The sequence below is a fragment of the Ursus americanus genome, chromosome 21 (assembly GCF_024610735.1).
Source record: "Ursus americanus isolate L20-20 chromosome 21, mUrsAme1.1.p, whole genome shotgun sequence".
NCBI lineage: Eukaryota > Metazoa > Chordata > Mammalia > Carnivora > Ursidae > Ursus > Ursus americanus.
The window spans coordinates 55,950,884-56,197,933 of NC_142147.1; the positions used below are offsets into that span (position 1 = coordinate 55,950,884).

At 57.2% G+C, this 247,050-nt stretch overlaps 21 protein-coding genes across 54 annotated transcripts; 7 read left to right on the forward strand and 14 right to left on the reverse strand.

The window, feature by feature from the left end:
• Positions 1–747: 747 nt before the first annotated feature.
• Positions 748–3,648, reverse strand: TMEM86B (transmembrane protein 86B). Of its 2 annotated transcripts, none has more exons than XM_045789310.2 (3): positions 2,441–3,648; positions 1,952–2,195; positions 748–1,402 (listed from the first exon to the last, which is right to left on the reverse strand). In XM_045789310.2, exons 1-3 carry the CDS (start codon positions 2,489–2,491, stop codon positions 1,020–1,022), a joined length of 678 nt encoding a protein of 225 aa, XP_045645266.2. In that variant the 5' UTR covers positions 2,492–3,648; the 3' UTR covers positions 748–1,019. The 2 variants fall into 2 exon arrangements, with proteins under 2 accessions (XP_045645266.2, XP_045645265.2); XM_045789309.2 differs by having other exon boundaries at positions 1,952–2,198.
• A 124-nt stretch (positions 3,649–3,772) lies between these two features.
• Positions 3,773–24,499, reverse strand: PPP6R1 (protein phosphatase 6 regulatory subunit 1). 5 transcript variants are annotated; one of them, XM_045789306.2, is made up of 24 exons: positions 23,955–24,499; positions 15,170–15,402; positions 14,685–14,871; positions 14,446–14,583; positions 14,293–14,358; positions 12,843–12,955; positions 12,624–12,737; positions 12,116–12,278; positions 11,878–12,030; positions 11,633–11,767; positions 11,178–11,242; positions 10,977–11,092; positions 10,793–10,878; positions 10,597–10,686; positions 10,422–10,519; positions 8,400–8,457; positions 8,129–8,313; positions 6,101–6,231; positions 5,830–6,010; positions 5,668–5,738; positions 5,447–5,528; positions 4,906–5,016; positions 4,753–4,824; positions 3,773–4,656 (listed from the first exon to the last, which is right to left on the reverse strand). In XM_045789306.2, exons 2-24 carry the CDS (start codon positions 15,394–15,396, stop codon positions 4,653–4,655), a joined length of 2,646 nt encoding a protein of 881 aa, XP_045645262.1. In that variant the 5' UTR covers positions 15,397–15,402; positions 23,955–24,499; the 3' UTR covers positions 3,773–4,652. The 5 variants fall into 5 exon arrangements, with proteins under 5 accessions (XP_045645262.1, XP_045645260.1, XP_045645261.1 ...); XM_045789304.2 differs by lacking the exon at positions 23,955–24,499 and adding an exon at positions 22,129–22,422 and having other exon boundaries at positions 4,735–4,824; XM_045789305.2 differs by lacking the exon at positions 23,955–24,499 and adding an exon at positions 22,129–22,420.
• Positions 24,500–27,680: 3,181 nt separating this feature from the next.
• On the reverse strand, positions 27,681–39,485 carry HSPBP1 (HSPA (Hsp70) binding protein 1). Of its 3 annotated transcripts, none has more exons than XM_045789303.2 (8): positions 39,416–39,485; positions 38,632–38,926; positions 36,603–36,807; positions 34,695–34,919; positions 32,085–32,240; positions 31,873–31,969; positions 31,228–31,339; positions 27,681–27,984 (listed from the first exon to the last, which is right to left on the reverse strand). In XM_045789303.2, exons 2-8 carry the CDS (start codon positions 38,833–38,835, stop codon positions 27,910–27,912), a joined length of 1,074 nt encoding a protein of 357 aa, XP_045645259.1. In that variant the 5' UTR covers positions 38,836–38,926; positions 39,416–39,485; the 3' UTR covers positions 27,681–27,909. The 3 variants fall into 3 exon arrangements, with proteins under 3 accessions (XP_045645259.1, XP_045645257.1, XP_045645256.1); XM_045789301.2 differs by having other exon boundaries at positions 38,632–38,929; positions 39,277–39,417; XM_045789300.2 differs by lacking the exon at positions 39,416–39,485 and adding an exon at positions 39,277–39,408.
• A 3,558-nt stretch (positions 39,486–43,043) lies between these two features.
• Positions 43,044–60,778, forward strand: BRSK1 (BR serine/threonine kinase 1). 2 transcript variants are annotated; one of them, XM_045789298.2, is made up of 19 exons: positions 43,044–43,522; positions 45,140–45,234; positions 45,336–45,421; positions 47,190–47,330; positions 50,638–50,754; positions 50,835–50,868; positions 50,949–51,017; positions 53,708–53,854; positions 54,274–54,305; positions 54,605–54,775; positions 55,302–55,399; positions 55,579–55,738; positions 55,942–56,002; positions 56,431–56,800; positions 57,202–57,250; positions 57,351–57,474; positions 58,120–58,318; positions 59,624–59,713; positions 60,470–60,778. In XM_045789298.2, exons 1-19 carry the CDS (start codon positions 43,387–43,389, stop codon positions 60,625–60,627), a joined length of 2,337 nt encoding a protein of 778 aa, XP_045645254.1. In that variant the 5' UTR covers positions 43,044–43,386; the 3' UTR covers positions 60,628–60,778. The 2 variants fall into 2 exon arrangements, with proteins under 2 accessions (XP_045645254.1, XP_045645255.1); XM_045789299.2 differs by lacking the exon at positions 43,044–43,522 and having other exon boundaries at positions 45,144–45,234; positions 45,336–45,425; positions 60,470–60,777.
• Positions 60,779–60,797: 19 nt separating this feature from the next.
• Positions 60,798–68,013, reverse strand: TMEM150B (transmembrane protein 150B). 2 transcript variants are annotated; one of them, XM_045789296.2, is made up of 8 exons: positions 67,875–68,013; positions 67,440–67,484; positions 67,041–67,116; positions 66,631–66,690; positions 66,465–66,532; positions 66,134–66,261; positions 64,391–64,574; positions 60,798–61,419 (listed from the first exon to the last, which is right to left on the reverse strand). In XM_045789296.2, exons 3-8 carry the CDS (start codon positions 67,106–67,108, stop codon positions 61,223–61,225), a joined length of 705 nt encoding a protein of 234 aa, XP_045645252.1. In that variant the 5' UTR covers positions 67,109–67,116; positions 67,440–67,484; positions 67,875–68,013; the 3' UTR covers positions 60,798–61,222. The 2 variants fall into 2 exon arrangements, with proteins under 2 accessions (XP_045645252.1, XP_087727165.1); XM_087871039.1 differs by lacking the exon at positions 67,875–68,013 and having other exon boundaries at positions 67,440–67,515.
• An 11,450-nt stretch (positions 68,014–79,463) lies between these two features.
• KMT5C (lysine methyltransferase 5C) lies at positions 79,464–89,694 on the forward strand. 2 transcript variants are annotated; one of them, XM_045789294.2, is made up of 10 exons: positions 79,464–79,568; positions 81,145–81,382; positions 81,544–81,709; positions 82,119–82,228; positions 83,051–83,214; positions 83,320–83,339; positions 85,059–85,195; positions 85,313–85,494; positions 85,635–87,392; positions 87,508–89,694. In XM_045789294.2, the coding sequence occupies exons 2-9, from the start codon at positions 81,273–81,275 to the stop codon at positions 86,126–86,128; spliced, it is 1,383 nt and encodes a 460-aa protein (XP_045645250.1). In that variant the 5' UTR covers positions 79,464–79,568; positions 81,145–81,272; the 3' UTR covers positions 86,129–87,392; positions 87,508–89,694. The 2 variants fall into 2 exon arrangements, with proteins under 2 accessions (XP_045645250.1, XP_045645251.1); XM_045789295.2 differs by having other exon boundaries at positions 85,635–87,330.
• A 1,695-nt stretch (positions 89,695–91,389) lies between these two features.
• COX6B2 (cytochrome c oxidase subunit 6B2) lies at positions 91,390–92,754 on the reverse strand. The gene is made up of 4 exons (XM_045789462.2): positions 92,621–92,754; positions 92,376–92,505; positions 91,678–91,778; positions 91,390–91,569 (listed from the first exon to the last, which is right to left on the reverse strand). The coding sequence occupies exons 2-4, from the start codon at positions 92,485–92,487 to the stop codon at positions 91,516–91,518; spliced, it is 267 nt and encodes an 88-aa protein (XP_045645418.1). The 5' UTR covers positions 92,488–92,505; positions 92,621–92,754; the 3' UTR covers positions 91,390–91,515.
• Positions 92,755–95,283: 2,529 nt separating this feature from the next.
• GARIN5B (golgi associated RAB2 interactor family member 5B) lies at positions 95,284–99,873 on the reverse strand. Its single transcript, XM_087853400.1, has 9 exons — positions 99,709–99,873; positions 99,359–99,513; positions 98,943–99,201; positions 98,413–98,437; positions 98,189–98,253; positions 97,994–98,094; positions 97,848–97,900; positions 97,687–97,763; positions 95,284–97,446 (listed from the first exon to the last, which is right to left on the reverse strand). The coding sequence occupies exons 1-9, from the start codon at positions 99,856–99,858 to the stop codon at positions 95,284–95,286; spliced, it is 3,048 nt and encodes a 1,015-aa protein (XP_087709526.1). The 5' UTR covers positions 99,859–99,873.
• A 932-nt stretch (positions 99,874–100,805) lies between these two features.
• On the reverse strand, positions 100,806–105,257 carry IL11 (interleukin 11). 2 transcript variants are annotated; one of them, XM_087871051.1, is made up of 5 exons: positions 104,975–105,257; positions 103,634–103,806; positions 103,376–103,462; positions 103,089–103,250; positions 100,806–102,298 (listed from the first exon to the last, which is right to left on the reverse strand). In XM_087871051.1, the coding sequence occupies exons 1-5, from the start codon at positions 105,255–105,257 to the stop codon at positions 102,128–102,130; spliced, it is 876 nt and encodes a 291-aa protein (XP_087727177.1). In that variant the 3' UTR covers positions 100,806–102,127. The 2 variants fall into 2 exon arrangements, with proteins under 2 accessions (XP_087727177.1, XP_045645248.1); XM_045789292.2 differs by lacking the exon at positions 104,975–105,257 and adding an exon at positions 104,239–104,362.
• A 4,529-nt stretch (positions 105,258–109,786) lies between these two features.
• TMEM190 (transmembrane protein 190) lies at positions 109,787–111,059 on the forward strand. Its single transcript, XM_045789291.1, has 5 exons — positions 109,787–109,844; positions 109,939–109,974; positions 110,452–110,577; positions 110,647–110,731; positions 110,819–111,059. Exons 1-5 carry the CDS (start codon positions 109,787–109,789, stop codon positions 111,057–111,059), a joined length of 546 nt encoding a protein of 181 aa, XP_045645247.1.
• Positions 111,060–112,027: 968 nt separating this feature from the next.
• On the reverse strand, positions 112,028–116,344 carry TMEM238 (transmembrane protein 238). Of its 2 annotated transcripts, XR_006778078.2 has the most exons (3): positions 114,621–116,344; positions 112,296–112,370; positions 112,028–112,153 (listed from the first exon to the last, which is right to left on the reverse strand). XR_006778078.2 is itself a non-coding variant. In XM_045789289.2 (2 exons), exon 1 carries the CDS (start codon positions 115,159–115,161, stop codon positions 114,628–114,630), a length of 534 nt encoding a protein of 177 aa, XP_045645245.1. In that variant the 5' UTR covers positions 115,162–116,342; the 3' UTR covers positions 112,028–112,153; positions 114,621–114,627. The 2 variants fall into 2 exon arrangements, 1 of the variants encoding a protein (XP_045645245.1); XM_045789289.2 differs by lacking the exon at positions 112,296–112,370 and having other exon boundaries at positions 114,621–116,342.
• A 396-nt stretch (positions 116,345–116,740) lies between these two features.
• RPL28 (ribosomal protein L28) lies at positions 116,741–119,294 on the forward strand. Its single transcript, XM_045789290.2, has 5 exons — positions 116,741–116,889; positions 117,222–117,310; positions 117,411–117,534; positions 118,951–119,069; positions 119,161–119,294. The coding sequence occupies exons 1-5, from the start codon at positions 116,787–116,789 to the stop codon at positions 119,248–119,250; spliced, it is 525 nt and encodes a 174-aa protein (XP_045645246.1). The 5' UTR covers positions 116,741–116,786; the 3' UTR covers positions 119,251–119,294.
• Positions 119,295–128,735: 9,441 nt separating this feature from the next.
• UBE2S (ubiquitin conjugating enzyme E2 S) lies at positions 128,736–133,473 on the reverse strand. Its single transcript, XM_045789288.2, has 4 exons — positions 133,261–133,473; positions 132,498–132,645; positions 130,969–131,159; positions 128,736–129,204 (listed from the first exon to the last, which is right to left on the reverse strand). The coding sequence occupies exons 1-4, from the start codon at positions 133,261–133,263 to the stop codon at positions 128,875–128,877; spliced, it is 672 nt and encodes a 223-aa protein (XP_045645244.1). The 5' UTR covers positions 133,264–133,473; the 3' UTR covers positions 128,736–128,874.
• Positions 133,474–133,487: 14 nt separating this feature from the next.
• Positions 133,488–191,436, forward strand: ZNF628 (zinc finger protein 628). Of its 8 annotated transcripts, none has more exons than XR_015728147.1 (5): positions 133,488–133,596; positions 135,218–135,334; positions 136,770–136,913; positions 177,275–177,413; positions 178,989–179,572. XR_015728147.1 is itself a non-coding variant. In XM_087871046.1 (5 exons), exon 5 carries the CDS (start codon positions 187,823–187,825, stop codon positions 190,946–190,948), a length of 3,126 nt encoding a protein of 1,041 aa, XP_087727172.1. In that variant the 5' UTR covers positions 133,488–133,596; positions 135,218–135,334; positions 136,770–136,913; positions 177,275–177,413; positions 187,818–187,822; the 3' UTR covers positions 190,949–191,436. The 8 variants fall into 8 exon arrangements, 5 of the variants coding, with proteins under 5 accessions (XP_087727172.1, XP_087727174.1, XP_087727173.1 ...); XM_087871046.1 differs by lacking the exon at positions 178,989–179,572 and adding an exon at positions 187,818–191,436; XM_087871048.1 differs by lacking the exon at positions 178,989–179,572 and adding an exon at positions 187,818–191,436 and having other exon boundaries at positions 136,773–136,913.
• Positions 144,608–161,647, reverse strand: SHISA7 (shisa family member 7). The gene is given in 7 exon segments (XM_087871050.1): positions 144,608–147,667; positions 147,669–147,985; positions 150,279–150,428; positions 150,904–150,969; positions 152,412–152,566; positions 154,045–154,757; positions 161,418–161,647. Coding segments are annotated over 6 exon segments (1,695 nt in total). The 5' UTR covers positions 154,725–154,757; positions 161,418–161,647; the 3' UTR covers positions 144,608–147,340.
• Positions 161,770–168,883, reverse strand: ISOC2 (isochorismatase domain containing 2). 2 transcript variants are annotated; one of them, XM_045789286.2, is made up of 6 exons: positions 168,766–168,882; positions 164,796–164,933; positions 164,201–164,410; positions 163,875–163,945; positions 163,617–163,734; positions 161,945–162,166 (listed from the first exon to the last, which is right to left on the reverse strand). In XM_045789286.2, the coding sequence occupies exons 2-6, from the start codon at positions 164,928–164,930 to the stop codon at positions 162,086–162,088; spliced, it is 615 nt and encodes a 204-aa protein (XP_045645242.2). In that variant the 5' UTR covers positions 164,931–164,933; positions 168,766–168,882; the 3' UTR covers positions 161,945–162,085. The 2 variants fall into 2 exon arrangements, with proteins under 2 accessions (XP_045645241.1, XP_045645242.2); XM_045789285.2 differs by lacking the exon at positions 163,617–163,734 and having other exon boundaries at positions 161,770–162,166; positions 168,766–168,883.
• Positions 170,125–176,048, reverse strand: C21H19orf85 (chromosome 21 C19orf85 homolog). Its single transcript, XM_045789447.2, has 2 exons — positions 175,876–176,048; positions 170,125–170,666 (listed from the first exon to the last, which is right to left on the reverse strand). Exons 1-2 carry the CDS (start codon positions 176,046–176,048, stop codon positions 170,210–170,212), a joined length of 630 nt encoding a protein of 209 aa, XP_045645403.2. The 3' UTR covers positions 170,125–170,209.
• A 31-nt stretch (positions 191,437–191,467) lies between the features above and the next one.
• Positions 191,468–194,226, forward strand: NAT14 (N-acetyltransferase 14 (putative)). 3 transcript variants are annotated; one of them, XM_045789282.2, is made up of 3 exons: positions 191,468–191,532; positions 192,191–192,307; positions 193,107–194,226. In XM_045789282.2, the coding sequence occupies exons 2-3, from the start codon at positions 192,236–192,238 to the stop codon at positions 193,653–193,655; spliced, it is 621 nt and encodes a 206-aa protein (XP_045645238.2). In that variant the 5' UTR covers positions 191,468–191,532; positions 192,191–192,235; the 3' UTR covers positions 193,656–194,226. The 3 variants fall into 3 exon arrangements, with proteins under 3 accessions (XP_045645238.2, XP_045645239.1, XP_045645240.1); XM_045789283.2 differs by lacking the exon at positions 191,468–191,532 and adding an exon at positions 191,599–191,809; XM_045789284.2 differs by lacking the exon at positions 191,468–191,532 and adding an exon at positions 191,843–191,983.
• An 829-nt stretch (positions 194,227–195,055) lies between these two features.
• On the forward strand, positions 195,056–217,005 carry SSC5D (scavenger receptor cysteine rich family member with 5 domains). Of its 6 annotated transcripts, none has more exons than XM_045789279.2 (14): positions 195,056–195,201; positions 195,716–195,742; positions 196,122–196,430; positions 196,642–196,761; positions 196,993–197,106; positions 197,520–197,828; positions 199,198–199,515; positions 199,763–199,945; positions 201,639–201,956; positions 203,400–204,008; positions 204,083–204,397; positions 204,518–204,685; positions 212,224–212,388; positions 215,307–217,005. In XM_045789279.2, exons 1-14 carry the CDS (start codon positions 195,177–195,179, stop codon positions 216,920–216,922), a joined length of 4,596 nt encoding a protein of 1,531 aa, XP_045645235.2. In that variant the 5' UTR covers positions 195,056–195,176; the 3' UTR covers positions 216,923–217,005. The 6 variants fall into 6 exon arrangements, with proteins under 6 accessions (XP_045645235.2, XP_087727169.1, XP_087727167.1 ...); XM_087871041.1 differs by having other exon boundaries at positions 195,057–195,201; positions 204,080–204,397; XM_087871043.1 differs by lacking the exon at positions 196,642–196,761 and having other exon boundaries at positions 204,080–204,397.
• Positions 217,006–223,262: 6,257 nt separating this feature from the next.
• On the reverse strand, positions 223,263–227,967 carry SBK2 (SH3 domain binding kinase family member 2). Of its 3 annotated transcripts, none has more exons than XM_045789276.2 (4): positions 227,893–227,967; positions 226,579–226,833; positions 224,863–225,065; positions 223,263–224,433 (listed from the first exon to the last, which is right to left on the reverse strand). In XM_045789276.2, exons 2-4 carry the CDS (start codon positions 226,829–226,831, stop codon positions 223,837–223,839), a joined length of 1,053 nt encoding a protein of 350 aa, XP_045645232.1. In that variant the 5' UTR covers positions 226,832–226,833; positions 227,893–227,967; the 3' UTR covers positions 223,263–223,836. The 3 variants fall into 3 exon arrangements, with proteins under 3 accessions (XP_045645232.1, XP_045645234.1, XP_045645233.1); XM_045789278.2 differs by having other exon boundaries at positions 227,868–227,916; XM_045789277.1 differs by lacking the exon at positions 227,893–227,967 and adding an exon at positions 227,705–227,811.
• A 2,130-nt stretch (positions 227,968–230,097) lies between these two features.
• On the reverse strand, positions 230,098–240,965 carry SBK3 (SH3 domain binding kinase family member 3). Of its 5 annotated transcripts, none has more exons than XM_045789275.2 (5): positions 240,687–240,950; positions 239,009–240,210; positions 233,083–233,233; positions 232,371–232,573; positions 230,098–230,926 (listed from the first exon to the last, which is right to left on the reverse strand). In XM_045789275.2, exons 2-5 carry the CDS (start codon positions 239,042–239,044, stop codon positions 230,237–230,239), a joined length of 1,080 nt encoding a protein of 359 aa, XP_045645231.2. In that variant the 5' UTR covers positions 239,045–240,210; positions 240,687–240,950; the 3' UTR covers positions 230,098–230,236. The 5 variants fall into 5 exon arrangements, 3 of the variants coding, with proteins under 3 accessions (XP_045645231.2, XP_045645229.2, XP_087727180.1); XM_045789273.2 differs by having other exon boundaries at positions 239,120–240,210; positions 240,687–240,949; XM_087871054.1 differs by lacking the exons at positions 239,009–240,210; positions 240,687–240,950 and adding an exon at positions 233,771–234,450.
• Positions 240,966–247,050: the final 6,085 nt, after the last annotated feature.

Below are 247,050 nucleotides of genomic sequence, written 5' to 3' on the forward strand. Positions count from 1 at the left end.
CTTGTGAGGAGCCTCATGGGGCAGAAGTCACAGGGCCGGGCCCACGTTGACCCAGGGACACCGGGAGGACTGTACGTTCCCCAAGCCCAGGGCACCAGGCCTGCGTTGTCCTCAGCAATGCTGCGTCTGATGGGTTAACAAACGGGTCACCAGGGTCTGGCTCGCAGTGTGGTTACCACAGGAATGACCCTACGTAGTGCCTAACACTGTGCGCGTACCTCATGTCACTGAGTCGTATGTGGAAAAGTGGTTCACATCGTGCTTTGTTGCTTCAAAAAAGAAAAGGGGCACCTGGGTGGTTCGGCTGGTTAAGCAGACACTTGATTTCGGCTCAGGTCATGATCTCAGGGTTGTGAGATCGAGCCCCGCATCAGGCTCTGCACTCAGCGTGGAATCTGCTTGACATTCTCTCCCTCTGCCCCACCCCTGCTCTCTCTCTCTCACTAAATAAATAAAAGGTTTTTTAAAAATTAAAAAAATAGGGGCACCTGGGTGGCTCAGTCAGTGGAGCATCTGCCTTCGGCTCAGGTCATGATCCCAGGATCCGGGGATCCAGCCCGGTGTTGGGCTCCCTGCTCCGCAGGGAGTCTGCTTCTCCCCCCTCTGTGGCTCCCCCTGCTGTGCTCTGTCAAATAAATAAATAAAATCTTTTTAAAAAATTAAAATTAAAAACTAAAAGAAAAAAGAACGATTTGCTGATCTGGCGAGCACCCCTCTCCCAAGGCCCCTCCCCAAATAATGGCGATGTCACTGTTTCAGTGTCCACTTTACTCGGGCACGAAACAGCTTAGGGCCGCAGGGAAGGGGGCGGGTGCGGTCAGAACAGAGGGAAGGTGGCGGTGGGGACTTGGCGGTGGATGCGGATTTCCACAGACGGTTCTCACGTGTCTCGAACCGCACGGGCACCCGCACACACGAGTCCAGGAGCCTGGGCCTTCCGTCCCACCTGGCGGCGCCGGTCTGGGAGGCCTGGGGCCTCGCCGGAGGGCAGGGGGCACCACCGGTCCGGCCGGGCCTCGTCAGCTGGTCTTGAGCCTGGGGCTCGGGAAGGCTGACAGGGTGATGAGCAGCTGTGCAGCATAGTAGGTGGTCATGACCAGCAGGCGGGCATGGGGCAGCGGCTGGACGAAGGTGTCCCAGGCCAGCAGCATGTCCGAGAGCGTGAAGAGCAGGGCCCCCCAGCGGACGCTCCCGCCCCCGGCCAGGCCACGCCACAGCATGGCGGCCAGGACCAGGGAGTAGGCCGCCAGGGCCGGGACCATGCCGGCTGGGAGGTGGAGCAGCAGGGCGCCGTAATACGGCCCAGAGACCAGGGCGATGGGCAGCAGGAGGCCTGGCCGCAGGGGAGCGAGGCCAAAGGCCCAGAGGTAGAGCAGGTGGGCCGCGGTGAAGGCAGCCACGCCTAGAGGAGACAGGACCTGTGGCTACCGCGTGACCACCTCGCGGCTCAGAGCCGAGGGAAGGACCGCCCCGAGCAGCAGCATCCAGCCTGGCCACACCACCCGCATCGGCTGGGACTGTCGTACCGGCCTCCCTGCCCTTGGCACCACCGTGACCTTACAACGCACACTGCATTCCATCCTTACTCGGCTTACAACTGTCCGCCAACTCCCCATTTTGCCCTGCTCCCCACTTGGCTCCACCCACCCACACGTTCTGACCCTCCAGCAGCGTTCCACCCCAGGACCTTTGCGCTTGCTGGTCCCCCTGGCCTGGACCATCCTTCCTCCCACGGCTCCTGCACCCTCTTCAAGACGTTACCTCCTTGGTGAGGCCATCCTTGACCAGCTACTCAAGACTGCGACACCCGAAGCCCCCCTTTCTGTCCCTCCACGCCACTCATGCCTTCTAAGGCTCTGCTGCCCAACCCCCTCAGGGGAAGGAAGGCTCTGTGAGAGCAGGGGTTCCTGTCCGGGTGGGGGTCCAGAAGCAAGCATGCAGCCCCGCTCACCATAGAGGAAGGCGTCAGGCCAGATGAGGCAGGCGTCCCCCACAGCCGAGCACAGAAGGGCCCCCTGCAGGAGCGCGCGGTAGCCTCTGCCCCAGCGCAAGGTCTGCAAGGACACCACCAGGCACACCACCGGCAGGCACTTGACGAGGGCGCCGACCCAGGACGGCCGGTCTTGCGGGATCCAGAGGAGGAAGTAGACGGCACAGGTGAGGAAGAAGGGGCTCAACCACCAGCACAGACGCGGCTGCTTTGGGAGACAAGGGGGTCACCGAAGCCCTGGAGCCCAGCCAGCTTCCAGCTCCTGGGGGGCAGGCCCCACGCGGCCAGGACTCAGATCGAGGGGCTTCCACGGCACCCCCACCCAGGAACCCGAGTCACGCTGTCCGCTGGGAACGCAGCCTCCTGAGGGCAGGGCCTCCCAATTCTTGCAGGCTGCTCAGGTTCCCCAGAGCCCAGGCCGAACCCTCTCCCACACCCGGCGTCTCTCACTTGGACTGAGAAGCAAGGCTTTCCAGGCAGACCCTCTTCCCAGGCGTCCATGTCGGCCTATGACCCCCCCCCAGAGTGGCGAGTACGTGGGCACGGGTGGCTTTGGGGGTGGAGGGGACAGCATGTGGTTACACATTAACCCGAGGAGCGTCCTGTGGACTCTGGGGCTGATAACAGGGCCCGGGGGAGATGCTGCCCCCGCCCTGGGGATGGCCCCGCCTGGCACCACTGATAAGGTGCCCACTAGGGACCCAGGGGTCCCTCCTCCCCCACAGCACCCTGCCCCTGCCTCCCAGACCTGGCTCCCCCCACCCCCGGCTGCCCTGGGGGGAAGTGTGGCCATAAACACCCCTACCATTGTCCCATGCCCAACCAACCAGGAGGGAACCAGTGCAGGATTCCTATACGCTCCCCTGCACCTGGGACTCTGGGGGAGGGGGCGAGGTGGAGTGCCATCAGCCCCAGGCTCAGGCCAGCCCCAGGCTCAGGCCAGCCCCAGGCTCAGGCATCAGGACCACCCGGACAGACTGCGGGGACAGGATGGAAACTCTCTAGGCCCCTGCCCACCCACCATCCCCCCCAGTAGGCTGCCCAGGGAGGGGGCTCCCTCCTGTGCTTTGGCCCCACTATCCTCAGCTCTGGCCATCAGGCCCCCAGAGCTGTCTGCGCCCCCCAAGGAGGCCTCTATAGACCCTCCTGAGGGAATGCGTGCCAGTGCTGAGTCGTACAAGGTCCTCACTGCGTGCTGCCCCGCGGCTTCAAGAGCACATCCTGCAAGTGCACTCATCTCTAACTTCTGGTTTAGTAGGAATGGACTTACCGGGTGTCCACCTATCTCGGTGGGCTGGCCACACCCAGGTGCCCACTGTTCCACCATAGGAGATGACGCTCAGGGGACATCACTTCCACAAGGTCACCCCAAGGCTGGAGGCTGGCCTGCCACCTCCTACGGTTGTACGGACCTGGGACACAGAGGGCTGGGGGCACGAAAGGGACTCCAGGAAACAGCTCGTGGGGACCAGGCCCTAGACAAGACTGGGCAGGCTCTGCTCCTCCTCCCAGGACATCCTTTCCTGGTCTGAGCACAAGTGACCCCACCCTCAGCAGAGCACGGAGGTCCGGGAGCCTAACTGCACTCTGAGGGCCACACCCAGGGGCTGAGAGAAGGCCTGGGGCCCCGAGGCCAGGGCGCAAGGACAGCTCAGGCCTCCAGACCCAGGTCCCAGAACTCAAGACCCAAAGCCAGGGTGCAGGGCAGCTCAGGCACCCGCGCCCCAGGTCCCAGAAGTCCCAGCTCAGGACCCCAGCCCCAGAACTCGGGAGTCTGAGCAGGAATCTTAAACGGTCTTTATTTATATTTGCAATATGAAATAGAAGCTCGGCACGAACACACGCACACTCACGCCAGCCTGGGGAGAGGGAGCTGGGACAAGGTCACTTGGCAGCTGGGCTGGACCCCAAACCCTTGGGCATGGGAAGGGGACCCCAGCCAGACCCCCGCCAACCCCCGCCGCGGGGTCCATGGGAGGTGCAGGGGCGAGAGGCGGTCTCAGTGAGTGCATCGGGGCCCCATGGGAATGTCACCGGAGAGACCCCCTTGGACGGGGACCACCAGCTCCCACAGAGCCAGCAGGGCCAGGCAACGGGTCCTTTAGCTCCCAGCCTGGGTCAAAGTGCAGGGTCCAGGGCAAGGGTTTGGGCAAAGGCACGGCCCCACTCGGGCCCTCCCTGGAGGTGGGTATGAGCCGAGTGTGGGTGTGGGCATCTGCACCGGAGGCTGGGGGCACGGTGGGAGGGAAGGGTGGACAATGGCCTCAGGACCCCAACACAGCCCCCACCAAGATGGGATGAAGGTCCCACCCGCTGCCCTGCCAGGCCGGGCCTCCTCCTGGCTCTCCACCCACCTGCTCTCTCTCTCTATATATATAATATATAATATAGGTCTCTCTCTCTCTCCTTTCTCTCTACTCAACTCTGTTTCTTTATTCTAGGAGACAAAACTCCATAATTTCTTTTCTCAGTGCAAATGGGGGTGGGTAGGGGCCTATCTCCCTGGCACCAGGCTCCTGGGAGTCCAGAGGAGAGCACGTCGGGGCAGATGGGGGGGCGGGGTGATGGGGCAACAGGGCCATCGTGGGACCCGCCCTGCCCCCATTTGGGCAGGGTCCACGTGGAGTACGGAGGATGTAGCCGCCACCACCAGGACAGGCAGTTACCTGGGAACCAAGAGGGAAACCCACGTGAGGAACCTGCTGTCCCCTAAAGCCCCCAGCCCCAGCCCACCTGCTACCTACCCAGCCCTTGCCACTCACTGGGAGCCCAGGGATGCTGGCCCTCCCGGGGCAGAGCCGTTGGGCATCAGAGGTGGCTCAAGGGCCTGGGCACTGTCAGGGGAGAGGGACACAGAAAGGTCAGGGCCTCCCCCACAGAACACCAGCTGCCCTGGGAGGCCACCCTGTGCTCACCTCTGGCTTTGGGGGAGCCCCAGGGGCTCTGGGCTCTTCTCCCCCTCTGTGGTCTGGGGGTGCTGGCAGGCCCCGGGGGCTGTGACAGAGGTAGCAGGGTCTCTGGTTGCACTGTGTGGGGGATGCGGGGGCATCGGCAGGGTTATCATCGCCGACACCCTCCCCACCCCTAAGCCCCTTTATGCCCCAGGGAAGAGGTGTTTGGCCCAGGGTGGCCCCTCCCATCAGAGACCCCTGGGAGCCACCCCAGGCAGGAGGAGCTCAAGGTTGGCTGGGACGTGGGCTCCACACACTGCCTGCCCCCTTCTGGAAGACTTTCTGCCCCTCAGGCTAGGCGGGGAGCCCTGGGCTCCAGGGGCCTCTAGGGCACCCACATGTGGGCATGAGCAGAGCACTGGACCCTTGGCTGCCACGAGGTCCTGAGGCAGTGGTGCAGACCTGGGGGTCCCACCAGGGCCCCACAGAGCAGCTATGGGTCCAGGACCACCCAGGGCCAGGCTCCATCTGCCTCCCCTACAGCAGCTGCTCCCCAGTTGGTCACCTGTCCAAGGAGCTGGGGGTGGAGCGTGTCCCTCTGAGTGTGGCCTGGAGGTCCCCGATGCTGACCAAGGCCTGGCAGGGGGCTGTGCAGAGAGAGGCCAGGAGATGCAAGGCTCAGCGAGCGCGGTGCTGGCCTGGCGCCTTGCTCCAGCGCACGGCATGTGCACAAGGCCGGGGGACAATGGGGAGAGCTGGGGGAGGGTACTGGGCGGCAGCGCTTACCCAAGGGCTCTGCTACTTTGCTGCCATCTGTGGCTTCCTGAGGTGCTGAAGGGGACGTGGGGTCCTGAGACCTGGGGGGCAAGACAAGCAGCCCGAGAGTCAGCTGGGGTCAGCACTCCAGGCTAAGGGACCCAGGACCCAGGTGACCGCCTGTGGCCTCACCTGAGCTGCAGCGCGGTGTGGGCCGCAGGGCCGGCTGGGCTCAGGGCGGGGAGGTCCCGGGGTACGCCAAGGGACCCCTGTGGGGTGGGGAGCCCAGAGCTTGGCTCCTTCTCCCCAGAGTCTCGGGGGCCAGTCAGGGCGTCTGTAGGCACTGGGTCAAACGTGGCTGTCCAGCTGGGTCCTGGGCAGAGGTGGGGGAGGGGTGGGGTGAGCACAGGAGGCAGACACCCCATGTGCACCCCACCACACCCCGCCCTGTGCGTTCACCCACCCGGAGGCTGGGGGCCGGGGCTAGGATAAGAGGGGGGCCCGGCCCCCCCACCAGCCGCACGGCCATCGCCATCGTCCTCGTCCTCCTCGTCCTCCTCGTCCTCCTCCTCGCTGTCTGTGCTGCCTCCACTCCTGCCCAGAAACCACCTGTCAGCTGATGTGCTGACACGAGGGATGGAGGAGCGGGGACAGCAGGGCAGCCGCAGGACAGGCTGGGCCGCGCCTCCCTGGGCCGGGGTGCGGGCAGGTAGGCGGGAGCCTCGAGTGCCCTGTGGAAAGCAGCGGGACCCCGCCTCGTCCCAGAGGCTCCCCCTGAGGGCCGATCTGACACTCAGCTCGGGTCGACCGAGAACAACGTTGGGCACGAGCAGCCACTCCGCCGCTACAGTCTAAACGTGAACTAACGCACAGCCCGAGCCCAAGAGGAAGGTCCGCCGGGCCCACGTGTCCACCAACTGCGGAATGGCTGAGCAAACCACGTGGCTGCTAAGATGCTGGGTGCTCGCTGCTGTCTTTACGGTTCCTGATGGCAAAGGAACCCACACGCACGTCGCCGAACATAGCTGACGGTAAACGAAGACACTCAGCAAACGGGAGAGAAGCGGGCATCTCCCAAACCCACAACCCATGTCACGCTTAGTGCTGGAGACCAGCAGTCCCCCTGAGGTCAGGAGCAAGACAGGGGCCTGCTCACCACCTCTGCTCAGGACCACGCTGCAGCGCAAGGAGGCAAGAACACGACAGGAAAAGCATCCAGACTGGAAAAGGAGTCAAACCCTGTTTGCAGATGGCCTGACTGTATCCAGAGGACCCCAAGGAATCCATTAACTGTTATGGTCAGTGAGTTCTGCAGGGCCCAACGTCAACGTAAAAATCCACTGTATTTCTGTACGCTTGGGACAACCTCAAAATTCCACTTACATAAAACAATCAGGAAAAACTTGAAAAAAGGAAGCATAAAACTTGAACACCTAGTAAATGGAAAGACGTTCCACGCTCAAGGACTGGAAGACGGGATATGGTTCCCGGGCTGACGTACAGGTTCAGGGCAAGCCCTGTCAATCCCAGCCAGCTTCCTTGTTGAAATTAACAGGCTGATCCTAACAGTCACACGGAATCTCAAGGGACACCGAGCAGACAACCATGTTGGAGAACACACTTCCTCATTTCAAACCTTACTACAACGGTCGTCGAGACAGGGAGGTCCTGGCATAAAGACCAAGAGACCCAGAGAGGCCAGAAGTCGAGCCGCACACATGTAGCCAAGTACTTCTGGACCAGGGCACCAAGTACACTCACAGGGAGAGGCCGGTGCGTCCAACAAGAGGTGCTGGGACAGCGGCATTCGTACCCGCAGGAGGAAGGCAGACCCCTACCTCACACCAGACATAAAACCTTAGCTCAAAACAAGATCAAGAAGTGAAAAGCAAGACTGGGCACTACCATGCTCTCGGGAGAGAACACGGGTGAACCATGACCTTGGGCTCATCAGCTTGGCCCCCCAGTAGATGGGTGTGACACAGGAGCACAGCTGCCAGGGCGGTGGGCTTTCGAGGGGAACCCGTCAGGCCCGCGCAAGCCTCGGGGACACAGCAGCACAGGAGCCAGCACGGGGGGTAGGATGAGGACACCTGTGTCCTGGGGGCAGAGGCCCTAACCGGAGTTCACCAGACACAAGCCCACCAAGTCGGTGACCATGGGGCCAGCCAGCACTGCAGGCGTACGAAGAGCTGGTCACAGCTCACCCACACTCAGCCTGGCTGTCCCATTACTGGAATGAAGGGATGGAGAGCTGGCGGGAAGCCCTGAGCGCAAGCTGAGCAGGGAGAGCAGAGGGCAGGGAGGGATGCACACCTGGGCCAGCCGCACGTCAAGGACCCACCGACTTCCCGGCCCCACACAAGCTGTTAGGCTCCTCCCTTTGCAGCTGAACTCACCTGAGCTGGGGAAGCGCCCGCCTAATACACACACTCCCTTCTCACTTTCCTCCTCCACTCGCGCTGGTGACGACCAGGTCTCACGGACTCACCGCACACCCGGGGGCTGGCCTCGGCGGGCTCCCCTAGCCAGCTGGCTGCCCTGCCAGGCGCCGTCCTCCTCGTCAGACTCCCCGGAGCCCTGGCCCTCCTCCTCCTCCTCGACCTCCTCGTCCTCCTCGTCGTCGAACTGCTGGATGCGGTCCTTGTAGCATATCTCCAGCAGGTTGGCGTTGGGCTGTGGGGTGCAGGGTGAGGTGGCGGCACTGTCTGCAGCGTCCCCCCTCCTCCCCCGCCGCACCACCAGGGACGGGCAGCACTCACATTCTCATCATCGGCGTTGAGGGAGAAGGTGATGTTGGCCGTCTTGTCGAAAGGCGCGCTAGGAGAGAAGGGGCAGTGAGGAGGCGGTGGGGGGGGGGGGGGGCGGTGCCAGGCTTCTCCTGCGTCCGCTCAACGCACCCTCGCTGCTCTCAGTCCTGCACCTGCAAGTCCACCTACTGGCTACAATTCATCTGTAGCCTCAAATCAACACCCGTGACCCACTCCGGTCACCTGCAGAGCTGCCTGACAGGCATGCAGGCAGCTGAGGGTGAAGACAGAGACGCTCCGCTTGCCCATCTCAGCCGTCTTAGGGATGCCCACAGGGGACGGGAGCCTCAAACCAGAGCGGCTGGTGGGGCGGCCCCAGGCAGGCCACAGAGCACTTCTCATCTCAACCTCGTTCTCTCCGTCCTAAGACAGAGACTGCAACTACCTGGACAAGTTACTGTTAGGACTTAAGGCCACCATCCAGGCACCCACTTTCCCTGGAAGCGAGGGTTCGGGACTCACGGGGACTTCACCCACTCTGGCGGCAGCCAAGAATTGAGCCAGAAACATTCGCTGGTTCGCGAAAACCCCACAGCCAAGCACAGGGCCACTGCACACACAGCTTGCCCCAGCCAAGACGCCCGCAGGCAAGGATTCTGGACTTGAGGCCCCGAGGGCAGGGCGGCCCCCAGTCTTCCACTGAGACCGACACCCAGCTCCCTCTGCTCCATTCTCTTTTGGAAAACCTCAGAGCAATACAATTCCTGCCGTAACTACGGACACGAACTGCTGACTAGAACCAGGCTCATACTCCGTCCACACCCTCCGACTCATGTCCTTTGTCCACTTCTCCTCTGGGGCCATCGGTCTGTCTGCCTGTAGGGGGTCCACACTCCGTCCCGCGTTCTATCATTTGTCTAATTCAGGAAACGCCTGGCCACAAAAGGCCACAGACAAATGGGAGTCAGCAAGCCAAGCGCTGCCTCGGCGTCTGCACCATGCAGATGAGCTCGCACACCCCGTCCTCTCCACGTCTCCTCCCAAAACACGCAGAGCCGCGCAGAGTGGGGCTGCAGCCTGAGTGTGGCCCACAAGTCAGGGCCAGGCAGCCGACTCTGGCAACACGAGCCCCGTAGGGCGGCATCTTTGGCCCCAAAACTGTAAAAATATTCATCTATTTTCCATTTTAGAACACTTCACGGCTTTCGAGGTCTTTTTTTAAAGTTTTTAACCCCACTGGGAATTATCTGGTGGAGGAGGCAACTCAGTATCGTCCACAAGGATAGCCGGCTGTGCCAACACCATCCATCGAACGGTGGGTCTGTCCTTGCTCGGGCGGGGTCTGCTCCAGGGCCCCGGCCTTTGACGCACCGGGCACTGAGCTGGGCAGCAGCACACACAGATCTCACGTCTGCCCTCAAGGGGACCTCTGTCCAGCAAGGCAGGCCAACAGCTGACCACAGCCCGTCACGGTGCCCTCCCACCGTGCTGCACAGGGGCGATCCTGCTCCCACACCGACCAGCATGTGCCTCAGTCTCCCCAGCTGTAAAGAAGGCCCTGAGTCCTGAGCAGAGAAAGATGGGCACACGATGGAAAGACACCCAAGATGCGCCCGGTGCACAGCCACCGCGATGAAGCAGACGGGGACCCCAGCGGGCAGCTAAGGCCTTTCCTGCCTGTCCCTGGACACCTCCCCCCGCCCCGCGCTGCCCCCAGCCCGCCCCTAGGGGGCCAGGTGGACCTTTCTCCACTGGCTTCCTGCACTGTCAGATTAGGAATGCTCCTGTCCTGCCCTTGGGTGGTCCTCCCACTTTCCCTCAGGGGCCTCGGAGGGTGAGCTCCCTTCCAGACCCTCAGCCACTGCTCCCCACGGAGGGGACAAAGGAGCCCGGACTGGCTCTCTCCAGGCTGAGCCCAGATGCTAGGACTGGCAGGCAGGCCGCGGGTGGAAGTAGGGAGGACATGGGCAGGCTGGCGGGAGGAGCCACAGGGCGGCGAGGGCCCCCGCCCCCCCCATGGAAGGGCACACTCACTTCACACTCTCCTCCTGCTCCCCAAACTCCTCGTCATTGAAGCCGAAGTGGTCGATGAAGGCTGAGGTCATGCGCTGCATCTGGAAGTCCATGAAGGCCTGCAGAGGGTGGCGGTCAGGGGCAGGTGGGGCCAGGCAGGGCAGGGCAGGCTCCCCGCCCCCGCCCCGCAGCCCACCTGCTGCAGCACGGCCTCCTCGGGGAAGTTGAACTCCTTGAGCCGGTCGTCCTCATCGTCGCTGGAGGAGTGTAGGTGGTGGGTGCTCACCTGGGGCGGGGAGGCGGGCAGGGGTGAGGAGCAGGCTGGGCAGGGAGCAGCTGCAGGGAGGTGCAGGCAGAGGAGAGAACCTCAACAGAGGGCTGGGGCGCCTCACCAGGTCCACTGTGTTCTTCTTGTTGGTCTCTGCCAGGGGTCCAGACACAAAGGCCTCCCACTGTTCCTGCTGCTCACCGGGCAGTTCTGCTCCGTGGGGAGGAGACAGGGCATGAGGGGCCCCTCGGCCTCCACCCCTGCACCCCGCCCCCCTGCCCTGGGGCGAGACACTCCCTGGCCCTCACCCTTCAGCAGCTGCCCCAGCTGCTCAGCGTTGGGCCCCTTCTCTGTGTTCTGCACCAGGGCATTGGCCAGTCTCGTCAGGTGGCCCATGTAGCCTTTGCGGGGGCCCCCGGCAGACCTGGGCAAGATCAGAGGCCAAAGCTGGACACGGGCCCCCGGTGCACCCCCTCCCCCCAGGCGCAGGCAGTCCCTGGGACGCTCACTGCACAAGGTCGTTCTCCTCCCAGGAGGTCAGGATGCGCTCCACCAGGCGGCACTCCTGCAGCAGCTGACAGAGCAGAGCGGGCATGGGGGCGGGGCCAGGAGGCGCCCCTCCCTGCACACCCAGAAACGTCCCCCTGTGCCCCTCGGTCTGCTCACCTCCATCTCGCTGCACCTACACCCTCCACGTAACAGCACCCCTGAAGCCCCCCCACCTCCCACCACCAACGTCCACTGATGCCCAAAGTGGGCATGCTGCCCAACGGCTCCATCCTGGAGCCACCACACCCCAGAGGACACCCGCTGCCTCCTGAGGGCACCCCTGTCTCTGCACCTACCTGCACGGCACCCTCTAAGGACAAGGACAAGCCCCTGGCCCCCAGCCCGTGAGGCTGCCTAGCGAGCACTGGCAGCAGGACAGGGGGACAGAGAGGGGGACCTGGGAGCCCCAGCTCACATGTTTCACGACGGGGTTTGGGGCAGGTATCTCGAGGCTGCTGTCGGAAGGAGGCGCGGCGCTCAGCATGGCACTCACACACAGCTCCACTTGCGCGTGCAGAAAGTTGTTGAACATATAGTGGAAGAAGAGGTCCTGGGTGGGGACAGCGCAGGCTGGCACCGAGAGGCCCCTCCACCCACCCTGCCTCCCCACTCTGCTCCCCACCCTGCCCACCCCCCCGCCCCCGCCCCCCGCCCCCGCACCAGCATGGTGTTGGGCACATCCAGCGCCAGGAGCTCCTGGGTCAGGGCCGCATCATTGGCGCTCAGAGCGCTGGCCAGCAGCTTGACCACATGCAGTCGGGTGTTGCCCAGCGGTGGGGCCAGGCTGCCCCACGTAGTTCGCAGCGGCTCCAGCTATGGGCACAGGGGAGGTTCAGCACTGCCCAGAACCATGGGGCCACCCTCCCTGCCACCCTGCCTCCTTGGCCTCCCGGCCCACCTCGGGAGGCTCAAGCAGGAGTTGGTGGAAACGGCCGAGCCGTGGGCGCAGGGCGTGCAGGACGCCCACGCTGGATGTGGTGCTATCCAGGGTTGCCTGGGCCAGGAGGTCCAGCTGCCCATCCACGCTGCTAAAGAAGTTGTTCAAGGTCACAGACTCGGACCTGCAGGAGGGGACAGGAGGCAGGGCTTGTGTGTGTGTGCATACGCACACATGTGACACATCGTGAAGGGAGGGAAAAGCTGCTCCCTGGGGAAGTGTAGCACAAGGCCCCATCGTTTCAGGCAACGACCCGCCTGGAGGGCCCTGGATTCAGACAGCCAGCTCAAAGCTACAGGCGGTATATGTGGCCTCAGACAGCAACGGAGAACTCTTCTCCCAGGACCCTAAGTGACCACCAAGAAGGGAAACCACTTGTAGAGGCCGTGTCCCCACGACCTTCCCTCTAAGTGGAAGGGCAGGGCTCCGAGGGATGGCACGGCCACCCTGGGAGGCTGGCCTCCCTCACCTTGGCCTTCGGGGCTCCAGCAGGGTCAGCAGCACCTGGATCCCGCTCACGATGACAGACTGGCTCTGCTCCCCCTCCAGCATGTTGCTCAGGAGCTGCTCAATCGTCTCCTGCCTGGGGCAGGGATCAGAACAGGGGACAAGGGTGGGGTCAGGGTGCGGGTCATGGTGAAGGGCCCCAGACAGCTTCCCGCCCTGCATTTGGGAACCGCAAACCCACTTCTCCAGGGTGGCCAACAGCTGGTCAGGTTCCGGGCTGTCCTGGACCTGGATCATCTGCTCCCGGCTCAGGCGGATGATGTCGCACAGGGACTGGGATGCATTGGAATGTTGCTGTGGAGGCAAAGAGAGAACTGAGGACACCAGCCCAGCTGCTGGGCCCTCCGTGTCCTGCTTTCAGGACCCCTCAGGAGCTGACCAGTTGGCCATCAGGAACAGGAGGAGGGTCACACAGACACAGGGACACAGATGCCGAGGGAAGGGATACAAGGCATCGAACACTGGGAGAGGAGAAATGGCGAGGAACTGGGAAACCCAGAAAAGCTTTCTGGAGAAGGTGACATCCCACACCCCACACCGTCTACTGTAGCCAAAGGGGGGAACGACCCCGACGTCCACTGACTGTTGAGCAGTGAGCAGAGAAGCTACTGTGAACACCCCTCAGCCTCAGGAGGGGACGAAGCCCACGGATAAACACGGAACAACGGTGCTGAGGCAAAGGCCAGACACGAAGACCAGGTGAGGTGTGACCACGTTTACACAAGTCCAACAGACGCAAACCCAAAGGCAGAATGCAGCCTGGGGGTGGCGGGGGGCCCACGAGGGGAACAGACAGTGACAGCTAAGGGGCACAGGCTTTCCTTTTTGAAGTGATGAAAAAACATTCCCAAATCCATGTGGTAATAACTGGACAATTTTGTGAATCTATTAAAAGCCATCGCATTCTGCATTTTAAACAGCCAGCCCACGTGGTACACGATCTCTACCTCGATAAAGCTGTTCCAGAAAACACCATAAAAGAAATAAGCAAAACTCCAAGTCTAACCCAATAGCCAGCTACCAGGACCACCTGTCCAGGCCACGGGCCACACTTCAGAGCTCATCACAGGAGCCCCAGTCCCCTGCTCCTGGGCCTGCGTGGACCTCACCCTACTGGCCGGATGCCTGGGGGTTAACTACCCGCACCTGTGGACCTCTGCTCTAGAAGCCAGCAGCCTGGAAAGATAAGGCCAGATGCTTCCCCCCACCCCACCCCCCAGGTTGCAGCAAGGATGTGGGGCCTCTGCACAGATTTGCTGAAGGACAAGCAGGGTGTGCCCTCAAGCAGCTGCCAGGCCACAGTCAGCAGGGGAGCAGGGGAGTGGGAAAGGGGCCCCTGGCAGGCCAGCACCGCGGGGGCCAGGCTGGAGCCTGGAGTCCGAAGACCCTAGCCAGACCCCTGAACCAGCAGGAGACGCTGGGCCAAGCTCCTGGCTCATGAGACACATTCCCTGTGGGCAACAGGAGCCCCGTCAGCGAGATTGGCAGGGCGGGCACACACGGCACCGAACGTTTCCTTCCTCCTCAGTGCGCCTTTCAGGGAGAGAGGAGGGGCGAGGCTGGCGTGAAGAACAGGTGTGGGGGAAGGGGCCGGCCGCGGGCGGGCTGGCAGGCGAGGGGCGGACACTCACATTGTCGTCCTTTGACGGGTGGATCTGCTCTATGAGCCGCTGCACAATCTTCTCCTCGTTGAGCCACTGGGGATGAGAAGGAAGGTGGGCCTCTGCTCACCGCCCCGCAGTCCCCCGGCCCAGCGCGCCCGCCCCCGCCAGCCCCGCGCTCACGTTGACCACGTCCTGCCTCAGCTGTGGCCGCTCCACGCAGGTGAGCAGGCGCAGCAGGAGGTCCATGATGGCCGAGGTGCCGATGTGCTGCAGCAGCAGGTCCACGAAGTCGTCCTTCTTCCTCAGGAAGGACACGAGCTGCGCACGGGAGGGACAAGAGCGTCACGCGGCAGGACCCGGGGCCTGAGCCCGCCCACGCGCCCACCTGCCTGGCCGGCCTGGCCCCGGGGCGGCGGTACCTGGTCCGTCTTGCGGTTGATGAGGATGCCCATGACCTTGCTGAAGAAGCTGGCCAGCAGCGGGTTGAGGCTGCCACTGCTCTGGAGGAAGCCGTAGAGCCGGTTCAGGAGGGACTCGTCGGCGCCCAGTGCGTCGTTGATCTGGGGCACGTCTGAGGTCAGGATCTCGCAGGCCACGCTGGGGTACCTGCCGGGCGGGGCGGGGGTTCACATCCAGAAAGGGTGGCCGATGCCACGGTGCCAGGAGGCCGGCTGGGGCATCCTCGCCCCCCCACGCCCTCCTGTCAAAACCCGCGCGTGGCTCCCACGGCCCCCAGGGCTACCGCTGACCTCCTAAGCTTGGGCCCCACCGCCAGCTGACCGTCCCTGAAATCCCACCTCCTCCCCCTCTTCCTCCCCCACCCGCCCAGGCCCAACAGGCACACGGGAGGCACCGAGAGCAGCAGGTCAGGGCAGCCCTGGCGGCAGAACGGGCAGGGGCTCACTTGTAGCGCAGCCGCTCCTCGCCGCTGGCCGGCGGCTCCTGGGTGACCCAGGTCACCATGGCCTGCAGGTGCGGCGGCTGCAGCAGGAAGTCCAGCAGCTTGCGGTTGACGACCTTGCACTCCTGCAGCACGTCCTCCTCGTCCAGGAGCTCGGGCAGGCTCAGGTCCTCCCGCTCCAGCAGTGTGTCCAGGTGTGAGCTTGTGTGCAGGTCAAACTTCCAAAACATGGCGCCCTGAAGGCAGGACTGCCTGTCACACACCGGGCCCTGCCTGCCCCACTCCCTCCACCCCAGCCACCCATCGGCCGGATGACCGTGACAGCCTGCAAGGGCCGCCCTGTAGTCCAGGGGTCACTTCACAGCAGAGGCCAGTTGCCCTGACCACCCCTCAGCCTCCAGGCCCCGCAAAGGAGCGCAGTGCGCAGAGCCATCGCAATCCTGTCCCCCTCCAAAGCCTCAGTCCTCCGTCCCCTGTCTGGGCAGGGACCCCCAGAGGTGGGGCCGGAGCCGTGCTCATCCTGAAACCTCTGGCATCGGACTCATTTCAATCTGTCTTTACTGAACAAACGTAAATGCCCCATGGCTGCCAGCACACGGCTGCCGTCCAGCCCAGCAAATCACCACGCCACGTGCAGGGCGTGGGGCAGTGGCAGAGGGAAGTCTAAGATGTCCCCAGGCTGTGGCTGTTGCCTGGATGCTACATACACACACACAAACACACCCAACCCCCCCACCCAGTGGCCAGACAAGGAAGAGGAAAAGTGGGGGAGGGGGGCCTTTCAGAAGAGCCACTGATCGGGGCCCAAAGGAACCAGGACAGAGTCGGTGACTGAGTGGGGAGGAGGACAAGGCTGTCTCCCACCACCTGCAAATGGTGCACTGGATCCCCAACCAACACCGAGACCCTGTGTGCCCGCTATGGCACTGCCCCGACCCACCCCAGCCCAGGTCACTAGCTGCTGTCAGGAGCACCGCACCAGGAGCACTCACTAGGTGCCCCCTCCGCACACGCACTCAGCCGCTCCTCTGAAGAGGCCTGCAGGCTCCCAGTCCAGACCGGCTGGGAGGCCTGCCCTGCATGTGCCATCAGACTCCCAGGCCACTCGTTTCCCACCCCCTCCATCCACTATGCACGGCACCCACGTGCCCCTTGGAGGGGCTGTCACCACCCCACTGCAAGGAAAGTTGGGGTCTCCCCAGCACCACACAGGTGTAGACCAGAGCTCACATGCATCACCTGCCTTGTCAAGACCACCTGAGGCAGAGGCCACGGAGGACAGACTGAGAGGTCCCCCTGGGCACCTCCCGGACCCACAGATGGCAGTACCCCTCCTACGTGCCCTCCCTCACCTTCCCTGCCCCACACCACCCCGACCACGGAAAAACCGTCAGCCACAGATGGAGCACCAGCCCAGAGCAGAGAGCAGCTCTGACCTGACTCAGGAAGCACCTAGGACTTAAAGCCAGGGCGGAGCGGGGGGCACGTGTGGCTTCGGGCAGGACTGGCCTTCTGAGCCTCAGTCCCTTCAAGGCACCTCCTCCAGCACCCAGCCCTCCCTTCCAGCCTCCACAGGAGACGACTCACCTCCCAGTGTCCTCCCCACCCTCCATGACCTCCTGCCATGACCTCCGGCCGTGACCAGGAGTAAGTGGCTCTTAATGTGCAACGACCCCGGACGACGGCAGGTGGAGTGGAGGACTCCCCATCATGGAGACAGCAGCAGGCTCCAGGTCCCACCGGGAGCAGCGGGGACATCCCACGGGCCTCCAGGCCCCATCCCACAGTGACTCACCACTTAGCCCTACACCCTTCACCCCACGTTGGACACTTTTCTGAAACACAAACTTGAGTGCCTGATGTTCATTCCTGGCCAAAAGCCCAAAAGGGCTCCTTAGGTCTCCGTATTTGAGACCCCAGAGCCCCTGCCAGCCTTGCAGCCCCGCGCTGGCCAAGCCCAGCCTCCCCTTGGACCTCCGGCTCCCGCTGAGCTGTCAGGCGCCTGGCTGCCAAGTCTGCACGTCTGCACACCTGACCCTCTCACACCTGCCTGACCCCTCGGCAGGCCCGCCTGCCCTGGAACCACCCTCTCTCCGAGCAAGCTACAGCCCAGCTTCTCACACAGCGTCCCGTGGCTGTCATCCTGGGGGTGTGCTTCTGCCAGCCTGTGGCTCTCGCGAGGGGGTCCCTGCAAGACATTGCCACCGCAGCACCATGCTGGGCATCTAGGCCTCCTGGCATTACATGACTGTGACGCCAGACGCGTGCCGCCAGCACACCGTGCTGGCTGCGGTGCTGATGGCACCCTGACGATCGTCTCAGCTCAGCCCACTCACAAACACCCCCACGGGGGACATGGAGGGCCCCGTCTACAGGTAAGGAAGCCGAGGTGCACCAAGGCAACTGCCCGCCCAGGCCCCTGGAAGGTAAAGCGTCGGGCACCAGGCCCCACCATGAACACTCACAGGCACGGGCAGCGCAGGCCCAAGTTTGTGCAGGGCTCTGGGCCCTGGCTCCCACCGTCCTCTGACCCGCCAACACCTCCAGACAGATGAAGGCCGGCTCCTTCCTGGTCCTCCTTAGTCAGGAGACACCTCTGAATTCAGGGAGGAAGGCCAGGCCCAGGCCTCCACAGCCCTGCTGTGTCAGCAGCTCCGCCCATCACTCGGCTACTGCGGGGGTGGGCCCCAGAAATCTCGGGGCTTCCCTCGACCTGCACAACCCTCCCCCCGACCAGGCCCCGTCACCTCTCGGGCCTGCCCTGTGCCTGTCCGCACTCTACTCCACAGGCATCCGGGCAGACCCTGCTGCCATGGAACCTGACCTCGTCCGGTCCATGCTCAGGCGCCCGGGGGCTTCCCTCCACAAGCAAATGCCCCCCAGTCCTGCCCTGGCCGTCCTCACCTGCACCGGACACACTGGCCTTTTGGCTGCAGAGCACACCATGCCTGGGTTCTTCTCAGCCACTTTGCTCTTGCCACCTCGCCCGCCTGGGACACTCCAGTATCGGACTCCTCCTCACCCTCACCCTCGGAGTCTCCTGCTAAGCACCCACCCCCAGGGGGCCGAAGCCATCCTGTGGCCCCACCTCCACCCACCACCCACATCTATCGGCCTGCACGATGACCTGCACGACGGGTACGCCCTCACACACCGCACGCGCCCTGACCAGACGCCGGTCCACACCAGCACCACTGTCCCTGCTAGGCCGCCGGGAGCGCCCGGGACAGCGCCTAGTGCAGAACCTCCTATGTGGTTCTTGCTCAGAAATAGCAGCAGAAGGGGCGCCTGGGTGGCTCACTTGGTGAAGCGTCCGCCTTCGGCTCAGGTCATGATCCCAGGAGCCCCACATCGGCTCCCTGCTCAGCGGGAAGCCTGCTGCTCCCTCTCCCCCTGCTTCAAATTCCCTCTCTGGCAGTGTCTCTCTCTGTCAAACAAATAAAATCTTTAAAAGAAAAAAAGAAATAGCAGCAGAAGGGCACCCCCTCTGCACCCCCACATGTTATCAGGTCCCTGCCCCTCTGAGGCAGCAGGCGACATCCCTGCCAGGACATCACTCCCACCCAGTCACCCCCCAGCCACCGTCACGCAGGTGGGGGGTGGATGGAGGGGGCTGCTGAGCCCTGTGCCGTGGGGCGGGGAGCACTGCTACCTCAGTAGCACAGCAAACATCATCCCCCCCAACTCTGAGGTGCTCACCGACCTTCCTTTACACACCGGAATCCCCTCCTTTTGCCCAGATCCCACACCTTCCCCAGGAACCTTCCACACCTGACGGACATCCTCCCTCATCTGATGGCAAGGCCGTGACAGGGCTCATGCCACAGTGAGAGAACGAAGGCCCGGCTCCAAGGCACTGGTGGCCCGCGCGGGCCCACGTCCCGAGCTGGGCGAAGCTGGGACCAGAGCCACCTCAAGGGGCAGCCGCCACCTGGGGCCGCAAGGAGCTCCGCAGGTGAGCACACCGCCTCCTCCTACAGAGGACACGTTCACGCCCGAAGAGGAGAGCAGGCGGCTCAAAAGGCCGCCTACGCAGGTGAACGAAGCCGGTCACCAGGGACCACGTGCAGCAGGACTCCATCTATGTGAAATGTCCGGAGGGTGCAAATGCACAGACAGCAGGAGCTGGGGAAGCCAGGGGGTGGGGAGTGCCTGCTAACGGGTATGGGACCTTCTTCTGGGAAAAGCATGCTAAAAAAAAAAAACAAAACCAAAAGTTCTGAAATTGATTGTACACAATTTTGTCAATTATACCTCCATGAAAAAAACACACTACGGGGCTGGCCACACAGTTCTACACACACCAGAAACCACTGACTTGTGCACTTTAAACAGATGAATCACACAACGTATGAATTACATCTCGACAAAAACCATGACCAAAAACAAAACCAAAGTTGCCCAAGGCTGCGGTGACAGGGCCGGGCCCAGGCCTTGCTGTGTGTCCAGGTCACTCGGAGCCAACAAGACAGCAGCTGCCAGAAGAGCTCAGGCACAGAAAGCGTGCCTCGGTTCCCCTTCCTCACCCTCCCTGTCAGTATCCCCGAGGTAAGGGCGGGGTGGGGACAGGGCCCAGCCCATGTCTCCTGAAAACCTGTGCATCCACATGGGCACCCTGTCTCCACGCCGAGACGAGCAGGTGAAGTAAGGTCATGATTCCCACTCGACAGCCGTGGAGACAGGGGCCCGCGGAGACGGAGCCACAGCCACCGAGAGGCAGAAGCAGCACTCTGCCTGCCCTGCTGTCCTGACAACAGGTGGAAATTCTCAAAGCTGAGACCCGCCTACTTCCAAAGCACCTAGTTAGAGGGCACGGGTGACGGGCACCACCCCCAAAGCCCCACAGCAGGTCCACCTGGGATGGCAGGTAGGGCTTCCTTCCCCAAGCGGGCTTCCAGAGAACTGGTGTGCAGGGTGATGGGTGGGGCCACCCACAATAAGACAAGAGGCTGCTGGGTGGTATGGGGTACGGGCTCCAGGGGCCTCAGACCAAGACAGCACCTTAAACTCTCCCTCAGGTTGTTCCTCCAAAAATCAGAGGAGGCTGCAAGGATCAGATGCAAGCAAGTGGTGGTGGGTACCCTGCAAACATCACTTCGCCAGCTCTGCATGGAACAGAGATACAGTTACTTGAGAACTAACCACACGCACACTCTCAAGTGCTGACGGCCAACCCCATCTTCCCACTTAGCAGAACTTGCTGGAAGCCCTGGGAACAGGATGGACAGGAGACGAGGTTCCATACTCACTCTCTAACAAGGTGAACCTGGGCCAGGCACTTGGCATACCCGTCTGTAAAATGGGGCCACGCTGTCAGGACCGCCAGCTCAGGCAGGTGCCCATGACCATGCGGAAGCCCGGACACCCCTAGCAGGAGGGAAGGAGCTGGCCACGAACCCGGGGGTGACAGCTCTAAACACAGAGAACCCGGAGAAAGACTGCCCCCCCAATCTGCCTGAGCGACCCAGGTCATTCAAACACTCTGGCAGGCGGCACACACACCCCCACCCCCACCCCATGCAACTTTTAGCAACCTTCAAGAAAGCGGAAGTGACTAGCACTGGCTCTCAGCGGCAGTTTGAAAACCATGACTCTGGCTGCAAACGGAAGAAGGGGAAACCGTAAGCGAGAAAGGAAGCCATTAAACAAGAGAACTACCTCTCCCTCCGCCAGCCTGGCACCATCACCTCGGGTTTCTTGCTCTGCTGGGTCGTTCTTAGGCTCTGACTCCAGCTGCCCTTTCAAGAGCCTGCCAGCCCCTGCCTGGGCTCCGACAGGGCCTGGCTGCAGCTCCCAGAGCGCCGACCCCACAGCGCTGCTGTGGCCAGGGCCACCGTCTGCGTCTATCCAGACACAGCTCTGCCTGCCAGGGAGCCTGTGGGCAGGTCCTTCATCTTCCACCCCTCCCTCGCCTCCCCTGGCCCCAAAGCACCCGGAAGTGGAGGTCAAGGGCACAGAGGCCTCTGGGAGGGCCTCCAGGGTGGCCACCTGAGCTGCCACCCTCAGTCATCAACAGGCCCACAAGCTGCTGTAATGAGACCCGGGCTATGTGAGCCCTATGAGGGGAGAGAACCCACTACCAAAAGGCCGGCCCCAGTCCCTTGCAGGGCTCTACAGGCCCAAGGACGGTGAGACCACCTCCCCCTCAAGTCCCTCCAAGCAACTGTCAGCTCTCTGCGAAGTCTGAAAAGGGGGTAGGGGACTTGGATTCCAAGGACAGGATAACAGCAACGGCGACCCCATGACCTCTGAGGAGGACCCACTGTGTGTGCTGGATGCAGAACCCAGCACAGACACAGCAAGGTGGGCAGCAGGATGCCCATGTGGGACAAAGGGCGGATCTGGCCAGAGCCACAGAAGACGATGAGCTGGGACTTTCCCATGGCTTGGGAAAGCCTGGGAGGGATCCCCAGTTAGGGGACAACCCAGAGCACAGTCTCCCAGGGGAGGTGGCTGCTCTGGTCCAACTCCGGGGAGGGAATAATTAGGAAACAGACTGCAGACCCCAGGCCAAGGACCGAGAAGGGGCTTGAGAGCTCACATTCAGGACCGTCTCCTGGATCAGTTACGGGTTCCAAGGAGGAAAGGAAAACAACTTATAGACTCTGAAATAGAGCTTGGAACACAAAGAGGAGCAGACTCGGTGTTCCAGGGTGATCCAAAGTCAGAAAAGCCTAGGCTCCAATCCTGCGGCTCTAAATTTAATCCCTGTGGCCTTCGACCAGGGTCCTACCAGCATCGAGCCTCAGTCTTCTCACTTGGGAAACACCTCATGGTGACTGGAGGACCGCACCTCCCACGGGAAGATCTATAAAACAGTGTTCAAAGAGAACACCGTGCTTTGGCCTGGAAAGGAGGGCGTGTCCCCACTCCCCACGTGCTGAGCCTGCCCTACAGAGCTGGTGAGCCCGGGATGCCAGGAAGGTCCCTCATTCTCACCAGAGTTCCCAGGCCTCTCTCACCTCATCTCTTGCAGCAACCCGCATGGCGCCCAACACTCCCGCCACACCTGACTGCTCGTAGGCACCCTGGCCTCTGCCCTGGCTGGCTGCTCCCTCTGCCTCCCCTCCAGCTCTCTGAGCCTGACTAGCTCCTCCTGGGTCCTTCAGGCTTCAGCACAGACACCACTTCCTCCAGGAAGCCTCCTCTGACTGTGTTAGGGGCCTGCTCCATACTTCCACACTTCCGTGGTCACCCTATGACAGCGTCTGAGCGCTCTGTGACAGGATTCACCTGTCCCGTCACCTGCCTCCCTCTGCAGAAGGCCAGGCCGACAGCTAGAAATACTTATTGAATTAATAAAAAACTGTATAGTCCGGAAGGGGAAAGTGACCTGCTAAAGTCACTTTCCACAGATCCTGAAAAAAAGTGTTGGTGCTGGGGAGGGTGGGGGGTGGAACGAGCAGGTTCTCCTCTAATGCCGAGAAACAGTAGGTGACCCAACAAAAATCACTGAAGACACAAAAGTAAGTCAAAATACACAGCTCAGAACACACAGCCGCTGACAGGTGGCAACTGAGCAGATAAGACAAAACTACACGACACCCAAGCAGGAGAGCAGGGTTTCTCCCCCGCAGCACTACTGAATTTGGGGCTGGAAAATACTGCTGTGGGGCGGCTGTCCTGTGCACTGTGCGATGGCGGGCAGCATCCCTGGCCTCGACCCACCGGGTACCAGGAGCCCCCCTCATTGTAACCACCGCCGTCTCCTGCCATTGCCAAATGTCCCCTAGGGGACACAATCGCCCCTAGCTGAGGTCCACGGCAATAGGTAATCCCAAACCTAGTAATAACGGTCAAAGCTCCTGACCCTGGAGCTCCTCCTCTGCCTTGCACTCTGCTACAGGCTTCCACAGACAGCCCGCTGAATCCCCAGAGCCATCGAATGAGAAGAGCACTGACGTCAGCACCAGTCTACACCCCACTGAAGTTTCTTTACAACTCTGAACCCCGCACCACACCTAACACAGCTTCCCTTCCAGAAACATCTTGCCTTTCAGGCCGGTGCTCATGTCACGTCTGTGGCCTCGGCGCAGGCACTGGGGTACACAAGCGCGCGCAAGAAAGGATCCTAACGGGGGGGGGGGGGGGGAGGGGGTCACATTCAAGGGTCTGGACAGGCAACGGCACCAAGATCCTTCCCCTCCCCACAGTGCTGCAGACCAGTCCCGGGTCCCCACCTTCACAGACTTGCACGTGCTGATCCTTCCACCCGGAAGGCCCTTCTTCCCACTCTCCATCTGTCAACCCCTACCGCCCCTCCCAGACAGCAAGCGCCACCGCCGAGCCAGTCTCCCCGGCCCCTCCTCTGCCGCCCGCGTGCCCTGAGCTACCTCCATCACAGCACCACTAATTGTGACTGTCCGGCGGGGCCTTTGTGTCCCCTCCCTCCACCGCCTGCCCTCAGCAGGCCTGCTCTCAAAGCAATGGGCCGCTTCCCAAGCCCTCCACACACGTTCAGCCGGGCAAGGGGCAGGCAGAGCCCCACTGCTCCGGTGGGGCCTGAGCCCGGGCCGGGGAATCCAAGAGCAGGAAGGGGGTGCTCCAGGGGAGGGGGCCGGTGAGGAAACGGTGAAGTCCCAGGACAGTGGCTGGGTCCGAGGAGGGGGAAGTTGGACCGGAGGAGAGACTGGGGAGGTGGGCTGCTGCGGGAAGACTAAGCAACGTGGGGCGGGCGGGGGGGGGAGGGATGTCCGGGCGGACCGACGGGGACCAGGCGCGGGAGGGGAGTCCTGCCTCAGGCGGGGGACCCGGCGGCGGGGGAGGGGGGCCCGCAGCGGCCGCTCACCTGCGCGGGGGGGCGGCGGCTCCTCGCACTCGGGGCTCATCCGGGCGCCCCCCCCGCCCCGCAGCCGGCGGCTCCGGCCCCTCCTTCGGGCCCGGTATGAGGGGGCGGGGGGCAGCGACGGGGGCTCGCGCACGCGCCTTCGGGCCTAGGGGGGGCCCTGGCGCGCCGAGCTGCGGGGTTTGGAGGGCGGCGCCGGCTGCGAGCGGACGGAGGCGGGGGCCTGGGGCCCGCCGGCTGCCGGGGGGTGAGGGGAGGTCAGCGCGGTCGCGAGGCCCGCGGAGGCCCTCGGCGGGGAAGTCGCCCCGGCTGGCCCGGCCCGGCGCTGCGCGGGAAAGCAAAAGCCGGTCAGGGAAGACGTCTCCCTCCGCAGTCCGGACAGGCCGCAGGGCTGAGCAGCGGCCGACGGAAGCCAAGGCCCACTTCCCTGGCCGCAGCCTTCCCCAAACCGGCTGGGTCTCCGGGCTCTGCAGTCTGCTTGGGGCCTCAGACGCCCGGCTCCGTCCGCCACTACCCCACAATCCCCTAGTGCAGGGGCTCGCAGGAAGCCCCGCCCACCGGCCGCCTTCCCGGTGTGCGAAGGCCGCGAGCCCGGGCCCTGCAGTGCGCGTGCGCGCGGGGGCCCGGCCGCTCCCCACCGGCCCCACCGGCACACGGCCGCAGATGCGCTTGCGCTGGTTTGGGCCAACGGTCTCTCCCCGAATAAACCCAGACAACCCAATGCGCAGACGCCACTGCGCGCCGCGAGCGCTTCTCTACGACTCCGTTCCAAAATCCAGAGGAAATCCTGCTCCAGGATTTCTCTTCCCTCTCGCTCCTTTTGGAAATCCATTCGCTACGCCGTCTCCTCCAATTAGAGTCCTGCTTTGGCTCCAGGGTCCAGGTCCTGGGAAATCCACACCGGGTTCTCTCTCCAGCCAAGGCTCCACGCTCCGGTCCCGCGCGGTTCTTGACGCCTTCTGGGCTGCAGGCTTACTAGGGTCCCACCTGCACGCCTTTGCCCAGGCCTTATCTTAACTGTTGTTTCAGTTTCCCTAGCTTTCATGTCCCCTTGCCCATGTTACAGGCCCACTGTAAGGATCAGACGAGTGAGTGCGTGTACTGACTCAAACTTTCATTTTTTAACCTGCAGATTTACTTTTTTAAATTTTAGAGACATTTTATTGAATCGTATGGTTGAGTAAATTTTCCTGTTCTAGTTGTTTGTTCTCCATTTCAAGGATGCCAGTTATGCATTTGTCCTTCCCATATTTTGGCTTCTCTCTACTTGCTTTAATAATCCGTCATTTCCACCTGTATCCTCTTATTATCACATGTCTCTCCCGGGCCTTGCTATTTCCAGTATATTTGTTGCATGGGACGTTTTTTGGTCCTTGCATCAGTTACCTACTGATGTGTGACAGTCATCACCTCGGCAGCATGTGTCAGGTTCACAGCTTGGAGCTGCCATTGTGAAGGGTGGCAAGGCTGGTTTCTGCTTCCCATGTCTCTCATATTCTGGCACCATAAGCTACCTAGACCACCATCTCATAAGGAAAGGCAGAAGCATCTGAGATCAAGCCCATCTGTTAGCACATTTCAAGTCCCTGGTTGCCGCACTTCAGCTACCATCCGTTAGTAAAGCAAGTCCCACATTCAAGCCCAAAGTGATGCGGCAGCATTTCCACTCCACACCCCACGGGGTGGGAAAGTGTACTGGTCTCATGGAGGTGGAACAGGAGGGAGCAAATATTTCCTGAAGAATCCACCACAGTTCTCTTTTCCCTTGGTTTTGCCAATCTTACCTTTTCATCTTGGAAGTTTTGTTTTAAAATGGACCCAGGGTCCTATTGTTATTCAGCTTGAAATAACTGTGAGGCATTTCCTTCTGTTCCTTGAGTCATCCTTTCCTCTGCCACGTTCTTTTGTCTTTTACCCAGCATTTTGCTTGCTTTTTTCCCAATGTGATTACACAGTTGCCATATTATTTTAACACATAAGCTCGGGAACCGAGGGACAGGGAGTAGCCATATTCAACCATCAAATGAAACTGAGAAGTTCACACGGTCTGGAAAAACCTGGAAGCTGGAGTCTCCACCCTATCAAAAATCACAGGTTGATGATACTGTTATGTGTATTAGAATTGGAAGGGGCGGGGGGCGCCTGGGTGGCACAGCAGTTGGGCATCTGTCTTCGGCTCAGGGCGTGATCCCGGCGTTATGGGATCGGGCCCCACATCGGGCTCTTCTGCTGTGAGCCTGCTTCTTCCTCTCCCACTCCCCCTGCTTGTGTTCCCTCTCTCGCTGGCTGTCTCTATCTCTGTCAAATAAATAAATAAAATATTTAAAAAAAAAATTGGAAGGGGCAGGGCGCCTGGGTGGCTCAGTCAGTTAAGCATGGGACTCTTGGTTTCAGCTCAGGTCATGATCTCAGGGTCATGGGATTGAGCTCCACTTGGAGCTCTGTGCTCAGCAGGAGAAGTCTGCTTGAGATTCTCTCCCCACCTCTCCTTCTGCCCCTCCCCTGCTTGCATGCACACACACTCTCTCAAATAAATACATAAATCTTAAAAAAATTGGAAGGGGCTTCTTAAAGTGTCTGGTGCAACCACCCATTCCCCACTGTTCACATTTCCACATGGAGGAACTTCAACCGTTTAGTGTCTTTCTCCCGGCCTCTCCACCTCTCCCAGGGGCTGGAGAACAATTTGCCAGATTGGATGGGCACCGTGGCTGACTCCAGCTCTCCCTCTCTCAGACCAGCCTGCCCAGTGTCTGGCCTGCTGCACCCAAGGGAAGGCCTGTGCTTGTCCAGTGCTGCCTGTGACCAGATAGGCAAGCATGTCTAATGCTGGGGTGAGGTAGCAGCAAGACTAAAACCATTTCCTCTGATCGGCGCTAATAGTAATAAAGGTGATACTTGATCTTCGATTCTGGAATCCTGTAGCTACGTTTCGATTTATCCTGAATTTGGGAAGAAGGGTGAAAATAACTGGTCCCTCCCAAATCCCAGGAGTACAAGTAAATTCCACACCAGAGGAATTTGTCTACATCAAATGCGGCTAGGAACCAGAATGCGGAAGCAGCACAGCTTTGTCTGAAACCTGGCTTTGTGAACCTTTTGCCCACGGTTCAACCACCCTGGGCTCGGATTCCTCATCTGAAAAACGGCACTGGCCAGGAGCCTTGGTTGCAAATGAAACCTCCTTTAGCTAAACTGACAAGGAAGTTATGAAAGGAGATGAGGCCTGTCTCACCGCCCCAAACTCAGAAGGCTCCAGAGGGCTTGGTGCTTTGTAGTTGGAACAAGGCCCACGCCCAAGGCCCGGGGACACAGAGCCCTCAGTGCACCTGCTCCGGCCTTCTCCCAACACCAGCGTGCCAGAGACCCCGCGGTGCCTTCCGGTTGGCTTAACTGAAGTCACATGACACTCCCCTGCATGGGATGCTGGGAAATAACATGGCTTCCGCCTTATGGCAGACAGCCTGGGCACCGGGGTTGGGGGTTCTTCAAATGGAGCAGCTGGAGACAATGGGTGAGCCAAAAAGGGGGATGGGTGTCCTCTACCCTCCCTGTCAAGAGAGGCTGAGAAGAAAAGACACAACAGCTTTGGATTTTAGAAAGCTTCACATTTATGTCCAGGCTCCACCCGCTGCCGGCTCCTCCATGGCTCCCTAGGTCCCCTAAGATCGTGCCCCTCCCACCCAGCACCCTTCAGGGGAGATGACAAAGGCCATAATGAAGGCGCTGGAAGAGGAGAAACACCTTTATTAGAAGAACAGTGTGGACACAGAAGGGGGAACGCAGTGAGAGCGTGAGGGGTGGGGTCCAAGGAGCCAGCGCCTTCCTCAGCGCCCCTTCCAGGGGCTGAGCAGAGATGGGCTGGCATGCCCTGGCCACGCACCAACAAGGCCCTGCTCTCCCTTGGGAGGCAGGACACCTGGGTTCCCACGGAGAGGGGGTGGTAAGCCACCAGGTTTCACCGATCCATGCTGTCATCCGTCGGGCTGGAGAAACAGGTCTGTAGCAGCTTTTCACAGAACTCCAGCTCCTCCTGGTTTGGGGGGACAAGAGTGGGAGCCCTGAGTGCACAGCGGGCCCTGCTTCCATCAAGCTCTGCACACAGAGATGGCTTCTCTTCCCTCCCAGCAGAAGCCTGCCCCAGAAGCCTCCCAGGGTTCCCTGACTTCAGCTGAGGTCCATGGCTCACTGTTTCTCTTCTCACCTGTGCCTGGATTACAGCACTAGAATGGGGTTCTCCCAGCGGCCATTTCACCCCACTGGTCTGTCCTCACCTCAGCCCCCTTGGGCTCTTTCTAACTACCTGGTATGACCAACCCCTACCAATTCCCACTTAAAATTAAAACCCCTTCCATGGGAATAAGTCCCAGAAACCAAGAAAGAAGCATTCACAGGTGGCACCACATGAACATAAAAGATGCCAGAAACAAAAATGAAAGAAAAACAACAATTTGGGGTGAAAATCTGCAACTCGTCAGAAAAGGCTAACATATTTAATAGTTCAAGAACTTCAATGAATCAACTGCAAAAACCACCACCCAGAAGATAAACAGACACAGGGATATGAAAGAGCAGTTCACAAGAAAGGAAAGCTGTCCAACTTTACTCACGGGAGAAGGGCAAAGTAAACTGCACTAGAGTACTACTTTTCACCAATCAGCTTAAAAAAAAAAAAAAAAGTCAAATGGCTTGAGGTCCCCTTGGGCCGCTCATCGGCGGACCGTCAACTGTTTTCAACCTATAAAGAGCAACTTGGCAATACCTAGCAAAAATGGCCCGTAACTCTGTAACTTCACCTTTAACCTACCTTACCCCAGCTTTCCCCTTTCTGGCAATTGCTCCATAGACATGCTCATACATATAAAGAAACATAGGTAAAGGGTTATTCTTTTAGCAGAGTTGATAGCAGCAACCAGCGTGTCCATTAAGAGGGGTCATGACCCGAAAGAATCAACCTACCTTGCAGCTACAAAAGGAAACAGGAAAAAGCCATGACCACCAACACACAATACGCTCCCTCTGCACTCCTCCCTGACATGTTATGAAAGGGAATGAGCAAGGAGCTGGAAAGTGGTCAGGACAGGTAGATTTTGCACAAAAGGGAGAGAGGAAGAGGAGAAGAATTTATATGCCCATTTGTGTGCACAGACCATCTTAGGAAGGCCACGCAGGGAACTGGGGGAGGTACTAGGTGGTTAGGGGCAGGGGCAGCAGGGAGACTTTTCACTGTTTACCCTCCTATGCATCTTGAATTTTGAACCACATGACCACAGGACCTTTTCACGAGAAAGCATTCATGAAATTTAACTCTTAAATTTACCTACAAAAATACTTACAAAAGAGGACCAAGTCATGATAGAATCACCTTACAGAATACCATGCCAATTGCATTATTCAATTATGATGAAATTAAAGCAGACCTCAGGGCGCCTGGGTGGCTCAGTCAGTTCAGCATCTGCCCTCAGCTCAGGTCATGATCCTGCGGTCCTGGGACTGAGCCCTGCGTCTGGCTCAGCAGGGAGTCTGCTTATCCCTCCCCTCTGCACCCCCCCTCTATCCCCTGCTCATGCTCTCTTTCTCTCTCAAACGAATAAATAAGATCTTTAAAAAAAAAATTTTAAAGCAGACCTCTATTTAAGTATCTGGAAAGATTTCCAAGACACACACAGGCACACAGAAAAGAAGGCCGTGTGAAGAGACTGGAGTGGCGTATCGATATACAAGGAATGCCAGCAACTACTAGCAGCTGGAAGGGGAAGGATTCTTCCCTAGAGCCTTCAGAGGGAGCACGACCCTGCTGACACCTTGACTTCAGACTCCTAGTCCCCAGAACTGTGAGATGATGCATTTCTGTGCTAGGCCACCCTGTCTGTGGTAGCGTTAGAGCAGCTGTCGGAAACGAACGCAGCACCGTACCAAAAATATCACGGCCCAGCCTTCTCTGTCCCCTCACAGGTTGTCTCCTTCACCGTAGTTATAACTTCCTGCTGTCACACTATATGTGACAGAATGTTAAATTACACAGATACAAATACGGCACGTATGACACATGCACATATGCACACACACCAGGTATGTATTTGTAAATCCGTACTTCTATGTGTTTGTCTACCATGTTTCTCTCTCACCCCTGGGCCCCGTGAGAACCGAGGCTGGATCCTTCTGCTCCTCCCCAAATCCCCGGCGCCCAGCTCAGGGCATGGCGTGCGGGTGAGCCGCCCCTGACAAATGGAGGGACGGAAGGATGAGGTTTCCACAGGTGTATCCACATGTCTAAACTTCTCGCATGGCATAGTTCCAATAAGTGGAGTTTATTATATGACAATTACACCCCAACAAAGTTGTGAAAGTTTTTAGAAGGAAAAAGAAAAAAGGAGTGTTGGTCAGTCTGCATGAGGCCTCCCTCAGCAGGTGGGTCCTGGCCAGGGTCTGGCACGCCAGCAGTTCAGGGAACGAATGTGCCAATACAGCAAGCGACAGCTGACACGCTCCCCAGCCGAAACTCCAGCCTAGGCCAGGTTGGGGCAGGAGGACCCCACAACCCACGGGCGCGTATTTCCATGGGTCACGGCGAGACCTGGGGGTGGACAGCGTGCCTCTCCCGGCCATCCCTGCTCCTCACTCCCCACGCCTCTCTGGAAATGCGTGACAGCGTCACGAGGAATGGACTCCATAGAACAGATGTCCCGGGAAGGGGCACGTCGCTCAGCTTTGCTGAAGCGCCAACATCTGGGCTGTACTTCACCTTCGGTCAGCTCACCCCGTCATCTAGATAACTAAACAACTATATGACTATTCAACCCGTTGCTCTTTATCCCCCGTTACTGATGATCTGATTATCTGAGTTACCACTCATCTTGTGACTGAGCTATTTAAATATCTAATGAGCTGCTATTTATCACTTGTTACTTATTAATTAAACATCTGAGTTGTTTATCTGTTACTCATTATCTACTTAATTAAATACTTGTTTTTTATTTAATTAAATATTTAATTGGTTGCCTTTTATCACCGACTTATTTATCAAATAGTTATTAAATATCTGGTAGGATGTACATACTTCTGAAATTTGCATAACAAATAAATGACTTCGTTAACCCCTTCGAACACGCCAAGCTCCTCGTTCCCTGTCGTTCCTTGCCGGCCTGTGGCGCTCGCACAGCACAAGGCAGGTGTGGGGGCAGGAAGCAGCTGCGGCAAGGCTGGTGGGAGAAGTACGGAGCGAAGAGACGGGGAGACGTGCGCACGACGCAGAGGGCCCGGCGGCCGGCCGTACCTGGTACTCCTCGTGCTGCTGCAGCAGCTGACAGCGGTGGCGGAGCAGCTCCTCCAGGCCCAGCTCGGGCTCCCGGCACTCCCGCACGCCCTGGGGGAAGTCTGTCACCAGGCTGCGGGGACAGGAGAGCAATCCTTGGGACCGCCCTCTGCACAGGGCCGCCCCCACCCCCGCCACTGCTCCCCCAGCAGCCTCGGAAAGACGGTTCCCTGCACTGGGCCTCAGTTTCCCCGTCTGCAGTACAGACCTCAGGTGGCCCCCACCCCACCCCAGGGCCTATGAGACAAGGCGCCTAGCAAAGAGCCTGGCCTGGAGCCCACTCCGCACGCCGGAGCGGCCACCTGCTCGAGCGACTACTCTGTTACGTCATCTTTTCCAGACACTAATCTGCTGGTCCTGTGTGCGGGGACAGCGGGGTCAGAAAGACTCTCCCCCTCCTCCCAGGCTGCTGGGTCAGCCCCCAACATGTGAGGAAACAAATGCTCAGGGAGGGCCAGCATAAGGATTCCTGCCCCCTCCACGGGAAAGGCCCAAAGTCCTGCATCCTGGAGGGAAGGAGGCCGGTGGGCTGGAGCCCAGTGGTGTCAGCCTGAGAGGTGGGGGCGCCTGCCCCGGGGCCTCGTCCTCTCGGAGGCCCCAGCATACCTGCACAGGGCTCCAAGCACATGCTCATGGAAGGGGCTGTGTTCTGTCCGGATCAGGGCCACCAGCTGCTGGACCATCCCCATGGAGCACAGGGTCCCTGGGGGAAGGGTCTTGGGGGTCAGAGGGGCAGTCCACGCCCCTCTCCCAGGCATTCCCCTCCCCCCACCCACCCTTGGGGATCATCCCTGGGTCCCCTGCCCTGGCCGCCCCACCTTTGTGTTCGGGGTGGCCCACCAGCAGGTTCTGCAGCAGGAACGCCGACTTGACCTTGAGCTTTTGCACCTGCTGCTGCATGGCCCGCATCAAGACGGAGAAGCCATCCAGGCGAAGGAACTGCAGCAGCCCAGCCTCCTGCTCCCGGACCAGGCCTGGGGGGAGGCGAGAGAGAGGCCGGGGCCTCGAGGTCACCCTCACCACCCTCACCAGAATCATCACCACCCCTCACCACCATCACTATCAACTTCTAGGGGCCTGAACTTCATAAGCTTTATCTTTTAAGCATTTTTGTACTGAGATGTAATTAATGTAAGCTGTTAGAAGAAAACTCTGCCCCATCCCTCCCACATCCCGCCTTGGCTCTTGGTCCCTCTGGGGAACTGAGTCTCACTGTCTACCCTTTGTGGCCGAGCCACCCAAGGTCTATCTGTCCATCTGTCTCCCCTGTTTTGGACATGACTTTCCAGATGCCACCCGCTCCAGGACTCTTTCTCTCACTCTTGCCAGAATTCCCTTCCAGCCTCCCTGTTCTTTTCCCAGGGCCACCATAACACAGGAAATATATATTCAGTCTCTACCCCCATTCCCGACACAAAATTCTTAAAACCCGTGGAATTTCCTGGGTGATGGGAGCATCTTTTGTTCCGGTGAGGGGACTCTGGGTGGGCTCCTGGATGGGGTTTACTTACCGGAAATACCAAAGCCATGATTAGAAACTTGGAACTTCCAGCCCCACCTCCCAACCTCCAGAGAGAAGAGAGGGACGGGAGTGGAGTTAACGATCCATCACGCCTCCATGAGAAAGCCTCCATAAAACTCCCGACACGGTGGGGTTCAGAGAGCTTCTGGGTTAGTGACACATGCGCATGTCAGGAGGAGGCGCGTCCCGACTCCTCAGGGACAGAAGCTCCTGTGCTCGGGACCCTTCGAGACCTCGTCCTAGGCACTTCTTCATCTGGCTCTTCATCTAGCCACTGAACACCTGTACTTCCCTGCGTTCTGCGAGCTATTCTAGCAAATTATCAAACCTGAGGAGGGGGTCATGGGACTGCCCAATATAGAGCCAGTAACTAAGAAATACAGGAAGCCCCAATTTTTTTTTTTTTTAAGTTAAACCCTACGCCCAACGAGGGGCTTGAACTCACGACCAAGATCAAGAGTTGCATGGTCTACAGACTCAGCCAGCCAGGCGCCCCCAGAAGGCCCAAACTTTCGATGGCTGTCTGAAGCAGGGGCCATCTCGGAGAACTGAGCCCTTAACCTGTGGAGGTCTGCCAACCCTCCGGAGTCAGTGTCAGAATGGAAGAGAACGGGACTGTAGAACACCCGGCTGGTGTCCAGAGAGCTGGAAAACAGGTCGTCTGTAAACCCCCGACATTCGGTGTCACAAATGTTGGGAGTGGAAGAAACAGGTTCTCCTCCAGCTTCAAACAGAGAATCATGGGGCTGCCGTAGGGCCCAGCAATTCCAATCCCCGGTGTGCAAACCCAGGAGAAAGGAGAACACACGTCCACGCAGAACCTTGCCCACGTGGTTCACGGCAGCACTATTCACACAGCCAGAGGTAGACACCGCCTGATGTCCCACTGAGCAACTGATGAACGGATAAACCAAACGTGGCCCCTTCGTAAATGACTTATTATTCAGCCATAAAAAGGCATGAGGCGTCGGTACAGGCTATAAATGCAGATGAACGTGGAAAACATGACGCTCAGTGAAAGAAGCCAGACACACAAGGCCACGTGGTGGACACGTCCAGAGCAGGCAAAGCCATGGAGAGGAGAAGCAGACTGGTGGCTGCCGGGGGCCGCAGGGAGGGGGTGAGGAGGGACTGCTAACCGGAATGCGGCTTCTTTTGGGAGTGATGGAGATGTTCTGGAGGTAGACAGTGATCATCGCCACGGCACAACCGAGCGAATGCGTTAAATCGTACAGTTTAAAAGGCTGAACTGCATGGCCTGTGAATTGTATCTCCATAAAGCTTATTTAAGAAGGACTCCAGTGGGGGCCCCCGGCACGGCACACACACAGACGGGGGCCCAGCACATGGTTAAGAACATTGCCTGGGCTCAAACCCCCCATCTGCATGACCTTGCAGGGTGCCCCGGGCTCTCCCCTAGGCGACCTGACCTGGTCCTTCCTCCATGTGGATCCGGTCTCCCTGCCTCAGAGGCTGTGTGTGTGGACTAAACAAGTTAACACTCGCACAGGGCTTAGCGTGGGGCCTGGCACAGAGAGAGTGCCCCACAGGCGTTGGCATCATCCCCGTCCTGGCACCTGTTCCCCGGGAGGCAGCATGAGTGAGAGCCACTGGTATCTCTAATGGGGGGAGGCCGGGGTGCTGCTCAACACCTCACCACGCACAGGCGGGCCCCCTCCTCACCACGAGGAACTCGACAGTGCGGAGGCCGAGGACCCTGATGTGCGTGAAGCACTTAAGTTGAGCGGGACTCCTGTGTCATCCGGATCTGGCTGACTAGCGAGGGGTTGGCCAGCTCACTACCCCGTCCCCGGGACCCCGCACAGAGTCTTCAGGGGCAATGGGAATAAATGAACAAATACAGCCCCTCTCCGGCTGCCCCTCTCCGGCTGCCCCAGACACTCACAGGAGATGGCGAAGAGGGCCTTCACGCGTACCAAGTCGCAGGCGTCCCGGTCCAGCAGCCGCAGCAACTTGCGCAGGGCGCCCAGGCCCAGCACCTGCTCCTGGATGGCCGCCACGTTCTGGCTGCACGTGCCGATGAGCTCTGCCGCCCGCCACCGCAGCCCCGCGGGCCCTGCCTCCAGGTACCGGCCCACCAGCAGGTGCATGCCTGACAGCTGGCAGAAGTCTGTGCCAGACAGAGGGGAGATGAGAGTCCAGGTGGTATGGACTGAGCTCTGCACCCCCCTCCAAAATTCACACGTTGAAGCCCCAACTCAAGTGCCTCAGGATGTGACTATATCTGGAGATAGAGCCTTTTAAGAGCTCCTCCAGGTAAAGTGAGGTCATCGAGGAAGGTACTACTCCTGGTGGTAAGACTGTCGTCCTTCTAAGAGGACATAAGGACACAGACAGGCACACAGGGAAAATCATGTGAGGACACAGGGAGAGGGCGGCTGTCTGCAAACCAAGGAGAGAGAGCCCAGGAGAAACCAGCCCCACCCACACCAGGATCTCAGACTTTCAGCCTCCAGAACCATGAGAAAGTACATTTCGGCTTCAGCCCTCACACACGAATACAGCAGCTGAGGCTGGAGGGGCAGGCTGGCTCCCAGGGGAGCCTGCCTCAAGTGTGGGCTCCGTCAAGCGCCCAACCAGGGGTCCCTCCAAGGCCAGCATGTCTCAAAAATGCCAGCATTTGGGGGATTAGGGTCCCGGACTCCAGCCCACTAGATGCCAGTACTGACCCCTAATCTTTGTGACAATCAGAACATCCCTAGACCAGGGCTCGGCACACTACAGCCCACCACCTGCTTTCGTAAAAAAAAGTGGTACCAGTGAGCTTGGCAGTTCCTCAATAAGTGAGACGCAGAATTATCACAGGTCCACTGCTACGTAAATATCCCAAACCCCAGAAAGCAAGGACTCCAACACATACTCATACCAAAGCTCACAGCAGCATTATTCTTAATAACCAAAGGGGGAAAGGGCCCAAATGCCCATCAGCGGAGAATGGACTGACAACATGTGGAGTATTAGCCATATGAAGGAATAAAGCTCCAACACAGGCTACAACATGGGAGAACCTCGAACACATCACACTCAGGGAAGCCAGTCACAAGAGCTCACATGTTCTATGACTCCACTTACATGAAACATCCAGAGAAGACACATTCACACCGTCAACGGCTACGTCACGCCCCTCCACAGGAAGGGGGAATGCCGTCCTTTTATCAGCTCCTCGGCATTTAGAACAAAACCCACAGCACCTACTTTAGCCTGCAAGGCCCTGCACACCCAGCGTCACCTCCTACCTCTTGCCCCTCACTCACTGCACTCTGCCACGTTGGTCTTACTGCTGTTCCTGCACATACCAGGCAGGTTCCCACCTCAGGGCCTTTGCACTGGCCATTCCCTCTTCCTATGAGAGCTGATCTGATAACCCACTCACTCACTTCAGGTCTCTGATCAAATGGCACCCCTTGGGGAGGCCTTCTCTGACCGTGCCACCCAGAACCACCTCCTCGCTCATATTTTAGGGAGCGACAGTGCATTCCCAAGATACTAGGGAGAAATGACCAGTTTTGGAGAATGTCAGGGAGAATGACCGGCTGTCAGGCTGGTGGGGTGAGAGGAGGTCCCCTCCTGATGGCAAGGGGACCCAGCAGGAAGACAGGGCAGTCTCATCTGGGGCCTGAGTTGGAGCCAGACTAGAGAGGGGGAAGCTGAAGGCTGGAAGAGTGGGGAAGAGGCCGAAGGTGTGGTCCCCGAGAGAAAGGACAAGAGCTGAGCCACAGCAGGACACGGGGCTGAGGAGGAGGGAAGAGACAGAGGGAGACCAAGGGGCAGCCGCGGGTGGGCCTGGGTGTACCTGCAGCATTGTCCATGTTTTCACACAGGTCGGCCAGCAGCTCCAGGGCCCCCTCGCGCTCCTGCTGGTCGGCGGCCAGTTCAGCCTCAGCAGCCAAGGAGGGTATAGGCTGGGACAGCACTCGAAGGCAGTTCTTCATCTGCTCGACTTCCTCCCGCTGGCCCCGGAAGGCAGCTGACATAGCCTCCTGCAGCCACTGACGCCTCTGGAGTATAAGACAAGGCAAGAAGGGTGGGGGAAAGAAGCAAACCTCCATCAATAATGAATTCATGAATAACACTTGTTACTCCTAACAGCCAACATCTGAGAGCCCACTGTTCCTTCAATCAACAGATACCTACTGACTATCTTCCCCACTGACAATTTTCTAGGTACAATATTTACAGAGAGACTACCTATGGGGTGTGAGAAAAGGGACTCTCAGGTCTGTCCAGAGCAACCAGCAGCCAATGGGGAAATGGTACGAGAAGCAGGTATGGAGCAGGAGTAGAGATTAGAGCTCATTTTCCACCACGTTAAGTTCGAGGGATCTATTATGCACTCAAGGTAAACTATTGAGTTGGCTGCCTGAAGCTCAGGGAGGAGGTCCAGCCTAGACTTGGCTTTGTCAACCCTGGCCCTACGCACACTCTGAGCTGGAGAGTTTGGCCGGGGTGGGGGTGGGGTAGAAGGGGGGAAATGCCAATATCCTGCACACGGTAGGACGTTGGGCAGCATCCCTGGTCTCTACCCGCTAGATGCCAGTAGCCCACCCCCCGACCCCAAGTGGGACGCATGTCTCCATGCGTTGCCAAATGTCCCGAGGGGGATCAAATCAGAACCACTGGTCTAGAGACGTAAACTTGACAGTCGTCAGGGTAAAGTCTCAACACGGTATGAGACCACAAAGGAAGTGAGCAGAAGTAGAGAAGAGAAGAGCCCTAGGGTGTGCCGTCATTCAGAGGCTGGGGAATGAAGAAGAGCCAGTGAGTGAGGATGAAAACCAGGATACTGTGTTGTTCTAGAAACCAAACGAAGAAACAGATCAAGGAGGTGGCCAGTAATCAAATGTTGCCTATTAGGTCAAGTAAGATGACAGCTGAGAGCTGGCCATTGAATTTTATTTTTCCGCCGGGCCTAGTAGTGCTCATATACTGGCTCTGTAGTCACAGTCCTGGATAAATTTGGGCGAGATGTTAATCTTTCTGTGCCTGTTACTACCTCATTGTCCTAAAGGTTCAGCGACATCATGGATGTCCTGGGTTAGCACAATGTTTAATACAATGGAAACACCGTCACAAACTAAACACATATAACAGATATCGCTACTCATCTCCAAGACAAGCTTCTGAATGTTACTGTCATCCCCACTTCACAGACAAGAAAACTGAGGCCCAGAAAGGTTGTGACATGCCAAGGTCACACATTAGGCCATCCACAAAGCCTGAGTTCACACCTAAGTCTTCATGAGAACAGCCTGCTGCCTGCAGGAGCCCTGCCTCCGTACCTGGCGCTGTGTGGATCCTCAGAAATACCCTATGAAGTACCACTACTACTCTTATTATCACCATCAGCTTGCAAATAAAGACCTTGCTCTGGAGCACCTGGGTGGCTCAGCTGGTGAAGCATCTGCCTTTGGCCCAGGTCATGATCCCAGGGTCCTTGGATGGAGCCCCACGCTGGGCTCCCTGCTCAGCAGGGTGTCTGCTTCTCCCTCTCCCTCTGCCCTTCCCCAATGCTTGCACATGCTCTATCTCAAATAAGTAAATAGAATCTTTAAACAAACAAACAAAAAAAGACCTAGCTCCTCAGAAAGATGAAGCGATATGCCCAAGGTCACACAGCTGGATGTTGCTGAAACCAGGTCCGCCTGGCTTTGAGAACGCTCCCTCCTTCTTTTTACCGCGAAGCTACTCTGCATCACAGCTCTGATCTTCAGTCTACAATAACCCACCCAGCACAAATACAGCGTACCACTCTGCCTTCACCCCTGGACTCCGCCCCTGCCCAGGGCACCCCTCCCCCCACTTCGTTGGGACCCCACCTTTACCTCCTCACTCATGGGCTCTGGAGGGGGGTCTGGTTCCTCCGAGCCCGCCGTGATAGCCATCTGCAGCAGGCCTTGGAGGTTTCGCGGGGGCGGAGGATGGCCCGAGTTCCCCGCCGAGGAGCCGCCGCCCCCTGATGAGCAACCCTGGGAGGCTGGGGGCAGCGCCAGAGGGAGGCGGCTGCCCCCCGAGCCTTGGTCCGCCATGGGCTGTTTGTGAAGGGAAGAATGTGTCTGGGGTAGGGGGTGGTCACCGCTGAGGTAGCTCTGGCGTCCTGACGGGTCGACTCCTGGGGGTCTGCTGAGAAGGTGAGGTGTTAGGGGAGCTCCGAGGCCCCCATGACCCCAAACCACTCTGCCCGCACCCACCTTAACCACAGCCCCCTCTCCTTCCTCCATACCGACCGGACCCTTCCCCAAAGTCTCAAGCCCCTCCTTCCTCCCCTCGCAACAGGCCCCACCCATTCCACCTAGCAACCCAGCAACCCCTCCCCCATCACCACTAAATGCGTTCCGTCTCTTAGCAACCCCACTGCCCTGCCTCCATAGCAACAAGTCCTCCCTTTAGACGTCTTAGCAACAAATCTCCTCCTTCCTCTCCAAAGAAGGGAGCCAAAGCGGGGCGGACCTCACTTCCCCGGGCCTCACCTTCCCCGGGCCTCGAGTCGCCGCCGCTACTAAAGGCAGAGTCGCCCGCACCTGACTCTGATGGGCGCCGCCATCTTGACCGGAAATGCGCCGGTCTAGCCCGGAAGTTCCCGGAGTAACTCCCAACCTGGGGCCGTACCTGAGGCCGAGGCCGCGTGCCAGGCTCTGAAGCCCTAACCTGACCGGATACAGCGCTCGGCCCCGCCCCCTGACCATGCTAAGCTCCTCCCCCGATCCGGATCCTGCCCCTTAATGAGCTCCACCCCCTCGACCTCCCGCAAGCTCCACCCCCGCCTTGGCGCACACCCCGCCCCCGCGATCTAGCCCCGCCCTCTGGGTCCCGCCCCCACCCATGTCCCCGCCCCCTTCCTGCTACCTCAGGCTCCGCCCCTGTTCTAGGCCTTTCGGCCTCCCCCAGCTTAACCCCGCCCCCTAAGCCCCGCCCCGTGTTGGTGAGCGGGCCGCTCCCCGTTTGGCCCCACCCTCTCCTTGCAGGTCTTCCAGGTCCCTCATCCTCGGGCCTTTTCCCCTCCACCCGGACCCCTACCCCATCTTTTACTGGAGCCCTGGGTGCTCACTCCTCATATCTGATGTAAGCACCCTTGACCTACCTCTCCCCTCCCCTGGCCTCAGTTTCCCCAGTCGTCAAAGGGGGCTACCTGATTCCTGCTGTAGCTCCTCAGCAAACACCTGTTATGACCCAGGGTCTCCCCTTGGAGTCCTCCCGGAGTCCTGCCAGGTGCACGGGAGGGGATTCTGGAAGGCCAAAGCTGAAGCAAAATGCCCAGGCGAGGGCTTTGGGAGGCTTACCGACTCTGTGCACGGCATTTGGGGTTCAGGTCTGGGAATGTGCCTGGTCTGTGCAGGTGTTTGCCTTGAGCTGGGCTTAAAGAAACCCTGGTTCTAGTCTTCATTAGAGGCTCTGCCCCGCCAGGAGAAGGTTGTACTCACTCTCAGGGGAGACCCACTGCTAGGCCTGGGGTGTGCCAGGTTACATTTGGGGCAGAAAAAGGAAGATAACATAAAAGCAGCATGCCCGGTGGGCGGTGTTTGTAGCACTGACCAGAATAGCTCTCGGACAGGGGTCTGGGCTCCCACCCCCACCTCCTGTACCCTGTTATATTAGTTTTCTATTGCTGCCTTCGAATTATGAAAAATTGGGTGGCTTAAAACAACACAGAGTTATTATCTTACAGTTCCGGTGGTCAGAAGTCCAAAACGGCTCTTACTGGGTTAGAGTCAAGGTGTGAGCAGGGCTTTGTTCCTTCTGGAAGCTCTGGGAGAGGATCTGCTTCCTGCCTCTTCTGGCTGCTAGAGGCCACCCACGCTCCTGGGCTTGTGGCTGCATCACTTTGGCTTCTGCTTCCGTCATCATCCCATGTCCTCCTCTGACTTTCCTGCCTCCCCCTCAGAAGGGCCTTTGTGATTACATTTAGGGCCCACCCAGATAACCAGGATCCTCTTCCCATCTCAAGATCTTCAATCATATCTGCAAAGTCCCTTTTGCCATATAAGGTGATATATGCCCCGATTCAGGGGATTAGGATGTGGGCATCTCTAGGGACTGTTATTCAGCCTACCATACTTGTATACACCTATGTACGAGTCAGTTTAGGTTATTTACCACATGTTACAATGCATAATACCATGTCACATATGTATATATCTCACATGTAATTGTATGTAACATTATATATGCTAATATATGTATAACATAATGGTGGCCCACATTAAAACTCCCCAGGTATCCTATAAAAGCCATAGTCCGTCAATGACCTTATAAGTAGGGTGACCATACAATTTTCCATGTACAGCGAGAGACTTCGGAATGGAGACCCCATTAATAATTACAGAATACCAGGCATATGGTTACCCTGCTTCTAAAGCTCTATATGATCTGCCTCTTCACTTCATTTTCTCTCTCTTCCCCTCACTTGTTCCCCTCCGGCCACACAGGCCCTTCAGTGGTCCACAACACACCAGGAACACTCTCACCACAGGGCCTTTGCACTTGCCATCCCCTGCATGGAAGGTACTTTGTCCACAGAGCTCTGACCCTCATTTTCCTTCAGTGTCCCCTCGCTGAAGAAGTCTTTCTTGGCACCGTATCAAAAATCATACTCCGCACATCGAATACTTCCTGTTCCCCTCCCTGCTGTAATCTGCTCTTTAGCACTGGCCTTGACTGTCAAACATACTGTATATTTTGCTTATCTGGCTTATCCCTGCCTCATCCACCGCCATGAGAACTCCACAGGGCAGGGATCTTTGTTGATTTGGTTCCCTGCTGTCCCCTCACCACTTGGACAACGCCAGCTCGGATGTGGCACTTAATAAAGGTTCATGGAATGAAGGTGGTTGACTAGGAGACTAGAAGCTCTTGGGTCCACTTTATAGGAGACTCGGGGATTAAAGGGGTGCCTAACACCGTTGGGTACCTCATACAGGGGAGTCCTGGATTATGTGGAGGTCTATCTGAGCACAGACCCATGGTTGTGCCACAGAGGGGATGTATAATTATATGGAGGCCCACATGAAGGTGGAGGAGACCCTATGATGGGCAAAGAGAATATTCAGGGGTCTAAAAAAATACACAGGGACCTGAGGGGGTTCTGGAAGTTTCTCTGTAGGAGCACTGAAGATCCTAAATGGAGATGTGGAACGAAGATGATCAGAGAACGTGCACCGGGCTGTGGGTGGATATGGATTCCCTGATGCTAGTGGGAAAAGGAGGCCTGGGTGGGCAGGCTTGGAGGCCTGAGGAAGCAGGGATGAGTCTTGGTTCAGCAATTCCCAGATTCTTTCCCTCACTCTGCTTGTCACCCTCTTTCTCTGTCCCCATGTCCCCAGCATGTGCCCTGCACCTGTATGTACACCACCGTTCTTATGAGGTCCCCCCTCGCCATAGCTCTCCCTCTCTGCATCTCTCTGTCTCTCTCCCTCCACCTGTCTATTCTTCCTGCACCCTGATCCCTTTCTATCTCTCTTCCACTTTTCTTTCTGCCCCTCTGTCCTTCTGTCTGTCCGTCTTCTCCCTGTGCCTCACTCACCTCCACATGGTTCCCTCCCTGTCTCTGTCTCTCTGTTCTTCCCCATTTCTCTCCCCCACCTCCCTGTCTCTTTCCCCTCACCTGTGTCTCTCCCCCTGCCTTCTCTCCCCTTCCCCTTCACATCTGCGTTTCTGTACATCTCTCTCCGTCCTTCTGGCTGGCTTTTTCCCTCTTTTTCCCTCCTCTCTGCCACTCCGCGTCCCAACTTTCTCCAGCTGGGGCCCTTCCTACGACTCTTTCCCATCTCCCTGTCTCTGCCTCTCCTGCTCTTCATCCCTTTCTGCTCTCCTGTCCCTGCCCACATCTGCCCGGTTCCCTGCCTTGCGCCAGCGCTGTCTCTGGTTGTCTCCATCTCTCTGGCCAGCTGCCTCTTGTCCCCGTCTCTATGCCAGACTTCCTCTCCCTTTGTGTAGCTCCATCTCGGCCCCGGTCTCTTTGCTCCGCGTCTCTCTCCCTCGCCTTTCCTCCATCCTCTCTCCTCCTGCATCCCTCCATCCCTCCCTGCACCCTCCCACCTCTTCTCCATCCCTCCGGCGCCCAGGCCCGCCCCCTGCCCCCGCTCCCCCTCCCCCCTCCGAAAGGGTTAACTTTGGGGAAGGGCCCGGAGTCCCCGGATGGTGATGTCAGCGTGCCGGAGAGAAAGGACGAGGTGGCGGGGGGAGGCGGAGAGGAGGAGGAGGCGGAGGAGAGAGGGCGCGTGGGGGGGCGGGGGGGACCTCGGCCTGCAGCATCCGCCGGCCCGCACCTCAGACCCCCCCCGGCGGGGGGAGGCGCAGGAAGGGGGGGGCCGGCCAGGGACGGGCTGGGGAGGGGGGGCCGCGCAGCCCCCCCGGGCCATGCTGACTCCCGGGGCCTGACCCCCCCGGGCCAGCCCCCCCTCCCCCAGCTCCGCGGCCCGCCGACTGGGGGGGCCCAGCCCAGCCCCCTGGGGACCCCCGGAGAGGTGGGGGGCAGCCGGGGGGGCCGGGACGGAGCTGTCGCCGGCCCCCACCGGAGGGACGGGGCGACCTGCCGCAGGGGGGGCGGCCGGGGGGCCGGTCGGACCGGGACCAAGGGCACCATGTCGTCCGGGGCCAAGGAGGGGGGCGGGGGCTCCCCCGCCTACCACCTCCCGCACCCACACCCACACCCACCCCAGCACGCCCAATATGTGGGCCCCTATCGGCTGGAGAAGACGCTGGGCAAAGGACAGACAGGTGAGTCAGGGGAGGGGACACCTGGGGTGGGGGCAGGAGAGCTGGGGGGCAGAGGGCGGGACTCGTGGGTATTCTAAGGGCAGGGGCTGATCGCCCAGACCCCGGGGTCCCTCACAGAGAAGGGACTTGGGGTCCAGTCTGCTGGATCCCCAGGATGGAGGGGGCTGGGGCCTTGGGCTTCTGGGGGTAGGTGCGGAGGCCCAAAGCCTCCCGCCTCATGGGGGGCAGAAGTTGGAGGGGCTCCAGGGCCTCGGTGAGGAAGGGAGGCCAGCCTGCAGCAGGGGATCAGACGGCACTGGGAGCTGAGGTCCTTGCTGCAGTATGCCGCGGGATGGGGGTGCACCCTGGGCAGCCGCTTCCCTCTGCACTGCTCTCTGGCTGAGGAGGGCCTCTGGCTCTCCTGGCAGGCTGTCCGGGTGACCAGCAGTGAGGGTAGGGTGATGGGGTCTGCAGCATTCTGCCCCTTCTCCAGCATGCTGGCTCAGTGTGGGGAATAGGAATGGACAGGTGGAAAGGTGGATCCGAGAGTCAAATCTCCCAGGAGTGGCTGTGGAATCAGGGGTCATCCTTTGCTGTTTCTAAGCACTGGCTCCAGCTGTGGCCTCTTTCCTGCCAGGTGGAGGGTGGGTGGGTGTGAAGCTGGACCTGCACACCTGTGTCCTAGGCAGGAGGAGGTCCAGGGGTGAGCCCAGGATCTCTTGTGAAGCTGAGGGCCAGGGCACAAGGGAAGGGGAAAGGCTCAGACCTCAAGATCCTAGTGGTAAGAGTGTGAAGGTGTCACTGACCTGAATTCCTGAGTTATGGGGGAGGAAGGGGCCATGGGCCTGGACTCCTGGGTCTGAGGGAGGAGGGGCTGGGGGCCTGGACTCCAGGATCCGTGGCTTTGGGGCTTACCCTTGGGAAGTGGACATACTCTTGGGGTTTGCATGCTCCCAGCTACAGCTGCTATTAACCGCAAATCAAAAAAGGGGATTAAAAGGTCAGGGTTTAGGAGGAGGCGTAGAGGATGGTCTGGGAAGGGGGCAAACGTGAAAGTACATTCCTTGGGAGACATGGAGTCTCCAGAAGATTGAAGGGCAGAGAATTCAAGGAAGTGATGTGTTGAGAAAGAGAGGTTGAAGGCAGCAGTTGGGGAGACAAAATTATGGAGATACGGTGAGGGAAGATTCTGCGGCGAGATGGACTTGAAGGGGCATGCCAGAAGGACAGAGAATCCGGGTGAGAACCAGGGGTGGCCGTGGAGGTGATGGCAGGTGGAGGCATGGACAATCAGAAGGGACAGAACAGGGGTGCCTGGCTGACTCAGTCAGTGAAGCACACGACTCTTGGTCTCGGGGTCATGAATTTGGCCCTAGTGGGTGTAGAGATTACCTAAAGGGAAAAAAAAAAAGAAGGGACAAAACAGAATGTCTATGTCTATGGGCAACAGGAAGAAGAGAGTGTTTTGTGGGAATGGTAGCTGTCAGAGCCCTCAGCTCAGGTCGGGGTGATTCAGGCCACTGTTAAACAGCCAGTAGGGAAAGGAGGAGGAAAGGGGGGAGTAAGGGGGACTTAGGAGCCAGAGGCTGGGAGAGTGCTCTGGGAGCACACCCCACATTTTCAGTCCTGCCTCCCCAGGGCTGGTTAAACTCGGGGTCCACTGCATCACGGGCCAGAAGGTCGCCATCAAGATCGTGAATCGGGAGAAGCTGTCTGAGTCGGTGCTGATGAAGGTGTGTGTGCACTAGGGGAGGGCATCCCTTTGGGGCCGGGGTGGGGGGGAGCGAGGGAGGCCATGCTGACCTCCATTTCTGTGTCCCCCGCTGACCCCAAGGTGGAGCGGGAGATCGCCATCCTGAAGCTCATTGAACACCCACACGTCCTCAAGCTGCACGATGTCTACGAGAACAAGAAATATTTGTAGGTATTTATAGACACCCAGCCCCCCATGCACCCTCCACCCCAAGTTCCTAGGGTGGGACCTTTCTGGAAACAAGGCCTGGAGGGGCCTGGAGAAACTTAAGCTCCCCTGGCTGGAGCCACTGAAGGGCCAGTCAGTCCCTTCGCTCCTGCACAGAACACCCGCCCACACACACATACGCACACATAATCCTCCTTGTTCCCACACTGACTGGCCTGACGTGGCCTGACGCTAAGGGCCAAATGTGCCCTAGCAACAGGACAGGCAAGCGTCAGCCATCCTGGTGGGGGACAGAGGTCCGTCTGGGCCCGTCTTCCCAGCCCTAGTCCCCCGCCCTACTGCCTGCAGGGAACGCTGTCTACTAGATAATCCAGCGGTCCTCAACCCGATCCAGCTTGCTAAGGGCAGCTCCCCACCCTACTCCCCTTGGCTGAGGCAATGGGGGCTTAACAAAGCCTGAGGCTCCGTGAATCCTGCTTCTTCCTAAACCCACCCCCCTCTGGAGCACTGGGGCTCCCCTCCTCCTCCCACATAACTCTGAGTGCTATGGTGGACACCCCAACAATGGCCTTCTTAGGAGTTCCGAGTCTGTATCTCAAAGTTGATTACCCCCCAGGAACATGGGAGTGCAGTCCAGCTGCCCAGGGCGCAGACAATAGGCCTTTGTCTGGACTCTGGTGACCCAAAGGACAGCTGGGTTGGGCAGCGGGTGTGAGGACAGACCCCTGCCCCCACCACACAGTCCCCAGGATGAACTGACTTCAGTACCCATCAGATGCTGGGGAGGGTTTCCCCAGGCAGGAAGCTGCCTATCCCCAGGTGCTCATGGGAATTGTAGTCCTCAGGCTTTCCCAGGTGTGGCAGCAGGGAGGGTTTTTGTCACCAACTGGTGGAGCTATCACTCCCACTCCTCCACCTAGGTAGGCATAGGGGGGCCCATGGGAGTTTGGACTTCACAGAGGACTATCAGCTTTCCAAGAGCTCCTAGAAATTGAGCTTTTGTTTCCAGGGGCTGATGGGAATCAGAGTTTTAGCCTCCCGGAGCCTGATGGGATTTGGAGTCTTAAGGATCCAGGTGGCTGATGGGAATTAGGAGTCTATGTCCCAAAGGCTTATGGGAGTTGGGAGTTTTTAAACCTCTCAAGAGCTGACGGGACTTGTAGTCCTTTACCTCATGGTCGTTGACTTAGATTGGCGCACACTACAATTGTTATTACCAGGAATTAATGAGAATTTGCGTTTCTGCATCCCTGAGGCTTATAGGAATGAGAGGCTTGGCTTTCCAGAAGCTAATGGGAGTGGGGGAGTGGGAGGTGTCTTTATTTCCCAGGGTCCTGTGAGAATTGAGGTGTTTCTGTCCTCCAGGTGCTAACGGAGTTGTCTTATCTCTTGAAATAACTAGGAGTCAAAGTATTGATACTCCTAAAGTTGCCATGGGGGTCTCTGCTGTCCAGAGCTCAGGGGAATTGAGTTTTGGTTCCCAGAGGCTGATGGGAATTGGAGTCTCTTTTGCTCAGGGACTCATGGGAATTGGAGTCTCCTCCTCCCAGGAACTCTTGGGAATTGTAGTCTCCTCCTCCCAGGGACTCATGGGAATTGGAGTCTCCTCCTCCCAGGAACTCTCAGGAATTGGGATTCTCTGCTTCCAGGGGTCATTGGAATTGAGGTCTTGTGCGGGGATCCAGGGGCTTTTGAAAGAGAGAGACCAGGCTCTTTGGTCCTCCACATGCCCCTTCCAGCCCTCTGCCCCCTCCACATCCTCCCCAGGTACCTGGTTCTGGAGCATGTCTCTGGAGGTGAGCTGTTTGACTACCTGGTAAAGAAGGGGAGACTGACACCCAAGGAAGCCCGGAAGTTCTTTCGCCAGATAGTATCAGCGCTGGACTTCTGCCATAGCTACTCCATCTGGTGAGGGGGCAGCTTGAGGGGAGGCCGGGAGGAGCACTGCCCACAAGGCTGACTGGAAGCCAGTGTGGTGCAGCCCCAAAATAAATCTTTATTCCTTTTTAAAAATTGAGATATAACTCACGTATCATAAAATTCACCCTTTTAAAGTATACAATTCAGTAGTTTTTAGTATAGCCAGTGTTGCGCATTGCTGCTATGTAATTCTGGAACATTTTCCTCACCCCCAAAGTCATCACCTCGGACCCAGGAAGCAGTCACCCCTCCAGCCCCCCTTCCCCCAGCCTCTGACGACCACCAGTCTGCTTTCTGTCTCCATGGATTTGCCTATTCTGGACACTTCATATAAATGGAATCCTACTATATGTGGTAGTCTGTGTCTGGCTTCTTTCACTCAGCAAAACGTTTTCAGGGTTCACCCATGTTGTAGCACGTGTCAGTATTTCCTCCCTTTTTGTGGCTGAATAATACTCCATGGTGTGGCTAGGCCATATCTCGTTTATCCATTCCCCAGTTGATGGACACTTGAGTCGTTTCTCCTTTTCGGCTCTTGTAAATAATATGGACATGGGAACGCTCAAGTACAGGTTTTGTCGTGTACCTGTGTTTTCAATTCTCTGGGGGTGGAACTGTCACGTCATATGGGAACTCTGCTTAACCTTTTGGGGAAATGCCAAACCATTTTCCAAAGCAGCTGTACCCTTCACCATCCCGGCCAGCAGTCCACGAGGGTTCCAATCTTGGTACATCCTTGCCAACACTTGTTATCATTTGACTTTTTGATTATAGCCGTCCTAGTGGGTATGAAGTGGTATCTCATTATTGTGGTTTTGATTTGCATTTCCCTGCTGACTAATGATGTAGAACATCTTTTCATGTGCTTTTCGGCCATTTGTTTATCTTCCTGGGAAAAATGTTCAGATCCTTTGCCCATTTTTTTTTTTTAAGATTTCATTCATTTATATTTGAGAGAGAGAGAGAGAAAGAGCATGAGTGGTGGGGAGGCTCAGAGGGAGAAGCAGACTCCCCACTGAGCAGGGAGCCCGACGTGGGACTTGATCCCAGGACCCTGGGATCATAACCCGAGCCAAAAGCAGACGCTTAACTGACTGAGCCACCCAGGCACCCCCTTTGCCCATTTTTTATGGAGTTGTCTTTTTATTATTGAGTTGTAAGAGTTCTTTGTTCAAGGAACAAGAGATAGCTCTAGGAATAACTCCTAAGAGGTTTTTTTTGTTTTGTTTTGTTTTGTTTTAAGATTTTATTTATTTGTCAGAGAGAGAGAGAGCACAAGCAGGGGGAGCAGCAGGCAGGGGGAGAAGCAGGCTCCCCGCTGAGCAAGGAGCCCCATGCGGGACTCAATCCCAGGACCCTGGGATTACAACCTGAGCCGAAGGCAAATGCCTAACCAACTGAGCCACCCAGGTGCCCTCTAAGAACAAATCTTTTATTAACTCCATATTTTTCAAGTATTTTCTCTCAGTCTGTGACATACTTTTGAGTTTCAATTTTTTTTTAATTTTTTTTTAGATTTTATTTATTTGACAGAGAGAGCGAGAGAGGAAGCACAAGCAAGGGGAGTGTGAGAGGGAGAAGCAGGCTTCCCGCTAAGCAGGGAGCCTGATGTGGGGCTCAATCCCAGGACCCTGGGATCATGACCTGAGCCGGAAGCAGACACTTAACAGCTGAGCCACCCAAGCGCCCAGGTTTTTTTTTAATTTTTTAAAAGTTTTTATTTATGTAATCTCTACCCCCAACGTGGGGCTCAAACTTATGACCCTCAGATCAAGAGTCACAGACTTGGGGTACGTGGGTGGCTCAGTTGCTTAAGTGTCTGGCTGGCTCAGGTCATGATCTAGGGGCACTGGAATCGAGCCCCCAGTGGGGCTCTGCACCCAGCGGGGAGTCTGCTTGTCCCTCTGCCCCTCCCCCCACTGTGATCGGGCGCCCTCTCGCTCTCAAATAAATAAAATTTCTTAAAAAAAGAAAAAAAAAAAGTCGCGTGCTTTTCCGACTGAGCTAGCCAGGCACCCCGCTTTTGTGTTTTTATAGCAATGTCTTGTGAAAAGCAAGTTTTAAATTCTGATGAATTCAAGTTTGTCAATTTTTTTTTTGACAGTTTATGCTTTTTCTGCCCTATCTATAAATCTTTGCCCAGCTCAAAGTCCCTAGGCTTCACCCTACATTTTCTTCCAGAAGTTATATAGTTTTAGCTCTTGCATTTTGGCCTGGGATATATTTCAAATTAATTTTTGTCTGTGACCTGAGGCAAGGGTTGAGGTTCCTTTTTTTTTTTTTTTTAAAGATTTTTTATTTATTTATTCGACAGAGATAGAGACAGCCAGCGAGAGAGGGAACACAAGCAGGGGGAGTGGGAGAGGAAGAAGCAGGCTCATAGCAGAGGAGCCTGATGTGGGGCTCGGTCCCATAACACCGGGATCACGCCCTGAGCTGAAGGCAGAGGCTTAACCGCTGTGCCACCCAGGCGCCCCAAGGTTCCTTTTTTTTTAACACATGACTGTCCATATAAAAGATCGTCCTTTCCTCACTGATTGGCCTTCAGTTCGTCTTTCAGCCTCATTTGTCTGCCTCCTTCCCTCTCTGGGAGGAGATTGGAGCTGGGGTGGGTGTCGGGGTGGAGGGCCTCCGAGGTGGGGATAAAGCTTGGTGATGGAAAGGCAGTCTATTTCAATTGTCCACACCTCCCTATAGACAAGACCCAGTCAAAACCCTGACATTACACGCACTGACCTCTAGGGGGCAACAGTCAACATATTTAACAACAAGTATGACCCAGTTACTGACCACTTCCAACAAAACTGTAGAATCCTCAGGCCCCACCTCCCCCCAGACACCAACCCTTAAAACTTGGAGTTTTGCTCCAGGGGAGAGGGGCCGGTGCCTCTGGGGAGAGACCAGTGACTGGCTTGGGGTGACCATATTCTTTTTATTATTCAGTATAGAAATACTTCAATATTTCAATAGCTCAACATTAGCCCTCCTACCTCAGAATATCTCACTTGGTACCTATTCAAATATTTGTGTATAAAATGGTACACTGTCTGGGGTCTGCTACAAAATAATCCAGTGGAGGAAGGAAAGAGTATGCATGGGGAAGGTTGCCCTGAGCTGATACGGGTGAGGCTGGGGGATGGGTACATGGGGCTTCCTTAGATTCCTCTCACTACTTGGGGGTATGTTTGAAATTGTCTGTAGTAGTTTCCAGAAGTGCCCACCTCTGAGAGATAGCAAACGGGGCCTCGGCCTCCAGGAGGAGGGCAGAAGCCTAAGCCCCATCTCCCTGTCTCAGCCACAGAGACCTGAAGCCCGAGAACCTGCTTTTGGATGAGAAAAACAACATCCGCATCGCAGACTTTGGCATGGCGTCTCTGCAGGTGGGGGACAGCCTCCTGGAGACCAGCTGTGGGTGAGTGGGGGCCCGGCCTCCGTAGTCCCGGGGAGGGGGCGAGAAGCTGGCCAGAGACTCACACCGCCTCTCTCCCACAGGTCCCCCCACTATGCGTGTCCGGAGGTGATTAAGGTGAGTGAGCAGGTGGAGAGGAGGGAGGAGTGGGGGAAGCATGGTGGAGGGACCCTGTCATGGCTGGGCCTTCTTTCCAGGGGGAGAAGTATGACGGCCGCCGGGCAGATATGTGGAGCTGTGGAGTCATTCTCTTTGCCCTGCTTGTGGTAAGGTGCCCCTCACCTCTCCTGCACCATTTTCTAGAACAGTCCTGTCTGGTGGGAGCACAGAACATTAAGTTCCATCCTCCCCTCAGGGGTTGTCTTCCAAATATTTAACTGGTATCAGGAAGGTGGGAGGTATAAACCAAGGGACCAAGATCCTGGAGCACACCCCCCCGCCCCGTGCCCAGGGCTAACCACTGAGTCACAGAACTGTGAGCTAGTCTAAGGTGTCCCAGAAAGGGACGGGGCAGCCAGGAGCCCTTGGATGGCTTGGGACAGTGGCTGTTCTAGGGTGTTTGTTGCAATACGGTAATCACTAGTATAATCAGACGAGGCCTGTCAGCCTGGCTTTTCCCCCAGGGCCTTTGCACCTGCTCTTCTCTGCCTAGAACGCTCTTCCATCCCTACCAGTCCCACTGCTCATCTAGTTCACACCTAGACTTCTCTTTGCTCTCAGTTCTACCCCCAGCCCTCACGAGGACAGACCCTCTGGGGGAGGCTCTGTCCTTCCTGGCAACTATCAGAGTTGCCAGTGTGCATTGAGTTTTGCAGTTCCTTGCGCGGTGTCTCCTTTCCTTCTAAATCCTCAGCTCCCAGAAGTCAGGGCTTTTGTCTTTGTGTATTTTATTCCATTGGCTCATCATCGTGACCCGAGTTGGCACATAGTCAGCCCTCATGAACACGTGTGGCACAAATAAATTGGTGGTTTACTCTGTGCCAGGCACTGGTCCAAGCACGTTACCTCATGTACTTCTCTCGAGAACCCTAGAGACAAGAAGAGACTGGCCCACGGGCACGCTGCTGGACAGTGACAGGGCTGGGATCAGTGGTCTCGTCGCCACTAGCCTATGTGACACTGAGGGGACCGAGGCTGAATGGGTGCGCCTGGGGCTCACAGCCCCCCCAGGGAAGATGGGGGACACCTGAGGGGCGGGCTCAAACACTGCAGGCCTCAGCCCTTCTGCAGCCCATCCAGTCGCGTTCAAACCCCTGCTCCACCCCCCTGAGCAAGCAAGTCACTCTCCCTCTCCGGCCCTTTTCCTCATCTGCCCAGTCGGGGGAGTTAGGGTACCTGGAGTCGCGAGCGTTTCCATAGACTGTCCCCGTCAGCCTTTCGAGCGGTGCTCCATTAGTGGCAGTACTTCGTTGCTGTTATTACAGCTGACCCTCGTAAGTGACGGATTCCGTATCTGAGAAGGGGCACGCTCACTGGAGTTTATCTGTAACTTCAGAATCATCACCACTCTGTTTTCGAGGTCGTTCTCAGATGTGCGCAGAGCAGAGGGAAAGTTGAGTCCCCATCACGCGTGTCCCAGCTGAGGTGGCGAAGGCGACCCTCTGCTTTTTTAATTCTTTCCCCCTTGTTTTAGTTCATCTTGTAAACAAGTGTGTTTTTTGCGGTCTACTGAGTGCCACGCTTTTTGTTCTCTTGCGCGGTTTGGTGGTGATTTTAAACGATCCCGCGGCGGAGCACTGAAGTGCCCTCGTGTGTTCCTAAGGGCAGGAAGGTTGTTTTGTCCGTCACAGAGGACATACTTGTGTTAGATAAGCTTCTTCGCGCGCGACTTACAACGCTGTTGCCACGCGTTCAGTGGTAACGGGTCAACCGTATACGAAACGACATCTGTCTTAGCTTGGGCTCCCGTAACAAAGGTAGCCCTGGCGGCGTGAACACCACTGACTTCTCACTGATCTGGAGGCTGGGAGTGCAGGACCCAGGTGCCAGGCAAACGGCAAACGCATGGCCACATCGCATGAGACAGACAAGCAGAAGTCCCATCCAGGCTTCCCAGCCCTAGACCAGCATTGCGGGGTGCCCCTCTCCCCTCTCCCACACACCTTGCATACTCTGTCCAGAGGCCTCTGACACCAGGGCAACACCTGGAAAAGCCCTCAGAGGCTCATGCTCTCACCCCTGCAAGTCTTCATCCAGCACCGTCTTCTCCGAGATCTCTTCCCCAACTCCCTTGCTAGACCCGGCTCCCCTCTCGCGCTACCTGCTTGTTCTGCCCTGTATTTCCTCATCACACGCCCTCCCACCTCATTCCATTACGCCCTCCCACCTCATTCCATGTGTCCCTTTGTTGTTTGCTCTCCCCACGACTCATTCAACAACTGCTGCTTATTCATCCGTGCGTGCCAGGCACTGTTCTAGACAAACCTCCGTGGGGCCAGGGACCTGGTGGTGACCCCTGCTCCAGCCCTTGCGGCCAGATCAGAACCTGGGAGACACCAGGGGTGCCTGCATCATGACATAGCTGCTAAAGTTCGTTCACTCATTGGGGTCTCGCAATCTAGGGTTGTGAGCTGTACAAAGACGAGGGCTTGTTTTGTCCATTAGAGATCCCTGACCCAAAATGGATGCTCACCTTTTGTTGAACGAATGCATGAGGATTACCTCTCCTAAAACTGGTCTGGGGAGAAACCTGTTTTTAAGATGCAGCCTTTTAAGCCCTGGGGCCTGACTTGTCCGTTGCCAAATCCCTGCTCTGCCACTTACGAGCTCAGAGGCCTTGGGCAAATTGCTGGACTGCTCCATGCCTCAGTTTCCCCATCTGTAAAGTGGGATAATAATAGTCCCCTGCCTCGCAGTGCTTGTGGTAAGGACTAAATGTGTCAATTTCTCAAGCACTTAGGCTCTCGCCTGATATATCCTAAGCTCTATGTAAGGGGTCCTGTTATTTCTCACTCAGGGGGCTCTGCCCTTTGATGATGACAATCTCCGCCAGCTGCTGGAGAAGGTGAAACGGGGCGTCTTCCACATGCCCCACTTCATCCCTCCAGACTGCCAGAGTCTCCTGAGAGGGATGATCGAAGTGGAGCCTGAGAAAAGGCTCAGTGTGAGTTGGGGGGGAGCGGTGGGTCATGAGGACAGAATCCCTAGGGGGGCGCATAAGGATGGATTTCCAGGACCTGCCTGTCAGTCCCCCGGGTGATGGCTGGGGGCGGGGGGGGGGGGGTACTGAATGAGCCGCAGCCCAGCGTCTGCAAAATCTACCACTCCAAACTGGGGAGAACCCCCACAGCAGGACGGGTGCCACTGTGCATGCAGGCAATGTCCCAGGCCTGTCCACAGTAGTCACGGGTGGAGGCACTTAGTCGCCACTAGGGGAAGACCTAAGCTGTCATCCCGCCCCTGGTGGAGAGGAGGGGGCACTGTTAGGGACCCCCAAGGCCACCTCATCAACTTTCCTTGCGGCCTACTGTGTTCCTACGACCTCATTTCTGCTTCTCTCCCACCCACCCTCCCTCCGCACAGCTGGAGCAAATTCAGAAACATCCCTGGTACCTGTGAGTATGGGACAACTGAGCACCTGGCTCCCTGGGGGAGAAAGGGGGGGGGGCAAGTATCCAGGGTCCCCAGCAAGAGAAGCAGCTAGAGGGTGGGATACCAAGGTTCCTCAATGAGGAGGGGCTAAGGACTCGGATTTCTGGGTCCTAGGGGAGGAGGACACAGGCAGAGCAGGGGCTGGGAGCTGGGACTCCTGGGTTCCCAAGAGCAGGCTGGGGCCCAGGACACCTGCGTCTCGGGTGGAGAGGGCTCGAATCCCGGACTCCCAGTCCCCTGTAACGTTTCTTCCCCTCCCCAGGGGCGGGAAACACGAGCCGGACCCTTGCCTGGAGCCAGCCCCAGGCCGCCGGGTGGCCATGCGGAGCCTGCCATCGAACGGAGAGCTGGACCCTGACGTCCTGGAGAGCATGGCTTCGCTGGGCTGCTTCAGGGACCGCGAGCGCCTGCACCGCGAGCTGCGCAGCGAGGAGTAAGGCCCCCCCTGCCCCACCATGCCCCTGCGGCCCACGGCCCACAAGCCGCCGCAGCGCCCCAGCACGCCGGCGGAGGGCGCACGCACGCCCCGCGCACGCGCAGACTCCCTGGGGCGTGGCGCCCAGGCCGCTAGATGGGGCGTGGCTTAAAGTTCCCACGTGGAGCTGTTCCCAGAGGAACCACGAGGGGGCGGTAGGAAAAGTGGAAAAAAGACAAGATGCTGAAAATTATCTGTAGGTGCTGAGACAGACTTAGTGCCCACGTAGTGCTTACAAATAGAAAGTGCTCAGTTATTAGGTATTGTTATGACTACTATTATTACGGCTGAGTAAAGCAAGGATCAGATGTGCACCGACACACAAAATCCCACCATGTTGATGCCCAGGAAGATGGACCCATGGACAGAGATACCCCGTGTACCAAGCCCCTGAGAGCCACAGCTGCAGGGAGGGGATGAGACCTCTGGAACCCGACCCCCGACCCCAATCGTCTCCTACCCCCTCCCTCCCCTTCCCCATCAGGGAGAACCAGGAAAAGATGATATATTATCTGCTTTTGGATCGGAAGGAGCGGTATCCCAGCTGTGAGGACCAGGACCTGCCTCCCCGGAATGATGTCGGTGAGAAGGCAGGCCTGGGAGTCCAGACCCCGGCTTCGGAGGGAGGAAGGGGCTGCAAGCTTAGCTTCTGGGTTGAGACCTCCTGACTCGCTCTGGGCCTTCGTTTCCCCCTGGGTATGAGTGCCCTGTACAGCTGGGCGCAGACGGCTTCTGACTGGGTTGCAACTCTCCACCCTCAGATCCGCCTCGGAAACGTGTGGATTCCCCAATGCTGAGCCGTCACGGGAAGCGGCGGCCAGAGAGGAAGTCCATGGAAGTTCTGAGCATCACGGATGCCGGGGGCGGCGGCTCCCCAGTGCCCACCCGACGGGCCCTGGAGATGGCCCAGCACAGTCAGAGGTGGGAGCCCCCGCCGCTCCCGCGGACCCACAGCTGTGGGTGGGGAGGGGGTTCACGGTTCTAGCCCCAGCTCCAACTCAGTGGCCCCTCTCTGGGCCTCAAGTCCTCATCTCAAAAGAGTGTGGAAGGGAGAGGACATCTGAGCCTTGAGAAACCCACACACCTGGTTAAAAAAAAAAAAAAAAAATCTCTCCTGGAAACAGATCCCGTAGTGTCAGTGGAGCCTCCACCGGTCTGTCCTCCAGCCCTCTCAGCAGCCCAAGGGTAAGCCCCGATTCATTACGAAGGGGTAACCTGGAGCAAAGACTGAACAGCAGAAACTACAATTCTCATGAAGTCTTGAGGCATTGCCTCTCTGTCGCTAAAGGGCCCCCAATCCCACATAGGTATTTTAGTGCATTGGGCATTTCCACTTCCCATAGGATTGGGCTTTTAGTGTCTGTCAAGGGCTCGTTTATTCGCTTAACAAAAGCTAATCGAGCGCCTACTGTGTACCAGTCACTGTGCTATAGCAGTGAGCATGATAGAAAAAGTCTCTGTCCCCCTAACAATGTGGGTTGGGAGGAGGAAATAATTGGACTACAAGTTCCAGCATGCATCGGGACCCACCTCTGTGAGTATGTGCGACTGGGGTTCCTAGAGACTCCTGGGAGTTGTAGTCCGATATCGCACCCTTCTCCACTCTTCCACAGAGTCCTGTCTTTTCCTTCTCACCCGAGCCCGGGGCCGGAGATGAGGCTCGGGCCGGGGGCTCCCCGACTTCCAAAACGCAGACGCTGCCTTCTCGAGGCCCCAGGGGTGGGGGCGCCGGGGAGCAGCCCCCTCCCCCCAGTGCCCGCTCCACGCCCCTGCCTGGCCCCCCAGGCTCCCCGCGCTCCTCTGGGGGCACCCCCTTGCATTCCCCCCTGCACACGCCCCGAGCCAGCCCTACCGGGACGCCGGGAACAACACCACCCCCAAGCCCCGGTGGTGGCGTCGGGGGAGCCGCCTGGAGGAGTCGTCTCAACTCCATCCGCAACAGCTTCCTGGGCTCCCCTCGCTTTCACCGGCGCAAGATGCAGGGTACGGGGTCCCTGAGGGTGCAGGGGCTGGGGGCCTGGATTTCCACGTCCTGTGAGAAGATGGGGTTGGGAGTAGAAATTCAGGTGTTGGGGAGAGGGGGTGTGGCTTCCAGCTCTGGAGGAGGGGCCTCTCTGAAGGACACGTCCCTTCAGTGCCCTGGCTCATCTTCCCATTGGCTCGTGGCTAGCAAGTTCCACCCTCGGAGGGCGTGGCCTAACGGGTAGGCTAGCATCCCCAGAAGGACCACCAGGCAGCATGCCATTTGGGGTTTAGCTGCTGGGGGGGTGAATGGGCACTGGGATCTGGAACCTCTCGTTGGAGGGGACTGCTGGCCCGTGTGTTGGACCACAGAATGATGGGCAAGTGTTGACCATACTCTCCCTTCCCTCACCGCCCCCCAGTCCCCACTGCTGAGGAGATGTCCAGTTTGACGCCAGAGTCCTCTCCAGAGTGAGTCTGACAGGGAAGGGAAGGGAAGTGAGAGGATGGAGGGAGGGATTTATTCCCTGAGCCCCATCCCGATCTACCTCCAACCATCCCTTTCACTCAGGTTGGCAAAACGCTCCTGGTTTGGGAACTTCATCTCCTTGGACAAAGAAGAACAAATATTCCTTGTGCTAAAGGACAAACCTCTCAGCAGCATCAAAGCGGACATCGTCCATGCCTTCCTGTCGGTGAGCGGCCTGGGTCTTAATGTGTCCCAGCCAGCAGAGGACTACAAATCCCAGAACCCCCTGGGGTCGGCCGCTTCACTCTGGGCTGACTTCCTCCTGAGGCTCATGGGATCTGTAGTTTTCCGTTCAGAATTGGGTTGGGTCACTGTAGGGGCAGGGAGGTGGAGAGGTTTACTGTACCCTGGGGCCTGGAGGTAGTGCAAAGGACAACTCCATAGAGTATTGGTGAGTTGCCATTCCCCAACCACGAGGTCTGAGATTAGCAGAGGGAACCACTTTTTCCATTGGACCCCTCTGGTTCTTTGCTCTAGGAGCTAGGGGACTTACAGGTTTTGAGACAGATAAGGCAATGCTTGTGGAGTCCGTGAAGTTTGTGTCATGTGATTCTGGAGCCTGGGGCTGATACCTAGATGTGAGAGTCTCTGTTAGGTTCAGCCATTCCTCTGATACCCTGTTTGTAGTTGGACAAGAAAACTACAAGTCCCAGCAGGCAGTGGGGCTCCCAATGGCTTTTCTGTTATTCTTTCCCCCGGTGGCTGATGGAACTTGTAGTTCCTTGAGTGGAGGTAGTCATGGGGTGGTTATCCGTGCCCTGGAATCAGGTCACTGGAATCACCCCCTTCTTTTGTCCCCCACCTGTCTCAGATCCCCAGCCTGAGTCACAGTGTGCTGTCACAGACCAGCTTCAGGGCCGAGTACAAGGCCAGTGGCGGCCCATCCGTCTTCCAGAAGCCCGTCCGATTCCAGGTGGACATCAGCTCCTCAGAGGGTCCAGAGCCTTCCCCACGACGGGATGGCAGTGGTGGTGGTGGCATCTACTCTGTCACCTTTACGCTCATCTCCGGTAAGCTTCCCTAAGCTAGAGACTGCCTTCAACCTGGTGTGTGGGATGTTCAAGACAGTTGAGCTAGGATAGTGGCCCAAGAGGGCAGCAAGAGGGAGGAGGAGATGGTACCCAGCTAGTGCTGACTGCATGAGCCCCTTCCTCATTCAGACCCCTGCATTCTGTCCTTCCCCCTTTTCTCATTGACACCTCATGGACATTTTTTTTTTTTTTAAGATTTTATTTATTTGCGAGTGGGGCAGGCACAAATCGGGGGGAAGGGATAGAGGGAGAAGTAGGCCCCCGCTGAACAGGGAGCCCGATAAGGGGCTCGATCCCAGGACCCTGGGATCATGACCTGAGCCGAAGGCAGACGCTTAATGGACTAAGCCACCCAGGCGCCCCTTCACGGACATTTATGATGTTCCAGGTGCTTTACATGCACTGTTTTATTGAAGCTTCCCAGCAGCCTTTGAGGTATTAGTGCTAACCCACTTTACAGAGGAGAAAACAGAGTCCTGTTGAGGTAAATTGACTTGACAGAGTCACATTGCAAACCATGACAGAGCTGGGCTCAACCTAGCCCTGCTGACCTTGAAGTGTGAGCTCCCTTCCTACTTTGTTAAGACTGTACGGCAGGAGACCAAAGATGTGGCTCACTGCTGTTCAATGTCATTCCTGCACCCAGAGCAGACATCACCAGTTGATCACAGCAATTCTTCCTGCTGAGCTCAGCTGTAGCCTCAGAAACTGCAGGCAGCCATGACCAATCAAGAGTTGGCACCAGAGATGAAAACCACAATGTCTTGCTTCCAATTCAGCTTGGTTCCTGAGCCCTGATGACAAGAGCTTGAATAACAAGAGATGCTTCTGTTTGCTACCCTTGTTAGCAGTCTTAGTATGTCACAGTTGGGAGATGGGCTTGCTCCCAGAGTTTCTAAACGAGGCTGCCACAATGTTACATCACGAAAATGAATTACAGCACTATTTATTTGCCCCTTTCCCTTAAAGACTAATTGCAGGAATTCCTCGATTTTAAGATTTTTTTTTTTTACTTCCTGATTATTTTTCTTATATTCCTGGCTCTTCTTGTCCTCCGCTAGAAACTAACGATACAACCTATTTTAAATAGAAAGCCACACCCATCATCATTTTAACTCCAGTCTTTCTTAGCTGCCCATCTGCAAACGGTGGGTTTATGCCTGGCCCCAACACAGGGCAAGAAATTGAGACCAAGAGGAGGAGAGTGCTTTGCTGGGTTCCACAGGGTGGGAGGGCCTTCCCTGTCCCTGTCCCCAAGTCAGTGCGTCTCCGTATCCCCTCCAGGTCCCAGCCGTCGGTTCAAGCGAGTTGTGGAGACCATCCAGGCCCAGCTGCTGAGCACTCACGACCAGCCCTCCGTGCAGGCCCTGGCAGGTGGGAGGCAGCCGCCCAAGGCCATGTGTCCCTCTTTTATGCTGTGGGCTGGAAGGGAGACCTCCTGCTGAGCAAGTGCCCCAGGGCTTTGGTCTGTGGCCAGGATCACAGGTTCTCAGAGAGGCTGGGGCATGAGCTCCATCCGGGACGCGCCATCCTGACCTGAGAAGTCCTCGTGGCTAGGGAGGGCACCTCCAGGGATCCCTAAGAGGATGACTAGTCTGTGTCCAGGTTGTGTAACTTCCTGTTAACAAAAGTTCTGGAACGGTGTTCTGGAGAAGGGCAATCAACCATCCGGGTTTGTTCAGATCCCCCAAACAACCCCCTGTAGGCTCCCCTGCGCCCTGTTGCTAAGGTGCGTTTCCCCTAACAACCAGGGTAGCGGAAGGCAAGGGACCTCTGGCTGCAATCTGGGGACTCGAGTGTGATCTCCTGCTGTGACAGGCTGTCCCTTAGTGAATAGTGTCATAGCCAGAGTCTGTGAGAATGCCCCCTAGAGTGGGGCCTCTGGGTCTCATTGGGACTAACTTGGCCCAGTTTCCAAAGCCACAGGGGCTGGAGGGGCCCAGGATGCATGACCTGCTGTCCTGGGGTTGCCAGGTCTGGTTGCACATGGGTGTCCTCCTGGCAGCTGTCCCCCCAGGCTTCTGGCCCTGCGATGGGGGCCCCTGGCCTCACCACGATGTTGCTGGAACGTGTTCCTTGGGGTTCGGCAGCCTTGACTTTCCTAAGGCCACAGTGCTTCCTCCTCCACAGATGAGAAGAACGGGGCCCAGACTCGGCCGGCTGGCACCCCACCCAGAAGCCTGCAGCCCCCACCTGGCCGCCCAGACCCAGAGCTGACCAGCTCTCCCCGCCGAGGCCCCGCTAAGGACAAGAAGCTCCTGGCCACCAACGGGACCCCTCTGCCCTGACCCCAGGGGGCCGGGGAAGGAGGGGAGCCCCCTCCACCCCCCTTCCCTGCCCCCCAACTGTGAATCTGTAAATAGGGCCCAAGGAGTATGTAGGGAGGGGAGAGACACAACAAACCCGGCCTTGCCCTGCAGGGATGGGGCTCAGGGGGCCGTGCCCAATTGGGGGGTGGTTCTAGGGGGGACTGAGGGCGGGGGAGCTGTTTCTATTTTATTTATTGATTAATTTATTATTTTATTTATTCATCAATCTCTCTGCGGGGTGGTGTGGGGGAGGGATGGGGGCTGGTTGGGGTGGCTTAGCAGATCCGGACGGAGAGGGCCATCTGTCCTTGTGTCCCCAGCTCCTCCTTCCCAGGGCCCCCCTTCCCCGGTTCTCCCCCTTCCCTCACAACCTTCTGTACGGATTTGCTCTCCGGAAGGAATTCTGGTTTCGCGTGACCCTGCCTGCGTCCGTGTCTCTGATTCCGCCGGCGGCAAAAAAAAAAAAAAAAAAAATTAATAATAATAATAATAAATAGCCTTGAGCAGGGATGGCTGGCTGGCCTTGGCCTCTCACTTCCTGGGTGGCCCTGACCACACCGACCGGACGGCCCATTCACAGGGGGATCTGCAGGGAGATGGGGGAGGCCGGCGGGGGGCTGAGGCTGGGGCCTGGCTGGAGACACAGGGTGCAGCCATCCAGGCAGGAAAAATCCACGGCAAACAGGCCGAAGAGCGTGAACAGCAGCATGGCGATGGCCCACTCGCAGGCAGCGGAGGCCGAGCGCAGCGGCCAGGAGTGGAGGATCACCACTTCACACCCGGGTCAAGGGCCACACCAAGCAGGAAGGAGCTGGGAGCCCAGCGGAGTCCCCAAGGTCACTGGGGCTGGGTGCCCTCTCCAGACGCACTTGCCCCGCCCCGGCCGGAATGGCCTCGGAGGAACACCCACCCCCGCGGCTCCCAGACACTGTCACAGGGATGCCCTGCTCCCCATCTAAGGCTGCTTCCTGAATGTTCCCCTTGCACGTTCCTCCTGCTCATATTCCACTTCTGACATCCCAGAACAAGGTTCTTATCTTACCCACGGCCTTCCCTGACCCCATCGAGACTCCACCATCACCATCTCCCCCTTGCCCGGCCAGACAAGCAGCTGCCAACCGCTTCTTCCTTCAAATATGCAGCGTGTCCTAAAGACACCCCCGACCCGGCCGCCAGCCTCAGGCATGTTGGCAACTGCCATCCTCCACCCGTGGCCCACAGGCCCCTCCCGCTCGCCCCCTAAAATTTCTTCCTCCTCCTGGTGTCCCCACCTGGTGACAACTCTGCCACCCACTCAGGCGCCTAGCAGACCCTGGAGACTCACACTCACCCCTTCTCTCTCCTGATCCCCATGGCCAGCTGGTCACCCTAAGGCCTATCCTGCTGGCCTCGCGCATCTCTTTCTGTTCTTGCGTCTCTCTTCTGATCTGCCCTGTCCTGTCTCTAGCTTCTCACCCCCCTGCTCCAGAACATCAACGCTCCTTCCTCCCTTCCTCCCTCCCCCTCCCTCTTTCCCTCCCTCCCTCCCTTTCTTTTTTCTTCCTTCCTTCCTTCCTTTTTCCTTCCTTCCTTCCTTCTTTCTTTCTTTCTTTCTTTCTTTCTTTCTTTCTTTCTTTCTTTTTTTTCTTTCTTTCTTTCTTTCTTTCTTTTTCTTTTCCACTACATCCAATGTGGGATTTGAACTGACAACCCCAAGATCAAGAGCCGCATGCTCTACCAACCGAGCCCTCCAGGCACCCCCTGAAAACCTTTTCAACCTCCAGCCCATGCACACTCCAAGCTCAAACTAGGGGAGAGGCCCTTGGTTTTCTGGGAGCCCCTCACTGCAACAACCCTCCTGCTTCTCGGCCAAGCCAGCTCCCTCTCACTCCGAGATCAGCTTAGACATTATTTCATTCAAGGATTTTTAGACAGTAGATGAGGCCGACATCACCCCTGATCCCATGAATCCTAGAGCAAAGGAGAGGGGAGAGCACCCACACACAAGGTAGTTAGGGCCAGAACTGGCCTTGTTCCTCCCCTGCTCATAAACTTCCCATGGCTCCCTATTGCCCCCAGGAAGAAACCCGAGTCTTTAAAGCCTCACCTTAGGACTGGAAATCCTCATCTCAGGCCCTGCCAGTGGCCTTCTCTCCAACCTGGTTTTTCCACCCTCGGCATGCACCTGTGGTGTGTCCCCAACCTCCCAAAGCAGGCGAAAAGCAGCTGGTTCTGCAAGACCAGCTCAGAATTGGCCGGTTCTCAGACCCATCCTTGCAGAACCCCAGCCCCTATCACACGCCACTGGCCATCTTTATGGTTCATTTCCTGGCCCCAGGGCCAAGGGATATTTGAGCTCCACAGAAGAAGGACCTTGCAGCCAAACTGATGATCAGCCCAGCTGGGATTTTAAAAGGGGCAGCACAGGGCGTCCGGGTGGCTCAGTCAGTTATGCAAACGACCCTTGGTTCAGCTCGGGTCATGCTCTCGGGGTCCTGAGATGAAGCCCTGCGTGGGGCCCCACACTAGCACAGAGTCTGCTTGTCCCTCTCCCTCTACTCTTCCCCCTGCTCTCTCTCAAATAAATACATAAAATGCTCTAAAATTTTTTTTAAATAATAAAATACAAGGGGCTGCTGGATCTTATCACCAACCGGGCCCCTGCAGAGGAGAGATGCTTGCACAGTTGGAGTAGCTAAAGGCTCAGCTGAGGGGCCAGCCCTTCCCACCCATTTCATGGGATTCAGTCTGCGGCTCTGGGAAATGGGACTGCCCACTCCGTGTGCTGGAACAATCCCAAATAAGCAGCTGTCCCTCAGGCAGCGAGCACAGGACCTCAGCTGGTTTCCCGGTAGGCTGCTCTGAACACCAGCAGCCTTCTGGCCTCCCGTCCATTCTCCCCAAGGAGGAGATCGGTCCCTCAGGCTGAGTTGGCAGCCTCTCCTCTTGGGGAACTTTATCAGTAACAACTGAATTTTACAGATACGGACACTGAAGCACAGTGATGTGAGTCACCCGGAGGCGTGCCGGGCTGGAGGAAAGATTCTGGGCTGGGGTGACTCAGAACTGGATTGGGTAGAGTCTTCAGTGCATGGTAGACAGGCTGGTAAATGGTTAACAACCAGCTCTGATGCTCAGCATTGGCCAATTTCTGTGTTGTGAGCACTCCCACCAAGGCCAGTGGGAACTGCTGGTATGACATGTGGAGCTGGGAAGAGATACGGACGACTCTCGAGAGCCTGTATAAGCTGCCCGCTGTCCAGCACGAGCTCCACCATTGGACTTCATGACGGGTCTTGGCCAAGGGACTCCCCCTATCTGAACCACAGTTCCCCGTCTTCGCCAACATGATGCCTGGCACAGGGCAGGTACCCCAAGCAGACTTCTGCCTCTGCTTACCATCATCCCAATATTTCTTGGGGGCTCACTGTGCTGGGCACCGATCTAAGCACCTCACATGCATTTCTCCCTCATTCCCTACAACACGGGGTGGGGGCAGCCCTGTTATTACCCACATTTGATAGCGGAAGGAGCTGAGCCGCTGAGAAGTTCAGCCAGTGGAGTTTTCCCTCCCCCTCCCCAGCTAGGACGTGGGGGAGGTGGACTTCAGTCCAGGCTGCCTGACCCCAGGGTTGACACCTTCCACGACACTCAAATCCTGAGGAGACTGAGGCCCAGAAAGGACAGGGCACTGCACGTTGCATGGAGCTGACCCACCCCGATGAAGACCCCCGACCCCTGCCCCCCGCCCCGGTAAGGATACTGGCCACCATGAGGATGGTACAGAGGCTGCAGAGGCCCAGGCGGAGGGGCCCGATCCAGGGGGCCCCAGGCTGGGGCAGGCTCTTCATCCGCCAGCAGAGATAAAGCTGCAACCAGAAGTAGAAGTTGCCCGCGAATAAGGCGAAGAAGGCCCCTACCAGGTGCGTGGGCAGCTGGTTCTTTTGCTGGGAGGAAAAGGGACAAGAGTTGAGAGGACAGTAAATACACAGTGGGGGGAGGGGTCCCTGACCCCCTCAATAGACTGCTCACTGCTGCGGCCTCACCCCCTAATACAGGGCCTGAACCGTAGGCGTTCAGGAAATACTAGTGCAACAAACCTTTCATTCTCAACCGGAGTGGGGGAGGGCTGATATTGCCACCCAGGGGTAAAAACTGGCTTTTGGGGGACGAAAAAAGTTCTTAAAGATTACAATGGTTTCTGGCTTGCAGATACATAGTATATGTTATTTAATATTTTTTTAAATATTAAAAGTTGAATGAGGGGAAATGATGACCAGCGGGAAATGTCTTTAGAAGGTTCCTGAGGGGAGCAATATAATAATTTTAAGAAGAGGGGCACCCAGGTGGCTCAGTTGGTTAAGCGTCTGCCTTCGGCTCAGGTCGCGATCCCAGGGTCCTGAGATCAAGCCCTCCATCAGGCTCCCTGCTCAGCAAGGAGTCGGCTTCTCCCTCTGCCCCTCCCCCCTGCTCATGATCTCTCTCTCACGCTCTCTGTCTCTCAAATACAAAAATAAAAATCTTAGGGGCGCCTGGGTGGCTCAGTCGTTAAGTGTCTGCCTTCCACTCAGGGTGTGATCCTGGTGTCATGGGATCGAGCCCCACATCAGGTTCCTCCGCTGGGAGCCTGCTTCTTCCTTTCCCACTCCCCCTGCTTGTGTTCCCTCTCTCTCTGGCTGTCTCTGTCAAATAAATAAATAAAATCTTTTTTAAAAATAAATAAATAAAAAATAAAAATCTTTAAAAAAAATTTTTTTAAGAAGTTAAAGTTGAGGAGCACAGGAATAAATGAATGAGTGATGGGGAATTGTTCTTAACAAGTGGGAGGCAGCCTCTAATCCTGTGGTATGGAGTCAGAGACATCACAGTAAAATTAAATAACAATATAAAATAATCAATAGGCTTTCTCCAATCGATTGTCCATTCATTTGTTCTACAAATATCTACTGAACTTCAAGGTGAAGAGTGTGAGTTCTAGAGTCTATGAATCTGGGTTGTTTCTGACCGCCGCGAACCAGCTGATTAAAACAAAACCAAAACCAAAACAAAACAAAAAACAAAAAAACAAAAAAAACCCTCTGTCGCGTTTGACCAAAAAGAGTCTACCTAGGGCTCTCGTGCGGATGGATGAAAACCTACACCGTGTAAAGCCTAGCGCCCCGCAAGGAGTGAACGCGCCATCTAAGTGACAAGAATCAGTGACTCTGAGTAATTTCATTATTAAAAGGGGAAAGAGGCAAGAGACGGCAGTAAATTACCTCAATCTTCTAGGGTTCAGTGAAATAATTATACCAAGAGCCTCCCACACGGGACTCCAGAGAGCGGAGGAGCTCACCTCCCTCCCCCGCCCAAGGACCACGAGAGAAATACAAGTCCCAGAAGGCCGTGCGCGGACAAGCCCCCCCAAACGAGCAGCCAGCGGCCCCGGGGGGTGCTGGGAGCTGTAGTCCCGGACTCGAGCTGGTTGGAACTCCTTGATGGGCTCCACGAGCCCGTGCCATCTCACCTGGAAATTGCCCACCACCGAGGTGCCCAGGGCACACAGGAGCCCCGTCCACAGGATCAGCTGGTTAAGCCATTTTCTGACTCCCCAATCCCGGAGCTGGTGGTAACGGATAATGCAGATCCACGCGGCTGGGAGGAGAGGGAAGTGGGCGGGCAAGCCGGACCCGGACTCCTGGGGAGGGGTGCGGAGAGACTGGGCGTCTAGGGGTGGGGGTCTAACCCCCACATATGGGGGAAGGGTGGGGCTTGGACTCCTGGGGCGGGGGCCGGGGCCGGGGCTGGGGCGGCAGTGGGGGCTCTCGCCCTGAACAGAAAGGGCTGAGAATATTTACCCATAGCAGCCCCCGTGTTGAGCAGCTGGCTGAAGATGCAGCTCTGAGGCGGGTAAGATCCACAGAGGCTGGGGAAGAAGAAGGGTCATCCCGTGGCTCCTCGGAGCCAGAACCCCCCATTCTCCCTCGGAACGCCCCACCCCCACCCCGCCAGGGCCATAACTACCTGATATAGGGGAAACCTTCCGTGAGGTTCACAGACCTGTTGGTCACCGCAACAGCAAAACTGAAGTATAGGGAGACATCAGAGTGGTTTTTAAGGACACCTTTTCTTTCTGTTACCCACAGAAACAAGGACTTCTAACTCCCTCCCCTTCAGGCCTGGGAGCCCAGGCCCCCAGACCCTCCTCCCTCAGACCCAAGAGTCCAGACCCCCCAGCCCCTCCTCCCTCAGACCCGGGAGTCCAGACCCCCCAGCCCCTCCTCCCTCAGACCCAGGAGTCCAGACCCCCCAGCCCCTCCTCCCTCAGACCCAGGAATCCAGACCCCCCAGCCCCTCCTCCCTCAGACCCAGGGGTCCAGACCCCCCAGCCCCTCCTCCCTCAGACCCAGGGGTCTTCTGCCTCTAACACTCACACGGTCCAGACTCCAGCGATAGCCCAAAGAGCCAGGAAGGCAGGCAGCATGGACAGGTAACCCCACATGCCGGGCACTGCAGGGGAAGGAGAGGGACCATGAACCTTTCTCTCTCTCTCTCAGGTGAGGAACCTGCCCTAAGGGTCCAGGTGCATCAGAAGGTGGCCTCCTGGCTCTGAGGCCCTCAGGCTCTGAGACCCCCATTGGCTCCCAGGGAGGAAACGATGGGTGAGGGTCTGATCTGAAGAGGTCAGCTCTCAGCCAGGGGCACGTTCCCTCTTGTAACAGCTGTCTTTCCATCCTGACCTCCCAGTTTTTCCAGGCTGGCCTCCCTCAGCCCAGCTTCCGAGCCTCTCCAGCTCTCCATTGCCAGCGTTTGGGCTTCTCCAGAATGCTCACCTGTCCGAACTTCCTCCCTCTCGCTCTCTGAGTCCTGGGCCCGGGCTGTGGGAGAGGTTGGAAAAGGAGGGGGGACGTGGGGTAGGGCTCGGGCAGCGTCGTGGCAGAGCCAAAGTCCAAGCAGCAGAACAGTCTGACCTTCCGACCATCTGACCCGCCACTTTCTTCAGGATCTCACCCCCAAACCGCCACTTCCCCACTCGGAACATAGCAGGCAGCACCTTAGTTCGCTTCAAGGGGCCCCCAACTTCCTTCCTTCAGCTTTGTAAGTTCAATGTCCAAGTGCCCAGCCCTTGTCCTCCCAGGACCCAGAATCTGAGCCTCTAGCTCTCTCCGCCCTTCCTGCCTTGAGGACCCAGCAGTCCAGGCCCCCAGTCCCTTCTAGAATTCCTGCATTTGTTTCTACCCCCTGGGGTCTAACCTCCTAGCTCTTACCTCCTCTGGGGCCCCAGAATCCAGGCCCACAGGTCAGATTCCTTTCTGGGTGCAGTTTCTGTCCTTAAGCTGAAGGGTATGGGGCCGTGGTGACCCTGCCTCCTCCCCCTCACTTGCCTTCCCCTCTCCCTTCCTCTGAGCCAGCTGCTGGAATTCCCCAATGGGCAGGCTCAGGGTGGGAAGGGAGACCTTGGTGTCGAAATCTCCATCCGATGAGCCTCCCCACTGAAAGCAATTGCTTCCTCTACCCAGATCATTCTTTTCTCTGTCCCACATAGCAACCCTCAACTTTGTGGTTTCCTCCTGTCTTGGTAATCAGATATTTGGGCCCCAGCCTCCTGTTGCTTCCCCTGGACCCAGGAGCCCAGGCCCCTAGCCCCCTCCTCCCTCAGACCCAGGAGCCCAGGTCCCCAGCCCCCTCCTCCCTCAGACCCAGGAGCTCAGTCCCCCAGGCCCCTCCTCCCTCAGACCCAGGAGTCCAGACCCCCAAGCCCCTCCTCCCTCAGACCTAGAAGTTCCAGCTACCTTCTCCCTCAGCACCCCACCTCTCTTTTTTCAATTTGTGATAGAATTCACAAAAACATAAAATTAACTATTTTAAAGTGAACAATTCAGTGGCATTTGGTACATACCCAGTGTTGTGCAACTACCACGTTTACCTAGTTCCAGAACTTTCTCATCAACCCCAAAGAAACCCTCTACCCGCCAAGTATAGGTACTCCCCCTTCCCTCCTGTCTCCAGCCCCTGGCCACAGCCAGACTGCTTTCTGTCTCTGTGGATTTGTTAATTCTGGACATTTCATCCGTGTTCGAGTTGCATCCACATTGCAGCACACCCATCAGCGCTTCGTTGCTTTCCGTGGCCGTATAGAATCCCTCTGACCCTATGTCTTTGGGGACTTATGAATCTGAAACCCACCTTTTCTTCCTCACGCTCCCACATTTCCACGGCCCCAGCAACTAGGACTTCAGGCTGTCAGCTTGCTCGAGAGTACAGATGAGAAAGTGAAGGGACAGATAGACAGACATGGGGCATTCCCTGAGCCCAGAGCTAGCGATCTGCAGAGGCCGAGACCTCACCCCTGCCCACAGGGGCTTCCCATGCCGGAAGGCAGCCGCCCTTGGACCTGAAAATTAGAAAACAGGTATTATAATGAAGGTGGCACAGGGCATGGTGGCCCCCAGAAGAGGAGGTGGCTAACTAGCCATGGTGTCCAGTGTATTCTGGTTGTGAGGGAAGGCCAGGAGAGTCTCACAAGCCATACTTGGAAGGAGGGAGTGTGTGAGTTTGCAAGCTGCAGGAAGGCTTTCTCAGTAGAGTCCAGATGGCCTCTGAAACCTGGCCCGTGAGGGTCAAGTGCCTTTGTCTGCTGGGTTACTAGGAGACATGGGCCAGGCCCCAAAGTTCTCCATTGCCATAAAGGGCTTGGACATTATCCTGAGGGTACTGGAGAGCCATGGAAGGTTCTTGAGCAGAGAAGACTGAAAGGAACTGACACTGTGTGTAGACAGGAAGGAAGTATAATGATAATAACCATTAGCACATCTTTAGTGCCAGGCACTGCCCAGCAACTGAGGGGGGGGGCAGTGATTCTGGAATAATGCCAAGCTTCACACCTCCAAAGATATCTCAGAAGATGCAGAGCTTTCAAATCGTAAGACTTGAGTTCGAATCCCATCTCCGTCACCTAAGAGCTGGGTGCCTGCATGAGCTTCCAATGGTTCCTGTAACAAAGTACCATAAATTTCATAGCTTAAGACAATACAAGTTTAGGGACGCCTGGGTGGCTCAATGGGTTAAGCGTCTGCCTTTGGTTCAGGTCAAGATCTCCGGGTCCTGGGATCGAGTCCTGCATCAGGCTCCTTGCTCAGCAGGAAGCCTGCTTCTCCCTCTGTGCCTCCCCCTGCTTGCGCTCTCTCTCTGTCAAATAAATAAAATCTTTATTTAAAAAATCCTTAATTTAATCATGATGTGCAGTCATTTTTGCTACGTAAGGTACCCTAGCCACATGTCCTGGAGATGAAGGTGTAGACATTCTGGGGACCACTGTGCTGTCCCCCAGTATCCCTGGGTAGGAGGCTTCAGTTTCTTCAATCTGTACAATGGAGCACGTAATATTGTTCTGGGGATGGACTTTTCGGTGGTAATAAGAAAACCACAGGCCCAAGATGGAGTCACTGATGTGAAGGGCCCCACTCACCAAACCAGGACTTAAGACCTAACCTAAGAGCAGTTTCAGCCTCCCTGCCCCCTGCCCCGGCCCCCCAGATAGTAACATTTTACTAGTCCACCTGGAATTTCCTGGTTAGCACTAGGAAATGCACTGAGAGACCCTTCCATTCCCCTTAGGAGGGCAACCTCGCCTAACACAGTGCATTCTTTGCTAATAATTTTTTTTCTGCTTCCTATCTACCTTTAAAAACCTTTCCCTTTTAATAGCTTGACAGAACTCCCTCTGCTTGGTAGGTGGGATGCTGCCCGATTCTTCAATCTCCTAATAAAGCCAATTTGATCTTTAAAATGTACTCGGTTGAATTTTTGCGATTTGGGGTGCCTGGGTGGCTCAGTGGGTTAAGTGTCTGCCTTTGGCTCAGGTCATGATCCTGGAGTCCTGGGATCAAGCCCCACCTTGGGCTCCCTGCCCAGCAGGAGCCTGCTTCTCCCTCTGCCTATTGCTCCCCCTGCTTGTGTGCTCTCTCTCTCTGTGAAAGAAAGAAAGAAAGAAAGAAAGAAAGAAAGAAAGAAAGAAAGAAAGAAAGAAAGAAAGAAAGAGAGAGAGAGAAAGAAAGAAAGAAGGAAAAGAAAGAAAGAAAGGAAGGAAGGAAGGAAGGAAGGAAGGAAGGAAGGAAGGAAGAAAGAAAGAAAGAAAGAAAGAAAGAAAGAAAGAAAGAAAGAAAGAAAGAAAGAAAGAAAATCTTTTAAAAAGAACTGCCCTGCTGGAGTGAAACTAGCAAGTTCCCACCCTGCCCCAGTCAAATGCCTCTCCTCCCTGTCTCCTCTCCTCCCTGTCCCCTCCTCTGGGTCAGAGTGGCACCTGTTCCAGCCGGTGGCTCAGCATCTTCCTCCTGAATCCTTCCTTCACTCGGTAGACGTTCCCCTGACGTCCCTGGGATCCCAGGCACGAATTGGATCCAGCCCCTGCATGCCAGGGGCTCCCTGTGCACACCGAGCCCTAAAGGAGCACCGCGGGGGACGACCCAGTGCTAACTGGTGCCCACTCTGCCCCGGCACCTTGCCCCAACCTTGGCTGCACCTGTCTGATTCCTACTCCTCTCTCAAAGATGCTACCCTCCAGGTGACCCAAGGCAAGACTTTTCCACACTCCTGAGCTCAGTAGCCACCCCCCTGCATTGGCTCAGAAGCTAGGTTTACTGGTGTTGCCATGGTGGCTGTAGGCCGTCCTTAGGACATCTGTGAGAGGACCTCGAGCCTGGTGGGCGACTTTCAATTCGGAAATAGGCCCCTCCCTGGGCTATTCCGGATCCTTCCGGAAACGTGTGCTTGCTAGCCAGATTCTGCCCAGGGGAAGAGGCTGCACATGGCCTTCCTCCGGGTGAGATGGTAACTTCCCTTGCGCGTGTAGGAAACTGCTTCTGGTTCGCGGTGGGGACCGTTTTTCCCAGAGAGGGGGAGCTGCCCACGCAGTGATCTCTTTTCTCACCTGTCAAAGCAAGGAGCATAAGGACGCCCCCGTCACATGCTTGCGAGGGTGCAGGAGGGAGCCCTGGGAGTGTTAACATTGTCGGGTCCTCCGAGGCATGGTCAGGATTTCCGAGAAGTTGCCCTGCTCCGTAGACTAGATACCTGGGGTTCAGAGCATCTTGCTGTGTTACCCGGTCCTCCTCCAAGAAGCAAGTGCTGCAACGGTGTTAGCTCCGCGAGGGATTTATTGGGGAGCGATGCCAGTGAAAGAGAAAGGAGAGAGGGAGCAGGGCTGGGCCAGGAAGTGGGTGGGACACCTGTGGAAGAAGAGGGGGAAGGGAGGTGTGGGTAGGAAGAGCTCCAGACAGCGCAGCCCTGAGAAATCTCAGCTAGCCCACAGCGGAGGTGAATTGCAAGGATTTCGTGTCAGAGATCCATAGAAACGGAAAGTAGGCTGGTGGTTACCAGGGGCTGGAGGGAGGGGTGGATGGGGAGTGATTGCTTAATCGCTTCTCTTTGGGGTGGTGACAATGTCTTGGAAGCAGATAGAGGATGGGCGGTTGCACAACAGTGTGACTGTACTAAATGCCTCTGATTATACCACTTAAAATGGTTAAAGCGGTGAATTTTGTGGTGTGTGAATTTTACTTCAATTAAAAAAGAAAAAGAGGGGCACCTGGGTGGCTCAGTGGGTGAAGCGTCTGACTTGATTTCAGCTCTGGTGGTGATCTCAGCTTCATGAGATGGAAGGGACTCTGCTTCTCTCCCTCTTTGGCTCCCTCTGCCCCTGCCCCCACGGCTTGCATGTGCGTGCGCTCCGGTGTGCTCGCTCTCTCTAAAAATGAATAAAATCTTTAAAAAAAAGGGGGGGGGACGCCTTGATCAGTTAAACCTTCAGCTTGGGTCATGATCCTGGAGTCCTGGGATGGAGTCCCAGTCTGGCTCCCTGCTCAGCTGGGAGCCTGCTTCTCCCTCACCCTCTGCCACTCCCCCTGCTCATGCTCTCTCTCTCGCTCTCTCTCCCTCTCACATAAATAAATAATTTAAATAAATAAATTTAAATTTAAATAAATAAATTTTAAAAAATAGGAAAAGATTGCCATTGGAGAAGCCACATTAGGTGGGAATGGCCAGGCCCTAGTACTCCCTCTCCCCCTGCCCCACCCCCACCTATGATGCTTAGTCATGGTTGGGGGCTGCCAGAAAAGAACACGACCTTGATCCAAACAAAATAGTGGTTACAGGGGGCACCCGGGTAGCTCAGTCGTTAAGCGTCTGCCTTTGGCCCAGGGCGTGATCCTGGATCCCTGAGATCAAGCCCCGCATCAGGCTCCTCCGGTATGAGCCTGCTTCTTCCTCTCCCACTCCCCCTGCTTGTGTTCCCTCTCTTGCTGGCTGTCTCTCTGTCACATAAATAAATAAAATCTTAAAAAAAAAAAATAGTGGTTACAGGTACTGCACCTGGGGGCTGTCCTCCAAAGGCACTTTTCACAGCTAAGTTCTTTCTTCAAGGGAGATCCACTTGGCTACCACGCTGGCCCAGTGTCACTCGGCTGCTGAATGGAGGAGCTGGGGCCACAGCACAGGTCTGCCTGATTCTAAAATGTTGTTCTTTCCCATTCTTTCATTCTCCTTAAATCTCCCATCCCACCATCTACCTTCTCATTCCCAGTGCATGCACATGGTATGTATCTCCCTGTTGTAGATCTTCTTTAAGTTCTCTCAGTAAGGTTTTACAGATTTTTCTCAAAGAAGTTTTGTGTATCTTTTGTTAGATTTATTCCCCCTTGCCGGGTATTTATAAATACTATTTTAAGTCTTATTGATTTAATTTTTATTTTAGAACTTTGTTCATCGTACAGAAAATGGGTAACATAGCCGATCTGAACCAGCTCTCCTGTGTGCAAGGTTTACCTTTGCCTGGTGTCTGGGGACCTGGCTGTGGAACTCTTCGGAGTGGCTCACTGTGCCTGATTGTTTGTGCAAACCCTGTGGTTAATGCTGAATGCCTGCTTTCCCTCTGGGAGTCTGGAATTCTGGTGCATGCTAGGCAGACGGTGTCTGTGTGATCAGTCATCAATAAAAACCTTGGGTGCTTGAGTTTCTAATGGGCTCCCTCGGGCACAAACATCACACACATTTTGCTGCATTTTTTAAAAAGATTTTATTTATTTATTTGACACAGAGAGAGAGAGGAGCACAAGCAGGGGGAGTCACAGGCAGAGGGAGAAGCAGGCTCCCCGCCGAGCTGGGAGCCGGATGAGGGACTCAATCCCCGGACCCCAGGATCATGACCTGAGTCCAAGTCAGATGCTTAACTGACTGAGCCACGCAGGTTCCCCATCTTTCTTTTCAATTCTTACACTTTTTTTTTTCTTTTTCTTGCCTTACTGCACGGGCTATGTCTTCAGAACAGCACTGAATGTCGTGGTAAGGGGACATCCCTGTCTTGTTCCTGATTTCAAATAAAAAGCTTTCAGGGTTTCACCATTAACCTGAATTTTCTTTAGATTGTTTTTATTGTGGTAAAACATAACACAACATAAATGTTGCCCTTTTAACCAATTTCAGGTGTAAATTCAGTGGCATGAAGTACATTCACACTGTTGTGCAACCATCACCACCGTCCAACCCCTGAACTTTCTCATCATCTCAAACAGAAACTTTTTACCCATTAACTAATAACTCCCCCCTTCCCCTCCCTCCAGCCCCTGGCAGCCCCGTCCCACTTTCTATCGCTATAAATTCAACTCTTCCAGGTACCTCACGTTAGTGGAATCATACAATATTTTTAAGTGTGAGTGTCTGGCTTATTTCACTTTCAAAATGTTTTCAGGTTCATCTATGTTGTAGCCTGTGTCACAATTTCCTTTCTACGTTTTGTTTATTCATTTATCAGTTGTAGATGTTTGGGTTAGTTCCACTTTTTGGCTATTACGAGTAATGCTGTGATAAACAATCATGTGCATGTTTTTCTTTCTCTCTCTCTCTTTCTTTCAGATCGTATTTATTTATTTTAGAGACAGAGCACGAATGTGGGGAGGAGCAGAGGGAGAGGGAGAAAGCAGGCTCCTATCTGAGCAGGGAGCCCGATATGGGGCTTGGCCCCGGGGCCCCGAGATCATGACCTGAGCTGAAGGCAGATGCTTAACTAACTAAGCCACCCAGGCGCCCCTCTTTCTTTCTTTTTTTAATAGAGAGAGAGAGAGAGAGAGACAGAGCACGGGAGAGAGAGAACCCCAAGCAGGCTCCATGCCCAGAGAAGAACCCGACATGGGGCTCAATGTCAGGACACTGAGATCATGACCCAAGCCAAAATCAAGATCAGACGCTTAACCAACTGAGCCACCCAGGCGCCCCCTCCCTTTTTTTTAAAGATTTTATTTTTAAATAATCTCTACCGCCAACCCCGAGATCACAGCCCTGAGATCAAGAGTCGCACGCTCCACTCACTGAGTCAACCAGGCACCCCGACTTACAAGGATTCTTCATATATTCTAGATTACAAACTTTTATCGGATATATGATTTGCAAAAATGTTCTCCCATCCCATGGGTAAGAGCCCTCTTCTGAGGGCCTCTCTGTTCTTCAGGGTCAGGTTTCTTTCATTGTTCTTTGTTTAATCATTCATTAAATCTTTTTTTTTTTTTATAATTTCTATCTCAGCGATGGATTTTTTTTTTTAAGATTTTATTTATTTATTCGACAGAGACAGCCAGCGAGAGAGGGAACACAGCAGGCGAGTGAGAGAGGAAGAAGCAGGCTCCCAGCGGAGGAGCCCGATGTGGGACTCGATCCCGGAACGCCGGGATCACGCCCTGAGCCGAAGGCAGATGCTTAACTGCTGTGCCACCCAGGCGCCCCAATCATTCATTAAATCTTTATCAAATGTGGGGCACCTGGGTAGCGCAGTCGTTAAAGCGTCTGCCTTCGGCTCAGGGCGTGATCCTGGCGTTCCGGGATCGAGTCCCACATCGGGCTCCTCCGCTGGGAGCCTGCTTCTTCCTCTCTCACTCGCCTGCTGTGTTCCCTCTCTCGCTGGCTGTCTCTCTGTCACATAAATAAATAAAAAAAAAAAATCTTTAAAAAAAAAAAATCTTTATCAAATGCCAGCGATGTGCCAGGCACGGCCCTCCAGTTTCTTCCATATAGTTGCAAAAGTTTCTTCCTCACAGCTGAATAATACTCCATCATATATATATACCCAACATTTTCTTTTGTCATCGATCCATCGACAGACACTCAGGGTGGTTTCCACGTCTTGGCTGTTGTGAATAATGCTGCAATAAACACGACAGTGCAGATATCTCTTGGCAATAGTGAGCATTTTCTTTGGATATATATCCAGAAATGGGATTGCTGGATGATATGGCATTTCTATTTCTGATTTCTTACGGAGCCACCATACCGTTTTCCATAGCGGCTACACCAACTTACATTCCCATCAGCAGACACAAGGGTCCCCTTTTCTCCACATCCTGGTCCCCAATCATGTAATTTATATATACATATAAGTAGATATCCCTTTCCCCTCAAAATCTGGTCATCCTGAATTTACGGTCTTGTAACAAGTTTTGGGAGCTACTAAACCCACACACAACGTCCCTCCAGCATGTGAATGTGTGGTCTGAAGAAGCCACCTGCAAAGGTGTTCTCTAAGGCCTGCTTCTCAAACATTCCGGAGCATTCCAACCAGTGGTCTAGGTGTGATTCTGATTTCGGAGTCCTGGGATGTGGCCCAGCATTCTCCATTCCCACCGAGGACCCATGTGATCCTGCTTGAAGCTGCCTGTACACAGGCCACATTTGGGCTGTACTGTGCTAAAATGGTTAATTATTAACTACTCAACTGGGCTTTCTGGAGGCTGAGGCTTGCAATCTATGTTTTCACTACATTCCCCAGGTGATTATTTCTCTCTCTTTCAGTAGTAAAATACACTTAACATCAAATTTACCCTTTGAACCATTTTGAAGTGTACAATTCAAGGGCTTTACGTACATGCACGATGTTCCGCAGCTTCACCATTCTCTAGTTCCAGAACCTCGTCATCCAAAAAGGAAACCCCATACCTATTATTAGTCTCTCCCCAGTCTCCTCTCCACCTGCCCCCCGCCTCCAGCCCCTGGCAATCATGAGTCTGCTTTCCGTGTCTATGGATTTACTTATTCTGGAAATTTCATAAAAAAGGAATCATAAAAAGGGGGGGCTCAGTCAGTTAAGCGTCCAACTCTTGATTTCTGCTCAGGTCATGATCCCAGGGTCATGAGATCGAGCCCCGAGTGGAGCTCCATGCTCACTGGGGAGTCAGCCTGAGATTTGCTCCTTCTGCCCTGCCCCCCCCCATGCACACTCTCTCTAAAATAAATAAATCTTTAAAAAAAAGAAAAAAGAAATGGAATCATTCCATATGTGAGTTTTCGTGCTCTGGCTCCTTTCACCTGGCACGTTTGCAAGGTCCCTCTATGTTGTTATAGTCCGAGCTTCATTCCATATCGGGGTGCCTCTTACGATGCCGTCTGAGATTGAGAAGCTGCTGGATTCTATCTGGCCGCCGTAGCCCAGAGTTTGAGAGTAAACCTCTGTGTCTGATGGACTGTTCAATCCCCTCCGTCAGCGTCACTTTTCTTGTCTGTACGATTGGGGTCATAACAGCCCTTCCGCCTCGGGACTATCTGCAAAGTCACTGGCCTGTGCTAAGAGCTCAGCAACTGTTAGGCGTTGTTGTCCCATTCGGTGGATTTGCGGTAAGTGATCTGACCAATCTTCTATTGTTGGACATTAAGGCTTTTTCTATTTCCCTGTGTTTTAAACAACACCGAGGCAAACAGCTTTATATATAATATCTCGACAGTTGTCAGTTATTTCCTTCGAATAAAACCCTGAAAGTGGAAATTTTTTTTCAAGATTTTATTTATTTATTTGAGAGACAGTGAGAGAGAGAGGGAGAGAGAGCATGAGCCAGGGGAGGGGCACAGAAGCTGACTCCCTGCTGAGCAAGGAGCCTGAGGTTGGACTCTGGGATCCCAACTGAGCCACCAGGCGATTGGCAGGTCAAATTTTTATTCATATTATGAAATCTTTTGACGCATAGAAAAACAACAGAAAGTGAATATAGTGAACTCATGATTTCCACCTCTGGGCTTACCAAAAAAAAAAAAAAGAAAGAAAAGGACAAATATCAGTGTCCTGTGTGGCTTCCTGACTGCATTCCTTCCGCCCCACCTGCAGGGGTCACCGGTAGGACTTCGCCCCTCCTTTTGTCATCCCCGTGCACGTTTATACACATTTAAAACACGCATCCACACACAACCCTTGTTTTACGTGTTTTAAAACGTCCCACACTCAACTCTGCAGACTTCCGCAACTAGCAACAAGCTTTGGGGTCGTCCGGGTCGATGTACGGAGCGCTGGCTCCCTTCCACTGCTGTGTGGTGTTCCCCTGTATGAATACGTCACGATCCATTTATCCGTTCTCCATGTGCCGGCCCCCAAGCCGTCTCCCGTTTTTTACCACTACAAACACTTTTGGGAGCTTATCTTTTTGCTCACATGTGCGATGTTTCTTTAGGGTGTACGTAAGGACTGTACTTCTGAGATTCAGACATGCCGATAGGACTTGGCCAGAGAGCTAAGTTTTTAGAGTCCTGCGTGCTTGCTGGCCGCAGCTCTCCTCTGGAGCTATGGCCATCCTTCCTGGGGGGCGGGAGGGGTACCTCGGTTGGGGGGAGCCGTCTCAGAGCTGGGGGCAGTCCCAGACGGGGAAGGAACAGCATAAACAGAGATGGGCGGCGGTGAGGGGGGGGGGAGGCTGGAAGCACCGAGAGAAGTTAAGCACCTAGGAGGATGTTAAGGAGAAACCCTCAGAGGGGTACCAGTGCGGTCCTCGTTTTACAAACACGAACCTGAGGGCCAGAGAGGGAAAGCCACTTCCCCAACGTCCCAGAGTGACGGGGAAACCGTCCTCGTCATCCTCACTGGCTGGTCATCCACACATTCGTTCATTCACTAGACATTAAGGAGGCACCTACTCCGTGCCAGGCATTGTTCTAAGCGCACAAGACACACCGCAGCGAGCAAAACAAAGACCGCCCGCTCCAAGCGCGGGGCTTGCTATTCTGGGCGTAATTATGATGAATTGCTAATTATGTATGCCTCCAGGGCTGGAGCAGGTTGGTGAGGGGGCTGCCCCATGGGAGGCTTCTCCAAAGGCCCCGCTTCTCAGGCTCCTCCTTTCCGACCCTTTCACCCACAGAGCTCTGGTGAGTGCTCCCGAAACTAACCGGCGTACTCGGGCCGGAGAAGGGGCTCTAGCACAGAGGGAGAGCGAGGCGTCCTTTGTAGCCGGGCAGGGCTGTCAATAAACTTTTGTCGCCTCGGCAACCGCAGGCCGGGCGGGGTCGACCGAGACGCCCGCGCACCCACCCTCGCGCCCGCCCCAGCTTTCTCCCCGCGGTTCGCGAAGGTTTCAGCGGAGAAAGAGAATGGGCCAGTCTGAGAGTCTATGGTGACGGGCGGAGGCCTTAGCCTATGGAAGGACGAGCCGTTCCAGGGCCAGCCAATCACACGCGGGCTATGGAGCCGGCGGAGCCCGCCCCCTTTCCACTTGGACTCGAATAACCTGACCCAAACCCGAGTTTAGCCTGGAGCCACGACGCTCTCGGCCAATGAAGGCGTCGACTCCGGGAGGTGGGCGGTGCAAGTCTCCATGGCAGCGGCAGAAGGACAGCGATGGGAGCCATTAGCCGCAGTCGGCGGCGCTTGGCAGTGGCGCGGGCGGAGCGGGGTTTCGTAAAGGCACGGACGGGAGGACTGGTGGGGAGGGGCCGAGTGGGACTCGGCCAATGGGAGCGGCGTGAGCGGCGCAGCCACTGAGGAGTGGCGGCGCCTTCGGCCAATGGGAGCTCTCCCTGGCCGCGGCGGGGCGGGCCCGGCGGCGCAGACGGGAGGCGCGGCGACCGTGTCTGACGAGAGCTGGAGCAGGCAGTGGGAGGTGGTGGCGGCGGCGGCGCGGGTGCCTGAGGAGGAGGAGGAGGAGGAGGAGGAGAAGCGGGTGAGGGGCGGCGCGGGGCCCGACCTCTGAGCCCCCTCTCGGCCCCCAGCCCGCGCCGCCTTGGCTCCCGGTCGCCCCCAGCCCCGACTGTCCCCCGCCCCGCCCGGCCCCTCCTCGTGTCCAAGCGCCCACATCTCTCGGCCCTTCGGCGGGCCTCAGGCTGCTCCGGGCGCCCAGCCCCTTCCCTGTGCTTCCTCACCCAGGTCCCTCCCCGCACTCCCGGGCCTGAACGGACCCCTCGGGTCGCCTTCGGACTCTCCACTCCCCTCCCTGGACCTCAGGCCCTTGCCCTGCACTCTCACCCTGCCCTGCCAGGCCCCTGTCTGCTTCCCAGTGCCGCCCCGCGGACCTCAGCCCCCTGCCTGGACCCCAGGCTCGCTCCTTTCCGGACGCGCAGGACTTGCCCCTTCTCTGCCTCTCCAAGCCCGGCTGTGGACCCCTAGGTCCCCCTCCACCTCCTCAGGACCTGCCCTTGACCCCAGGTCTCCACTCTGGCTTTCGTGGGGTCATCCCTGGCCCCCAGGCCTTCCCGCGGCGCTCTGTGTCCAGCGGGCACCCCTGGCCCTTCTCCCTACCCCAGCTCCCCTCTGTGCAGTCTGTGTATTTTGTCTTTACCCACATGCCTCTCTGCAGCTTCCGCTCCGTCCCGGAGCCCTCTCTCAGCGCCCCGTCTTTATCCCCAGCCTTCCTGTCTTTTCTAGAACCCCTTTCCCCCCAGCTCTAGCTGCTGATCCCTCTTCGGCTCCCCCTTCCGTGCTGTCCCCCATGGACTCTCCCTGTAGCACCGCGGTGTGGATGCCCAGCAGGCCCTCCCTAGTCAGGGTTAGCGGTCTTGTTTTGTTTCCTTTTGCTAATACCCTTCTTTCTCTCCTTTTTATAGACTTGTTCTGCCTCTCCATATCATTCCTTTTCTCTCCCCCCTTCCCCGCTTTGTCCTCTGAGCCCCCCCTCCCCCAGAATCCTTGGAGAGGGAGCAGGTGCTGGGATCCCTCCTCTGCTCTCCCTCCCCTTACCCCCTCCAGGCTGCCTGAGGCTTCACCCAGAGCCTCCTGATGATTCCCGAGGGCTGCTTGGGGCGGGGGGATGGGGGAGCGGGAGGGAGCTGGAGGCTGAGGCCAACAAGCGTGGGGGTGGGTGGAGGAACAGTCTGTCCTAGCGGGTGGGAAGCCTTGGATTTTTCCTTGGTGAGGGCTGGAGGTGGAAATGGGTTCCCCCTGACTCCCACCTCCTGCAGGGCTAAGCCTTTAGGGTTATCCCTGACTGCCAATTAATCAGCCTTCCCTGTGTCAGTAGGGACTGTGCGTGTGTGTGTGTGTGTGTGTGTGTGTGTATGTGTGTGCGCGCGCGTGTGTGGGTGCGTGGGAGCACGAGGGGATCTGCGTGTGAGTGTGTGGGTGTGCACAGCAGGTGGTCGTGTGCTCTTGGGGGATTGGTGTCTGTGCTCCAGAGCATGAAGATACCAGCGACAATGACTGGCATTTCTTTGGGGGCTTCCCCACTGTCAGAACTACTTGTTGCATCCCGTCTTCACTGAGAGCCCTGTGAAGTCAGCATTGCTTTACTCGTTCACTTGTAGATGAGACTGGAGACCAAAAGGCTTGCCAAATCCTGTGCAGCTCAGAAGTGGCAGTCCCGGGGCACTGCCCCTGCCCCTACATTGTGCCCTCCACTCTGGGCCAGAGGCAGCATGGTCCGTGGGGCACCATGGGACCTGACAGAGTAACAGCCAGAGAGCTGTGTGAGAATGACGACCTTGCCACCAGCCTCGTCCTGGACCCCTACCTCGGCTTCCGCACCCATAAGATGAACGTCAGGTGAGGCGGCCTGGGACAGGGTGGACTGAGGGCTCCGGGACCCCTTCCCCTCCCTTCCTCCACGGCCCCCTGCAGCCCCAAGTGGGGGTGGGGGCGGGGCCCGGGAAGGCCCGGAGGGAATAGGCCAAGGCCCTGGGACCCAGGCATGCCCTCTCCCCCAGCCCCGTGCCCCCCCTGCGGCGACAGCACCACCTGCGCTCAGCGCTGGAGGCCTTCCTGAGGCAGCGGGACCTGGAGGCTGCGTACCGGGCCCTGACGCTGGGAGGCTGGATGGCCCACTACTTCCAGAGCCGGGGCCCGCGGCAGGAGGCTGCCCTCAAGACCCACGTGAGGGTGCCCTTCCCTTCCCCCACCCTCAGCCCACGTGTCCTACCTGTCACCTCGGCCTGTCCTGGGTCCTCCACCCTGCCAGGCAGAACATCTGGAGCCCCAGGCTCCAGGCCCCTCTGCGAAGTGCCCCCCCCCCCCCGCCCTGAGTTTCTCTAACTTCCTAGCCATTGGGACCCTCTGAGACAAGGCTCAGAGAATCCTAGGAGAGGAGAGTTGGGGGCCCTCTGAGATGGAGTACAACCTCTTCATTTGGCAGATGAGGAAACTGAGACCCCAAGAGGGGAAGTGAGTCCCCCAAGACCACACAGCGAGTCAGTGGCAGAGCAGGACTAGGACCCTGGAGAGAGAGGGCCGAGGATGACCCTGCCCCAGCTCCTCACCCCGCCCACCCCCTCACCTCCCCCAGATCTATCGCTACCTCCGAGCCTTCCTGCCCGAAAGCGGCTTTACTATCCTGCCCTGTACACGCTATTCCATGGAGACAAATGGAGCCAAGATTGTGTCTACCAGAGCTTGGTAAGAGGGCGGAGCTCACAGACAAGGGCTCCCAAGGCTGCTGGGAGAGGAGACCCCTGCAGACCAGGGGAGAAGCCTCTGGTGCTGAGGCCAGGCCTAGCCCCACAGACCCTCTTTGCCTACAGCAGCCCCAATGGGGGATGAGAACCCCATGGGACCCCAGGGTTGCAGGGGCTGCTAGGAAGTACTGTTTGTGCCCAGGGGGCAGGAGGCAGGGGCAGGAGCGCCCGGTGCCAGTGGGGCCCCTGCTGCATAGCACATGCTGCTGGGTAAGGGACAGGACAGGGAGCAAGGTGGACCCTGCCGGCCGCTCATGGTGTAGACAGAAGGCAGGTGGTGGCCGAGTAAACACACGGGTACTGACCACAGTTCCTCGGTGCTTCAGGAGCCACGAGGGAATTTTGAGCATTCTTGGGAACCGGGCGGAAGCAGAGGCCCCACCAGAGGGTCTGCTGAAGCGTGGGGGGGGGCAGGTAGCAGCTTGCGGGGAGTTACTGGGGCTCATGGGGAGTGCAGGCAGAAGGACCACTTGTGCGAGGCCCAAGGGCAGTTGGGGCTGGAGGAGGGGTCCAGGGCAAGAGGACAGCAGGAGACATGCCTGGGTCCACGTGGTGTCCTGTCTGGACGCCATCCTGTCCTGGAGGATGCTGGATCCAGGAAGTGCCCCATGAAGGTGGGTGGATTGGAGAAATCTGGGAGGAGGACCACAGTGGCCAGCAATGGCTTGTGGGAGGCCTGGTGCCTCGGGCCCCAGAGGCCCCTGTCAGCAGAGATGGTTGTCGGAGGCACTGCTCACAGACCCACGGCCTGGCCTCTTGGCAGGAAGAAGAACGAGAAGCTGGAACTGCTGGTGGGCTGCATCGCGGAGCTGCGGGAGGCCGACGAGGGGCTGCTGAGGGCCGGCGAGAACGACTTTAGCATCATGTACTCCACCCGAAAGCGCAGTGCGCAGCTGTGGCTGGGCCCCGCTGCCTTCATAAACCATGGTGGGGGCAGGGGCAGGGCAGGTGGGGGGTGGTCCCCGCTCCCCTCTGCCCAGCCCTCCGCTCACCTAGTCTCTTCTCTCCCCCGCCCTCCCCTCAATGTTCCAGACTGCAAACCCAACTGCAAGGTGAGACTTGGACCCCCCACCAAGGAGCGGGCATGAGGGAACCGAGGGGGCCCCGGGGAGGCGCATTTGGGTCAGTGACTAGGCAGAAAGTGCCCAGAATCCCCCACCCCTGGCCACAACCCTGTTTGTGCCCACAGCTGTCTGAGTCAATGAGAAAAGTCTGGAAGGGGGGGCCTTGGCCAGAGTCATGGCTGTGACACTTGGAGGGGGGGGAGTGTGGTGATGGGGAGACAAAGTGCCCCTGCACCTGGAGCCCCAGGCCTGATGGGAGACGCACCCCAGCCATAGCAGGAGGCAGGGGGTGCCACCCGGGTAAGGCCAGAGAGTCCCCTAGAGCAGGAGGCTCAGAGGCAGGACTTCCAGGCAGAGGGGGTGAGCTGGGGAAGCAGCGCTCCGGGGAGGCCGCTGTCGCTGTGTGTTCTGTGTGTTGGAGCGTGGAGTTGCGAGAAAGGAGAGCTGTCCTGGGGAGGCCTCGGGTGCACATCCTGCCAAGCGTGGAGCCCCAAGGTGTGGCAGGGGATTCGGCGCTGGGGCTCCCAGGTTAGGACTGGGTTCAAGTGCTGGCTGCAGTGCCCCCAGCCGTGTTCACTCCTCTCCGATGGCCTCCTGCCACCGAGGTGAGGCGCACACCCTTGGTTCCTGTGTTGTGTGACTGCAGGCCCGTGACGCGGCTTTGCGGTGGGAAACATGCAGGGTAGGACGGAAAACAAGGCTCTGTAGTGAGGTGGGTGGCAGCCCCCTGAGGGCCTGGGAGCCGGCACCTTGCGGAACAGGGAGGCTGCCCAGAAGCCAGAGCCAGAGCCAGGCGCTGAAGGAGGACCAGGATTTTCCTAGGTGTTGAAGGAAAACCAAGGCGTGTCAGGGCATCCCAGACAGGTGCGGCTCCGTGGCGGGCCGGGAGGCAGGCCCGGCATGCTAACTGTGGCCTCGCATGCCACGGAGGAGCTCAGTCTGCCCTGTGGACGCTCCCGCTGGGTGAATAATGGGGCTGGGTTTTGAGATGGCCCTGGCAGCTGATGAACCAGCGGCTTGGCAGGAAGGAGAGGGACCAGAGGCTGGCGCGTGACCTCATGTGTGACCTGCTGCGTAACTGAGTGAGAGGTCGGCTCCAGCTAGAGGCTGAGGGAATGGAGAGGACAAGGACACAAGACCTTGTGCATGGAGGCTCTGGCCAGTTGGCCTGGGATCGGGCAGGCAGGCGGTGAGAGCCACCCCCAGGCATGTGTCAGGCTAGAGGGGTGGGACCAGTGGGAGTCCCACTCCTTTCAGAGGGGGAGCAGGGGGCAGGAGCGGCCCGCGGGGCAGCCATCCCAGACTGGGGCTGCAAAGTGGACAGGCACTGGGAAGGGAGCCGGCCAGGACCGGCAGAGCTTGGACCCGCCGCCAGGGTGCAGGCTGGCAGGGAGTGGGGAGTGGGGAGTGGGTCGTGGCAGGTCAGAGGGGCCGAGGAAGAGCGCAGGAGGGGCAGCCAGTAGGCACTGCCAGCACTGCTGGGGGCCGGTTAGATCTTCATCCTGCAGGGAGGGGTGGAGGCCAGCAAATGGGGGGGAAGTCAGGGCGCCTGCGGAGGGCAGGCCCTGGAGGGGTGGCCCCCCCGGGCTCTGGGCTCCCAGCCCCTGCCCGCCCCTGCCCCAGTCCCCATCCCTGGGAGTGCACTTGGCCAGGCGGGGTGGAGCCCCCCAGCCCCCAGGACAGGCCGCTGAGCAGCCTGGACCCCAGTTTGTGCCCGCAGATGGGAACGCGGCCTGCGTGAAGGTGCTCCGGGACATTGAGCCCGGGGATGAGGTGACCTGCTTCTACGGGGAGGGCTTCTTTGGTGAGAAGAATGAGCACTGTGAATGCTACACGTGTGAGAGGTGAGGCACCCGGGAGGGGTCTTGGGGCAGCGGGCAGCGGCAGGAGAGCCACTGCCTGGAACCCGGAAGTGCTTCCTCAGGGCCCGCTCCCTTCTGTCTCCCTCCCGCTGCCCCCAGGAAAGGCGAGGGAGCCTTCCGCCTGCGGCCCAGGGAACCCCTGCCCCCTCGGCCCCTGGACAAGTACGAGCTCCGGGAGACCAAGAGGAGGCTGCAGCAGGGCCTGGTCGGTGGCCGGCAGGGACCGCTGGGCCCGAGGGCCTGTGCCCACCTCTCCCCGCTGCGCCGGGACCTGTTCTGTGGTGAGCCCCCCCAGGCCGCCCCCTCTTCTGTTCGCCTATCCTGCCACCTCTTGCTCTCCCACCCGTTGGGCCCCCTGCCAGAGGCCTGCTCACGCTCCTTTCTCTCCCCCTCCCCGCCCCCCCCCCCCGGGCCTCCACAGCTGCCTGCCAGCCCCTGCGCCCCCTGCCCTGCAGCGCTCGCCCTGACGCCTCGCCCCTCTGGCTCCAGTGGCTGCCTCAGCCCCAGCTCCGGGTGCGCCCCCGGAGGCGCCGACGCCCCCAGCCCCGGCGGGCCCCAGCGCCCCCCATTCTCCGTGCTGCCCGCGTCTCCTTGCACCAGTGGGGAGGCTGTGGCCCCCGCTGCTGCCTCCGTGCAGAGGCCCTGGTGGCTCTGGGCCCAGCCCCCCGTGCCCACTGGGCCCCTCAGCAGGACTGGCACTGGGCCCGGCGCTATGGGCTGCCTTATGTGGTGCGTGTGGACCTGAGCCGGGTGGCCCCGGCCCCACCTGCTGCCCCTGCCCCTGCCAGGACCCCAGGCCCTGCCCCCATCCCCAAGCAGGCCCTTGCCTTTACCCCCTTCTCCCCACCCAAGCGCCTGAGGCTGGTGGTCAGCCATGGCTCCATTGACCTGGATGTCAACAGTGATGGGCCGTGATGGGCTGGACAGGGAGGCCCCAGGCCAGGAGAGAAAGGAGTCCCTCCTCGTCCCCCTTCCCCCCAAGCCTCAAGTTCTCGGGGACTCATTAACCTCTAGAACGAGCCGTTGGACCTCTGGGAGGGAGCTGGCGCTTGGCCCCAGCACAGATCTGCCCTGGGCTGGGTTGGTTTGGAGACAGCTAGGGATCTGACCCTTGACCCTTTGTGACTGCTGACCCCTGAGCCACCCCCACCCCAGCAGGGTGCCCTGGCTGCCACTGCCCTCCTACCCCAACTCCAGCCTCAGGACTATGGGAGCCGTTCCCTTCCCTACCCACCTCCTGCACAGGGAGCAAAGCCATAGGGGGTGGGGGCCACCCCATGGCATCTCCCCAGAAGCCCAGGCCTCAGTAGGAGGCAGAACTGACCTGGGGGTGGCACTGCCTAGAGACTGCGCTACAGAGGGGAGTGGGCTTGCTCTCAACTCTGCGACTGTCTGAGGTGGGGGGCAGGATGGGGGGTGTCTGGGACACGTCCTCACCAGCCCGTGGGTCTCAGGGAGGCCGGATGCGACCTCATCTTTCTCATGGTGCTATCCCTGGTGCTACTGGGGTGTGGGGGTCCCTCCCCTCCCCCACACCAGAATGGGGTATGTTGGGGGATTGGAAGCACTTGAACTTTTTATTTTATTAAAACCTTGTTATAAGCAGCACCCTTAGTAGCTTTTCATTTTGATTGATGTTTTGAGGGGATGTTTGTCAGCAGGGTGAGGCCCTCAGCCCTGCTGGGGACACCAGGTCAGGGGGAGGCGGCCCAGGCTTTGGGGGCCTATGAGCTTTGGAAGGGTGAAGAGTCCACAGGACATCCCTTGAGGATGGCGGAGGCCAGAGGCCAGAATCATCTCTGCCCAACCAGACTTCTGAAGAGTGCTTCCTGAGCCGTCCGCGGGTGGGAGAGGACGCTCCCCATTGTTCAGACAAGGTAACAGGTCCGGCAAGCAGATGGTCCGAGGGCCCCTCTGAAGTCCGCTGCCCCTGCACCTGCGTCCGCGTCCTGTCAGTCGGCCCGGCTCTGTGGGACCAGGGCCATGAACCTTCTCAAGCTGCTCAGGATCCAGGTCAGTGGAGACCCTGCCATCCGTCTTCATTCTCACCTCCGCCCCAGCCAGCGGCCCAGAAGATATGCGAGATATGCGAGAAATGCGGACAGCTAAGGAGACCAGTGAGCGGGCTGCCCCAGGGGCCGGTCTCCTCCTGGCCCTGAGGCCTCAGCCACGCCTGAGGGTCAGCAGGGGGCTGAGGAGCCTGTGGGGCGGGTGGGGCAGGCGGAGGGGGGACCACCTGGAGGGGGGGACTGTGTCGAGCTGTAACCTTTTTACTTCAAATTCCTTCCATTTAGAGAGAGCCCACTTCCTCTGGGAACGAGAGAGTGAGAGTGAGTCTCTCTTCCCTGCGCCTCCTACTGGCCCTGCTAGTTTTCTGCCTCCTGATGAAGACGTGGGAGAAGAGGACGCGGAGGGACGGCAGTCCGTAAAGAAGGGGCCTCTACACAGACGGGCATGCGGGCGCACTCACTGGCTTCGAGACAGGACCGCAGAGCCAGGGTTCTCCCAGCCCGCCACGGGGGTTTCCAGAACCTCCAGACATTCTATTTTATGTGTAGTAACTGCATATGCGCCTGTGCGTTCTTCTCAGGGAAGAGGATTTGAAGCCTTCATCCGATTCTCAAGAGTGTCTCGAACCCCAAAAACAAAGATCAGAAACCAATGATCAGGGTCCCACCCTTGGCTCTGCCGCTCTTGAGCCAGCTGGCCCTGTGTCGGAGGAGGATGAGCACCAGCTGTGACGAAGGCGTTTCCAGACACTACCCAATGTCCCCCTGGGGCAAAACCACCCCTGCTGAGAGTCAAGGGGGGGGGGCTGTTGGGCGACAGGGTGATGGGGAGGAAAGACTTCCAGGGCAGGAACTTGGCTCCTGCGTCCTGGTGCCAGCCTTCACGACAGCACTCCCAGGGTTCCCCCCCCCTTTACAGATGGCCTGCGGGCATCCCCCTTGCTGCCAGTTTCCGCCCTGACCCGGAGAATATGGCCCCCACACGACAGGGAAGTGCAAGGAGCTCAAGTTGTGGCCATTGAAGGGCCAAGACCTGGCGGGAGGGGGTGGGGGTCGGGAGCCCGGCTTGGCAGCAGGAGCCCCACTGGTGGCTGAGGCCCAGGGGGAGGGGAGCGTGAGGGGCCGCAGGTCAAGGCGGGGCCTGGAGCCCCATGAGACCCGGGTAGCCTGGGCAAGGGCCAAGGGAAGGAGTGGGTGGTGAAGGAAAGAAGGAGCTGCAAGAAACAGAATGATAGCAGCTCACAGCTCGGGGTCTGCGCTCTGCTGCCCCCCCCCCCAGCTCTCTCCTTCCCTCTAGTGGCTGGCAATGCAGCAGAGCCAAGAGTGCCATCCAGGCCGGGAACCCAGGTCCTGGGCCCATGTGTCTCCTGGGGGCACACATGGCTTGACCAGATGCCTCCAGGAGCTCCAGGCCCCTGTTGATGGGCTGGCCATCCCGGAGCTGCTGATCGAGGAGGGCAGTGGGTGATCTGTCACTGCCATTGTCCGGGATGGTGTGGGGCACCAGGATTGAACCACCACACTGACGTTCCTCGAATTACCTACACAGACGGAGCCTCCCCCCCACACACACACACCCCGAGAGCACTGGGCCATCATCCTCCCCAACAGCCCTGTGAATTACACGTGTTGTTAGCACCGCATTTGGGATGGAAAGACCATGGTGCAGAGGGCTTAGGGAGTTTGGGGCCACAGGGCTGGCACGCTGCGCAGGTGGGACTTGAGCCATTTCTCAGAGTTCACCAGGCTCTGACAAAGAGGCAGACAGGAGAGCGAGGAGGCTGGAGCTGGGCCGCATGGCTTCCATGGTGGGTGGGGGAGGGAGAGGGAGAGCAGGTGCCTTGAGGCTTCAGGCTCCTTGTGGAGCAAAGGGTGAGAGGCCGCTGAGCAGTTTGGTAATTCTGAGGGGGAGGCACCTGAGCCTTGCTGTAGAGAGGGGGGAAAGAGCTGGCTGAGGGTCTGCAGAGACAGGGGAGGAGGAGAAGATGGACTGAGGTTGAGGGGATGGCACTGGAGGAAGAGGGGAAGGAGGTGGTGAGAGTGGGGGTGCAGGCCGGGAGGAGGGGGAACCAGTTGCGCGGCCTCAGTTTCCTCTGACCTGGGAGCCTGCTGCAGGCCCCTGAGGCTGGCATTGGGTGCTTCCGAGGAGCTGGTAGAGGAGCTGTGGGACAGGTGTTTGGGGTTCAGGGCCTGGGAGTCTGCAATGATGTTGGTGCAGACCCTGCCTTGGGCTCCGGCATCCGCAGAGCAGTGGTGGCAGAATGTAAAGAATGTTCCAGAATAGGGTGCCTGGGTGGCTCAGTTAAGCATCTGCCTTGGGCTCAGGTCATGATCTTGGAGTGCCAGGATTGAGCCCCCCATCAGGCTCCCTGCTCAGCAGGAAGTCTGCTTCTCCCTCTGACCCTACCCCCTCTCATGCTGTCTTGCTCACTCTCAAATAAATAAAATCTTAAAAAAAAAAAGAAAAGAAAAGAATGTTCCAGAAGAGGGGCACTTGGGCAGCTCAGTCAGTTAAGCGTCCAACTCTTGATTTTGACCCAGGTCATGATCTCAGGGTGGTGAGATGGAGCCCTGTTTGGGGCTCAGCGGGGAGTCGGCTCCCTCTCCCTCTGTCCCCCAGCTTGCACAAGCACTCTCTCCTCTCTCTCTAAAATAAAATCGTTAAAAAAAGAAAGTTCCAGAAGTGATCAAGGAATGATGGTGGGGAGGATCCTGGGTCAAAGGTGGAAAGAAGGAGGAAGGCTGGGAGTAGCTTCTGGGCAACGGGGTACCTGGGGTGAGGTCGAGAGCCTGGCCAGGGCTGCACAGGTGTTGGCCCTGTGGTCAGAGGCTACCTGGGTGACCTCACTGAGTGTCAGACATCCGTCAGCCCCATCTGGTGACTCAGAGCTGCCTTGCCTGTGTGGCACTGCTGACTTCCCTTCCTCAAGCCAGCAGCACCGCCACTGGAGCGGGACAGCCCTTCCCGCAGCTCTCAGCACACCCTGCGCCCTCACTTGCCCTCCTGCCTGGCAGGTTGTGGTTGGAGAAAGGGAGTCCCTGGGCAAGTTATCTGGGCGGAGCCGTCCCCGCAGGTGAGACACCTGGGGTGTGCCCTGTGTGGGGTGATGAGGGCAGTGTGGAGGGGATGGTCATCGAGGAGGGTGGGAGGAGCAGGATAGAGCCAGCCCTCCCCCGAGTCTGCTCAGCCCGTCCCATCATCCCGGCTCTCCCGGTAACGGGACTCTGCACCATCTGAGTTTACAGCTGGGGAAATGAGGTGTATACAGGTCAAGAGGCTTGTTCAGGGTTACTGCACAAGTTGTTATGATTAGTAATAGCCACCTTTGAACCCCGGGATTGAACAGGCCTCTTGAGACTACTTCAGGCAGAGTGTGGGTCCAGCCTGTCCCAGGAAGCAGACAGCTTCAGGGAGAAACAGTGGAATCCAGTCCTGCCCAGGACTCTGTGCTTGTTAAGGGTAACTCCTCAGCCTTGGGGGGGGGGGTAGACAGGTGACATTTCAAGGGGCGTTTAGAATCAGAAGGAATTTTAGTGTTGCCACCTCAAAGGCTGGCTGAAGGCAGGCCCGGCGCCTGGATGGGGCAGGAGCAAAGCATTATTCAGACAGGAGCTCGGAGCATCCTGGAGGAGCATCCTGGAGAAACTGACGTGACAGACGTCTGTGGAGAGACTGCTCTGGCTGGGGACGGTGCTGAAAGGACAGGGTCAGGCGTGCAGAAGACTGTTGCAAGGGGCTCGTGGGATGAGGACGGGTGTCAGACAGGGGCAGGGGAGTGAGGGAGAGTGGTGAAGAGCTGGGAAAGGGTCTGGAGCTGGGGAGGGAGGGATTGTGGGGTACACAATCAACCCCCCAGAACTTGGGAATGCAAGTCCCAAAGGAGTCTGGGGAGGTAAGAGAGGAAGAGGATGCTGAGGGAGGAGATGGAGGGCGGACCAGGTGTGGGGATGGACAGTCAGGAGCATCCACAGGAGCCTGGGCTGGCGGCCGCTGCTTGCTGGAGGCATTGGAGCGGCGGCGGGAAGGGCTGGGCTTGATCCTACTCTAGAGACCTGACGATCGTCCCTCCATTCCTGCCCCCTCTCCCATAAGAATCAGTAGTGTTAGGTGCGGGGCACTGATACAGGAAGGACTTCTCCCGCCCCCACGCCAGATATTAAGAAATATCAGCAGCAACAGAGCTTTATTTATGGCTTACAGACTGGGGAGTGGATAGCTACGGCCGGGTCTCCGGGAGACGCCAGGATGTGGGGTCAGTGCGCCGATCCTTCGGAGGAGCGTCACTCAGGCCGTCAGATTTTGCCCGCGAAAGTCCCGTTCTGGATCTGGTCGGTCCAGCGCTGCACCTGGGGAGGGGCGGGGGGGAGGGGAGGCGGAGGGCGCCGGCTCAGCTCCACGGGACCCTCCACCCTCGCCCCAGCCGGCCGGCCGGCGAACGCCGCCCCCTCGCTCACCCAGCTCATGGGGCACAGCGAATGGAACACGCGGAAGTAATACTCGCAGGGCTGCGTGCTCTTCCCGCGGCGGTTCATTCTCTTGACGCAGCGGTGGTAGTCTGCAGGGTGGGGCCGGGCGGGCGGGCGGGCGGGGTGGCTCTGCGGCCCCGCCTCGGCCCCGCCCCAGCCCTCTCGGCCTAGCCCCGCCCCTTGCTTCGCCCCTCCACGATGGTCCCACCCCCCCTCCGTCGCCTCGCCCTCTACGACTCAATCCCGCCCCTCCACTCCAGGCCCCGGCCATGGCCTGGCGCTCGCCAGCGCTCTGTCTCTCCCCGCCTAGCCCTCCCTAGTCCCCCGTCCTGGACTTGGTCCCGTCCCGTCCAGGCCCCCCCGCCTCCACGACCAGACCCCGGCCCACCAAGCTCGGCTCACCCACTCGACCAGGCCCCGCCCCTCCAGGTCTCGGTCGCTGCCCCCCACGCCAGGCCCCACCCACTGCCGGCCAGGCCCCGCCTCTCCCCCCTCGTCCCGCCCCTCCTCCAGGGCTCGGTGCCGGCCCCTCCACACCAGGCCCCGCCCCTGCCGGGTAGGCCCCTCCCCAACGGTCTCGCTGCCAAGGCGGGTCCCAGACCCTCTCCTCATCTTCAGGTGGGGGACTCCCCTTCCTGCCTCCCCTGTCTCAGCCCCTGCCCCTAACCTGGCCTGCAAGGTCTCACCCAGGAAGTTCTGGTAGCAGTTTTGGGTCTGGTTCTGGTTGGGGAAGCGCGGGTCGAAGGGCGGTGTTGACCATTTCCCCTTGGGGGGCTTCTGGGAATCAGCATCCAACATCCACGGAGGCGGCAGCTCCTGCGGGGGAAGGGGGGCTCCGTGGGGCTTGGGGGCGCCCCTCGTTCCGACCCGCACCCAGCTGCTGGCGCCCACCCCGAAGCCCAGCCCCTGATCCCACCCGCCCTGCCCTCACCAGAGTGATGTCAACGCGTCACTGGGTCAGCTGTGCTTGTGGCTCCGTCCAGGGGTGCCCCTCCCTTCTGAGTCTCGGGGGTCCAGCCCAGGAGAAACACGGCCCCTGGCAGGATTGGCTGGGACCCCTGGACCCCAGCCAATGGGAGCCGCTGCGCTGCAGGGGATGTTCTAGGACGCGGGGCGGGGTCTGCGTGGACCCCCCCTGCCGCCTCCTGCCCCCAGCCCCACCAAGCTCTTGGGGGTCCCCCGCGCACACACAGGCACCGAGGCACGACTTTTGCCGAGTCTCAGACTCAGGCTTTTAATCTCTGCGAAGCTGGGCCACCCCGCGGGCTCTCCCCGGTCCCGCTCCCCGCCCCCCAATATATAAACGTATAGATAGCTCTGGTCTCTACCGGAGAGGGAGCATCCCCCCGCCCGGCCTTTTCAGCACCCTGCTTCTTACGGTAGAGGTGCACAGCACCCTGGGGGCCTGTGGGGAAGAGGAAAGAGCCAGGGTGGGGTCTGAGCTCCTGGACTCTGGTGCCAGGACTAAGGTGGGTCTGTGGGGTCTCAGGCTACCTGGCCAGGCTGGGCTCCTTTGGACAGTTTGGCAACTGAGATCGAGTCCCCGGAATCCCGCTATTGAGGGCTCTCGGAACTGCGCATGCTGGAGAGAGAGAGAAAGCCAAAGGGGGCTTTGTGGGTCACAGGGAGAGCATCCTGAGCGCTCAGTAAACGCGTGCTAAATGAAGCCCGAGCTGGAACAGAGCCCCCACCCGCGTCTTCCTGTCCCCGGTGTACTTCCCAGGTTCCTCTCCCTTCTGCCGAATTGCTCTCAAGCCCAGCTGTGCCTCCTGCGCACCACACCCTAACGCACTAACATCGCTCTCCTCTGCTACTTGCAGAGAGCTGGTCTACTCTTCCTCTCGGAATCCCCTCTTCGCCGATGTACCGAGGTAGGTAAGGAGGCATATAGTGGGAAAATACACATCGCATCAAATTTACCATTCCAACCGCTTTAAAAGGTACAGTTCAGCGGCATTAATTACATTCACAACTTCTGGGACCACAACCACTTAGTTCCAGAACGTTTCATCACCCCACAAGGAGACCCCGGCCCCAGCACGCAAGCCCTCCCCATTCCTCCCATCCCTCCCAGCTCCTGGCAACCACCATTCCGCTTGGATTTGCCTGCCCTGCAAGTTTCATACAAAGGGCGTCATCCACATGGGGCCTTTTGCATCTGGCTCCTCCCCGCCCCATCATGTTTTCAAGCTCACAGCAGGTGACTCCCTGCTTTCTGTGCTTCCGTAGGCCTGCCCCATTCAGGTCTTTGTTACCACCATGTAACAAATAATCAAATCCTTGCTGATGAACCCAGAGAGCCTGTCTCAGTCCCATCTTCTTGCATCCAGCTGCGGCATTAGACACAGCTGCTCCCTTCCCGTGGCTGTCAGGATGCCCGTCTCTCACCATTCTGCACACCACGACTATGGTCTCCCCTTTTCCAAACACTCTCTTTGTCTACACTCGCTGGTGGGAGACCTCCTCCAGTCTCACAGCTTGCAGTATCTATCCATGTGCCGATGATTTCCCAAGTCACTCCTGACTCACGTATCTGGCTACCTACCCCTCATCTTCACCAGACGTCTTGGAATTCAGATGTCCAAGACGGAATCCCTAGTGCTCTACTTGCCACATACTCCATTCACAGCTTCTCTGACTGCTGCTGATGGCCACGACATCTCCCCAGACCCCAAACCCTACAGTTGCCCTTGATGCCACAGGGACAGGCCCAACCCATGAGCCAATCCGTTGGCTCAGCCATCAAAGCATCTCTAGAATTCTGCCTCTTCTCAACACTTCCAACACCTCCCCTCTTGTCCAAACCAGTATCATCTCGTGCCTGGGTCACTGCGACTGCCTCCTGCCTACTCTCCTGGCTTCCATCCCTGCCCCCTTACCTTCTCTAAGCTTGCGCCACAGAGAGCCCTTTCTAACCTGCATTGGTTCCAGCTGTTCAGCTCAACCCCCTCCCTGCCCGCAGCTCACTCATCAGCATCAAAGCCAAAGTTCTTCAAACGGCCAAAGTCCCCCATGATCGCCACCGCTTCCCTGACTCTTCCGACGGCATTATCTACCCTGGGGGCCCCTGGACCTCGATCTTGGTCCAACATATTGCAAACACATATCTTCCCCAGATGTGTGCATGGAATCCTCCCTCTCCTCCTCCAAGTCTTTTACGCAAGTGACATCAGCTCTCTGAGGCCCTCCTGGACCAACCAGTCCCATACTGGTGGCTGCCTACCTTCACGCCTAGTCCGCCTTCCCCTGCTCTCTTCCCATGGACCTATCACCTTCTCTCATACAGTATAATTGACTAGGTTTTATTGTCAGGATTCCCAACTTCAGCACTACTGATGTTTGTGCCGATCATTCCTTGCTGGGGGTGGGGGTGGGGGACCATCCTGTGCATTGTCGGATGTTAAACAGCATCTCTGGGCTCTACACAAGATGACAGGAGCATATACTCCCCAAATTGCTCAATGCTGTATCCCCAGAGCTTCACACAATGCCCAGCGCAAGTCAACACTCACTATATATTGAGTCCATGAATAAAAGTGAAAAAAGAGGGACTGATCTTCTCTACCTTGCAGAGAACGGAGTTGACAGAACACGTTAGCTGTCTCCCAAGTACCTGGCTGAAGGACTGAAGAAATCCTGTTCCTCTGTCCTCTCCCCGTTGGTAGCCATGTCCGTTGTACTCTCAACTTCCAAGGGCGCGGGGGAGAGAGCCTCTGAGGACAACCCCGTCGTGGTCAGAGGGCTCAGGTCTGACATCTCCTTCAGCTCTTGAGGCTCCTGAGATACACTGCTGAGCTGTGGGGACACCCCAGCGTCCATCTCTGAGATGGGGGTCAGTGAGATGGGCGACCGGGGTGCGTCCTCCCACTCCGATGCAGGCAGAGGGATGGGAGACTGGGAGACACTATCCATCTTCTGGCTGCTGGAGATACTGTCCATCTCCTGCTCGGGGAAGTAGGGTGCTTCGGAAGGTGCTGTTGTGTCCTGGGACAGCTCTTCCACCTTGGCTTCCTCCTCCGCCCAGTGGTGCTTGCTCCTCTCTGCCCACCGATGCATTTTCCCCTTCACCCAGGTGCCCACCGGGGACTGCTCCCTGAACCCCACCGGTGTCCCCTCCGGTGAGGGCACCCAGGTGCCCACCGGGGACTGCTCCCTGACCCCCGCCAGTGTCCCCTCCGGCGAGGGCACCCAGGAGCCAAATGGCGACTGCTCCCTGAGCCCCGCCTGGGTCCCCTCTGGCGAGGGCACCCAGGAGCCCACCGGGGACTTCTCCCGGCCCCCCGCCTGTGTCCCCTCCGGCGAGGGCACCCAGGAGCCCACCGGGGACTGCTCCCTGACCCCCGCCGGTGTCCATTCCGGCGAGGGCACCCAGGAGCCCAATGGGGACTGCCTCCCAACTGGTTTCCCCTCCGGCGAGGGCACCTGACGGGGGCTGAAGGGCACTGTGCCCTCTGTTGACATAGCACGCGCCTGGGGAGCCGAGACCCAGGAGGGCAGCCCGACTGCAGCTGGTCTCTGGGGGGGCTCCTTGCAGTTGGCCGCGATCATCATCTTGGCAAGGGTGAGCCCCTCCACCGAGAAGGGCCGGATTTGCTCCTCTGGGCCTCCCTCAATGGCCACCTCCTGGGTCTTGAGCCACCTCTGCTGCTCCCCTCTCTCCTTGGATTTGAAGCCAGGCATGTCCAGGGATATCTTCTCCTTCTTTTTGTGGACCTTGTCCTCCAACGTGCCCCTGCCCTTCAGGCCGTCTAGGGTGATCTCCCGGGCTTTGCTGATCACGACCTCCTCTGACCTCTTCTTCGTGGTGCTGAAAGGCAGCTCCATGGACGTTCTCTGGGTCCTTGTCTCCACCGCGTCCATCTCCTGGGTGCCCACGAACAACAGGGGCTGTGGCGTCCCTTCGTGCTTCCTTCTCTCAGGCGCCTCCCTTCTAGGCCTTAACTCAGGCAGAGTGCCAAGTTCGGCTCTTTCCAGAGTCATCTTGTGCTGAGGAGGTGAGGTCACGGCCTTCTGGGACGGGGTAGGGATGAACAAAGATTTCCTTCTTCGGAGATGGGGGGACACAGGCTTTGGGGGAAGAGCCAGTATAGGTGGGGCCTTATGAGATGGGACAGGAACGGCCGGAGGCTTCTGAGCACCAGCCAACACAGGGGGGGCCTTCCGAGATGGGGCAGGTACAGCGACGGCCTTCTGGGAAACGGCTGACGCAGGCGGGGTCTTCCGGGCTGTGCCATGCCCTGCTGGGGCCTTCGGGGACGTAGTCGGTGCAGGTGGGGCCCTCCAAGATGGGCCGTGTGCTACTGGGGTCTTCTGGGGAGCAGCAGGCACAGCTGGCGCCCTCCGGGTTGGGCCAGGGGCAGTCGAGGTCTTCTGGGAGGGAGCACGCACTGCTGACACCTTCTTGGACTGGTCGAGGATGAATGGAACCTTCGAAGAGGCAGCACGGGTCGATGGGGTCTTCTGGGAGCGTGGCGGCCGCTGCTTCTGGCCAGCCCTTCCCCGGTGCTTACGCAAGGAGGAGAAAGCGGCGGGGGGGTAGAAGGTGGGAGGGTCGGGGGCTGGGCAGAAGGAGGAAGAGGACAAGGTGCTGGAATCCGGGTCCATCAGGGCTTCAATGTCCTGCCGCCACAGGTATGTGTCCAAGTGATCATAGGAGCCCGGCAAGGAAGGCTCACGGCTGTCCTCTGAGATACAGCGTACGGGGGTCTCCACTAAACCTCCCAAGACCGTGCCCACCTCAGAGTCAGACGAGTAACCCTGTAGAGGGGCCGAAGAAAGGGGAACAGTGATCAGGACAGGGGAAGCTCCCAGACTCAGGACCCAGGAGTCCAGACCCCCAGCCCCTCCTCCCTCAGACCCGGGAGTCCAGACCCCCAGCCCCTCCTCCCTCAGACCCGGGAGTCCAGACCCCCAGCCCCTCCTCCCTCAGACCCGGGAGTCCAGACCCCCAGCCCCTCCTCTGTCAGACCAAGAGTTGGGCCCCCAGTAAATAGCTGCCTTGGAGGAGGACTGCGTGTGGTTGATGGTGCCGGAAATGATGCTGAAGATGGTGCGGATGGTGATGCTGGGCTTCTCTGGGTGGGAAGAAAGCAGTCTGAGCTTTCAGGGGAAGGGCCAGAACTTTGGGGATCCGTCCATAGAGGGGGAAGTGTGCTCACCAGAAACCTGGATTTTAGTCCGAGATGTGTCAGGGTAGAGTTTTGGTTGGGACCTGTAGGGGCGACGTGGTGTGACCCCAAAGGCCTCTGCACCAGGGTCCTCAGCCTTCGCCTGCCTCCCACCAGGAGCAAGACCCCGAGCCTACTTTTCTGCAGATTTCTTCTTGGCTTCAGCGTGCTCCAGACGCGACCAGATGAGAGGCACAGAGTCGCCCACGGCCTGCGACTTGAACCTGCGCTTGAGGGTCTGACGGGCGGGGGGAGGAGGGCGGAAGGCAGTGAGGAGGCGCAGCCCCCCCAGCCCCTACCCCTCAGCGGCCAGGCCTGCCCAGCCCGCTCACCTTGGTCTTCTTCTGTCTCTGAGATGCCAGGAACTTGTAAGGAAAGGTGGGCTCGACAATCATGACTGCGGGGGGGGGGGGGCTTTGAGTCAGGGTCCCGGACAGGGAGGACACAGGGAGCCGCACAGGGGGCTTTACCAGGGGAGCAGGGGAAGGTCTGACCGTGCCTCGTGCAGCAGATGCTGAGAAGCGGGAAGAGCCTGATGGACACTGAGCCCACTCACCTGAACGTTTGGACTGCGGCTGGGCCTGTGGACAAGGAGGGGGACAGTCAGGAGGGGCGGCCTCCTCCTGGTTTCCACATCTCTGTTACCTACCCAGCCCAGGACTCCAGGACCCCAGCCCATCCCCCTGCCAGGACTCAGGGATCCTGTCCTCAGCTCCCGCAAACCCTGGAATCTAGGCCCCCAGGCTCCTCCTCTTTCAGACCCAGGAGTCCAGACCCCAGCCCCTCCTCCCTCAGACCCAGGAGTCTAGACCCTCAGCCCCCTCCTCCCTCAGACCCAGGAGCCCAGGCCCCCAGCCTCCTCCTCCCTCAGACCCAGGAGTCCAGGCCCCAGCCCCTCCTCCCTCAGACCCAGGAGTCCAGGCCCCCCAGCTCCTCCTCCCTCAGACCCAGGAGTCCAGGCCCCAGCCCCTCCTCTGTCATCCAGGCCCCCAGCCTTATTTCTTGGGATTCCGGATTTCGGGCTGTTGGTCTTGGCTCTGCAATCTAAAACCCTAGCTGCTCCGGGGCTGTGGGGTCAGTGCCCACCTGGAGGCGCCAGGTGGAGGCAGGAGGTACCACGTGGGCCAGGTCCACGGTGGGGGTATTCAGGATCCGGGGGGCCCAGTTGGTGGCTGGCTCATGGAGCAGATTGATGAGCCGGATCCAGCGGTCAAACAGGAAGCCAACCTCCTTCTCAGGGGCGTCCAGCTCCAGGTAGTAGTAGCGGCCTGTGATCAGGCGTAGCTTCAGGCGCCAGGCAGACAGGTCATGCACGTAGAGGTGGACCAGGTCCAGTGGGAGCATCCTGGGGGGGGGGGGTGCAGGAGATGGGACAGGGCAGATGGGGGCACCTGGTGAGGGTGAGGTTGGAGCACTCCCTGGGGCAGATGGGGGGGGATGGGGGCACCTGGTGAGGGTGAGGTTGGAGCACTCCTTGGGGCAGATGGGGGGGATGGGGGCACCTGGTGAGGACGAGGTTGGAGCACTCCCTGCCGTCTCCAGGCTGAGCGATCAGCAGGATGTCCGGCAGTACCAGGCCTGGCAGGGAGGCAGCCACACCCATGGTCAGACGATTGGTTCTGTGGTGCACGTACACGGGGGCCCCTCGATTGGTCACCTGGGGGGCCAGGGAGAGGGGCTGGAACCACTTCTTTCTCCAGTGCTCCTCTGGCACCCCCAGCCCAAGCCCCCTGCCCCTGGAGCCCCGCCCCCCACCGCTGCCTCATGTCTGCCTGGGTTCAAATCCCCCAGCCCAGGGGGTTTCAATCCCGTCCTGCCCCTCTCCGCCCCCAGGGTGCAGGAAGCTGGGGACCTGGACAAAGTTACTCTCGAACATGGGCAGCGGGCGGAGGGGCAGGTACTCGCCCTTCTGGAGGGTCTTCTGCAGCTCGCCCAGAGTGGGAACCCATTTTGCGGGTCCCTGGAGTGGCTCCATGCGCCTGATGTTCCGAAACCGGTTCATGGCGGCTGGAGAAAAGGTGGGTCACCACGGACACACAGTCAGGGAGCCGGGCGCCTGGGCACATGGCCTGCGCAGTGTCCCCCAGCCCACCCGTCCTGGCCCTTCGGGCTTCACAGGTGCGGGAGCTCAGCGGTTCCGAGGGTGGAGCTTCCCCAGGGCTTGGCCATGGCCCTGCAGAGGGCGGGTGGTCAGCCCTGGCCTGGGGAGGAGCCTTCCGGTGGAGGGGCTTTGTGACCTCATCAGACACGTGTAGGACTCTTTCTGGGAACTCTCTGGGAGGCAAGGATGGGCTGCCTTCTCCAGGATGTGGCCTAGAGTCTTGAGGGCTGGGGTCTGTGAATCAGAAGGCCTTGCTCCAGACCCAAACTAGGGAAAACACAGGACTCTTTGGAGGCATGGGGGCGGGGGAGGGGGCACTGTCTTGGATGTTGTAAATGGATAATTAACCAAAGAGTTTCTGACTCTTAGAAGGGAGGCCCGAGGAGAGCCCCAACTCACCACTGACCTTTCCCTAGACCTTGAGTAAGACTCAGACCCCCCACCGGGCCTCAGTTTCCTCATAAGCAACGGATTTGTGTCTGTGGCAACAATTACTAAACACGCGTTATAAAGAAAGCGACATGTGCTTTGGAACCAGCCAGATCTCCAGCAGAATCAGTTGTCTCTCCCTAGCTATGTGACTTTGAACAACAGGCACCCCTACCCCCTCCAGGCTCACCCTCCCTCACCAGTAAAGTGGGGCATAATGGCGCATTCAGGGGATCGGGTAAGGAGAACCGCACACTTAAGGCACAGTCGAGCAGGCCCTCAGCGAGCCGTGATTCTTGTCTCCTGAGGGCTACTGGGGGGAAGGTGTTGACTGCTATTCTTTCATTCTAAAAAGTGTTTATTATTTTTTTAAATGTGTCATGCAAAATACATGGTCATTGTAGAAATCCTGGATAATACAGACAAGCACCAATTAAAAAGTCACTCATAACCCCACCCCACCTTCCGTCCGGAGGGGACCGTTGTCAACATTTTGGTGTATTTCCTTCTAGGACTTTTTAAATTATCGTTACCTTTTAAAGATTTCATTCATGCGAGCATGAGAGCGGGGTGAGAGGCAGAGAGAGCAGCAGACTCTGCGCTGAGCAGGGAGCCCACCCCGCCCCATGCGGGGCTCGATCTCTGAAGTCTGGATCGCGACCTGAGCCGAAGGCAGATGCTGAGCCACCCAGGCGCCCCTATTATTATTATTATTTTTAAAGTAAGCTCTATGCCCAATGTATGGCTGGAACTCCTGACCCCGAGATCAAGAATCACACGTTCTACTGACTGAGCCAGATGCCCCACGTTCTAGGACTTTTAAAAACATCTGTATATCCATCCATCCAAACACAAAATAGGACTCATGCAGTGGTTAGCAGGCTGCTTTCTCTCTGTCCTCAAGCAGCCTCTGCCGTATCCCCTCTGCATGGCTGGCGGTACTCCATCTCATGGATGGGTGTAATTTACTAAGCCGTCCCTCATTGTTGGACATCTCGGTGGTTTCTGATTTGCTGTTGTGAACATCGCCATAATGAACGATGTCAAATTTGCAGCTTTGTCACGTACATTGTAGGGCACAGGATGGCCTTCTGGAACCTTCCTTTAAGGATTTATTGAGTGCCTACAAAGCGCAGGCTCAGACCCTGCCACTCAGAGCTCACGATCCCCGGGGGACCACCAATCTCCCCTCTGCGGTCCTGCCCACTAAGGGTCGCTGCCTCCCTCTGCTCCAGGGACCCCAGCATCCAGCCCCCAACCCTCAGCCCTCAGAAAAATCGCCTCTAAGTGGATGTGTATGACAAATTTAATTCCCCCTTCTCCATCTTACAAAGGTTTCTCACATTTTTGTACAAAAACCCAGGCCTCCTTTCCCTTTCCCTCCCCACCCTAACCCAAAAAGTAATTGTTTAATAAATACTATATGCTCCTGCCCAGGCCCAGAGGGCCAGGGGACAGGGAAACCCTGCGGCCAGACTTCTTAAAAGATTCAAGAATCTAGGACTCCAGTTCCCTGCCCCTTTGGCCCCTAAGTCCACCTGCCTCCCACCCGCCCCCTTAAATAAATAAGTATAAATAAGGCACAGATACCCCCCACTCTGCCCAGGTCTCCTGGAGGGACCGTCTCTAATTAGGGGGAGAAGAGGAGGGGGTTGTTTTCCTGCTGCCGTGGCCCCAGTCCCAAAATAAATAAATAAATAAGATGTGGCATCAAAGGACGTTGGTGGCTCCGGGTGGCGGGTCACAGCCGAGTCTTCAGCAGCAGCAAGCCCCGCACGGCCCAGTCAAGGGTCAGGTGCAGCCCCCCAAGAATGGCATGGGCTGCCCTGATGCCTCCCCAGGCAGAGGCCGGGGGGGCCAGCGGGGGAGCTGGTGGGTCTGGGGGTGCTTGGGGTAAGGCCAGGCGGGACATCTGTTGGGAGAGGACAGAGGGTTAGCAATAGGTCAGGGGTGCAGTGGGGGTCCTGAGAAGGGGTGTTTGCAGCCTCTACTGAATGGATTGGGGAGTCCAGGCTGCATGCTTCTGGAGTGTCTCTGGCCTGTGGGGTAGGGTTTCTGGGTGGGCAGTTCTCAGCACGCTGGGTTCAGAAAATGAAGACTGGGGCCCAAAGGTGGGGGTGTCAGAGCTGGAATTCCAGGGCCAAGTCCAGGGGCTTGGGGGTGAGGTCTACAGAGTCAGGACTGGGATCCTGGTGCTAGGTGAGGGCTGGGGGCTGGGGGTTCAAGTCTGGAGTCGGGTCCAAGATCTCAGGGCTGGGGTCTTAGATGTGGGGTCTCTCCGATCCAACCTCGGGGACTCATGGGTGAGGGCTGGGCTCTCAGAACGGGGGGCTGGAATTTGAGGTCCAGGGTCTTTGTGGTCAGGCCCAGGAACTGGTACCTGAAGTTTTCTGATCTCAGGGTCCTGGGTCTAGGATTTTAGCAGTCAGGGTTGGGGGTCTTAAGGGCTCACGACCAGCATCTGAGGTCTTAGGGACTCAGAGCTCAAGGTCTAGGGTCTTCTTGTTTGACCCCTCAGGGTCTAGGCTCTTGAGGTCTGGAGATGGCAGGGTCTCCAGGCTGCCTTTGCTCGGGGGCTGGGGGTCTCGGGGCCACGGGATTTGAGGGACACAGGTGAGGGTCTCAGAGCAGGCCTGAGTCTGGGGTCCTGGGGTCTCGGGTTTCAAGTCTAGGTGTCAGGTCTAGGAGCTGGGGTGTCCTACCAGGAGCTGCAGCCGGCGCAGCAGGCGGTCCAGCCGGGCCTGCAGGGCACCCAGCTCCGGCTCCAGGGTCCGCAGGGAAGGGCCCCCCGCTCGGCGCAGCCACTGTACATGGCGCAGGTAGGAGAACAGGTCGGCTCGCAGCCGTGTCAGCACACCTGGGAGCTAGGACACAGGGCATGGGGGGCATCAGGGAACACCTGCCACCTGCCTTCTCTGGCCCCCAATCCCCCGCACACCCTCCATGCCCAGATCTCACCTTTGCCCCTGTCCCTTTCCCCTTCCCTTACTTGTAGGGCTCCCAGCGCCCCTGCACTCATGGCCAAGGTAGGAAGAGAGTCCAGGTTGTGGTCTCCGTCGGCTGGAAACTTGTCTCTCTGTGGGGGCAAAGAAGCCTTGAGAGGGACCCTGCCCAGCTCCAAGGGTCCCTCCATCCTCCAGACAGGCCCCAAACTCCTCCCTCCCCCCCGTTTCTGCCACCGTGGTAGCCCAGAAGCCCTCCCCACTCCTGGTCCGCGTCCCAGCCCATCCCCTCCGGTCTCTCCTACCAGCTGTGCCGCAAGCTGCCGAGTGTCGGCCAGGAGGGAGCGGGTCAGGAGGACGGCGCTGTCCAGCTCAGCCCGAGGGTCTGGAGAGGCCCGCGGGGGGCCAGGAGGTGGCCCTGGGGCAGCAGCTCTATCTGGCCACAGGCTCAGGGCGACCAGGACCAGGCAGCAAACACCTGGGGGCGGGAGGAAGCAGGGAACTCAGACAGGACTGGTGGGTCTGAGGGAGGAGGGACTGGGGGTCTTGAGTCCCAGGGTGGAGCGCCCAGGGCAGGTCGCAGGGCCGGGGCGGGCTTCCCTCTCCCTCTCCGGCTCTGGCTGCCCCGCCCGTCGGAGCAGACGCGGCCCGGGGCGGGTAGACGGGCCGGGCGTCTCCCGTCCGCCCCCGGACGCCGGAATCTGGGCCCCGGGGCGGGGCATGAGGGGGGAGGCACAGGCCAGAACCTGCCCCCTCCCCGGGCCTCGGGAGCCCGAGTCGGACTGAGAGTAGAGGAAGGAGACCAGGACAGAAACCCGGAGGCCCAGACCCCTTCCCAGGGGGATATCCCCACCTCCTAGTGGACTGCGGAAGGCCGGGCCATGGGGCCGGGGATGCCCCCAGAGCACACCTGGGCGGAGAGAGGCAGAGGCGCGGGCGTAGCGGGGCCGCGGGAGGCGGAGAGCGACCCGGCGGCGGCGCACAGCTCGGGGGCTCCGGCCCTCTGGCTCCCCGGCAGCCCATCCCCCAGCTGCCCCGCCCACCCCCGCGCCCGCCAGCCAATCAGCGCCCCCCGGGCCGCCCCGCTCCCGCATCACACCCCCAGCCCGCCCCCCGGCCCTCCCCGGCCGCTGTCTGTCCGTCGGTCCGCATCTGTCTGGCTCTCCCGTTCCTGTCTGCACCACTGTCTCTCTTTCTCTCCTCCCCCTGGCTGGGGTCGGTGTTCTGGACTCGCGCTCACCTCCTGGGGGCTCTCTGCCTCAGTTTCCCTCCCAGAACCTCTCTGTCGGGATGCCTGGGCGTCTGCGTCTCTCGGTCCCCGCTGACTCCCTGGGGGTCCCGGGCCCTTGGGGGTCACCTCCCGACATCTGTCTCTCTGTCTGTCTGGGGGTCTCCATCTCTCTCCGGTACCCTGTGCCTCTCTCCGCGTCTCAGCTTCGTCCTCCCGTCTCTCAGCCTGTCTCTTCCCTCGGCCTGCTGTTTTCTCGGAATCTCCTTTCCTCTCCGTCTCTGCCTCCCCATGGCTCGCTCACTCTCCTCTTTTTCTGTCCCATTCCTCTGCGCCTGTCTGCTTCCCACCCTCCTCACCACGGGCCCTCCCTCCTCCCTTCCTGTCCCCCCCACCCCATGAACTTGAACCAACTTACTGTTCATGTCCCCACAGGGCAGGGGTTCCCCAGGGCAGGGGGCAGGGAGCTGGGGGGCCTTTAACCCTTCCCTGTCCGCTGCCGGGGGGGAGCCCTGGGGGTCAGCTGGGCCTCGGCCTGGGGAGGGGAGGCATGTGCGTGTGAGCAGCGAGGGCCGTGGCAGTGAGGGAGTGTGTACGCCTGGGGGGTTATATAGGGGGCCAGGGCGGGCGGGCGGGGGGCAGGCGGCAGGGGAGGGCGGCCTGACACATCCTGACTCACCCTCCCTGCCTGCCTTTTCCATTCAGACGGAGCCGGCTGCCTCGCAGGGCTCACGCTGCCTCGCTCAGAGGAGGGCACGGAAGGAAAAGTTGGAAAAGTTGAAAAGAGAAAGGGGGGGGTGGTCGGAGAGAGGCTGGTGAGGTCATTGGCGTCCCCTCCCTCCACCTCCTCGGCCGGGCCGCCACAGGGGCAGACACACGCAGCTCAAGAGCTGGGGCCAGGCTGCGGGCCGAGGGTGGGGGTCGCCTGGACCAGGACAGGCGGAGAGGTGGGGAGGCTGGGGAGAGAGGGCCGGGGAGAGCTGGGGACAGAGCCACAAGGAGCCACAAGATGCAGGCCTGGGGAGATGGACGTGCAAGGCAGAGCCACTCCAAGGGACAGAGGGAGCGAGAGGGATGGAGAGTGTGAGACCCAAGCAAGGACACAAAGACGCTTGGGGAGATGGGGACACTGAGGCAGAGATGGAGAGTCTGAAATGCAGAGATAGACAGTGACAACAAGCAGATACACTGCAGGAGCAGAGAGACCCACGGAGACCCCAGGAGGAAAAGGGACAGAGAGTTGCAAGCTTAGAGAGAGGGGAGGCAGGCGGCAGAAGAAACACAGGTGACAAAGCTGCGGAAGCCCCAAGAGACAGAGGCAGGGAGCCAGACACACTCAGGCATGCAGGTGCTGAGCAGTGGGGACAGAGAGGAGCGGAGTCTCGGGGAGACAGCAGGGATGTGAAGGTGGGGAGAGAAGCAGAGACGGGGGACCCAGAGACAGCATGAGATGCCCAGATCAGATGAGGTGGGATCTTGCACAGCTGCTGCACCCCTCTGTGCCTCAGTTTCCTTATCTGTGAAATGGGGATAGCCAAGCACCCATCCCCTGCCCCCGAACACCTGGGTAAGGATGAGTTCACTTGTGTAGGACACACGGTCAGCTGTCGGTAAACATGAACCGCTGCAGTGCTCTTCCTTGATTTTTATTCGCACACCAGGGGCACCCAGAGAAAGATGCAGCCTCCGGGAGAGCTGGAGATGGCAAGTGAGCGGGCAACAGAAGAGGGTGATGGACACATGGAGAGAGTGGCTCAGCCAGGGAGTGGGGACCGGACAGGGCAGAGACGGCAATGCACAGAGACACTGGGGAGGACGGGACAGCCCTGGGGACACAGGCACCCTGATGAGCGCCAGGGACAGAGGCAGAGCCAGTGAGGGACCAAGTCTAGAGCCCCATCCCTGGGAGCACCCCCCTCCCAGCAAAGGACAGGATGGAAGTGAGAAGACAAAGTGACAAGGACTTCTAAAGGTCCCCCTGCAGGCCCCCTCCTAGCCCTCAAAACTGTGCTGAGCTGGCAGGGGGGCTCTGGGGATGAATGGTGGCTAGAGTCCTCCCCCTCCCCCAGTGCTCAAGTCCCCAGGGAGGTGAGGTCACAGCCCCCCCATGGTGGGACATGACCTCATTGCCTCAGGTAAGAGCTCTCCCTCTTGGTCTGTCATGGCCACCCCTTCCAGGGCCCCCCAGGGGCCCTCCCCAGCCCCCGCTCCCACAGGGACCCAGGCCTCTGACCACTGGGTCTCCGCCCCCCAGGGGGCCTGTTTCCGGCTGAGTCAGCGTGGGGGGCCCAAGGCTGCGTCAGTGAGGGGAGAACTGACGTAGCCCCCCCCCCCAAACCGGCGGGGCCAGCCAAGGTGACTCAGGCCACCAGCCTGGGGGATGGACTGGCCCTAGGGGATAGGGACTGGGCCCAGGGCCAATCTGAGAGCAACAATAGGGATCTCGCAATGGCAGCCCCTTCCACTACTGGGAACCAGTACCACCCCAGACGCTCTTCTTCAACCCTGGATCCCGGACCCCCAGCCCCCTCCTCCCTCAGACCCACATGGCAGGTGTCCAGCCCCTAAACCCTCGTTCCCAGGTGGAGAAAAAGGTGTTGCCATTCTGCCATTCGGGGGAAGCTCTATGGGAAAGGTCAGGAGTCGGGCTGGGTCAGTGTGCCTGACTGGTGCCAGCCCCCCCCCCCATCTTGCCTTGGCCCGCCACCCTGAGGCTGTGGGGTCATCTTTCCCCTAATGCCATCTTTCCTGGATGCAGGAGGCTGAGGGAGATGGGGTGGGTGATGGCAGGAGGTCAGGCGACTGTTCAGGATCCTGGGTCTTCCCCCCCCCCCACCAGGGGCAGGGGTGGGGAGGTGTTCAGGCTCCTTTCACCGCAAGGAGAGCAAGAAGGGAAGGGGTGCCCACACTGACAGGCAGGACTGGGAAATCACAAAAAAGTGACAAAATGACACCAACACACAGAAACAGAGACTGGGGCACAGATATCCAGAGTGAGGAAAAGACCAAGTTGTTAACATAATGGGATCTGCAGACACAAGAAATTCTAAAGAAATAAGCTCAGAGGCTCAGAGACAAGGACCAGGGGAGATGTACTGCCGAAGGCTCTGGGGGGGGGTCACAAACATGAAGATGCCACTGGGACATGAACGGGAGCCAGGGGTCCTTGCTCATGTGCTGGCCCCTGGGCGAGGTAGGGCTGGCTGGTGTGAGGTCAGCAGGTCCGAGGCTGTGTGTGTCCGTCTGTCTGTCCCTGGGGGGTCCTGTCTGGCCTCTGGGGGGTGACGGGGCAGGCGGGCCGCAGAAGCAGCCCAAACCTGTCATTAGCGGTGAGGGCCGTGACGGCGGGGGGCCCCCCCAGTCCCAAGCCGCGGTCCAGGGCCCGGCAGCCCCGCCCCCCACCCCCTCCTTGATCCCTGAGGAATCCCGGGAATTGCGAAGTGGGTCCAGATGATGTTGACACAGGAAATGGTCATCAGCTGCTAGCCTCAGCCCCACAACCCCTATGACCCCCCACCCCCGGCCCCCTGCTGAGCCCCCTCTAACCTGTGTCATCTCTGACGGAGGCAGCCCAGGGCCACTCAGCTCCTGCCAGGATGTTTACAAGAGATGCGCAGGGTGGGAGTCAGCCACACAGGGCTTCCTGAGAAATGGGGTCTGGACTTCTGGACAGCTGCCCTCAGACCCGGTCCCTGGCCTCCTTCTCCCTCTGACCCAGGAGTCCAGACCCCACTCGCCTCCTCCCTCAGACCCAGGGGTCCAGAACCCAGCCCCCTCCTCCCTCAGACCCAGGGGTCCAGACCCCACCCCCCTCCTCCCTCAGACCCAGGGGTCCGGACCCCACTCCCCTCCTCCCTCAGACCCAGGGGTCCGGACCCCACTCCCCTCCTCCCTCAGACCCAGGGGTCCGGACTCCACTCCCCTCCTCCCTCAGACCCAGGGGTCCGGACCCCAGCCCCCTCCTCCCTCAGACCCAGGGGTCCGGACCCCAGCCCCCTCCTCCCTCAGACCCAGGGGTCCAAACCCCCAGCCTCTCCTCCCTCAGACCCAGGGGTCCAGGCCCCCAGCCCCTCCTCCATTAGACTCAGGGGTCCAGACCCCAGCCCCCTCCTCCCTCAGATCCAGGGGTCCAGGCCCCCAGCCCCTACTCCATTAGACTCAGGGGTCCAGACCCCAGCCCCCTCCTCCCTCAGACCCAGGGGTCCAGACCCCCAGCCTTTCCTCCCTCAGACCCGGAAGTCCAGACTCCCAGCCCTCCTTCCTCAGACCCGGGGTCCAGGCCCCCAACCCCCTTCCTCCCTCAGACCCAGGAGTCCAGATCCCAAAGCCACACTGCCCCGGGAGGCCCCATCCTCACCGTACTGCAAAGCTCAGTGGAGGTTCACCTGAGAGAACCAGGGATCATGGTCTCAGCCCAGCCCCCCTGATGGCCTTCTCTTCCACCACTGAGGGGGACCAACTGGGAAGCTTGCGGACCTCCACGTGGACCCCTTCCCCCATTTGTGGGTGGAGAGACTGAGGCCTGGGGAGAAGGGTCTTCCTGCCCACGAGCCACACTCACGGCCCTCACATCTTCATGGCCCCTTACGCATTCCCCATCCATTCTCCACTGGGAGGTCTGGAGAGCCTTTGGGACAAGGAGACTCCTGAGCAAGTGCTCTGGCCACTGGCCCAACCCCCATTTTCCCCTTGTCCTCCTAGGCCACCTGGTTGTTAGGGGGGCCTTCCTAACAATGGGGCTCAGTGAGCCTCAGGCCCCCTGTCCCTGGTTGCTAGGGGGAAGACCCCTGGCAACGATGTCTCAGGAGACTTTGGGCCCCCTGGACCTGGCCCACAGGCATCAGGTTACTAAGCAGAGGGATTCCCTGGCAGGAAGGTCTCTCAGGCCCCACCTCTTGGGGTCCCCTGGTTGGCAAGGAGGGGGTGCCTTAGACCACCACCCAATTCTGCCCAAGTTGCTAAGGAGGCTCTTTTTATGCCCAGGCCCCCACCCCCACCCCCATGGACCCTTCCATCTGGTTGTTAAGGAAGCAACTTCTTAACAACCAGGCATGACCAGGCCAGTGTGACACCCCCCCTTCCTCCTTCCCCACTGCCAGGGGGGATCCCTAGCAACAGAACTTAGAACCTTGAAAGCTGGGTGGGCAGGTGGGCGGGGCCCAGCTGGTTGCTGGGGTGATGGCCTTCAAGGTCTGTCCCCACAGAAGCCCCAAGGGTCTGGGGAGGCAACATGGTGGGCTCTGGGATCCCAGCTTTGAGCCTCTTCCTGCTGATGCAGGGCTCAGTAGGTGAGGGGGCCGAAGAGAGGGTCAGAGAGCTGAGCAGGGAGCCTCTTCAGCCCCTATACAGCCCCCCTCCAACACCAATCCTTTTTCTCCACAGATGGGAATGGAATCCAGGGATTCTTCTATCCGTGGAGTGAGCAGTGGATGAAACCTGGGTCCCCCAAGGACAGGGAGCTCAGACTAGACTTTTCGGTCTAAAGGGAGAATGGGCTGGGGGCCTGATACTGGGTCTGAGGGAGGAGGGGGCTGGGGGGGCCTAGATCCCTGGGTCTGAGGGAGGAGGGGGCTGGGGGCCTGGACTCAAGGGTCTGAGGGAAGAGGGCTGGGGGGCCTGGACCCCTGGGTCTGAGGGGGGAGGGGGCTGGGGACAGGACTCCTGGGTCTGAGGGAGGAGGGCCTGGGGGGCCTGGGCTCCTGGGTCTGAGGGAGGAGGGCCTGGGGGCCTGGGCTCCTGGGTCTGAGGGAGGAGGGCCTAGGGGCCTGGACGCCTGGGTCCCGCACTGAGTAAACACTAGGCAGGCAGTCCCGGAGCCTGACTTTGGGACCCTGGGGTTCTGAGGCCCTCAGGTCAGACTCTGTGACATAGATGCCATTTGTGGTTGGTCCCAAGGCTGTGAGGGAGATGTGTGGGACCGGGAGAGCTGTGGGGGCCAGGCGGCAATTGAGAACCCCAATCTCTGTCTGCGTCTACGCTGCTGCTACCGTGACGGGGTCTGCTACCACCAGCGGCCAGATGGTGAGTGCCGAAACGCTGGTCCTGGGGCAGCTGAGACTCCCGGGTCTCAAACCTGCCTCCTTTGTCCAGAAACTATGCGGAGGAAGCACATGTGGGCGCTGGGCTGGACATGTGGAGGCCTCCTCTTCCTGATCTCCAGCATCTGCTTGTTCTGGCAAGTGGGGCTGGGGCTGAGGGGGGGTCCCGCACCCCCAGAGGAGCAGGCAGATGGCCAAGGCTGAGTGTATACCTTCCCCATCAGGTGGGCCAAGCGCCGGGACATGCTGCACCTTCCAGGGTTCTTAAAGGGCAAATGTGACCTGTCGAGGACCGTCTCTCTGTTATCCAAGGACCGGGGGACTCCGACGGAAAAAAAGACATCCGGTGGCAGCATGCCAGCCTCCCTCCCTCCAGAGGGGGCCGGGGATGTGTCAGGGGCCACCGAAGGGGAAGGGATGACAGAAGGGGGTGAAGAAACAGAAGGGGGGGAGGACGAAGATTAGGGGCACCCCTGGGGGGACCCCTCAATACAGATATAGCATATAGACGCGTGGTCTCTTTTCTAAGAACCATGGGAGCAGGGGGCCCATGGGCTCTGGGGCCAGGAGCGTGTGTGTGTGTGTGTGTGTGTGTGTGTGTGTGTGTGCGTTCACGAGGGGGCTGGGGAGCTGGGCTGTGATCCTGGGGGTTCTGGGCTGAGTGGGCTCTGGAACGAGGGAGTGGTGGGTCAGTGGGGGGTGGCCTGCAGCTCTCCTGCTGGAGCACCATTGATGGACAGCCTGTGCCGCGTACCCTCGGGATCCTGTCCCCTCCGCCAACAAGTGCCATGCCTCCCTCCGATGCCTGAGCACGGCAGGGCTCCCTGCGGGACATGGGCTGCCCCTGGTGGACGAAGTTACTCTCAGACTCTACAGTGGCCAGGCGGAAATTCTCCTGGAAGCGCGTACAGAAGACTTGTCCTGCCCAAACCTTCTGCCTTCCCCAGGCATCGCACCCATACCAAGTACCCTCCATAAGTACTTCCTTCCAGGCCTGGGTGGCTCTGTCAGTGGGGACTCTTGATTTTGGCTCAGGTCATGATCTCAGGGTCCTGAGGTCAAGCCCTGTGCCAGGCTCCTTGCTTGGCAGGGAGTCTGTTTGAGATTCTCCCTTAACCTCGTTCCCTCTCCCTCTAAAATAAATAAATCTTTTTTTCTTTTTTTTAAGGTACTTCCTCCCAATAAATACCTTGCGAGTGTCATTTGTCCCTCTGTCTGCTTCTCAGAGGACCCCCATACAAAGAGAGTGGAGGCTGAGCGGGGTCTGGAATGAAGGGCGGGTCTGGGCTCAAGATCCTGGCACCACTCTCCCGCCCCCCTCCGGGCAGGGCCAGTGTGAAGCTGGGCTCCAAGGTTCCCAAGGGCATGGGCGGCCTCTCTGTGGGTGTGGCCGGGCCCCAGTACTGTCCCTCTCCCAGACAGACACACAGCGCTATGAGGCAGAGCCATTTATCCAGGGGAGGAGAGGGCTGGACAGGGAGGCATCCTGGTGGCCCAGATGATGGTGGCCACAGCTGTGCACCGCAATCCAGTCCTGACAGGTGGCATCGCGGATCTGTCTGCAGGAGGAAGGGTGGGGTTAGTAGCTCTTCAGGACCCCTCCCAGGACCCATTCCCAAGGCCCACTGCCCAGCCGCCTGAGGGGCAGGGGAAGGGAGCCCTTTCTTTCTGCTGTGGCCCCTCATACGTTGACTCACACACCTCAGTTTCTCCTCCATCCCTCCACGCCCCTGTCTGCTGCAGCGTGTTTGCCTCCCTGGCGTCCAGGGCTACAAGCTGGAGGATGAGAGACAGCAGAGTCAGAGAGGACAGACGAAGACACGTAGAGGGAACCATGGGTTCAGGGACAAAGAGACACAGGAGACAGAGACAGACAGACACAGAGACAGAAAGCAAAACCTAACAATGGCTGCCAGTGGCTCTGTCTGGCTCCTCCATTCATTTTGGTCCCAGAGGGAGAAGGGAGCGACTGGAGCCAGAATCTTCAGGTCCCTGTGTTAAAATTCAAGTTCTCCGTCCTTCGTGTGCCGGAAGCGCTTCACCCCACCCACTACGGAGTCCTGTGTTTTTACAGGCCTGTCTTCCTTCGAAGTGGGGCCTACACTCCAGTCAGCTGGGCCCACGTTGCTGGCAGGTGGTTCCAGCCGGAGAGCTGCCCAGCTGTGTTGGACTTCTGGGCAAGGTAAAGGATTTTCACCGCTCGTGGGTGGTTCTGCATTTTTTGTGTAAGCCAAATTCCGTGTAAGCTGATGCTTCCTCATCCACGCGTCCCTCTTCTCTTAAACCCGTGTCGTCCTCTGAACTACAGAACACAGCAGATGATTGGAGTAACTATTTTCTCAGTTCTCACAAAGAAGGCTTTATAACTAGTGCCATTCCGGATGCACAAGGGAAAAGTTAAATTCATCACACACAGAGAAGGTCTTAGCACATCAGGATTTAATTTTTTTATGGAATTCCCATTTGAGAAACTGAATCGGTCACTCCTCCGTTGTTGACATTGTTCCTCCTCTCCGTCTACCCACTGGCCAGCCCCTCCGTTCTGTCATCCAGCTACCTATCTACCTGCCCAAACCACCCGTTCACCAATTCTGACGAATTCTACCAATTCATCAGTCTAACCATAACCATCCATCCACCAGTTCATCCATCCACCAATTGAACATTCATCCCTCCATCCGCCCACCCATTCACCAGTCTGTCTACCCACCCATCAGTCAATCCATCCACCTGTCAAACAACTCATCCGTCCATCCACGCATCCACCCAACAACCCAATCACCCTTCTCTGATTTCCTGAGCTTACTTTTTGCAGGGCAATGCTAAGAAGGAAGACACCAGAGACCCAGGCCTTACCATCGGGAAGCTCCCTGTCCGGTGGGAGAGACAGTATCAGCACACAGACGAAACAAGACAGATAACTAGCAATAATGGGGTAACTCAGACAACATGAAGACCCAGAGATAGGCAGCAAAGTTGAGTTGGCTCTTAATGGACGCACGGGACATCTTCCGTGTGGAGTAGGGACAGCAAGGGCACTCCTGTTGTAGGGGAGAGCATGAACAGAGGCCACCTGCCGTGGGACGGCCTGGGCTGTCCGTGGACTGAGGGATGCCATCATAACTGCAAAGAAGGCAGGAGATGTGGGGCTGAAACGTGTGGGGCCCAGTGACTGGCAGGGGTTTGAATCAGAGGGCAGCAGGGAGCCACAGCAGGAGTGCAAAGGAGTGCAAGCTGGAGAGGGTGTGTTTCCGAAAGGGGATAGAAGACAGGAGAGAGAAAAGGGAAGGAATGAGCAGCAGAGCCTTCCCTGCGTCTCACACTCCTGGTGTTCTCACTCTTTTCCTCTCAGAAGAATCCTAGCTGTGCCCTTGGGCAAGAGGTGGCACTTTTCTGGGCCTCAGTGTCCTCCACTGGGATGGGGATGGTACTAACAGTGACCCCTGAGACCCAGTTACAGTGAGAGGATTAAATGGGACCTGGTGCTCCTGCAGGCTGGAGTGCAGAGCAGGGTCTCCAAGTGTGGGGGCGAGGGAGTAGTGACTCTCAAGGCCTCATCTGGGGGCAAGGTCTCTTTGTCTCTTCCAAGTCTGCACTCATGGCTGCTGTCCAAGGCTCCATCCTCTGGGCCCTGCTACCCTCCTCCCTCTTCTTGATCTGGTCCTTTGTCTTTCTCTCCCCATTGTGTCTCTCCATCCCTATCTCTTCATCTCTCCTCTATTTCCACCCCCACATCTCTTTCCATCTGCCCCCCCATCTCTCCAGCTCTTACCCTGTCTCTCCTTCTCTTCCCGTCTCTTCCTCTCTGCCCCCATCTCTCCAGCTCTCCCCGCTGTCTCTCCAGCTCTCCCCCGTCTCTCCATCTCTCCCCATTTCTCCAGCTCTTCCCCTGTTTCTCTTGCTGTCTCTTCAGGTCTCCCCCCTGTCTCTCCATCTCCCCCCCACCCCATGTCTCCAGCTCTTCCCCCTGCCTCTCCAGCTCTCTCCGACTCTCCCTGCTGCCCCACTCGCTGCCCCACCCCTCACCTCGGGCTCACTCGGTGCCAGCGCCCGCCGCCCCGGGCCCGGCCTCGAGCGTAGCGAGCTGCAGGCGCACGCGGCGGGAAGCGGCGGCGGGCGGCGGGAGCGCGCGGGCCGCACGGCGAGTTCCCAGGGAGCCGGGCGCGGCGCGCGGGCCGGAGGATGAGGCCGGCGCAGACAAGCGGCGGGAGAGCTTGCGCGCCAGGCGGGCCAGCGCCGAGGGCCGCAGGCCGTAGTCGCGCTCGAGCTCCTGGCGCGAGATCTCGATGTTGCCGGTGTACCAGAGGATCCAGCCGAGCAGGCTCAGGAAGACGAGCAGCGCGCCTGAATAGATGAGCAGGTCGCCGAAGTCGCGGCCGCGCACCTGCAGCTGCGCGAACACGCCGGTCAGCAGCGCCGCCATGCCCGCCACGTCCAGCGCCACCGCCAGCAGCAGCGCCATCCGGCAGCGGCCCAGGCCGGACGCAGGCACTGGCGCGCCGGCCGGCGGGGACGGTGCACCCGGCGGGGGCCCTTGCGGGGCGCCCACCGCTGGCGCCGCTGCCATGGCCCTGCTCAGCCGCGCTGGCTCCCCTCGAGAGCGTTCCGGGGTGCGGCCCGGCCCGGGGCGGGGTCAGGGGACGGCGCCAGGTGTGCCCGGGCGCCCGCCTGGTCACCTGAGCTGGCTGGGGTGCAGACGGGCCCGACTTGGGGGGTGCCCTGGCCCTGGTTTCTGGGCACGTCCTGGCCCTCAGAGGCCTATGCTGAGGGCAGCCGGGCTCCCGGATAAGGGTGGGAGGGGCCTTATCCACCCCAAGGAGCGCGAAGGAACACATTCAAAATTCGGGGTGCCCTAATGGAGGCAGCGTGGGGTGCTGCGGTAGCGCGGACGTTGTTTCTGTTCAGTGCCTGCCTCCAGGTGCTCCCTGCACCCCAGGCCCCGCGGTGGGGACAGGTGGGGTCAGAAAACAAGGATCAGAGACAAGGCCGCTAGACCCGGAGCCCCGGGAGGGCGCTCTAACGGAGGAAACACGGGGCTCTTGGGAGCTGAGATTTCCCTCACTCATTGCTTGTTCCCTGGGGCCGCCCGTGCGCCACTGGGAGGTGGATGGCTGTCCCAGCACTCTGCGCACCAGCGTCAGGTCTGGGTGCTGTGGGGGGCAGCAGGGCAGTCCCCTAGGCTTCTCCTAGTGCCTCTGGACGGCCGGGACTCGGAGGGGGGGGGGTGAAGCCCCCGCCCTCACGGAGCTCCCGGACAGTCACAGGTCAGGTGCACTCGTGGGGGCGACGGAAGCCATGACCGTGCCTTTTGTTGAGCCGGGGTCTCCTGAGGTCCCCCCAAGCGCCCGGCCCCGTTCTGGCGAGGCTGGTGACCGGCAGGGCAGCGGCCCCCGAAGAGGACCGTGACAACAGAGAATAAACTTCCAGGAAGTTTATGGGGTGAGACAGCGAGCCGACTGGAGGGGCGACGGGGAAGAGGCCCCCTGAAGGAGATCTCTTCTCCTCCAAACGACCCGCCCTTAGAGGGAATCTACGCCCTCCTGGGGTAGCAGTCTGCGACAAGACTCTCGTCCAGCGTCTCTCCAGACTCGAAGCCTTTTGAGATCACCGCGGGGAGGACCAACGAGGAGGTCGGCCGGGATTAGCCACAGAATTCCGAACGTGGCCGGATGGAAAACGAGTGTTTCCGAACAGACCCGAAAGGGCTTGCGCCAATAAGAGAAGGCGGCTACCCCGAGGGAGAGCGTTTCCGAAGGGTTCCGAAAACGCCCGAGCGGGCCTCCCTGCCTTTGTCGGGAATAGCCGAGAGCTTACAAAGAAGACCGGAAGCATCCGAAGACCCTGGAAATGGCCTTAAGTAATTCACGTATCCGCACGTTCATTCATAAAACAAATATTTATTGAGCACCTATACTGTGCCAAGCGCTGGTGAACAACTCTGGAAAGAAACCCTTGCGGAAAGGGACTCGGGGCCTCTTAAACCAGACCCACTCCGAAATCCAGCGCTGCAGTTCCGAAAACACACGAAGGGCCCTCGGAAGGGTGGTGCTCCTCCTCCGAGAACACGCCCTCAGGTTACTAGCCGAAGAGTTCCGAAGGTCTCCGAGCGGTTGGCGACAGGCTGGCGGAAGTAGCCGAACGTTACCGAGCCTCCTCGGAGGCGGACGGGAGAAGGCGGGGATAGGCGAGGGCATGCGCTTGCCCACAGAGGAAGCGGAAATGCGTGTGGGTATTAAAGGCGTCGCCCCGCCCCTTTCTTACCTCTTTCCGTCTCCGGCTGCTGTAGCGAGAGGAGGTGAGCGCGCGGCTTTCCGTCGACCGCGTGGTTGCCTCGTTTGTCCGAGGCCCGGGGCCTCTACGCTTGCCTGGCCTCTGTCGTCTTGCCCCTCATGTCCTTGGCCGTTCCCCGACCCCGCCGCCGGAGGTCTCTGCGGCTTCTCACGTTCCCTGCATCTGCATCCTCCGTCTGAGTTCAGCCCGCCTCCTTAGGTTGCCGTGCGCTCTGCGGGTACCCCTGCTGGCCCGGTTCCCAGTCACGCCCCTGCCCCTGCTGCCCGGTTGGGGCCGCGTGGCCCAGCGCCGGCCCGCTGCGCCCTCTGACACCCGCCCCTGCCGCTCTTCCCGCAGCCGCCGCCATGTCTGCCCATCTGCAGTGGATGGTCGTGCGGAACTGCTCCAGCTTCCTGATCAAGAGGAACAAGCAGACCTACAGCACTGTAAGTGGGGCTCATGCCCTGGGCCTGTGGAGGACGCCCCCCGCCCCCGCCCCGCGGGCCCCTTCCCCGCCTCACGGCCCCGGTGCGTTCTCCTTCCTAGGAGCCCAACAACCTGAAGGCTCGCAACTCGTTCCGCTACAACGGGCTGATTCACCGCAAGACTGTGGGCGTGGAGCCGGCGGCCGATGGGAAAGGCGTGGTGGTGGTCATGAAGCGGAGATCCGGTGAGCACCTGCTGGGCTCCGCTCAGCCTCCGATCTGCCGCGGGGGGCCAGAGGGGCTCGAGTGGAGCACTTAGCGAGGTGAAATCCTTGAAGCGGGTCAGGTGCAGGCCGCTGTCCCCGTCGCAGGTGGGGAGCATTCCCCCGGCTTCCACCGTTACGAACCGACAGGCTCGTTGTCCGTGGCAGGCAGCAGTAGTTTGACCCGCGACCGGCTGGGTGCATGCAGGAGAGGTCCCCAGCGTCCCGCCCCCACCGGACGCGCTTTTAGTGTCTTAGAGGGTCATGGGGACTGAGGACGTCAGAGGCAGGTAGAGTTGAGTCGTGAGGTATTGCAGCCACACCACCTTTGTTTTCTGCTGGGGTTTTTCCTGGTCTCTCATTGGGGCTGCTTTCTGTTTGGGTTTGGAGCCCAGCTCCCGGTGCAGGGACAGCAGTGTCTGTGACCTGCTGGCTCTTGATTGGATTCCTGCCCACCCTGGAGTGGGGGTTACCCTCCCTTCTCAGCTCACCAGTGAGCTCCTAGGGTTCTCGTACTCCTGAGAACCCCGTTCTGGTGCTCTGGGCCTAGAATACCTCACTTGCTTTTCTCCTCTTGGATTGTTGGGTTGCCTCTCCCGGGCTGTCAGGAATTGGATTGACAGTGTTCATGGTCTGGGATCAGGGACTCTGTCCAGGGTGACGTTGAAAATCACTGGTATGGTGAAGTGTCTTTGTCTTTTGGGTGAGACCTTTCCCGTCTGTTGTTTGGGGTAATTACTCTCGCCAAGATCTCATAGGCTCCATCCTATTTCATATCGTGAATGAGGCCCACAGCTTTGTGCACACGGAAGGGGGTGCTTTCCTTCCGATCCATGGGCACTGGGGTCCAAGTTCCACCTGTGCACTGGTGGGGGACAGGCGCTTGGCACAGAGCTCTCCGTCATGGCCTTACCTGATCCCTACTTGGCCCTCCAGCATCCAGGCCAAGCCTTGCAACTCGTTTCAGACCCTTGTTCCAGACAGGGTAGCTTGGGCCCTGGAGAGTAGGAGGGAAGAGACCAGAGCTGCAGTCTTGCGGGCACTTGCTGTCTGGCCAGCGTGGGCCAGTCTTCTGTCCGCCAGCCAGGCAGGCAGGCAGCCTGTGTTCAGATAACCGTTGTATGCCTGTGACCTTGGACAAGAGTCCTCGTCTCGTTGCGTCTGCTTTGCCCTGTGAGAAATGACTTGATGAACTTTGTGTCAGGGACACAGGAGAAGACCCACTTCAAGGCACAAACCTGGGCTTGGCCTGGGGCATTAAATGGGTGGATGGGGCTGGCTGCAGGGAGTGGCCTGCCTAGGCTCAACAGCCTAGGCACTCAGATTACCGGGGTGAGAGAGCACCATCAGACTCACCCCTGCCACCACCCCCGCCACCACCCCCATCCCCTCCGCCAGGCCAGCGGAAACCCGCCACCTCCTATGTGCGGACCACCATCAACAAGAATGCTCGGGCCACCCTCAGCAGCATCCGGCACATGATCCGCAAGAACAAGTACCGCCCAGATCTGCGCATGGTGAGTGGGGGCCAGCAGTGGTTGGGGGAGCCTGGCCGGTCTTGTGAGGAGGGTCTCTGCTGATGGCTGGACCCGCACCCTGTCTCTCCAGGCCGCCATTCGCAGAGCCAGCGCCATCCTGCGCAGCCAGAAGCCTGTGATGGTGAAGAGGAAGCGGGCCCGCCCCACCAAGAGCTCCTGAGCACCTGTCCTGCCTCCAAAGCAATAAAGATGTCAACCTCCTCACCTGGGTCTCCCTTTTGTCCGGCCCTGTGTGTGTGTCTGTGTCTCCCAGCATGCCTCCCCACCTGTTGTTACCACACTGGTCGCAGTGTTTTGGGACTGGAAGAAGCAGGTCTGGGTCAGGGGAGCTCCGTTCCCAGCATTCCTGCTCCTCAGGGCTGGGGCTTGGTCCAGGTTCTTGTGTTGAACACATCAGAGGTGACCGTGCAGCAGATAATTGTGTGTTCAACAAGTAACCTCCACTGTGGCCCTCACAGTACCAGGCTCTTTGTGGACAGATGACAGCTTTAAGAAAGACCATTTGGAGCCCAAATCTAAGGGCTGGGGATCCAGGCCAAGGGTCTGTGCGTGTGAGAGGATGTGCTGTGTAGGGCTTCATCGTCTGGGACTGGGCTGTGCACCCCGGGGTGGGGGGTGGCCTGAAGGCAGAAGCGGGAAGCAGATCGGGGCCACTTTCCCCAAGGATTAAGGAGTAGGTCCCCCCAGGAGTGAAGTGGACAGAGCCATGGGGCAGGAGTGTACCCTCTATTTGTGTGAAGCGGAAGCTGCTGGTCTTGGGCAGGGATGCAGCTCCAGAGTCCTGACAGCCTGCGGCTGTTACCTGTTCCTGGCTAGGAACCTGGGTGGTCACACGGTTTCCCCTGCTGGACTGGGAGTGTGAGTGCTCCGTCCCCCAGCCTCCATCCCCTACCTGCTCTCCAGTGCCAGTCACTTCTGCCCCTCGGGATAGGACTCCTATCAGAGTGCTCCCCTGATCACTCCTCATTGCTGCCTCTTGCCTTCCCCTTCCCCCTCATCTTCCCCAGGCAATCCTTGTCTCCCATCTCGGGAAGCTAGAGTAGGTGTTCCGGGTTTCTTGCCCTCTCATCCCTTGCCTGCCTGCCTCCCAGTGTTGAAGAAAACTGGTGATGGCTCATGGGTCGTACCTCCACGTCAGCCACTAGCTGTGTGGCTCTGGGCAAGGAACTGGTCCTCTCTGCCTCTTGTCAGAATTCAGTGGGTTAAGGAGAGCAAAGGGCTGATCAGGGGCTGCACATGGCAAGTGCTCGGTAGGTCTCAGTGTTCGGTCTTCTAGAAGGTAAGCGCTGTGTGTGTGTGTACACATGCACGTGTATGTACTTGTCCCCAGACACCACAAAGGTATCACTCCCACTTTACAGATGGAGTCACTGAGGCTCCCTTGGGGAAAGGGGCCCACCGTCAGTGCTTTGAAACGTTTCCTACGTATCTGCCGTGTGCCAGCCAACGTGCCATGGATTTAGGATCCGGTGTTGAAAAGACCCCTGGTCCCTACCATTCTAGAGACCATGTCCTGAGACAGCAACCTGCTCCCTGTCCCCACACCAGAGCTCTGTGGCCAAGGGCTTCTGCCTCCAGAGGTCCTGTTTGTTTTGGGGCAGGAACCTTGTCTCCGGGGGCTGCCTCTCTTCACCCCAGATCCTGATGCAGATGCCCCTGCCTCCTCCACCAGCTTTCCTCAGTCTGCAGACGTGAATCTGACCTATTTCCTGACAAAACCTCTGTCTTGCTTGGACTTCTGCAGTAACCTCCACCCTTGCCCCACTTGGGTCTGTTCTCGACCCAGATGGAGAGGCATCCTTTTGGAACTAAGTCAAGTAGCTTTAAGCCTGCTAGAACCCTCCCACGGTTCCCATCCCACTCCAAATGAAAGGCAGGCCCTTGGCCATGGCTGCCTAAGCCTGCCTCCACATCACCCGCCTCCACCAGGCAGGTCTGCCTCGGGGCTTTTGTAGTTGCTGTTCCCCTGGAAGGTGCTTTCCAGCAGTGAGACTCAGCTTCACCCTGGTAAGTGTCACCTGAAAGTGAGTTCTTTCCTCACCAGTCCATGAAGAATTGCAGCACTTCCTCCACTCCAGGTTTACTGTTGTCCATAGCACTGATGTCCATCTAATACGTATGTCCTGTGCTGGTGAGCCAGGACTCAGTCCAGGGCCCCAGCATTTGGGAGATGCTCAGTAAGTATTGGAAATGAGGTCTGCTTGCCCGCCTCTTCCTGATGCTGGCAGTTGGGTGGTGTCTGTTCCCTGTCTGCCCTGGAGCCCTCATTCACGTGGAGTCCTAGTCGCTGGCATCTTCCAGACAAGTATTTGAGCCCTCCCTCCTTGTGTGGCTTCTCTGACTTCAGTGTCTGTGACATGGGCTCAGGCACTGGGCCTCATCAGGGTGGCTGGGCCGGGAGGGCCACACCACGCGTCTGGATGCCACTGGTGTGCTAGAACCAGGAGAAGGGTGGACAGAGGGAGTGGGTCTCTGCCCTGAGTCTCTGTGATGGAGTCCCCAGTACTGTGTGGATTCAGACACACGGTGTCCCCTCCCCAGACTTCAGCTTCCCATCTCCCCCCTTCTGGGAAAGGGGAGAACTTGGGGGAGGTGTGATTTGCATGGGGCCATCTATTCAAACCTTTTTCTCACGAGTGATGTGGGTTGGCATCAGATAAACAGGGAAAATAAAAAGTAAACCTCAGGGGCACCTGGGTGGCTCAGTCGGTTCAGCGTCTGACTCCTGATTTTGACTCAGCTCACGATCTGGGGGTCGTGAGATCGAGCCCTGCATCAGGCTATGTGCTGGGTATGGAGCCTGCTTGGGATTCTCTCTCTCCCTCTCCCCCCAAACCTCCACCCCCGGCTCCAGTTGCACTGTCTCTCTCTCTCAAAAAAAGTAAGCCTCAAATACCCAGACACATCACAGTAATGCTAAGAGTCAAAGGCAAAGGGAAAATTTGGAAAGCAGCAAGAGAAAAATGACTCACATGCAAGGGAACCCCAAGACTGACAACTTCTCAGCAGAAACAGTGGGGCCAAGAGGCGATGGGGTGACACGTGCTGAGAGAGACCACCCTGCTCCTTCAGCCTGCCACCCACCTCCCCCCATCGGGGCTAGTGACTCAGAGCAGCCACGGGAGTCAGGCTGCCTTGGTCGGGACAGGCTTGCCGGCTCCCAGCTGTGGGCATTTGGGTGGGTCACCTAGTCTCTCGATGCCTCAGTTTCCCCATATGTGAAATAGGATCATTTCAAGGGCTCCACGAAGCAGAGACTGGTTTTGTTTGCTCCTTGTCCCCAGTGCTAGTCCTGGGAATGTTTGCAGAATTGAGTGTAGGGCACACCCTTGGTGGCTCCCACACGGTGTCACTCAGAGCACTGGGGACTCAGGGCTGAGTATTGCTCTGTTCATGGCAGGGGCTGGGCTGGATTGTATTTCCACCTGCACCAGTACAGGAGATAACGCTGGGGCTCTCTATATATTTAAATTTGTTTGCATTTTTTAAAAAGATTTTATGTATTTATTCATTTGACAGAGATAGAGACAGCCAGCAAGAGAGGGAACACAAGCGGGGGGAGTGGGAGAGGAAGAAGCAGGCTCATAGCGGAAGAGCCTGATGTGGGGCTTGATCCCATAACGCCGGGATCATGCCCTGAGCCGAAGGCAGACGCCCAACCGCTGTGCCACCCAGGCGCCCCTAAATTTGTTTGCATTTGTGCTCCCTGGCTGTGCAACCTTGGGCAAATGGCTCAACATCCCTGTACTCTTGTTCCCTCATCTGTGACGTGTGCACAGCAACAGCCCCTACTTCCTGACACTATAGGAGACACAGTGTGCAAAAAGCTTAGGAAAAGGCTCACAAATCTCTGCATGAATGAATGAATGTTTACTATTATAAGTTATTTTGACCAGATGGACTCAAACCATCAGAGATGTCTTTCCAGGTCTGTAACTCTTTGCCTGCAGGCAAAATGATGTTCGGGTTTTCCAGAGCACTTTGAACACCTATGCTAAATCCATGCACCCCAATAGCCCACGTTTCCAAGCTTGCACAAGCGGCCCCGGCCTTCTGTGTGTGTGTGTGAATGTTATGGCATCCTCTGCAGCGTTTCTGAGCCAGGATAACCAGCAATTATGTTGAGCTCCTTTCGTTTCTCCTATAGTCGTTTGCTGGAATAAAATCATCTGTTCTTTGAAAGTCTTTCATTATGAGAATGGCACGTGCATGCGATTTGGAGATGCTCAAATGGAAGGAGAGTATCCAGGGGGAGAGGGGCCCCAGGATCCCAGCCCCTGGTTCTGCAACGTGTTTATCTTTTTTGGAAACTGTTCATAACTATCCACATGCCGTGTGTACATGTGGGGTTCGAGCAGCCTGCTGAGTCAGCCCCTACTATGTGTTCACCCTTGGCCCTGGGCTCTCTTCCAGTAGAACCAGCGTATTTGTTTTAGCATCTGCATTTAGTACAGTATTTATGGGAGAGAGGCGGCAGTAGGGAACATTGTAGTGTCATAATTTCCCCCAAAATCAGAACGATTCTTAAAAAAAAAAAAAAGTTTATTAAGAAAAAATCTAAGATACGGGCTCCTGGGTGGCTCCATCGGTTAAGCACCCACCTTTGGCTCAGGTCGTGATCCCGGGGTCCTGGGATCGAGCCCCGTGTCGGGCTCCCTGCTCAGCAGGGAACCTGCTTCTCCCTCCCCTGCTCTTGCTCTCTCTCTCCCTCTCAAATAAATACAATTCTAAGATGGTTTAGGATTCTCAGACTGGGAAAAGTCCACGTTAGGTAAAGCTCAAAGTGCTAGTGCACACATGGGGGAATGGGTATGCTTGCTGACAGAGCACAGACTGGTACAGACCACGTGGTGAACAACTCGGCAACATCTGCACGAATTACAGACGAAGGTACACTTCGGCACAGTAATGTCACTTCTAAGATTTGCTCTAAAGACCTGTTCCTTGTGTGCCTCATGGCCCACGTCCAGTTTGTTCCAGCCCATTTGTTCCGGCATCGTTGGTCAATGAGAACGGGACATGTGATAAGAGATCGTGGCATGTGTATACGATGGGACGCTAGGCAGCTAAGAGCAGGGAGGTGCTGCTGTGCACAGACTTCCAAGACTTTCAGTGTAGTTGACAAAGCAAGGAGCAGGGGCGCCTGGGTGGCTTAGTTGGTTCAGTCAGTTAAGCATCTGACTCGATTTCGGCTCAGGTCATGATCTCAGGGGTGTGAGATCAAGCCCGGCATCCAGGTCCTCAGTCAGCATGGAGTCTGCTTGGGATTCTCTCTCCCTCTGCACCCCCCCCAAATAAATAAAATCTGAAAAAAAGAAAAAAAGAAAAAGCAAGGAGCAGTATGCTGTGTACAGGACACTGTGTGCTGTGTGAAAATTAAAGGGGGCGGACTTAACAGAATATGTATTTAAATTTGCTTGCTTTCGTGTAGAATTTCTCTGGAAAAATATACCTGGTAACACTGGTTGTCCATGATAAAGGGAACTGGGTGTTGGGGAGACAGGAATGGGAGGGAGCTGTTTCTTTGCACAAACTTTTTTAAAAATATATTTATTTGTTTGAGATAGAGCAAGAGAGAGAGACAAAGCACAAGCAGGGGGAGTGGCAGACTCCTGGCTGAACAGGGAGCCCAATGCAGGACTTGATCCAGGACTGCGAGATCATGACCTGAGCCGAAGGTGGACGCTTGACAGACTGAGCCACCAAGGTGCCCCCCTTTGTAGAAACTTTTATCTAAAACAAAATAATAAAGAATTGGCTTTTTGAACGAGTAACATTCATGAGGTACCCCAAGCACTCTTTTCCTTGAGGCAACTAGTATTCCCAGGTTCTAACGTGACCTTCCAGAAGCATTAAATTAATATGCAAGCAAGTAGCACATATTCTATTTTATTTTATCTTATTTTAAATTTTATTTATTTGTCAGAGACAGAGAGTGCAAGCAGGGGGAGCGGCAGGCAGAGGGAGAAGCAGACTCCCCACTGAGCATGGAGCCAGGACGCCGGATCATGACCTGAGCCGAAGGCAGATGCTTAACGACTGAGCCACCCAGGGATCCTGACACGTATCCTATTTTATTTTTTATTTTTTTAAAAAGATTTTATTTATTTATTCGATAGAGATAGAGACAGCCAGCGAGAGAGGGAACACAAGCAGGAGGAGTGGGAGAGGAAGAAACAGGCTCATAGCAGAAGAGCCTGATGTGGGGCTCGATCCCACAACGCCGGGATCATGCCCTGAGCCGAAGGCAGACGCCCAACCGCTGTGCCACCCAGGCGCCCCACGTATCCTATTTTAAACAAAAATTTTGGGACACCTTCCCCCACCCGTGCTCTCTCCCTGACAAATAAAATATTAAAAAAAAATTTTTTTTTAAATCAGGAGAGGCGCCTGGGTGGCTCAGTCGGTTAAGCATCCAACTTTTGTTTTCATCTCAGGTCATGATCTCATGAGTTGTGGGATCGAGATACCCCCCCCCCTGCTGTGGGGCTCCACGCTCAGTGGGGAGTCAGCCTGGGGATTCTCTATCCCTCTCCCTTTGCCCCTCCCCCTACTCACACTCTTTCTCTCAAATGTTTTTTTTTTTTTTTTTAAAGATTTTATTTATTTATTTGACAGAGAGAGACAGCGAGAGAGGGAACACAAGCAGGGGGAGTGGGAGAGGAAGAAGCAGGCTCCCACCAGAGCAGGGAGCCCGATGTGGGGCTCGATCCCACAACGCCAGGATCGCGCCCTGAGCCGAAGGCAGACGTCTAACCGCTGTGCCACCCAGGCGCCCCTCTCTCAAATGTTTTTAAAAAATTAACAGAAATGGTAGTATATCATATGCACTGTTTGCACGTTGTTTTTTGTTCACTTAATGCAGTTTGGGGGTCAGCCCGTGTTCACACATAATGTTTCTTCATGTTTTAAGAATTCTGCAGTACAGGGGCGCCTGGGTGGCTCAGTCATTAAGTGTCTGCCTCTGGCTCAGGGCCTGATCCCGGGGTCCTGGGATCGAGCCCCACATCGGGCTCCCTGCTCAGAGGGAAGCCTGCTGCTCCCTCTCCCACTCCCCCTGCTTGTGTTCCCTCTCTCGCTGTGTTTCTCTGTCAAATAAAAATCTTAAAAAAAAAAAAAAAAAGAATTCTGCAGTACAGGGGTTCCTGGCTGGCTGGCTGGGTTGGTGGAGCGTGCAAGTCTTCATTTCGGGGTGGAGTTCAAACCTCGTGCTGGGTGTAGAGATCACTTAAAAGTAAAAATCTTTAAAAAGGGGCACCTGGGTGGCTCAGTTGGTTAAGCATCTGCCTTCGGCTCAGGTCATGATCCCGTGTCCTGGCTCCATGCTCAGTGGGGAGTCTGCTTCTCCCTATCCCTCTGCTCCTTCCCCTGCCTGTGTGCTCTCTCTCTCTCTCTCAAATAAATAAATAAATCTTAAATAAAAAATATTTTAAAAGATTCTGAAATACCGTATATATACGTATATACGAAAAAGTACAGTATATATACAGAAAATAATTATAAAGCAAGCACCACCCAAGAAACAGGACTATCAGCTCCTCAGAAGCCCTCCAGGGTTCCTTGTAACCAGATTCCCCAGCTTTATGGAGACATCTTGCTTTTACAGCTCTATCACCTACCTCTCTCTGTTCAGCAGTACGACTTATTTTCAGCTGCTTTGGAATTGTGCACTAAGGCATCCTAATTGAGGGAATCTTTTGTGACTTGCCAGTTTGGCTAATCGTGACGTCTGTGATTCCTCCAAGCTGATCAAAGCAGTGGTGGTTCTATTTTTTGTTCTCGGCATCATTTCTCGAATGTATGACCATGTGTGTACTGATTGTAATTAGGACAAATGGTGAAAGGCTGTGGGATGCGAGCGAGGATGCCAAGGAGTAAGGAGTGCGTGCTCCCACCAGGGACATGGGAAGGTGTCCGTGGCTCTACGACCTTGACAACACTTGGTGTTGTCAGACTTGAACTGTTACGCTTCGTGGGAGGGGAGGGCTACCAACTGTGGCTTGCACTGCATCCTCTCGACTATCGAGAATCTCCTCATGTGTTTGGCAGTCGTGTGGATTTCCTTTTTGTCAAGTGTTTTTTTCTTATTGATTTTTAAGGGCTCTTTACATACTATGGATTAGTCCTTTTTGGTTCTATGTCTTGCAGTTATCTTCTGCCCACTGACTTATCGTCCACCTACTTTACAAAAACGAGTTGATTTAAAAATATTTAAATAAACCTCATGGATATAGTTTACACAGAATTACACCTGTTTTGAGTATAGTTGAAGTTTTGACAAATGTATGCACCTGTGTGACCAGCAGTATAATCGAGATCTGGAATACGCACCTTACCCCAGAAGGCTCCCCGTGCCTGTTTGTCTTCCCCCATCACAGACGGCCAATGCCCTGCTTCCGGCCACTGGAGCAGTAGTGCCTGTCCTGGGAGTTCACCTAAGTGGAACAGGTGTTTTGTACACTTCTGTACATGGCTTCACTTGGCACAGAGTTTTTTCGAGATTCGTCCATGCTGTTTTTGGTGTTAGTATTTTGCTGAGTGGTATTCCCTTCCACGAACTCCGTTTCTTTACTCCCTCATCTGTTGAGCATTTGGGTTGTGTCCATTTTTCGTCCATTACTGAGGAAGCGACTATGAAAGTTCACATACAAGTCTTTACGTAGACATGTTTTCCTTCCTCTTTCTGTTATCCTCTTTTGAGAGGACCATAAAATTTTGCTAATGAACAGTGAGCCAATTTAAAGCCCCTGTGCCTTCAACGGTTTCTGCCAAGACCCACTCTGTTCCTCCCCACTGTACCACTCCGGCTTTGCGGCCTTCACCTCTGGCCCCGATAAGTCTGTGACCTACGAGGACCACCAGCCTGCAGTCAACCAGGATGGGACAGGAAGGGCAGTGGTCTGTGTACACCATGTTGCCCCACGTCTCCTGCCCCTCCCCTGGAGTGTGTGTTGGGGGGGGGGCAGAACCTGTCCATGTGACAGACTGGTTTTTAGGACAAGGTCACTTGGAGTTTCACAGGAGTGCCTGGGTGGCCTCCCCCAGTCAGCTGAGCCTATCCGAAGGATCTGGCCCCTGAGTGGGGCACCTGAGGTTGAGAGGGGAGGGGAGAGGGGGCTACGGGGGATAACCCACGCAGCTTCCAAGAGTGGAGGACAGCCAGGGGCCCTCCAAGCCCGAGGGACTGAAACCCGCCATCAGCTTGAAGAGCTGGGGACGTGGACTGGCAGTCAGACGCCCTCACTTGGGAAACCAGCAGAGGAGCCAGCTCGCCACACCTGAACCACAGAGCAACAGAAAGGGTTGGATGGGCGTCATTTTAGGCCTGGGATGCAGAAATACACACGGAACATGCTTTGTCATCCTGAGCTGGATCAGGGGCTGAGGTGCCAGCAGGTGGGCCCACACCTGTCACCTGGCTGTCCAGGGCAGGGACCCTGCCAAGCCACACACCTGCTTCAGGAAGGAACAGGGCCAAGTGTGATCAGGAGCAGGCCCAGCTCCCGGGCTTTCAGGCGGGACTTCGGACTCCTGCCCCCACCGCCGTAGCTCGGCCGGCGCTGCAGCCCTGTGCACGCACTTCAAGGGCCAGGGGGCCAGTGTGGAGGAGGCAGCGGTTCTGGGGTGTTTGTGAGGCAGAGCAGCTGCTTTTCCAACTTTATTTAGAAAAACAAATCCAGGTCCCAGTGCCCCTGCGCCCTCCCCCACCCCAGCCATAATTTAAATAACTTAGAGACAGAGTTGGGGGTTGGGGTGGGGGGGGTAGAGCTGGGAGAAAAACCCACTACAGTCGCCGCAGCGCCCGCTTCTTGTCCGTCTTTTTCTTGGCTGCCAGCTTCTTATCCCGCTCCCCCGCATGCTTCTTGGCCATGGGACCGTCGGCCCCTCCCGCACCCCCAGGGGCCATGGGGTCAGTGGAGGGGGTGGCACCTCCACTGGCCAGGGCCCTGCCAGCCTCGGCGCTCCCACCACTGGGCCCGCTGGCGCCCCCGTGGATCTCTGTGAGCAGGCGGGCGCGGGCGGCATACTCCTCGTAATTCTCCAAGAGCAGGCGGCCCGCCTCCTCGTTGAGGGCGGACTCGGGGTTAGGGTGGATCAGCAGGCACTTGATGGTCTGTAGGGAGAGGGCCATGGTCAGGGCTGGGCCACCCACAGCCCCCCCCCCCCGAGCCTCTGGAGTCCAGCCTGAGGGCCTCCACACTGGCTGTTCCCTGTTCTCAACACCATCCCCTGACTCTGGCCCCACTCACACCTGTGTCCTCTCACCTTTGCTCAATGTCACCTGCACAGGCCCAGTGGCCAGTGACTGATGCCTGAACTGGACAGGGAAGGGACTTGCCCACGGTCACTCAGGAAGCAAGGGGGACAATTCAGACACTCACACCTGGGTCTGTTGGATTCCAGAACTTCCTTACAGCAAAACACATAAACCCAGGGTTGTCACTGGATTTACCGGGAATCCCAAACCAGAGCCAGACTACTCTGGGTGTGTGGATCAGACCCGAGAAAGGCACCAGGACGTAGCTAAAGGGGGACTGGTGCTTAAGGAGTACGCAGAGGGAGGTCTAGGAAGGGAGCCAGTCCCAATACCCCTTCTTGAGCCCTTTAACAGAGGGGCAAACTGAAGCCAAAAGTACACGGACTCCATATAGGTATAGCCGGCAGCCCTGAGGAAGCTGGACGTGGGCCTGGCTGGACCAGCGGTGGCCCCTACACCGTGGTGTCTGTCCCACCTCCACGTTCAGCCACTGTGAAAGAGAGCCTGCAAGGACCAGAACATGCCTGGCCTCCATCAGGTGACAAGACCTTTCTCGCCTGCACACGAGGCCAGTAAGAGCGGCTCCCCTGGCTGCTAAGACATACAGCACACCTGGCCCAGCAAACACCACTGATGCCCATCAGGGACCCAGGACCACAGCCAAATTCTGACCAGTGACCCCACAGCCAGAGGCCCCTCCCGCAGCTCCCACACTGCAGCTCCTCGGGATCACCGGGGACACAGTCACTCTGTGAGCTCATCTCCAGTGTCCCTGGCAGCCACAGCGGACACTCCAGGGAGAGGAGGAGTATGTTTACCTTGGAGCTCAATCCTCCCCAAGTGCCCTGCAGGAAACCCCCTACCATTTGCCCCAGGGCTCATCAGCAATTCCACTGGAAAAAAAAAATTTTTTTTAAAGCAAGCTCTCCGCCCAACATGGGGTTTGAACTCACGCCCCGGAAGTCACATGCTCTTCTGACGGAGCCAGCCAGGCGCCCCTCAAAAAATTTCTTAAGCTTTGAGTGGGGTGGGGAGGCAGCAGGTGACCTAAATGCTTTAGTGGCCCGTGGGGATCACGGGTGTCTCCACACTGGCTCAGCTGACACGGCTCTGTGGGGGTGTCAAGCAGCACCCCTGCTCTGCCCCCACTAGATACAATAACACAAAACGTCCCTGGTGGGGCAAATCACTGCTGGTTGAGAAACGAGTTTATGAAAATATTCTAGAACTACAGTGGTGATGGTCACACAAATTTCGTGACTACCGGATAACTATACACTTTAGAATGTTGAATTTTATACCATGAACTATAGCTTGGGAAAAAACCAACACCCCTAACCGAATGCTGACTTGTACCACCAGGAAAGCATCCTATGATACAAACCCATGGCTTGTTCTATAGCAAAGGTACCGAAGGCATGGCGCAGCCTGGACAACCATACTTAGTGTCCTGGCTGAAGCACTGCCAATCCGTCCAGAATTTTCCAGCTGGAAACCTGGATTTTTACACGGAAGCCCCCAATTCCTTCAGGGTTGATTTTCAAACGGACACCGTGCACCATGGCTCAGACATCAGTGGGATGTCCAGGAAGGAGGCGCTTGGGCCACCCCAGAACTCACCAGCAGCACATGCCGGATGCCCAGCTCAGCCGTCCAGTCCCTCTTGAGCACGTTGACACATATCTCACCATTGGCGCCCACATTGGGGTGAAAAATCTTGGTCAGGAAGTAGCCCTTGGGTGGGGAGGCAGGAAAGTCCTTCCCCAGCAGGAGTTTCATACGGAACAGGCCTCCGGCATAAGGGGTCCCCTCTGGAGTAAGGGAGAAGGGGTTCAGTAGGAAGGCTTGGGACTCTCTGGTACTGCAAAAAAACCCCAAAGCCTAGTCTCCAGGCTGGCTATGAGGCGAGTGCCCTGCTGCCTCCTCCACCGAGGCATTCTTGAGAGCATGATGGGGCTAGGTTCCCAGGGGACCCAAATGCCACCCCTGGTGCCTCTTCTCTCGAGTGTCTCAGTCATGTACCCTTCCCAAGAAGGACAGCCACTGCCCTCACTTGTCTTCCTGGAAAACCGTCTACTTAGAAGGCCCGCAGGCAACTGATGGGACTGTTCTGTCACTTCCACAGTCTTCCCATCTGCCCATCTCAGTGAATGGTTCTCTTCCCCCAACTTGCTCGTCTCACAAAAAAAGGAGTGGTTCTGGACCCACAGTTGTTCCTCATGTCCCGGTCACCACATCCCTCCGTGGTAGCCTGGGCAGCTGATCTCCTGGTCTCCTCCTGAATCTGACCCCACCTACTAGTCCAGCCAAGCCACTTCACCTCACCCGCGGAACGCCAGTGATCCACGGCCTCCTGACCGCCCCCTCCCCGTCAGCTGAACACTGCAGCCTTCACATCTGCTTGAAATCCACCAATGGCTTCCTTTCTCAACTTCTTCCAGACTCCTACAAGCCCTAAAAGCTTCACCGGTCTCTTCTGTTTCTACCAAGTATCCAGGCCACCTGCCTCAGGACCTGGCCTACCAGGGAGCACTGACTCCCTTACCACTGTCCCACTCCCGACCACCTCCTCCACCACACCCTCGTGGCACCTCGGCTTACTCTGTAGAAACAAGTCACTACATCACTGCACGGTTCCACGTGTGATCACTTGGTTATTACTGTTCCCTCCCGTGACGCTGCGTCTGGCTTGTTCCCTGCCCTGTCCTGGGGACCCCCAGCATGGCAGCAAGAAGTCTGCGGTCATCCGGCCCACCCTCTAGGTCCCAGAGAAGCCCCATCTGACGAACCCCCCTAAGGCGCCCATTAAATGCTGTCTCAGGGATCAGGGTTTTCTCACTACCTACAGGAAAAATACCCATGATAATTGGTTATTGTGGTGCCCTGCCCTGCAAACTGTGAGCACCAAGAGTAACAGGTGTCTCTGTGGGTCCACCATTGCGTCCCCAGCACCTGGCAGAGCCCAACTTATAATGGGGGCTTCCTGTTCTTGTCCTAGTTCTGCTTTTTTTGGTGTGTTCGTTTGCTTTTAGATTCCACTTATGTATAAGTGAAATCATATGCTATTTGTCTTTCTTTCTGACCTGCTCTTGTACTGAAAAGGAGAAATCCATAAACACACTCTCCCCTCCTTTCAATCCCACACTCACCAGGGCCCTCGATGGTGACCTGCAGGTCAGTGAGGTCTTCCTCATTGGGAAAGACCTTGATGCCATCAGGCGGGTCAGCAGTCAGTGTTGTCACCTCCTTATACACCAGGCGAATGATGTGGGGGGGCAGGTTCTCCACATTGGAGTTCTGGACACAGAGAGAGGAGGGTGAGAAGCTGGAGGGGTCGGGGCCTCCTACAGGATCTAAGGACGCAGTGACCACCCTGGTGTCGACCCTGCAGTCCCAGATCCCCCACCCAGTATGCTTCAAATGGCCGTCCAAAGCTGACCTCCCACTAGAAATAGGGGCGGTCTTCGAAGGGGGCTGCGGATGGGTCCACCTTCGCCAGTAGCATCCAAACTCGCTCATAGTCCGGCATGGTCCCCCATGATTCCGGGTACGCCCGAGGCCTACCCTGGTCCCCTTACCCTACCTAACCTTGGTGAAACCCTCTTCAAAACCCCAGCTCGGGGCTGGAGACGGAGGCGGAGCGTCCTTGCTCCCCGAACACCCACGAGCGAGCCACAAAGCCCCTGAGCCCTCCCCGGGACTCAGCCGGGCCTTTCCCTCCGGGGAACCTGCCGGCCGCTCAGGCTCCGCTCCTGCCCCGCCTCCAGGAAGGCCCGTGAGCCCATTCCAGGCCCGGGACCCCAGGAGGGCCCCCCCACTTCCCCGGGCCGTCCGCGAGAGGCTCCTGAGACCCCGCCTCCTCCTCCGGGGGGCCCTTCGACCGCCCCTCCCAGGCCTGGCCTCCGCGCTCACCATGACTGTGGCCGGCCGGGGGCGGGTCCCCCCGGCCCCCTTCCTGCGCTTTCCGGGCCGCCGGCTGGGGCGGGGGGCCCAACTGCTGCCGCTGCGGCCCTGGAAAGGCCCCGGCGGCCCCGCTCCACTCCCCGCTGCCTCCGATGGCCGCCGCGCAGCGCGCCTAGAACTCCGCCCGCCCCGAGTGCCCGGCCGCACTGAGCCGGTCGCGCGCGCACCGTCACCCCTTTATAGCCACCCGTAGGCCACACCTCCCCGTGGCTCCGGAGGGCCGCGCCTCGACCCGTGACGTCACCGCGCACGGTCCGGGGCGTTCGCGGCGCTCGCTCCCTTCCCGTAAGCTGCGGGAAGAATCAGGAGAAGTTGGGGAGGGGGGCGCGCGGCGGGTTGGCCAATGGGGACGCGCGGGGGTCGTAATGGGGTCCCTGGAGAATGGGGGCGCTGAGAAGGGAGGGTAGAGAGGGAAAAGACGCGAGGGGCAACGCGACCGCTGATTGGGCCGTTTGAATAAGACGCCTCCTTGGCCCGGCGTACGCGCGCGTGCCCTGACGCCCAGGAAATCGCGCACGCGACTAACGGTCGGCTGCGGAGCCTGGGCAGGGCAAGAGTGGGCGGGATTCGGGGGCTTTAAACGGATGATGGAAGGCTGACTGGCCAATAGGAAGGCGCAATTGTAGAATGGCGTCACGAGGCTCGTACGCGCCAGCACTTGGCAGAGAAGGCGGTGCCAGGGGGCGGGGAGGAATGGAGAGTAACCAATGGGGGCCTTGCCTAGTGCGGCCGCGGCCAACGAAATTGGTCGGTTTTGTATATGCAAACGAGGTGTGCGCGGCCTCCAGCGCCCGCTCCTCAGCCCACGGTGGGGGTGGGCGCTGGGAGTCGGCTACGTTTTTCTGTGAGGCGCCATTTTGTGCGGGCAGTATCCCGTGACCCGTGTCGTGCGTCGCGGGGGGCGAAGGAGCTGGCCTCATGGCTTTGAGGGCTAGGCCGCCTGTGGCTTGGGAGCCTGGCGAGGCGTCAGTTACGACGTCAGGTTTCTGTCTCCCCACGTGAGAGATGGACCCTGGGATCCCTGGTGATAAGCAGGAGGGAGGTTGAGGCACGGCCCTGCCTGTGACGGGTCCCCGGCCTCCACCCTGCAGGCCTGCACTGAGGGCGCGGTGTCCCCAGCGGGCCCCCGGTCTCCACCGTGCAGACCTGCAGTTACTGGGTGCGCTGGACTCTGCCCGAGGGAGTGCACAAGGACACTGAAGGAAGGGGTTTCAGCTGCCTCGTGCAGGGCCCCCACGCCCCCAGCCCACCAGCAGTGACAAGGCTGAGGTGGTAGTCCAACCAGGCCCTACAACAAGAATGCATCCAAAAGACACAGAAAGGAGGATACTGGGTGGTTATTATGTAGCACATATCGTCGTGGGCCAGACAGACATCGTTCTTCCTCCGCATGCCTGGCCGTGGTCCTGGTCGTGGTTGCCCTTGATGCTTCCGACAACCCTGTCCGCTGGATAGTGGTAGGAGTCCGCTCCAGATCTGAGCGCGGGTGCTGTGCAGGCTGGATGCTTTTGGAATAAGCAGAGTGAAAGGGATGAAACCCTTGCTGTCGTGGAGTTTAACACCCTCCTGGGGAAGCCAGACAAGCAAGAATATACTGTCCTGTTGGAAAGTGATAAAGGCTGAAGAAGGGTACATCAGGGCCAGGGGGACAGAAAGGGAGGGAGGGGTGGAGGTGGTGAGCTATGGGAAGGTCTATGAGAAAAGCATTCAGTGAGAGGGAATAGCTGGCACAATGTCCTGGCAAGGGGGTCACACCCGGTGTAGTTTGAGGCACTGCCAGGAAGCTGGCAGGGCTGGGTCAGTGAGCTTGGCGAGTGGAGGAACCGAGGTGACAGAAGTAAGGGGGGAGGCAGGAAGGTCCCAAGTCCAGGCTGCGGTAAGCAGTGTGTTCTTTCTTTTAATCAAGGAGGAGCCGCTGGAGGCTCTGACCGGAACATGACTCCGTCTGACCTCTGGGCAGGAACAGAGGCCAAAGAGGAGGTGATTGCTGTCATGCAGGTGGAGGCGAAGGCACTCAGAGCAGGTTTGTGGCAGTGGGGGTCGGGAGAGGTGATGGGATTCAGCGCAAGTCCGCAGGACCTGATGTGGGGGAGAGAGAAGGGTCGCCTATGCCCTGAACAGTCACCTTAGAATGGGGGTCAGCAAACCCAACCCAGGACTCAGTTCTGTAGAGCGGCCTAGCCAACATGCAGTCCAAGGTGGGGGGCGGGGCGGAGTGGGGAGGCTGTGTTCCAGTCACCCTGTGTTTACAGAAGCAGGCGGTGCCTTCGGTAGGTGGGTGTTTACCAACCACTGGAATCCCAATCCCAACATGCACCATCCCTGCTGAAAACTTTGCAAGAGTCCCCTGCCCCACTACATTTGACGAAACCCTGCGCTGCTGTAAGCACACTCTCCCCTGGGCCCCTGGGCTGCCTTTCTGTGGGTCCCCAGTATCAGCCAAGCTGTCTCACTGGAGGACACGTGGCTGTGGGTCCCCTGTACCTGGTGAGCTTTCTCCTCCCTCTTCTTCCTCCTCATGGCCTCAGCTCACCTTATCTTCCCTCACCTCCACTCCCATGCTTGTTCACTTCACCCTCTTTGATCTGGGTCTGTCAGAATTTGTCATTGCTTGATTGCTTACGTGTTATCACGGTCGCCTCTGAGTAGATGAGCCCCAGGAGAACAGGGACTCTCCTCAGCCCCTAGCAGAGTGCCGGACACATCGAAGGTGTCCATTCATTCAACAGATATTTACTGAGCGCCTTCTGAGTGCTGGGCACCATCCTGGGTGCTTAGGGTACCTCTTTGCTCTGTAGCGGGGAAAGGCAGACATAAAACCGTCCAACAAATAAGTAAAACTTAGGGTAGGTGGAAGGGAGCAAGAACTGTGGAAGAAGAAGTAGATCAGGGAGGAGCTCGGGGTACTAGATGATGCGAGTGCCATGATGAATTTTATAAGCCAGGTGGCTGGGGTAGGCCTCACCAAGCAGGTGTCATGGGAACCCAAGTTTGAAGGAAGGCGGGAAGGGAGCTATGTGCGTGTCCGAGGAAGAGTGTTCCAGGCAGTGGGGACAGCTGGAACATAGGCTCAGCCCACTGGAGGGACGGCAGGGAGGCCAGTGTGGCTGGAACAGAATGGGGCGTGGGGGAACGAATCGTGGGTGGTTGGGGTGGGGGTATCACACAGGGCCTTCAAAGCCTTTTCTCTGAGGGAATAGGGAGGCACAGCAGGGTGTTGAGGAGAGGAGTGCCATGGTCTGACTCAGGCTTTCCAGGTCATGTAACTGTGTAACTGAGGGGTGGAGAAGAGGGGGGTGAGGGCAGAGGCAGGGCCTCTGTAATCCTGTGAAGGGAAGGGACGGTGATGGCAGCGAACGATCTGTAAATGGCCAATAAGCATGTGACAAAATGCTCGACATCATCAGCCATCAGGGAATTGCAAATTAAAGCCACAATGAGATCCCACCTCACACCAGCAGGATGGTTATTATGAAAACGTCAGACAACAGCAAGTGTTGGACAGGATGTGGAGAAGTTGGAGCTCTTCCACAGCTGGTGGGAATGGAAGATACTACTGGTGCTTCGGAAAACGTCCTTGCAATTCCTCCAACGCTCAAACAGTGAGTTACCGTGTGACCCTGTATTCTGTTCCCCGGTATTACCCCAAAGAAATGAAAACGTAGGTGCACACAAATAGTCATACACAGAGGTTCGCACAGCATTACCATGATCACCGAAAGGTGGGAACAACCCAGAAGCTCATTGACTGATGGCGGACAACCCCGCTGTGGTCGAGCCACATGGCCGTAGGAAGGAAGGGAATTCTTACACGGGCTACAAGTTGCGGGAGACTCAGAAGTGTTATGCTGAGGGAAAGCAGCCAGTCACAAAGGACCATGTATTTTATCATTATTTTATTTTATTTTTAAAGATTTTATTTATTAGAGAGAGCATGAGCCAGGGTGGTGGCAGAGGGAGGGGGAGAAACAGGCTCCCCGCTGAGCAGGGAGCCCGATGCAGGACTCGATCCCAGGACCCCAGGATCATGAGCCGAAGGCGGGTGCTTAACCGATGGAGCCACCCAGGCACCCCTGGACCACGTATGTTATGATCCCATTGACATGAAAAGTCCAGAATCATCAAATCCATACATACAGAAAGTAGATTAGTGACTGCCTAGCTGGGTGTGGGGATGGGGGACAGGGAGGGGGCAGCTAATGGGTGCAGATTTTCTTTTTTGGATGGTAAAAAGGTCCTAAAATTGTGATGGCTGCACAACTCTCTGAGCAGACTAAAAACCATTGAATCGTGCACTTTAAATTGGCGAGTCGTGTGTATGGGGTGTGAATGGAGGGGGCGCTTGCCTCTGTGGTCCTGAAGGCCAGGCTCCTCAGACCCCGAGGGAGCCAGTGAGGAGTTTTGCTGTGGGGAGGGTGGTGAGCGGGTTTGGTATTTCCATGGAGGCTAGCTCGGCTGCTGTGTAGGCTGGATGGGAGGCTTGGAGTGGAGGCAGGAAATCCAGCAGCAGCTGGCCCTGGAGTGGGCTCGTGTGACGGCTTGGCAGTTGGAGAGAAGGGGACACACATGAGAACTAGTCAGGAGCTGGCCTAGCGACGGCCTTCTGAGTCGGCGTGGGAGACTGGGGAGGGGTGGGGATGGGGTGGCTTTTCTTTGCTCGGTACTGGTGGCCCGGAGACTTAGGCATTGAAGCTCAGGTTGTCCCTTCAGCTTGAGTTTTGGATTCACAAGTTAATCGTCATTTCCCCTGTTCATTTGTGTTAAATTACGAAAGACATAGGTACTTGGGGAGAATTCACGCAGTCATCCAAGTGGGGGAAGGTAATCTGGAGGTGCTGCTCCTGGCCTCCTTCCCCCCACACTCCTACCCCCTCAGTTTACCCCTGTCAGGACCCTGGTGTCTTCCCCACACCTCCTGGAGGTTGACCTAGAGATGTCCGTGTCCTCGTTCCCACACGTGCCCCCTTGTGGGAGTGTGGAGACCAGCTGTTGTGCATTACTCTTCGATAGGAGCACACCGCGGCTTCTAGCATTCTCCGGCCAGCGGGCGTTCACGCCAGGTTCAGTCTGTGGCTCGAAGCTGCAGTGAGCATGCTTGAACGTTTATCTTTGGGCGCAGTTGTGAGCTTCTCTAGAGAAATTCCTAGAAGTGGGATCGTGCAAAGAGCCTGTGTGTTTGCAGTTCTGCCAAGTGGCCCTTGTTTGGATCCCCACCGTCATCAGGACCTGACCCGATCATTCAACAAGTGTTTTGTTTTGTTTTGAGCACCAGCTGTTTGCCAAGCGCTGTTCCAGGTGGTTGGGATGGATCAGTGACCAAGACAGGAAACCAAACAGTGCCTTCCTGGGGCTTTCATTCTAGTGGGGAGAGAGATAGGCAACCCATAAGCACAAAAGCCAGGGTGGTCACCTGTGGTTTGCCCCAGATGCAGGACTTCCAGCTCTAAGCCTGGGAAAGTCTCGGGCTAGTTTGTAAGAAAAGTTGGTAGGATGAAATGATACTAATCACTGGAAAAAATAGAGCAGGGTAAGGAGTATCGGTAATGCTGGGGAGGGAATTTGAGGCAAGGTGGTCAGGGTAGACTTTCATCGAGAAGGCGGCATTCGAGCAAAGATTTAAAGGAAGTGACGGAGCACGTTTTGTGGAAATCTGGAGTAAACCATTCCCGGCAGGGATGCAGCCTGTGTCAGTGTCCTGATGTGGGAATGAGCCCGAACGTCAGCCGTCTTGAAAATACGTGCCGTCTGGGGCAGACACAGGTGCTCTATCTTTCCTGTGCACCTTCTTTCCCCCCCCTTGTGGATGAGCGTCTTTTCGTGCCCAATACCTCCGTCTTCCTGTCTGAGGCCGCCGTCTGTGGCTGCTGGCAGGGCCTCTGCCCTTGGTGGACTTGCTCTCTCTTAGCTCGGGCATCTGCAGGCATGCAGAAGGTGATGAATGAGAGCCGAGTGCCTTTGTGTCCCAGGAGCAGAGTCTGAGCTCTCCTGGGTGGGAGTGGGCTTCCTTGATGGGGGGTCCTGGGATCGAGCCCCACATTGGGCTCCCTGCTCAGTGGCAAGCCTGCTTCTCCCTCTCCCACTCCCCCTGCTTGTGTTCCCTCTCTTGCTGGCTCTGTCAAATAAATAAAATCTTTTTAAAAAAATTTAGAAGGTTCTCACCATCACCCACGAGCACAGTAATAACTGATGCAGGCCGGAGAATCACCCATGGAGGCTTGAGGCAGCAGGTGGAAGTTTGAGGAGGAGCAAGATGGCCGGGCGGTGTCACAGGACCCTCAGGCGGGGTGCTTCCTGTTTACAAAGGTGCTCAGCCAGCCAACGAGGTCAAGGCTGGTATCAGCAGTCCCAGCTGGGCGAGGGCTTGGGCTCCCCGAACACTGATGCACCAAGAGGTCAACATCACTGCTGCGATTCTCCTGCCGGACGTACACAGCCTGGACCTCTCCGCGAGGGAACCTCAGACCCCGGTGCGGGGACTTGTACAGAATAGTGTCAATGTCATGAAAAAGGCAGAGGCCTATTGAGGAGACGTGGTAAGCAGACACCTCGCCCCACGTAGCAGGGGCTGGAAAGCAGTTGCTCTGAAGGACAGTATGCGGACCGTTGGTGAAACTTGAACGTGGACCTTATCAGCGTGAAGTGCTTGGTTTTGATCGTTGTCCTGTGGATGTGTATGAGAATGTCCTTGTTCTTGAGAAGTGTCCCTTTCGGGATAAAGCGTTATGACATATGCAGCTTACTTTCAAATGCCTCTGGAGGGAAAAAAGGATATTTATAGGGAAAGAAAATCCTAAAGCAATGTGTGGAAATAGTGACAATTGGTGAATGGGCAAGGGATATATAGGGGTTTTTGGACGTATTCTTGTCACCATTCTGCAAGCTTGAAATTGTTCCAAAACAGAAAGTTAAAGGAAGCAGGGGAGCAGCACACGCACCCAACATCCGGTGTAGAATTCAGACGCGCGCAAACCCGTCCTGTCCAACAGGTTAAGAAGAGCCGCGCAGGGGCCGAATTTACCGACGCGGGGCAGTGGCAGATGGAGCACGTGTCAGGCCATGAAGGCAGAAATCCTCGTGTCAGATCTGAGCCTTGACTGGCCCCACTAAGGGACAGGGTATGTGGGTCAGATTGCTCCCTTCTCGGTGGAACACAGATGATATAGGGGTCTGGCAAGGAGAGGCCGTGCTGAGTGAAAACGGCGTGCCTGTGAGCCCTGGCCTCCCACCTCAGAGTGGGAAGCTGGTCACCCTGTAGGCCACGCGACGGGACCGGCATCTCCCAGCTCACAGTCACTCCCGGCAGGTGCCCAGCCAGGGGAATGCCAGTCAAAGCTGCACCACTTACATTTACATTCAAACTGATTTTTTTAAATAGTACACTGACACGAGAATCCAGAAGCACATTACAGGAGATGTTGAAGAGCCCCTCGCTGTCCGTCTCCCCCTCTGCAGGCCCCCGGTACCGGCCAGGATAGGCCACGCTATGCTGCAGTAACTAGTAGCCCCAAGGTCCCGGTTGCTAAAGGAACGGGGTTGTGTCTCCCTCACACCACATACCCTTTGAGGCTTGGCCGAAGTCCCCATCTGGCAGCACCTTCACTCCGGGGCCGACAGAACAGGCATTATCTGGAATATTGCCGGTGACCATAGCAGGGGGAAACAGAAGAGCGTGGGGGTCCGTCCACTACTGGCTCTCAGAAGCTTCTACCTGGAAGGTACTTCTGTTCCCACTTCACACGAGTCACAAGGGCACATCTAATTTCCTGTGTACCTAGGAGAATCTGTGCGTGCTCAGATGCACGCCCTGGTCACCTGTCCTCCCTGAACACTCCCGGTCACCTGCAGACAAGGACACCAATGAACAGACGCGAATTCTGAGACTGTGCAGACAACACTCACGTTCACCATCGGGAGCTCTTTACAAGTGAACGGCAGTACTCACATCCCCTCCTGCCCCACCAATCTACGGCCAAGCAGGTACACTTGAGTAGCTGAAATCCAGCCAGTGGGGAACACTACTGAAGGGGATGAGGCTTTCTCCAACACTGATCACATTTCCTCCAGCAAGCCAGGAGCAAGCACCTCCCCGCAAGGCGGGTGTGATGTTAGATTTCGTGTTCCCACTTGCTGGGGCAAACACCAGTCGGGATGTTGCTGTGAGGTATTTTGTAGGTGTGATTTTTTTTTTAGAAGATGTATTTGAGAGAGGGAGACAGTTGGGGAGAGGGGCAGAGGGAGAGAATCTCAAGCTGACTCCCTACTGAGTGCAGAGCCTGATGCAGGACTTGATCTCAAGACCCATGAGATTATGACTTGAGCTGAAATCAACAGTCCAATGCTTGGGGCGCCTGGGTGGCTCAGTTGGTTAAGTATCTTCCTTCAGCTCAGGTCAAGATCCCAGGGTCCTGGGATCGAGCCCCGTGTCGGGCTCCCTGCTCAGTGGGGAGTCTGCTCCTCCCTCTCCCTATGTTCCTTCACCCTGCTTCTGCTCTCTTTCTCAAATAAATAAAGTCTCAAAAAATAGAGTCTGATGCTTAACTGACTGGGTCACCCAGAAGCACCTTGTACATGTGATTAATTTTATCCGTTGACTTCAAGTAAAGGAGATTGTTCTAGATCAGATGGGTGGGCCTCATCCAATCAGTTGAAGGCCTTAAGACCAAAACCTGAGATGACACAGAGAAGAAGGAATTTTGTCTCAAGGCTGTAACATAGAAAGCCTGTCTGAATTTCCAGCCTCTTTTTTTTTTTTTTTTAAGATTTTATTTATTTGACAGAGAGAGAGACAGCCAGCGAGAGAGGGAACACAAGCAGGGGGAGTGGGAGAGGAAGAAGCAGGCTCACAGCGGAGGAGCCTGATGTGGGGCTCGATCCCAGAACGCCGGGATCACGCCCTGAGCCGAAGGCAGATGCTTAACGACTGAGCCACCCAGGCGCCCTGAATTTCCAGCCTCTTGACCTGCCTTACAGACTTTGGACTTGCCAGCTCCCCCACGATCATGAGGCAGTTCCTTAAAATGAATCTATACACACACACACACACCCTTTTGGCTCTGTTTTTCTGGAGAACCCTGATTGATAGAGTAAAATCTAAAATTTGGGAAACACTGAAATGCATCAGAGAGGAAAGGGTTTTCTTTCTTTCTTTTTTTAAAGATTTTATTTTTAAGTAATCTCTGCACCCAGTGTGGGACTCGAACTCAACAACCCTGAGATCAGGAATCACATGCTCCACCGACTGAGCCGGCCAAGCGCCCTGGGATGCGGTTTTCTTAATGGTACAGTCAGTACTGAAATGCACTGCGCACAGCCCACACCCAGAGAGATGTGCAGATGAGTCCTTCGTGCAAGATGGAGGCCTGCATTTCCCCACAAACACTTGGGTGCCCCAGGGGAGAGGTGTCCTCAAGTCCACAGAGCCAAGCCTTGGGGGCACCTCCTCTCCTCACTGCGGTTTACAGTCAGACACTAAGATGAGGGGACAGCTCTTATTGTTGCTACGCTAGTATCTTAGCGCACGGGGGAAAATGCTTCCCGGTTCTTATAAAAGCTGGTATTTGAAGGAAGGGGGTCATGCCACACCCTGTTCCGGCTTACATCATGTCCCCTCAAAGAGCTATGGACGTCCTCACCTCCAGGACCTGTGAATGTGACCTTACTTGGGAATAGGGTCTTCACAGATAACTGAATGTAGAAGTCACTGAGGGTGGGCCCTGTTCCAGCACGACTGGCGTCGTCCTCCCACTTGAGGGAGTTGGGCACACAGACAAGAAGTACTGAGGGAAGGTGATGTGCATGCCGAGGAGCTCCGGAAGCTGGGGGACAGGCACCGCGCCAGCTCTCCCACTGGGCCTCCAGACCAGCAGGTGACCCGTAGTGACGTAGTTGCTTCGGCCGCTCGTTACAGCAGCCCCAGCAAGCTGCTAGAGCACCCACTTCAATGAGACTCGACCAAGCAACGCGGAGAGAAGGAAGCGCCAACAAATGCTGAAATGCATAGACGCCGAGGGCGTCCCTCCCTGACTCCGGGCTTGCTGACAGCCTCGGGGGCAGCCCTGACCACCCGTAAAGACTCCTGGATGCCTGCCCCCACCTTGGCCATGCAGGGGACTCCCTAATGACATCGACGCGGAGGTGGAAACCCATCTCTTCCCGATAGCAAACCTTGAGACCCAGGCTCAGGAAACATCTGTTTATTCCAAAAAATACCAAGTTGGCACTCCGCCGCTGTCCTCACCAAGGGACTGGGGGAAGTCTGGTATTGAGCAGGGAGAGGGAGGGGTAAAGAAGCTGTGGAGAGTCTTCTGGTCCAGAACCTATTATCTTCTCTCTGCACCCCTTCCCCACCCCTCCCCACAAGGAGGGGTGTGTGTGTGTGTGTGTGTGTGTGTGTGTGTGCACACCCATGCGCGTTTATCAGGGGGCGGAAGACTCAGATGGCGAGGCCCCAGCTCTGGAAGCATGGAGGGGGATCAGGCAGAACAAGTCCGCTTCCTCACCCCCTTGAGACCTCTCCCCACTATGGCTTATTTGAGATCAGAGGTCAAGGCCCCAAGGTCAGGCAGCCTGTGGCAGAGTGAGTGGGGGGAGGGGGCACAAGATACCTGGAATCCAGGCCAGGAGACAGCAAGTCGAGGGGGTGTACAAAAGCTGAAAGGCCCCAAGCCCCTATATTCCGGGGCCGGAGAAAGCTGAGTGCTCAGTGGGGGTGGTGAGCAGAGGGAAGGGGGTGTGAAAGGGGGCAGGCGCTCAAGCTGGCTCCTTTCTAGGGGAAGTCACAGTCTGCCTGAGGGGCACTGGGCATGGGGAGGCCCTGGGTGGGACTGGGGAGCCCACAGGAGCAGCTAGAAGCAGGGACACAGGGGCCCAGGTAGGTTGGGGTAGCTCCCCAGTTCCCCTGGGTGCTGGGAGCTGAGCGCCACTTATCTGCCCCAGGCTCCTGATGAGAAGGAATGAGCTGAGGTGCCAGTATTTGGGGGGAGACAGAAGAGGGAGGGGGACGGCCCAGAGGAGGGAGAAGAGGCCCCCTCACCTTGCCTTGGGGGCTGGGGAGGGGGTATGTAGCCCTTTAAGAGTGGGGGAATGGCCGCCCCCCCGCAACATGGCTATATACAAAGAGAATTGGGGCAAATTGTGCATTGGGTGTTGAGGAATCCCCAAAACCCCTGGAGGCTCCCTGGTGTGTGAGGGGGAGATAAGGAGAGAATGCTGCTTCTCCACCATCTTGAGATGATGCAGAGTGCCACTGCCCGCATGGCCTTGGCAGTGGCCATGGCCTTCCAGATGTGCCTGCTCCAGGACCAGGCCAGCAGAAGACATGAGTGAAGGCCCCAGGGAGGTCAGCAGCTGTCCACCCAGCCCATGGGGTCTCTGAGGAGAGTTTGGCCCAAGCCAATGTAGTGCTGTTTTGGGTGGGGGTCCAGGTAACGGGGCAGAGGTGTCACTTGAGGACTGTGAAGCCCGCCCCCCTCCTCCCCCGTGGTGATAGAAGTTTTCTGTGTTGACCCTGTCACCGATCAGATGGTTGGGTGAAGGGCTGTGAGTTATCAGGAAGGGCCTGGATGCCCTCACCAGGGGGGTGATGGGGTCTGGCCAAGACCAGGTCCGTGGTGGGGTTGGTGTAGGCATCAGCTCAAGTCAGGAGGGAGGCAGTGACATCATTAAGAAGGGGCTGACTAAGGATGATGTCATCAGAGGGGCCCCCACCCTATTCCATTTTTGAAGGAAGGGGAAAATGGTGTGTATTGTGCTAGTTCCCCTTAAGGGAACAGTTACAGGTGCCATCGGACCCCAGAAAACAATTGAAATACAGCCATTGTAGTACTTGACCCTCAAGATGATGGATCCTGGAAGATGATGAGGCATGGTTGAAGTGGATCCTAGTAAATGACATATTCTGGTGTCATGGATCCTAGGAGATGATGATGCTATGGTTATGGTGGATCCTGGGAGGTGATGACACCATGGTTGAAGTGGATCCTGGGAAATGATGGCCCCATTGGTTCTCATGGTTCCTGGGAGGTGATGACACCATGGTTGAAGTGGATCCTGGGAGGTGATGACACCATGGTTGAAGTGGATCCTGGGAGGTGATGACACCATGGTTGAAGTGGATCCTGGGAGGTGATGACACCATGGTTGAAGTGGATCCTGGGAGGTGGTGACACCATGGTTGAAGTGGATCCTGGGAGGTGATGACACCACAATTATGGGGGACTATGGGAAATGGTGGCGTCAGTACTAGTGGATCCTGGTAGAGGATGTTACCATCAGCCATAGAGGATTCTGGAAGGTAATGACATAATATGTCATGATGCATCCTAGGAGATGATAATACGATGGTTGTGGTAGATCCTGGGAGATGAAGACACCATGGGTCATAGGGAATCCTGGGAAATGATGTCATCATCAGGCATGGTTAGCATTTGACCCCAGGTACAATGCCATCATGAGTGGCGGAAGTCTTATGGTACTGACGATATCATCAGCAAAATCAATAGTGGGCACACCCCAACCAACCCCATCCCACCTCACCCCCAACAGGAAGCCAGGAGTTTGTTGACAGAGGCGACGATGTCTCTAGTTATGGCAGAAGTGACGCCAGCCTTTGGGCCATTATGAGTCCCAGGACTCTGGTAGGCTGGTGGGCCAGAGTGGCCTTCTTGGGAGCAGAAGCCAGTCTGGGAGTCCTGTCCTCCAGGAGTCACACAGGAGGTGACATCACTGCACAGGGTGGGATCTGAGGCCCAACCCCCTTTAGAGGGAAGGCCTGGTGGAGATCCTGCAGGGCACGTCCCTGGTGTCAGGGAAAGGAGTGACCAAGTTAAGTCATGGCAGGACAAGGCAGAAACTCTGGTGACACCATCACAAGTGATGGCCCTCCAGAGCAGGCAGTGTCTCTGGTGATGACATCACAGCATTGGGACAGAACCTCAGAGGGGGCCCACTGCCAACAACCTACAGTCAGACCATCATCTTGGTGGAGACCTCTGCAGATGGGGTTGCCTCCCCAGTGGTGACATTCCCTCAGACAACTCCTCAGGTCAGGGCACTTTTCTCTGGTGACCCCAGGGTAGCAGTGGATTCAGGGCATGCCCTGCCTTCTCATGACCTGGCATAGAGGTGTCTTAGAGCATCACCCCAGAACAGGCAGTGTCCAGAGGTGAGATCGTAGAAGGAGCCTCATCCTGGAGGTGTCCCAGAAGCGGGCTGTCATCCCTGGTGATGACATCATGGGAAGAGGCACAGTTCCTCTGATCATGTCATAGGGCAAGGCACCTTCTCTGGAGATGGCATCACAGGAAGGAGGCAGAGTCCCTGTGACAGTGTCGTCGAAAGGTCTTAACGTATAGGGAGGACACAATTGGCAAGGCCTTTCCCCTGTGATGTGTCCCAGGAAGATGGCTTTGTCTGTAGTGACAACATCATAGACAGAGACATCTTCTCTGGAAGAAAATATTTTCCTGCTGTTGATGATGTCAAAAGAGGCCTTTTGGTGCCGGAGATGACATCATCAGGGTGAGATTTGTCTCTGCAATGACATTCACAGGAAGGAATCTTTGTCTCTAGGGATGATGTCATAGGACAAGGCATTGTCTCTGCTGTGACATCACAGGGAGAAAGTCTGTGATGACTTCATGGAACAGAGACATGGCCTCTAGCGATGACCTCAGGGGCGGGCCTGTTCCTCTGTGATGGATTCATTGGAAGGTTTTGTCCCTGTGACGACATCACAGAACACAGACATTTTCACTAGTGATGACGTCATGGGCAGGGCTCTTCCTCTGCGATAACGTCATGGGAAAGAGGCCTTGCCTCAAACAGTGACATAGGAGGAGGGATCTTATCTACCATGACATCCCAGAAGGAGGTTTTGTCTTCGGTGATGATTTCATCCAAAGCAGTGTCCTCGGAGGCAGCCCCCTGCCCACAGGCTGATCCTGGGTCCCAGGCCTCTAGAGTGTGTTGGGGGATCCAGGCTGGGATGGGGGCCCGCGGGGCTGCAGCCCCCAAGCCCCCGGGCCTGGCCTCAGACCGTCACCTCGTTCTTGCTGGCGGTGCGCAGGTGTTGGGGCAGGTGATGGCCGGGGATGAACTGCAGTTGCTCCAGCGTGCCCTGGCGCTGGAAGGGTGGCCTGCGTGCCAGCGTGCCCCCTCCCCCGCCGGCGTCCGACATCCAGGCAGGCTGCGGGGAGCCGTGCAGACCATGGTGGTGGTGCGCATGCAGGCCGGGCGGCGGGGGCAGCCCGTGGAGCGGCGTGGGGGGCCCCCCGGGTCCTAGCAGCAAGTTGGAATGGGAAGCGGCCAGGCCCGCGCGGGCGGCAGGCTCTGGAGGCAGCGCGGGGCTGCGCGGGGGGCGACAGCAGGTGCTCCCGGCTCTGGCGCAGGGCCTCGGGCGACGACAGGAGCAGGTGCTCCTGCGACACAAGGCGCGCACGCGGCAGGGTGAATTCGTACCGCGACCGGCCTCCGTCGCCCAGCAGGTGCTCCTGGGACATGACACGCCGTGGGTTGGGCGCGGGCGCCAGGCCCAGCTCCTCAGGGCTGCCCCAGGCATCCATGCGGTAGCCGCCCCCTGTGCCGGGTCGCCGAAGGGCATGCAAGGGCAGCGTCCCACGGGGCATCTCAGCCAGGTGCCGGCGCTTCAGGTAGGCCTCGTCCAGATCCTTCTCAGCTGGGGGAAGAGGGAAAAGCCATAGAGGTAAGTCCCCAGCCAGCTCAGAACCTCCCCCATCCACTGGCTTTGGTACATCTCACCCCCACGAGGACCCCAGGCATCACCAGAATGCCCCGGTCATTAGCCTGGGCACAGGTGGGTGAGTCCTAAATTGTAATCAGTCAGAACAATAGGCTAGCTATGTGACCAAAATGCAGATTCCTAGGCCCCTGCACAAGATGGTGGGCCGGTAGATGTGGGGGGACTTCCTTTTTTCCCCCCCAAACTTGGAGATGTGATCTATTCATGGGTTATGAAGTCAGTTTTGTGGATGGTGACCGGCATTTTGAAAATGAAATAGAATAAAAAATTATCAGAAAGCATTCACATAGGGGTGCCTGGTTGGCTCAGTCGGTAAAGCGTCCCAGTCTTCATTTCTGGGTCCTGAGTTTAAGCCCCATATTGGGTGCAAATATTACTTTAAAAAATCAGTTAAAAAAAAGATTAAGGGGCATGGTAGGGAAAAAAGATTTTAAAAAGTTATATTTAAGAAAAGTATCCAGGGGCACCTAGGTGGCTCAGTCGGTGAAGCGTTTGCCTTCAGCTCAGGTCATGATCCCAAAGTCCTGGGATCGAGCCCCGCACTGGGCTCCTTGCTCAGCGGGAAGCCTGCTTCTCCTTCTCCCTCTGCTGCTCCCCCGCTGTGCACGTGCTCTCTCTCTCTCAAATAAATAAATAAATAACATCTTAAAAAAAAGAAAGAAAGAAAGCATCCACATAATAGGGCAATAAGGGTGAGTACCTGAGTACCAGTTCATAAAGTTTTTATTTCAGTTATGTTTGTTACTGGAATATTAATGGATGAAGTGACAATACCTAGGGTTTGTTTTAAAATAATCCAGCAAAGGGGTGCCTGAGTGGCACAGTGGGTTGAGCGTCGGACTCCTGGTTTCCGCTCGGATCCTGATCTCAGAATTGTGGGATTGAGCTCCGCCCGTGTTGGCTCCGCACTGAGCTTGGAGTCAGCTCGAGATTCTCTCTCCCTCTCCTTCTGCTCCTCCCCACTCTCCCTCTCTCTCTCTCTCTCTCTCAGTAAATAAATCTTTTTTTAAAAAAGTAAAAAAATGAAATAATAGAGTATAGATTAACAAAATGTTGCTCATTTTAAGCTGAGTGATGGGAACATGGGGATTCATTTTACAATTTCCTCTAATGCTGGGTATGTTTGAAAATGTTGATAATAGGGGCGCCTGGGTGCCTCAGTTGTTAAGCGTCTGCCTTTGGCTCAGGGCGTGATCCCAGAATCCTGGGATCGAGCCCCACATCAGGCTCCTCAGCTGGGAGCCTGCTTCTTCCTCTCCCACTCCCCCTGCCTGTGTTCCCTCTCTCGCTGGCTGTCTCTCTCTCTGTCAAATAAATAAATAAAATCCTTAAAAAAAAAACAAAGGGCGCCTGGGTAGCATAGTCATTAACTCTCTGCCTTCGGCTCAGGGCGTGATCCTGGCGTTCTGGGATCGAGCCCCACATCAGGCTCCTCCGCTGGGAGCCTGCTTCTTCCTCTCCCACTCCCCCCGCTTGTGTTCCCTCTCTCGCTGGCTGTCTCTCTCTGTCAAATAAATAAATAAAATCTTAAAAAAAAAAAAGAAAATGTTGATAATAACAGGTTTCAGATTTTTCCTGTAGTTAAAAAATATGCATATATATGTGTGTTTCATGGGTCATAATATAAAAAACATTTCTTAATGTGGCTCTCAGTTTAAAATGTTTGAAGGCTACTGCCACTGACCCAGAAATGTCCGGAGTCACAGTGATTGGTTCAGGGACAAGCATGTGACCCAATTTGGACCAGTAGGCTCCAGACCTGGGATTTTTGCTGGAATCATTGGGAAAGACACTTTTCTGCTGGCAGAACGGCACCCTGAAATTCCTCGGGTCAGTCTTTGCCACCACTAGGAAGAGTCTGCCTGAAAATGAAGCCAGACTACCATTTAGCAGAGCTGAGAGATACAGAATCCTGGAGACAGCTTTTGAGCTCCTGGATCCAGCCATACCTGAAGCTGGAATTCAGAGACTTTCCATTATCCAGCTAATGTAGTTGGTTGTTTGTTTGTTTGTTTGTTTTGGCTTAAGTTGTATTTCTGTTAATTGTAAATACAGGTCCTGATGAATACAATAGATCTTAGGAGGGCATGAATCTGCATTTTTAAAAAGCACCTTTAGTGTCAGTTAGGCCACTCTCCACCATTCTGAACCCAGGCCCTGGCTCTTCACCGTCCCCATTGCCTGTGCCCCTCCCCTTCCTGGGACTCACCCAGTCTCTTGAGGGAGGAGTAGCGGTTGAGTTCGGATTTCACAGCAGCCTCGTAGGACGGGGGCAGATGTGAGAGGTTGTGGAAGGACCGTGAGCAGGAGAGCGTGGAGTAGTGCAAGGAGGGGCTGGGTGGCGGAGCGGCGCGCCAGTCTGGGGCAGAGGGGCATGGCAGGGGTCAGTCGAGCCCCTCCTCCCTCAGACCCAGTAGTTCCAGCCCCCAGCCCCTTTCAGTGGAAACCAGGGATTCCAGCCCCTCAGAGCACCAGCAGTCCAGGATCCCTGTACTCATTCCCCCACCTCAGGAGACAGGCTCGTTGCTGGGGAAGCAGGTCATGTCCCAGGAGGAGAGGCAACTAGCACTTGCCCAGCACCTGCGGTGTGCCTGGCCCCAGGCTGAAGGAGCAGTCCACTCCATGCATCTTCCCACCAACCCAGGTGGGAGAGAGATGGCCACTTCTGGTGTCCAAGCTGAGAAACCGCAGCTAGCTTGGTTACCTGGCTAGACTGGGAGGTCAGGGCTCCCAGGGTCTCCTGCCTGCTCTGTCCTGGCCCTCAGCTCAGGCTCAATACAAGGCAGGTAAGGAAAGGAGCCTTGTCCTCCCCACAGCCCAGCCCTAGTCCGTACCCATCGTGGCGGCATGGTGCTTGGGGCTGTTGACGTTGAGGTGCAGGTAGTTGTGGTGCAGATTATCTGTGGGGACCAAGAAGGGGAGTGGTGTCACTGCCATCACCCACTCCCAGCTGGCGCTGCTGTCTTGGTCTTGTGGAAGGATTTCCACTCATGTCCACTTGTTCCCCAGCTCTGAGCCCTCCTACCTCCTGAATCTCTGCTCTGACCTGCCTCTCCCTCCTGGATCATCAAATCGGCCTTCTGGCCATCTGGCCAGCGCCATCTTCAAGATCAGCCTCCCAGTGTAGTACTGCTGACACCCACACTTGCCCCTGCCCTGCCCTTCTGCTGTTGCAAACTCTTTCCATGTCTGGCTGTCACCCACAGGACAAAATCTATGCCAGGAATGGTGTTTGAGGCTTACTTGGCCCCAGCTGATGCCTTGCCTGAAGGAGCCTAGCTCAGTCCTGCCCCAGGGCCTTCGCATATGCTGTTATGCTAGTCTCTCTGCCTTGAACTCTTTCCTCCCCTTCTTTGCCTGAAGAACTCCTACTCATCCCTCAAGATTCACCTCAAATGTCTCCTCCTTTTTACTACTATTCAAACCCACCTCTTCCCCTCCATTTCTGACCCTAGCTCAGGCCTTGTACTCTACAGCCTGGATTACCATCCAGCCTCCTCCTCCCTCTTCCTCTCATATCTCCCCCTTCACATGGGTTCCAGAAAAATCGTTCTTCCACTCGCTTATGACTTTGTTGCCCCCCTGCTCTAAACTCCACTGTGGCTCCCCATTGCCATCAGGACAAAAGCAGAGCTCCTCAGCCCAGCCTGGTGCTCAGGTCCTTCCCAAGGTGTCTGCACACCCTCTCCCTGGCCTCGCAAACTCTGCTTCAGCCGCCCAGAGTTCTGTTGGCCCAAGTAACCCCTCACTCTCCAGGCCGCTGCTCAAACAGCATTTCCTGGGGCAGGTGTTCCTCCTCCTCTAACCGGTTACAGCTCCCTGGACTTCTCCACTGATGAACTCATCATAAAATTTAAGAATAACACTAATAACTGTTCATATTTATATGGTGCTTTTTCTGTGCGAGGCATTGGTCATAAGCTCATTTGACCTTCACAATAACCCTGTGAGGTGAGTGCTGCTGTGCTCCTGGTTTTATGGGTGGGGACACCGAGGTGAAATGGTTTGCCCCAGTTCAGCAGTGGCAGAGCCAGGATTCAAACCCAGGCTGTCTGGTTCGGCACACGTTCTAATTGAGTTGTTAGGTACTTTCTTGTGAGTTTAGCTGTTGGGAGCTCAGACACTGACTTTCTCAAGTGCAGGGGCTGAGAATGTCTAAATTTACATCACCACGGCGTCCATGGCACCCACCCGGGATGGTTCGGAGATGGCAGAGGCCCGTGGATGGGGTTGGGGGCCGGGCCTGGGCAGCGGGAGGCGGGGCTATCCGGGGCGGGGCTACAGGACGGGTGGGCGTGGTCAGGGGCCGCCGCCGCAGCCCCGACTCCCAGGTCCCACTCACCGAGATTGGAGGGCTTCACGGTGTTGTAGAGGTTCTTGGGCGTCCTCGGGGGAATGCTGTCGGGGCCCCCGACCCCCGGGGTCAAGGAGCTGCTTCTTGCCCGGTCCGGGCGAGTCCCAGGCCCCGCCTGATGCCTCAGAATGTCCACCAGAGCCCTAGAGGTGGCAGAGCGACGATCAGCGGCCTGGGGGTGGGGGTGGGGGCAGGGAAAGGGAGGGCCCAGGCTTCTTTTACCCCCCTGTTCTCCCCTGTGGGGGAGTCTGTCCGTTCGGCCCGGCTCCTCGCCTTTGGCCACGCCCATCGCTAATGTCAATCGAGCGCCCCAAGGTTCCTCCGACCGCATTTCTTGCTTGAAGCAGCCCCTTCCTCAATTCATTTGGCTCCAACCCCTCTGTGGTCCTTCCCACCTCGTCTCCTCCCGCCCCAGGACTCCTGCCCCACCCTGAACCTGGGACCTCACTCCTGTTCCTTTTACAGCTGTCCTATGGCGATCAAGCGTGCCCGGTTCGTTCAGTTATGCGACCGAAAACCTTAGAATCATCCCTGACTCCTGTTGTTCTCTTCCATGCCCCTCGGCAATCCTGCAGATTCGACCTCCAAAATAAATCCCGACGGGCCACTTCTCACCACCAGCACTGCTCCCAGTACCTGCTCTCACCTGGCTCACTGGTAGTGTCCTAACGGGTCTCCCCCCTCCCCCCTTGTCCCCTGCAGTCCAGCCACACACACGCAGCGCAGGGACTCTTGAAATTATCAGATGGCGTCGCGCCGGAGCTCAGGGCCCTCTAGAGTGTCCCCCACCACTCTCAGAATAAACCTGCTCCACCCCCACTGCTCTGTAGCTTCGTGGGCCCCTTCACTGTCCAGCAAGTACTCCCACCAGGGCCCTTGCATGCGCTTTTCCCTCTGCCCGGAATGCCCTTCCCACATATACCTGACTGGCTTGCTCCTTCCCCTCATGTCTCTGCTCGAGGGGACTTTCCTGACCACTTCGCATAAAGCAACACCCTCAGCCCCCACTCTACCTCTTTTGCTGCTTTATTTTCTTCACAGCAGTTATCAATACCTAACATTATATTGCATATATAGTTGCTTGCTTACTCTCTCCACTACTAACATTTAATGATAATGGTAGCCAACATTTATTGAGGGCTTACCATATGCTCGACATGAATCAATTCAGTTCATCTTCATTACAGTCTGCATGGATGGGGAACAGTTTTTAGGCCCATCGTACAGGCAAGCAAACGGAGGGACAGGCCCAGGGTCGCAGAGACCGCAGGCAGCAGACCTGGGGTTGGAAGTTGGGTTTACCCAGCAGGGCAGGGACCTGTTTTCTTCATCGCTGTATCCCCAGTTCCTGACCCACAGAACGTGCTCAAAAAATAATTTGTTGGATGAATGAAGGCCTGAGCCTCACCCGTCACTCAGCAGCCAGGCCCGTTCAGTCGCATCTGTTCTTAGGGCTCTCCCATCTCCCTAGGCTTCCGCTCCCAGGCTCGCCTTGCCTGTTTCCAGCATCTCTGAACAGACCCGCATCCCTGTAGCCACGCCCTCACCAGATGGCTCCACCTCTCACTGCCCAGGCCCCGCCCCCAGCCCCCACACCCCTGGGGCTCCAGCACTCACATACCTGGGCACGTTGATCTCCCGATGCGCCCTGGGCGCACGGGACGCCTTGCTGAAGGCCACTTTGGCGCCGACGCCCACCGCCAGGGCGAAGCTGATGACCCCGCACACCACGTAGGCTGTGCTGCCCCCGGGGCCCTCGCCCCCGCGCCCCCCTGCCCCCCCCGCCCGGCCCCCTTCCAGCCACCCGGCCTGGCCGGGCCCGGGCCCCCCGCCCGCACCCCCAGCACCCCCGACGCCCCCGGCCAGCGGCGGCGGCGTGGTGGCCCAGCGCGGCGTGTCGTAGTTGGAGCAGGAGGCCTGTGCCAGGCGCATGTGGCGATGCTCGCAGCAGAAGCGGTAGTGGCACGTGCCGCAGCAGAAGCGGTAGGAGCCTGTGCTGCAGTTGAAGGTGGCGTCGTACTGGCCCATGACATCGTAGTAGCCGTGGCAGAGCTCGGCGGGAGGGGGCGCCCGCGCCGCCGCGCCTGTCCCGCTCGCGGGGCTGGTCCTGGTGCCGTTGGCGCCTGGGCCCGCAGTGCCCCCGCCGCCGGTCAGCGCCCCGGTTAGGCGCCGCAGGTGCGCCAGCAGGGCGGGCAGCGGGCCCGGGGGCTCGGCGCTTGTAGCGTTGGACGGGCGCGCCCCGGCCTGGCGGGCGGTCGAGGCCAGGAGCAGGAGGGTCCCGAGGAGCAGGAGGGACGGCATGGGGCGCGCAGGAGGTCGGACGGAGCCGCCAGGCTGGGGGGAGAAGCAAGGCGGGAGTGGGGGCGCGAGACAGGTGGCCAGAGGGGCAGAGATGTGGAGATGGGTGGCCGGACAGGGTGAGGAAGGCGGGCCGAGGAAGGTAGAAGGATGGAGGAAGACAAGCACCAGGAGAGCGAAAGGATGGATGGAGGGGGAGATGCATGGGCCCCAAGTGTGCAGTCCCACCGGGCGGTGGACGGCATTGGCGGGGGGGGGGGGCGGGGGGGCGGCGGAGAACGTCGATATGCCCAGGCGCGGCGGGAGGAGGATGCAAATGGTAACGCGCAGACGGGAAAAGGATCACGGTGAGCGAGGAAGGGGGGCGGAAAGATTGGGAAGGTCGGTGGAGATATCAGAGGGGTGAGCATAAATAAAAGACGGACAAACACCAGGAGCGAGATGTGATGTGGGAAGAAGAAAGCATGCAGCGGAGTGAAGGAGGGAGGGCAGAGGGGGCGGTGAGAGAGGCAGGCGTGGGAGGTTGGGGGTGGAGGAGGGGGAGGACGGTGGGGTGGGTCAGGGCGGTGGGTGAGGGAATGCAGACAGATGTGCGGTGGGCGAGATGGGAGAAGCGGGGGAGATGGGGAAGGAGAGAGGGGTGTGGGTGGGGGGAGAGAGAGAGAGATTGGAGTTGAGAATCTGAGTTTACAGACCAGGCACGTGGAATTAGGTGGTGCAGGGCTTCTCAACCCGGCACCACTCTCTTGGGCCCATCCTGTGTGCTGTCCGTGTGGGCAAGCAGCCACGAGGTCCAGGAGGATTCGCATTCTCCACATGCTGACAGCATAAGATACTTCTAGCCATTGCCAAATGTCCCCCTGGGGGCACAATTGTGCCTGGTTGAGAATGGCTGGCTTAGACCGGGATGGTCCTCAGCTCCCCCAAAGTCTTATTTCTCTTTTATTTAGGTCTAGTAATCCCAGGGTCTCAAGCTTCTGTCTCTCTCCCTCTCCCTTTCTCCCTCATTCACCCTCGCTGTCTGTGTGTCTCTCTCACACACAGACACAAGCACACACACAGACACACAGGCACACACATGCACAGACACCCACACAGACACACACTCTCACAGTTGCGGGTCTGAAGTGTCTCAGCCCACAGCAGGAGGGGCAGGAGGGGCAGGGTGGCAGAGCTCCACCGTGTGCCAGCTGCCTGACACTGCACAGGCTCTTACCTAAGTTTCCTGTGCCTCAGTTTCCCCATGTGTAAAATGGGGGTAAGGATGGTTATCGGGGTGGTTGCGAGGATGCGCGGGGTTAACCTGTGTAAGGAGCCCGGAGCAGCTGGGCCTGTTGCCCGTGCCGCAGACTGTGCACACGAGCGCCCAGGTGTTTGCCGCAGCCACCGCTGTTTGCGGACGGCGGCACGGACCCATCAGGACCCTGGAGCAGATGGCAGAGGGAGGGCCAGACAGGCAGGTCTGCCCAGCACAGATGCTGCGGCCTGCGTGGACTGAGCCCTGAGGATGCAGCAGTGACTGAGCCAGGGGGTCCCCGTCCCTATGGGGCTTGCGTTCCAGCGACGGTAGGGGGCTGGGGCACAGACAAAAGCCAGCGTGAGGCATGTGGAACACTGTTGTGAAGAAATATTAAGAAATCTTGAAGGAAGTCATGGCTAAATGAAAGCAGCCTAAGGGGATGGGAGGGGGGACAGGACTAGTCCAATAAGCACCATTACGTAGTACTTTTATGTGCTCCTTTCCATTGAGTGCATGTGTATCTGGGGACCACACCGTTATCTCCAGAAGTCGTATGGGCTGGGGTGGAGAGAGGGTCCTGGGAGCTGAGGCTCCCCATGCCTCAACCAGCTGGCCCCCGTTCCGCCAGGGGCCTCAACTCTCCTTTTAGCTCCAGCTCCAGCCCCTCCCTTGCACTCTGGGCTAGAACGCCCCCACTCAGTGTTTCATAGGCATGTTAGAAGTGGCTTAGCCCACACTGTGGACAGCCATTTGGTGGTTCCTCAGAAGTTAAACCGAGTTATCACGTGACCCAGCAGTTCCACTCCTAAGAAGTGAAAATGTATGTTCACACAAAAACTTACACACGAATATTCATAGCAGCACCATTCGTAGTATCCCCAAAGTGGAGGCCACCCAAATGGCCTTCAGCAGAGGGGCAGATAAACTCAATGTGGCCTATCCAGAGAACAAAATATTATTCAGCCTCGAAGAAGAACAGAGCCCTGCTATGGTACCTCAGGGATGGACCTCCAAACATCATGTGAAGGAAACCAGACACAAAAGGTCATATATTGTATGATTGCATTTATCTGCAATGTCCACAGTAGTCAAAGCTATAAAGCCAGACAAGGGATTAGTGGTTGCCTGGAGCTGGGGGAGGGGAGGAATGGGGAGCGACTGCTTTGGGGTGATGAAAATATTCTGCATGAGATAGTGGTGATGGTTGCCCAACATGCTGGACGTTCTAAGTATCATTGAACTGTACACTTCAAAACAGTTTAAAAATAGCTAAAATAGTAAATTTTAAGTTAGGTGTATTTTACCACAATTTTAAGAAACAAAAAACCACCAACATAGGTCAGATGACATCAGGCCCTCCCCTGTTGAAACTGCCCACTGGCTTCCTGTCACACCCAGAGTGACATGCAAACCCTTCTCCCTTTCCTGTTCCTTCATGCCTTTCCAGGTCCCATGCCCAAGAGGGTCCCTTCTTCCTGCCTTTGCATCTGCTGCTCCTTTGCCTGGGACCTCCCCTTGCTGCAGATACTGATCTGTGCCCCGCCTCCTTCTTTCAGGTGTCCCTCACAGGTCATCTCACCGAGCCTTCCTGTCCTGTCTCAAGCAGCACCTCCATCCGCTATGGTCCCCACACCTGCTTCTGACTTGTCATAGCTCCCATCTCTGCTTGCCACATTATGTGTGTAGGGACTTATTGTCTGTCTCCCCCACTAGACTATAAACTCCGTAAAGGCAGACTTTTTTGTGTGGCTTGTTCACCATAGTGTCCACAGCACCCAACATCAGTGCCTGACACAGGAAGTGTTACATAAATATTGCACAGATGAATGTTGAAAGGAAGTGTGAGAAGTGGGTCTTCTCTCTCTCCCTCTCTGTCTCTCACTGTCTCTCATACACACACACTTCAGATGAAAACACTGAGGTTCCAAGAGGTCCTATCATTTGCCTAAGCTTACAGTGCCCAAGCATTGGAGCTGGGCTCTGAACTCAGGTCTCAGGGCACGGCCACCTGTAGAACCTTTATCCCATGCAGAGAAATGTGGGTTGACATGCATACAGACAAACACCTTTAATCAGTGAACCCGCATGCATGCAGTGATGTGGATTTCTTCATTCATTGAGGGCTGCCACATAGAGTTGGGCAGGTTGGGCACTGCACAAGGAGATAGGGTTGAGAGGCTGGAATCCAGCCGGGCTCTCCTTCCTTAAGGTGTACTGGTGGGACTGCATCGATCTGGGGGAAGGGGTACTCTTTAGAACTCACACAAGGTTGCCATCTGCCTGCCAAACTACAGACACAGGGGAGCTACGTTGGGCCAGGGGGTACCTTTGTCTCATTTGCATAAAGGCGCTGTATGGGCTAGCAGTTTGCCCACTCAGTCCCCATTCATGCCAAGCCTCCAGCTGAGCTCCATGGACACAATTCTTCCCTCTGCTAACAGAGTCCCATTGTCCCCTCCAACTGCGCGCACACACACACACATGCCCAGGGAGACACAACTCCAGACCATTGACAACTCTGGGGAGTGGGAGCTGTGGCATCCATCCCCTCAAACCCAGTGACGCACCCAGACACAATACACATGGCACCTCTGCCAGTGGAGGGAGAGGTGGCCTCCTCCCCCTGCCTTACACCTCCTTAAGGGAAGGGAGCACACACCTAGGGACACAGTGACCTGTCTAGACACAAGGATTCAGGGGGACCGATTCTTCCCTTGCCTCACACAAAACAACACATAGACACACAACATTATATACACACAATGACAGAGAACACAGGACACCCACATAGTGTGAAGACACAACACACAAGGACACCCAATGTCATCCTGGTGGCGTACCTGTAGCCTCCTCCCAACACATACGCACACAGCTCCATGTGGACACACAGCTGTGCACTCTGGGCATTGCCACCCACAATACAAAAGACCCAGACACAATCTCAGACATTGTGACACACTGGGACCACATATAGCTCCAGAATACAACCAGGGACCTGCCCAAGCCACCTCTACATGGACACACAGCCATACACATCCCAGCCCACAGTCATGCAACCTGGTGGGTGCAGACACACATGTGCAAACACACCGTCACCCAACGGTGGAATCTGGAAACACACGTGTGATGCCCCCTCCCTGCAGAGACACAGCCCTCCTGCAGCCCCTTACACACACAGGCATTTTCCTCCCCCAAAGCTGGAGGAAGGGGGCCCTTCACCCAATTTCCTCCCTCCCTGCACCATGCATGCTCAGCAGCTCAGGGCCAGGGGTCTGGCTGTGCCCCGACACCAGTGTCAGCCTAGGAACTGAGAGACATACAGACAGAGATGAGGGGAACCAACTTAAGAAGGGTTTCCAGAGCAGGCCCCACTCGGTCCCTGGGCTCCTGGGGACTTCACAGTGCCTGCACAGCACTGTGCCCCACACTCCACATCCTGCCAGCTGGGGCCAGGGGCCAGGGCTGGGTTGGCTGCGTGGGGCCAGGTGAGTAGCCCCCTGAGATGTATGGCAGCAAAGAATGAGAGATGGAGAGGATGGCGGGGGGGGGGGAGAGGGACAGGGAGAGAATCTTGGGAGGTTAGTCGGAGGAGAGGCTCAGAGAAAGAAGGAGAGAGACCCAGGGAGAGGGGGACAGAGACACAGAGAGAGGGGGTCAGAGACAGAGAGGGGGCAGAGACCCAGAGGGGTAGCAGGGTGGGGGAGACAGATACTCACAGGAGGGGCACAGAGCACTGAGAAGTGGCATTCAGAGATTGAGAAACCAAGAGAGAATGAGAGAGAGACAGAGAGAGAGGACAAAAACCCACAGAACCCACAGAAGGGTAAGATCCAGAAAGAGTCAGAAGACCTGACCTCGGGAAACTGGGGGCTGGAGGGTGTTTGCAGGTGGTGGTGGAGGGGGACTGAGGGTGCGCGGTGGGTATTGAGAGAGAGAGAGAGAAAGAGAGAGGGAGAGGGAGGATGGGCACATGCAGGGTCCGGGTAGCGTGCAAAGGGAGGGGATCCTAGGAATATCTGGGGTTGAGGGGTTGGTTTGAGGTAGGGGGAGAGGATGTGGGTTCACCTGGCTGGTGAAGCAGAGTGGAGGGATAAGGGGAGGGGTCTGAATGGGGGGCAGGGATCCCAGTGCTGGGCACCAAGGCAGCGGGGACTCAGGGACGAGGACCCTCCCCCAAGCACTGCCGGCGGCTGGCCCAACCTTGGTCCCTGCGTCCCCGCCCCATCCCCAGGTCTTCCAGTGTCCTGTGCCTTTCTGACTCTGGGTGTCTCTGCATCTCCCTGCCCACCCCTCCTCCCGGACCCCGCCTCCCACCCGCCCGCGGGCGGCCTCGCATCTCTAATGGGATCTGCCCTGGGTCACGGTCCTCCTAGTCTGTGTCTCTCTACATGTCTCATAGCTTCTCTGCTTCCCTGAGTCTCTGTCCACCTCCCCCCCCCCCCACCATGAGCTGTCCCATTCTCTTAATCTCAGTTTTCCGTGTGCCAACATTTCCCTTCTTCCCTTTGCCCCGTCTGTCTCTGTCTCTCTACATCCTGTCTCTGGGTCTCCCCCCACCCCCAACCCCCACATCCCCATCTCTCTTTACCTCTCTGACTCTGTCTCTGTCTCTATGTCTCTTTCCCACATTTGCTATCCACAGATCTCTGCCACTCTGAGTATCTCTGTGGCTCTGCCTACCCCACCCCGGACCCCAGTCTCCCTCTCCGGTCCCCCTACTCTCACTCAGGCCCGGGTTGGAGGGGCGGGGTGGGGGGGCGCTGCAGCGGGAGCTGTGTGTTCCCAGCGCAAAATAGACTCTTGTTGCCATGGCGACGCGAGCGCGGCCTCCGAGACGCGAAGCATCAGGCTGGGGGGGTGAGGAGGGGGGGACACCTGGATCCGGAAGGCGGGGGCCGGGGGCGCCGACGCCGGTCCCGGGGGCTCTTGGAGGAGGGGGGAAGATGGGACTCCTAGGTCCCTGGGGAGAGGGGGTGCTGGGCGCTCTGACGCCGGGTTCCGGGACCGGGCCTTCTGGGAGGGGTCTGGGATTCCAGGATTGGCGGGGGTGGTTGGGGGGGACTCAGATTCCCCAGTGGGGGGCGGGCCAGTTGGGAGCTCTGACGCCTGGGTCTCCGGGGGATTCAGAGGTTGCCTTCTTAGGTCTCCAAGGTTGGGGGGGCGGGGAACAAGGACTGCGAATCTCAAGGGGCGGAGGGGCCTTGACTGAGGGGCCTTGACTGGGGGCTCCGTAGAGTCCGGGCTCCCAGATCTCCATGGGGGCTTCAGAATTCTGAGAGCCCCCATGTGGATCCCTAGGTTCCTGCGTCTTAGGGGAGCAGGAACCACTCAGATGAAGCCGTCTGTCCTTCCCAGCCATTCATCCATTCATCCGCATGCCGGTCTCGTCTTCCTCCCGTCCCCATGTCCCCAGTGCCTCAGTTTCCCCCTCCGCACCGGGGTGCGGTCGCGCTCACCTCACTTTCCGGATTCGGGACCCTTGGGGAGTCGGGGGTGGCGGCGGCGTGGGGGGCCGGCCAGGGAGGCAGAGCGAGCGCGTGTCTGCGAGCCAACCGGCTGGGCGTGTGCGCGCGCTGGTGGGGGGCGGCCGGCAGCGTGTTGGGCGTGCGACCCGGCCAGCAGCTCCTGTCCGTGCAGATGCGCGCCGGCTTCGGTGCAGATGTGGCCGCGGCCAGCCTGCCTTCGCCTGGCGCCGGCTGCGAGCGGAGAAAAGGCACCTCCCCCTCCCCACCTGCTGGGACCCCTCTTCCCCCCACCCGCGGCCCCCACTCGCCCCCGGGACACCCCCCAAATCCAAGAATGGTTCGGTCCATAGCCACATCAATGTTTATTCTGCAAGTCCGGGTTCCACAGCCTGTGATACTCCCTCCCCCGCCCCTCCCCGCCTCGTGAAGTGGCCCGGGGCCGAGCCCCGCCCCCAGTTCTGCTCAGCCAACCGCCACCCAGTTTCCAGGAGTCTCATTTGCATTTCCGGGCGCTTTGGCCCAATGGCAAGGTAGCACTCCACCTCCCCTCCCGAGGGGGTGGTTCTCCCGGTGGACTGCACCACTCTTGGGAGCCAAGGACGGGGGCGAAATGATTCCACTGAGGTCCCAATGACAGGAGGGTGGTCTTCAGGGTGAGTTCAGCGGAAGAGGGGATTCTGGCCTTGGAAGAGTCCCAGCAGCCCACTGTCTGGGGCAGGCTCCTTAATGATCTTCTGGATCTGTAGGGGGGGAAGAGGAGGGTTCAGAGGAGTCAAGAGTCCCCATCTCTATGACAGATTTGGAGGGGCACTTCTCCATTTTCATCTGCCTTGCCCTCTTGGCAGCAACTGGCCAAGCCAACCACTTGCTCTTCTCAAAACTTTTTCTTGGGCCTCCCTTCCACCATGGCTGCCTGGGTTAGCTCCTGATCACCTGCCATCTTGGTCCACTTTGCTGGCTTGTACCAAGGCCCTGTCCTGGAGCTTCTTGTCTATACCGGCTCCTGCTTAAGTAATCTCACCTCTCCCATCCCTCTTAACCCCCAAATCCAGCCCATGCCTTGCCCCTCAACTCCAGATTCATTGATCCAACTGCCTCTTAGACGTGGGTCACCACCTGACCTCTCACACCGACAGTCTTCCCCCAATCAGTAGACCACAGGATGCACAGATGCTCAAGCCCCTTCTCTGGGGCCACCTTCTCCCAAAGCCCCACACTGCAGCCATCACAGGCCCCACTGTGCTTGCTTCCAGAAAAATCAGCAAAGTCTGCATCCCCACTGCCTCCACTCTGGTCTCCCTCCTTCCTGCCACCCACCCACATCCATGGGCCACCCAGGACCAAACTGCAGATCTGACCATGGCTGGCTCCCTTGTGCAAAACCCTCAAATCTTTGAGAAGATGGGGCTCTGGCTCCTCTCTGCCTCCCTTCCTCCCACACTCACCGAGGGCTCGCCATGCCCTGCTACAGTTTTCTGAATAAGGCAAGTTCAGTTCCACCTCCAGGCCTTTGCCCTAGCTGTTCCTTCTGCCAGGAACACTTTTTGGATGACTGGCTGCTAGTCCTACTTCAGGTCTGTGCTTCAAGGCCACTCCTGGGGAAGGACCTCCCTGCTGCGAGCCCCCATCTTATTTCTTGCACACTCTGAACACCCCCTTCTAGCTTCTGGCCACAACATATAACTGAATACAGAGTGGCTTTTGCTGTTGCCCCAGGACCTGCCACAGCGGTTGGCCCATAGTAGGTGCTTAACAAATGCTCAACAGCACTGAACTAAGAGGAGGGAAAGGGGCAGACCTCGGAGGGCTGGGCACCTCCCGCCACCCTGAGGGCCAGGTGTGGTGGCTGCGGGGGCTGGAGGACAGAGAGGAGGGTCACAGGGCTCCCATCTACAGGGCCTCTGCCAGACTGTTCTTGCCTGTTTGCCTGGCTGCCTCCCTTACCTCTCCCCAGGAGGCCTCCCACACCACCCCATGCAACCCCCTCCTCTGCACCCCAGCCCTCCAAGTCCCCTCCCCTGCCTTCTCTCTCTCCTGTCCTCATGACCATCCGACAGCTTCTCTCATGGAACTTAGAACTTTGCTCGCCTGGAGGCGGCAGCCTGCTGTGTTCCCAGATGTATTCTGTCAACCCATATGTGGTGGGTGCTGGAAAGGGAGGCAAGGGAGGTCGGGGTGCAGAGCCAGTACCTCCTTAAACTGGGGGTGGGCGGCATCACCCACAAGCTGTAGAATCAGCCCTTCACTGGTGGAGAGGAAGGCGCCACTCTGCCGCATCTGGGCCAGCGCCACCAGCCTGTCCACCTGGCTGTGAGGGGGAGGGAGGCCGTTGATGCCTCGGCCTGGACACCCAGACCCCCAAGCTCAGCAGGGATCCCACCCCCTGGTTCTTCCTGGGCACCCCATCCGTACCCCACACGCACCCCACCCCCAGCAGGACCCACTCACCTGCGAGAAGAGCAGGCATCCACCACCACATGGACCTGCAGCCCGCGGTCCAGGAGGTCCAAGGTGGTGTTCTGGGGACACAGGAATGTCAAGGCCAACCCCAGACAGGAACAGGGTCTGGGGTGAGGGATTGGGGAGCTGGGATGGGGATGAGGGAGGCTCCGATCAGGGCAGAGGGCCCCAGGTTACAGCAGGATCCTAGGGCAGGATGGGAGCACCAGGCAGAGAGGGGTCCTGAGTGAGGATGAAGGTCCAGGTCAGGAATGGGGTCCTGCCAGGACAGAGGGTTCTGGGCCAGGGAAGATGTACTTAGTTGGGGGTCTCACCAGGATACAGGCCTGTGTCTCAATGCCACAGAGGAGTACAGAACGCAGCTGCGGCCGGGTGTCCAGCTCCCGTTGCACTGCAGGCACCATGCTGAAGCAGGTTTTGGCCACCGGCCGCAGGCCTTCAGCCCCCAGCTCAGGCACCGTGGGGCCCAGGCCTTCTGGGTACTGCTCTGTCAGCACAGCGGGTACCTCCAGCAGCCTGGCCACCTGTGCCAGGGAAGGGGACAAAGCCTTGAGCCTGAGGGAGGGGCCTGTGGGGTCAGACTCCTGGGTCTGAGGGAGGAGGGGCTGGGGGCCTGGATTCTTGGGTCTGAGGGAGGAGGGGCTGGGGGCCTGGACTCCTGGGTCTGAGGGAAGGGGGGCTGTGGGCTGGACTCCTGGGTCTGAGGGAGGAGGGGCCGGGGAGGCCTGGACTCCTGGGTCAGAGGGAAGAGGGGCTGGGGGCCTGGACTCCTGGGTCTGAGGGAGGAGGGGCCGGGGGGGCCTGGACTCCTGGATCAGAGGGAGGAGGACTGGGGGCCTGGACTCCTGGGTCTGAGGGAGGAGGGGCTGGGGGCTTGGACTGCTGGGTCTGAGGGAGGTGGGGCTGTACCTTGAGCATGCGGGCGGCCACAGACACAATCTGGGGGAAGTATGCAATATGGCGGAACTTCTCCTGCATGTCACACAGGAACAGGATGGATGATTCAGGGAGGACTCGGCCCAGGCTGGGCCTTGCAGCCGCCATGTCCTGGGGACGGGCAGAGGAGCGGAGGCGGCAGGGTCAGGTGGCCAAGGAGCTTCTCTGCACATCCAGGGTCCATGCACTTAGACCCTTGACAGTCCCACACGGTGCTTTGGAAACCATCCTCCCACCTGCAGGCCTTTGTGTCTGCAGTTCTCCTGGGCCTGGAATTTATTTTTTTCTTAATATATCCTACTCAGCCAGGAGATCACTTTCCCGAGAAGCCTTCTGTGACCTTGACCACCCTGGTGCTCCCAGGCTCACTCTCCCAGGGGCCCTGGGAAGTCTTTTCCTTCTGTCAAGGTCACCCTCTCTCCTGCCACATTGTAGGCTCCAATGGTGACCCTCACCGTGCCCTCGGGGGAGAAACTGAGGCGTGAAGTGACCCACCCAAGGACCCACGGCAGCTAACAGGGAGCAGATGTGATTCCTGAGGAAAAAAGAGCCTGGCTGGAGTGGCGGTGCTGAGTTCCTTCAGGTTGGACTCCCCCCACTCAGCCTCTGAGACTCAGTTTACCCATGTGTACAATGCAGAGGCTGCACGTGCCTACGGGTCCTAGAAGAAAGGCGGGGGTACTTGCACAGGGGAGTAGAAAGGAGTAGAAAGGAGTGAAGTGCTGCGATGTGCTACATCATGGATGAACCTCGGAGCCGCTGTGCTTCGTGAGAGAGGCCAGTCACTGAAGACCCCACGCTGTGGCAGCCTATGTATATGAACTGTCCACAGGGATCAAGTCCAGAGGCAAGAAGCAGACTGGTGGCTGCCGGGGGCTGGGGGTGGGGCTGGGGGTGGGGGGAGCAACGAGGACTGACCGCCTAATGCGTGCAGTTTCCGTCTGGGGTGATGAACACATTCTGGAACTACATGGCGGCCACATTTACGCAACGTCATGCATGTTTGTAAGGGCCACTTCATGGTACGCTTAAAAATGCTTGAAATGGAGCACCTGGGTGGCTCAGTGGGTGAAGCATCTGCCTTAGGCTCAGGTCATGATCTCAGGGTCCTGGGATCGAGCCCCGCATTGGACTCCCTGCTCAGTGGGGAGCCTGCTTCTCCCTCTGCCTCTGCCTGCTGTCCCCCTTGCCTGTGCTCTCCCTCTCTCTGTCAAATAGGTAGGTAAAATCTTTTTTAAAAAATGGTTGAAATGGTAAATTTCATTACGTGTACTTTAGCACAATTTAAAAGAGAGAGAGAGAAGGGGTGGGGCTTGTGGTGCCACCTGCCCAACAGCCCTTTTACAGGGAGACCACTGAGACCCCGAGGGGTCCACGACTTGCTGAGGTCCCACAGGACTAGAGGACGGCAAGCCTCCCAGTCAGAGCGGCTCCGTCTGCAGCACCTGGGTCCCTGCCTCTGCGAGTCTCAGCATGTCCCAGCCCATGTCCCCAGGGAGGCTTGAGTCCTTGGGTCCCCAAGTTGCTGCACAACTGGGAGTTCTGGTGTGGCTTCCGTGTGCACCTCTCGTCCGCTATGCGTGCTCACTCGTTTACTTGTTAATTTATCTGGGACACAGGAGACCCTGCAGGGTGAAAGGCTAAAGGGTTCACCCCGGGGGCAGTGTGAAGGCTGGGTGGTGAGTACCCACAGGTGTTTATAGGGATTCTCTCAAATGAACACATCTACCGTAGAAAATGTCTTCTATGGGCAACGTATCTAAAATGTAAAAACTGATGGATGCTTACCACGGGGAGTTTTATGCTATGTGAATTTTATCTAAAAACAAAATGGCATGGGAGCTCCCACAAAACCAAAACCGCACTGAATGAATTAATCACATAAATATAACTGTGCTCAGTGCTCGGATTTCTAGGGAACCTGATCTATCTCGGGAGAGTGCAAAATTCTCCCCGAGGAAGTGGCCAGAGAGAGAGAAAACAATCTGAAAACACAAAGCGGGCTCTGTCAGTCCCCCATCTCAGCCCCCACCCTCCTACTCGGCTGCTTCTCTCTGTCCTCAGGACTAAAATGTAACCCCCTCCCGCAAGGTGCTGGGGACCATTCCAGCCTTGGCCAGTCATGTTGCACTTCAAGGCCTTTTGCTGGTGGTTCCCTCCAGCTGGGGTGCTCTTCTCACTTCCACTCTTTTGAGTCTTCAGAAGACAGGAGGGTCAAGGTCAGATCAGGGATCTAATGGCTGCAAGCCTGTGACACGTGTCTGGAGCAAAAGCATCTCCCCCGCACACTGGTAGGAGTGTGGATTGCAACAACCCCTAGGGAAGCACATGGGCCACATTTCTCAAAATTAGAGTTATATGAACCCTGTGACCCAGAAAACTCACTCCTGAGTGTTTGCCCTGCAGACATACATGTGAGATGGCCCGAGGTTATGCACTACCAGGCCTAGGTTACTCATTATGGGACTCTTCCACGGAGCAAAGGAATACAAATCAATGTAAACATCTACGGTTGGGGTCCTGGACACCGAAGTTATGGTATGTCTATACCATGGGATTCTTTGCAGCCAGGAAGAATGACAAGGGTGCTCTTGAAGTAACAATACGGAAAAGTGTCCAATAGAGATTAACAGTGAAATGAAGAACAGTGCACATAGCAGTGCTCCCATCTGTGCGCCCAACAGGAGAGAACAAACCAGTGTAGCCCTCCTCTCTATGTGGACCACATACTTCAGGACGGGGAGCAGGTCACTGAGGGACCGGGTGTGAAGGAGATTTGATTTTCACTCTGTTCTGTTCCTTTTGAATTTTGGACAATGTGTGATTGGTTGTCTAGTCCATAATAACTACAATACAATAAAATACGTACATAAGGTAACCCAGCAAAACCAATCTGTGGCGATAAAGTTAGGAATGAATGGTTATCCTTGGGTGGTAGTGAAGAAGGGGGCCCAAGGGGGGGCTTCTGGGATGTGGGGGATGTTCTACTTCAGGCTGGATTTGGATGCTGTTTATACACCAGAGTGTTTGCTATGTGGAACGTTATTTGAGCTATGTATTTGTGATTTGTGTGGTTTTCCTGCATATGCGGTATACCTCCATAAAAAGTTTTCAAAATATCAGATAAAATGGGGGCGGCCTCACTGGCCTCTGTGGGGCTGGGCTGATGGTGGGGGCCAGGAAGAAAACCAGGGCTGGGGTCAAGGTGGGCAAGGATGAGGCCTGAACTCCAGGCAAAGAGGACAAAGAGATTTGGGGAACAGGTGCAAATGACTGTGGGGAAAGGGGGAAGGAGGAAGATCTTCAGGTTTCTGGTTCATGGGTGGCAGGTCCCAGGGACTAACTGGGGACCTGAGGAGGGAAATTGGTTTGGGGAAGAAGATGAAAAACTGAGGGCTGGGAGTGCGCGTGTGCGCGCATGTGGGGAGGTCTGGGCTTGGGGGAGCCGTAGGGGAGTGGTGAGAAAGTACAGAACTGAGCTCTGGGTGGAGGGAGTCCAAGGCCCAAGGAGGAGGGGCAGCAGCAGAGGGAGGCAGGTGCTGCTTAGATCCCCACCTGGACTGGGAGGTGGGCAGCCCTGCAGCCGGGATTTCCTGGCTGTGTGACCCTCCGCAAGTTTCACGCTCTGTCTGAGCCTGAAAATGGGGGTGAAACTCACCCACCCCACAAGGATAATGCAAAACTCGACCGGGGATGCAGAGAGTGCGGGCGCGACTCGTGGAGGGCTCGAGTCCCTGGCCAGCCAATTCTGTGGGGCCTGGGCAGGAGTCCTCCCCGTGGCCGTGTCACCTCGGCCCGGACGGCCTGGCAAAGCCTCAGTTTCTCCACCTGCAAGGCGGGAGGATCGGTCCCCCTTCAGCGCTCTGGGGAGGGGCCTTACCCGGAAGGCGCCAGGTTCCAGCCTGGCCCGCCCCTCCGCTGGAGAGGCCGGGGGAACACTCACCTAATGCCGCTCGGGTCCTCCGGCCGGGTTCCAAGGCTGGGTCACCGGTTTGTACGGTAGCGACACGTGTCCCGCCCCCGCGCCCTCCGTGCCCGCTCATCCAGGCCGAGCCGCCCAATCGGCGCTCGCCAAGCTCTGCCCCGCCCTTGCGGCCGGCCAGTCCGCAGGCGAGGCTGTTTCTCCCTCCGTGGAGGGGCGGTGCCGGGCACGCAGTCAATATTGAGAGCGTGATTGGCCCTCCAGTGGGAGGGCGGGAACGTAGCGCCTCCGACCAATGAGGAACCGGGAAGGGCGTGAGTGGCGGGCCCGGGGCGGAGCGGGGCCTTGGGTGCAGAGAACGCGAACTCCAGCTGGGCAGGTGGGTAGCGGCCACCCTCATTGTCCATACGAGACCTCTGAGGCCGAGAAAGAGGGAGGGAGGGGCATACCCAGGGCAGAGGCAGGCCTGGGGTTCGAACGCTGGACCTTGTGGCTAGAGACAGAAACTTAGCAAGAGACCCAAGCACTTTCTAGGCAAAGGGACTTAAGTCCTACCAACCCCGCTCAGCCTCAGTTTCCCCATCCGTACAGCACCTGCCTCCCAGGGTGGTGTTTGTTGTTTGTTTGTTTTGCGTGGTGTCTGTAATATTTAGACTCTGTGATTGGAAATGGGGCTAAGAGTTGGGGAGAGAATTTCCCCATCAGTCTTGGAATAAAATCCAAACTACTCCCAATTGCTGTCTGCCTTTGTCAACCTCTCTGACCTAATCTCTTACGACTTGTCCTGCTCACACTGCTCCAGCCACCTCGGGGCCTTTGCACGTGCTTTTCTTCAGCCTGGAGCCCCAGACCTTTGCTTAGACGGCTCCATGTCATTCAAAGCTGTCCCTGACCACCTTATGTCAAACAGCCACTCAATCAAGTCTCTGTTTTATTTTCTTCATAACACTAATTCCAAACTGAAATTGGAAATTTATCTTGCGTTTAAAAAAATGTATGAATGTACTCATTGTCAATCCCCCCCACTCCTTTAAATGCACACATCTTGTCTGTTTATTCACTGCTGAATCCTCAGCACCTAGATGGGGGCCTGACACATAGTAGGTGCTCAGTACATATTTGAGAATAAATGAAACAAAACCAGACATTAGGCAGAAATGAGCCAAGGTGAGAGGAAGCTGGAGCGGCAGACACTGAGGAGATGGGGCTGGGAAGAAAGAAGGGAGAGGTGGGAGAGGGTGAGCGCGAGGGGGCACCCCTGGGAGAGGCAGAGGTGGGGGACCTGGACCGGGAGAAGACGCGGTCTGAGGTGGAAGGAGTCTGGGCTTGGTTCCTGTTCCCAGGGGTTGCCACGAGGGGAGTCGACAGGACAGGGGGCTTCCGGGGGCAGCTGCTGAGCTGTTATGAGGGTGGCCTCTGATTTGTCTGGCGGGGGGGGGGGGCTGGGTTGGGTTGTGGTTGAGCGTCATGGAGAGCAGGTCCCCCAGCCCTCAGGGATTCCCTGAGAATGGCAGGGACAAGGCATCTCCCACCTGCCCACCCAATCCTCCTCAGGAGCCCAGGGCCCGTCCACTCCCCCCAGGGCATTCAGGGGAGGGGGGAGGGGATTATAGAAATGTGAAGCCTGCCTCAAGTCTGGCTGGCCCCAAGCGCTGTGGGACGACTCAGATGGCACTGAGGGACACTCTGGGGTGAGTGCAATGTCATCAAAGAGGTCGAGGGTGGAGGTGTCCAGGGCTGCGAGGCTCAGGCTAGGGCTGGCATAGGGTGCCTCAGTGGGGGCCACAGCACAGGCCACCCCCAGGAAGGGGGATGGAGGTGGCGGGGGCGGTCTTCGGGGAGGAGATCTCTGGGGAGGTGCCTCCTGGGACAGGATAGACAGGGCCAGGCGCTGGGTGGCAGCTTCGATCTTGGCAAACTGCCTGCAAAGAGACAAGCATTACTGCGTAGCTGTGAAGTGTTCCCCTCCTGTCTGCCATCTCAGGACCAGTTTTTCCCTTCTCCTCCTCTCGATTTTTCTACTCTGTGGTACCTGGGTCCACTTTCTTAAGTCTGACCGTTCAGTTTTTCTAACCCCATTCACAGGGGAGCTCTGAACAGCTGTGGGGGTTGTGTACTGCATTAGGAGCACGTCTGGTTCAGCACAATGCACGTTTTTGACATTTAGATTTATTATGGCCACATCCCAACGTATACAAGTAAAAAAACATCTGAAGGAAAGGGTGCCTCAAAAAGTGTCTTCCACACAAGGCGCACTGCGGGCTAGGGGTGCACATGTGACAGTGGTGCCCTGTGGCTTCTGCTCTCCACGGAGCTCTTGAATGTGCCCACCTCCGCATCTCCACCAATCCTTGATTGAAGTCCCCAGCATTTCCCACCTGGATGGCCACAACAGCCACTGCCCTGGCCTCGCGCTCTAGCATTCCTACCCCTCAAGAACTATATGGATGGATCTCACAAACCGTGATGGGCTCAGTCATGGCCCCCTAAAATTCATATGTTGAAGGTTTAACCCTCAGTACCTTAGAACATGATTGCATTTGGAGACAGGGCCTTGAAAGAGGTAGTTAAGATGACATGGTGAGAGTGGGCTCTAATCCAGTGAGAGGAGATTGGGACCCTTGGAGGGAAGGCCATGTGAAGACACAGACCATCTACAAGCCAAGGAGAGAGGCCTCGCCCTGCCAGCACCCGATCTGGGACTGGGGCCTCCAGAAGTGTGAGAAAGTAAATTTCTGTTGTTTCAGCCACCCGGTGGTCTGTGCTGTTTGGTCGTCGCAGCCGTAGCAAACCAATGCACAAACATAATGTCGAGCAGAAGCAGTGAGACTCACAATTCGTAGCTTCATGACTCCATTTAAAGCTCAAAAAACAGGCTAACCCGATGACAGCAAGAGAAGTCAGGATGGCAGCTTACGGGAAGGAGACAACACGAGGGCCTCCGGCGGCAAGAAGGGCCCCGTTCCTGGATCTCAGTGTTGCTTCCACTAGTGGGTTCCCTTTGGGAAAATTCGTCAAGCTCTACGCTGATACTGTGTGCGTTTCTCGTGGTTGTTAAATTTCCAGAAAAGGTTTTATTGTGTGGTTCTGTTTACATGAAATGTCCAGAATAGGCAGGTCCCTGGAGACAGGAAGCAGACTGGTGGCTGCCAGGTGCTGGGGGAGGGGGACTGGGGAGTGGCTAGCAATGGGTATGGGATCTCCTTTGGGGCGATGAAAATGTTCTGGAACCTGATAGAGGTAACTGGTTGCAAAACATTATGAATATAAGAAACGCCAATGAATTGTACACTTTAAAACACTCAAAATGGTGAATTTTATGTTATGTCTATTTTACCGCAAGAAAATAGGCTCATAAATAAATTAGTGAGAGCTACCACTCCAGAACTGTCTTTGATGCCAAGGAGAACAGTTATGCTCTGAGTCCCCAGGAAAAATGTTCAGAAATGGGAGGTCAGGTTAAATGGCAGAGAATGGGGGTGGGAAGAGAGAGAGGGGGAGTTGACTTGAACAAACTCAGTATAAATGACATTCAGGGCTGAAGAGTCATGACATTTGTGATTTGCTTGAACTATTTTAAGAATATAAATGAAGGAAATAGGCTAAGATGTTATGGGCAGTAAAGTCTAAGTGATGGTACATGAGTGACCTTTAGGCCAGCAGTTCTCAAACTTGAGTGCCCAACAGAACACCCAGAGGGCTTGTGGAAACACAGGTCCTTGGGCCCCTGAGCTTTTGGTTCTGCAGGTCTGGGGTCGCATCCAAGAATCTCATCTCTAGCACATCCCCACACCGTGCTGAGATGCTGATGCTGTGGGTCTGGGGACCACTTTTTGAGAACTGGTGCATCAGACCACTGCCTTGACTTTTCTGCAGGTTGGAAATTTTTCACAAGAAAAAGTCAAAAATCCATATACATGGGTAGGAGGGGGCTCCTGTGGGAGCAGGGCCTGAGGGGACCTGGAGGGAGGAGGAGGACGTGGGTGGGAAGGTGCTGAGGATAGTTTGCCTCTGACCTGGATTTTCTCAGGGGTGCCCATGGGACTATGCTCCAGAGCTCCCTGGGCTGCCCACAAGACAAGTCGTGGGCGGCCTGGGTCTCTGGGGAACGTGTGGCAGAGCCAGGCGTGGGGGTGGGAATGTCTGGGATGCTACAGGAGAGAAGTTGGCCCTGGGGGAGCAGGGAGGCTGAATGAGGGAGGGTCAACAGGGAATCTGGGAGGTGAGAGGCTGGCATTAGCCCAGGGTCCAGACTGGAGATGGGCAGGAAACCCAGATGGGGGCTGGAGATGGGAGAGGGGTCCTGAAGTGGTTGATGAGGGGGCTGAAGAAGAGTGAGAAGGCTAGCTCTGGGACATAGGGCTGGACCCTATTTGAGGAGACGAGTGTTCCTCTTCAATAATGGGTGTGTAGGGTGCTGGTGGTGAACATTCTGGACATGGCCAGGGCTAGGCATCCTGGTGGAAAGTGGCTTGTAGTGTGGAGGCAGGAGTTAGGCTGGACCAAGCTCCTGTTTACTCAGATTTGGTTCCAAGAGCTCGTGGAGCAAGGTTCTGGGCTGGCTGGCAGAAACAGTCTACTTCGAGAAAAGCAGGTCCTTGGGCAAGTCACTTTAGCTCTCTATGCCTCAGTTTCCTCATCTGAGAAATGAGGATTATAATAGCATCTACCTCCTAAGGTTATTATGGGGGATTAATGAATTCATATTCATTGTGAGTGAGTATTAGGAGTTAATACTAAAGTGCTTAGAACAAGCGCCACCATCACCACCATCATCACCATCACCACCATCATCATTATCATCACCATCATCACCATCTTCATCATCACCACCACCACCACCACCACCATCATTACCACCATCATCATCATCACCATCATCATCATCATTATCATCACCATCTTCATCATCACCACCACCACCACCACCATCATCACCATCATCACCACCATCATCATTATCATCACCATCATCATCACGACATCATCACCATCATCATTATCATCACCATCATCATCATCACCACCACCATCACCACCATCATCACCATCATCACCACCATCATAATTATCACCACCATCATCACCATCATCACGACATCATCATCATCATCATCATCACCATCACCACCATCATAACTATCATCACCATCATCATCATTATCATCACCATCATCATCATCACCACCACCATCACCACCATCATCACCATCATCACCACCATCATCATTATCATCACCATCACCATCATCACCATCATCACCATCATCATCATCATCACCACCACCATCACCACCATCATCACCATCATCACCACCATCATAATTATCACCACCATCATCACCATCATCACGACATCATCATCATCATCATCATTATCATCATCACCATCACCACCATCATAACCATCATCATCATTATCATCACCATCATCATCATCACCACCACCATCACCACCATCATCACCATCATCACCACCATCATCATTATCATCACCATCACCATCATCACCATCATCACCATCATCATCATCATCACCACCACCATCACCACCATCATCACCATCATCACCACCATCATAATTATCACCACCATCATAACCATCATCACCATCATCATCATCATCACCACCACCATCACCACCATCATAACCATCATCACCACCATCATCATTATCATCACCATCATCATCACCATCACCACCATCACCACCATCATCACATTATCGCCACTGTCATCATTATCATCACCATCAACATCATTATCATCACCATCATCATCATCATTATCATCATCACATCATTGTCATTGTCAAGTCCCTGACAGGCTGGATCCAGGCAGGACAGCAAAGTGGTACAGAGCATGGGCTGTGGACTCAGAGTGCCTGGGTTGTATCTATTCTTTAGCTGTGTAGTTTGGATAACTCACGAATCTCTCTGAGTCTCTTTGTCTGTAATGTAGGGACAAAGACAACCTACTGTGCAGGTTTGTTGGGAGCATTAAGTGACGAATCATATGTCAAACCATTAGTGTGGTGTGCCTGGCACACAGCTAGTGCTCAAAAAATGGATCCTGTTACAGAGTGAGGGGAGAGCACAGGGCAAGGTGGGGTGGGACTGGATGGGGTGTGAGAGGGACAGGCATGAGCACAGACCTGAAGGAGCTCGGGTCCCCATCTACATTCCCAGAGACAGGGAAGGACATTGCCCCACAAAGGGAACAGTATGTGTAAAGGCCCAGAGGCTGAATGGTATAGTGCTAAATGGGGAGCTCCTGTTTCTTTAGAACCTCATTCCCTCCACCTTTTACTCTGCTCCAGCCACACTGGTTCTCAAGCATTCCAGGGATGTTCCTGCCTCAGGGCCTTTGCACTTGCCTGGAATGCTCTTCCCTCAGACATCACAGTCTTGTTCCCTGGCTTCAGTGAAGTCTTAGCTCAATTGTCACTGTCACTGTAAAGCCTTCCCTGACACCTTACCTAAAATGTCAGTCCTCCCCCAGCATGCCCTCCATAGCACTTATCACTTCATAGCATGCCATATAATTTTTAAAAATTGAGGTAAAATTCACATAACTTAAATGAGCCACTCTAAAGTATGCAACTCAGTGGCATCTACTACACTCACAATGTGCAACTACCACCTCTAATTCGTTCCAGAACTTTTCGTCACCCCAGAAAGCAACGCTGAGCCCAGTGGCAATCACTCGCCATCCCCGCTCGCCTCTAGTGGTGCCTCCCCGGGCACCGCTCCCCTGCTTCCTGGCTCTGCATTCTGGACATTTCACACAAATGGCATCATGTGATATGTGGCCTTCTGTGCCTGTCTTCCTTCCCTCGGCATCACGTTCTCAAGGTCCAGCCACGTATCACTTACTTATCTGGCTGTCCCTGATCAGCCGCCTTCCTGCCGGAACACAAGCTCTATGAAGGCAGGGGGTTCTGTCTGCCTTGCACTGATGGATCTTGGGGGCCTGGTACACAGTTAATGCTCAATTAATGCATCTTGAGTGCCGATTGCATCCTGGGGTCCCCTTCTCTCTGTTCTGTCTGGGCCCAGACTCCCCCACTCTGAGCTGTCTGGCCCTTCCCACCCCCATCTGCCCACCTCCCCTCTCCCATCCCCCCCTCACCTGCAGATCTGGTTGTGCAGGAACCTCCTGTGGTTGGGCCTCCTTTTGGGGGGGCGGGTCCGCCGAGGGTGCAGGGCACGCAGCATGTGGGAGGCTGCCCCGCTCACAAAGGCACACAGTTCCCGAGGGCTGGGCTCAGAGACTGCAGAGGCCGTCGGGGCCCCGGGGTGCATGGCTGGGGTGATGATAGCTTAGCTTCTCCACAATATTCCTGCTGGTCAGAAAGCAGCTCTGAAATCTGAGGAGAGAGGAGCAGCCGGGGCTGGGAGCTCAGGGCTGGGGAGGCAGACGGCACGGGAGAAGACAGGGCCTTTGGGAGGAGCAGGCCAACTCTGGAGGGGAGGCTAGGCTCTGGTTGGAGGAGGCAGGGCCTGGGGAATTAGGACAAGGCCTTCCTCCTTTGCCTCTTCCCTACCTCCTGGAGGCTGGATGCTGAGCTTTGAGGAACCTGTGGGTGGGGGCTGATGTAGGAAGGCAAGGAGGGGCTGTATGTGCGCCCCCCAGGGGCCCAATTAGCACATAGTTGGGCCTGGGATATGGGACAGGGCAGCATGGTGGGGGGCAGAGAAAAGCGCCTGGAGATAGCCAATTAAGGGGACAAAGGCCTCGTTAGGGAGGTGAGGCCAGGGGCTGAGTCAACCGCATCGATTAGCGTTGAGGACCCTTAATTGGAGTTGAGGGAAGGGGGCAGTGGGAGGCTTGGGTGCAGGCTGGGAGGGAGGGGGAGACTGCTCCCTGGGAGGGGTGCTGGGAGCCTCCAGCTGCTGGGCAGACACCTGACATCTGCCCACCCACCTGAAGACATATCCCCCTGTGCCTCAGCTCTGGGCCCAGCATCCTGGGGGAAACAGGCTCAGAAAGGGGGCTTGCCTGTGCCCAAGGCCTCCAGCCATCAGGAAGGGTTGGCTTCTGTGTGAGGGGGTTGAGCCCCAAACCCTGCGTTTCCGCCAGAGCCGGGAGTGAGCAAGGGAGGGGGCAGGGGGAAGCCTGCCGGCTGGCCTGGTTGCTTAGGTGTGTGACACGAGGGATTGTTTCTGGCACAGCCTGGCTCTGGCCGTGGGAGGGGAAGAGAAAACATGGGTGTGGTTTCCCTGAAGGCGTTTTACTGAGGGACTGGGGGGCCCTTGGTATTTGGGGGGAGAGGCAGAGAATGGGCTGGGATGTGGCGGATGGAGAGGCTGGCTCCCAGGGGGGTGGAGGGGGGTCCTCTTGTTTCTGGGAGGACGTTGGCCAGAGTGGGGGACCCTGGTCTGGGCTGGCGTGGGAGAGGCATCTCCGTGTTTGCTCCGGGGGGGGGGGCTGCGTTGAAGGTTTGCACTGGGGGTGGTGTAAGTGTCCTCGGGGTACGCATTACCACAAACATAGTGCTTTAAAACCACGTACATTTATTCTCTTGCAGTTCAGGGGTCAGAAATCCAAGATGGGTCTGCTGAGCTGAAGGCAAGGTGTTCCTTCTGGAGGCTCCAGGGGAGAACCTGACCCCCGTGCCTTTTCCAGCTTCCAGAGCCGCGGTGACGTCTCCAAGCTCAACGCTGCAAGTAAGTGGCCAAGCTGCAATTTGAACTCGTGTCAGCATAGGCCCCGACACCACGCCGTTGCGGGCAGGGTCAGCGTAGGGGTGGCACCCCAAGTACAGTAGCAGAGGCCGGGCCCAGGGCTCAGGACAGGGGCCGACAGGCCAGCTGCGACCCGGCAGCAGCGGGCACCGAGCGTCCGTCTTGGGCGCCTTCAAGGGTCTCCAGCCCCTTCACTGACCTGCAGTTTGCCCCTCGGCCCCTCCCTGGGTGTCTCCTGTCCTCTCCTCATTGCCTCTGACCACAGCGCCCACCATGGCTGTGTTTGTCAGCTTCTCTGACCATCTCTGTCTTTATAGTGTCTCTGAGTCTGTGTCTCTGTCTCTTGGCTTGGGCAAGTCGTGTGTGTGTGTGTCCACGTGTGTGTGCACATCTGGGCATGCATGTGATGTTGTGGGACAGCCTGGAAGTTTCCCTGTCCCGTGACTTTCAGGCCCAGAGGGGAATGTGCAGGCTTTCTTGGCAAGGGGCCGTGGGGGAGGGGACCCTCTGGAGGTCAGGGCTCAGGCTCAAGGACAGCCGCTGCATGGCTGGGGTGCGACCTTTGCTGGCCTGGCTCCAGGAGCAGGCCTGTATGCACGCCACCAGGAGCCAAGGGCAGCCTCTGCGATCCAGCCCTGTCCCTCAGCGGGAACACAGCTAGGGCCGCGGGGCCGCCTGGCTCTGGCCTAGGGATGCTCCACCAGGGGGCGCCCACATCCCGGGCCGTGCTGGGAGGCTGTGCGGGAGCCGCCGCACCCTCACTTTTGGGCCCCCCTCCTCCTGTGCCGTCATGGATAAGCGTCGCCCACAGCTGGGGGCTGGCTTCCTCTGAGGTTTGTTGAGGACCTGCCCTGCCCGTATTAGGACTCACAGGCTCCCTGCCCCCATCTCAGCCCTCGTCATTGGGGGGCAGGGGGACATTTAGTTATTTAACAGTTATTGAACACCTGCAGTAGACTGAGGATGTAGCAGTGAGCAAGACGAGCACAGTCTGTCCCTGGAGGAGCCTGGGAGGGAGACACCCACAAACAGAAAAAAGACCAGTCCAGGCTGTTGGGGGTTGGATGGGGGAGGGGTGCTGCTTCAGATGGAGAAGCCGCTCTGAGAAGGTGACAATTGTCCCGCAGCCTGAGTGGAAGAGGTGGCAGCCAGGAGATTCCCAGGCAGAGGGAACGATAGGAAGAGGTAAAGTCAGATAAATGGACAGGGGCCAGACCCTCAGGGCTTTGTAGGCCAGGTAGGAGTTGGGTTGGGGAGTTGGGAGTTGGCCAGGAAGGCCAGAGTGATGAGGAGCTATGCAGGGTTTGAAGCAGAGGTAGTGCCTAGAACTCAGGGCCCTGCCCCAAACCTTTGCTGGCCTCACCGCACCTGGAATGTGGAGACCCCACTCCTGAATCCCCCTCTAATATGGGGAGGGGGAAAACTGAGGTGTCAGGATCAGGCCAGGAGCTCAGACAAAACTTGTCCCTCCCTACCTCCAACCTGCTCATCTGTGATCTCTCTACCTAGTCCCAGAGGGACTTGGTTTCCCTTAAAATTTATTGTGAAAATTTACAGGTGGCAGGTTCCTGGTGTTCCCAGCCAAGAACTCAGAGGCCAACCCTGTCATATTTGTTTCACACCATGTTATGGACTAAGTTGTGTCTCCCCAAACTCATCCTTTGAAGTCCTCACCCCCATACCTCAAAATGTGACTGTATTCAGAAACAAGGTCTTTAACGGGGTGATTAAGTTAAAATCAAGTCATATGTCTGTGCCCAATCCAATATGCCTGGTGTCCTTATAAGAAGAGGAAATCTGGACACAGACAGGTACACGGAAGGCCATGTGAAGACATAGGGAGAAGACAAGCTGTGGAGACAGGGCTCAGAAGAAACCAACCCTGCCGACACCTTGATCTTGGACATCTAGTCTCAAATATAAGAAAATAAATCTCTGTTGTTTAAGCCACCCAGCCTGTGAGGCCTTGTTAGGGCGGCCCCAGCAAACTAACCCAAGAAGTGCATTAGTTATCTACGTCTTGTAACAAATCACCACCAACACCGTGGCTTCAAGTCGTGTACTCTAATTTCTCACAGTCCCCATGGGTCAGGAGCCCAGGCACCACAGCTTACTGGGTCTTCTGCTCGGGGCCTCACGAGGCTGCGATCAAGGTGTAGGCTGGGGCTGCCGTCTCATCTGAGGTTGGGGTCCTCCTCCAGGCTCACAGGGAAGAATTCCTTCCCTTTCATCTGTAGAACTCATGGAAGTGGGCGGCCTCAAGGCCCGCAGGAGAATCACTGACATTTCACATCTCTGACCTCTTGACCCAGTTTCAAGGACCTTGCCTGGTTATATCAGGCCCACCCAGGGCAACCTTTCCATACTGGGGTTCTTCAGGGATCCTGTAGAACCAATAGGATCTATATCTATGTCTATTCCATCTACAGAGAGACAGAGACAGTGAGAGATGTTGAGTGTCTTACATTTTATATATAAAGAGGTCTACTATAAGGGATTGGCTCATGCAATTATGGAGGCTGAGAAGTCCCACGATCTGCCATCTGCCTGTTGGAGGCCCAGGAAAGCTAGTGGTGTAGTTCCAAGGCCTAAGAACGAGAGAGCTGGCGGTGTGGATTCCAGTCTGGGTCTGAAGGCCTGAGAACCGGGAGCACCGAGGGCAGGTAAAGTTCAACATTCCAGCTCAGTCAGCTAGAGAGGGAATCCAGCCTTCCTGCACCTTTCTGTTCTAGCCAGGCCCTCTGCGGATTGGGTGACGGCCCCCCACCGTGGGGAGGGCCAATGGCTTTACCCATTCGACTGGTGCAAATGCTTATCTCTTCCAATAACACCTTCACAGACGTGCCCAGAAATCGAGTTTAACCAGATACCTGGGCTTCCTGTGGCTCAGTCAGGTGGACCCATAAAATTAACCATTACATTTCCTTTTGATTAACATCAAATGATGAGGAGCTTGATTGCACCTGCCCAAATCCCTTCACCTTCACCATATCACATAACCTATCACAGGAGTGACGTCCGTCATGTCCACCGGCCACCTCAAGAAAAGGCACATGGTGCACAAGGGCGTGGGTCATTGGGGATTGTCATGGGAAGTGGCGGCCACTCCTGGGGAGGGCATTTGGTGCATATCTGTCCCTGTCTACATTTTTGTACTTCAAACAGAGGGATGTGCTTTCCCTGCACAGAAGGGACTGTGTGACCCAGTGTGACCGGCCGGGGAGTCTCTGGCTCCCGTGTGCTGGGCTGTGACCATGCATGTGGGGACCTACTAGCTAGACCTTGGATGGGGGTGGACTCGGGCTGGAGACACTCCCGGTTAAATCAATTCCGGGTTACAGGAATCACTTCCTCATTCTGTGCCTGGCTGAGAGACTTCAGAGGGCCTTTACTTACCCCCCAGTGAAGTGGGGATAACACTCTTTCCCTGGGAAAGGCCCATTCAGGCAGATGGGAGCCCCAAGAGATGTCAGAGAGGAGCATCCTTATGTGGGAGGCACAGGCCAGCCCCCTGGGCTCCTGCCCACCCCCTACGTTGCTTAAAGTGCATCTATACTGTCTTGCCTGCACTCAAGTGAAAAAAGTTGTTTTATTTTTAGCTTCTGGCCCTGGGAGTCCTATCTTTGGTCTAGATGTCTCCTGCTGTGTGTGTAGTGGGAGACAGGTGCTCCAGGACACCTCTCACCCCAGCCCCTAATCTCGCCTCTCTAGTGAGCACAGGTGGTGCCATCACCAAGGCAATGGGCTGAGTGGCCCAAACCAAAATTGGATGTCCATGCAGCCCGACATCACACGCCCCCTCCTTCCAGAGGGAAGGGATGTGGATTGGAGGGCTTGAGCATGTTGGGGACCAGGAGCATTAGTGGGGGTACGGTGAGTGAGACCTAAGCCCCCTCCCCACCCTGTGACCAAAGAGGACAGGCGAATGGTCTGGTCCTGGCTGGGCCACCTTGGAGCTGGACTATTCCAGAAACCCAGGACACATTTCCCACCACCCAGTGTCGCTGGCAGGATTGAGAGGGGGGAGTGTGAGGAAGAGCGAAAGATCCAGGCTCCCCAATTCCTCCCAGGGTCTCTCTTCTCCTTTGACTACCAGTGAGGGTGGGGCTGCCTTTCTCTGGAATCGGAGGTGGGTGGGGTGCAGACCCTTGCCAAACCTTTTGTGGCTGACAGCTTTGGGATGGGGGTAGACAGAGAGGGACAATCCCATATGCACACAGGGCCTTTGGGGCATGAGTAACAGCCTACATCCCTGGGAAGGGTCAGGTAGGGCTTGGCTACCTTCAAAGCCTGCTGTCCCCACTCCCAGCTCTGTCCTCCGGGATGAATAGTTCATCTGGCTGGAAAGGTGGGGGACAGGGGCTTGGAGGGTCTGGGGCTGGATAAGATGTCTGATCTAGTTGAGGGGGTTAGTGTCTCCCAAAAGCACCTGGGGTAGGGTGTTGTTGGCCAGAAACAAGCATGCCAGGGGCCTGGAGCGGTGTTTGCTAGGTTTCACATTTAAACTCCTAGAGGTCTTCACTCACCCATATCTACCTCTCTTGCTTTGTTTTTCTTAGCAGCATGTAGAATAGGACACACATTATTTATCACTTGTTTATTTATTACTTATTTATTGCATCCCTCGCCCCCTGTAGATTTTATAAATTTACCAGGACAGGAATTTTGTGGCCCTCACATCCTATTGCTATGTCTCCAGCTCTGAGGTCAAGACCCAGGAGGGGCCTGATCAGGACTGAGGGTCTGGACACCACAGGGCCTGGGTACCTCTGATGATTTCCTGTGATCTTATCTGTGTCTTTGACACCTTGACTCCCAGTTTGTCTGCATGAGGGTCCCATGATTTCCCTTGCAGAGGATTCTGCATGAGGTGTCCAGCTACTGCTATTTGGAAAAAGCCACTTAAATCTGCACAGCCAGTTGTTTGAGTCCATTGAGTTCAAAACCTTTGTTCATTTTCTGGCGCCAGAGTAGGGGATGGCTTACAAGGGCAGGTGCCGGGGCTCTGCCTCTCTCACCTCCTGACTGGCAGTAGATGGGGGCTGGCTGGGCTCTGTTGGCACTGAGAGCTCCTTTCACTATTGCACGGACCCTAGTGGCCTGAGATGAAACAGGTGGGCCTGGGTTCTCCCCGAAGCCAGCTGGGCCGTACATTCCACATCCACACCATGACCCAGTGTGGAATCTTCCTCCATCTGGGAGCAACCTCAGGGGGTGGGGTCTGGTGTACTGGGGAGCTCCAGAAGTAGGTGGGGACTGACCCCCTGGGGCAGGGCCTCCTAACTCTACCCTGGTGCCTGCATTCTCTCCTTCCCCTACCCTTCTACTCTTTATTCCTCAATAGCTCAGAGCTCTGCTCATGTGTCCCTGCCAGTCCCTGGGCAGCTTCCTTTCTGGCAGGGGAGGTAAAGCTGAAGTGAAAAGGATGTTTGCGCTGAGCTGGAATCCTAGGATTTCCATGCATGAATTCACGGGACACTGCAAAAACGATATTGCAGGGTGGGAAGAGGTCCACATCAGCTCAGATCACAGCTGAGTTTGGGCCTGCCCTGGGGACCTTGGAAAACTGCCTGGGAGGCTCATTCAATAAAGAGTACCGCTTGGTCTGATCAGGCCCCTTGCTGGTTGTTGCGGACAGTTGGGTGTCCCTGCTGTCATGAACCGTGGCTGAGTGCTGCTGGGCATGTAATGGGACCCCACATAGCAGAGCGGGCTTTCCTGCAGGAGTTGAGGAGGTGTGGGGTAGGAGCAGAAGAGTCTTTTGGTCTGACAAACAGCCCTCAGGCTGAGGGGGATTGCCTTGGAGCAGTGGTTCTCAACAAGGGGGGAGAGAAGGTGGAGGCCAGGCACAGGGGGCCTGCTGACCCCCCTACAAGGCACAGGATGGCCCTCACAACAAAGAACGTCTGGCCCAGTTGTTAGTAGGGCCATGGTTGAGAAACTGTGTTGGATGACCTGCATTAGCCAGCATGGCTCAAAGGCTGAAACCGTCCTGGGCTGAGGTGGAAAGGAGGGGCAGAGGACCCCGGACAGCTCAGTGGTTCCCCAAGCCCCCGGGGCCACGAAGGAGAAGGCGTAGCTGGGCCCGCGTTCCTGCACAACCACACACGCGGGCACGCAGCAGACGCCCGGGAACCGCGAGCGCATGGGACCTCTGGGGGCAGGAAGCTTCGCGGGCGTCAGTTTCCCGGACGGGGATATTAGAGACCAGGGCCTGGGCGTGGGGGCCAGGCCAGGAAGGACGACACCCCTGGTTAGCTAGGCCGTTCGGAAACCGCGCTGCTGTAGAAGGATTCTATGACAGACAAAGGAGAATCGATAGCCAAAAAGCGGAACAAGCCGCCCCACGTCCGGGCCGGCCTTGCTGGACCTTCGGCTGACTTCCGCTACCGTCGAAACGACCAGGCAGCCGGGGGTCGGGGAAGAACTACAACTCCCACGATGCTGTGCGCCGCTTACGCCGGGGAACGGGCGACCGCCGCAGGCCAACGGGAGGGGCGGGGCGGGGCCTCGGCGCACGTGGCGTGGTGACGCGCCGACGGCAACGTCGGGGTTTGTGTGCGCGAGAGGCCGCCGATAAAGGTTGGGTGCCTCGCGCCGGGGGCTGTTGGGAGGGAGCGCGCCCCCGCCCCCCTCCCAGGCCCCCCACTCCTGTCCCGCCGCTGCCGGGGCCCCGTCTTCCCGTCGGCCCCCGCGGGAAGGCCCTAGGTCTTCCCCGCTCATTCCCCCGGTCGGGGCCGCAGGTGAGAGACCGGAGGGGTGGGGGTGGGGGGAGGGACCGGAGGGCGGAGACGTTGGGGAAACGGCGAGCGTGAAACCGGAAGGGATGCCTTAAAGGGAAGGGCGCTACTTCCCCTCCGACTTTTGCCCGTCAGGCCGGCTCCGCCCCCTTAAAGGGCAAGGAGCTGCCTTTAGAGGGGCGGGTCAGGTTCTGCAGTACCCCGCAGCTTCCCGCTTTTTATTCTCTAAGGATGGATTATCTTGTGAAAGGTCACGGACAGTGTCCCAGACATTGAAGGAATAGCTTCTGAGTTTTGGTTGCTTCCAAGCAGACACTAGCGTAGCTCAACAAAGGTGCAGATTGGTATGCAGTGGGAGCAGCCTCTTAAAGGGGAAGTCGGGCCTGATGGAAGGGTGTGGTCCGGCCTTTCCAAGGGGGTGCTCTTCATTGGGCAAGATGAATCCGACTCTTGCGGAGGGCAGATGTCTCTTGTTTCAGGCATGCTCGGCCTTCTGGAAGGCACGTGCAGCTTCTCTTAAAAGGACTGGCTTACATTTTAAAGAGAATGCTCATCTTATTAAAGGGAATCTTTATCGCCTGTCCAAAGGGGATGCCCGGCCTTTTTTCATTCAGGATATGTTTTCCCAGTGCTCGCTCTGTGCCAGACGTTGTTTTAGGCGCTGGAGTGCGACAGTGATTAAGACGCCCCTACATTTTGTGGGTAGAGGGCTAGGGATGCTGCTAAACACCCCACAGTGCTCGGGACAGGCCCCTCAGCACTGGTCAGCCCTACATCTCAACAGTGCTGAGGTTGGGAAACCCTGATTAGAAGCAGGTTAGGAGATGATAAGTATATAGAGAAGGGGGAGTGTTGGAAGGGGTTGCAGATTTAGGTCCCATGCAGGGAATGCCTCCGTGAGGTGACATGTCAGCAAGAACACTGGCAGGAAGGGGAGGTCCCTGGCAGGGGCCTGTGTCACTGCTCCAGGTGGTGACTGGATGGTGTGAGAGTCTGAGGCTCGCGGGAGGTTAGGGAGGGGAGGAGGTCATGGGCATGGGAAGTCTGTAGGCTCCTGTAAGAGATTTGTCTTCTCTGAAATGGGAGCTGTAGAAGCTCTTGGCGAGTTCCCCGCAGCCTGTGTTGGGCGCGTACTGGGGGCAGGAAGAGTAGGGGTGGAAACATGGAGATCTGTTTTAGGACGCTGTTGCAGCTGCAGGAGGCAGGCCCTGGACAAAGGTGGCCATGGGGGACTTGGAGAGAAGTGGCCAGATTCCAGATATGGTCCTGCTGGGATAGGAGAACCTCCTGATGGATTAGGCATAGGTGGTGAGAGAGAGAAAGAGGTGATGCCTGAGGAAGGACTGAGCAGTTTTCAGGGATGGAGAAGATTGGGGTGAAGAAGGGAACGAGCAGGACTGAAAAAAAAACCCACCAAGTTGATTTGGGTCATGTTAAGTTTGAGTTGTCTGTTAGGCATCCATATGACATACTGTAGCAGGGGGTTAGAGTTGAAAGGAGGGGGTGTCAAATAGAGATATATTTTGGAGTCATCCTGCTTATAGACTGAGATCCCGAGAATGGGGGCTCCCTGGGAGAGAGGATGAGGAAGAGGACTAAGGGTCGGCAGAGCCCTGGGTTCTCCTAAATTCACAAGTCGGGGAGATGAAAAGGAGCCAATACCCCAAAGTGAGGAGAGTGGCTTAAAGAGGGAGGGACCCCTTGGGGATTGAGCGGAGACCATGCAGTTTAGCACCGGGGAGGCCAGGAGTGGAGTCAGGGGAGGAGGATCTGAGTGATGGGGTTTGAGATGGGAAAAAACGTGTTTTTTTTAATTTGAGAGACACAGAGCGCACAGAGGGAGAGGCAGAAGCAGACTCCCTGCTGAGCAGAGAGCCCGATGTGGGGCTTGATCCCCGGACCCTGAGATCATGACCTGAGCTGAAGGCAGACTCTTAACTGACTGAGCCATCCAGGCACCCAGGGAAAATGTGTATTGACAGCACTTTGAGTTGCTTTGCTGCAAACGGTGTGGAGAGAAATAAGGCCATGGCTGGAGGGTGCGGTGGGATGAAGGGTTTTATTGTTTGTTTTTTCAAAAGGGGAGATGCAGCTTGTGGGCACACTGAAATAGTCCAGGAGATAAGGAAGAGTTGTAGGTGGGAAGTCAGAGTCCATGGGCTAGAGGCAGGCATGGGGGAGGGGTAGTGCAGGAATTCTCAGCCTCAGCACTACTGGCGTTTTGGACTGGATCATTCTGTGCTGCGGAGGGCTCTTCTGTGCACCGTAGGATATCGAGCAGCATCCCTGGTCTCCCCTCACTAGATGCCAGGAGCACCAGCCCCTCCAGTCAACAACTTAACAGTCTCCAGGCGTTGCCAGATGTCCCCTGGGCTGGGAGAGTCGATTGCTCTCATTGAGAATCACTGCGATAGTAGTTGGAATATGGGAACCTTCTCTTCTGATTGCTTTTATAAAGTTCTCAGTGACAAGATCAGTGGCAAGGTCACCTGCTAAGGGAGGAGGGGACAGGAGAGTGGTTTGAGGGGAACAGAAACATGTTGAGTACCACCTGTTGGGTGGGGATGTGTTGCGGTGAATGGACTAGAGAAATGCAGTATGAGCAGTGCAGGGAACTTTGAGATGCATGGACATGAGTGCAGAGGGACACTGAAGCCAAGGGCACCTGGCTGGCTCAGTCGGTAGAGCACACGACTCTTGATCACAGAGTTGTGAGTTCAAGCCCCACATTGGGTGTGGAGATTACTTAAAAAATAAAATCTTGGGGCATCTGGGTGGCACAGATCGGTTGAGCAGCCGACTTTTGATTTCGGCTAAGGTCGTTGTGATCTCAGGGTTATGAGATCTAGCCACACATCAGGCTCCACGCTCAGTGCGGAATCTGCTTGAGATTCTCTCTCCCTCTCCCTCTCCTGCTTGTGCTCTCTCTTTCTCTCTCTCAAATAAACAAATATATCTCAAAAAATAAAATAAAATCTTAAAATAAAAAATTTTTTTAGGAGGGAGACTGAACCCAGGCAGAAGTGAGAACGTGGATGGGGTGGAGGGTGCAGAGCTGTTATGGGTCTGGTAGAGGTTAGGGATCTTTGATTAATGCACAAGAGGGAGCAGGCAAGCAGGATGGGGTGGTGGAGAGTGGAATGCACACAGGGCTTTAGTTATAGTAACAGTGGGAACTGAGGTTGAGGCAGGGCGGAAGATGAGGTTTTGGAGAAGGGTCAAGGATCAGATGCCAGGGTGCTAGAGAGACCCCAGGCCTTCTTCAGGGACAGTGCCTATCTGTAGAGGGAAGGAGCTTAGTCCTAAGGGAAGTACTTGGGCTCCTAAAGACCATGAATAGCCTTCTCAGACTTGTCCAGCCTCCTGGGGGGGATGGCCAGCATCCTGTGGCTGGTGAGTGCCCCAATTTGCCAGAACTTTTGTTTCAGCACCTAAAGCCTTGCATTGGGGCACACCTGGACCACTGGGGGCCCTGATCCTAAGGGAGTCTCCCTATCCCGTGGGCGCGGGGGGGGGGGGGGGGAGGGTTGGGGAGGTACCCTCTGCCTCTTCAGAGGCAAAGTGTATGTCCAGGTTGAGACGATGGGGTGTTTGGGTGGAGGTGGGATGAGCTCACGCCTTCGCCTGACCTGGAATCCCCCGCCAGGTGTGATGGTCGGCTCCCACGCAGACATGGCGCCCGCCTCTACCAGCGAGGGGCCCGGGGAGAAGCCCGGCCCCGCGGCCCCCGCCCCGACGGCCCAGTATGAGTGTGGGGAGTGTGGCAAGTCATTCCGGTGGTCATCCCGGCTCCTCCATCACCAGCGCACGCACACGGGCGAGCGGCCCTACAAGTGCCCTGACTGCCCCAAGGCCTTCAAGGGCTCCTCCGCCCTGCTCTACCACCAGCGGGGCCACACGGGCGAGCGGCCCTACCAGTGCCCCGACTGCCCCAAGGCCTTCAAGCGCTCCTCGCTACTGCAGATACACCGCAGCGTGCACACGGGCCTGCGGGCCTTCACGTGCGGCCAGTGCGGCCTGGCCTTCAAGTGGTCCTCGCACTACCAGTACCACCTGAGGCAGCACACGGGCGAGCGGCCCTACCCGTGCCCCGACTGCCCCAAGGCCTTCAAGAACTCGTCCAGCCTGCGGCGCCACCGGCACGTGCACACGGGCGAGCGGCCCTACACCTGCGGCGTGTGCGGCAAGAGCTTCACCCAGAGCACCAACCTACGGCAGCACCAGCGCGTGCACACTGGCGAGCGGCCCTTCCGCTGCCCGCTCTGCCCCAAGACCTTCACGCACTCGTCCAACCTGCTGCTGCACCAGCGCACGCACGGCGCTGGAGCCGCCACCCCCGCCCCCGCCCAGCCGCAACACGAGCCCAGCGCCAAAGTCTTGGTGTCAGACGCCTACCTGCACGCGCCTGCGCCGCCGCCCCCGCCCGCGCCCCCGCCCGTGGTGCCCGAGCTCTTTCTGGCCGCGGCGGAGACCACGGTGGAGCTGGTGTACCGCTGCGAGGGCTGCGAGCTGGGCTTCGGCAGCGAGGAGCTGCTCCTGGAGCACCAGCCCTGCCCCGGGCCCGAGGCAGCCACCCCGCCCCAGGACGGGCACGCCACCACGGCGCCCAAGGTGGACCCCGCCCCGCCACCCTCCCAGTCCCCACCGACCCCTCCAGCGCAGCCCCCGCCTGCCGCCGCCGCCCCGGGCTTCGCCTGCCTCCCATGCGGGAAGTCCTTCCGGACGGTGGCCGGCCTCTCCCGCCACCAGCACAGCCACGGGGCGGCCGGCGGTCAGGCGTTCCGCTGTGGCAGCTGCGACGGCGCCTTCCCGCAGCTGGCCAGCCTCCTGGCGCACCAGCAGTGCCACGTGGAAGAGGCGGCTGCTGGGCGCCCGCCCCCCCAGGCGGAGGCCGCCGAGGTCACCTGTCCCCAGGAGCCGCTGGCCCCAGCAGCCCCTGCCCCGCCCGCGCCCGTGCCTGCGCCCGCACCAGCTTGTGCCGAGCGGCCCTACAAATGCGCCGAGTGTGGCAAGGCCTTCAAGGGCTCCTCGGGGCTGCGCTACCATCTGCGGGACCACACGGGCGAGCGGCCCTACCAGTGCGGCGAGTGCGGCAAGGCCTTCAAGCGCTCCTCGCTGCTGGCCATCCACCAGCGCGTGCACACGGGCCTGCGGGCCTTCACGTGCGGCCAGTGCGGTCTCACCTTCAAGTGGTCCTCGCACTACCAGTACCACCTGCGGCTGCACTCCGGTGAGCGGCCCTACGCCTGTGGGGAGTGCGGCAAGGCCTTCCGGAACACGTCGTGCCTGCGGCGCCACCGGCACGTGCACACGGGCGAGCGCCCCCATGCCTGCGGCGTGTGCGGCAAGAGCTTCGCGCAGACCTCCAACCTGCGGCAGCACCAGCGCGTGCACACGGGCGAGCGGCCCTTCCGCTGCCCGCTCTGCCCCAAGACCTTCACGCACTCGTCCAACCTGCTGCTGCACCAGCGCACGCACTCGGCCGAGCGCCCCTTTGCCTGCCCCATCTGCGGCCGCAGCTTTGTCATGGCCGCCTACCTGCAGCGGCACCTGAGGACGCACGCCCCCGCCCCCACGGCTGCGGGCCCCTCAGCCCCCGCCGCAGGCTCTCAGGCCCCTGCTCCCCTGGCTGCAGCCCCAGCCCCATCTGCCACCCAAGACGTCCACGTTCTCCCCCACCTCCAGGCCACGCTCTCCCTCGAGGTGGCAGGGGGCCCGGCTCCGGCCCCGCCCCCAGGCCAGGCAGCCCCCAACTCCCAGACTTTTCTCCTGGTGCAGACCGCCCAGGGTCTCCAGCTCATCCCCAGCAGCGTCCAACCCCCTACGCCCCCGCCCCCACCGGCTCCCCCCAAGCTCATCCTGCTACCCTCCTCCAGTACTGGTGCTGGGAGCAGCCGCGGAAGGCAGGGCCCACGGGCTACAGGGAAATCTGGTCAGGGACCTGGAGTAGTATGGCTGCCAGGTCCTGGGGGACTGGGGGTTCAGGGAGGGGGCAACGCAGGGGCCAGTGGGGGAGGGCAGAGCCTCATTGTTCTACAGAATGTAGGGGGTGGGGAAGCAGGGGCACAGGAAGTGAGTGGGGTCCAGCTCCAGCCCCTCCGGCCAGCCCCCGAAGTGACCACTGTTCAGCTCCAGCCAGCCCAGGAGGTGACCACGGTCCAGCTCCAGCCAGCTCAGGAAGTGACCACGGTCCAGCTCCAGCCTGTGGCAGGCCAGCTGTCCAATCCCAATGGGGGAGCTGTGACCACTGAGGCCCCCAATCTGCTGGTGGTTCAGAGTGGTACAGCTGAGGAGCTGCTGGCGGGTTCTGGCCCTGGGGAGCCAGGTGATGGTGAGGCCAGTACTGGTGTCGTCCAGGATGTGCTCTTTGAGACGCTGCAGACAGACGAGGGGTTGCAGAGCGTCCTGGTGCTGAGTGGGGCAGATGGGGAGCAGACCCAGCTGTGTGTGCAGGAGGTAGAGACCCTACCGCCTGGGCTGGCTGAGCCTCCTGCCCCAGGCCCACCGGGACAGAAACTGCTCATCATCCGCAGTGCGCCAGCCACTGAACTGCTGGAGAATGGCAGCGGTGGGGGAGGCGCGGCCACGCTGCAGCTGCTGACCCCACCAGCACCTGGCCAAGCCTCTGCCCCAGTGGGCATCTCCGCGGCTCCCACCTCCCATATGGTACAAGTGGTACCCACTGGCGCTGCCCCTGGAAGCATGACCCCGCAGGGCTTGCCCTCTATCCAGATTGTCCAGACTCTGCCCGCAGTCCAGCTGGTGCACACATTTTGAGGAGAACCACTGGGTTTTCTTCTGCCCAACACAGAGACCCGGACTCACTGCTTGGGCTGGGCTGGGGGGAGGGGAGCTGCAGGCTGGGCTTGCTAATAAAGACCAAAATCTCCTTTCCGTGTTTTTTCTCAGGGGCGGCCGGGGTGGGGGGAATGTCATGGCTATAGCCACTGCTTGAGAGCTTGGAGCCTTGTATCTCTTGCTTCCTGGCTCTCAGTGACTGACTTCGCGATTTGGGGCCCGCCACTTCTACGTGAGGTTCTGTTTATCCTTAAAGGGATGCATCTAGAATCCTGGTTCTGCCACTTGTTCGCTGTCACCCCACCTCTCCCCCATCTGGAAAATGGGTGGGTGGGAATCCTTATCCCGAAGGCCCCTTAGAGAAAGCCCAGGTGGGCTGGGGTGGTGGTTCCTGGGGCCAGGAGTTTGGGAGCTAGTGAGCCCAGGGGCAGCCCCTCCCGCGAAGGCCCCGGAGCCAATGAGAACTGATGCGCTCCCATCACCGCCCCCCCCCCCCACCGCCTCTCAGCTTGCTTAGCAACCAGGGAAGGTCAGCGAACGTGCGCTTCTCCTCGGCTGGCCGGGTAAGTACCGTTCTGCTCCAACCCGCCGCCCCTATCCCCTGCGGCCCGCACCGCCCCGCGACTGCTCGCGTCTCCTCCCTCTACCCCAACCCCGGTGGGGTCGCTGCTCCCTGCTCAGGTCCCTCTTCGGCCCAGTCAGGACGCTTGGCAACCGTTGCTAAGGCAGGGTGCAGACCCCGCCCCCTCCGTGCGCGAGCGTGACGTCACTTCCGCAGGCGACCCCTTGCCGACCCTGCTGCCCCCACACCTAGTCGAAGGATTGGAGAGACCTGCAGAGGTACCTGCGGTGTCTGCTCCTGCGTCGCGGGTGGGGGACGCCTGTGGGGCAGGGAGCGTGGTCCATGCCCTGGCTGTTGGTGGGGGGGAGTTCCGCTAACTCCCCAGGGCAGCCCCGGAGCCTGAGAGGGAGCCCCGGGTTGCTGGGTGCTGGCGTCCGCAGGGCTTGTAGGAGGTACTCGCCTAGCACCGCGGCGGGCGAAGGGGGGGGGGGGTGTCCGCGAGACTGGAGAAGTCTCGGGGTGGAGAGTGAATCCCAGCCTGCTTGGGACCTCGCTTGGGGGTCCCGAGCGTTCCCAGTGTCCCCATCTGGACCGTGCTGCTGCTGGTCCCCATGCCTGGAGGTGCCCTTCACTGACGCTGACCTGCTTGTTTCCACCAGGTGCACGCCTGCTCCCTTCGGGGGCGCGGGAGCCTGGGGGCTGACATGGCCCCCGGCCACCTGTCCGTGCGGGAGATGAGGGAAGATGAGAAACCCCTGGTGCTGGAGATGCTGAAGGTGAGAGCAGGTGGGGGCACATCGTGAGCGGCTCCAGCCACCTGCCTGAGCCAGCCTGGACCCCTGAAACGTGATCTTTTCCTCCTAGGAGGCTTCCTGGCGCGGTCCCTTCTTTTTCTAGGGCCTTCTTCCTACCCCTAGGGTCAGAAAGGCTTTAGGGGCACCTGGCTGGTTCAGTCTTGACCATGGGGTTGTGAGTTCAAGCCTGACTTTGGGTGTAGAGATTACATTAACAAAAAAAAAAAAGTTTTAATAGCTGGAGGGCGGTGAGATGAGCGTGTCACGGGCTCCCTCTGACCTCTGCAGACTTCAGTCCGCCCTGCGCCAGCCAAGCCTCCTCCCCAGCACTCTTCAAGCAGAGCCATTGGGCCTCAGCCTGGCGCTGGGTCTGCCCCCCACCCCCACCCCAGTGCCACCGCCTGCTGTCCAGAGCATGCTGCTGCTCTGAACTGGGGCAGTCCTTTGTCCTGTTCTGGCCGCCGCCTTCCCTGCAGCCTCACACCTGCAGCTCCCCTGAATCGGGTGTCCCCCCACAGCTCCTAATTCACTCACTCGCTCAAGGCCCCGTGTGCTGGACGTTGTTTCCTGGAGCCTAGAGCAGACATGGTCCCGTTGCCTGCCTGTTCCTTGGCCGCAGGCCCCATCACACCGCCTGCCCTTCTCATTCAGGAATTTCCACCCCTCCGCCCTGCCTGGGCACAGCCCACCCCCTCTGCTCTCCCCGAATGTCTGACAGCATGGGGGCCCTAGCGTGATGGAAGGCCAGGCCCCCGAGGCTGACTGCTCCTCCTGCCCACAGGCTGGTGTGAAGGACACAGAGAACCGTGTGGCCCTCCACGCCCTGACACGGCCACCAGCTCTGCTCCTCCTGGCTGCGGCCAGCAGCGGCCTGCGCTTCGTCCTGGCCTCCTTTGCCCTGGCCCTCCTCCTGCCCGTGTTCCTGGCTGTGGCAGCCATGAAGCTGGGCCTGCGGGCCCGATGGGGCTCACTGCCTCCTCCAGGCGGCCTGGGGGGCCCCTGGGTGGCAGTGCGCAGCTCGGGTGATGTGTGTGGGGTCCTGGCCCTGGCCCCAGGCTCCAGTGCTGGGGACGGGGCCCGGGTCACCCGCCTGTCTGTCTCTCGATGGCACCGCCGCCGAGGTGTGGGCAGGCGGTTGCTGGCCTTTGCTGAATCCCGGGCGCGAGCCTGGGCGGGAGGCATGGGGGAGCCCCGGGCCCGGCTTGTGGTCCCAGTGGCTGTGGCAGCATGGGGCGTGGCAGGGATGCTGGAGGGGTGCGGCTACCAGGCTGAGGGGAGCTGGGGCTGCATGGGCTACACACTTGTGAGGGAATTCAGCAAGGACCTGTGACTCTGGACTCCGGTGGGAGGGAGAGCGCTTAGTGAGTGACTACTGTATGCAGGTTCTCCCTCTGTGAAGCCCCAGCCTGCCCGGGGCCCAGAAGTAGGCCTGCAGAGGGCCAGACACCCCACTGCAGGCTGATGTCTGTCTGTAGTGTTGGAACTTCTCACAGAGGTCACCCTGTCCAGCCCCCTGACCCAGATTTCATCTGCACTGAGAAATCTCCTCGGTCTGTCTGGAAAGGTTGCACCATTTGTGCTATAGGCCTGAGCCCAGGAGAGAGATGTGGGGAGGAGGAGAAAGGGCCCGCCCCCGTGGGTTAGGACTTGTGGCAGGGCACCCCAAATGGGGACAAGGCCCTCCTGGGAGTGGGGAGGGGTTTGATGACTGCTTGGAGGGGATGAGCAGAGCTTTGCAGAGAAGGGTAGTCTGCCCAGAGAGAGGCCCTGGCAAGGACAGGGTGGACACGGGGCTGCCCACGCCAGGCCCCTCCCTGGAAGGTGAGCTGAGAGGGGCGGCCAGACCCATCTGGTTTTTTACACCCGATTGTTAATAAAGCCTAAAACTGCTGTGTTCCGAACTCTCTCTCTGATGCCTTTTCCAGTCTGTCTCTGACCACCCCCCCCTTCTGTCTGGCTTCTTCTTTCCCCGACTTGACATTAATTGTTGCTGGGGGTGCTGGACGGGGAGAAGGGGAGGCAATGAGCTCACGGCAGCCCTGCTCCCTGCCAGCCCTCTGACTCACGCTCCCCATTACCGAATTTTTTCCGCCTCACAGCTGCCTGGTGCAGAGAGTGGGGGGCGGGAGGGAGAGAGAGAGAGAGTGTGTGTGTGTGTGTGTGGACCCTCCCTCACCCAAGACTCAGTGCTCAGTCGGCCTGCTCCCCCCCCCAACTCCACTTTCCCTGGGGTTCGACCAGTGCTCCCTCAGATGGGGGGTCTGAAGGGTTTGCATTCAGCCCCACCAGGGCCAACCGAGAGGGGTTCCTCAGTCTCCTTTCCCGGTCCAGGAAGTCCTTCTTGGTGTCTGGCTGTAAGCCCTCTTGCTGCTAGTTTGAATCCACGCTCAGTCCGCTCCACGCGGGGCTCACCCTGTCCCCTGGCTGGACAAGAGGAGCAGACGGAGGCTGCTCCTGCGTGCCTCTGTCCCATCCCTCTCCTGCAGCCCGCCCTCCCCTAAGCATCTCTAAGCACAGCAGGGCGCCTGGCCTGGCGGCTCGCCGCTCCCTGCGGGAGTTTGCGTTGGACACCCTCCCTCCCTGCCACCACCCCCCTCCTCCTCAGGCCTCAGCTGCCGGCCAGCCCCCTCCCTGCCCCCCTCCTGTCCCCTGCTGCCTCCTGGGCAGGCAGCCTCTCTTCCTTCTGGCAGAGCGTCCAGCCACTGCCTGCTCCTCCCCGGTCCAGGGCGCCTCTGGCAGGCGCGTCCCTCCCTCCCTCCCTCTCTCCTTCCCTCCCTCTGGTGGCCGCAGCCTCCTCCCCTCTCCTGCTCGCGTCCCCTTTCACCCCGTCCCTGCCCTGGAGTCTGCAAACATGAGGGTCTTGGCCTGCCTTATCGGTGAGTGACCCCTTCTCCTTGGGGACTCAGGGACCTCTGACCCCTGAGCTCATACACTTAAGCGACTCAGACTTCCGGGGCCCTGTCCCTGGTGCTTGGGATAAGGGACATCTGGTCCTCCTTGCCTGATTCCCCAAGGGACCCAGCCTTCTGCACACCCAGTCCCACCCTCTGAGGACCCCAGGGACTACCCGCCCCCCACCGGCCCTGACCCTGAGGGGGGTCACTCGCCATTTGATATTAACCAGGCCCCTTAGGGGAGCACAAAGGGCCTGGCTCCCAGCCCTGACCCGAGGCATGTGGGGCCCCGCCCGTCTCAGGGACCCGAGTCTTGCCCAGCCCTCCACCCAGAGTCCTGCCTCCCAGCCGTGGGGTTTCTGGTTCAGAGGTGTGCAGATTCTGTGTGTGTGTGTGTGTGTGTGTGTGTGTGTGTGTTGGGGTATTTAAGACAAGGAGAAAGCAGTCACTTGGGGCCTGCCCTCACTCTACCCTACCCCTCCAACCTCCCTTCCAGCGGCTCTGATGGGAATCCAGGCTGTTGGTAAGTGGTCCTGAGCACCTCTGTCTGGCCTTGCCCAGCTCCAACCCACCCCTCTCCAGTCTCACCCTGCAGGGGGACCCCTGGCAGCCCCATGGCCACCTATGACTACAGGCACTGCTGTCCAGTCTCACCCTGCAGGGGGACCCCCGTGGCCTCACGGGCGCCTATGACCTTGGCCACCACTCCCCCAGAACCACTGCTGACCAACCTCCCACTTCCATGGGGGCCACTGCTCTCCTGGGAACCCAGGAGTTGGGGCCCCCACCAGTGGCCAGGGTGGCCGGCCTCACACCACACCCTGGAGGCCAGCCCCTGGCCCTGCTTTTCCTGGGGCCCCGGGGCCTCCTGGATGTCACAGCCTTTCCTCTGTCCCCCCCAGAGCGGCTGCGTCTGGCTGACGGCCCCCACGGGTGCGCTGGCCGCCTGGAGGTGTGGCACGGCGGGCGCTGGGGGACGGTGTGTGACGATGGATGGGACCTGCGGGACGCAGCCGTGGCCTGCCGGGAGCTGGGCTGTGGGGGTGCGCTGGCCGCCCCCGGAGGCGCCTTCTTTGGGGAGGGCACGGGGCCCGTGTGGCTGAGCGAGCTGGCCTGCCGGGGCAGTGAGGGGCAGCTGGGGCTCTGCCCCCACCGTGGCTGGAAGGCCCACATTTGCTCCCACGAGGAAGACGCAGGCGTCGTCTGTGCAGGTGAGAGGCCCTGGACCCTCCTTTGGGGGCACTCCTACAGACATGACCCAGGGACTCGGAGGGTCCAGAAGTCCAGGCACCCGCACCTCCGACACCCCCTCCAAAACCAGGTGTCTCCCTCCGGGACTCCCACCTGACCACTGCCTGGGGGATGCCCTGTGCCTGCCTGGGTCAAGGCCTGCCCCTGCCAAGCTCCTGTGCTGTCCCACAGGTCAGCGTGTGGCTAACTCCAGGGACGGGGACGATCCACCTCCCATCCTGGAGAGAGACCCCTGGCCAGGGCTGTCTGGGGAGCTGAGCCCTGGCTCTGAGGAGCCTCCCGTGACCCATGGTGAGCCCACCCTGGCCACGCTCTCTCTCTCCTGCTTCCAGCTGTGAGGGAGAGGGGTCTTCCGAGCTAATATCCTCAGGGGACAGATGGAGGCACTGGCTTCACCACCTCAAGGGGCCCGTCACATCCCCCTTCACACCCTCAGGGACTCTTTCAGGCAGCACAGCGGGTGCCCAGGCGGGAGGACGAACAGTTCCCCACCGACCGCGCTCTCCCCACTGTCTCTCCCAGCCCCCCGCCCAGCTGGGACCCCACAGAACAACTCCAGGAAGAAGAGCCCGCGGCCACTCAAGCAACCCAAATCCACCAGGGCCCCTGTGCTGACTGCTGGAGCCCCCCGACATGGTACGTTCCCTGCAGACCTCCCCGTCACAGATCTGGCCAGCTTGGACTGACCTGGGGACCGCCCGGGTGCCTGGCAGGGCTCCAGCGTGCACTCCATCCCTCAGGGATTCAGTGGGGCCCAGGCTCCCGTCGTGCCCCCCACCCCACCCGATCAGAGGACCCAGCAGGCTGCTCCCTGGACCAGACACCCTGCCCCCGCTGGGATCCTGGCACTCCTCTTAAAGGCCCAGCTGGCAGGTGGCTCTCGGGTCACTGCTCCCTCTGGGGCTCAGTTTTCCCAGATGGAAAATGAAGTGTGTTTGAATCTGCTTATCCCAAACTGCCTCGCACAAGACTCACCACCCTCTCCCTCTCTGCCCATTCCCCTCTCTCTCTTCCCACCCCCCCTCGCTCCCTGCCCATCCCCCGCCCAGAGCGGCTGCGCCTTGTCTCAGGCCCCCACGGGTGCTCCGGCCGCCTGGAGGTGTGGCATGGCGGCCGCTGGGGGACAGTGTGCGACGACGGATGGGACCTGCGGGACGCTGCGGTGGCCTGCCGGGAGCTGGGCTGCGGGGGCGCCCTGGCGGCCCCCGGAGGCGCCAGATTTGGTCCGGGCTCAGGGCCCGTGTGGATGGATGACGTGGGGTGTGGAGGCGGAGAGCAGGCTCTGAGGGACTGTCCCCGAAGCCCCTGGGGTCGGAGCAACTGTGACCACAGCGAGGATGCAGGGCTGGTCTGCACCGGTATGTCCACCCTTGCCCCTGCCTCTTCCCTGGCTCTGCACCCGTTCCCCCCCCCCCAGTCTGCCCCTCCCCACCCGCTGCCATCACCGCACCTGCTCTCTAGGGCTCTCCTCCATCCTCGTCCTCCCTCTCCCCTCCCTCAGTCCTCCCTCGTCTTTCTTCGCTCCTCCCTCCTCAGTCCTTCCCCCTCTTCCTTCCCTCCCTCCCCCTTCCCTCCCTCCTTAGTCCTCCCCCCTCTTCCTTCCTTCCCTCCCACTTCCCTCCCTCCCTCCCCCTCTTCCTTCCCTCCCTCCCTCGCTCTCCTTCCCTCCTGGATCCTCAGTCCTTCCCCCTCTTTGCTCCCTTCCCCCTTCCTTCTCCCTCCCTTCCTCCTCAATCTTCCCGTTCCTTCCCTCCCTCCCCTCCCGCCTTCCCACAAATACCACTTAAGCACTATCCATGCCTGGCACAGACACACCGAGAGACCCAGTCCTCACTCTCATGGACTTTCAGTGGCTCTGTTGCAGGACCCAGCAGGCCCAGGGTAGTTGCAGTGGCCGCCCACAGTTGTGGGGTGGGAAAGCACAGGGGCTGCAGGCAGACAGTAGGTGCCCCCCAGACAAGGGGGGGTGCTTCAGTCGGCTGATGTGAAGGGGAAGAGGAAGAGGATCACCTGAGTCCGGCTCTGTGCTAAGCAGCTCGATGGGCACCTCCCTGCTGTCTCTGAGCCTCACTGCCACGTGGACAGCCTCTGGGCTGGGTATTCTCACCCATCTCTTCCCAGATGTGGAAATGAGGTTCCGAAAAGGAACCCAAATGACCCAGGTCACAGACTCAGCCCCAGACCCCAAACTTGACCAGCCGGGTCTGTCCCGCTGCAGAGAGATCTGCCGTGCCTGGTTGGCCTAGAAGCACAGGGTGCGGCGGGGGCGGAGACCACCCACTCGGGTTGGGGCACTGAGCAGTGGGCCGGGGACAGTGCTCAGTGCTGCACGGGGTGGGCAGCACATAGGGGCAGAAGCGGGCCTAAAGAGCCCAGGTCATGGGAGCAGAGTTAAGGCTCCAGCCCTGCTTTCCAGGACTGAGGCAGGCAGCCAGGGAGTGGGATCAGGGCCAGTGTCCCCAGGGCCCACCCCCAGGCAGGCAGGGGCATTGGCTGGTGGACAGACCAGAGCTGGACTCTCGGTGAGTGACTCCCCATCTTGGAGCCTTTTCCTCATGGGCAAGCGGAAGGTGGGATATCTGCTGTCCAGCGTCATCGTGGGCAGGAAGCCCAACCCCACGGACAGCTCAGTACCCGCGCGTGTGTAGTTTCCTGCACGCAGAGCTCATACCGCTCATCCATCACAGTCCTCTGTCTGTCTGTTCCCCTCCCTCTCCCCACATCCAGGCCCGGCCCCCCGGCTGCGTCTGGCTGACGGCCCCCACGGGTGCGCCGGCCGCCTGGAGGTGTGGCACAGTGGGCGCTGGGGGACGGTGTGTGATGACGCCTGGGACCTGCGGGACGCTGCGGTGGCCTGCCGGGAGCTGGGCTGTGGGGGTGCGCTGGCCGCCCCCGGAGGCGCCTTCTTTGGGGAGGGGGCTGGACCCATCCTCCTGGACGACCTTCGGTGTCGGGGTAACGAGACAGCCCTGCGATTCTGCCCAGCACGGCCCTGGGGCCAGCATGACTGTCACCACCGGGAGGACGCCGGGGCCGTGTGTGATGGTGAGGAGGACACCAGGGCGAGGCTGGGGTGTGGGTGCGCTAGAGCCTCCAGTGGAGGCACAGGAAGTGGGGGCTTGTGTGCGGTGTAACGTCCACCCCACACGCCCCTCTCTCCTATCCTGACCGCCCACTTGCCCCGTCTCGTCCTCATCCATGAGACCTCATTGTGCATCCGCAGTCCTGAGATGGAGGGTGTGGGGAGCTGCCCGGCATCACCGTGGTGGTGATCACCTCTTCCCTGCCCCAGGCATGCCTCTTGGATATGTCCCTCCCACGGCCCCGGCCCCAGCAGTGGACAGCAACCGCTCTTTGCCCAGGGAGGTAGCATCCAGGCCCCCGGCCCCCACAGGGAGCCAGGCCCCAGGCACAGCAGGCATCTCACCTCCTCCTGCCTCCCCCACTGTCCCTCAGGAGCCCGGACCAGAAGCTGGTGAGTCTGTTCTGCTCCCTGAGAAAACGGGGTCTCGCTTACTACTTCCTCCCCCGTAGTCAGCCCCAGGCACCCTCTCCCCTGCTCAGAGACCGTCTCATGGGGGCAAAGACAAGGGTAGAGGAGGGAACAGAGCCCCACGCCCAGAAGCGTCTGTGCTTGCTTGAGCCCTCTGCTGTTGCCATCGTGAAATGCATGACTTTGGGGAGGCAGTCTCCTCACAAATGCCGGAAGGACGGGAACACTCGTCCTTCGTAAAACACAGGCCTTAGTGGTGCTCAGGTGCAGCAGATCTAGACGGGACTGGTGACTGCTGGTGGAAAGGTGGTGGGTTTCTAGCCCACACACTGCAGGGCCACGCAGGGAAGGAGCAGCGTTGGCCAGGAGGCAGAGGGAGCGAGGGGAACACACGGCAAGAGCCTTGACCGTGGCTTCCGTGGGAAGGAGTAGACAAGGCCGAGTAAGCAGGCCAAGGGTCGGCTCACTTGGATTGTTTCCGTGAGCTGTGGGGTGCAGGGGCTGACCCTGGTTGTCGGGCACCTGGCCCTGGGGGCGGAGGGTGGGTGGACAGTGGCCCAGAGTGTGACAGCCCCCCGGAGCAGGTGGGGGGTGGGCTCTGGACTGGCTGGCGAGCATACAAGAGGCGCGGGCCAGTGGTTTCCTGTCTCTGGAAGTTAGCTAACCCTCGAGGGGCAGTCGCTCCAGGGTCAGCAAGGCCCCCAGAGGTCAGAATGTCAGAACATAGACAATGAAAAGGCCTGGTTAGCACAGGGGACTCCTCAAGGGTGGGAAACTTGTCCGTGCTGGAGGCCTCTTCCCCTCTTCTCCTGAGGCACCCAGCGCTCACTGGCTTCTGTGTGACCAGTGCTGTTGCAGGCTTGCCCCGTGTCTCCATCAGGTGACGCTCGCAGCCATGCAGGCCATGGGTGCTGCCTGGTGTCCGTGTTACAGAGGAGGCCACGTGGCTAAAACACGGGTGAAACCAACTTGTTCCAGAGCCCACATTCTCTTTTTGGTTCACCGCAGTAAACTATACGTAACATAAAACTGACCACCATCCAGCTGTAGGACTTTGTCGCCATCCCAGCCAGACACCCCAGACCTGTTACACACGGACTCCCCATCCCTCCGCCCCAGCCCCAGGCACCCACCCTTCTGCTTTCTGTCTCTGTGAATTTCACTCCTCCAGGGCCTCAAGCAGATGGACCCCTACAGTATTTGTGCTAATGTCCTCTAGGTTCATCCATGTGGCAGGTGTCAGAATTCCCTTCCTTAGAAAGGCTGAATCCTCTTCCATTTTGTGTGTATCCTCACTCTGCTACCCCTCCATCCAGTGACGGACACTCAGGCTGTGTCCACCCTTTGGCCACTGTGAACAGTGCGATGAACATATGTGCGCAAGTATCTGTTCGAATAGCCATCCTGCCTTGATCTGCGGTACATCCCAACGAGTGGGATTTCTGGATCATACAGTAGTCTGGCGTTTTAACTTTTCGAGAAACCCAGACCATGTGTGACTCGATGCCTCACACCTCATGCAGATGGCACAGCACAGGCCTCCATGAATGCCCGCCACCAGGGTGGATGGGTGTGGGAAATCCTAGATGGACAAATGGGTGGGTGAATGCAGGGCAGGTGGAGGGGCTCAGAGAGCCGGATGGCCTCCTAATTGTTTGGGTCTCTTCCACCCTAGGGTCCCCCCAGCTGCGCCTGGTGGCAGGGCCCAGCAGGTGTGCTGGCCGGCTGGAGGTGTGGCACAACGGGCGCTGGGGGACGGTGTGTGATGACAGCTGGGACCTACGGGACTCAGCCGTGGTCTGCCGGGAGCTGGGCTGCGGTAGAGCTCGGCAGCAGGACCCTGCGGCTGGCCGCTTCGGCTGGGGGGCTGGCCCCATCTGGCTGGATGACGTGGGGTGCTTGGGGACCGAGGCCTCACTCTCGGACTGCCCCGCTGCACCCTGGGGGAAGCACAACTGTGCTCACAATGAAGACATTGGAGTCACCTGCACTGGTAAGGAGGCCCTGACCACCTGCTGGCTCCTGGAGGGCTTCCTGGAAGAGGGAATAGGAATGAACATCCGCACTAACATCTACTGAGTGCAGGTCTCCCAAGCCCTCGCCCTGGGCTGGGTATTTCCATACATGTGACCACACTCACGCCTCACAATAAGTACAAGCTGGTGGATGCTATGCTCATTTTACTGAGGAAGCCAAGGCAGAGAAAGGTTAAGTAAGTTGCCCAAGGTCACACAGCAACTAAGTCGCAGAGCTGGGATTCTTTCTCCTCTTCCCGTTTATCCTCCCCAAGATAAAGGAAGTGAAGATGGGGACACTGGGAGATGGACAGAAGCCAAAGTGAGGGCCAGCCACAGTAAGCACAGGCGTGGTGTCTGTCCTAAGTTTGCTAACACTTACTGAGTGCCAGACCCTGAGCCAGGTGCTGGGGCCTCAGGATGCAGGGAGCACAGTCCCAGCCTCTGGGAAGCTCACAGCTCCCTGACACAAGAGAGGCACCAACAAATCCCTGCAAACCTGTGCGACATGTTATCATTTGGGAGGGCCCTGAGACCAACCTCAGGTACTATAGTCTTCTAGAAGGACTCACAAAAAAATCAGAAAAGCCGTCATAAAAACCAGTCGAGGGAAGAAGCACAGGGGCCAGTTCAGGAGAGAGCTTCACGGAGCTTCCAGCCATGCTCCCCGGGGAGCCATGGAGAGCACTTGGTCCTCCCAGCAGGGGTGAGTGACCACGCACGGGCAGTACTGCCAAGCAGAGACTCTCCCCTAGCTTCCACGTGCAGTTTTTATAGGAGCTCGGTTACGAGCTATGGCTGCCTGCCCGCTGGCTGCCCATAAGTCACAATGTTGGTACCAACTATGCGGGTGGCCCCAGGAGCCAGGGGCCAAGGGCCAAACCTTTCTTTGGGCACAGTTGACACTTTACTGCACACAGGTGCTAATCAGAGGGATGTGACAACTGTGGTGGCCCACATGATGGAGTCACTGAGGCTAAGGCCCTTTCCCTCTCCTCCCGAGGCCACAGGAGCCACAGAAGGGTTTTTGGCTGGGGAGTGACCCACCAGACCTGGTACCACTCTGGTAACTGGTGAGAGCTGGACAGGGAGAAAGGGAGACTGTCAGAAGTCACAGGGAGTGACACCATGTGTGACCAGCAAGATGAAGAGGACAGGTCGGATGTGGGAAGGGCAGAGAGGGTCAGTCACGTCACAAGTGTAAAAGCCAAGGAGCAAGGGGTGGTGTCAGGTTTGGCTGGCCACAGTATCCCCAGCGTCTGGCACAGTGCCTGGGTCATAGAAGATGCTCGATAAATGCTGGTGACGTGAATGAGTGAACGAATAATGAACGAAGAGATGAGAGAGAAAGAGGGAGCTAAAAGACGACCTTGTCATTATGGTGTCTGCCATCTTCCCTGTCCTCTCTTCCCACCTTCCAGATACCCCTGGCCTGGACTCCATCTCAGACCCCTTCAGTTGGAGCTGGATCCCTGGCCTGGGTAGAGATCCGGATGCCTGGCTCCCTGGGGAGCTGGCCACCAAGCCCCCTGCAAAGCTGACCCCCAGTGTTCCTGAGAAAACCACTACCAAGGCCGCAGGGAAAACACCCAAGAGTACTAAGAAGTGGGTGACCAAAAATGCAAGGAGACCAACCACTCAGCCCCCCGTGATGCCAACCACTAAACACTCCAGGGTCCTGGGCACCCAGAGACCCCCTGAACTGACCTCACGGACCACTACAACCCTGACCACTGAGGCCTCCCGAAGAACAGTTTCTGAGTCTACTGCCAAGATGACCACTGAGGTTCCCCACAGGATGACCTCACATACTACTGCAACACGGACTCCCCGGGCCCCCCGAGAGCGGACTGCTAAGACCGTGGCAACATCAACCACTCAAGGCCCCCGAGAAATGACCTCTGACGCCATGGTGAAGCGAACCCCTCTGGTCTCCACGGAGCCATCCGCTGAGACCCCAGCACAAGGTTCTCCAGAGTCTTCCAAAGATCCAGCCCCCTCCCCCACTGGGAGCACCACTGGGGGATCAGGTGAGTGGAGGGAACACGAATAGGTGAGGCTGACCCCTCTTGACCCCTCCTGACTTGGGGTCTTCTACCAGCAGGCCCGTTCCGGGTGCGTCTGGCCGATGGGCCCAACCGGTGTGCTGGCCGGCTGGAAGTGTGGCATGCTGGGCGCTGGGGGACAGTGTGCGATGACAGCTGGGACCTGCGGGACAGTACCGTGGCCTGCTGGGAGCTGGGCTGTGGAAGGGTCCGACCCCGAGTGGGCAAAACCCACTACGGCCCCGGGACCGGTCCCATCTGGCTGGATGACGTGGGCTGCAAGGGAATCGAGGCCTCGCTGAGTGACTGCCCTTCTGGGGCGTGGGGCCAGCACAACTGTGACCACGAGGAAGACGTGGGGCTCACCTGCACTGGTACTGGGGATGGGGTGGGGGACCCACAGTCACTCCAAGAGATTCTGGAAGGGTAGTCTGGAGCAGCAGCAAGGACCTGAGACGGGGCGGGGCTCAACCTATGCCCCACTTTCTCCCAAGGCTACGCGGATGAGGATGATTATCCCCCCTGGACCTGGGATCCCACCTCGGGAGAGGACCTGGCCAAGGGGATAACCACTGCAGGGGTACCTGGACACACGCTCTCCTGGGCCACCAGCAAGAGCCCAGGGACCCCCTCCCCGGCCTCAAGGCGTCTTCCGGACACAGGTGAGGTGCACGGCCAGGGTGCGGATGGGGCCCCCATCGACCTGGGTGCGCCTCCTGCCAGGGCTTCCTGAGAGACCCCGAAGTGAGCTTGCCTGGGTGTCAGGGATCGCGGACACATTGTCCGCGGCTCCTGAGACCCTAAAACGTTCCCTCCTTGGGCTCTCCTCGAGAGCCTTAAAGAGGAGACCCCCGTGTGTCTCTGAGCATCAGACCAGGCTCAACACGGCCCGAGCCCACAGCCGCCTCCCCCTCCCCCCCAACCAGCCACGACACCTGAGGGTGGGCCCCTCCATCCAGAGCCCCGAGACCTCCCAGCTGGCCGAGGTCACCACGTCATCCCCCAACCCCCTACAGCTTGGCCCATGCAGCCCACCTGAGTGTCCTTTCTCCCTTGCGGCCACACCCGGAGCCCGTGCGCCCCAGCCTGTGTGCTCCATCGCCTGCTCACGCGGCCTTCTCTGCGGCGTCTCCCTCGCCCCGCATCCCAGCGCATGCGCGTGCGTTCTTGCGGGCTTCTCTTGGCATCTCCCAGGCCCCGCGTCCCTGCGCATGCGCGCGTGCTCTCGCAGACTTCGCAGCCACTGCCACTCTGCGTCCCTGTGCATGTGAGTGTGCATGTGTGCGCACGCGCATCCATGGCTCTTCCATCCTCTCCTGCCCGTCCCGCTCCCTCTTTTCCATTTCCCCACTCCGCATTTCTGTCGCTCTACGGTCCTCGTGGTGGGCTGTCTCTCACCATCGCTCCCGTGTGCTCGCATCCAGTGCACACTCCCAGAGTTCCTGTTTTCCCGCAGTCGACGCCTCTATCCTCCCTTTTCTCGCTCTCTCTGCCGCCTCCTCCTCCTTCGGGACCCACTGTTTCTCACGCTGGCGGCTCGACCTTCCCCTGCGTGCCCTGCTCTCTGCCTGCCCGCCGCCCCGGCCACTCGTGCTCCTCGCCACCCCTTAGTGCCTCGCACGCCGACTCCTTCGCCTTCCGCTCACGGCTGTCACCTCCTGCCCTGGCCTTCCTTTTCACTCCATCCAGCTTGCTGCGGCCGCTTCACCTCCCGCTACCCTCCTCCTCCTTCCCCGTGTGCTCTCCTATCCACTGAAGGTCCCTCTTCCGCCTGTCGCCCGCGCCCCTCTGCCTGTCTTCTCCTGAGGGACTCGTCGCCTCAGGAGCGGGGTGCCCCGCCCGTCGGGCATTTCCCGCCTTTTTCTGGCGCGCAGCACGCATACGCACTCCGCGGGAGGAGGAATGGGACCAATCCGCCTCACGCCTTGTGACGTCACAGGCGCGCTGCGCCTCCTGATTGGCCGGCTGACCCACTACCGCGGTAATAAAAGCCAGGCGACGCGCTCCCTTGGCTTCCAGAGCGGCGACCTGTCTGCGTGGTCGGGCTCCTTGTGAGGGGAAACGGAGGGAAAGAGCGGGCCGAGGGGCCGCCGCGCTTCAGGGTAGGGGACCGGAGTTGTGAGGTAGGACCCGTCCTGCCCAGTTTTCCGAGGTGCTGCTCCCAGGTGCGTTGTGGCCGGGGTTCTAGAGCCTTTGTTCTCTGCAACGGGGTGCAGACCCCTGTCTATCCTCCAGCGCCCCCTCGTGGCGGAGACGGGCGGGGCGGGGGAGAGACGCGGGGCATTGCGTTCCTTCCTGGGGTGGGGTGGGGGGGCCAGTGGGGGCGATTACGTGAGCTCAGAGAAGTGCAGAATTGCGAGCCGCGCGAGGGAAATCTCGGGGTAGTCCCAGATACAGGAGTAAGGAGGCCAGATGGGAGTGGGAGAAAGGACAGACGTGAATTCCTATCCTCACTGCAAGGTAACCCTGAAAAAAAAAAATGACTTCACCTCTTTGAGCCTGTTTCTTCCTCTGGAAAAACAGTCCAGCAGAGCTAACTCCGTGCTGGGCACGCATGATTCCAACAACCGGGAGACATAGGTCCTGTTGTTAACGCCCGTGTTTCACGTGGGGAAATAATTTGACTCAGAACTTAAACTCAGGAGCCGCTACTGAGATCCGTCTTACATGATTTCACACACATTTTGTTCATGGGATTGGGACCTGAGGTCACCCAGCTAGTTCTAATCTTGGTGGAGCCACAACTTGGAAGCTGAAGAGTTGGACTAAGCGATTCGCTGATAATTAGCTCAGTAATTCAGTAATCTTTCCCAATCCAATGAGCAAAATGTGTGTGAAATAGTTTAAAACCACAGAACGTTGGTGGTTAGACTTATTTACCGTAAATGAACAACAGCTGCAGGATCCCAGGGAAGGAGTTCTTATTTCTAGTAGAGCAATCAGGAAGAACCTTGCGGAGAAAGTGGTCTTATCCAGCGGCAGACACCAGGAGGTAGGGAATTCTCAGAGGAGCAAAGGCTGGAGTTGAGAAATGGCATTGCTAGTAGGACATTATCCTTTCCCTGGACCCTTAGCTCCATCGTGCATTTAACTGTGTCAGTTTCTGTTGCTACCATAACATAACCGTACGTTTACTGCCTTGAAACAACACAAGCTCATTTTGCAGTTCTGTAGGTCAGAAGTCCAACAGGACTCTCACAGGGCTGACAGCAAGGTGTCAGCAGGAATGTTTTCCTTCCGGAGGCTCTAGAGGAGAATCTGTTCCTGTACCTTTTCCAGCTTCTAGAGGCCCCCACATTCCTTGGCTCATGGCTCCTTCCTCCATGTTCAGAGCCAGCAGTGTTGCACTCTCTGACCTTTCTTCTGTCTTCACATCTTTCTCTGTCCTAATTTTAAGGATTTGTGTGATTGGATTGGGCCTACTTGGATTGATGCAGGATAATCTCTTCATCTCAAGGTCTGGACCTTTAATCACATCTGCAATATCCCTTTGCCACATAAGGTAACCTATTCACAGATTCTGGGGATTAGGGTACAGGCATCTTTGGGGGAGCATTATTCTGTCTACTACCGAATCTGTGCTGTAGAGACTCCATAGAGACTTACACGTTTGTTGAATGAAAATAACAGCTGAAGCTAGAGACTTAAAAGGTTGAATTTTCACTTTCTAGTTCATTGAAGTAACATTTTTCGAGGCTTCTTGGAATTTGGGGATGCTGACATGTGTGTCAGGTACCTGCTGTGTGGCAGGTGTGAATACTAGCCCCTAGGAACACAGCACTGATGAGCAAGGAATAGGGAGGCTGAGATCTGCAATTTAGAATAGGATGGCCGAGAGATGCCTTACTGAGAAAGTGCCCTTTAAGTGATGACCTTCAGGAGGAGAGGGAGAAAGTCATCCTGATACCTGTTTGGAGAGTGTTTCATACAGAGAGAATAGTGCATGCGAAGGCTTTGAGGTTGAAGTGTGCTTAGCGGATTCAAGAAAACGGCAGCAAGGTCAGTGGGGCTGAAATGGAGTGGTTGATGGGAATAATGGCAGGAGATGAGATCTGTGATGGGGAGCCCCGAGGGAGCTAAAAGTGCATTCCAGGCAAAGGGAGCAGCACATGCAAAGGCCCTGTGGTGAGAGGCCCTTGAGAGAATGGCGAGGATGCCAGCATGGCTGAAGCAGAGTAAGCCAGGCAGGGTGAGAGTGATAGGAGAGGGCTAGACTCTGAGTTTTATTCTATATGCAGTGAGAAGACCTTGGTGGAGCATTTTGAGCTAGGAAGGACGTGGTCACGTATGCATTTTTTAAAAAGATTTTTTATTTATTCATTTGAGAGAGTGAGCGAGAGGATGGGCAGGAGGGAGGGTCAAAGGAGAAGAGGGAGAAACAGACTCCCTGCTGAGCAGGTGCAGGGCCCAATCCCAGGACCCTGGGATCACAACCCGAGCCGAAGGCAGATGCTTAACTGACTGAGCCACCAGGAACCCCCACATGTGGATTTTCAAAGCAGTCACTCAGGATGCCACGTGGGAAATGGATGGAGGAGCTAGGGTGCATATAGGGAGACAAGGAGAAGGCAGTGGTCTCTGTCGGGAGGGCAGTGGAAACTGAGAGAGAAGTAGATTATGTAAACTACATTCTGAGAATTGAGCTGATGGATTTGAGTGATGGGTTGGGTAGGGTGTGAGAAGAGGGAGGTGGGGGATGGGGGCCCACGTTTTACTGGATCAGGGAACATGCAACTGGATGCACAGGATCCACGGTGGGAATATTAGATCCACTGGTGATGTGTTTGACACACCCAAGAGACATTAGATACGCAATCCTGGAGCTCTGAGGAGGGCCTGGGCTGAAGATATACATTGACAAGATGGAATTTGAAGCTGTGGGAATGGATGAGGTTGTGCAGACAGATAGCCGTGTCTAATGGACCTCCCACACCCAGCTTGGAAGGTGGGATGACTCATGGATTTGGGCTTTGCTGTATGTTATGGCTGCGTGTGGTCATGTAGAGGGGAGGGGATCCAACAGCAAATGCAGGATTAAATTCAGAGGTTGGATGATAATATTAACAGTCATCGCTAATATTCATTGAATGCGCTCCATGTGTCAGGAACCATCTACCAGCATCACATGGTTTAACTCACTTCCTCCTCAAGGAACCTTATGAGATCAGTACTATCCTTACCACCGTTCTACAGATAAGCAAACTGAGGTACAAAGAGACCAGTACAGCAAAGGGCAGAGCCTGGATTCAAACTCCAGGATTTACAATCTTAACCACTCTAGCCATGGAGACAGGGAAGGAGCATATGACAGAATTAGCTCTAAAGAACCCAGGAAGCATAAAGCAGGACATGACTTCATTGAGGGGGGAAGGGGAGTGGCCTTTGAATAAAATCTTGAAGGATGAATAAAAGCTCACCAGGAGAGGAGAGGGGTAAGACTCAGGAGATCTGCACCCCGAGGGAAAGAGGTCTCCATCTAGGATCAGGTAGACCTGCGTGGGTCTGAAGCCTAACACTGCTTCTTGGCTGTGTGACTTTGGGAAGGTTCCTTGCCCTACTGGGCTTCGGTTTGGTCATCTGTAGCAAAACGGCAGCTTCTCCACCCACCCTCTCCCCATGAGATTGCCAAAACTTAAAATGTCTGACAGCACCAAGGATGTGGGATAAAGGTGGGCATCAGAATCTTCACCTACTTAGGAGGGCACTTTGACAATATCTAGAGAGAAGCATCTGCCTTCCACACAGCAGTTGTACAGTTAGGTGTTGAGGAGTTCTCACTCGTGAGCCCAAGGACACAGATCTCAGGAATTCATTGCAACTGTATTTGTAACAGCAAAACATTGGCCACAGCCTAACCGCCTGTCAACAGGGGCACAGAGGAATCAACAGTTGTGTATTCATATGACAGAATATTATATGAAGGCTAAAAAGAAGGAACTAGAGATAGATGAATTTAATTCAAAGAATAAGCTTATCACATGCCGGGTTTTGCAATTCCATGGAATAGACCATCATGGTACCCATTTTACAGGTGAGCAAAGTGAGTTGTGGAAAAGTTCAGTGACTTGCTCACCCAGCTAGGAAGGGACACACCCACAAACCAAGCTGCAAAAGGACATAGATGGGCACAGTCTTCAACTTAGGAAGCTAAAGCATAGAGGAACAATATAGCATCAGAGAATCCTTTGGGGAGGGCATATGATGGGGCCTCACCAGGGCTGTAACTCTGCAATGCTGCTTCTTAAATTAACAATGCATATTTTAATGAAAAAAACAACAACAAATCGATCCCATGCTAATGGACCACAAGCAGGCGGCCATATCTTAGACACATTTCAAGAACACAGAAACCCAAGGAGTATGCCTGCAAGTTGGTGGGCTGACATTTTAACGGAGTTCAATTTGTGTTCTCAATGGAGTTCTCCTAAAACCCAGCATCTTGAAAAGAAATCTTCACTGCTAATGGTTTTTTTTTTTCCTCCAAGCTTTTTTCCATTTTTAATTTTTTAATTAATAGTACTGCTAATGGTTTTTAAATTTCCTAGTGAGTGTGACCATCAGGTAGGATTTCATAGATTTCGAAAACTCAAGATACTTGACAGATATGGGAAAGGTATTTAATTAAGAACGGTTAATAATAGGGAGACATGACTGAGGTATCGGCAATGCTGGGCATCAGGGTGAAAATTGACCCATGTTCTAGCCGTGTGTAATGTATTAGCAGGTGACAGAGCAAGGGATTTCTGCAACTGGGACAGCTAGCCACAGAGCTCAGAGTGACCAGGACGAACATGCCTAGTGTGTCAGACACCATCCTTCTGCCTGGTTTCATGTACAGAGCAGGAAAATGTCTTTATGGCAGAGAAGGGAAATACAGGTGAAGGTAACAGCACGGGCAAAGGCTCAGAGGTGTGCAGAGGCTAGATATGAACACCTCACTTGGTTGGGGGTCCAGTGTGAGCATCAACACTGTGTGGAAGGCGGCGTGGTAAGAGGGGTGCCGGAGAGGTGGGCAGGGCAGTTAAGGGAGATGAGGAACATGGACTTTATGGTTGCACACAACGTTGTGAATACACTCAGACCCACTGAATTGTACACGTTAAGGTATGTGAATTATATCTCAACAAAGCTATTGTGGTTTTTTAAAACGATTTATTTATTTACCTGACAGAAAAAAATGTGTGCACACACACAAGTGAAGGGGCAGAGGGAGAAGGGAAGAACCTCTAGCAGACTGAGTGTGGAGCCCGATGTGGAGCTGGATCTCACAACGCTGAGATCATGACATAAGCCGAAATTAAGAGTCAGACGCTTAACCGACTGAGCTACCCAGGCACCCAACAAAGCTATTGTTAAAATAAGTCTTTTGATCAACCAAGCTAGAACGCTGAATTCAGTATTTCTATTCTCCCTATATAAAATGGTATACCTTACATTATATTTTACATTATACTTATAAAATGGTATATTTTTATATTACACAGCTGACCATTGAACAACACAGGGGTTAGGGGCACTGACCTCCATGCAGTCAAAAATCTACATACAACGTTTGACTCCCTCAAAACTGATAGCCTACTGTTGACTGGAAACCTTACTGATGACATAAACAGTTGACACATTTTGTATGTTATATACTATACACTATTTTTATAACGTAACCTAGAGAAAAATGTTACTAAAATCATAATGAAGAGAAAATACATTTACAGTACTGTACTGTGTTTATGGAAAAAATCCACATATAAGTGGTCCTACGTAGTTCAAATCTGTAGGTGTTCAAGTGTCACTGTATATTATACATGTATATGTTCTATAAAATTGTTCTCATGTAGAGATTATGCAAGTGTATTCATCCAAAAAACATAGGGAAAATAGTATGGAAATGTTCCTGGTGGTTCATTAATAAAGATTTTATAGGGTTTTTTTTTTTTCCCTGAGGGAAAAATAAAGAATGAGTAGGGGCAGGGATATCAGGACATTGAAATAATGACTTCGTATTTTATAAGCTGGTTTAGTCCCAGTTTCTGTTCTTGGTAGTTCGGAGCATCTCAGCTGAGTCACCAGGGCGGCTGTGAGGTCAGGGAGGAGATTGCGGTGGTGGTTCGTTGAGACAGGATGAAGCCTGAATTGGGGTCCAAGAGGAACAGAGGGTCCGAATCAAGGGAAGCGAGACTCAGTTCTCCCTGTATCTCTCAAGGTGATGAGGATAGTTATGAGCCTTCCCGGACGTTGGATACACCTTCAGGAGGGGCTCTGCCCAAGGGGACACCCACCGCAGGCAGAGCTGGATCCACTCTTACAGCTGGTACCACCCGGAGCGCAGGCCATCCCTCTCCAGCTCCAAGGATCCGTGGAGACACAGGTGAGGCACGTAGCTGTGGCAACCAGGTTGTTTGTGTTGTGGGGTAGAGAAATGGACTCCGAATTCCCCAGTGGTTATCCCACGCTTACCCCAGAGACCCAACAGAAATATATCCTGAATAAGGAGTTATTAACTACATCAGTGGCTCTCAACTGGGAATAACTGGCAATATCTGAAGATGTTTGGGGTTGTCATGACTAAGAGCAGGGAGGCTACTAGAACCTAATGCATAGAGGCCACGGATGTTGTCACATATCCTACTATGTACAGGACAGTCCCCCACAACAAAGAATCATCCAGCTCCAAATACCAACAATTCCCAGGTGGAGAATCCCTAACCTACACTATGCAATTCACTCTGACAAATCAATAAAAAAATGACAGGCTCCCCTATAAGAAAATGGGTAACAGTTATGAACATGTGATTCACAGAAGGGAAAGCCCAAATGGCCAACAAATATATGTAGGAACATTCACACTCATAAGGAATCAGGAAGTTCAAATTAAAATGATGATAAGCATGGACAAAATTTGAAAGGTAGGTAATATCAAGTGTGGGTGAGGATGCGGGAAGACAGACATCCTCACTGGATATAGCTATTTAATAAAAACAGTTTAGTGAAATTAAATATGGTTGTACATTGTGACCCAGCAATCCTGCTCCTGTATTCCAAAGAAATTTTTGAACAGGCTTCTAAGGGAAACCTATATGAGGGTGTTCTTTGGAATGTTGTGATATCAGGGAGTTGGTGGTCCAACAGTGGATAATGAGAAATGCAGTGGGTGCACATGACGGAATCCCGTGCAATAGCTAAAGCGATAACTAGCTAGCTGCAGACTCAGCAAAATGGGGTGGTATGAACAATATAATATGGAGGAAGACAGAAGCAGAATGAAATTTCCAGTGATTTGCAAAAACTAAAAAGCACAGACACAAAAATATACATACACTTAATATATTAACATATATACATATATGCCTTCTATATTGTATAAGGTATTATGTAAGGACATATCTTTAAGGACATGTGTCAAATACATTAATGGAGGTAGCTATGGGAGAAAGTGAGAGGAATGGAGATCAGGACGTAAAAGGAGGAAAAAGAGACATTGTAGGACTGTTGATGACAGTGTACAGAGTATGATTAGCTTAGCTCTGTACCTTGGGTCTGAAAAATTAAAAATAACCACTCTAGGCATTGAACTCCTACAATATCTAAGCAACCTGAGATTCTTGAAATAACTAAACCAGTCAGTTTTTACTGAGCAATATTTCATGTGTTGGGTACTGTTCTAAGCACTCTACATATTACTTCTTTAATCCTCATAACATCTATAGGAGCCCTATGATGTAAGGTGCTATAATTATACCCATTTCACAGATGAGAGAAATTGAGGTATGAATATCAATGACTATGACAATATTAATAACCACGACAGTGCCTGTTACATGCTAGGCAGTGTCCTAAGTTTCTCTACACACAGGAGCTCCCTGAATCATCACAGCTCTGCAAGGGTACGTTGATCATCCACAGATTGAGTTTCAAGGCAGTTAAATAGCTTGTCCACGGTCACCTAGTTAGGATGCGACAGATCTGGGGTTTAAGCGCAGGCAGCCTGGCTGGAGGACAGGCCCTTTACTTAACCACTTCTCTAATGTCGTAAACAAATGCCAAGAACAGATGCACATCTAAAATCCTACAGGAAAACTGAAATTCTCTGGAGTTGTATCCTTCAATATGGTAGCTATCAACACAGGTGGCTTTTTACTTTAAAGAATCAAAAATGTGAAAAATGAGGGCAACCCCCTCAGGTCCCCTTCCTCCTTGGGAGCTTTGTATTATCATTTCACTACTGTTCAATAAAACTTGCTTTGCTGCCCACAAAAGAAAAAAATTTTTTTGAAAAATGAAACCTTCATTTCCTTAGTTGGACTAGCCACCTTTCAAGTACTCAGTGGCCGCATGTTATCATACCCATCACTGAGACAAAGTGATATTTAAGGACCTAGAGTCTGAATGCAAAGGACTTTGTTTCAACTCTTGTCCCCCGCAATCTGCGAACTTTATCTGTGTGACCTATGGCAAGTTGCCTACCCTCTTGGCCTGACTCCCCTCATCTGCAAAAAGGGATAAAATTCTCATTTACCTGGAAACTGAGCCAGGAAGGGGGTGAGGCGTCTCACTACTCAGGCCCTAAATTTAAGGGGCCGCCAAAACACTCAGTTATCAAGGTAAATAATATCTTTATAGTTTTAAAAATCAAAATTAATGTAAAATATTCACTATGAACTAAATATCAAAAATTAAAGGCAGGATCCCATCTACCTCACTTGACTTTCCCTAATCCTGGCCCAGTCAGATCCTGTCGGGGTAAGATTTTGACTTTTTTGTTCACAGTGGGTCTTTTGCAATAATTTTGTTTGAAAATGTGACATAAAAATCTTGACCGAGATTACGCTCAGAACCCTCCTGCATCCCCCTCATGCTTCTGCACCTTCTGGCATCTCCCACATTCCTATCCCACATGGCCCCTCATCCCCTCTGCCCTTCAGCCCCTCCTGCATCCCCAGGTAAGCCTTCACATCCCCGACACTCCCGCATTTTCCTTCATGCTTCCACAACCCCCTCCAGCATCCCCTCACTGCCCCCCACGTTTCCGCCCCCTCCTGCCTTCCGCGGTACCCCTCAACTCCCTTGCGTTCCCTCGCCCGCGGTGGAGGACGCCAGGTGGCGCCTGGAGACATAACAGGTGGCGGGGAGGTGGGGCGCTAGGGCGGGGCAAAGTCTGCTGGCGACCCACGACGTCACAAGGCCCTGCGCCCTCCCGTTGGTGGTTCCTCCCTGGAGGGGCGGGGTGGGCCCCGGGGGTGGGCGGGGCAAGCTGACCTCCGCCATCTGTCTTTCCTCCTCCTCCAGGTTCCCTGAGGAAACCGTGGCCGGAGCGTAGGCTACAGCGTACCACAACCGCCGGAACAGCGCCCCCTGCCCCTTCCCCAGTTCCCACGGCCTCGCCAGAGCCCTCTGGCCCACTAGTGACCTCCGATTCTGTGCCAGAGCTCATTCCCGAGGCAGCTTCAACGCAGGAGGTGACCTCTGACCCTAATGACACTTTGACACCCAGCCCAGATCTGGCCTCCAGGATGAACTCTGACCTCACCTTGACAACCCCTGGCCTCACTCTGTCCACCCCTGACGCTGCTGTGATTCCAGCGCTGACACCTGATCTCTCACCCACCCTGCCCAAAGAACTGACCTCTGACCCCTCTGCACCAGCAGTGGTGACCCACTTTTTTTCTACCTCAGAGTTGACTCCAGAATCTGACACAACCCCAAACTTGGACACTGCTCCATACTCCAACACAGTTCCAGATCATTCCAGATCCCCAGACCCCTCCACAAGCCCCCACCCCACTAGCACCCCTCACTCCACCTTGACCTCTCACCCCTCCATGACCTTTCAACCCATGACCACCCCTCACTCCACAACGACCCCACAACCCACCACAACCCCACAACTCACCACAACCCCACAACCCACCACAACCCCTCAACCCACCACAACCCCTCAGCCCACTACAACCCCTCAACCCACCACAGCTCCTCAGCCCACCACAGCCCTTTACCTCACCACAACCCCTCACCCCACCATGACCCCTCAGTCCACGACACTCCCTCAGTCCACTGCCGCTCAACCCACCACAACCCCTCACCCTATCACAACCCCTTACCCTGCCACAACCCCTCACCCCACCATGACCCTTAATTCTACCACCTCTACTCACCCCACCATGATGGCTGACCCTACCTCAACCCCTATGATCACTATCAAGTCCATTCTAACTTCCTTGGGCACAGAACTCCTCTCACCCACTCCAGCACCAACAGTCAAGCCTAGCCTATACCCCTGGTTGACATCCATAGGGTCCTCTCATCTCTCTACATCCCAGATGTCAAGCCTAGTGCCTTTTCCAGCCTCAGAGTCCAGCCACTCCAGGCCTTCTCCAGCTTCAAGCATGGACATACTGTCCACTGAGGACTTTGAACCACCAAGAAGCCAGAGCCCCAAACCAAGCCCACCACCCACCCAGACCCCACACTCAGCCTCTGACCCCACTGTGACCTCTGACCTCCACCTGTCTTCCATGGCCCACCCCTTGGATCAACCTCTCCCTGACCATCTCACCCCAAGGGCAACCCCTGGTCAGAGCCCAGACCCCTTTGGCCCATGTGTGGCTCCACCACCACCTGTAAGGGTCATGGCTTGTGAGCCACCTGCCCTGATAGAGCTGGTGGCTGCTGTGAGGGACGTGGGTGGCCAGCTACAGAGGCTGACCCAGGTCCTGGAGCAGGAGCAGCAGCAGCGCCAAGCCCTGGGACTGGGGCTGACGCAGTTGGTGGAGGCCACCCGGAACCTAGGGCAGCTGGGTGAAGTTGTAAAAAGACTGGCTGAGGGGGCCTGGCCCCCCAGCACATCTGCACCAACCACCACCACCCCAGAGGAGGAAGAGAGGCCTCTGAGGGGAGACGTGTGACCCTATATGGGATTTGAGGGGCTGAGACACACCCAACAAAAAATGAAAACCAAAGTATCTAATTAAAAACAAGATATCAACGACATTTGTGGGGACCTAGGGAACTCCAGAGAGATGGAATCACAAGATTGGTCTTGATTCGTGAATCCCACAGGCACCATGCAAGGTAATGATGTTTATGGTGATGGTTTGGGGGATAATGGGTAACCACCACGATGGTCATTGTGTTACAGTAGTGAGAAGGATGATGGTGATGACGGTAATGACCGTGGTGACAATGATGGTGATGGAAGTGATGTTGGCCGTGATCAGGGCGGTGATGATGATGAAGGTGATCGTGAGCATGGCGAGATTGTGGTGATCGTAGTGATGAAGATGATGCCACCACTGGCACTGACAAAGCCCCATGACGGCGGAAATCTTTGTCTTGTTCACGGATGCACGCCCAGCTCTTAGAACAGAGCCTGACGCAGAGTGCACACTCCTTAAATATCTTTTGAATGAATGAGTATATGATAATAATAATAATGACTAATATTTGTGGGGTACTTCTTCTGGGTCAGGCTCTGTTTTAAAGGCTTTAAGTGCATAATGTCACTTTATCTGCACGAACACCTGCTGAGGAGGGTACTGTTACCACAGCTCAGCAGAGAAGGGGTGAGCTTTGGAGCCTGAATGCCTGAGTGCTTGTGGCCATGAACCTGAGCCAGTTACCTAACTTCTTGGTCAGGGTTTTTCCAGCCACGAAAGGGAGATAGTAAGTACACACCTCATGGGTTGCTGTGCCGATTAACTGATAAGTTAATGCATATGTGAGAGTGCTTAGCAAGGGCCTGGCTCTCGATCATGCTCGTTCTGTGCCAGCTGTTACTGTATTTATCCCCATTTTACAGATCAGGGCACTGAGGTCCCAGGTCACTCAGGGAAGGTCTAGTGGAGCCATGATTGGTGCCCAGGCCTGTCTGATCCAGGGTCCTTGCTCATAAATCAGATTATCCTGGACTCGAGACCATGTCAGGCGGCAGGACTCTGGGGGGTTGTTTCCTTTCTCTGAACCTCAGTCTCATCACTGGTACACAGGGATAGTAATAGTACCTGCCTCTGGGGAGGTGGTGCTGGTGAGGATTAGATGAGGTAGTGTGGGCAGGGACGGAGCTCGGCATATCATGTGCTCAGTTAACGAGAGTGATCGTGATCCCTTCCTGACTGTGCTTCTCTGTGCCTGACCCAGTGTGGCCTCTTAACACACTATATCCCATCCTCACCACACAGCCCTTTGAGGGAGGGATTTGATCCCCGTTTCAGAAAGGACACTGAAGCTCAGAGAGGGCAAGCACCTTGCCTGAGGCCACACAGCAAAGTGGGAACTCAAACCCAGAATAATCTGATGCAAATTCCCCTGCTTTGACCTTGGCCTGGGGTCCCAGGATAGGACTACCATGACGTCCCCTTTCTGAGTGACCTTGGGTGAGCCCCTTCCCTTCTCTGGGTCTCCGCTTGTAAACTGGGGGCCGTCTTGAAAGACCGAAAGAAGTTCAGATTCTGGTTTCTGTAGCCTCAGACAGGAAACCGTTCCCTCCTCCTCCTCTCCCTGAGCTTGGCTCAGAGGTCCTGGAAGGTCATGGAGCTGGCGCCCCCGCAGTCCTGCAAAGGCCAGCAGGGTCCAGTTACTTGTTGGGGGTGGGGAGGGATAATGTCCGGGGGTCCTGATAGATGGACTGTCTGCCCCGCCAACAGGCAAAGGAGCACGCAGAGAATTCTGTTCCCTGGGTCTCATTAAGCCCCAGACTTAAATAACTGCTGACTGGTAAACGGGGAGGGCTGAGGGGGCGCCTGCCTACCTGCCCCTTGCCCTCCTGGGCAGTCAGGGGCTCAGAGGACAGCATATCAACCTGGAGGCGAAGGGTCTACTTTCCCATTTGCGGTTGGGAGCTGGTGCACCCCAACTCTGGGTCCCCCCAGAGGGCCCAATGTGAGTTTAGACTCCAGGCCCCCGTCTGTGAGCCAGACTTAGTGGGGGGGCGGTGCTGCTGGGCACTCTGGCCCCAGGTCCCTCCACCCTCTTCTGCCTTCTGCCAGCCTCAAAGAAGCGGGTGCTTAATTATCCGGTCACTCTATCCCTGCTTGGCCAAGCAGCTAAGCCCAAACATCTGGCCCCAGGGCTGAGGGCCAGGGTGGGTGGCCAGCCCCCACCTAGTGCTGGCCCTGACCTGGACACCTCCCACGGGACAGCTGAGCCCTATCCTATGCCTGCCAGCTTGCAACAAGCCCAGAACAGTAGCTGCAGAGGCCTAGTGAGCTTGACTGATGGAGGAAAAAAACATTTGACAAAATTCAACACCCATTCATGGTTTACACACACAAGCACGCACCCACTCTGAGCAGAGTGGAAGCAGAGGGGATTTCCTTAATCACAGGAAGGGTGGAAAGAAAGACACAGGTCTGTCTTTCCCCGTGGGTGATAGGACAGTCCATGTAGAAAACCCCAAAGCATCCAGCAGACAAATGGTTAACGTTAATAAGAGTTTAGCTAGGATGCAAGCTCAGCACCCTAAAATTGTGTCCCTTGCACCAGTAAGTGTGACTCATGGCCCTGGAAGCATGGGCCTCACCAGCACCGTCTCAGACCCCCCGGATCAGAATCCACATTTTAACAAGGCGGCGGGTGATTTCGTGGCCGGCTGCTGTCCATGTCTGAGAAGTGCTGCTCAAGCCATTTGCCTTATCTGCGTCCTAGCACCCAATGCAGAGCTCCCACCCCAGAGCTAGTTTATAGAGGCCTTGCCGGGCTGGCCCCTCTGGCCCTGGGCAAGCTCTCTCCCGCTGCAAGCAGGGTCCAGGTGGGGTGTGGCTGGGTTGGTTTAACACTCTGCAGTCCCGGTCCTGACGTTCTTCGTGATTTTTGATTCTGTTTTCTTTTCTTTTCTTTTTTTTTTTTAAGATTTTATTTATTCATTCGACAGAGAGAGAGACAGCCAGCGAGAGAGGGAACACAAGCAGGGGGAGTGGGAGAGGAAGAAGCAGGCTCATAGCGGAAGAGCCTGATGTGGGGCTCGATCCTATAACGCCGGGATCACGCCCTGAGCCGAAGGCAGACGCTTAACCGCTGTGCCACCCAGGCGCCCCTTGATTCTGTTTTCTAAGTGAAGTTGATGGGATGGGAGCCAGGCTCATGCTAAGTCACTTCGCTGATGGGTTCTGTAGCTGGATGCCTGGCCCCATCCCGGTGAGGGCCGGCCAGCAGGTAGCTCCATGCCCCAGGCTGAGGCGAGGGAGTGGCATCAATAACAAATAGCAGAGAGGGAGAGGGGAAGGAAAAGCTTTTTTTGAAACAAGAAACGCCACATTTTCACAATACACTGGACACCCACATGGTCCTGCTTGCAAGCTTGGGATTCCCAAGCTGGGGGGAACAGAGATTCCTTGGTGACCACCGGCCCGGGTATGCTTTAAAGGTGCTGGGCTGGGGTGAAAAGCAAAGACTCTGGAATCAGGCCAGAGCTGAGTTTGAATTCAGGCTGTTCCACCTTTAGACTTGTGGGTCTTTGGAAAGTAGGTTCCTCCCCTTTGGGGTCTCAATGGTCTTTTCTGTAAAACGGAGGGAGGAGTAGGGAGCGGGTCCTATGTTTAGGGGCTTGGTTTGTGATTAGTTCAGAGCTATTAGGAGGGCAGGGTTTTCTTTTTTCTCTTTGATGGGAATTCAGAGGCCCGGAGAAGGAAAGAAACTGACCAAGGCATGAGAACCTTGGAAATGCTTGTTTTGTGGTTTTTTAGCCTCATTGAGATGAAATCTACATGCCATAAAATTCACCCTTTTCCCGTGTACAATTCAGTGGTTTTTAATATATTCAGAGTTGTGCAACACTCACCACAATCTAATTTTAGAACGATTCCACCAGTATCGCCACCCCCACGAAGAATAGCTGTGCCCCTTAGCAGCCATTCCCCGTCTCCCCCCGACAGCCCCACCCCCGGCAGCCAGCAATCTTTCCTCCTCTGTGGATTTGCCTATTCTGGACATTTTCAAAATGGAGTCCTGCAATGGCTCATCTTCCGCAACTGGCCTCTGTCTTCCCATGGTGTTTGTGATGTGGCATGTGTTAGGGCTCTGTGCCTTTCCATGGCCGAGTAGTAGTCCAGAGTCTGGATGGACCGCCTCGTGGTTCTCCGCTTAGCAGCTGGTGGACGTTTGGGTTGTCTCCATGGTTTGGCTATTGTGAGTAATGTCGCTGTGACATTACTGTGGATTGCTGTGGATGCATGCTTCCGCTGCTCGTGGGCACAAAGCTAGGAGCGGAATTGCCAGCCCACACGGTCATTCTGTGTCTAATGAGCTGACGAACTGCCAGCCTGTCTCCCACAGTGACTGCACTGTTTTTTACACTCAGCACTGCATGGGGAGTTCTAACCTCTTCATGTCCTCACTAGCACATGTCAGTGGGTCTGGAGGCTTCTGTGATCCCCCCACTTCTATCCCCATAGTTTTTCTGCCCCAAAGCCCGTGTCCTCCCAGGGAGGGATGGCCCCCTTACAACCCCTCATGCACACACAGCCCCTCAGCCCATTCACACGTGCACAGATACCAACACGCACCCTCTCACATGCACCCCAGGCGACCCATGTGGGGCCCTTTCAGCCACTGATGGCAGCAGGACACCCTGAAGTGGAACACCATGGACCCTGGGCAGGACCCAATCTGGGCTCGAATTCTGGCTCTGTTCCTGCTGCTGACCCACGGTGGGAGCTCAGGTGCTACCCTGGCCGCCCTGGCTGCCCTTGGGGCCCCCACCCGTGAAATGAGGAAGACCCTAGCAAGGGAGTGGATGTGTCTGCCAGGGGGGCTGCTCGAGGAGCAAGCTGCTTTGTTAGTGTTAAGTATCATGATTAGTATTAAGTCTTACTTAATTAAGTAACTAATACTTAATTAGCACTGCCCCTGCCCCCTTCAGGCCCTGCCTGGGAACTTTCATCCTCCTGCCGCGTCCTGGGCCCCCCACTGTCATTATCACTTCCCAGTTAATCCTCAGCTGCTGCCACCAATTAACACTCTCTGTAGCTGCCCCTGCCTGCCCTGCCCTCCCCTGCCCATCTCCACTCCTCTCCTTCCCACCTCCACCCTGCCCCAGCCACCTCCAGTTTTTTTGGGACACATTCTTGGCCTGATGGCTGGGGCTGTTTCATATTCACGGATAAGATGCCAGTAGGACCCTATCATGCTCCCACCTTGATGTACCTCCCTATCTTGTTCTCTGCAATGATCCCCTACTCCAGGAAGCTTACCTGGATTGCCCAGGACAGGGGCCAATGTCCCTAGTCCTCTGGATTGAAACTAAATTAAAGGGTCTTTGGGGTCACTCCACAGGTGCTGTTAACACCCCCCTCCCCAGTCCATGCAACAGCTAGGAGGCCACAACAGGGACCTTGGGGGGGATGGTAGGGACTTGGGAGAGAGTGACACACGATCCAGCTCTGAGTTGTAGACTTGGTCTGGGCGGGTGGCCAAAGAAGGCGAGGAGAGGAAGACAGAGTGTTTGCAAACAGGGCAGCTGCCAAGAAGGGGCCAGGGTGGGCGGGGGGGGGGGAGGTGTGAAGGAGAGAGGGGCCCAGCTGGTGACTGGCAACGGCGCCTGGTGACTTTTCTCCTGCTACACACACGCGTACTCAAGGTCTTGTGGACACACAAACACGGGCCTGATGTCCACACACACACAGCCAGGTGCACGCAAACTTCCGTCCTGTCCCCTCACACACAGGCTCAAACACTCGGACACAGGAAACACACAATCACATCATCCACATGGAGTGGGACACAGCCACACCCTCACCCAGTCTTCCCACGCACCATGACTTGTGCACACCCATGGGCTCAGATGCTCATGGACACACGCATCTGCAGAAATTCCCGCCCCAGTGCAGTGGAAGCTCTTGTCCACGGACAGCTCTGATGCTTAGGGTCTCTGCTCTCACACAGGCCCATGCGGAGACAGGCTCACACCGTCCTGACACACACACGGCGGCCAGCATCTGGCACGCAGCACGGCCACACCACATATTCTACCACTCTGTCTCTCTGTATGTCTCTCCCTCACTCCATCTGTCTTCCTGACAACACACTGTCCAGTGCCCACACCCGGGTGCTGTCCTTTTCTTCCCCAAGGGGACAGACCAGCAGCATCATGGAGACCTAAGAGCTGGATGAAGTTGGGTGAGAGAAGAGAGGGCACATTATCGAGAGGGTGACAGCCTGGCATGTGGGTGCAAGACAGAGGGCAGAGGGAGTGAGTGAGACCCAGGCAGGGAGGAGGGACTGGGCCAGAACAGGGACACGGAGGCAGCAGCATAGAACTAGATGGGTTCATTTATTGAGCAAACATTTGCTGGCCCCTTTGTTCGGGCCAATATGGCTCCGGCTACGTGGGGTACGTCACAGGCTGGGCCGGACCCCTGCCCCCTGCAGCAGGACACGCAGAAGAACCACACTGACCTAAGTGGACAGCTGGAAGGGGATGAGCGTCACAGAGGAAAGGGAGCAGAAGAGAGAGAGGCAGTGGGAACATGGGCCAGGGCCTCCCGCCAAGCAGGCCTCACTGAGCAGGGCAGCGGAAGCACCCCGTTGTGCGGGAGGCGAGGGAAGGAGCCACAAGACTGCGGGCAAGGGGAACAGCAGGTGCCAAAGCCCTGGGGAAGATGGGACGGCAAGACAGACACACGGCAGTCTCAGGGACCCCCCTGCCCGCAGGCCACAGGAGGGGCACAGAATGCCCATGTGGGAGGTAAGGAAGGCGGAAAGGGGAAAACAGGCAAAAGAGAAGCCAAAAGCCACCACAAGAAGGCAGAGGTGACCTCAGGATGTGGGGCCCACCTGGTTCCCTTTCCGAGTCTCTGCAGGCAAGGTGGGCTCGGGCTGTCCCCCCTCACTCTCCGTCCTCCTCTCCATTCCCCTCCTCCTCCTCTTCACTAGCTTCCTCCTTCTTCTGCCTCCAGGGACGTCCCAGGTAGCCCCGAATGGAGCTCACTGGGCTCCTCTTCCGGGGGTGAGGGTCCAGCAGCCCCCACAGGAGACTGTCGGCCACAGACGTCAGGCCGAACCAGGGCTGAGGACGGTCCTCGGGCTGGCCAGACGCCTGCCAGATGAGGAAGTCCTCGTAGAAGGGGTCGGCTTCAGCCAGGGGTTGGTCCCAGGGGAAGTAGCCGGTGAGAAGGCAGAAGAGCAGGACCCCCAGCGCCCAAGCGTCCAGGGCAGGCTGGATGGGCAGGCCCTCGGGGAGGGGCGGGGGGCAGCAGAGCTCGGGGGCCGTGTAAGGGATGGGTGGCCCAGCCAGGCGCAGCAGCGTCCCGCGGGGCCTCGTGTGGCCGAAGTCGGTCAGCTTGACCCGCTGGCAGGCTGGGTCGCACACCAGCACATTCTCGGGCTTGATGTCCCGGTACACCAGGCCACGGGAGTGGATGTGCTCCAGGGCCGAGGCCAGCTGGTCCGCACAGCGCTGGACTGCCTGCTGCGGGAGGCCCACCTGTGGGGGATTGGCGTCAGGGCCTCTGCCCCTCCCTGGACAGCCGGCAGGGAACTGAGGCCGTGCAGCTGTTCTTCAGTCCCAGCGGGCCCGGGACAATGAAGGACCTCCAACAGACTTGCCATGGGGAGGCCCAGCGTGACCCTGTGAGGCCCAGTGTGACCCTGGGAGACACTGTGAGGCCCAGTGAGACCCTATGAGGTCCAGTGCGACCCTGTGAGGCCCAGTGTGACCCTGTGAAGCACTGTGAGCCCTGGGGAGGTCTAATATGATCCCCTCAAGGCCCAGTGAACCCCAGCGTGGCCTGGGATGAGTCCATGGGGGCAGGTAAATCTCACTAGAGTACAGTGTTGGGTCTGTGGTGCCCGTGAACTCTAGAGAGGCCCAGTGAGGGGCCTTTGGGGGTCTGCTCGGGCGCCACCTACCCACCTTGGGCTGGATGAAGGTAATAAGGTCCCCATACAGGACAGGCTCCGTCAGGAAGCTGTAGGAGTTGGCTGACTCGATGCCAATGCCGTAGGCCGTTACTATGGCTGAATGCGTGCCCAGCGAGAGGCCCACGCAGAACTCGTACAGGAAGCCACGGAGAGAAGTGGAGGCCTTTGGGAGTTGCTTCAGCGCCAGGGTTGTGCCTGGGGGCAGCAGGGACAGGTGTGGAGGGAGTGTGAGAGCCAAGGGTCGCCCTGGCCCCCCAGCCCAGACTCTTTCCCACACGCCATTGCCCTCTCCTCCAAACCCTGCCTCCCTGCCACGCCACCCTTGACACAGTGTGGCCACGAACACGCCGTCAGTGGTGATTAACCCTAACAATAACGCAGGCTTTGGTGAGTTTCTGCTCTGCTGTGTTGAGCAGATGGAGGGGGCCCCTGGGAAACTGAACTCAACTTCAAATGACCTCGTTTGGCTCCTCGTTCCAGCAAACCCATGCCCAAAAGCCACAGGGAAGGCAGAAAAGACACTCTGCCATGAGGACTCCATCCCACCGAGGAATCACTATGCCAACAGTGTCCTGGAGTGTAAGTCCCCTGGATGCAGGAACTGTGCTTTCTTCACCTGCATAGTCACCCGCTGCCGGGGCCCCAGCCTCACCCACCAGGAACCCGTGAGGGAGGGAGAAAGGTCACTTCCTTGCCTAACGCGCTGACCACTCTTCTCCCGTTCCCCAGCTGGACGCAGCAGCGCCTTTTCCAAGCATCTGGGATGCCCTGGACTCCTGCCATGATGGCACATGCCACCTTCTATTTTGATGGTGTCTGTCCCTCTGTGCTGTGAGTGCTCAGCCCCTGCGCCTCCCAGCCCAGGGGCAGGCATCCAGAAGGTGGAATGAAGCAGGGCCCCTGTGCCCCATTATGGCTTGTGCCTCCAAGTTTGGTGATGACCCACGTCTGGATCTCTTGCTCTTTGCATCTTTCTCTGATGTAGGCTGAACTGTGCACCCCCCTCCCCAAATCCGTAGGTGGAAGTCCTCACTGCCCGTGTCGCAGAATATAACTGTATCTGGAGACAGAGTCTTGAAAGGGGTAAAATGTGGTCACTAGGGTGGGCCTTAGTCCACTGTGACCGCTGTCCTTAGAGGAGGAAATGGACACAGACACGCAGGTGTGAACACACCGGGAGGAGACGGCCACGGGGGAAGCAGCCCCGCCCACACCTGGATCGGACTTCCACCTCCAGAACCGTGGGAAAATGAACTTCTGTTCAAGCCCCCCCTCCCCGGACAGAGGACGCGTGCTCGCTTGGCAGGAAAGTACCAGACTAGGGGTGGGGGGAGTGTGTGCTGTACACCCACCGCGTGCTGGCCTTGCTGAAGGTCTGGCACATGGCATGGCTCCGAACCATCCCCACGGTGACCGCTAAGCTAGCCATGGGGGGTGACGCTGTTAGCTCCCCTTTCTCACCAGCAACTAAAGCCATCAACATGTGCTCAGAGAATCACGTTTTTTTCAGAGAAGGAATCATCACCCACATTTTTGAAGAAGGCTGAGGCTCAGAGAGGGTAGGGGAGGCTCCCAAGAACACACAGCCTGGAAGGGGCAGAGGCAACACTTGATTCCTGTTTACAGACTCCCTGGCCTTGGCTGGCACCTGTCTTGGCCCATTCCACCACCCGCTGACCCTCCTGCATCTGTCTCCAGGCCCTGGTACCTTTCTGACGATGGGTGACCAGCAGGACCCGGCCGAAGCGGCCCTGGCCCAGGGGACGCACTTGCTGGTAAAGCTCGTCCACCTCGGCTTGGACCAGGGTCTGGGCACTTAGCGCCATCATGTCCTCTAGCTCCAGGGCTGCCTCCTGGCCCTGCCGGAGCTCCTCTGCCGTGAGGCCCCCTAGGTCCTCCTCAGCTACGTTTTCAGCAGCCCCCGCCTCCACCTGTTTCTCATCTGACTGTTTGCCGGGCATCTCTGCAGGGCAGAGTAGAGACAGTGACCCAGGGCCCAGGTCCTGCTAGACCTGGGTCTGAGGGAGGAAGGGCTGGGGCCTGGACTCCTGGGTCTGAGGGAGAAGGGGCTGGGGGCTCGTTGGCACTTTCCATTGTGACTCAGTCTCCCTCTTCGTTAGAGGCATCTGAGGAGTGGGGAGACCAGTTGCTGGTTGGGGTGAGGTCAAGCCTAAGGTCACAGATGTCTCTCGCCCCCGCCCCCACATCCTGGCGCCACCCAATGGCCCAAGGATGAAAGATGAACCAGATAACTCGAGACACCCACCACCTTGTTTCCAAAGCAAACAGACTTGGGCCCTGGGGGTGGATGGGTAGCCTCTTTCTCCTAAGAGCAAACAGGTGCTCTCTGCCTCCAGGGGCTGGGAAGGGCGGCTGCGCACACCAGGGCCTTGGGGACGCCTGGGACCAGGATGGAAGCAAGCACTTGGAAGTGCCAAGTCCTTGAGACGTCTGGGGTCTAACTCTTACAGCCTCGGCCCCTCCTCCCTCAGACCCAGGAGCTCAGGCCCCCAGCCCCTCCTCCCTCTGACCCAGGAGTCCAGGCCCCCAGCCCCTCCTCCCTCTGACCCAGGAGTCCAGGCCCCCAGCCCCTCCTCCCTCAGACCTAGGAGTCCAGGCCCCCAGCCCCTCCTCCCTCAGCCCCAGGAGTGCAGGCCCCCGGCCCCTCCTCCCTCGGCCCCAGGAGTGCAGGCCCCAGTCCCTCCTCCCTCGGACCCAGGAGTCCAGGCCCCCACCTCCCTCCACCCTCTGACCCAGGCCCCCAGCTCCTCCTCCGTCAGACCGGCAGTCTGGACAGCCAGCCCACCCCTCTCCTGGAATCTTATACAACTCACATATCTTCTGACTCCCAGACTCTGGCTCCCTAACACTCAACCACTCTACAGCCTCAAAGTTCAGCTCCTGACCCTCTGAGGGACGCAGGACTTTGGCCAGCTGTGAGGCTTCACTATCAGGTGCTCCCCACCTCAGGCTGTTTAACCCTTGCCTCCTCCTGACCTGGGCTCCGGCCTCCAAACCTCACCTTCTCCAAAGCTTGCCTGACCCTTCGCTGCCTGCTGTGGTCAGTGCCCAGAACTAGATCCCATGCCAGCAGAGGCCTGCCCAGGAGCAGACCCCGCCCCCACCTAGGGGGTCTTAAGCCCCGCCCCTGGACTCGTTTCTTTTACCCCACTAGGGCCAGAGCGACATCGTGTGTTGACTCCTAGAACTGGCTGCCACCAGAAATACGTCCCAGACCCAGGCCCCAGAGTCCCCTCCACTCTTACACCCAGGAGTCCAGCCCCCAGCCCCTCCTCCCTCAGACGCAGGAGTCCAGGCTCCCCGGGCCCCCTCCTCCCTCAGACGCAGGAGTCCAGGCCCTCAGCTCCCCTCCTCCCTCAGACCCAGGAGTCCAGACCCTAGCCCCTCCTCCTCCCTCAGACTCAGGAGTCCAGGCCCTCACCTCCCCTCCTCCCTCAGACCCAAGAGTCCAGACCCTAGCCCCTCCTCCTCCCTCAGACCAGGAGTCCAGGTCCCCCCGGCCCCGCCTCCCTCAGACCCAGGAGTGCAGGTCCCCCGGGCCCCTCCTCCCTCAGACCCAGGAGTCCAGACCCCCAGCCCCTCCTCCCTCGGACCCAGGAGTTCCTGCCTAGCCCCCCCACCAACTTTGAAGCCTGCAGACTCAGAACCAGGACCTCCCCTCCCTGTTTCTCCCAGTTGCTCCACCACCTGCTTCCCCTCTGCCCCAACTCTGAGATCATCTCTCACTGCATCATTCTGGAATCTGGTTGTCTCATCCTTTCCCCAAACAGGACCCCAGTGTCCCATCCCCTGGACACCCCTCACCAAACACTTGTGTCTGACCTTTCAATGGGGCATTGATGGGGCAGCTGGGTGGGGTCAAGGCAGGGGCAAACTAGAGAAATGATTTCATCCTCTACGTGGGACTGGACTCCTGGTCTGAGGGAGGAGGGCCTGGGGGCCTGGACTTCTGGGTCTGAGGGAGGAGGGCTGGGGGCCTGGAATGCCACATCTGATCCCCCGGTTTACAGCAAGATGACCACTGTGAACTCCTTTAATTTTTTTAAACAAACCTTTTATTTCGGAATAATTTTAGATTTCCAGAACAGCTGGAAGGATTGTGTGGAGAACTGCCAGGCCGTCCCCAGGGCCCCACAAGGTTGGTATCTCACGTGGCCAACGGCACTTTGTCCAAACAAAGAAATCATCGGTTGGGCACTAGACCCTGCCTGTCTCACCCACCCTTTGGCCAACAACCTTCTGCTGTCCCGGGGTCCGATCCAGGACACTGTGCTTGGCGAACCCACTCTTTTGAGTCTAGAAAGCACGCAGGACTGGTTGCCCTGGAGGGGGAGCCGTTCCCTGTTCCTGACCCGGAGCTGGGTTGGGAGCTGGCGTCGGATGCTCGCCCCGGCCCCACAGGTGAGAAGCATCAGGCATCAGGCGGGGCAGGAGGCACGTGGGGCCCGGGCTGGCGCAGGTGAATGCACGCTCATCCCTACCAGCCTGGGCTCTCAGTGCAGACGCCGAGGCCCACAAAGCTGGGATGGTCACACACCTCGGGGCTCTGTGCTGGCAGGAAGCTGGCACGGCAGGGAGCAGGATCGCTCCTCAGGCGGGAGCAGAACCGAAAGGATGTCGGAATGAGAAGAACCCAGTCCATCCTGGACAGCCCAACAGGTGAGGCCAAAAAACATGGGAGACCTAGATCGCCGGATATAGTTCCCGACGAGGCTGGAGAAGGCTTGGAGGCACGGAGCTGGAGAAAGGCATTCTCAGGGGAGGATACAGGGTGTGCGGACGGCTGTGGCAGGAAAGTGTGTGTGTGTGTGTGTGCAAGGATTTAGGTCCAGACGAGATGAGCTTTCCCAGTGTCACCCGGAGCCCAGGGAAATGGAGGAGTTAGAGAGTGAAGTTTCCATGGTGTTGGATCTGGAAAGCTCAGATTTAGTGCCGTGGATGGTGAGAGTCAACAAGGTCTTACTGGGGATGACTGGCCCCATCAGAACTCCATGAGAGGCCCTCAGCATGTCCCTGCACTGGGGAAATGTGTCTGCAGGGAAACAGTGCCTTCCTTCAAGAAGACACATTCAGGACAAAAGGAAGAGGAAGGGTCCTTGAGAGAGGGGAGGGCTGGGGGCTGGACTCCCAGTCTGAGGGAGGAGGGACTGGGTCTTGGACTCCCCAGTCGTCAGTTGAGAGGGGAATTGTGCGTCCCGGTCCAGCCCTCAGCAGGGAGAGATGCAATGTGTTCCATCTCTGGCCTTCTGGGAGCAGCTGTCTCCATCCAGGTGGCCAGGGCAGGGGGGTGGTGCTGGGGGAGGGGCCTTTGGCCCAGGCTCTGACCACCTGTCTCAGTCACCTGGTCAGGGAGCTCCCCCATCTGTCTCCGTCTTCCTGCCATCTTTGTCTTCCTCCTCCTCCTCGTCTGTCCACTCCTCCAGGCTTGCTCCCCTCTCTTCCTCCTCCTCCCCATCTTCGCTAGACATGCCCTCCAAGCTCCCAGGTCCCTCTCTGTTCCTCTCTAACCCCCAGTCATCCCCCAAGAAGTCCAGGACAACCAGTGGGGGGCTCCTAGTGTCGGGATCCAGGTCTAGGAGCCCCTGGAACAATGCCAGAGCTGGGGGTGCAAACTGGTCCCAAGGTGGGGGTGGCTGAGGGGGTTGGGGCCTGGTGGTCATCCAGCCAGCAAAGGCCTCAAACTCGGGGTCAGGGGCCAGTGCCACATCCCAAGGGAAACAGGCAGTGGCAGCGCAGAAGAGAAGCACCCCCAGGCCCCAGGAGTCCAATGCTGGTCGCAGGGGCAGGGTGTCAGGAGGCAGTAGGAGGCAGAGCTCGGGTGGGGCGGAGGGCAGTGGCCCCGGTGGGGCAGGGGTTGGACTGCCCTCAGGCCGGGTCAGACCCAAGTCACCTAGGGCCACACGGCTGCAGACGGGGTCAAAGACCAGCACGTTGTCTGGTTTGACATCCGCATGGACCAGCCCCCGGCCATGGAGGAAGTCCAGGGCTCCGGCCAGCTGGGCCATGACCCGCTTCACCAGCAGCTCTGGGAGGCCCTGGGGTCAAGGAGAGATGAAGGTCAGGGTGCCTTGTCCTCTTCTTTATTTGGTTTCTTGGAGTTCAAGAATTCAGAACCCCAGACCAGTGGCCAACTCTAGTGTCCCCCTTCTCTGGATTATTGTCAGCCACACCCTGCTGCTATCTCTGTACACCAGCCCCCAGTAGGTCTTCACTGGAACCCCAGACTGAACCAGAAGGTCTTTTAGCTTCCACCCAACTTCCCCTAACCCTAACACTCAAACTCACTCCTTACCTTTTTTATCTCCTCTAGCCCAAACACCCAGATCTCCAGTGGGAACCCAAATCTCATATTTAATCCTAATCTTAGTTCCTACTAATTTAGATGGTGTGTCTAACTCAGACCCCTTCTGAAGTCATTTTTCTTCATCATTGGATTGAGAAATCTATCCATCCAGCTAGCCAGGCAGCTAGGCAGCAATCCATCTGTCAAACCACTCAACAGTCTACACAGCAGGGTTTCTGCTTAACTTCTATTCCACCAACCAGTCAGCAATCCAATAATGTATTCAGTTATTTATATCCAAAATTCATCCTTTCATTCTTCCTTCCATTTATCTACCATCCATCCACCCATTCACCCACCTATCAGTCCATCTTTTTATCTATTCACCCATCTTTCCATCGTCCACCCACCCACTCACCCATCACACCATCCATCTTTTCATCCATCATCCACCCATCTTTCCATCCATCCATCCACCCAACCACCCATCAGTCTATCGTTTTATCCATTCACCCTTCTTTCCATCTTTCCATCTTTCACCCATCCACCCACCCATCAAGCCATCCATCTTTTCATCCACCCATCCACCCGTATTTCCATCCATCTATCCCTCTACCCATTCATCTGTCTGCCTCCCTTCTTTCTTTCCTTCTGTTTAGCTCCAACCCTATCTCAAATCCAAAATCTATTGCTAAACATGGCCCCACCCTAATCTTCAAACTCACGTACCCCCAGAAGCTCATGGATTCAGCCCTAACCTGGTCTCACCAGAGAGAACCTCATTTCAGCCAATCTCCAACTCATTCTGTATACATATCCTCGACCATCCCTGCCTCACTCTACAACCCCACCTGTGCTTTTCATGCCCATTACCAATCTATAATCAACCCACCCAACTCCACCCACACCCACACTCCCAATCCCAGTGCTAACTAAAATCCCACCCCTAATCTCATTCCCAACCCAACCCCAACCCCCTGCCCATGCAAACTCGTGTTGGAGTGGTTGGATGGATTAGGTTAGGGTTAGGCATGGGATCGCACTGAGAGTTAGAAGTAAGGAGGGTGTCTGGGGGCTTAGGGCAGAGCTAGGTTGAACACTGTTTTGGGTGTCAGGATTGGAGATAGAAATGGGTTAGGGACACAGTTGTACATGAGTTAAAAAAAGGATGACCTTTTTTTCCCCACCCGCCTCACCCGTTCCTTCAGCATCCCGCTGAGGTCCCCATATGGCGCGTACTCCTGGGCGAAGGCGAAGTGTCGGGGGGTTTGCAGTGGTCCTGCCAGGGTCTGGAGTAAGCCTGGGTGTGACGAGACACAGCGGCCCACACAGAACTCTCTCAGGAAGGTGGTTCTCAGGACCGAGTCCCGACGCAAGAGCTTCAGAGCCACAGCAGGACCTGCCAGGGAGATGGGTGCAGAAGGGAACTCAGGGAGCTCTGGTCTTGCTGTGGGGCCTTAGGCAAACTGCTGAACCGCTCTGAACCGCAGATGTTTCGTGTGTAAAGCAAGAGCGGCAGGGCATAGTGTCTGACCTCTCTCTGCTTCCAGTCTGTCCTTGTGTGAATTAGGGGTTGAAGGCGACCTTCCCTGAGGACTCCCTATTCTGCTCTGTGGCCTTGCATGACTGGTTTACCCACTCTGAGCCTCAGCTTTCTCTTGAATAAAGTAGGGGACGTGGTGACTTGGGCTTCAATCCAAATTGCGCTCCTGCCTTATTGTGTGACCTCAGGCAAGTCAACCGTCTTTGGGTTAGGTCTGTTCATTGGAAGATCAAAGCGTTCTTAACTTCCTGAGAGCTCCCGTCAAGGGTTTCCATCATCTCCTGGGGATGCTCCTTGTCTCAGTGGCTTCTGAGAACCTTCTTATGGGGAAGTTTTGGAGTCTGCCCTTCGATGGCCAAACTCACCTCCTTGGCGAGGCCGGGCAAGTAGTACACGGCCATAGGAGCCAGAGCCGAGCTCTCGGATGAGACGGTACAGGACACGGAGATTCCTCACTGGGGTCACCCTGGTGGCTGTCAGCTCCACGAGCCGTTGGAGGGCTGTAGCTGTGTCCTCCTGTCGGAGAGGAGCAGAGGTGGGGACGGGGTGAGTCTGGGGCCCACTGAGAGCAGTGGGGGAAACTGGAGGTCCAGCCCAGGGCTGAGGTGGGGGTGCCAGGGTGATGGGGTCATTGTCCCCCGGGAGGAGAATGAGTCACAGTGACTCACCGGCCTTGGGCCACCTGTTTTTGTGTCTTGGCAGGGTTAGGGGTGATTGTCTCAGAGACCCTGCCCACCACCATCAGGGGGAACCACCAGGAGCCCCCAGCCCCAGCTGGGACTGCAGCCTCAGCTAACGCAACCCGCACTGCGCCCATCTCTCTCTCCATCCTCTCCCTGTGCTTCCCCTTCTTTGTTTCTGAGTCCGTTGCCCTGACGGCCTCAGTCTTGCGTTGTGTCCTCGGGTTTGTGTTATTCTGGGTCTCTGCTGTTTCTCTGTTTCCCTGTCTGTTCCTTCTCTCTGTGTGTTTGTCCACTATCCCTCTTCGCATCTATCTCTGACTGTTTTTCTGCATCTCTCTTTCTTTCTCTTTCCGTGTCTCCCGTCTCTCACCTCCGGGTCCCCATCCTCATGGTTCTCGGACTCCCCGAGCTCCGTTGCAGAGTCCCCTGACATCAGCTGGGCCTTGTGCAAGCAAGCACCCCTTGTCTGGGTTGCCCGTGTTCCACTGTACCCCACAGGTCCTCGCCCCACAGAGCCAAGGTCTAGAGACCGTCTGAAAGGGTCTGCCTCGGTCTCCCTCTGCCTGTTTAAGTCGGAGGATTTCTCTGCCGTGCTCTGCCGGACTCCTGCCTCGTTGTCAGCCCGGGTCTCTGTGTGTCTGTCTGTACTATCCTGCCGATCTCTCTGCTTCGTCTCACACCTCCTTCCCCTCTCTGACCTCGTAGGATCTTTGCTTCTGTGTGATTGTCTATCTCCCAGACTCTCTCTCCACCAGTCTCCCTGACCCGGTCTGGCCCCTGTCCCAGCTCTCGGATCTCCAGGTGGGTCTCCCTATCCTGTCTCTCGTCCCCACTCTCTCCCCACTGTTGTCACCCCTGTCTGTTGTTCAGGATATCCCACACTTTCCCTCCTTCTCTGTTCTCCTGCTCGGCTGTGCTCTGGCCTGCTCTCTCCAGTGTCTCTCTGTCTCCCTCCTCCTGTCTTTGTTCCTGACTCTCTCTCAGAGCCTTTGTCCCTCCCTTTCTCTGGGCCCGGGACAGGGGTGTGTGTGACAGCTCAGAGACATCCTGTCCCCCCCACACCCCTCCCTCACCCCCTCTGACCCGCTGCCCCCCTCCCTCCCCCTTCCAAACTTAGACCAGCTTGGACTCTGGGCTCTGGTCCCAGGACAGAGGGGACAAAACATATTGTGAACCCCCAAGGGCCAGGCCTGGCGGCAGTGAGAAAAGGGGAGACAGGGCTCCCTCACATACCTTACTTGGGATAGGAGACCCAGAGCTCCATGCTCTCTGCCTTCCTCCATGGGATGGGAGTCTGGCCTCCAGGAAACAGGGAGACTGTTCCCAAAACCGTGCTCTTTAATGTCAAGTCCCACCCCCAGCCCCCTCCTCCCTCAGACCCTGGAGTCCAGATCCCCAAACCCTCTTCCCTCAGACCCAGGAGTCTAGACCCCCAGCCCCTCCTCCATCAGACCCAGGAGTCCAGCCCCCCCAGCCCCTCCTCCCTCAGACCCAGGAGTCCAGACCCCCAGCCCTTCCTCCTTCAGACCCAGGAGTCCAGACCCCAGCCTCCTCCTCCCTCAGACCTAGAAGTCCAGACCAGCCCCTCCTCCCTCAGACCAGGAGTCTAGGCCCCCAGCCCCCTCCTCCCTCAGACCCAGGAGCTCTAATAGCCAAGAGATGCATTGAGGGAAAGGACTTCTTTCCTGTTCTCAGCACCTGCTGTGAGCCTGGTTCTGGGCAGGGGCTGGGGAAGGGCTTTACCCTGGATCCTCGCAGCCATCCAGAAAGGGTGGAGATTTATCCCCAGTTCACAGAGCAGGAAACTGAGTTGTGAGCTGGGACCGCCTTACACAAGGTCAGAGTGGGAGGAGGTGTCTGGTGGGACCTGAGCCAGGTCCGAGTGACTCACAGCCCTGAGCTCTGCCCAACTCGCTTTCCCTACTACTACAACCCTGCTATTAATAAAGACATGGCAACGACGCTACCCAGACTCCGGGAAACTGGCTCCGACGTTGTCCCTGGGAACCCAGGCAGGGGGTGGGGCAGGGGGCAGAGAGAGATCTTCCTTTGCTCTTTGATTTTGGGGGGGGGGTTGACGGTGAAAAGCTTTGCAAAGGTGCAGAAAAGTCAAAAGACCCCCAACAGGGACCGCCTCCAGTGTACTGACCACACTTCACATGTCGACTTTTTCCGATGCTCGCTGTATCTCTGTTTTCTGTGGGGGGAATGAAGTATTTCAAGGTAAATTACAGCTTACTGAAATCTTTTTGGGTGAAATGGTATGCTGCCTGGTGTTCGCTTTCAAATATTCCGGCAAGAGAAAATCCAAGAATGCGTGCGGGGTGGGGAACGCTGGGACAGGAGCAGCACTCGCCTTGCCAAGTGCGAAGAAGGGGATCCTTTACTCTTTATGTTTGGTTGTGCTGGACATTTTTCCCCATAAAAAGCTAAGTGTCGTCACATACACTACAGACAGCATGAGAAATTATTACAACACGGGGTCTGCATCTCTATGAAAGCTAGGACCCTTTCCAGCTCTACGGCATTGCTTTTGTCAATCGCATCTAGTGGCTTTAACAGTAATTCCAGAAAATCAGCTGATACCCACTCCTGTTCACCCCAGTTTGTCCAAATAAATCCTCTGTTGCTGCTGTAGTTGGGTCAGTGATCTATGTCAACACCCAGCTTCGGGGGAAGTTTTCATTGCTGTGCCTTTTGCACTATTTGAATTTTTTTCCCCCAGCATGGGTTACCTATTCAAAACCCAAAACTAAAATGAATAAATACAATGATGACTATTTATTCAATGCCTCTCAGATGCCAGATGCCAGGCCTTGGCTTTTTTTTTTTTTTTTTTTTTAAGACTTTGTGGAATTCTCCCTGTAAGCCCTGGAGGAGTAGAATGATGGTTTCCAAATTACCGATGGGGAAACTGAGGCATGGAGCAGCAGAGGCATTGGCCAGCAGACAGTGAGAGGCAGAGTCAGGATTCCATGAGGGTCTGGGGCCTCCAGGCCTCTCTCTGTCCCCTCTCCGTGCAGCTTGAGGGAGGCAGACCCCTGCATGTCCGACCAGAGATGAATTCTTCTCCTAGGGACTTGGGGCCGGATGTGTGTGCGCAGGGGGCCGTGGGGACCATGGAGCAGCTGCTACCTCGGAGCCAGAAGGTCAGCCTGCAGAGCCACCTGGGTCTGCTGGGAGGAGGGGGAGGGGGGAGGCTGCAGGCCTCTGCTCCTCCCCGGCCCCCTGAGAGGCTCACTGATGATCTGGGGAGCTTTGCACCTCCCCATTTAGCAACGCCACCCCACAGGGTCACCCGGAGTGACCTGGAGAAGGCAGGTGTGGGCAGGGGAGGCTCCAGTTCTGGCACCAGGGTGCACACACCCCTCATTAAAGTTGGCCTCTAGGCCTCCCGCCTGTCCCCTCCTGTGTCTGCTGTCCGCCAGTCCCCAAGGACTCTTCCAGTGACTGTTCTAGTTCAGTCCCTCCTGGCCCAGTGAGCACTGTCCTTCAAGCACCCAACTGCCCCCGTACCTCAGTTTCCTCCTTACAAGTTGGGAGTAATGGCAGGTTCTACCCAGAGCATTATCATCAAAGAAACATTTAACATTTATAGTGTATGTTACATTTATAATATGTTATATGTTGTATATAATACAATAATAGATGTATAATGCATTACCTTGTATATAATTATATTATGTATAATATATACCATCTTATATATAGTAGAGCATCTTATGTGTTATGTATATTTTTATTACTTTTTTAAAGATTGATTTATTTGTGAGAGAGAGAGAGAGAGAGAGCGCACAGCAGGGGGAGGGGCAAAGGAAGAGGGAGAAGCAGACTCCCCGCTGAGCAAGGAGCCCGATGATGTGGGGCTCCATCCCAGGACCCTGGGATCATGACCTGAGCTGAAGGCAGATGTTTAACTGACTGAGCCACCCAGGTGTCCCTGTTAGACATATATTTTAAAGATTTTATTTTTAAGTAATCTCTACACCCAATGTGGGGCTCAAACTCATGACCCCAAGATCAAGAGTCGCGTGCTCCACCCACTGTGCCAGCTGGGTGCCCCTATTATTTATATATTTTATATTTTTTCCAAATAACTTTAATGAATAAAATATAAATGGAAAGATCACATAAAAAAATTGAGTTATACTTCAAAGACTGTGCCTTTGACAGCTTAACCCACCTGCCCTCTCAACCCAATCTTAGGCCAAAAAAAAAAGATCAATAGAAAAAGAAAAAAAAAAGTGGTAACATTGAATTGATTTGTTTTGTCTAGAAAGAATAAGATGAGGGGGCGCCTGGATGGCTCAGTTGGTTAAGCATCTTCTTCAGCTCAGGTCATGATCCCAGGGTCCTGGGATTGAGTCCTACATTGGGCTCCCTGCTCAGTAGGGAGCCTGCTTCTCCCTCTCCCACTCCCCCTGCTTGTGTTCCCTCTCTCCCTGCCTCTCTCTCTGTCCAAATAAATAAAATCTTAAAAAAAAAAAACCAAAAAACGAAGAATAAGATGGGGGCACCTGGATTGTTCAGTCAGTGAAGCCTCTGCCTTCGGCTCAGATCATGATCCCGGGGTCCTGGATCAAGCCCCACGTGGGGCTCCCTTGCTCAGTGGGGAGCCTGCTTCTCCCTCTCCCTCTGCCCCTCCCCCTGCCTGTGCTCTCTCTCTCTCTCTGTCAAATAAACAAATAAAATCTTCTTTTTAAAAAAAGAAAGAATAAGATGATAAACTAGCAAAGCAAAATCTTGGCTTTTAATCCTTATCATGATGTGGCTGACAGTCTGGTGATGAAGGCAGGGTTGCTTTCTCTCCTGTTTTTGAAACAGTAATTCTCTTTTCTCTCTGGTGACCAGTGGTGCCCCTTGGCTCCTATGCACATTGAGTAAATATTCCTAAATAAAATAATCGATGAAGGGCACCTGGGCGGCTCAGTCAGTTAAGTGTCTGCTTTTGGCTCAGCTCATGATCTCAGGGTCCTGGGATCGAGCCCCACATTGGGCTGTCTGCTCGGCAAGGAGTCTACTTCTCCCTCTCCCTCTCCCTCTGTATTTTCTCTCTCAAATTAATTAATTAATTAAATAACAGATGGAAACACTCAACACAGCACCTAGAATAGAGTGAGTGCTTAATGATGTCATTATCATTAAGGATCATCCCAATACTCTGATGGCGGCGCGGACAACGGCACAGCTCTGGGGCTTTACAGACCCGTACAGGAATCACATTTAATCCGCACGACCTGCCTGGGATGTAGATGCTGTTATTTTCCAAGACACAGACAGGCCACGCATATCAGCCTTCACTGCGCCCGACCGTAGGGCACAGCCGCACAAAACCTTGCTGAGGTTCCTCACGCAATGGAATATTTTGGCCATACACACAGCAAAAATATCCCAAATAATATAACAAGCACTTACACGTCCACCACTGTCCAGCTGAAGACAGAGAACTTTTCTGCTGTGGTTGGAACCTGGGGCGTACTTACCCACCGTGCTCCGAGGCTCTCCTCTGCCTCCCTGAAGTAACACTGTCTCTAAGGAGGTATTTGTTATTCATTTAAAAATGCATTTGCTTCCTATGTAACAACACAGCTACTATAGGGGGTCTCACCATGCCTGTGCTTAAATGTTGTATAAATAGTATCATGTCTGCGACCTTCTGCCGTTGGCTTTTGTCCTCACAAGCTCAACCCTTGTTTGCGAGCTTTCTCTGTGTCCTTACATGGAGCTCAGGCTCTTTCCTCTGCAGAGAGGCTGCATGTTTCAGCCTGGGAACCTGCCGTGTTCTAGGAACCCGTCCTTCTGATGCCGGGCACTCTGTGTTACTCCCATCTTGCACTCTGACAAGCAGGGATGCAAAGAATATTCTCACACGTCCTGCCCCCGCGCTGAGGGGCACACGTTGGTACTGCCACGTGCTCTCCAAGGTGGTTCTATCTGGCATTGACCTTTTATTGTCATTTTTTGAAATCGTAGGCCCCTTTGAGAATCTGAAGAAAGCCATAGAGACCTGCATTGTCTAATACAGAAGCCACCAGCCACATGTGGCTCTTAAGCACTTGAAATGTGGCTGGTCCAAATTGAGAAGTCCTGTGAGTGTAAAACAGACCACAGATTTCAAAGACTTAGCACGAAAAAGAGAATGTAAACTCTCTCACTGATGATTTTTGTATTAATTACATGATGCCGTGATGTTTTGGATACTCAGTCAATTGCAGTCGTTGCGGATCCCATATTTGCAAACTCGCCAGCCCACGGAAAGTTGCCTGCAGTCCTCAAGTCACCATCACGGCACTCTGGTGGGCTCGCGCTGGGTGCTGAAAGTTTGAGCCAGCCATGGGTGCACACGGGGACCCTCTGCCTTCTCGTTCCACCTGTCCCCCTGCAAACAAGCGTCCTTCCTGCAGCCTGGCTAGTGCCACGTTTTTCGCAGTATTCTGCTTTTTTGTTGGTGACTCTGTGGTTGAAAGCGGCCACCAAGCACAGCGCTGGAGGGCTGGCTGGTGCTCCCGGGCGCAAGAAGGCTGTGGTGGGTCTTACCGAGGAGTATGTGTTAGGGAGCCTTCAGGCCGTTGGCCGTGAGTTCAGTGTGAGCGAGTCAACGGTATTAAGTAAGGTGTCTTTAAACAGAACCCACGGAAAACAAGGTTATGTACTGAGCGGTTAGTGAGAATACTGTGACAAAGGCTCGCGAGAACCCAACGCCGTACTTCGCCCAGGGGCAGCGCTTCCATATTCCTGAGTCAGCCGCATTCACTATGACTTTACAGACCGTAACCAGGACGCGTAAGGAGAATCAAGTGTATTGAGCCCCTGGAATAAGGAAGACACACTGTATTGAACCAAATCAAGCATCAGAATTATTTTCACCGTGTTTCTTTTTTACTTTTGGAAAAATGGAAACACGATTTGCCAGACAGCATCCAGGCTGACCGACCCTGCTGGAATGCTCTAGAAGTCTAGAGACCACAGGTTAAGAATCACCGCCTTGTCCATGTCCACTGGGCTGCAGGCCAAGGTCCCTCACATATGTGGACCAGAACCCCACCTTCCTCCTGACCTCCAGTGTCTCCCGGTAGAGGGTCCCACCCACCACCCCAAAAGCATCTAACACAGAGACAACATGGGTCCCTCTCCTCAATAGCTTCCCGTGGCTCCCTCTTCCCCTTAGGATAGAGCCCAAGCTCCCCAGCCCGGCCTCTGGGCCCTTCTGGGGCTGGCACGCGCCCCATCTTATCTGCCGCCCCGCCCTGTCTCACCCGACACCCCAGTCACACGGAAGGACTCACAGTTCCCTGGAGCACACTGGACTCTCTCTCCCTCTCTCAGGAAATGTGTGTGGGACGAGACTGACGGATGGCTGAGGGCACTTGTAACCGCTCCGTAAATCCCGCGTGATTAACGATAATTATAGCTAGCATTGACTGAACTCTGTGTGTTACCGGCCCCTGTGCTAATCCTCACAGCAGCCGGGAAAGGTAGGTCCTATTCTTAGCTCCCTCCGTTTTATAGTTGAGGGAAGGGAGGCTCGCAGAGATTAGATCTCTCCCTCTCTGTCCCGCTAGGGGTCAACGGCACAGTTGGACTCGGCAGTTCACACCCCCCCTCCCCCGGCCTCCCTGCTGTGGGGAGATGTCTGCAGGCCAGGAGCTGGGACAGATGTGTGGCAAGGTTGCTGACTTCGCTCGTTTCCATTCAAATTCAACACTCATTTCCTGGGGCCTCGGTCGGAGCAAAGACAAGCAAATAGGTTCTGTCCTGGCTGGGGAAGAGTCTAGAAGGCGCCGTGGGCAAGGGTGCAAGCAATCATAAAACAAAGTGTCCCCTGTTCTAATGGAGGGAACAAAGTGGGGCCCGCAGGTGACTCTGAAAGGGCTTGACAGGATGACGAGCGGGGGAGAAAAAGGCCTCCAAGCAGAGGCCTGTCCTGTCTGGGATTGACGTTGAGACAGGTTGGTTGAATAAGCGTGGAGTTACGGAGCAGGACTGCGGGGTCTGGGGTAGAGAGAAGGCCATGAGAGCAACGGTCCCTGCCCTCGAAGGCAGATCTGCAGAGGCCGGAATGGGACGGGTCACTGCCCAAGGCCTAGAGGGGATGGGGCACTGCGGGGCAATGTGTCAGGGGGTTCTTTCTGGGGTGACAGCGTTCTAAAGTTGGTCATGGTGACAGTCACACGGCTCTGCGACCACACCGGAGGTCATTGACTGGTACACTTTAAATAGACGAATGGTGTGGTAGGAGAAGCCTATCTCAAAACTATAAAAGAAAAAAGTCCCCGCTCTGGTGGCGCCGGCATCCTCGCAGGGCCGCAGAGAACGTGACGGGGTGTGTGACACCCCTTCTGCCGGTGGATCACAGAGCGATTTTCAGCAACGATCATGGAACAACCATCAGCATCGTTTTCTTGGTTTGGGGGAGGGGTTTCTTTCCTCTTTTTCTTTTATTAATAAACTTTAGTTTTTATTTCTTTTCAAGATTTTATTTATTTGTCAAAGAGACAGAGGGAGAGAGCACAAGCAGGGGCAGAGGGATGCGGGACTCGATCCCAGGACCCTGGGATCATGACCTGAGCCGAAGGCAGACGCTTAACGGCTGAGCCACCCAGGCGCCCCAGTAAACTTTAGTTTTTAGAGCAGTTTAAGTTCATGGCAAAATTGAGAGGAAGATACCGAGATTTCCCACAGACCTCCTGCCCCGACTCACTCACCCCCCCCATTATCAGTGTCCCCCGCCAGAGGGTACATTTGTCACCGTTGATGACCCACATTGACTCCTTAATCACGGAAAGTCTGTAGTTGACGTGAGGGTTCGCTCTGGGCGTTGCCCATTGCACAGGCTTGGACGGATGTATGACGTGTGTCCTCCATTAGAGCATCGCACGGGGTGGCTTCAGCGCCCTAGGAATCCTCCGTGCGCCCCTCTTCGTCTGTGCGCCCCTAACCCCTGGCAGCCACTCACCGCGTTACTGCGTCCATAGCTTTATCTCTTCCAGAACGTCCTACCGTTGGAGCCTTTTCAGACGGGCGGCTTCCCTTGGTGACGTGCACGTAAGGCTCCGCCTCGCCTTTTCACGACCCGTTAGCTCATTTCTTTTCAGCACCAAATGATACTCCACCGTCCGGATGGACCCTGTGGGTCCCCTCACCTCCCGAAGCCCATCGCGGTTGCTTCCAAGGATCAGTGTGATCGCACGGCCGTAAACATCCCTGTGCAGGTTTCGTGTGCGTGCGAGATTTTCACTTAATTGCGTGAACACTAAGGGGCTCGATCACTGGGTGTCTCTCACATAACAAAACGATTTTTAGGAGCCATCACTTGTCTTTCTTTTCTTGATTTTTTTTTTGTTTGTTTAGTTTACAAACAATCAGAAATTGAACAGATCCCAATGTTAGAGCTGTTGGTTCCAAGGCAGCAAAGAGTTCAGGCGGGAGCTCAAACCCGCACTTCAGTAAAAGCTGTTATGTTGCACGGCGGACTCTGCTTCTCCGTTTCCGACTCGATCCGCAGACACGAACTCCATGGGTGGCAGCAAGGTCAGCACCCCGGTGTCTCCGGTTCTGCGTCTCTGTCTTTAGAATCACCGCGCTGTCTACGTCTACTTCGAAACCACCGTTTTAAACGCGGCAGGGCCGTGGAGCTGCACGGCTGCCGAGGGCGCGGGTGGCCTCCGACGTGAGCTCGGACGGTCTGACCCTCGAGAACGTACCCTCAAAACGCACGGCGTCTGCCCGCGGCGAGGCCAGCTGCAAACTGGGGTTCTCTGCATTGACTTCCGCGTGCAACGGAGTGCTTCACGAAAGGACGGGGGAGCCAAGTGATGAATCGTGCTAATTACGTACATGAATATATAGGCGTGCGTGTGTGTGTGTGTGTGTACACACAAATGTCCATGTGTAGTCATACAAATATGTATATGCTTAATATACGTGTGTATGCATACTACGTATTTACAATTCCGTGGTAACATTTGCAGCAAATGCTCACAACTTAGACCAATAAAGCTGTTTTGCAAGGAGGGCTTTCTTTTTTTTTTTTTAATGTATTTTTTAATTTAAATTCAATTAATTAACATATAGTGTATGATTGGTTTCACAGGTAGAGTTCAGTGATTCATCAGTTGTATACAACACCCCGTGCTCATCACGTCACGTGCCCTCCTTAATGCCCGTCACCCAGTCACCCCATCCCCCCCCCCCAGCAGCCCTCAGTTTGTTTCCTGGAGTTAAAAGCCTCTCATGGTTTGTGTCCCTCTCTGATTTCGTCTTGTTTTATTAATCAGGGAAGGGTGTGTGTCACTGACATTGGTTCCGATCGCCAGTGCGTGACATCAGTGAAAAGTGGGCCAAAGGTTTCGTTTGGTTTTCTTCTCATTCTTATTTCCTTGGTGGCCCGTCCCCTCCTCGTTGCCTGCATCCAGGGCAGGCTTGCACCAGGGGCACCCCATTGAGGGCGGGTTCCATTGGCCGGGCAGAAGTTAGGAAGTGGTTGAGCAGGTGGGGAAATAGGGTGCTCGGGCTTTGCTGGAGGGCGTGTAGGCGGGCGCAGGCTCCTGGTGAGCGAGAAGGGAGACCTGTGTGAAAGCGGGGACCCCCCCCTTCCCCACCGAGGATTCCCCTTCTGGGTGTATTCGTCCCTGAGAGATTTTCCACAGAAGGCAATCCGGATGTGCCAGCTACCTTCCCTTTGTCCATCTGTCTCCTCTCTGTCCGGGTGACCCCTTCCGACTGCATCACCTGGACCGCGTCTGGCGCCTGTTACGGTTCAGCGGGAAGCCTTGGCAGGTGATCAGAAAGTGGACACAGTGACCATGACCCTGAGCCGCTCATTTCACCTTTCTAAGTAAGCCTCGGTTTCCTCCTCTGTAAAGTGGGGGCGGGGTGCATTGTACCCTCATTTATTTGTTGGAGGTAATTTGCTGTGAATCTGCGGTGTGTCGGGCACTGTGCTGGGCGCTGGGGACACGGATGAGCCTCACGGGCACCTTTCCGTTCTAGTGAGGGGTGGTCGGCGGCCAGTTTGTAAACCAAACAAATTAGCAAATGAGAAGAAAACAGTGAGGACAGTGGCTCTATCCTCACCTGAAAGACGTGGAAAGAGGCTCCGAGACATAATTCATCAGATGATTTATCAAAAGCAAAATAATTTTGTCTACATTGTGCCAGGCAATATCGAGGCTCTAGGAACCCGGTGAAACCGAGCCACGATTTGCGCCCCAGCAGACTGCACCTGTGGATAGAGACTGTGCTAGAGGGTAAATGGTGCCCCCACCAAAATAGATACACGGAACCCCCTCGGGATGTGACCTTTTTGGAAATAGTGTCACTGCACATGACGTTAGTTAAGAGGAGGTGGGATTGAACGAAGGTGGGTTCCTGCACGATTCTCCCACAGGAATGATGGAAAGACGGCCAGGTGAGAACACCGGTGTGCGAAGACGAGGGTGGAGAAGAAAGTGATTCCTCTACAGGCAGAAGACGGCGGGCAAACCACCGGAAGCTCGGCAGAGGCAAGGAAGGCTTCCCCTGGGGGTTTCAGAGGGAGCATGGCCCTGCGATCTTCCACTGCTTCCCTCCAGAACTGTGAGTGGTGGGTTCCTGTGGCTCCGAGCCCCCTGGCGTGTGACACTTCGCTGCAGCACCAGCAAGCTGATACAGGTGGGTGGACCTCCTGCAAACAATGGAAGAAACCGACTTACTTTTGACGGCCAGCACCGTGAAGGAAACGAAACAGGTGGCAGACTGCAGGTGTTGTCTGTGGCGTAACAAATGACCACAAATGTAGCAGCTTAGACGAGCACCCCCTTATTAGCTCACAGTTGCTGTGAGTCAGAAGCCTAGGCATGAATGATGGGGTTCTGTGCTTCGGGAAGACTGAGAGATCCCCATTTCCTGGCTGCTTCTTGGGCAGAATCCACTCGTCCTTCAACGCCAGGAACAGAGAATCTCCCTCTTGCTGAATCCCCCTCAAGCTTTGAATCTTTCTCCAGAAAGAGCCCTGTTTGTTTTAGGGAGTCTCCTGATTAGGCCAGGCCCACCAAAGGTCACCTCCCTAGCTTAGATCAACTGATTTGGAATCTTTAAAAAAAAATTTGTATTGAAATATAATTGACATAAAATATTATATTTGTCTCAGGTGCACAACATAGTGATTCGACAATTCTACACATTTCACAACGCTCACTGTGAGAAGTGTAGTCACCACCTGCCACCATACAACACTATTACGATATTATTGAATATTATTTCTCATGCTGTACTTTTTCATCTCTGTGACTTTCTCTTTTAAAGACTTATTTGAGAGAGAGGAGGGAGTGCATGCACATGTGAGCAGGGGGAGGAAGAGAGGGGGAGGGAGAGAGAATCTTAAGCAGGCTCTGTGGTGACTGCTCTGTCCCACGACCCTGAGATCAGGACCTGAGCTGAAATCAGGAGTTGGCCACTTAACACACTGAGCCACCCAGGCGCCCCTCATCTCTGTGACTTTTTTCTTACAACTGGAAGTTTGTACCTCTTAATCCCTTCTGTTTTCCCATCCGTCCACCCCTTTCCCCTCTGGCAACCACCAGTTCCTTCTCTGTCTTTATGAGTCTGTTTCTGTTCTGTGTGGTGTGTTTTTTACATTCCGCATATGAGTGAAATCATATGGCATTCAACCTTCTCTGTCTGGCTTACTTCACTTAGTGTGATGCCCCCTCACTCCATCTGTGTTGTCCAGCTCGGAATCCTAGTGCCGTGTGCATTTGGAATCCTAGTGCCGTGTGCAAAGTCCTCTCCCCGTGGCTCCTGGACGGGCACCAGGGGAGCCGGAGCCTTGGGATCCAGCTGAGAATTCTGCCTACAACAGGGGGTTAATAGAGGCGGGGTGGGGTAGGGAGGGCCTTGTAGAGGAGGCTGGAAGGGGCAGACAGGGGACTCATTCCAGGCAGAGGAATTGCGCATCCCAGGCTGTGAGAGGAGGCAGCTGGGAACCAGCCGAATGCGATGCGCGTGGCCTGCGCCCCGAGAAGGGGCGTGACGGTGAAGAGTGGCTACAATTATTATCCTGATATTAGAAGCCTGCAGGTGGCCAGTCTGGAAGGACTCTCTTTCTGTCTCTGGCCCCCCTGTCCCAGTGACCTTGGGCGGATCACTTCCCTCTCCCTGGCTCCACGTGTGATGCCGGCAATGCCCGCCCCCCTCCCCCCGCCCTGAGACAAAAGAGCAATTCGGGTGGAGGGCAGATCGCGGGCAAAGCCCGGCGGTGGGAAAGGAGGGCGGCTGGGGCTCAAGCCGCTGGGTGAGTGGCAGCAAATATTTATGTGGCGCGGGTGGGTGCCTGGCACAGTGCTGGGCGTGGCGAGATAAGGGGCCCAGGAGGCGCCGGGGCTTGGCCTCTGAGGCTGAATTCCAGCCCGCCCCCCGGGAGGCCAGGAGCAGGCAGTGGAAACCGCCCACCGTGGGCCTGGTGCCCGGAGGGAGGCGTAGCTCCACGTCGCTGGATGTCTGTGGGCGGGTGGCTGTCCCCTTGGAGCCTCCGAGCCCCTCTGCAAAGGGAGGGTGTCCCAGCTCCCGATTCACACGCCCAGTTCCCTAGTTCATTTGGATCAAGCCCCAAATTACTCCTTCCTGGAAGCCCTCCGGGACCACCCCACTGAAGTCACAGCGGCAGCCAGA

Bases quoted from the DNA above. Each gene is read 5' to 3' on its own strand.
- TMEM86B (XM_045789309.2), bottom strand. From the start codon at position 2,491: ATGGACGCCTGGGAAGAGGGTCTGCCTGGAAAGCCTTGCTTCTCAGTC. The intron at 2,199-2,440 runs GTGAGAGACGCC...TGTCTCCCAAAG, and splicing joins AGCCTTGCTTCTCAGTCCAA to CAGCCGCGTCTGTGCTGGTG. The intron at 1,403-1,951 runs GTGAGCGGGGCT...TGTCTCCTCTAG, and splicing joins GCCTGACGCCTTCCTCTATG to GCGTGGCTGCCTTCACCGCG.
- PPP6R1 (XM_045789304.2), bottom strand. From the start codon at position 22,152: ATGCGGGTTGCTGCAAGAGATGAG. The intron at 15,403-22,128 runs GTGAGAGAGGCC...TCCTGCCTTCAG, and splicing joins GGGTTGCTGCAAGAGATGAG to GGCGCCATGTTTTGGAAGTT. The intron at 10,520-10,596 runs GTGGGCTGCGGG...CACCCTCTGCAG, and splicing joins AGGAGGCCGTGCTGCAGCAG to GCCTTCATGGACTTCCAGAT.
- HSPBP1 (XM_045789303.2), bottom strand. From the start codon at position 38,835: ATGGCGGACCAAGGCTCGGGGGGCAGCCGCCTCCCTCTGGCGCTGCCC. The intron at 36,808-38,631 runs GTAAAGGTGGGG...CTTATACTCCAG, and splicing joins CAGAGCCCATGAGTGAGGAG to AGGCGTCAGTGGCTGCAGGA. The intron at 34,920-36,602 runs GTACACCCAGGC...TGTCTGGCACAG, and splicing joins AAACATGGACAATGCTGCAG to ACTTCTGCCAGCTGTCAGGC.
- BRSK1 (XM_045789298.2), top strand. From the start codon at position 43,387: ATGTCGTCCGGGGCCAAGGAGGGGGGCGGGGGCTCCCCCGCCTACCAC. The intron at 56,003-56,430 runs GTAAGCCCCGAT...ACTCTTCCACAG, and splicing joins GCCCTCTCAGCAGCCCAAGG to AGTCCTGTCTTTTCCTTCTC. The intron at 56,801-57,201 runs GTACGGGGTCCC...ACCGCCCCCCAG, and splicing joins TCACCGGCGCAAGATGCAGG to TCCCCACTGCTGAGGAGATG.
- TMEM150B (XM_045789296.2), bottom strand. From the start codon at position 67,108: ATGTGGGGTTACCTGTCCATGCTGCCTGCCTTCCTGGCTCTTTGGGCT. The intron at 64,575-66,133 runs GTGAGATGGCAC...TTTTCCTCCCAG, and splicing joins CGGTGGTGGGCAATTTCCAG to CAAAAGAACCAGCTGCCCAC. The intron at 61,420-64,390 runs GTATCCTTACCG...CCGGGTGTGAAG, and splicing joins TACCATCCTCATGGTGGCCA to TGGTGATCCTCCACTCCTGG.
- KMT5C (XM_045789294.2), top strand. From the start codon at position 81,273: ATGGGACCTGACAGAGTAACAGCCAGAGAGCTGTGTGAGAATGACGAC. The intron at 83,340-85,058 runs GTGAGACTTGGA...CCTGGACCCCAG, and splicing joins ACTGCAAACCCAACTGCAAG to TTTGTGCCCGCAGATGGGAA. The intron at 85,495-85,634 runs GTGAGCCCCCCC...GGGCCTCCACAG, and splicing joins GCGCCGGGACCTGTTCTGTG to CTGCCTGCCAGCCCCTGCGC.
- COX6B2 (XM_045789462.2), bottom strand. From the start codon at position 92,487: ATGTTGGATGCTGATTCCCAGAAGCCCCCCAAGGGGAAATGGTCAACA. The intron at 91,779-92,375 runs GTGAGACCTTGC...CCCACCCTGCAG, and splicing joins CTGCTACCAGAACTTCCTGG to ACTACCACCGCTGCGTCAAG. The intron at 91,570-91,677 runs GTGAGCGAGGGG...GCCCCTCCCCAG, and splicing joins CGCTGTGCCCCATGAGCTGG to GTGCAGCGCTGGACCGACCA.
- GARIN5B (XM_087853400.1), bottom strand. From the start codon at position 99,858: ATGAACCGGTTTCGGAACATCAGGCGCATGGAGCCACTCCAGGGACCC. The intron at 99,514-99,708 runs GTCCCCAGCTTC...CTGGCCCCCCAG, and splicing joins TCGAGAGTAACTTTGTCCAG to GTGACCAATCGAGGGGCCCC. The intron at 97,764-97,847 runs GTGAGCACACTT...CTTCCCACCCAG, and splicing joins GACTAAAATCCAGGTTTCTG to AGAAGCCCAGCATCACCATC.
- IL11 (XM_087871051.1), bottom strand. From the start codon at position 105,257: ATGGAAAAGGCAGGCAGGGAGGGTGAGTCAGGATGTGTCAGGCCGCCC. The intron at 103,463-103,633 runs GTAGGAGAGACC...TTGCCCCCACAG, and splicing joins GGCAGCTTGCGGCACAGCTG to AGAGACAAGTTTCCAGCCGA. The intron at 103,251-103,375 runs GTAAGGGAAGGG...CCTGTGTCCTAG, and splicing joins GGGCGCTGGGAGCCCTACAA to CTCCCAGGTGTGCTGACACG.
- TMEM190 (XM_045789291.1), top strand. From the start codon at position 109,787: ATGGTGGGCTCTGGGATCCCAGCTTTGAGCCTCTTCCTGCTGATGCAG. The intron at 109,975-110,451 runs GTGAGCAGTGGA...GTTGGTCCCAAG, and splicing joins GGGATTCTTCTATCCGTGGA to GCTGTGAGGGAGATGTGTGG. The intron at 110,578-110,646 runs GTGAGTGCCGAA...TCCTTTGTCCAG, and splicing joins CTACCACCAGCGGCCAGATG to AAACTATGCGGAGGAAGCAC.
- TMEM238 (XM_045789289.2), bottom strand. From the start codon at position 115,161: ATGGCAGCGGCGCCAGCGGTGGGCGCCCCGCAAGGGCCCCCGCCGGGT.
- RPL28 (XM_045789290.2), top strand. From the start codon at position 116,787: ATGCGCTTGCCCACAGAGGAAGCGGAAATGCGTGTGGGTATTAAAGGC. The intron at 116,890-117,221 runs GTGAGCGCGCGG...CTCTTCCCGCAG, and splicing joins GGCTGCTGTAGCGAGAGGAG to CCGCCGCCATGTCTGCCCAT. The intron at 119,070-119,160 runs GTGAGTGGGGGC...CTGTCTCTCCAG, and splicing joins ACCGCCCAGATCTGCGCATG to GCCGCCATTCGCAGAGCCAG.
- UBE2S (XM_045789288.2), bottom strand. The intron at 131,160-132,497 runs GTGAGTGTGGGA...CCCTTACTCCAG, and splicing joins GGTCACCATCGAGGGCCCTG to AGGGGACCCCTTATGCCGGA. The intron at 129,205-130,968 runs GTGAGTTCTGGG...CTCTCCCTACAG, and splicing joins GCATCCGGCATGTGCTGCTG to ACCATCAAGTGCCTGCTGAT.
- ISOC2 (XM_045789285.2), bottom strand. From the start codon at position 164,930: ATGGCGGCTGCAAGGCCCAGCCTGGGCCGAGTCCTCCCTGAATCATCC. The intron at 164,411-164,795 runs GTACAGCCCCAC...TCCCTGGCACAG, and splicing joins TGGCCGCCCGCATGCTCAAG to GTGGCCAGGCTGCTGGAGGT. The intron at 163,946-164,200 runs GTGAGACCCCCA...CTGTGTCCCCAG, and splicing joins AGACACAGGCCTGTATCCTG to AACACCACCTTGGACCTCCT.
- C21H19orf85 (XM_045789447.2), bottom strand. From the start codon at position 176,048: ATGCACCCCGGGGCCCCGACGGCCTCTGCAGTCTCTGAGCCCAGCCCT. The intron at 170,667-175,875 runs GTGAGGGGGGGA...GTCTCTTTGCAG, and splicing joins CTGCACAACCAGATCTGCAG to GCAGTTTGCCAAGATCGAAG.
- ZNF628 (XM_087871046.1), top strand. From the start codon at position 187,823: ATGGTCGGCTCCCACGCAGACATGGCGCCCGCCTCTACCAGCGAGGGG.
- NAT14 (XM_045789282.2), top strand. From the start codon at position 192,236: ATGGCCCCCGGCCACCTGTCCGTGCGGGAGATGAGGGAAGATGAGAAA. The intron at 192,308-193,106 runs GTGAGAGCAGGT...TCCTGCCCACAG, and splicing joins TGGTGCTGGAGATGCTGAAG to GCTGGTGTGAAGGACACAGA.
- SSC5D (XM_087871041.1), top strand. From the start codon at position 195,177: ATGAGGGTCTTGGCCTGCCTTATCG. The intron at 197,107-197,519 runs GTACGTTCCCTG...TCCCCCGCCCAG, and splicing joins TGCTGGAGCCCCCCGACATG to AGCGGCTGCGCCTTGTCTCA. The intron at 204,686-212,223 runs GTGAGGTGCACG...GTATCTCTCAAG, and splicing joins AAGGCGTCTTCCGGACACAG to GTGATGAGGATAGTTATGAG.
- SBK2 (XM_045789276.2), bottom strand. From the start codon at position 226,831: ATGCCCGGCAAACAGTCAGATGAGAAACAGGTGGAGGCGGGGGCTGCT. The intron at 225,066-226,578 runs GTACCAGGGCCT...TGCTGCCCCCAG, and splicing joins GGTCACCCATCGTCAGAAAG to GCACAACCCTGGCGCTGAAG. The intron at 224,434-224,862 runs GTGGGTAGGTGG...AATCCCCCACAG, and splicing joins TTACCTTCATCCAGCCCAAG to GTGGGCCTCCCGCAGCAGGC.
- SBK3 (XM_045789273.2), bottom strand. From the start codon at position 239,413: ATGCAGGTCTCTATGGCTTTCTTCAGATTCTCAAAGGGGCCTACGATT. The intron at 233,234-239,119 runs GTAAGGACACAG...CCTCTCCGACAG, and splicing joins GGAAAGAGCCTGAGCTCCAT to GAGGACACAGCTACAGCCCT. The intron at 232,574-233,082 runs GTGAGTTTGGCC...TCTCCCTGGCAG, and splicing joins TGCCCGGCCTCGCCAAGGAG to GTCCTGCTGTGGCTCTGAAG.